This window comes from Argentina anserina, chromosome 4, assembly GCF_933775445.1.
Source record: "Argentina anserina chromosome 4, drPotAnse1.1, whole genome shotgun sequence".
Classification (NCBI taxonomy): Eukaryota; Viridiplantae; Streptophyta; class Magnoliopsida; order Rosales; family Rosaceae; genus Argentina; species Argentina anserina.
The window spans coordinates 4,694,558-4,954,445 of NC_065875.1; the positions used below are offsets into that span (position 1 = coordinate 4,694,558).

General features: G+C 37.7%; 21 protein-coding genes across 29 annotated transcripts; 11 read left to right on the forward strand and 10 right to left on the reverse strand.

Moving 5' to 3' along the window:
* Nucleotides 1–3,654: 3,654 nt before the first annotated feature.
* Nucleotides 3,655–11,777, forward strand: LOC126790760 (uncharacterized). The gene is made up of 18 exons (XM_050517104.1): nucleotides 3,655–3,822; nucleotides 3,914–3,941; nucleotides 4,123–4,223; nucleotides 4,714–4,917; nucleotides 5,088–5,331; nucleotides 5,569–5,744; nucleotides 6,400–6,482; nucleotides 6,727–6,799; nucleotides 7,005–7,070; nucleotides 7,933–7,975; nucleotides 8,314–8,453; nucleotides 8,710–8,922; nucleotides 9,641–9,725; nucleotides 9,813–10,107; nucleotides 10,256–10,517; nucleotides 10,667–10,880; nucleotides 11,015–11,220; nucleotides 11,493–11,777. Exons 1-18 carry the CDS (start codon nucleotides 3,697–3,699, stop codon nucleotides 11,640–11,642), a joined length of 2,709 nt encoding a protein of 902 aa, XP_050373061.1. The 5' UTR covers nucleotides 3,655–3,696; the 3' UTR covers nucleotides 11,643–11,777.
* Nucleotides 11,778–11,909: 132 nt separating this feature from the next.
* LOC126790761 (cycloartenol synthase-like) lies at nucleotides 11,910–21,408 on the reverse strand. The gene is made up of 18 exons (XM_050517105.1): nucleotides 21,176–21,408; nucleotides 20,874–21,065; nucleotides 19,303–19,392; nucleotides 18,089–18,283; nucleotides 15,951–16,035; nucleotides 15,665–15,831; nucleotides 14,986–15,174; nucleotides 14,645–14,758; nucleotides 14,420–14,542; nucleotides 14,198–14,320; nucleotides 13,586–13,684; nucleotides 13,423–13,479; nucleotides 13,267–13,313; nucleotides 12,970–13,113; nucleotides 12,670–12,847; nucleotides 12,453–12,533; nucleotides 12,231–12,314; nucleotides 11,910–12,139 (listed from the first exon to the last, which is right to left on the reverse strand). Exons 1-18 carry the CDS (start codon nucleotides 21,386–21,388, stop codon nucleotides 12,002–12,004), a joined length of 2,319 nt encoding a protein of 772 aa, XP_050373062.1. The 5' UTR covers nucleotides 21,389–21,408; the 3' UTR covers nucleotides 11,910–12,001.
* Nucleotides 21,409–24,973: 3,565 nt separating this feature from the next.
* On the reverse strand, nucleotides 24,974–54,811 carry LOC126792896 (probable serine/threonine-protein kinase PBL17). Of its 4 annotated transcripts, none has more exons than XM_050519408.1 (7): nucleotides 31,084–31,231; nucleotides 30,037–30,374; nucleotides 29,176–29,410; nucleotides 28,351–28,486; nucleotides 26,813–26,949; nucleotides 26,366–26,489; nucleotides 24,974–25,764 (listed from the first exon to the last, which is right to left on the reverse strand). In XM_050519408.1, exons 3-7 carry the CDS (start codon nucleotides 29,344–29,346, stop codon nucleotides 25,277–25,279), a joined length of 1,056 nt encoding a protein of 351 aa, XP_050375365.1. In that variant the 5' UTR covers nucleotides 29,347–29,410; nucleotides 30,037–30,374; nucleotides 31,084–31,231; the 3' UTR covers nucleotides 24,974–25,276. The 4 variants fall into 4 exon arrangements, with proteins under 4 accessions (XP_050375365.1, XP_050375364.1, XP_050375363.1 ...); XM_050519407.1 differs by having other exon boundaries at nucleotides 29,176–29,477; XM_050519406.1 differs by having other exon boundaries at nucleotides 29,176–29,480.
* LOC126792887 (cycloartenol synthase 2) lies at nucleotides 34,044–43,413 on the forward strand. The gene is made up of 18 exons (XM_050519394.1): nucleotides 34,044–34,331; nucleotides 35,367–35,552; nucleotides 35,712–35,801; nucleotides 35,921–36,115; nucleotides 36,249–36,333; nucleotides 37,000–37,166; nucleotides 37,511–37,699; nucleotides 38,336–38,449; nucleotides 38,805–38,927; nucleotides 39,020–39,142; nucleotides 39,218–39,316; nucleotides 39,422–39,478; nucleotides 40,357–40,403; nucleotides 40,508–40,651; nucleotides 40,790–40,967; nucleotides 41,681–41,761; nucleotides 42,180–42,263; nucleotides 42,918–43,413. Exons 1-18 carry the CDS (start codon nucleotides 34,134–34,136, stop codon nucleotides 43,029–43,031), a joined length of 2,274 nt encoding a protein of 757 aa, XP_050375351.1. The 5' UTR covers nucleotides 34,044–34,133; the 3' UTR covers nucleotides 43,032–43,413.
* LOC126792885 (TORTIFOLIA1-like protein 2) lies at nucleotides 45,092–50,755 on the forward strand. The gene is made up of 8 exons (XM_050519391.1): nucleotides 45,092–45,323; nucleotides 45,619–46,374; nucleotides 46,925–47,119; nucleotides 47,207–47,309; nucleotides 48,018–48,670; nucleotides 49,109–49,804; nucleotides 50,319–50,484; nucleotides 50,581–50,755. Exons 2-8 carry the CDS (start codon nucleotides 45,715–45,717, stop codon nucleotides 50,583–50,585), a joined length of 2,478 nt encoding a protein of 825 aa, XP_050375348.1. The 5' UTR covers nucleotides 45,092–45,323; nucleotides 45,619–45,714; the 3' UTR covers nucleotides 50,586–50,755.
* LOC126792889 (ethanolamine-phosphate cytidylyltransferase-like) lies at nucleotides 51,100–188,750 on the reverse strand. Of its 4 annotated transcripts, none has more exons than XM_050519396.1 (12): nucleotides 188,617–188,750; nucleotides 187,738–188,153; nucleotides 187,144–187,379; nucleotides 186,826–186,965; nucleotides 186,484–186,555; nucleotides 185,851–185,918; nucleotides 54,795–54,838; nucleotides 53,949–54,253; nucleotides 53,132–53,267; nucleotides 52,851–52,987; nucleotides 52,380–52,503; nucleotides 51,100–51,879 (listed from the first exon to the last, which is right to left on the reverse strand). In XM_050519396.1, the coding sequence occupies exons 2-12, from the start codon at nucleotides 188,088–188,090 to the stop codon at nucleotides 51,389–51,391; spliced, it is 2,106 nt and encodes a 701-aa protein (XP_050375353.1). In that variant the 5' UTR covers nucleotides 188,091–188,153; nucleotides 188,617–188,750; the 3' UTR covers nucleotides 51,100–51,388. The 4 variants fall into 4 exon arrangements, with proteins under 4 accessions (XP_050375353.1, XP_050375352.1, XP_050375354.1 ...); XM_050519395.1 differs by having other exon boundaries at nucleotides 187,738–188,167; nucleotides 188,617–188,741; XM_050519397.1 differs by lacking the exon at nucleotides 188,617–188,750 and adding an exon at nucleotides 188,456–188,474.
* On the forward strand, nucleotides 56,872–59,330 carry LOC126792903 (prefoldin subunit 1). The gene is made up of 6 exons (XM_050519416.1): nucleotides 56,872–56,982; nucleotides 57,066–57,119; nucleotides 57,207–57,312; nucleotides 57,436–57,442; nucleotides 57,566–57,650; nucleotides 59,043–59,330. The coding sequence occupies exons 1-6, from the start codon at nucleotides 56,959–56,961 to the stop codon at nucleotides 59,154–59,156; spliced, it is 390 nt and encodes a 129-aa protein (XP_050375373.1). The 5' UTR covers nucleotides 56,872–56,958; the 3' UTR covers nucleotides 59,157–59,330.
* Nucleotides 61,445–65,541, forward strand: LOC126792897 (alpha-galactosidase-like). Its single transcript, XM_050519410.1, has 15 exons — nucleotides 61,445–61,647; nucleotides 61,757–61,815; nucleotides 61,907–61,963; nucleotides 62,079–62,113; nucleotides 62,243–62,346; nucleotides 62,672–62,747; nucleotides 63,254–63,312; nucleotides 63,415–63,480; nucleotides 63,692–63,775; nucleotides 64,003–64,067; nucleotides 64,204–64,286; nucleotides 64,377–64,467; nucleotides 64,615–64,664; nucleotides 64,986–65,126; nucleotides 65,267–65,541. The coding sequence occupies exons 1-15, from the start codon at nucleotides 61,451–61,453 to the stop codon at nucleotides 65,351–65,353; spliced, it is 1,254 nt and encodes a 417-aa protein (XP_050375367.1). The 5' UTR covers nucleotides 61,445–61,450; the 3' UTR covers nucleotides 65,354–65,541.
* LOC126792899 (F-box protein At5g07610-like) lies at nucleotides 72,421–74,063 on the forward strand. Its single transcript, XM_050519412.1, has one exon. It carries the CDS (start codon nucleotides 72,825–72,827, stop codon nucleotides 73,932–73,934), a length of 1,110 nt encoding a protein of 369 aa, XP_050375369.1. The 5' UTR covers nucleotides 72,421–72,824; the 3' UTR covers nucleotides 73,935–74,063.
* LOC126792898 (F-box protein At5g07610-like) lies at nucleotides 75,165–76,668 on the reverse strand. The gene has a single exon (XM_050519411.1). The coding sequence runs from the start codon at nucleotides 76,563–76,565 to the stop codon at nucleotides 75,390–75,392; it is 1,176 nt and encodes a 391-aa protein (XP_050375368.1). The 5' UTR covers nucleotides 76,566–76,668; the 3' UTR covers nucleotides 75,165–75,389.
* LOC126792895 (F-box protein At5g07610-like) lies at nucleotides 77,271–80,121 on the forward strand. The gene is made up of 2 exons (XM_050519405.1): nucleotides 77,271–78,605; nucleotides 79,811–80,121. The coding sequence occupies exon 1, from the start codon at nucleotides 77,317–77,319 to the stop codon at nucleotides 78,601–78,603; it is 1,287 nt and encodes a 428-aa protein (XP_050375362.1). The 5' UTR covers nucleotides 77,271–77,316; the 3' UTR covers nucleotides 78,604–78,605; nucleotides 79,811–80,121.
* On the reverse strand, nucleotides 81,333–83,259 carry LOC126792901 (phospholipase A2-alpha). The gene is made up of 4 exons (XM_050519414.1): nucleotides 82,873–83,259; nucleotides 82,735–82,777; nucleotides 82,487–82,612; nucleotides 81,333–81,793 (listed from the first exon to the last, which is right to left on the reverse strand). Exons 1-4 carry the CDS (start codon nucleotides 82,993–82,995, stop codon nucleotides 81,618–81,620), a joined length of 468 nt encoding a protein of 155 aa, XP_050375371.1. The 5' UTR covers nucleotides 82,996–83,259; the 3' UTR covers nucleotides 81,333–81,617.
* On the reverse strand, nucleotides 85,774–90,150 carry LOC126792902 (26S proteasome non-ATPase regulatory subunit 12 homolog B-like). Of its 2 annotated transcripts, XR_007671966.1 has the most exons (4): nucleotides 89,999–90,150; nucleotides 89,693–89,887; nucleotides 86,003–86,113; nucleotides 85,774–85,821 (listed from the first exon to the last, which is right to left on the reverse strand). XR_007671966.1 is itself a non-coding variant. In XM_050519415.1 (3 exons), the coding sequence occupies exons 1-3, from the start codon at nucleotides 89,999–90,001 to the stop codon at nucleotides 88,967–88,969; spliced, it is 255 nt and encodes an 84-aa protein (XP_050375372.1). In that variant the 5' UTR covers nucleotides 90,002–90,150; the 3' UTR covers nucleotides 88,701–88,966. The 2 variants fall into 2 exon arrangements, 1 of the variants encoding a protein (XP_050375372.1); XM_050519415.1 differs by lacking the exons at nucleotides 85,774–85,821; nucleotides 86,003–86,113 and adding an exon at nucleotides 88,701–89,023.
* Nucleotides 90,700–94,904, reverse strand: LOC126792891 (sodium transporter HKT1-like). The gene is made up of 3 exons (XM_050519401.1): nucleotides 93,688–94,904; nucleotides 91,311–91,547; nucleotides 90,700–90,922 (listed from the first exon to the last, which is right to left on the reverse strand). The coding sequence occupies exons 1-3, from the start codon at nucleotides 94,902–94,904 to the stop codon at nucleotides 90,724–90,726; spliced, it is 1,653 nt and encodes a 550-aa protein (XP_050375358.1). The 3' UTR covers nucleotides 90,700–90,723.
* Nucleotides 118,394–121,480, reverse strand: LOC126792892 (sodium transporter HKT1-like). Its single transcript, XM_050519402.1, has 4 exons — nucleotides 120,308–121,480; nucleotides 119,845–120,078; nucleotides 119,451–119,657; nucleotides 118,394–118,791 (listed from the first exon to the last, which is right to left on the reverse strand). The coding sequence occupies exons 1-3, from the start codon at nucleotides 121,477–121,479 to the stop codon at nucleotides 119,459–119,461; spliced, it is 1,605 nt and encodes a 534-aa protein (XP_050375359.1). The 5' UTR covers nucleotide 121,480; the 3' UTR covers nucleotides 118,394–118,791; nucleotides 119,451–119,458.
* LOC126792894 (galacturonokinase) lies at nucleotides 144,018–154,737 on the reverse strand. Its single transcript, XM_050519404.1, has 14 exons — nucleotides 154,607–154,737; nucleotides 154,344–154,457; nucleotides 154,146–154,217; nucleotides 153,629–153,672; nucleotides 151,566–151,695; nucleotides 150,502–150,567; nucleotides 149,515–149,594; nucleotides 148,806–148,905; nucleotides 147,104–147,279; nucleotides 146,245–146,285; nucleotides 146,117–146,145; nucleotides 145,044–145,113; nucleotides 144,842–144,931; nucleotides 144,018–144,276 (listed from the first exon to the last, which is right to left on the reverse strand). Exons 1-14 carry the CDS (start codon nucleotides 154,637–154,639, stop codon nucleotides 144,032–144,034), a joined length of 1,290 nt encoding a protein of 429 aa, XP_050375361.1. The 5' UTR covers nucleotides 154,640–154,737; the 3' UTR covers nucleotides 144,018–144,031.
* On the forward strand, nucleotides 172,650–180,506 carry LOC126792886 (isoamylase 1, chloroplastic). Of its 2 annotated transcripts, XM_050519392.1 has the most exons (18): nucleotides 172,650–173,036; nucleotides 173,177–173,359; nucleotides 173,551–173,643; nucleotides 174,151–174,303; nucleotides 174,756–174,847; nucleotides 175,058–175,199; nucleotides 175,285–175,392; nucleotides 175,588–175,673; nucleotides 176,153–176,224; nucleotides 176,303–176,429; nucleotides 177,291–177,377; nucleotides 178,195–178,287; nucleotides 178,674–178,832; nucleotides 179,004–179,087; nucleotides 179,514–179,594; nucleotides 179,673–179,755; nucleotides 179,834–179,951; nucleotides 180,024–180,506. In XM_050519392.1, exons 1-18 carry the CDS (start codon nucleotides 172,683–172,685, stop codon nucleotides 180,285–180,287), a joined length of 2,379 nt encoding a protein of 792 aa, XP_050375349.1. In that variant the 5' UTR covers nucleotides 172,650–172,682; the 3' UTR covers nucleotides 180,288–180,506. The 2 variants fall into 2 exon arrangements, with proteins under 2 accessions (XP_050375349.1, XP_050375350.1); XM_050519393.1 differs by lacking the exon at nucleotides 173,551–173,643.
* On the forward strand, nucleotides 181,132–182,773 carry LOC126792900 (uncharacterized). Its single transcript, XM_050519413.1, has 3 exons — nucleotides 181,132–181,810; nucleotides 181,910–182,102; nucleotides 182,206–182,773. Exons 1-3 carry the CDS (start codon nucleotides 181,670–181,672, stop codon nucleotides 182,544–182,546), a joined length of 675 nt encoding a protein of 224 aa, XP_050375370.1. The 5' UTR covers nucleotides 181,132–181,669; the 3' UTR covers nucleotides 182,547–182,773.
* A 744-nt stretch (nucleotides 188,751–189,494) lies between the features above and the next one.
* Nucleotides 189,495–195,294, reverse strand: LOC126792890 (uncharacterized). Its single transcript, XM_050519400.1, has 11 exons — nucleotides 194,908–195,294; nucleotides 193,902–194,212; nucleotides 193,525–193,602; nucleotides 193,284–193,386; nucleotides 192,945–193,033; nucleotides 192,669–192,780; nucleotides 192,144–192,197; nucleotides 192,017–192,065; nucleotides 191,484–191,584; nucleotides 190,201–190,316; nucleotides 189,495–190,125 (listed from the first exon to the last, which is right to left on the reverse strand). The coding sequence occupies exons 1-11, from the start codon at nucleotides 195,292–195,294 to the stop codon at nucleotides 189,783–189,785; spliced, it is 1,743 nt and encodes a 580-aa protein (XP_050375357.1). The 3' UTR covers nucleotides 189,495–189,782.
* Nucleotides 195,295–213,617: 18,323 nt separating this feature from the next.
* Nucleotides 213,618–217,518, forward strand: LOC126792893 (serine carboxypeptidase-like 13). The gene is made up of 14 exons (XM_050519403.1): nucleotides 213,618–213,783; nucleotides 214,454–214,599; nucleotides 214,943–215,019; nucleotides 215,113–215,235; nucleotides 215,320–215,422; nucleotides 215,542–215,579; nucleotides 215,758–215,859; nucleotides 215,998–216,084; nucleotides 216,178–216,342; nucleotides 216,525–216,596; nucleotides 216,687–216,805; nucleotides 217,005–217,118; nucleotides 217,203–217,257; nucleotides 217,348–217,518. The coding sequence occupies exons 1-14, from the start codon at nucleotides 213,635–213,637 to the stop codon at nucleotides 217,429–217,431; spliced, it is 1,434 nt and encodes a 477-aa protein (XP_050375360.1). The 5' UTR covers nucleotides 213,618–213,634; the 3' UTR covers nucleotides 217,432–217,518.
* Nucleotides 217,519–225,651: 8,133 nt separating this feature from the next.
* LOC126791167 (serine carboxypeptidase-like 13) lies at nucleotides 225,652–229,067 on the forward strand. The gene is made up of 14 exons (XM_050517578.1): nucleotides 225,652–225,852; nucleotides 225,966–226,111; nucleotides 226,348–226,424; nucleotides 226,582–226,704; nucleotides 226,906–227,008; nucleotides 227,253–227,290; nucleotides 227,406–227,507; nucleotides 227,622–227,708; nucleotides 227,804–227,959; nucleotides 228,124–228,195; nucleotides 228,290–228,411; nucleotides 228,529–228,642; nucleotides 228,767–228,821; nucleotides 228,982–229,067. The coding sequence occupies exons 1-14, from the start codon at nucleotides 225,698–225,700 to the stop codon at nucleotides 229,063–229,065; spliced, it is 1,434 nt and encodes a 477-aa protein (XP_050373535.1). The 5' UTR covers nucleotides 225,652–225,697; the 3' UTR covers nucleotides 229,066–229,067.
* The last annotated feature ends 30,821 nt before the right edge of the window (nucleotides 229,068–259,888 follow it).

Below are 259,888 nucleotides of genomic sequence, written 5' to 3' on the forward strand. Positions count from 1 at the left end.
CTCTACATCCTTGAACATATCTTGTTCTTGCAAGCTATTTCAATCTCTTGGAATCTTGTGTCGTCATGCTTTGAAAGTGTTTGATACAAATAATATTACTACCTTACCTGCTCAGTATGTATTTAAGAGGTGGACTAAAGAAACAAAGAAAGATATTGTGGTCAGCAATGATACATGTGGAGGAACAAGTGAGAACTTAAAGACTGCTAGAGTGTTGCGGCTTAACACATTGATGCATGATGGAAATAGTGTGTATGACATAGCTTCATTGACTAGCTCAGGTACTAAAATTGTCTAAGATTTGTTAGCAGAGGCAAAGAAGCGCCTTGAGAAAGACAAGGACACTCAATATATGTTGGAAAATTTGAAGAAGATTGGTACAAAATTAGACTCTAGCATTCCTGGTAATGAGCCACAAGTTCTAAATCCACCAAATGCAAAGACTAAAGGAATGAAAAATGCTAGAATTAAAGACGTCATTGAAACAAAGCAGAGGAAAATGTACATATACATATTTAATAGTTCATTGAATTGTTGAGTGTTATTTGTAATAATGTGTTCTTTATATAATGCAGAAAAATAAAATCAAGAAAACAAATATCCAAGTCATGTGCCTGCATTCAATCATCAATTTGAAGTACCTGACACCTCATTCTACAATCAGGTATGTGTTCAAAACTTTACATGTATGTGCTTTTATGTGTTACAGGGGGAGTATTCTTACATGTTGTTGATGTAATTTTTTGTTCCAGAGAATTTCACATTGGCCTTTTGGCAATCCCATTTTATGTTTTAGTTATGGTCAGATGCCTTTCTCATATGGTCAGATGCCATTCTCAAACCAGGTGTATAAATATTTTAAATTTCAGTACATTCATAAAGTTTAATTGAAGATATAGAAATATACTTATGTGTATGTGTGTGTGCAGAATCCAATTTACTCGACTACAAGTCTGAATCTTGCACCAGTCATTAATTTAAGTACAAATGATACACACAAAATAATCTTAAAGAAGTGAGGTATGTGTTTTTATATCACTTGAGCTGGTGACTGTCATTTAAGGTATAATTAGGTGAGTACTATTTTGCAGGTTACATTCCTGGTACTAAGAAGAGCATTTTGTGAGAACTGAGGACATGTTTAGAGCTGCTTCATTTGGATGATCGATTTTGACTTGTATCTCTTTGAGGCTTCCATGCATATCATATCCCAAAAACATTATATCTTCTGGGCAGCATGGTTGTCATGTAAAGTTCATCATGAACAAGAAGGGCAATTCTGCACTCAATTGTCTGTAACATCTGCAACAAGCTATCTCTTTTCTATATCACTATATGTATTACACTCGATCAATGGATACTTCTTTTGCTAGTTGTTTCTTTTTAGATTAAGAGTCAGTAATTCAAGTACCAATCAATCCTCTTTGCTCTTTCACAAATTGTCAATATTCGCCACATATCAAATGGTAAGTATGACAACAAAATCTAGAAGTCCAGCCAAGTCTCTGATCAGATTCCAATCAATGTTACTCAATGACATCTTAAAGGCACATTATATGGTAATCTAATGAGAGAATGAAAAAGAGGTGCCCTATAAAGTTTTTGATTCATTCTATTTAAATAACTAAATTGATGACAGTATAGAATCAGGTTGTGCTAAAATTTCACCATAATGAATCAGAAAAAACTAGTAAATGCTAACATATCGATTTAAACAAATGGTAATCAAATGTGTACATTGAATCACTGAGTAACAATTGTACAAAGGTCTGAGCATATATACAAACATCAGTAGACTATTCTACTTATAAAATCACAATCCAACAAATACTCCCTACCAAAATGGTGCTTGATCCACCTCTCCAATTTACTTCAATGCAGATCCACCATAACTTGGTGACTTACATTCTGGCTCATATTACACTCCCACGGTTAGACTTCACATCTTCATCACCATCCATGTCTTTCTCGGCAAATCAACTTTCACTGTGAAAGAGAATAATGATTACATGATTATGAAAAATGCTACCACAGTTGCTTTCTATCTCAAAACTAGATAATGCCAAACAAAATATGATTGTAAAATAGTAGCTAACCTCAATGTTCAGAGCATCCACAATAGTTTACCGAACAATATTTAACTTTTCCTACATTTTCTCATGGACATTCATAGATACTAACTATAAGGACCAACACCCTAAAATTATTTGTTGTTCCAAAGTTGTTTAACACAAAATCAGAGAATAAATAAAGATCTAACTGCTTCCCAATCCCAGCCCAGGAAGGAATCACTACCAGACCTTTATGTATTTGAGTGCTTGTGTGTGTGAGAATACAACAATATAGGTAATTAATACTAACATTGGCAGAAACCTCATGAAATAGAAAGTCGAGTTATATACCAGAGAAAGGCATGACAGTGGCTCTAATTGATATGTTTGATGAGCCATATCTCAATCCCATAAGACCAAAGTCCTCAGATTTTATTCTACATGAGTAATGAGATTCATCAATATACATTCCAATTGGCACCAAAGATCCCTCAGAACATCACCAAGTTAGTTTTCCAGTATGAACATACCTTTGTTTTAGCAGTAGTGGGAAAACACTAAATGCTCCAAATCCACATTTGGGTTGTAAGCACATGCCCTCGTCTTTGCAAAATCCTGAAGCAACCAAAAAGTGTGGCACTATGTACATAAACAATGGTTACACTATGTAACAAAATGATATTATTTTCTTAAAAAAGGATGGTTCTTACAAATCTGAGTTTGATACAAAGAGGTCCACAAATGTGTGAGGATCATGAACATCACTGTAAACAAATTAAACATTAATAAACTTTTAGCTGTGGTAGAATATTTTAAAAAATTAAAGTTGTTGTAGTGATTGGGAATCTAAACTACTGAAACAGCACCTCTGCCAGTAGAAAAATGCATTCCCAGTAATGTCCTCCTCATGTTTGTGATCAAGTGGACCAGCGAGCTAAACATATTCACGATGATACCACGTATAATACCTTACCCAATGAGAATATTTTAGTGCTGATGAAGATGGAACCGAAAAAGAATGGGAAGATGATGAAATCTGGGTGGCTGGGTGTGAGTGGGAGAGAAGAGGTCTTTATCGGATTGTTATTCCCAGAAATATTAAACTTAAACTCGGTGGGTTAATTCAAATTCAACTTTTAAGTTGGAGCCATTTTTCTCGGTTTGCTGGCGTGGGAAAAACACTGATGTGTCACTCATTGATTGGTTCGCCCCAGCATCTACGTGGTGCGTTTGACCCACCACATAATTTCTCGTGAAACAAAGACCACCAGACCAAGAAATGACCAGGATCGTTTTTTTCGTTGTTAGGTACATATACAACCACTAAAAACAGTCCTAGTCTATGTTTTTCTCCGGACTTTTTTGCCTACTCCCACTAGATTTGATGCTCATTTACTTGTCAACCAATTCTCAAATTTTGCCGCGGGGAGTAGTTGGGCCTATCTCGTTTTCTTCTCACTCGGGCCAATAGCCAACGGGTTTGGACATCGGGGCTCCGAACTGAAACCCTAAACCCTCTTCCTCTCTGTATCTTGACTAATCTTCCTACCTCTTTTCTCCCTCGGCGTCTTCTGAAACCCTAACCAGTACCAAATCAATACCAAAGAAACAAACAAAGAGAGTTAGAGAGAGAGAGAGAGAGAGAATGGGGATCTTTGAGCCGTTCAGAGCAATCGGGTACACAACCACTTCCGTCCCCTTCTCCGTTCAGCGCCTCGGCACCGAAGCCTTCGTCACCGTCAGCGTCGGCAAAGCCTTCCAAATTTACAATGTAAAACTCTTCTCCCCTCCTCCCCCAATCCTAAAGTTTCAATTTTTAATCGTCATTCAATACTCATAACCCACTTTGTTCATGGTTTCAGTGCGCAAAGCTCACTCCGGTGCTCGTTGGTGAGTCCCCTTTTACTTGGTTTGGATTTAGTGGTTCTAAAGTTCCAGTCTTTAATTACAAAGAACAATTCTTTCTCGTGTTATTTATGTAAAACTTCGCGGCTGTGTTTTGTTTGGATGTTTTGATCAAGTTTGTGTGTGTGTGTGGTTATGTGAAATGTGTTTGCTTTCATTTCTGAAGGTCCGCAATTGCCGAAGAAGATTCGAGCTCTTGCTTCCTACCGTGACTATACATTCGCAGCATATGGGACCGACATTGCTGTTTTTAAGCGGTCTCATCAGGTTAGTTAGCTGTCCATGTTTCTGAGAATGTGTTTTAATAAGGAGGAGTATAACTAGATTATTCAGGTTTTAGCTCAAAGTTTGAATCTTTTCATTTTTAAGCTAATGGTAGTAGTTGGGCTTTTCCCTCGATTAATGAATGAAAGTTCGTTGTTCAACCAAAAAAGAAAAGCTAATGGTAGTAGATTGCATTGTTTATGAGTGAGACAGGTGTGTTATTTCTTTAAAATCAAATTAAGAGTAAGGGCTTGAGAATATAGTTGAGCTGCTATCAGTATCAACGGTGACTGTGACCGGAAAATAATCCAGCGGACGTAGTGGTGTCGAAACCAATGGCCTATATTGTCTCTACTCTGTCGCTGCTTAATATATATCTGCTTCTGTCGCATGGATGGTATTCTGGGAATTTTAGGGTGTCATTTGCATTTATACTGGGAAACCTTTTGATGGACAGAACTTCTTTATAACACTGTAAACTGTACTTTTTCAGATAGCTACATGGAGCAACCATAATGCAAAGGTCAATTTGTTGCTATTGTTTGGAGACCATATCCTAAGTGTTGATGTTGAAGGCAATCTGTGTATATGGGGATTTAAAGGAATTGATGAGAATCTTGATCCGGTTGGACATATTAAGTTGGACGAAAATTTTACTCCGAGCTGTATAATGCATCCGGATACCTACTTAAATAAGGTAACTTTGTTTGTTCCTTTTTTCTTCTAATTGTGGTAACTTTTTTTCTCTTAAAGAAGTTTTGTGGAATTTTCAGTACAAGAATGCCCTCAAATTCGTACTCAGTCAATTTCACGTGGAATTTGTTTGTCTTTCAAATCTGAATTGATCCCTCATTGTGATTTGCGCAGGTTATCATTGGGAGTCAAGAAGGTTCTCTGCAGCTTTGGAATATCAGCACAAAGAAAAAACTGTATGAGTTCAAGGGATGGGAATCTTCTATCTGCAGCTGTGTTTCATCTCCTGCGTTAGATGTTGTTGCAGTTGGTTGTGCGGATGGAAAAATTCATGTTCACAACATACGATATGATGAAGAGTTAGTGACGTTTACTCATTCAACACGTGGTGCTGTGACTGCCTTATCTTTCAGCACAGGTTAGAACATGAGGCTTATAGTATTACTTCTTTGTGCATTACTCTTTTCATACACAATGGTTTGTCAGTATATATTCTTTCCTTAGTGTCCTACCATTTTACATACATGAATATATATTTGACATCAATCTTGTGGTGGTTTTCTCTATTTTCATGTTGACATCAATCTTGAGGTGAGCTGACTGTTATATCTGTGAAGTTGCTAACTAGACTATGCTATATATTTGTCCTTTATAGATGGACAGCCTCTTCTAGCATCTGGAGGTTCTTCTGGTGTTATAAGCATATGGAATCTTGAAAAAAGAAGGCTTCAATCAGTTATAAAGGAGGCACATGATAATTCTGTACTTTCACTGCACTTTTTTGTGAATGAACCAGTGTTGATGAGTTCATCGTCAGACAATTCTATTAAAGTAAGAGCATTTCGTGTTCTTTCTTGGTTTTTTATATGTTAATTTACTTTATATACACATTTAAGTTGTCAAACTTTTTATGTGTTAGTGTTGGAGATAATGTGATTGTGAGTCAGTGGTTATAACTTATAAGTTGTTAGAGCTTTTCCTTCACCAAGCAGAGAAGCCTTTATATGAGTACCATGACAACTTGTGTATACTTCCTGAACCAACCATGATTGAGAACAATATACTGTGTCTGCTGCTCAAGCATTTGTATGTCTGTTGATAGTAGGTCTACAAGCATAGGCATATTGATTGAAGTTAGAATTGTCAAAATGATTATCAAGTTCTTAGCTTTAATTTATCCATTTTGAAGATTGTTTTCTTCCTCTCCCCAGCAGGACTATTTGTTCTGCAGGAAAATCTATTTCTTGAACATCAAACTTTTTATTTGGGTTTGTTAGATCATAGTTATTCAGTTTTTCTTGCCGCTTTTATTTCTTGCTGGAGCCTCCTTCTGATTTACTTTTATTTCCCATTTTACCAGTATGATATTATTATTATATAAAAATTACTTTGATCTCTCAACAAATAAGAAAGTATTGGATAACCAATATAAAAATGCCAATGTATCATACTATCATTGATTAAGAACTGACTCATGTGTCTTTAGATGTGGATTTTTGACACAAGCGATGGAGATGCTCGTCTTTTACGGTTTAGAAGTGGTCATAGTGCTCCTCCACAATGCTTAAGGTATATTTCTTTTCATAACAATTTTAGGTGATAATATATATCTTTACCCTCTGCTGTTATAGTTAAAGATGAGGGTCATATATAATAAAACATTGACCGGGCAACAATCTGTATAGCGTGTGGTGTCCTGTGGTTCTTTCCTAGATCTAATTATTAGGAAAAATGTCATGGTTGTTGCTCTTTAGTCTTTATCCTTTATTTTTTTTATCCTACACAACAAATTGAGTAAACTTGTGAATGTTAGGTTTTATGCAAATGGAAGACACATTCTATCAGCTGGTCAGGATCGTGCCTTTCGCCTTTTTTCAATAATCCAGGTTTGGGCTCGGACATCAGTTGATTACATGACAAATAAATAAAGTTAACTATTTTTTTACATTACTTCTTAGTATTAGTCTTGTTTTCTGTCATTATCTTGTGAACTAAATGTATAATACATATGATTAAGTTCTCACCTTTCTCTTTTTTCTTTCCCCGGAATTGAATGTATCATATTCTTATTAAGTTATGTACTGTGATTAGGATCAGCAAAGTAGAGAGCTTTCTCAGCGTCATGTAACGAAACGAGCAAAGAAACTCAGGGTGAAGGTAGGACTGAGAACTATCAGTAAATTAGGTTTGTTTTGTTCGTAAGTATTCTGTTGTTTAACTGCACATAATGTATCATAAAAAATCACATGATGTGTGCACTGAACTCAATGCAAGCACCTAGATTTGTTCAAGATTTATCTTTAAAAAACAAATTTATTTTTGAATTATTTTTTCTGACTTTACCCTGTAGTTCAGCTATTTGGTCCGACTCCTGTTCATGTTGTATTATCATTGGTCTGAAATTTAAGATTTGGTTTTATGCAATGCACCTGTGAAAAAAGAACCTTATTCAAATTGATAAATCTAAGGATAGATCATTGTGTTGGCTGTTTCCTTTTTCACTTTTTTGAAGGAACGGAGTCAAAGGACCCATCATTTTTTTGGGGGGGGGGGTGTTACTGTGTGGACGTTGGCTTTAGTTTCTTATGACTGCAGGGACAATTGGTTATGTTTTCAATCAAATGCTAGTTTATCTGATGCCTCAGAGTTCTTGTTTTTGGTTGTTTCTGTTTTTGACACTGTTTCTCAGTTGTAGCTTCTATACTTTTATTGTTCTGTATACTCTCTCTCTCTCTCTCTCTCTCTCTCTCTCTCTTAAATATCATGTAATTGCCTTTCTATTAAAAACATTGTTGCCTGCACTGGGGATATGTGTTGGATATAGGTAGTAACCATGTTAAAATGAAGTCTACACTCCAAAGTTGGAATGCCTGACTGCAAACTACGACTGAACTTTCTTTGGTACATGTATCGGATGACATATTTCATGGTTTAAATGTTACCGTCATATGATAAAATGAGTAGTGATACTTCATATTGCAGTTCAATTAACCAATCCAATTTCTGTTTTCCCTTCTAGGAGGAAGAGATAAAACTGAAACCTGTCATTGCTTTTGATTGTGGTAAGTTCCTGTATGGAAATTTTCTGTTCTTGGTAGTTTAATCTAGTATACTAGATTTTGAGTTGTAGTCCTATGTTTTGAAGTATAGGTTATGAACTTTCATAATATACTTCACCATATAATTGAACTTGTTGCTGTTTTTTGGAGTCAATATGGAGTTGAAATTGCTGTAAAGTTGTGCAGCCATTCCATTAGAAATTTGGTGATTAAGTGTATGCATATATGAAAGCAGATCTTTTTGCTGATGAATCACTTGTTATATGTTTTGTTTTGAATAAAATACATGGTTTGTCAAAGATTCTGATTTTTTTATTTCTTTATTTGGTGATATATGTCAGCTGAAATAAGAGAGCGAGATTGGTGCAATGTTGTTACATGTCATATGGATACTGCACAGGCATATGTTTGGAGACTGCAAAACTTTGTTCTTGGGGAACATATTCTGAAACCTAGACCAGAAAACCCAACACCGGTGAAGGTTAGAACTTCATTACCATTTCTAATTTCTCTCTCAATACCTTTCGGGCAATATTTACAAGAAATGATCCGGTTGGGTAGTTCTTCCTTTTGGTATCGATAGATGACAAAATGGCATTAGTCTTCATACAACGATGCAGTGCTAATTAGTATATCCTATGCAATTTGAAGGACTTTCTTGAAACAATTCCATATTTCAACCATTGCTGGAAATGATCTACAGAATTCACTGAATGATTGTATTTGTTTGGTGATAGGCCTGTGCAATCAGTGCATGTGGAAATTTTGCCATACTAGGGACAGCTGGTGGTTGGATTGAGCGGTTCAATATGCAGTCAGGAAGTAGCCGAGGTAATTATGTGGACCCATCAGAAAGAAGCAGCTGTGCCCATGATGGGGAGGTTGTTGGAATTGCTTGTGATTCAACTAATACTCGCATGATAAGTGCCGGATATCATGGAGACATAAAGGTCTCTCTGCTTCTTTCATACATTATTCTCTACCTTGCTATTGAATTTACCAGTAGACAAGGCACTTTGCACAGGAATATGTTTAGTAACTTTTGAAGCGATTCAATAAATTTAAGAAAATAATGAGTTTTTTCGTGTAAATATAATGTGATCGGCTTTACACCTCCCGTTTTCTGCTGGACATGCTGTGAGGTAGCTGTCTCACTATCCAATATATTTTCTAAGATTTATCATTTCTGAGAAACCAGTTGTAGTATGGATATTTGTATTGCTCTCACTTGTAGTATGTATAGAAATAATGGAACCGATGAAAATTGTAGTATGGATATTTCTATATAAACCACAGATAATATATCAAGTCTTATGGATTGACTGTTAGGGAGAGTAGCAGAACGAGGATTTGAAATCAGACTATAAACTAATAATGTGGCAACGTGGACATAAATAAGGATAACGAATTAGTTATACTGGAAAGCTGAATGATTATATACATGCACCCACTACAATGGAACTAAAAAAGATGTATTCCTGTTGCTCTCCCCGTCTTACCAAAGACTAGTTGGAATCTTGCATTGCCATCCCGAGTTGTGCGGCTTCTGCCATCTTGTTCTTTTTAAGCTGCTTGATATCAGTACTAAATGTAGTGACATACATGAGTCTCCATCAACACTGAAAAACTTTTCTTATAGTCAACTTAAATAAATGCTCTCATGTACAGGTCTGGGATTTCAAGGGACGTGGAGTCCCATATAGATGGGAAGTTGGGAGCTCTGTTGTCAGGATTGTATATAATCGTTTGAATGGTAACTCTCTTTGACATATTTTTTTTGGCATGCTTCCTTTCCTGTTACATTGGATAATATTGTGATCAAGCAAATATTGACTTTCAGGACTTTTGGCTGTTGCGGCTGATGATTTAATTATCCGCTTATTTGATGTTGTGGCATCAAGAATGGTTCGTAAATTTGAAGGCCATACTGATCGTGTTACAGATATGTGTTTTAGTGAGGATGGAAAATGGCTTTTGTCATCCAGTATGGATGGAAGTCTTCGAGTTTGGGATGTTATCTTAGCAAGACAGATAGATGCATTGCATGTTGATGTGTCTGTGACAGCATTATCTCTATCACCAAATATGGATATTTTAGCAACCTCCCATGTTGATCAAAATGGGGTCTATCTCTGGTAAATGTTTACATGTGGAATTCCAAGACAGTTATATTCAGTTGAAATTGAAGATATATATGCTTAATGCAAAAATGAGTTTTTTTTTCCGTCTCATGTTATCATGAAATTGGCCTCTCATCAAATTTTGTACCTGCAACTTTATCAGGGTGAATCAATCAATGTTTTCGGGAGCATCTAAGGTAGAATCCTATGCAAGTGGAAAGCAAATTGTGAGTGTTAAGTTGCCATCTGTCTCTTCAACAAAAGGTTCTGAAGCTGAGGATTCTGACGAGCCTATTGGAAATTCCACACAACTTAAAGATTCTTCTGCTCTCTCAACTGTTGTACTGCAAATTCCAGATCTTGTTACTCTCTCATCGTATCCTAAAAGCCAGTGGCAAAGCTTAATAAACTTAGACATTATAAAGGTATGTTTACTGCTGCATGTTGTATTTAATCAGGGTCTGAACTTCATTAATTAGTTTCTGCGGCTGTCATAGATATTCTTTTTGTTTTTTGTTCTTTGTTCTTCTGTTCATTTGCTTGATTGCTAACCAGTGACTTATGCAACGTCCAGGAACGAAATAAACCGATTGAGCCGCCAAAGAAACCAGAAAAGGCTCCTTTCTTTTTGCCTTCAGTTCCATCTCTATCAGGAGAAATAATGTTTAAGCCTACTGGGTCAACAAATGAGGAGACCAAAGGTGGTGAAGAATCATCTAGAATAAAGGCTGCTCTAGCACCATCAGTATTCCTCCAAGCGCTTCAGTCATCTGCGGAAATGAAGAATTGTAAATATGATATCTTTTAGACTGTAGCTTATTGATCTACTAAGAGTTATGATTTAGTTGAAAGGTTGGCATGTTAAATGCCATCATTCTTCGGAAACATATGCTAACTGTGATGTCTTTGTTTTTTGTTGCAGTTTCAGAATTTACTGATTTCATCAAAAGCTTATCTCCATCATCCCTGGATATGGAACTTCGAATCCTTCAGATTGTAGGTGAAGAGGATGAAGAAGAGCCAGAAAAGTTGCTTCCAATTGAATTGCTTCTTGACTACTTTATGCACGAGACTGCATCCAGAAACAACTTTGACTTCGTACAAGCTGTGATCAGGGTTTTTCTGAAGGTATAAGTAATTATATTCTGCATTCAACCATCATTCAGTCTGGAATTTGATGAGTATCAATTAGCATTACCACAGACATTTAATAATGTTCTAATCTATGCTAGATAATAGTGGAACTCAGAAATAGGACTGTAATTAGCATAAATGTAAATGGTTCAAGAATCTTGCCCGATGAAAAGCTAAAGAATCAAGATTAACATCACCAATCTCATGTTTCCTGTAAAACTTAGTTTAAACGCTTCTCCTTTGCTTTAATTTTCTTCCTCTGACAGATCCATGGCGAAACAATTCGACGCCAGTCACGACTACAGGATAAGGCAAGCAAACTCCTAGACGTTCAAAGCAGCACATGGCAAAGAGTAGATAAATTGTTTCAGAGCGCCAGGTGCATGGTCACTTTTCTTAGTAATTCACAATTTTGAGTGTCCTAAAATAAATTATTGTAGTTGATCATCCCCAATTTTGTGCTAGGGTTTGGTCTAGATTCTGAATAGTAAAAAACATTTCTGTTGTAATCTCAAGTTGGCCGAGATGATGCTCTCTAATGTATTTGATCAGTTGTCTTGGCATTAATTATTGAATCCAGGACTGATTGGATGTCTAGGCAAACGATGAATATCTCACATCATCTGTATAATACAGTTACTAACTTGTGATAAATAACTACTTTTGCCAAAATGGTCTTCATAAACACAACCAGACACTTGTGATACACATATACAAGAGTACAATTGGAGCATCTTCACACTAGGCACTATGTACTATAACCACAACTGTAATATCAGTATTTCTTCGACTTATGCATTCTGGGACCTACCAATATACGGTTGTGATACTCTCCAAGTGCCCAGATAGGAAAGATATTTCTGTATGCGGAGTAACTAATCATGCAATTTCTGTTGAAGACTCCCATAATTTGCTGTTCAAGTAACATAGTGAGTCTAAGGAAGTGAAGTAATGTAATGCCTTGAAACCTTGTACAGTACTTGTGAAGCTGTGATAACACGTACCTGTTGTGGGAAATCTCCATTTTCCATCTGTGAATTGATCAAAACCTTTGCTGCTCGATGCAGGGGAATCGGATCCCTTTCCCCCTGAAAGTTGAAAAGAACATGACCCAAATGAGTGTTCTCCTGCTGTTTCTAGGAAAATATTGAGATTGATACAGCCATTTCTCGTCCATATTGGTGTAGCTTGTAATGTTACATGAAAGAACACGCTTTGCTACATACCTGCCCTGCTTCGATTAGAGCCAACATTGCCCATCCAGTGTTGACTATATGTGGTTTGTTCCCTTCGAGATTTGTGTATACCTGTTTATTCAACGGAGATATCATTCAGAAACATCACAAAATTGTTTCTGGAAATGCTGAACAGAGGAAAAGCTAGAGAAAAGCTGAACACAGATAGGAAGAAATCCAACATGGATTTCCAAAAATTCCCCTTTACCTTGTTTTGGCACGAAAGAAAGCTCTCTCCCCAGCCACCTGAATCGAGTTGCTTAGATAGCAAGAAATGACATGCTCTTCTAATGCTATTACTTGTCTGGTAGGTCTTGCCACCAGCCACCAGCCCCTTTATTCCAAACCATGTTCCATAGGTGTAGCAGACTCCCCAGGACCCATACCTGGAACATGTAGAACAGTTGAAGTATTAGGCTCTTGAAGCATAGTTCATGTTCATAAGTCCATATTTGGTGTTAGCATTTGGAAATTATATATTTGTGAAATGATTAGAAGCGAACTCAACCATGAGCCATCAATCAGTTGTATGCTCTCGATGAACTGAACTGCCTTTCCAATACATGCTTCTATTTCTTTCTTCCTATGCCCAGGATATAATTTCATGAATTCTATAAGGCCTTCAATTGCTGCTGATGTACATTCCACGTACCTGCATTATTTCATTTTATTCAAATTTTGTCACTCTGAACCCATTGGTCACCAAATTGGGTTGCTCCGGGTATTATATATGGATGTTCTTAACTTTTTATGCAGATTGAACACAAGTTTCGAAAAGCAATGAAGTAGTAGTTTTTGTTCTTACTGATAGTCAATAATGATATCTCCAAAGGTTTCAGCTGGATTGATAATCTGTTATTGAAAGGAGAGTCATCAGGTTTCCCCAAAAGTGAGAACCAATCATCCACACTTGAGTCACATAATTTAAATTAGAAAACAAGAAATAATCGTTCATCATCACCTCCAACCAGGCATATGATCTTGTGAGTTCATATGATGCAAACCCTCCATTGCTGTTCTGTTGTCTCAAGAAAATAAAGTACATGAGATTGCTCTTGCGATTACATAAATATGTTTGCATGCAGTTGTACGTACTATAAGATGTCACAAGGTCAAGAAATTACCTGTAGGGATAATACTACATTAACAGCATCATACATCTGATCAGTTGGTATTGCTTCTCCAACAAGTTCCCAGGGCATACGTGACAATAAGAGTGCTGCCTGCAATTAATTAGGTGGTCTTAAGTTACAACACATCATATATATATATATATATATATAGTCCCTATCCATAGTGAAGCTTCATTCTGAAATTACAGAGTAAAGTTCCAATTTTGACACACTTTTCGGTCAAATTTTTTCACCATAAGCGATTCAATATTTAGGTATGTTATTCAAGATCATCTCTACAATGTTTCATCTAATTTGACAATGATTTGAGCTTTCAAAATTGAGATTTACACGAATGGTTCACGTTGAACAGTTTTAATTCATTCATTAATTTAATCTAATTTCAATACCTTAACGATGTCCGAATTAGATGAAATTTTGTAGAGATGATCTTGAATAACATACCTAAATATTGAATCGCTTATGGTGAAAAAATTTGACCGAAAAGTGTGCCAAAATTGGAACCTCACTCTGTAATTTCAGAGTGAAGCTTCACTCTGGATAGAGACTGTATATATATATCAGAGAAATGGATGGAGCTACGATTATTGTACGTGTATGTACCTTCAAACCTTCAGCTGTACAATCGGAGACAGGCCAGCCGTTGTCTGGAGTGGAGAAGGGCCATCCGCCCTTAGAAATGTGACGGTACCAGTAACTAAGATTGCCACAGCTGTCTCTCCTAACCTAGTTAAGTGATTGATCACACCAGAAGCCAATTTAATGGGAGAAGATATATGTGAAAACCTAAAAGCATTAGTTTGAGTTCAAGTGGGTTCACAGTACTTGTGTGTTTTTGATGAAACTGTGCGCCTTCTTAAGCACGGAACCATATTCGTTCACAAGGTTGGTAGAAAGGATTGCTTGAACAGCCAAAGCAACATCCCAGAATTGAGATCCATTATATCCCTATGCATGCATCACCAAAATGCTTCTTTACTCACATCGTCTGTTGAATATACAGGAAAGTAATTATTCACTGATATTATGAATTGCAGGCCGATAATTAACCTGCATTTTCATTCCATCTTCAGCAACCCAGAGATAGTCTTTGATTCTTGAAAGATGACACATGTATTCTTCTGAGTTTGGATCCTCCACCCAACAACAAATCATGTTTAGTACCTGCATGTTTATGATCATCATAAGACTTTGTTCTTGAAAATCTCTGAAACATACTTGCATAAGTGACATAGTTCATCACTTTTGGTCATCACAAATCAACCGTTCCAGAACCTTAAAATATAAGTGAAATCATGTCCTGTAGGCTGTAGCTAGCGTAACATTATGTGCCGAAAATTAACCATGTTTTTCCTTCTAATTTTGATCTCATACTAGATAAATGAGAAAACCTTATTGACAGGTCCAATACAGATATACTGAGTGTTTTCATCCTCATAGTGTATGTGTTCCATTACGGTGGTGAGGGCTTTCTGCCTGAGCTTAGAAAATGGCCACCTCATGAGAAGTGGTTCCCCAACCTTATGAAGAGACCCCCACAGCACATCCTGTAAAGTGGGATGTGGGTAATACAAATCCTCCTGTTGATTTATTCACGAGAAAGATTGTTTTAGTAAAACCAGCTGAAATAGCCTCAAATTCATGAATGAACAAAAACTCGATTTTTAACTGAGAAGCACCTCAGTATACAACTAAAGTACTAAACAACTACAAAAATTATTATTAGTCGAGCTAATAATCCTAAATCCTAACATAACCTCACATTCATTCTGCAACAAGATCGTTTCAATTATTGATCTAGACCTAACCTGATTATTTGTTCACCATATGCCTCATTAATGTTATGGAGGTTAGGGTTCACTTCTAAGACCTCATGACACTAGAACTCTAATATACCATTGTTAAACAGCCACTGATCGAATCCAGAATGCCATCAAAATAAATAGATGGAACTACTGAATCCAGAAAATATTTATTTTTTCTCATAGATTACACAAGCAAATTAAAGCTTGGAATATATACTATCTCATATATTTCTCAGTAGAAACGATTTTAACTTAGGTACCGTACCTTTGCACATAGATTTCTTGCTTTGTCCCAATCAATCAGGTGATAGGGAAAGGTGTAAAGCTCTCTTCTGAGGGATAAAATAAGGCCGTTGATGGGACCAACAAATCTCTTGCCGTATAAGTATGACATGGGCAGGTATACCATCCTACAGTGACACCACATTCGACCTGCACCAATTAAATAATACCCCATATAAATATGAAAAATAAGAACTAATTTCGTTGGGGAGAATGATAACGGCAGAATGCCTCAAGTATATATGTATCTGGAAGAAAACTAATTAAACCTGGATGTACTGGGAGAAAGTAAGGTAAAACCCACAATTCAGGAGGCAGTGGATTGTTACCATCCCATTCATATACACCAAGTACCTGCCACGCATAAATCCTTCGTTAACTAACTAGCAAATTAATGTCTGAGTGATCGACGAGCGGTAAAGATCGATAGTGTTTGATAACTGGAGGAAGTAAATTTGTCGAGCACTCCAGTTTTTCCACCCCATGCCCGTCTTTTAAATAAATGACATGTGTCTTTTTCTCAACTCTTATTTAATTATGGTTAATCAATTAAATTTATAATTTATTTTAACCAAAAATCCATCTTTAATTCATTATGGGTTTAAAGATTAGAATATTAATCAAGATGTTACAAAATCTATCTTTGAGTTTCACCTTAACATCATACCTTTTCAATCGATGACTTGAGGTTCAAGGAGTTAGTTGATGATTTCAAGCATCATGAAGGTTTTGGGTGTGGGTGAATCTGAGTGAGTTAACTCAGTTGAATAACTTGATTGATGACTTGTGTTGGATATGAGGAATCAAAATAAATTGGATAACAAGTTCCTCCTTACGGTTGGCTTTCAAGACTAGTGTATTTATCTCCTTATACTTAGATTCTATAATCAACGCATGCAAGAACTCTTTCAGTTGCTTCTTCAACTTTCTCCAAATCTAGGTTCATCAAGTGATCAAACCCAAAATGAATTAAAATCCATCTTATATAAATAAAAGGGTTGATTTCAAATTAAAAGAAATTGTAATTTATTATTATACATTTACTTTGTTAACCATAGTTAAATAAGATGTGAGAAAAGAACACATGTCATTTATGTAAGAAGTAGGCATGGACTTGGCAAAATAAGGGTGGTCGGCAAATTTACTTCCGTAAACTAGGTCGATCGACAGGAACTCAGACTCTATACGAGCCCGAGTGTCAAGATTGATATATACTTGATATGGAGCTGCAAACCGGTCATCATGTTTCAATATTTGAAACAAAATTTAAGTATATATCATTACTAATAGACAATGTTCTAAAAAACGGTCTAGGCGGCGCCTAGGCGCTAGGAGGTCACCAACCGCCACGTTTTTTGCCTCAGCGGCCATCTGTGGTGTTTTGTGAATTAGGCGGCCTATTTAGTCCTAGGCGGTCCTAGGCGGCACTATTCAGTCATAGGCGGTCTAATTGGCTCTATTCAATCCTAGTCGGTCAACCATCATTTGACATTAAAAAAAAAACTAAAAGAAGCCACAGCTCTCACTCTTTATCTATTTTCTGAAAACTGAATCTCATCAACAGAAGAAGAGGAAAGAAATATGAATATTAAGTTTGAGTCCGATACTGAATGAGTTAGGAAATAATTTGGAGAGAAATAAATTGAGATTTAGTATTATTGCATTTGTTTCATTATTTATCTTTTCTTCAAATATTTTTATGGACTTTCTACTTAAGTTATGTGAATTTAAACTATTTTAAATATTTTTAAAATTAATATTAAACATCATTATATATTTTAATCATTAAAATAGTTTAAATATATGTATAAAAATAAATAAATATTTAATAATTCAAAACCGCCTAGGCGCCGCCTAACCGTCTAGGCGCTAGGAGATGGCTGTCCACCTGCATACCGCCTAACGCTTTTTAGAACTTTGCTAACAGATAAATAATACCCCCAGTTTGTCATCGAATTCTAGAGCTGCTACACCGCCATGCACAGTAACTTGAAAAATTAATTAATTGTTGTCATTATGAAGTTATAGAAATTTGGGTAGCAACAAATATATCTCCTTAATTATTATTGAAATGCTTTTAATATATATGTTTGTACTTCATAGTCACAAAGACTAACGAAAAAAATATAGAATGTTGATTCAATATCGACATTCCAGCCTCTTTTCTTTGTTTCTTGCTTAGGTTTTTCTCTGTATTATTTCAATTTGATTAATAATAAGGACCACAGGTGATTTCGGCCTGTAAACAAATGATACATGCATATCAAGACGGAGGACCACATTAATAATGAAGATTTCTTAATTAGTATTTGATGAATTAGGGTTTAGGGCCACAGTTCATGGCAAAAGCGTATGATCGATCTGCATTTTAGAGATTTCATTCTAAGGTTTAGGTGCTGAAGCTTACTGAAAGCCACATCTTTCCCCACGATGGGATGCTGGTAACTCCTCCACGGCGAAGAATCCATTTTCTTGCCTTCTCCATAGCGCCATCACCGCCGTCCGTCTCCTCTCCCAGCAGTCTCAGACTCACATAGGATAGAGCTGTACAAAACATTGTGCTTGGTCCTTCTATATGCAATCCCCAACCTCCATCTTTGTTCTGCTTGCACATTAATTATATTATCAAGTGTACGTTAATCAAAAACCATTATTCAAGGTTTTATTAGAGGCACTTTGGTCAAATGCACGTACTAATAAATAGTTATTTATTAAAAAAATACAACAACGTACTAATTAAATTCATGCATATGCACATATAATGTTTTCTATATAATTAATTAGTAGTTAAAAACTTGTATAAACTTAAGAGCATCCTTTACAAAGTACGTTAATTTGTTTGAGAGCGGAAAATATTGAATCTGGGAACCGGGACATCATAGTCATTACAGAGGGGAAGTTTTACACACACATACACTATGGAAATAGAAGTACATTATTTCTAAATCTACAAAGAATATTAATCATTTACTATTCAAGTGTTTTATACTGAAAAGTGAAAACAGCGCGTAAATCCTTGGGAGAAACAAATCGATTATAGTAAATTGCTTTTAGCAGTCAGCTAAGTCGATCAATGGATTTTCGTATTTTAAAAAATAAAATAAAAAAGTCGATCAATGGATCGAGGTGCAAGATTATAGTATTGAGAATTAATTAGTATAATGTTTAGAGTTTAGTACATCGTACGTACTAACAGGATGGGATATAGTACCAACGTATATCATCAAATTAACTTGTTTTACTGATACTAATTAAGTTTCCATGCAAATTAATCAAGACAGCAAAGATCGAATTGGGGTGGTTTGGTTTGACACTTTAACGCGCGTGTCGTCAATCTCCATGTATAGAGTAGTATATACAACTCCAAAGTAAGTTAGATCCATATATATTTACAACTTTCCCTTCGAAAGTCAATTGAATGGATTTGGTAGTAATCTATTTATATATGATACATATATATCATTGAATTAATATATCAGCCTTTGTTTCTCGAAGATGATTATTATACATAAATCATGATTGAAGTCAGAATGAAGCAAACTAACTGCCACAGGACCTCGTATTATCAATACTGTAAAAAATAGAAATCAATCGAAAAGAAAGAATGAAGTGATGCAAGACCTGATGGTTGTAAAGATATCTGCATATTTCCTTGTGATGCTGGAGTGATAAGATCGCGTCAAGGGCCCCTGTTACAGATAACCCAATGACCTACGTACGAGTGCACAAATATTATCACTATTAATTGCTTTATATAAAATAATTAATAACAATGCATGTAACAGTGTAACACAATGCATGTTTGCTTGAACTTAGTTAATCTCATAGAGTTATAGAGATCAATCAATCCTGTAACATAAACAGCCAAATTATAAGGATGATTGTTAAAACATGCATTAAGGTTTCTGTATATGTTCAGTTAGAGTTTTCTTTTTTACTATTAAGATAATATCGAGTGTTGGAGCACATGTTGCGTAACTTGCATCATCTGAATTATGCGTCCCGATTTTTGGCTAAGAAAATGTTAGTTTTTACCAAACTATATGTGGGGATTTGCTAGTTCGATTAGTTTCATGAAGTAATATTTCTATCGATCGAGAGGTAACATGTTACATCCCACGTACATTAATGGACCAATTGATCTCCTTGTTTTCATTTTTCTATTAATAAGAATAACTTGCTCATCGCTTTGCTTTCACCTCGAGGTTTCAATAACATGTATTTAATTAATTTTTTTCCTTGGTACATCAATCAATATCCATATATATGTTTGTATATAGGTACGTACGTGCTAATGACCAAAAACAGCTCATAAAACTGTCTTTCGTTGATGCTTAGCGAGGAATTTGTCAAAGATAATGAAGGCAGAGTTATATTAAGAAAAAGAGGAAATATCCTACGTACATGCATGTCATATATATCTTCTCAGAATTTTCTTTGGACCCTCAATAATGTAAAGTTGTACTTCAAAACTATAAAGTATTGCTAATTTGCTATAATCATGCATACATACAAATAAACCTTTGGTGGGTACGTGCTATGGGGGTGTGTGTATATATATGTATGTATATGTATAACATCTATATAACTGATAGACATGAATGTGACTGGGATATATTTTTCATCCATTATATATGTACGTTTTGGGACCATTGAAGAGAACTTTTTAATTTAAAAGGAATGAAGCAACAGTTTGCTTCTTCTTTATAAACACTGACGGATCATTGAATCAGAAACTATATGATATCCGTAATTGTTTTTCAACCTACAAATTATACCCATTTATATTATGCAATGTTGATAAAAATGACAACTATATATAATGTATCCATATTGTAGCCACCGATGCCATTAATTTGAGAGAAAAAAGGGGGACCATATATAAGATGAAATGGAGTTCTTCACCAATAATTAGTTAATTAGTAAATATATGTATATAGATTCCATGAGCGCAAGTTCATCGTGACATGTATATATAGATTCGAGCCATAATGCTTGCAAGCCACGATTGAGAGTTTGAGACTTGAGCTTTCAAGTTTTGCTTCCTTATATATATACATATATTTACATTTCCTCTTCTCTTACTAGGAAGGACATGCATGCATATAAATCGATACCTAATACACTAAAATTAAGACTAACTTATTAATTCAATGATAGTAGATAAGCTAGGTTAAACTTTACGTACGTACCAAGCCAGGTAGAAGAAACAAAGGACCGCCATAGTCACCAGGCCAGAAACCATCCTCAGTCTGAAGAGTCGAGTAAAATCTCAACCCCCTCCTCAACGTGGTTGTAACTACTTCCTTAGTAATTTCTTCTTCACTTTCCACTTTCACCTGGGCTGGTAGCTCCATTCGATCACTTTCCTTCTCCTTTGCAAACTACATAATAAACATAACACGCGTGCATATGCAGAAACTTTTAAAGCTTTGCTATATATGATGAACTGTTACTCATAATAATTATAGTACATCAACCGGCCAGTACGTACCTGAAGTCTCATTAACAGATCGGAACTATGTTTGGATTGAAAACGATTGTTACGAAACTCCAGCCGAGCTTTTTCCACCTGAGCTCGGTCCTCTGGTGTCCCAAGATTCTGGTCGAACTCCCAGAATTGTCTACCGATGTGATCATTCACACTTATGAGCCGTGGATCACTACCATGATCTCTTCCTCCTTCTGAAACCTTCAGCCTCCACATTTTTTATGGCTAAAAGGCAAGTTTAGCTAGTGTGAGTGATTGTGTAATTTGTGCTGATGAGTAGCAGAGTATTTATATACATATTGCAGGTGACAGGATTACCAATGTACCCCAAAATGGTTCTTGGAGTGTTGAGTAGTTCTATTTTGTCCCGTGAATCGATGATCGACATATCATAGGATAGTAGGTCAGACTCAGAGGCCCAATCAATCAGACTATCAGAATACACCATATTAAGTATTAAATAATCTGATGGTTAGTTGAGAGCCCCATCACTAATCAGGGCACGTCTTTTTCATTATATCCTACTTAAGATGATGCTAAGTTGAAAGAACAAAAAGAAAAAAGGGGCAAAAAAATGAAACCCCCAGGCCCTAAACCCTAAAACTACACTAAACTTGGGATTATATAAAATTATAAATGGTTGGGGCTTGCGGCGACGCTATCTTTGATCTCCCCACAAGAACTCTTTGATTCTTCGAAGTAGGGGCGTAGGGCACCGTTCGGGTACCAAAACTAACAAAAGTTGGTCGAGAACCGAGACCCGGCCCGAACCGTTTAAGATATTAGGTTCGGATTATGTGTTTATGAATCCAACGATAAAAAGATTGTTCCGATTGAACTTCTTGATAGAACTGGTCCTGTTCTATAATGCTTGTCACCAGAAAGGCAGAAACTGCCAGTGATCGATGTCCTCAGCTTTTTAGTATCATATGATTCATATCTTATTTTTTGATGCCTTGGTTTATCAACACAATGATCCCTTGGCTGCAGCAGGCAAGTGTTGCGAGTCTCTCTACACATAATTTACTAATAGTTAACATGTAATTATGAACAAATTGAATGCCGTCAATCCCGTCATAGAGTAAATCCTTGTCATACATAAAATTTATAACCTGCAGTGTGGTTCTCTCTCTAACTTCTCCATTCCTGCAGTGTTTATGTTTTTACTATCAGTACACTACATTTAGGTGTTATTGATCAAGCTGTGTGGGAAAATCTTTTGCCCGTGGACATGTTCAATCTCTTCATGTAAAAATATTTAATCTCGTTTTCTTTACCTTCTAAATCTTTTGCATTTATCATTGGAGCAATGATATATAACCTCACAAATTTAGGCCTTAATTCTATGTGTCAAGTCTAGTCACATAGACATATCATATCATTTCTAAAACTATGCAACATCATTGTTAAGTAAAAAGACTATTAAATCATTTTAAATCTAATAAATATTTTTTTTTTGAAAATATCTAATGGTTATAATTTATTCTTTACCTTTGACTTTGTTTTTCCCTTAATTAAATTTGATTACTTAATGATAATTTCTTACCTTTTTAGTTACAAGAATCTCATGAATTTAATTAATATCTTAATATATTTTCTTTCTATATTTAGATATTTTGACTTTCTTTAATTTATTAGTTAGTGCAACTGTGCTAGAAAATAAACCTTTCATAAATAAAATACAATATGAATTTGTTAGAATTACACAATATATTTAGTGCAAATTATATATTTTGTAGATGATTTATATATAGGGCCACTCTTATATATATGTGTATACAGTCCCTATCCAGAGTGAAGGTTCACTCTGAAGTTTCAGAATGAAGTTCCAATTTTGGCACACTTTTCGGTCAAATTTTTTCACCATAAGTGATTCAATATTTAGATATGCTATTCAAGATCAACTCTATAAAGTTTCATCCAATTTGACAATGATTTGAGCTTTCAAAATTGAGATTTACATGAACGGTTCACGTTGAACAGTTTTAATTCATTCATTGATTTAATCTAATTTCAATACCTTAATGATGTCTAAATTAGATGAAATTTTGTAGAGATGATCTTGAATAGCATACCTAAATATTGAATCGCTTATACTGAAAAAATTTGACCGAAAAGTGTGCCAAAATTGGAACTTCATTCTGAAACTTCAGAGTGAACCTTCACTCTGGATATGGACTATATGTGTATATTCATATGTATTCACATATTCAAGACAATTATGCATTTAAAAAAAATTAACCATTTTTTTTTCGGCATAAATGCTGATTTGCACCCCAAATTTGGCTGAAATTGTCAATTTGCACCCCGAACTTGCATTTGAGTCAATTTACCTCATAAACTTGGTAAAAATTGCCGATTTACACCCCGAACTTATATTTGAGTCAATTTACCTCCTAAATTTGGTAAAAATTGCCGATTTGCACCCTATCCGTTAAATTTAACTGTTTCTATCCAATTTTGCGTCACATGTCATACATTTAAGGGGTAGTATTATCATTATATATTTATTCATATTGAATAATGAAATAAATTAATAAAATTACTTAAGATGAACACTTGTTACAATGTTTGTTTTTTCGAAACATGTTATTGATTTATATATTTATTATTTTATGTGATATGGTATGTTAAAAGATATTAGAAAAAATATAAATAAATAAATACATTGAAAATTAAAAATAAATGTGTGTTCCGAGAGAATTACTATTCTACCATTGTGTGTGTCTTAGCCTTATTAGGTTTCCTGTTAGAGATAGATTCGCATCTCTGTAATAGATTAAGACTCCGAATCCTACGGGATTCTGATTATGTAATGTCTATATATTGGCCTCATTATCAATCAATAACTGGTTACGTTCTGTTATATTACGTCGTTATTATTCTCATTTGTTCATCCTCCAACAATGTGTACATATAAAAATATATTTATACACAACACACTATATTTGAATGAGTGGATATATTGAATATATAATTCAAAGTAGGGTTAAGTAAGTAGAAAAAAAGATGTAAATAAATAATTTAATTAACAAAATAATCCTCATTTTAAAGAACATTTTTATTTGTTTTTAAGAAAAATATAAATAGAAAATGACAAAATGACCCCTCATGTGCATGACATGTGACGCAAAATTGGATAAAAACAGTTCAATTTAACGGATATGGTGCAAATCGGCAATTTTTACCAAGTTTAGGAGGTAAATTGACTCAAATACAAGTTCGGGGTGTAAATCGGCAATTTTTACCAAGTTTAGGAGGTAAATTGACTCAAATGCAAGTTCATGGTGTAAATTGACAATTTCAGCTAAGTTTGGGGTGCAAATCGGCATTTATGCCTTTTTTTCTTTTCGGGAGTTTATTTGTTTTTTTTTTGTAATAAAAAAAGTTGAAGAAAAAATATTTGAGAAAAATATATTGAGGAAAAAATAGAACTCCAATGTATATAATAAAATATAGTTTTTTAGATATTTAAAAATTAATAATAATAACCTTTAAATTTAGAAAGGATTTGATGGTTCTACTTAACAATGATATTGCATAAATTTGAAAATGATATAATGTGTCTATGTGACTAGGACTTGACACATAATTAATGCCTTTAAGGCCTAAAATTTTAAGGTCAACAATCATTTTCCTTATCATTTATGCAATAATGGAAACGTTACTCTACTCTTTGAAGATATCGCTACAAAACTATCCCAGGAAAATTGGCTGTTTTTATTTTGTAACTGTTAACTTGTATATTCCAAGAAAGGAATAGCTTCTTACTTACCTGAACAAAATTTCTCACTATTGGAATCCAAGAAAACAAGCTTTGGTACATCAAATGATCAAAATCTAACCATTGTTTTACAAAATACCATCAGAGGCTTTCTCTGAATCTATGCTACAATCGAATATCATAAAATAGAATATTACAGAACGAATTACAAAGTAATCAGTTCAAATTTTGCAAAACGGGCAAGAATCTTACAAAACACCTAATGGGTAGACGGGTTGATATATATCTTGTACAGTTTCAACCTCCACCCATTTTCTGGTTAAAGGTTTAACTTCTTGCATAACTTTACTTATCTGAGACACAAAACTTGGAGGTGGGCTTTAAGGATCATGATCACTCGTAGCCTCACTGTGTCTCCTTTCATTTCTCTGGTTGCTCCCTCTCCTAACTTCACCATCTTTCCCATTTATATCCCTCTTAGCATGAGTTCCAGAGGTTCCCTTTGGAGCCTCATAAAGAGTTACAACTCTATCTCCTCTTTGAAGCAAGGGGTCATGGAGTTCTGGTGTTTGAAGACTCTCCAGGATCTCAACAACCTGGCTCATAACAGGTCTCCCTTTCGGGTTCTGGCTAAGGCATTGATATGCTAGATGTGCCACCTTCAATGCAGTTTTAATTGAGTACTGCCCTTCCAGTCGAGTGTCAACAATCCTCAAAAGTTTCTTATTATGATTTAAGAGTGGTCGAGCCCATTCAACTAGATTATGTTCTCGGCTGGGCCTGCTCTTATCCATTGCTCTCCTTCCAATGAGCATCTCGAGTAGCACTACTCCAAATCCATAAACATCACTTCGGGCCGTTAAGTGCCCTGATTAGATCAAATTAACATAAGTCATGAACTACTCTGGTTTCTACTACTAATGAGCAAGGTCATCAACTTAGCTTGAGAGAGTTGAACATATCTAGTTTTCAACTGCACAAGCATTCATATAAAAAACTCACATTTGTCAAATTAGCATATCTATGAAGAATATACCTATAGGGGAGGAGAGGATGGAGGGAGGTATATATCAATCTGGAATATTATTTCCCCTCGTCCCTCCTTGAAAGTAAACACATTTCAAAATGGAATATAGGCTGGCTATACAACAGTGAAGCACAATAAGATGCCATACAAGTTGCAGAAGTTATCTTTATGAATTACAGTCATTTGTGCGAATTGTTATTTGCTAGATCAATTACTTCTTCAGTGTTGTGTTCTTGATTTATTTCCTCAAACTTATTCACTAGTCCGTCTTTATTGAAAATAAAAAATCAATTACTTGAGAGAAAAGATTAAAAGAAGAATAATTATCAATATTAGTATAACTCAGCAACTTAGTTATGACACAGCTCACAAGTCATTACTTGCCAAGGAGCAGCATATTAGTATAGAATAACTCAGCAACTTAGTTATGAACACAACTCACCAGTCATTACATACTCAGGAGCGGCATATCCGTATGTCCCCATCACTCGTGTTGAAACGTGGGTTTGGTCTCCCATCGGTCCTTCTTTTGCTAGGCCAAAATCTGAAAGCTTCGCATTAAAATCCTGCAAGTCATAATTGCACTTTCAACAAAAAAAAAATCAACATGACACCTTCAGGATAGATTACTGATATATAAAAGCATAAATATTTCATCATTTCAATTGCCAAAAATCAATAATATGTCATTGCAACAAACATTTGAGTGGCTTCATCTTCTGGTTTCAGTTTCACTTCCACATTTAGATTGAACTTTTAGAGAGCTTTTAGTAATCGCTATCACTTCTTTAAAAAGTATGGTCTTTATTTGAAGGGTGGGCCTCAAAGAAATGCTCAATCTTGTATATGCAGTCATGCAGATATGAGATAAATATAGTAGACAACGAACCGCATCCAACAGAATGTTTGATGTCTTAAAGTCACGGTAAATGATTGGCCTTTCAGCATCATGAAGAAAAGCAAGTCCTTTTGCAGCATCCAAGGCGATCTTCATTCTTCTTGTCCATGTAAGCGTACGACCCACTCCTACCACCCAAAACAGAATTAATAATTAAGCCATTAAATAACAGGTACTATGCCTACATGGTTATGCCTCTCAACATGATATGCATGAAATTTTAGTTCTGACATCGTGAAAGGATTCACTTCAACACAAACAGAAAGTTGTTGCCAAAGATCATCTGCATTCCATGAAACCATGCAGTTCGGGGAAAATGTTCGAGCAGCAGGTTGTCAAATAAAGTACGATCAACAACCTATCAGACAATGGACAATAATAACTAACGGTTGTTTACCACTGACAGAACTCTCTTTTTGTTGAGAAAGGTAGGGGCAGATGAAAGTGTCACTTTCCAATTGCACTAGCATCCAAGCTTGAGGTAATTCAAAATTTACAATGTCAAATGCAGTCATGTGTTGAACAAGAACAAAATCACATGTATATTTCAGTATTGTATCTCATCTTCAAAATAATTTTCCTCATCAAACCTGGTATATGGCGGCGGAAAACAAATAAGGGATGTTCTTGTATCACTAACAAGCTGTGATGCACGGATACGTGAGAAAAAATGAATGCCCGTATCGTACCCGTATCCGATACGTGTACGGTATGGATACGCTATATTTACGTATCCGTGGCTGAAAATACGTATCTACAATATGTACTGTATAGTCAACTCACCTAATACGGTCAAAAGACATTTTGGATACGTTTTGGGGTATAATTATCAATGCCACGTTAAAAACTCAGAATAACTATAGTACTAAACTACTAATTACAATTAGGTGGAGAGTCTAATAGCCCATTCCATTGTTGTATTTTCTTGAACTTATTAAATATTTAATTTATAAACTTATGTTTATTATAAAATTAATGGAATTTAGGTGTTTTAATTGCTTGTTTGATTAAATTTTAGAATTTATATATATAATATATATTAAATATTATTTTACAAAACGTATCCAAAACACTACATTTTAGAAAATAACGTATCCCGTGTCATGCTGTATCCGTATCCCGTACCCGTACTTGTGCATCCTTGCTAACAAGTAGGCGCTGGGCAAAATAAGGATCCAGACAAGTCTGGAGAAATTAGAGTTGGAAAGCCGATGAAATTAAGCAGTATCACTAAGAAGCAGGTATTGGGGGCAAATAAAAATCCAGACTAGTCTAAGAAAGTGGACTTGCGTTTTCACAAAAAAAAAAAGTGGACTTGGAAAGCTGCCAAAAACATAAAAAATACACCCAAAAAACAGATATATATAAGACTCAATGGGTGATGCAAAAATATACATAAAATTATGAAGCATGTGAAATTAAGCAGAAGGGGGATGATAAATTATCATAGCTGACGAACGTAAGCATGGACAACTCGGAAGTGCCGAAGAATGATGGTGTTTGAAATTTTCCTTATGAAAAATACTTACTGCGGAAAAGATGTTTTTCCAAGCTGCCACTTGCCATGTATTCATAGACCAAATGGCGGTGTTCATCCTCACAACAATACCCAATTAGCCTCACAAGATTAGGATGACTGAACTGTCCTAAGTAGTTAACTTCAGCCTGCAAAACAAACAATATCAGGACATTAATGCATAAAGGATAATAACAGGTTGCAACACAATGACATGAGATATAGTGTTATGACATATCCCTCTAAATGATCATGGTATCATGGCTTCAAATATTTGTATTGTACCAGTCTATGGACTTGTTGAGACTTTTGTTTTGGCAACAAAGGGATAAACCTCCTCTGTCATACTTATTTCACCAGTGGTTTTTTCTTGCATCAGGGATTTAGGGGTTATCATTTCTCAGAACTAAGTTAGCATATTCAACTGCTCATCTCTATGACTAGATCCTTCATATTAAATATTTCAATTCATTATCTTCGAGTAACAAATGAGCCTTCATCAAATTCAAGCCACACAGAAACTAAAGAGAAAGCGAAGCAAATACTGGCAGGAACTCGTAACAAGTTGAGAGGTAGAAAAACTTTGCCTTACACACAAGGAACCATTTTATCTGGAAAGGACTGACACAACGTTCAGACTATGTGCAATTCTGTCAGCAGTATCAGAATGAGAATATCTTTCATATTCATTACTACAATGTCCCTCTACTTTGTTTTCAAAAACCATAATTCATATTTTTCATCTGCAGTTCCGCACACAAACATTTATACAAAACAATTGTAAAGCTGTGGTTTCTAAGAAAATAAATAAGAAAAGAGTAAAAGATGAGTAAAATACCAGCCATTCCCTATCCCCTTGGTACCCTTCTGGATTAAGCTCCTTAATGGCAACTTGTGTGGCTGTGTAACCTGGCCTCACAGTGTCATCAATGACGCCTTTGTATACAATTCCAAATCCACCTTCACCAAGAATCAGATCTGGCCTAAAATTTTTTGTGGCCAACCTCATCTCGCTGTGGGTAAAGATGTTGACATTGATGTATCCAGGATTTTGGCGGAGGTCTTTGATATTCCTTGTAACCAAAGGAGTACCGCGTGGTGTTTCATCCAAGTTAGGTTGAGATACCGAAGAGTCATATCCTACTTCATAATGTTTTTCACAAGGAAAGTATTACACTAACACTCGTATACATTATCCTACTTTATTTAATTTAACTACAATTTTTACTTTACTTCCACCTTACTAATTCATATTTCACTAGACTAACAAACTCATTTCATTCTGCTAGCTTCTAAACACGATGCAAAATATCAACAACACGATTTGTAAAACAAAGAAAGAAAGACATTTACAGAATGATCAACATAACTCTGCACAAAAAGCACTTAATGTTCAATAACTATCATATACAAACTTCTACATCAGAACTTTAAACTTTAATTAAGAAGCACAAGCAACCCCTTCATTTCAAACATTCTCAACCCGTGACATGGCATCCAAACCGAATTCCCATGAATGAATGCGTCACCCAAAATCTAAATGTGGCACATGTACTCTCAAGTTTCAAAAAGTGCTTCAAATCCAATTATATACACATAACAAATAACAATACTTGACAGGTCACTTTCATAATGTATAACCAAAAAGATCCTAAATTTGATTTGCTGAGATGTTGTTAAAACAATGGTAGATACATACCTTGTTGGGTCTTCTGAGTAAACTTGGACTCGTTCCTGTGTTCACTGAAACAAATCCCCATGAATCTAACCAACATCAACCAAAATCCTTACAACAATTTCCACAACCCCGAATCACCCCACGTTAGATTTCAACCCCTCCATTCATTTCCAGGCATTGATAGATGACAGCCTCAATCAGCCTCCACCGACATGGTGACTTATCCTATCAATACCCCTCCTCTCGAAATATTGCAATCCGGTTCCAGATTCAAAACTGGGTCGAGGCATAAAATAATTTACAAAAAAGTCGCATTAACATAAGCCATTATGCCCCGCCATCTATTTCCGGTTGCCCACCTGCAATTATTTTCAAATGACTGACACATAAGAATGGTGCCCAAATTATGAAAACACAGAAATAAATTCAGAAGAAAACGACTAACTATACTTTTAGTTATTAACCACGGTATGTATGCAGTGGCACAGAACAACAAAATGATGTTCTAGAGCCTATTTCATGCACAAGAGCAAGGCAAGAAACCCAAGTCTATAGATGCCTACTAGGTACACAAGATTTCTCAGGACCTTTTATGCCGTACGGATGATGGAAGAAGAAAACCACCACATTAGTCACTAGGGCAGACCTAAACATTTCCCCTCAAAGTACTTCAATAACAAAACCAACAGGGACATGTCCTTACTTACCTACAACACCTATTGATTTCAGGTACAGTTCGCTTGCGGTATCCAAAGTTTGAAACAGCCAGGCATAACCCACATACCTATGATGCAGCCAGGCATACCAATATCAAAGAATCAAAGGAAATGATTCGACTTCATTCTCTATTACAACTAAGAAGGCAACGTGTGAATATCTAGTTGGCAAATGTACTGCCCATGAACAACAACAAGACAAGAACACAGTACCGGGAACTCTACAGAAACAAGCCAATGGGAAAAATATATAATCAAGTTCAAAATGTAACCAAGAACATGATGATGAAGAACATATAATCCAAGTCCAGAATGCAACCCAGTAAATGATGAAGATTGAAGAGGCGCGTACCTGAAAAAGATTCAATGGGGAACCCCGACCACGAGATTTAAGTCGAGCTTAAGTGAATCAATGGGTTCTCAACCCCTTTTTAACGTTGGTGTCTGAAATATTGGCGAGATTGGAAACAGAAGGGGACTGACTCCTCATTGAATCAGATTTAATCTCAATTCGCCGATACTCTGATGATTATAGATATATATTAATATATTATCTCTTTAATTTTTAATGTTTTTGAGTCTGAACTTCCGATAAAAACCTAGAGTTTATTTAGCTCCACATCTATCTGAATATGGTTCCAAGGCTAGAATGGTAATTTAAAAAGAAGAAGAAAATAATATATGGGGAAGAGAAAGTGTGTTCTAATTTTCAAGTAATTGACTTCAAATGTGTTGAAATCCGTCGATACTTTTTCATTCGTTGTTTGCAGGAAAATGTTGTATGTTGTTTTGCTTACAAGCTCAATATGTCGATGCCGTGTTTTTTACTTCTCGAGTAGGAGGAGTCGGTGGCGTCAAGAGGTAGACTCACATTCCTTCATATCAATATTTAAAACTTTGCCATCTGGAATATTTGGGCAGCAACCTTGTAGTCAAATTCCACACCTCAAATGTGGAATGCCCGACTGGAAACTACGGTTGAATTTCCTTTGGTACATGCGTTGGCCACTATATTTCATGGTTTAAAAAACTTTAAGTATTACCGTCATATGATAAGATGAGTCGTTTATATTGTAGATGAATAAATTAAGCATTCAATTTCTGATTTCTCTTCTAAAAGGAAGAGATGAAGCTTAAATCTGTCATTGCTTTCGATTGTGGTAAGTTCCTGTATGGAATTTTTCTGTTCTCTTGGTATTAAGTATTAACACCGTTAACTGTGTCTTTGCCAGTATACTTGATTTTTTTTCTTTGACTAGTATACTTGTTTAAAGCAGCATATGGCAAAGAATAGACAAAATGTTTCAGCGCGCGCCTAGTGCATATATAATTATTATGGTTATTTTTCTTAGCAATTCACGCATCAATGTACGTGACGGTTTCTTATCAACGTACACTTGATAATTATGCAAGCAGAACAAAGATGGAGCTTCACTCATCATTCTCTCAATAATACGTACCTAACTATCACTAATATTTTCTAGGCCCAAAAAAATAATCCTCTATGAGATCATGTTTGAGATTGGATTTCAAATCCTCATATATATATCAACAACTACACTGTTAACTCAGCGTTTGGAATATGGTGTATTCATTGAATCACTTGCCGTGATTTAAGGGGTTCTAATGCTTAACTTCACAATTTATTTTTTATTTTTTGATTAACTTCACACAAGTTTCTTCTAAACTACTAGATGAAACTATCTTAGCGTTGGACGACATTGCCTCTTCAATATTAACTTGAGGCACAAAGCGAGCCATCGATCACTTCATTTGTGAGAAGGACTTTCATATATTCCTATACATGGAGTTTCAAATGCAATGCACAATTCCAGAAGCTTAGCTAGAGTACACACAGCGGCCATGTGCTTGACACGTCCCTAATCGTCTAGAACATTGGCCGGGGCATCTTCTTCACCCTTGTGTATTTGACGTCGGCAGTATTGTTAATTAGAGTCCATCGTAATTCTGTGGTGGGCATCGTCATTGACTCATTGACCCTAAAATAGAAAGAATACTAAATCACATCAACCTTATCGCTCTCTAATAGAGCATCTTCTATAAATAATTACGTCGCTCACCCAAACTAGGAGTTCAATGGTTCATAAAATAGGGTTATCCATTGACGCTGTCCAGGGATGTGAGGCTGGCCAATTGATGGTCGTGCCTTGCTGGCTGATGGTGGTGGAATCAGAGAGGAAGGCTACTCTGCCTACTCATGAGACCGATGTTTGCATGGAATTTTATGTTGTAGATTATGGTAGGTTAGTTATAGGTCTAGTTTAGTATTTTTCTGGCTTTTTACAGGAATCCGCTACTGTTGTGTTTTGAAAATAATCGTATGTATGTCGGTACGTGAATTAAAGTAGTGGGTTTTGGTGAATTAATTCCATAAGCCGCTTGCAAAGGCTGCTTCAGTCACCTAGTTGAGTCGTTAGATGTGACACCGCTATATTGTCGTCAAATGATCTATTTTAACACCGGTTAGTTCGTGTTGTCAATGTAATGGAAGTTACATAAACATATATACTAATACTTATGGAAAATAATGTTTTGAGTATAAAATAATAAGTTGGTTGCATTGCGAAATATGAAATTTTCATGGTTGCACCTTTTCGATTTTTGTCCCTATAACAATTGATTCCAAGTAGGGAGAGGAGTGAGACATTTTTATCCACCAACGTCCGATATCAAACATTTCGATCCAAATGGTTTATCACATGATAAAATATGAAAAAAGAAAAAGAAAATAAAATAAAAAAATCAGGAGCCGACGGTTAAAAATGAATATTTTTATTTATTCATATTTCTAAACTCATATTATGTGTTTTTTATTAATTCATATTTAGATAATAATTAAGTAATTGAACACATGACTCGAGTTTAAAATGATGAACACAAAGTAGACAAATGAACAGTGATATGTAAATTTGTTTATAATCCCAAATGTAACGGGTTGATCGAAAGCCCTGTATTATTTGAAGAGCAGCGCTTCTAGAAGGGGGCGGGGCTTCTAGAAGACCTCATACACCCTCTCCCTTTTGATCTATCTAGGGCACACCACAGTATCATATATGGAAAATTAGAATCCAGCTAGGTCTGTTCCTTCTCCCTTGTTTGGTTGCACATAAAAAATACTCATATAACTCATTACAAAACTCTCAAAAAATTACCCACTTGCCAAACAAACCCGAACACTCTGCAATCTGTCCCCCCACTATGACGCCAACTGCCACATGGCCCCCTCTCGCTCTCAATCCACAAATGCCAAATCACACACTCCTCCACAGTCTTCTCTCTTCTCTCTACAAATAGCCTCCATTTGAATCCGATTTGAAATCCGGCGACTCTGCTTCTTCAGATCTCGGAAACTCCACGCCGCCGATCGCCGGTTTTTGCAGAATGTGGAAGCTGAAAATCGCCGAGGGAGGGAATCCGTGGCTCCGGACGCTCAACAACCACGTCGGCCGCCACGTCTGGGAGTTCGATCCCAAGCTCGGAACGCCGGAGGAGCTCGAGGAGGTTGAGAAGGCTCGCGAGGACTACCACAACCACCGCTTCGTCCACAAGCACAGCTCCGATCGCCTCATGCGCATTCAGGTCTGATCGGTTCTTGCTTTACTGTGAAGTTTACTTCGTTTAGCGATCTAGTAGCTTCTGGTCAAGTCCAGAAGTCCTGTATTGATTTTGATAATGAGTGTTTTGCTTAAGTCAGAATTGAAGTTGACTGGAATTCTGGTTTGACTATGGATTGCGTGATGGTGTGAATTTGCTGAGTTTATAGTGTGAATTTGTCTTCTAAAGTGCTTTATATTGCGTCACGAATCGTTGGTCTGATCAGATACTAGCTTTGAATCTTGTAGAAGTGTTTGTCTAATTTGATGGAGAATTGGAGATGTATAATTTTATATTTATTGAGATATGTTGATCTGGTTGTTATTTCCTGATTCAGAAAATTTTGAAGTCAATGATAGGTACATCTGCAAATAGTTAACTAAGATAGTGTTACTTAAAGTATAGAATATTCATATGTGATCTGTGTTTTTTCGTATGGATTTAAATTGCTCTATACTGTTTCCAGCGTAGTTGTTATTTTTATTTTTGGATGCTGCTGACTCACGTCTTCGCCGGCCTTAAACACTGAAATAAGATAACATAATTTTGATGCCGTTTCTTGTTCTATCAAATTGTTAGTTACTGTAAGTCTGGGGTCTTTTGAAATTGTAAATTGTGCCAACGTAGAACACTACAAGTCATGAAGTCAAGGGGCAATAAGATTTGATCAGCTTTGAAAAGCCTGTTGTACTATTCTAAAATTTTTGTCACTGGGGTTTCATTATCACTAGAACTGAATAAATCTTGTGAAACGTAGACCTTAATTTCATTTTAAATGGGAAAGGGCAGACTGTGTAGAATACTTCTCGGTACTAGTCTTCCAGAAAAAGCGACAAATATGTTCAAATCGTAATACATGTACAGTTTGCAGGTACTGGCAACAATTCATAATTGTTGAACCTTAACACCAAATTATAATTTGTTTAAAAAACCATTGTTATGATTTTGGCTGTATGTAAGTTCAATTCCCTACAATTATCAGAACTTTATGAATTGATTATAATCACTCGTTTCTTATAGTTTGCCAGAGAGAACCCAGTTAAGGATGTTTTACCCCAGATCAAAGTAAAGGACACGGAAGATTTGACTGATGAGACAGTTACCCATATTTTGAAAAGGGCAATAAATTTCCATTCTACACTTCAAGCCCACGATGGACATTGGCCTGGGGACTATGGGGGTCCCATGTTTCTACTGCCTGGCCTGGTAAGTGCTGATGTTTCAAATTGACTCCTGTGTTTTGGATAAAATGCAAGTCATCCTAAAAAGAGTACACATGAAACTACTATTATAATTCTTCCTTGTACAATAAGTGGTACTATTACTTATTGTAATTTTTGACATTTATCCTCATCAAATGATCAGGTGATTACTTTGTCCATCACTGGGGCACTGAATGCAGTCTTATCAGATGAGCATAGAAAGGAGATATGTCGATACCTTTACAATCATCAGGCAAGAATGTAGATTTTAACTTTAGGACTTCCACATCTCTTTCACGTTTATCAGAGCTTTCCTTCTCTCAAGCTTTAGTGTATCAATGTATATAAGTTAATTTAGATGTATAAATGCAGAATGAAGATGGTGGGTGGGGGTTACACATAGAGGGCCCCAGTACCATGTTTGGTAGTGTCTTGACTTATGTAACCTTAAGGTTGCTTGGTGAAGGGGCTAAAGATGGCAAAGGAGCGATGGAGTCAGGGCGTAAATGGATTTTGGATCATGGGAGTGCCACAGCAATTACATCATGGGGGAAAATGTGGTTATCAGTTCAGAACTTAACCTTCATCTTGTTGGTCTAACAAACCATCAAGCCTACATTATATTATATATGGAAGGATTCTACATATCAGCAATCTAGTTCAGATCTTTAATCCCTGGTATATCGGTGATTGGTATTAGGTACTTGGAGCATTTGAATGGTCTGGCAATAATCCCCTGCCTCCTGAGATATGGCTTCTCCCTTATGTACTCCCTATCCATCCAGGTTGTTTCTCATTTATCCATTTTATGCAGATGAGTGTTTATGTGTGTGTCGTCATGTATGCATGTGCCCACATCATTTCTGAAATTATGTGATTGTCCCTTATCAAGTTATCAGCTGAAAAAAAAAAGGGGGAATAGACAAATTCTATATTTTTTTCTGAAGTAGCTTAAAGCCACTTTACATTTTAAACTTGTTATGTACCATTTAGTTATGTTAATCACATAGCTTAGTTGGTCTTTCTCAACTGGGAATAAAAGTATAGAATGCATGATCTGTTCCAGATATAAATTTGTTATTGTTATGAGCTATTTGAGTTAATGTTGAAATACCAAGCTCTGGGCGACTTAAGTTGACATATTCCCTTCGGTGTGACATACCTTTTGTTAATAATAAAGAAATATGCTGTACTCTGGTGGTTTTTTCCTTTCCTTCTTGAATTTAGGTTACGATTTCAGAATGTGATCTTTGTTCTACAATGGAGATTTCAACTTTCTGTGCTAGCATATTTGCTGTTCAGTTGAAATGAAGTTGCATTGTGCATTAGATGGTGTGCTCTAATTCTTAAAGTTCAACTGATTACATGTGGGCTGTGGCATATTTGAGACAATTGCTTTGATCTTCAAACATCTCTGTAGCAGAGAAACTGATTTTCCTTTTGCTCTGCAGGAAGGATGTGGTGTCATTGCCGCATGGTCTATTTGCCAATGTCTTACTTGTATGGAAAGCGGTTTGTTGGTCCAATTACACCAACAGTTTTGTCTCTGAGGAAAGAGCTTTTTAATGTCCCCTATCATGAAATAGATTGGAACCAGGCACGAAACGAGTGTGCAAAGGTTGGTCAATTGACATCAGACTAGAGCTACAATTTTGTTTATAACAAATCATGGGGAATATAATGTATTTGCCAATGTCAATAGAATATGCATATGCTGCAATTACTGCTGGGTTTCACATTTTATAGATGCAGTTAAGTATAATAGTCATTATTATTACTTTTATTTGTTGTGCTATGACCGGGTAATCAGGTATATTTATATGGTATAGGAGTTCAAGTGGGTTGATAATTTGTATTCAAGTTCCTTTGATTACAGTTCTCATTTATCTTTTGTTCAGTCAATTTACAGTTAAATACTGAATTTTTATTTAGTTAAGAAAACACATTTATTTATTGTTGCAGGAGGATTTGTACTATCCACACCCCCTTGTACAAGACATACTTTGGACCTCTCTTCATAAGGCTGTTGAACCAGTCCTAATGCGATGGCCTGGAAAGAAGTTGAGAGAAAAGGCACTGAAAACTGCAATTGAGCACATACATTACGAAGATGAGAATACTCGTTATCTTTGCATTGGGCCTGTGAATAAGGTATGCAATTAAGCATTTAATTGGCACAGAAACTTGTCTGTTAAGGGGACTGGACTTAATCTACCGAGTCCTGCCACTTATACTGTATTAAAAGTATGGATATTTAAGCAGGAAAATAGAAGTAGGGCGTGGAAAGGGTAATAAAAGAGAAGGACAGGAATTTGTAACATTTTGTATTCCTTGCACTCCTACTATGAATACATATGTTGGGAGATCTTGATGGAATAAAATCTACCTTATTTCCTGTTCTAACCCATATCCCTTTACCACATGATGGACCTCCTCTCTTTCCATCCTTTTAACCCCTCCCACTTCTTCTCCTAACAAAGTTGGTGCTAAGTGTTATCAACAATTTAGTTGGACACTCTTGGTTGACTATATAAATAGTTGGGTTGTAAAATGCCTTCTATGATCTCTAACTTTTGTTCAATTTTTGTCTTCGACCAAATGCCAATGTCCATTCCAATCTACTATTTTCCTGGATGACTTTTCAATATGATTTTTTTTACTTGTTCACTTTCCTTTCCTTTTCAGTGGTTGTGTAATTGTTTATGTTTACATAGCCAGGATATACTTTGCACCCTCTTGTCACATATTTATATTTCTTGGTTAGAGTTTACTAACTTTGAGTTGCAGGTGTTAAATATGCTTTGCTGTTGGGTGGAAGATCCGAATTCAGAGGCTTTCAAGTTGCATATCCCAAGACTCTATGATTATCTATGGATTGCTGAAGATGGCATGAAAATGCAGGTAGAAATACTGCTGTCTCTTTGAACAATTTATGACGAGGGAAACTGTAAATCACTCCTTTCTTGCTCAAAACTGACTTTTTTCTGTTTCAATTGAAGTGCTTGGTGGTTTATGAACTTTTGCCATAGTGTTTGTTGGTTTATGGAAACCACTTTGTAGCCCATCCACCAAACACTAAATTTTTTTATATATAATTTCTTTTATGTTATTTTATTTTGCATTTTGTTTTGTTAGTGCATGTCCATTGCCACTTTCAAGCGGTTTGAATTGCTCAATTAAAATTTTGCCATTACTTTATATTACCACAGTTACTTAAATGACTTTTCTTTAAAGACCTGGATGTAATAATTTGTAGGGGTATAATGGAAGCCAGTTATGGGACACTGCTTTTGCTGTTCAAGCAATCGTATCAACCAACCTGGTTGAAGAATATCGTTCAACTCTTAAAAACGGACATAAATTCATAAAAGATTCCCAGGTAGAGTTCTTCGTGTATCTGAATTTGTCTTGCTTCATGTAATTTAGTTTATTTTTCATCATTTTTCTAATTGAGACTTTAATTTTATCAAGGTTTTAGAAGATTGCCCTGGTGATCTCGACTTCTGGTATCGGCACATTTCAAAGGGTGCTTGGCCTTTCTCTACTGCTGATCATGGATGGCCCATCTCAGACTGCACAGCAGAAGGGCTGAAAGTAAGTATTGATGGAATTTAACATATTGCATTTGCCTATTTATTGTTACTTATTTAAAATTCTTATCTTTTGCAGGCTGTTCTAGTCTTGTCAAAAATCCCATCAGAAATTGTTGGTGAACCCCTAGATGCGAATCGGTTGTATGATGCCGTCAATGTCATACTCTCATTGCAGGTTAGGCAGACCGTAATAAGATGTAGAAATGTGTTATTTTTAACCACATCATTCATAATAATTGCTTACAGCTATATAATTTTACTAAAATTAACCTGATTGTAGAATGGAGATGGTGGCTTTGCGACTTATGAACTCACAAGATCCTACAGATGGTTGGAGGTAGCCTCATTTTTTATGATTCTACGTTGTTTTTACTGCCCTTTATGACTGTAAGCGGTTGCAATAAGATTTTGTAGGGCATTCGGTAACATGAGTGCCTGTTACAATCTCTTGATCTTAGATGGAATGATAGGTAAAATTTTGTTTGATCCCATTATTTGAAACATCTTTCTACACGAGCTCTGTGTGCAATGCAATCCTATTGTTTTGAAGTTAATAATATTAAGAAGAACCACAACAATTAGAAAGTATCTATGACTATCATTCTTAATACTATATATGTATATGTATAAATTAATAATTACCATTCTTAATTGGCAAGCAGTTGTAGTTTAAGCTGTAAAAACCTAATCCTTGACTCCTTGAGTTAGCATTAACAGTTGGGCTGCTAAGCATCTGTTATATGCTGTCTTTTATGTTAAAGAGGATTCCTTGTCTGCTTCCTTGTTTTATAATGCCTTTTGTTCTAATAAAAAGCTGTTTCTTAAAAAAAAAAAGGTTTCTATAACTATTGATATAAAGGTAAAGATTCTCAAAGAGAACTAATATATTTCATGTGATAGCTGTTCCAACTTTCACATCCCTTGAGTTTGCCAGAGTGATGCCACTGATTTCATCTTAGAGATCAGTTTTGCAGATCACCGGATGTAGATTATGTCTTCATCATCAACAGGAAATCTTTCTGGCCTTTTCTCCTAGAAAATTCGGCAAAAAGTCGTTTTTGCATGCTTACATGACTCATTAGATTCTTTAAGGAAGCCTTCCGTTCATCTTGGCCCAAATTATAGAACCTGTTGCAATGGATTATGGATTTCAGCAGTAGATTCCGGAGATAATAAAGACTTAAATGTATCTCACTGTTATTTTTTTCTTACCAGTTGATCAACCCTGCTGAGACATTTGGTGACATTGTTATTGATTATCCGTGAGTATCAGCACCTTGAACTGCATTAGTTGCTAACTGAATGTAACTCTTGTATTGTGTTTCCGATTTTTAATTGTATTGGTACTTGTTTCATGTCTTTGTAGATATGTTGAATGTACCTCGGCTGCGATTCAAGCTCTGGCATCGTTTAGAAAATTATATCCTGGTCATCGGCCGCGAGAAATAGACCAGTGCATCAAGAAGGGTGTTGAGTTTATAGAGAAGATACAGGAGTCTGATGGCTCATGGTTTGTTCCTACTTTTAGTATTTTCTAACCTCCTTCCAGATGTTATATATTCTATGTTGTGTCATTTAAAAAAATTCCTAGTCCATTTATAAGGTTTACAGTGTATTCACACCATTTATATCCATAATTTCTGCGCAGGTATGGTTCTTGGGGTGTTTGTTTCACTTATGGTACATGGTTTGGGGTAAAAGGATTGGTGGCTGCTGGAATGAACTACAACAATAGTTCTAGCATTTGTAAAGCTTGTGATTTTCTGCTATCCAAACAGCTTGATTCTGGTGGCTGGGCAGAGAGTTATCTTTCATGCCAAAACAAGGTTAGGTCTTTCTAATTAATATATTTCATAAACAAATAGTTTGTATATGTTCCTCAGCAATCCTGAACTATTGTAGTTGATCAGTTTAACACTGGATTACATTTATGTTCTGTTTAGCTCTCAGCCCCTTTGCACTATCATTTCTTTTAGATATATCAAGGCATATTTCTCCCCTGTCATGATGGGGTTGCTAGGACCCAGAACCTTAGTTTGGCCCGTTTCCTTATCTGTAAACTAACTGTTCTATCTACTCATCCTAGTTGCCCTTTAAAAAGTATGCCAGTCCTATCATATCTCTTGTATGCTCAAAAGTCCAGTATCTTTTGTTGCATGGAGTATAAATTCTGGTAGACTACTTCTACTTTAGCAGCCTCATGGTATTCTTTAATGGGACACATGTAGATAGTGTTGTTCGTGGACATCTTCCCCAAGGTTTTAAGTTATTCCAGTTTAGACTTTTCTTTAAAGGCTTTCAGTTGGTTTAATATACGTCAAGCAAAAAGTGTGTACAGTCTTAGAAACCTCTGTTCTTCTGATCATTGGTGTGTAGTTATATTGGACACCCTGTGAAATTCTAGGTAGTAATTTAACATAAACTTGCTCATAAAGGCAACTCTGAGGTGACGTGATACTACTAAATAGGTCCCAGTAATTAAGTTTTTCACGTGTTCTAATGTTTCATGTCTTCTAACGATTTAATTCTGTCCATGCAGGAGTACACAAATCTTAAGGGAAATAGGTCTCATGTGGTAAACACTGGATGGGCTATGTTAGCTCTTATTGATGCTGGGCAGGTAATGTCTGTGTTTATTTAGATTCATGATATTTAATGTCTCTGTGTTTACTTAGATTCATTATGAGTAGGACATGGGTTATTCTTTTCATATGTTGATCAGCAGTCCGCAGATTGACATTGCGCATACAATACCTTACTGTTCAGCCTGGTAGTAGATTAACGACATTATAGACAACATAAGCCTATCTACATCTACCATTTGACTTAGTATACAACCATTTTTCAAAAAGAGGTTCTTTGACAGTGAACCAACAGTCCCAACAAACCTAATTCTCATTATTCCCTTGAAATTCTGCCTTTGAACACAATTCCTCAGAAGCTTTTATGCTCTTTCCTCCACTCATATCAATTTAATTCGGATGCACTGCCTTACTTTGACAATCTTCTTACTATGATACTGATATATGTTGGAGCAGGCGGAAAGAGATCCAACACCATTGCACCGTGGGGCTAGATGTTTGATAAATTCTCAAATGGAGAATGGAGATTTTCCTCAGGAGGTACTTCACTGTTCATTAACAATACTATCTTGGATAAATTACTTGAGAACAAATAGTCTTCAGCCCCCTGTTTTAAGCATGCTTCATGGCTTTTTGTAATCTAATGAAAGAACGGAAGTGAGCACAAGATATTCACATATTGGGGTCGGGATGTGACTTTTGAAAAGTAATGACATAGCTAAAGCTGAATAATCAATGGAAAAATGAGCACATCATAATTAATCAGTGTTTAAAAATTTAACCACGTTTCTATGAGATCTACATTTCTTTAAGATGAATCATAATTCATTGCTTTGATAATTCATTTATGAATAACTTATTTATAGCATGCGCAAAATAATAGAAAATTCCTCATACTATAGATACTAAACTAAGGATGAATACATACTCACAGTTTTAGTTTAAACTATGTGTAACAAATATTTTTATTTATTAATTCGTTGTGTGATGAAAAAATTGACACATTTTGTTGTAAAATTATATGAACATCTTTCACACTACTCTCAAATCATTGCAGTATTGATTTACTATATATGGAGGAGTTCTAAATTATCGATAGGATTAGTGTTTCTCTGTTGTGTTGTGAAGAAGTAAAAGTGGTGAATACTACCACAAATTGTGGTAAGACCGTTTTCTTATATTTTATATTTACAGGAAATCATGGGTGTCTTCAACCGGAACTGTATGATCGCTTATTCTGCATACAGAAACATATTCCCCATATGGGCATTGGGAGAATATCGCTGCAGGGTGTTGGGATCTTCATGAGCCATTAATTTGTAAAGCATCAACAGTCGCCAGCGTATTTCACAAGTTCATTGGCACTTCTTTGTGAGCTTAACATTACAATCTGCTTCTCAATCTAAGTGGGATCTCAAAGCTACCTCCTTCATCAATCCGGCCCCATTTGATTGTGGTTGGCCTGCATTCCACTTATGATCGGATAGGTTTCAGTATGCATGAGGAATCAACACATCTTGTTTAGTCCTTGTTTATCTTTTGGAAAGAACAACCAATCCCCATTTGTAAATTGCCAGTTGCTTCAAGGGGTACTCTTTTGAATATAGTACTTCCCTTGTAGGTTTGCCTGGGATTGCTGAATTCTGAATGCTGATGAATAAACTCATTGGACAAGTTCTTTACAACGGAATATCTTAGAAAGGAAATCATTTCAATTTTGCAGTTTCAGTTTCTGTTTCAGTTTCTGTTTCTGTTCTGTACTTTTGGTTGCTGAGCATGTAGTTTCGGGTACTGTTCCAAAACAAAACGCAATGTTTGATGAGGTCTTTTGGAATTGGATTCCGCGTGACGCTAACCGTTCAGTGGAAGCTGCGGCCAAGCTTGCAATGGTGTTGTTGTGCTCTTCGGAGTGGGTGGATACACCCCCAACTTGTGTTGAGGAACGACGGCCTGCCAGGTCCGCCGTAATGGCCTGGTGCTCTGTTCTGTTTGGGGTGTGTTAGTTTGTTTGATTTGTTTGTTCTGCCTTTTTCTGTTTATTGCTTCTGTGTTGCTCTGTATTGATTTCTTGCTTGGGGTGTGCCCTTTTCTAAATGAAGCTTCGAATTGACCAAAAAAAAAAGTAGCCGAATAAATAAAGCAGTCGCCGTTTTGGTCAGTGAAAATGTAATAAAGTGATGGCATGCTCTTCACTTGAGATAACCGTTCTTGCAATTTTCTTAAAACAAGATTACAGAGGGAGTTGATAAACTAGGAGGAAAATTTCAGAGCGATTCTATAAGATGAGAGGAAGTGACCACCCCAGTCCTCATTTTCAGCAACTCAGTACTGGAAGGTGGTCAATACTCAATACATAGCTACAATTTGCTCGACCGGTCTCCATGTATGGACCTAAAATTAATAAATTATCATCTCACCACCTGATCCGTCCATAGAGCCACAGTGATATGATCGGGATTGAAACAGGATAATTAAAAGAACATAATTGAAACAGGAAATTAAAAGGAATAAAATTAAACAAGTTTGATATTCATTTGATAATTTCTCAGAAAAAAACAACATTACTTTATAGTTTCGGAGAGTTACTGTAAACACATGTTTACAAAAGACCCGACCAAGATCCAATTACCATATAAGGTAGAGCCCAAAATGGCTAACCAACCTACATAAGTAATAAGAGTCCTAGCACATAGAAGGGCCGGTCTCTGAAGGCCAATAATGCTCAAGTCTATTAAGTAATTACTGATGTTGTAGCTTAAATGTTTTAGAGTAATGAATCAGTCCTCAATATTGTTATTCTTTCTAGTTTCTCCGGTCGTAACAAGTTTTCACCTGATGATTTTGGGTGTCGATGGGATTTGGGTAGAATATAATTAAAATATCCACCAACCTATAGTTTTGGTTTTGAAGTATTTGATCACTGTGTTTCACTTGATTTCAACATAACCTCTTGGCCATTTGAAAATAAACGGAAAACTACAAAGAATTACTTCAAATTTTAAAAGTTGTTAAAAAAATTATCAGAGTTGCTCGTAGTATTTTAATTGCCAATTTAATTAAGAGCTTCTTATAAGAAGTTCATTTTAACACATGAACAAAAAAATTATCTACACAAGCATAGATATTCCACATTCAACCAAAAAATTTGACCTTGAGATGATTTATCCAACTCCAAGTAAACTTACTGATCAAACTGAAAGTCAATATGCTAGGGTTGTGGGGGGGGGGGGGGGGGGGGTCCACGTGTCAGTGAAGTAATTTGAAACCGCCAGTCCCCACTTTGTCCCTTAGCCAAATTTGAACAGAGCGCGAAATTTAAAGCCAACACCATCAAATCATACCCCTATCAAAATCCAAAGGCTCTCTGATTCCTCATTTTACCAATCCCCCACTTTTTTTTTTTTTCAAAATTTAATCATTTTTTTTATAACTCCCTAAATCTCGAAATCCCCATTCTTTAAAATCTCTGCATTTATTTCTTGGGTTATTAATTTAAACTCCCAAAATGGGGAAAGAAGAAGATGAAGCTCTGGTTCTTCGCTCTGAAGAAGCTTCATTTTCATCTGGGCAAGTCTCGTCTGGAGTTAAATGGCCATATCTGTAAGTGGGTTCGCTTCAAAATCTAGTCTTTAAGTGTTTCTTAACTGTTTCTGATTGCAATTAGGGTTTAGTGATTTAGGGTTTTTGTATAGATAGAGAGATAAAGTTTTGATTTTTCTTTAGTAGGATTGATTTGATTACTTACCCAGATCTTGTATTGAAAAATGTGAATGAAAAGATCAAAAGATAGGTTTTGTTAGTGATTGGTGAACAATGTTATTTTAGGGTGGAATGACTTAAATGTGTAATGTTGGTTTTGGGCTGTTGAATTCATGGTTTGGTTTCAATTTTGCAGGAGCTAAGTGATTTTGGGTCATAGAATTAGGAAGTGGGGGTGGTGATTGTGGAGGGACCAGATTCCATTTGGGGCTTATCTAGTTGGGATTTTTCGATGAGCAAGATGAAGACAACACATGCAAATGTTAAGGGGAGAGGGCTGGGGAGAGTCACTCAGCAGGTGGTTTTTGAGCTCAAGCACAAGGTGGTTATTGCGATGAACAAGCTTGCTGATCGGGATACCTACCAATTAGGTGTTGAGGAGCTTGAGAAGATGGCAGAGTGTTTGAATCCGGATGGGATTGCTCCGTTTCTGTCGTGCATTTTGGATACTGATTCGGAGCAGAAGAGTTCGGTTCGGAAGGAATGTATTAGGTTGATGGGGACATTAGTGAGGTATCATGAGGGGCATGTTGGACTGCATCTTGGTAAGATGGTTTCTAGTATTGTGAAGCGACTGAAAGACCAGGACTCTGTTGTGAGAGATGCATGTGTGGAGACTGTTGGTGTTCTGGCATCAAAATTGAGTAATGGTAGGGGGGAGGGTGATGGGGTGTTTGTTGTCTTAGTAAGGCCGCTTTTTGAAGCTCTGGGTGAACAAAACAGGCAGGTTCAGTCAGGTTCAGCATTGTGCCTAGCAAGGGTCATTGACAATGCTCATGATCCCCCGGTTTCAATTCTGCAGCCAATGTTGAATCGAACAATAAAGTTGCTCAAGAATCCACATTGCATGGCTAAGCCAGCCGTTATTGAGCTGAACAGGAGCATTATCCAGGTGAATTCTTCAACTATAACACAATTATACTGTCAATTTTTTCTCTTTAGAAGAAACTATACTGGTTTTATTCGTTTTTCTCTACGTTCATACTTCCGGTTTATCAAATCTGTTTTTTCAAAGCTGCATAACAGTTTTTACCTTTCAATGACATTTATCATTATGTGTACATCACTTGAAATCTTGTTAGCCATAATCATGCGAGGCTCTTTATATTTTGTTAAAAGTGTTTACTGATGTTTTGCGTCAGTTGCATTAGTTTGTGTTTGTCTTCTGTTCAATAGAATACGCATGGGTCTCCGATATCACATTAACGATCAGAATTTGGCAACACTTACTGCATGGTCTTTTCTCTCAATCATGGTGCTCTAGCTTTAGTACTGAAAACCATTTGAAGGAAATCAGCTTTGGCCAAATAGGGCTGTCAAGTTATGAAACAAACAGTTTGAAACCATATTCCTGTATTCATTTTACTACATCTTTTTGGAATGCACATTTGTTGTTATACTTAGATGTCCTTTTGTTTTGCACAATTTGATCTTTATTGTAGGCAGGGGGTGCCCGAACACAAAATATCCTCTCTGGTGCAATGGCAAGTATTCAAGAATCTCTGAAGAGTAGTGATTGGGCAACACGCAAAGCTGCTTGCATAGCTTTAGGAGAAATAGCTACAAGTGGTGGATCCTTTTTGGGCTCGTTTAAGGCTTCCTGTATTCGCTCCCTTGAATCATGTCGCTTTGACAAGGTTAGCGTTGATTAAACATCTTTATTTTGGAGTCTTGTTTCAGGAAGATGAATAAACGTTTCTGTCCTGTACTTCTGTTTCTTGTAGGTGAAACCAGTTAGGGATATCGTCCTACAGGCACTGCAGTGCTGGAAAAGTCTTCCTGGATCTGACACTTTTGAACCTTCAGAAGCCGGATCTTCTATTAAAGGTTTAGCGCCTGTTGCCAGTATTCCCTTTTTTTTTCTTTTTCTTTTTGCAAATTGGTTTTTTACTTGCTGAATTCCTACTTCGATGCAATTTCTTCAATTTATGATCATACAATTCAGTAGTCTTTTTCAGAACTCCTTGCGGTCTTTTGAGGCATATTGAATCATATGTTGACTGGACCTCACCTTTGCAGTTCTCATATTGAATCTAGTAAAATATGCTAGTAAATGACAGTTCAAGTTATCAAATGTAGTTCCCAGAAAGTTAATGTATATTAGGATGAGCTGGAACTCTTGCAACCATATGGATAAGTACTTAACCTAAAATGTATACCAATCTAAGTTATAGCCTGATAGTTTCATTTATGAAGCTTGGCCACTTCTTCCTTATGCTCCAACATCTTAATCCTCTCAAGATATGAGGTTGTAGTTTTGGAAGAAAGGTAATATTATGTGAAAATGGTATATATTTTGATAATGTTCTACATATTAACATTTCTTTCAACATGGGATTAATAGATTATCTTTCAACATTTCTTAGTGATGTTGGTTCTCGGTTTACTGCAACGCCATTTCTTTTATATAGGAGTCTGCTTGGAAATTTTAAATGATGTGGAACATCCTTTTCCTGGGTTATTTTAGCAAACTTCTCAACTTAATGCAGTCATCTTGTTACTTCTCTTAATGGCTTTTAAAAATTGTATGCACAGAAAATTTCTTTGGTGGTGACTACAGTGACATAACAAGTGCCAGTGAATCTGGTAGGAAGGATAGCTCGTTCAGGAAAGTTGTTGCTACTGCGACTAAGAGCAGGATTCCTTTGTCTGGCAGGAAAACATGTCCAAATTACGTGGAAAATCATCAGTGTTCCAGTGAAGATGATTGGCATATCAAAATTGCAGTTCCTAAAGCCCACAATGCTTGTTTGCCAGAGTATCAGAATGAAGAATCTGAGGGTAGCACTATTACAAAGACAATGGAAAGGATGAGCACTGATGTTACAAGCGCACATGATATGGGGTATGAATATGTTCATATGGATGAAAAACAAGAATGTTCTTCTCGGTCTAACATCATCACTGATGACATCGAAACCAAGTTTGTGACAGTTTCTTGTAACAGTATTGAGGAGTGTAGTTTGCAGAAGCCAGTGGGAAGAGATCAACGGTTTGCAGTTGAAGAGAATAGTAGGGAGAAAATGTACACTGAACGGGATCGTAGAAGTCTTGATTCGACTGTGACAGAGTCTGATTCTCATACTCCTCATGGATGTTGTTCACAGATGACAAATGAAATGTCCTGCATTAGAAAGCAACTTTCTGATATCGAAAATAAGCAGTCAAACTTAATGGATCTCTTACAGGTAAATACCTTGAGAATCTCAGAGTGCATATAAATTAGTTTATGGTCTTCACAATCTGTCAAAACTGATTACAGAATTGATTAAAGCAAATAGTCAGATCAGTATTCTATGCCATAAGCCTAACCATTTGGTTTAGAGTCTCATCTTTAAGATAAAATCAAGTTAACATGGTATGACCCAATGGCACATACAATTTACGTAGTAACCGTTCTCTTTCACTTTTTTGCCTCAGTTCCCGAAAAACAAATAAATAGTTAGCTGTCTTGCTACTGAGCTGTTTTTCTTTTCAAGCTCTGCTTACAGTACCTAATGTAGCACTCATATTGCTTTGAAAATCTATTGTCGTTCTGGCACATTGCTTATAAATCAATGTTACAGTCATCTACATCATAAACAGTGTTAATAGTCTAAGTTTTCTTTTGTCTTTTTTCTCTACAGGCATTTACATCTGGTGTAATGGGTAGCTTGTCTATGTTACAAACAAGGGTGGTAGGACTAGAACATGTTGTAGATAGATTATCTCAGAACCTAGTACATAGGGAGGAACGTTCCAATTTAGCAACCTCCAAATTCATGAAGGAGAGCCCAAGTGTGCATTCGCCAAGACTCTCTGCATGCACTCCTAGGCCATCTATAGATATGTGCAACAGGAAGCATTCAGTTTTGTCTGTGAAACATTCTGATAGTTGGGAGGATAACACATTAGTGAGGACCCAAGCAAACAATTCTGCAAGGAAAGTTACAGAGACATGGAGTGATACTAAGGTGAAGCTTACCAGGAATCCTGTTGGAAAAGATATTCAGAAAAGTTCTGGGCAGGGAACACAGAGGACAAGTCAAACAAGGACTGATGTTATGTTTACCTCAGCTTCTAGTGCCAAAGTTCGACAAATGGAAAGCGAGAATAACATCTGGAAACAGGTCAAGGGGTTTCTCTGTGAAGGGGACATGGATTCTGCATATGTTGAGGCTCTTTGTTCGGGTGATGAAATTGTTCTGGTTGAACTTCTTGATAGAACTGGTCCTGTTCTAGAATGCTTGTCACCAAAAACTGCCAGTGATGTCCTCAGCACTTTACTATCATATTTTGTGGAGCAAAGGTTTATCAACACAATAATCCCTTGGTTGCAGCAGGCAAGTGTTTCTACGCATAATTTACTACCATTTATTATGAACAAAATCTGTCATGCACTAAATCCTAGTCATATATAAAACGGATAACCTCCAGTGTGGTCTATCTAATTATTATCATTCTTTTTCTGAATGTCCCTAAGAGGAATAAGAAAGAAAAGAAATTTCCATATATGCAATAAAGTAAAGTATTTGACACTTGAGATTTATGTGCTTTAACAGTTCAGTTGTTACTTTATCCAGGTAGAAATTCAGTTAAAATATATTTGTTCTTTCTTTTTCTTCTTAAAGTAAGGTTATTAAAAAATTGAGATCGGGTTTGAAAATTCAGTTGTCTCGAGTACATCCCTGTGTCTTTCTTAAAATACTATGAATTTACTAAGAAAAAACAATGGTGTTGGTTTTCTTTGCCCCTAGCCATTTAGAATTATATTTTCTTCTTTGAAAGAAAAGTTATACTCTCTGATTTCAGCATCTATGGAAGTGCTAAGACATTATGCCATCTTGTGTCATTTAGGTTGCTGATTTGAGCACCACTCATGGACCAAATTACTTTGGGCTGTCTGCAAAAGCAAGGCAAGAATTTTATTCTTCTGTTCAGGAAGCAGTAAATATGGAATTTGCCAATTCTTCAGAGAGAAGATCTGTCACTCAATTAGCTGTGCAGTTTCAGCATATCTGGGGTAAAGCTAATTCATATTACCTTTTCATGTGTTGTTTACCCTTTGTGTTCTTGCAGTTTCTAACTGTGACTAACCCATTAACTTTGGCTTGTGCAGGTTAATTAGGTGCTCAAATTATGAATCAGCCACATGAGGGTAATTATTATGTTCTTTACCAAATGATGGTCTAGGTCTGGTCACTCAGACACAGCCACACGAGAGTAATTATTATGATTTTTCTGCATTTTGTATGTAATTTGCCAAATCCATCTCTCCATCATGTAAGGTTAACCAAGACATAGCTTCTCCATTTCTGCGGTATTTATCTTATTACGAGTATAATACATTTAGGTGTTATTAATCAAGCTGTGTGAGGAAGTCTTTTACCCGAGGACATGTTCAATTTCTTTTACATGTACCTAGTAATATTCAATTTGCTAAACTAAGAAATTTCCAACAGGTCCATTCTACATTTGGCAGCATTTTAAATCTTGAAAATATTGAGAAACTGCAGCCTCTACAATTGTGCAACAATGAAAAACTTACTCTGCCCTTCCAAAATTTAGCTACAAAACTATATCTAAACAAGATTGGCTGTTTTGAACTTGTGTTTTTCCAAGAAAATAATAGCTCATTTGACACCGGAACAAAATTTCTCACTATAAAGGATTGAATAAACATACTCTGGTATATCAAAGTCTAGCCACTGTGATATGGAAAGACCATCAGAGGCTTTCTCTGAATCTATGGTATAATAGAATACCATAACATAAAATGTCAACGAATTACAAGGTAATCGGTTCAAATTTTGCCGAAGGGGCAAGTCTCACTCAAAACACCTAATGGATGAGACGGGTTGATATATATCTTGTACAGAATCAACCTCCATCCATTTTCTGGTTTAGGGTTTAACTTCTTGCATAAATTACTTATCTTGAGACAGAAAACTTGAAGACGGGCTATGAGGACCATGATCACTCATAGGCTCACTGTGGCTCCTTTCATTTCCCCGGTTGCTCCTTCTCCTGACTTCTCCCCCTTCACCAGCTTTTCCATTTACATCTCTCTCAGCAGCTCTATCTCCGGATTGAAGCAAAGGGTCATGGTGTTCTGGTGTTTGGAGACTCTCCAGGATTTCAACAACCTGGCTCATAAGGGGTCTCCCTTTCGGGTTCTGGCTAAGGCATTGGTATGCTAGATGTGCCACCTTCAATGCAGTTTTAAGTGAATACTGCCCTTCCAGTCGAGGGTCTACAATCCTCAGAAGTTTCTTATTATGATTCAAAAGTGGTCGAGCCCATTCAACCAGATTATGTTCTCGGCTGGGCCTGCTCTTATCCATTGCTCTCTTTCCAATGAGCATCTCGAGTAGCACTACTCCAAACCCATAAACATCACTTCGAGCAGTTAAATGCCCTGATTACATCAAATTAAAAATAAGTCATAAACTACAATTATGACTAATGAGCAAGGACATCAACTTAGCCTCAGAAAGATAAATATATCTAGTTTTCAACTGCACAAGAATTCATATAAAAAACTCACATTTGTCAAAATTAGCAAATCTATGGAATATAGGAGAGATTGGAGGGAGGTTCATATTATTTTGGAATAATATTTCCTCATGTCCCTCCGTAAAAGTAACATGTAACATGATGGAATATAGTTGGCTTCGCAACAGTGAAGCACAATAAGATGCCATATAACAACTTATAATTATAACAGTCGTTTGTGCTAATTGTCAGTACACAGTTGTCAGTCTTAATTAAGAAAATACAATATTATCATTTACTAGTGAGCAATGAAGAAAATTATCAATAATAGTATAACTCAGCAACTTAGTTATAACATAACATGTTCGTTACTCATCAGGGAGTTGCATATAACTCAGCACCGTAATTATGGACACAACTCACCAGTCATTACGTACTCGGGAGCAGCATATCCATATGTCCCCATCACCCGTGTTGAAACATGGGTTTGGTCTCCCATCGGCCCTTCCTTTGCAAGACCAAAATCTGAAAGCTTCGCATTAAAATCCTGCAATTCACAATTGCAATTTCAACCACAAAATCAACATAATTTCTTCATGATAAATTACTGAATTTTTTTTTCTGACAAGTAAATTACTGATTTAATGAAAGCATAAATATTTAATTTCCAAGAATACTTTCATCATTTCATTTGCCAAAAATGAATGATTGATCATTGCAACAAACATGCTTCTGGTTTCAGGTTCACTTCGGCATATAGATTGACTTTTTAGAGAGCTTTTAGTAAAAGCTATCACTTCTTACAAAATACAGTCTTTAAATTGAAGGATGTGCCTCAAGGAAATGCCAAATCTTGTATATGTAGATATAAGATGAATATAGTAGACAACGAACCGCATCCAACAAAATGTTTGATGTCTTGAAGTCACGGTAAATGATTGGTCTTTCAGCACCATGAAGAAAAGCAAGTCCTTTTGCAGCATCTAATGCAATCTTCATTCTTCTTGTCCATGTAAGCGTACAACCCATTCCTACCAACCAAAACAGAACCAATATTTGAGCAATTAAACAACAGAGGATGATAAATTTTCTTAATTGACAAACATAGGCATGGACGACTCAGAAGTGCCAAAGAATGATAGCTTTTGAAGTTTTCCTTATGAGAAATCACTCACTGCGGAAAAGATGTTTTTCCAAGCTGCCACTTGCCATATATTCATAGACCAACTGGCGGTGTTCATCCTCACAACAATACCCAATTAGCCTTACAAGATTAGGATGACTGAATTGTCCCAAGTAGTTGACTTCAGCCTGCAAAAGAAACAATATCAGGACAATAATGCTTATACGATGATAACCAATTGCTAACAAATGACATGAGATATATTATGCCAAATCCCTCTCCCTAGTCACGATGACAAATATTTGTGTATCACTAGTTTGCAAACTAGGGACTTGTTTAGAGACAAAATTTTGTTTAGCAACGAAGGAAATACCTCATATGTCTCACATATACTTATGTCATCAACGGTTTTTTCTTGCGTTAGGGGTTATCATTTCTTAGAGCAAAGTTATCATATTCAATTGCTCATCTCAATGACTAGATCCTTCGTATTGAGTATTTCAGTCCATTAACTTCAAGTAACAAGGAGCCCTCATCAAATTCAAGCAACACAGAAACTAAAGAGAAAGTTAAGCTATTTCCAGCAGAACTTGTAACAAGTTGAGAAGTAGAAGAATTTTGCCTTGCACATACGGAGACAATAGTTATCTCTCTCTGGAAAGGACTGACACAAGCTTCACACTGTGCCATTCTGTCAGCAGTATCAGATGAGAATATCTTTCACATTCATTACTACAATGTCCCACTGTGTTTTCAAAGACAATAATGTATATTCTTCATCCGCACGCAGAACATTTATACAACAGAATACTGTAAAGCGTGATTTCTACAAATATAAATAAGAAGAGAGTGAAAGATGAGTGAAATACCAGCCATTCCCTATCACCTTGGTACCCTTCTGGGTTAAGCTCCTTAATGGCAACTTGTGTGGCCGTGTAACCTGGTCTCACAGTGTCATCAATGACTCCTTTGTATACAATTCCAAATCCACCTTCACCAAGAATCAGATCCGACCTGAAATGTTTTGTGGCCAACCTCATCTCATCGTGAGTAAAGATGTTGACATTGATGTATCCAGGATTTTGGCGGAGGTCTTTTATATTCTTAGTAACCAGAGGAGTATCACGTGGTGTTTTATCCGGGTCTGGTTGAGATACTGACGAGTCATATCCTACTTCATAAGTGAAGAAAATGGAAGTATTACACCAACACTCATAAATATTATCCTATTTTAATGAATTAAACTACAAGTTTCACTTTACTTCCATATACATATATATGTATATTCACCTTACTAATTCATATGTCACCAGACTAACAAAGACATTTCTTTCTGCTAGCTTCTAAACACAGTGCAAATTATCAACAACACAATTTATAGAACAAAGAAAGAAGGACATTTACAGAATGATCAACATAACTCTGCACAAAAAGCACTTCATGTTCAATAACTATCATATACAAACTTTACCTACGTCAGAATTTTGAACTTGAATTAAGAAAAAGAAGCACAAGCAACCCCTTTCATTTCAAACATTCTCAATCCGTGACATCGCAAACCAAACATTGAGTTCCCATATATGAATGCTTCATCAAAAATCTAAATGTGGCACATGTACTCTCAAGTTTGAAATTATAAACACATGACAACACAAGAACCAATAAACATCCTAAATTTGATTGCTGAAATGTTGTTAGAAAAATGAGATGCATACCTTGTTGGGTTTTCTGAGTAAACTTGGATTCCTTCCTGTGTTCACTGAAACAAATCCCCATGAATCTAAGAAACATTAACCAAAATCCTTAAATAAAAAACCGCAACCCCAATTCAACCCACGTTACATTTCAACCCCTCCCTCCATTTCCAGGCATTGACAAATGACAGACTCAATCAGCCTGCACCGACATGGTCACTTGCCAATGCCCCTACTCTTGACTTATCTGCAATCCGGGTCCGGATTCAAATCTGGGTCGGGGCAAAAAATGCGATGTGGGTCGCCGGAGCCACCCAAGACTTGGAAATGGAGAGGTGAAAAATATCAAGGGAGGAGAGAGAAAGTGTTGAAAGATTAAAAGGACGGGTCTTTGGAACACAGAAACTAAAAAAAACAGAAACAGAGAAAAGGGTAGAGAGATTTGGTCCAGTAGTTGTTGTGAAAGGTTGAGAAGCCAAAAGAGGCGAACATAACGGTAAGCCAGACATGTTGATGAAACCCAATACCATGTCACTCCTACCCTCCCGGAAAAACCAAACCAAAACCAAACTGAAACTAAACTTTCTCGGATGACGACGATGATTAGTTGTAAAATGTTTTTTTTTATATGTTTTCTTTTCCTTGTTTGTGCCGATCATTCAAAGATTTTTTTTAACTTCTTCGGTTTAGTTTTAGGCTTTTAACCTTTTAGGTAGGTTGTCACTCGTTGCCAGTTGCCACTTGTTCCAGAACGTATTGTATTAGCGAATCTGCCATTGATCGAATTATTTGGGTTTCTTTCTTCTCCCAATAGATGTTCTGGTTGATCAGATGGGTAGCATAGACAGCTGAAATGAGAGTGACTTGTTCGTTTGAACTTATAAAGTCTCTGTTCAATCTAAATACTCATATTGGGTGGGTTGTTTTTCTTCATATATGCTTTTAAATTCCTCTTTCTCATATTAGAGTTACTGTATGTGCGTGTATCACCCAAGTTATTCAAAGAAGGTAATTGAAACAAGACGAAGGAAGAATTGAACCGCCATGGAAACTCAAAATAGTTCAAGAAATTCGATGATTAGCTATAACCCCTACAAGTTTTAGAGTCCATCTCCTTTAGATATAGAGAAACAAGCTAGGCTTAATAGCCAATTTCTTACCTTAGCTTTCACCTTAGTGTCAATTTATTAATTCAGCTTGTATTTATGCCAATTTGCTACTCTAGTTTTTCAAAACTTGCCAAATTCATTAATCTTACCAATTTGCTACCCTTTTATCTTCAAAAATAGACTATTTGATACCTCACTATAACATTAATTTGTCAATTTTTTTCGTAGCAAACAATTAAATTTGAAAATTCAATTAACTAAATTACTTAATTGTAAAACCATAGAATAGTAATTCAACTTAGGTTAACATAAATACTCATGGTAGCAAATTGGCAAGTTTTAAAAAATTAGGGTAGCAAATTGGTAAAATTTAAAGCTAAGGTAACAAATTGACACTAAGGTTAAAACTAAGGTTGCAAATTGGCAATTATACCAACAAGCTATTGTAGATTATTACATATTGAATATACAATTAAATAATATCCTTTTTTACATGTTGTAAGTTGTATGAAGACATTGCATAAAATTGAAGATCTTGAGTTTGCTTCATTGTAATAGTTTTGCCAAATTAGTATCTGAAATTCTCTCGTCCATTAGATCTAATTTAATTAATCATATGAGTGTTTTAGTGAACTATAGAGGTAAAACAAGTAAGATAAATAAGGGAGAAAACCTTATGTACCCATTTCCTATCCCCTTCCCTTAAATTTTAACATTGTCACTTCTTGCCTACTCAGCTTAATAGCCTCTAACCTCATGTTAAGCCATCCCAAGTTCATTAATTGGACCTCATTTTTCAAAATCAATCATGTTTCTAGTTCTCATTCCGGAGGAAAGAGGAATGACTCATTCCTTTTCTTATTCATTCTCTTTCCCATTGCTCCTCAAAGCAATTCAACCTTAGTAAACACCCCCAATTGACCAAACGTCAATTGAAAAAGGAAGATGATTGGAACGGGTCAACCCGACCCGAATACCCACAAACAAATACATAAGTCACTTCCTCTTGGCGACTCTCATATTTCAGACTCTACCAAACGCAGCACAAAGCAAGGCTTCCCAGAAAACGATCGAAAATGGCCGACGAAGCCAACAGAGCTGTAAGCCCCTCTTTCATCTTTCTCTCCATACCTTCCGGTTTCTTTACTTGCTAGATACTTAACCAGATATCAATGTTTCACAGGCGTTCATGGAGATTCAAGGTCGCATGATCGAGCTCACCGCCAAACTCAAGCAGGTTCCTTTTTTTTGTGTGACCCACTTGTATACTTAGTATACGGTGAAACCCAGAACTGATTGGTGTTGTATTGAAATGGGTTTTCAGGTGCAGAACCAGATGCGAAACAAAGAAGGAGAAAAGAAACGTGCTTTTCTAACCCTAGAGGAGATTCGACCTTTGCCTGAAGACGCTAATACTTACAAATCTATTGGTAACTTCACTTTTAATGTCCCAAGTTTTAATCTTTTCCCTAATAAAATTACACCCTTTTGTTTCTTTGGGTTGTTTTGATTTGAATATGATGGTTTTGTTGGGATTTCAATCTGTTTTGCAGGAAGAACGTGAGTTTCGGATTGCTCTCTCGTTTTTGTTGAATGGAAAACAGGAGTTGTTGATTTAATGAGGTATCTTATATATGCAATTGATGAAATGGTGTGATGAGCTCTGTTGTTTATGGTGGACAGATTTGTTTTAGAGCCCAAGTCGGTGTTGGTAGATGAACAGGAACAGAAGCTCAAGGACAGTGAGACTGCAATTGCCTCACTACAGGTGCTCTCCCCCTTGTACATTTTCAATCTTTAATGTACTATTTGGGAGACGCCACTAGCTAGTTTAGATGTTAATAGTGAACCAAACTTGTGTGTTTGTTGTATTGGAAATAAGTAACCTATGTGACTTGGACGGGAAAAACTCACATTAATTCACCTGTTGCCCCTCATTTACAAACTTTCTTTGCATGATTAATCTCTTCCTTGAAAGATTGCTTTTTGTATTGTGGAACCTATTGAGCAATTTGTGCCGTTTCTTTCTGCAATGTCAAACGGCATTATTAATCAATCGATCACATTTTTGAAAATTTCACTCAATTTCTTTAGTACATTTTATATTATACTTTTGAGAGTGATGGATTGTATATTATACTTTCTCATAGATTCAATTTCTTTAGTATGTATTATAGTACAAGGTCAATCTTTGTTTCTTGGATACTTTTATGCTGTTCAACTTGGTTTCCCCTGAACGTGTACGCTGAGACATCGCTTATAAGAAGCTTATAAAAAACATTTTATGAATAGGAGGTTTGTCCAGGAGTTAGGATAAGATGAAACTTCATAAATTTGTGCCCTCAAGACATCTTGTCAATTGTTCAAGGGTTGGCATCTCATGAAAATAATTTTTGTTTTTAGAAATGTGGAGATTCTTAATTGCTGTTCCATAACTAAGGGTCTCTCTCTGTGCACACGTAGGAGTTCCTGTAGAATCCTGATTTAAACTACGTGATGGAACGTATCTTCAATCAAGTTTTCAATTTAGCTTCACTGTGTATAAATTCCTTATCCTTGTTTCCCCCAAGCACACCCTGATTTAAGCCATGTGATGGATTAAATCTTCTCAATTAAGTTTTCAGTTTTGTTAGCTTCACTATATATAAGTTCCTAATCTTTTTCCCCCAAAGTTCTTGTCCAACCTTCTATAAATCTCTTTACCTAATCAAACAATAATGTGAACAATGCATGAATCGTGTTCAGGACTTTGATCATTAAATCCCAAACTGTCATTTTTTGTGTTTTCATGGAAATGCTTGAGGTGAGAGAGAGCGAAATTAAATAGAAAAGCTAGTGGAATTTCCGTGGGATTGACTGGTTCAAGGTTAAGGTGGAAAAACAATCTTCGATAATGTTGGAGAAAAGCAAGTGGTGGGTTGCAGGATTTATTTTTGTAGAACTTTTTGGTTGAAGATTTTTTTAGTGCTTTAGCTTGTTAAATGTTCAACAATTGCATTTATGTACGATGAAAGAAACTTGTTTCTGATAAGGAAGGGAAATTCTAGAATGTTATTTGTTGATTGTTTTTTTGTTAAAACTCGACACTGCTAAATTTTGAAAGATAATATTTCTGCTTTTCTTGTCTGTCTGCGCATTGATTTTCTCTGCTGTTCGACAGACCTCAAAGGAATACATTGAGAAACAGATTGGAGAGGTAGAGGCCAACTTGAGGGAGCTATTGAACCAGGATCCAGGTATTGCGCGTCAGATAATGTCCATGACCGTAATGTAAACATTCAAAGTGATGCAACTGTTCAAATTCTTCAGTCTTCTGCCGTGAATTCGTTTTGTTTCATTTGTACAAGACATGAAATTTGTAGAATTAAATGGTTTTCTATCTGCTGCTACCTTCTTGACCACTGGGTATATTCTTAGCAAGTGAATGAAGCTTTTTTGCTTAAAAATACATCACTTTTGTATTACTTTATAAGATGTCAAAGTAAGAAAGAACGGCTCACTCATTCATGTTCTAATGCAAATTGTATTCTTAGACATTATCGTGCTCACAACTTCCCGAGTGCCAGAAAATTGTTGAGTCTGAAATTACTCGTTCTTATATTAGTATATGAACGTATTGGAAAAGGTTGCAAGAGATTGATCACTCGGAAGGAGGGTTTCTAACTTGAGCAAGAGACCAAATGCAAAACCAAGGGAAAAAATCCAATGTTTAGATCACCATTGAAGGACGATAATTGCAACAAATTAGTCCATTATATGGTTCTCAACTATTTAAATCCTTAACGACAAATTTTATTGAACATGCATCAAGGTTGCTTAGTACTAGTCACTTGCTTGGCGTGGACTGGCCGTAGGACTGATGGTCTTCTTGTTCCAGGGATAGCACAGATCAAATTGCTTGGTCTGATCTTGGTACCTGCATGAAACGGTGGGTTTGATTCTCCATGTACAATGATCGCACCCATCCCTCAAGTGTTCATATATGTCGAACCACTCAATGTGGAAAGGTCACACAAAGCTACAATAGAACAGCGTTCCGGCGAAAGCGGCCGGTTTGAAATTAAATCCATAGGTTGCATTTCTGTGAAGCTGATGGACGCCGTGATCATCGTCCTTGGATCTACAGTAAGAACATCCGAAGGGGGATCCAGTCATCCAGATAATTGATAATCTCCACATGAATAGTGTTCCAGACTTCCAGTTAATAGCCTCGCAGGTAATTATGAGTGCAAAAACGTGCCATGTGACGGTCACTGGAGTTATCTTCGTAAATTTCAAGTGAGAAATATTTGGTTTCCGGGATCAATTTATAGGGGACAAAAGCTTTAGCTATTCTGTTAATTATGTTTTGACAAATTTGTTTCCGTTTGAATACCACGCATGAATATATTTCCAGTACATGCAACTCTTTAATTGGTTTCTATCGAGACTTTCCAAATTTCTCATTTGACCTCTTATGATCTTCCAACTATCCAATTTCATATTTTTTCCTCAATTGGTTGTGAAAAGATTGTAGCTGCCAAATATGCAATTATTTTAGTTTGAAACATGTATATATTTGCAGCTTCAGTTCATTTAGCTTCGTCATGAAAAATATTAGGTGAACCACATTTTTGGCTATTTTGGGTACGTCAATGCAGACTCGTCCAATTATCTTCTCTCTATTACCTCTTTTCTCAAATTTTAGGGGAAACTCCAATTGAGAGTGCAGAAGCCTGAACCTGATTTACGATAGCAATCAATCAGACGACCAATGAAGTATGAAAATTGACTACTTAAGAAACTTAGTTAACGATTAAATCTCATCGCTTGTACTCCGGCCAATTACCAAAATAAATTTTCAATTTATCTAAAACATGTACTGTATGCATAAAAGAAGAACGGCCAAATTGGACAGAAGTTCTTCTGGATTCCTAGTGTCTTACGGACGTATGGCTCAGATATCAAACCAAAGTTAACATTTTTGTTCTGAGTTGATTTTCTTGTTTTAATCACCGCTCTTCAAATTGACTGCAATCAAACCATATTCTACAGCTAATTAGTACGTTACATAACATGTAGCCAAAGTCTGAAAAATATATATATAGCAAAATATTACTAGCTGCCAGAAACTCAAAGACAAAGTGATATGTAATATACAGCGTAGCAGGTCGATCACGTATATGCATCTGCAAGAACCTGTTGCCCCCGGAAAGATACCAACAAAATCTATATGTAACCTCTTCCAAAGTTCCAAGCATATTATTCCATATTACCAACTCATCAGGATAGCAATGATCCTTTAACAATGGAGTAGCTGATCATCATAATCCATTTAAATCTGGAAATGCAACTTAACTTTACCACTATTTTATATCTTTGTGGTTGTAGTATACACGCATGTGAGAGAGAGAGAGAGAGAAAGAGAGAGAGAGAGTATTAAACTACGTACTGCAGCGAAAAATAATGATGATCGACCTTTAATTAGAATATAATGTATATATATATATATATATATAGATTGTTCAGATTTGATCATTGAGTTGTATAATTCCTTCAATACTGGATAGCGAGGAGCTAGCTTCTGATATGGTCATGGCAGCATCTCCTTGGTTATGTGCTTGGCAGCTGCAGGCTGCTTTGGTGGCGATATGCATTTCTTTCGTGTTGAATACCAAAGGCGCGATTGCTGCTCGGCAGTTAGTGATCGAGAGATCCAGTACCGTACAGGATCATTATAGGAGGACCCTCATAGACAATGGACTAGGTTTAACACCACCTATGGGGTAAGTTGCGAAGATATGCTCATTTTCGCATGAATATGCTTGGTGATCTGTTTGGTTTTGACACATGAGTTTTTGTACTAAGATGCTTTGATGCATGATTGGTGAGCAGATGGAATAGTTGGAATCACTTCAACTGTCACATAGAGGAAAACTTGATTAGAGAAACTGGTACTTGGTTCATCATTTTGAATATTTCTACTAACAAAGTCTCTAAATATACATGTAAAGAAACTTGTACTTAATTGAAACTTTTCTACAGCGGACTCGATGGTGTCAACAGGTCTTGCTGCACTTGGCTACGAATATATAAATTTAGGTATATGTTACTTTGCAGCCCTTAAAGCTTCGCAAAATCGAGTAAATGAAGAGCTTCAATGCATAGTTAACCCATGGTTTAGTAACTACGTACTTCTGTTTTCCTCATTAATTAGATGATTGCTGGGCTGAGCTTGATCGAGATTCTGAGGTACGTACGTACTTTCAATAAAATCTTAAACTTCATAAGTTCATATATACATTTTTTATATATATGCTTAGCTGCTTACGTATATATATCTCTCAGCTTACAATTTCACATTGAGGACAATTTTTGCAGGGAAATTTCGTTCCTAAAGCTTCAGCATTTCCTTCTGGACTCAAGGCTTTAGCAGATTATGTCCACAGCAAAGGGCTGAAGCTTGGGATTTACTCTGATGCGGGGTAAATATTATGGTCTCTACCGATTACATTTCCATCTGTGTCATTACTCATTACCTAACATATCCCTCTTTATTTAGAGAAACAGATGATTTTCCATTCGGCACTCCAATCATTCAATTACATTTCAGCTGGCTAACTAGCTAGCTAAGAATATATGTTAGCGAAATTTTGTGCATGGTAAAGTCTTAGTGTAATTAACAAATTAATTACCAGAGATCTTCTAGAGCAAATTCAATATATATATATACACATATATATATACACACACACACACAGTTGTACGTCATCTATTCATCTCTAATTACTTCGTGGTTTACATATACAGAACTCTAACTTGCAGTAAACAAATGCCCGGATCACTAGGCCATGAGGAACAAGATGCACAAACTTTTGCCTCTTGGGTATGAACTATCTTAGTTTCTGGCTCAGAATTATTTATACTATTAATAACCGAAATTGGGTATGTCAACTAATTAAAACGCCTATGAAATTACATGAAGACTCTTATATCATATGTTATTTTAAAATAAGATTATATAATTCGAGAATAAAAAGATAAAAGTTAAAATAAGAATAAATAAAAATTTATCTCGAGATAACTTCCCTATAACCGCCCCCACTTCCTCTGCACACATGTAGTGGGGGGTGGTTGCTAGTATTATATACTGAATAAAAAAGAATAGAAGGTAAAGTTGTAAGAAAAAAAAAACTCACCCATCTAATCATCAATTCACTTACTATTTTCTCAACTATAAACACACATAATTAGGACAAAAATATTAAGAAACTATGTATCTTGTTATGAATAATTAATACTCGATCTGTTTATATATGTGTGTGTGTGTGTGTTGGTTTAACCAATTCAATGAATTTCACTAATGACAAATTAAAATGTCTTTATAAATAGGGAATTGACTACTTAAAGTATGATAATTGTCATAGTACCGGTACAAGTCCTAAGGAAAGGTACATGTTAATGTTATCCTTTAATTAAGTACTTGATGATCATTTTATGTAATTAAATTAGTTACTTAATTGTACTAATGTGGTGATTGTATTGGCCAACAGGTATCCAGTAATGAGTAAAGCTTTGCTAAACACCACAAGACCCATCTTCTTTTCCCTATGTGAATGGTGAGATCGACTATCATTAATTCTACAAAATTGATGTTGATGTTGATGTTGATGTTGCATGTACGCCATGTACCAAATTGTTAAACATTATGGGTATGATCAAAACACGTACTGACGTACAATTGCAAAAATGCGTTTGACAATGTATTAAATATATATAGACATCAAGACAAGGACTTCTCACATCATATTCTCTGATGCCAATCTCTAGGGGAGTGGACGACCCTGCAACCTGGGCGGCGAGTGTTGGAAACAGTTGGAGAACAACCGGAGACATAGCTGATAACTGGGATAGGTGAGAGCCATTAACTTGTACGCACACTACTACGTACGTACGTACACATCGATCGAACACACTAAGACTAAGTACAACGGCTTGAATAAGTTGATCGATCAGCATTGTCTACATAGACATTACCCAAAAAAAAAAAGCATTGTCTACATAGACATTGTATAGGTTTTTAAATCGATCACAAGCTTAATTGGTCTTTTGAAACTTAACGTCAAATATGTATATGCTAGTATGACATCTCGTGCCGATCAGAACGACAAATGGGCATCGTACGCTGGACCTGGAGGATGGAATGGTAATATATAATCTCTGAAATTTAATTATCTGAGTATAAGATTAGGGTTTATTTTTGCGTGATAGCTAGATATAGGAAGAAAACAGAATATATAAACCTAATGATTGACATGCATGCATTTCTTTAATTATACTAGATCCTGACATGCTTGAAGTTGGAAATGGAGGTATGACTGAGGAGGAATATCGTGCGCATTTTAGTATCTGGGCATTAGCTAAGGTAACACGACGAACACATAGCAAATAATTCACTTACCTGCCTATCTACAAGCTTTCTGTATAATAATGTGGAACATGTCACGCTGAACAGGCTCCTCTGCTTATTGGGTGTGATATTCGATCAATGGACGATGCTACTCTTAATCTGTTAAGCAACAAGGAGGTTATTGCAGTTAATCAAGGTGAGAGATTTCAAAATGTTTCTAAATGGGAAAAACAAAAACAGCAACAAGAACAATATCTCCATGTATTTGGATCCTAATTAAGTATTTATTTCACTAATATTATCCCTTTTTTTTAAACCGAACACTAATATTATCTATAAACAGACAAACTAGGAGCACAAGGAAAACAAGTTACGAGTGGTACCGATTTGCAGGTAATTAGTAATTGATTTATACTCCTCTAGATTACTTGCGCAATGATAGGATTAATTCATTTTGCATATATAATTTCAGTAATAAGGTGTTTGAAGGCAGTTCAAGTACGGGTGATATGATTAAGTGATTAACTAAATTTTGTTTTGAATATTGTTATACATTTTTGCAAAAATTTTACTGACATGTGAAGAATTTTGAAGTTCCCAATGAGTAGAACTACGTAAGTTTGCAAACGCAAACATATAAATTTATGATTTAAGCATCAGTTATTTTTTTCTTAAAAAAAATTGAGTTTTATATAAGAGCGAAAATTGTTGCAGGTTTGGGCAGGCCCTCTGAGTGATAACAGGGTAGCATTAGTACTGTGGAACAGAGGTCCTTCTAAAACTACGGTCACTGCTCATTGGTCAGATATAGGCCTTGAACCAACAACGGTTGTCAAAGCAAGAGATTTATGGGAGGTCAGGCACAATTATATATATATATATATATATATATATATATATATATATATATATATATATATAGACGAACCAATTGCCTCAAGCTCTTACATATGTCATATCTCATAATATATAATCTGTTTATTTGGATCATGCAGCATTCAGTTGAATCACCAGTTAGTGAAAAACTCTCTGCTGATCTTGAGTCTCATGCTTGCAAGATGTACGTACTCACTCCCAAGTGAATACTTCGCACCCCCACGTACACAAGATGGAGATTAGTTATTACAAAACTAGGGTTTCACTCACATTCAATAATGTGGATGTAATGTAGAGCTATAATATACTCACGGTGACTCCCTATTTTATATCATTCATAAAGTTAATTAAACAACAATTAAGTACTCAAATTTGTGCGCGTTTTGGAATATTTTGTTTGCCTTGTATAACATCTTATTTTTATACCATCGGACATAATAACTAACAAGCCTTCGATCAAGAGTGACAAGTGTTGTTTGTGGCTATTATACCAATATATGTACTGATATATCTGAGCGTATCACTCGTTAATTTTTGGGCTTAACACAAAAAATAGTTACAATTACATGTGAGTCACCATAACGATTGAAGTAGATACCGAAATATATATTTGGCCTAAGTCCTTTAAAACGTACATGCAGAAAAAGAGTTTTGTTTTGATGGTCAATAATGGAACCATAACTGGTAATAAAATTATTATAAGGTATTAGTGATTATTGTTTAAGGAGAAATTAATGTAACAATAGAGAGAAGATAAAGATGTGTCTAATAGCCCAAGTCTCATTTAGTACCGTCTCATCCCGTTTTTAAATGAAAACTTGTAATTTATATATTTTTGTGCCGAAGTATAATTTATTTATGTTGACTTATAAGTTCAAAATATTTGTGTAACGAGGACAATTTCTAAAACTTTGACACTTCATATGCATTATAATTGTAAAAACATTATTGTTGAATGTTGATTTGTTGATAAAAATATTCTAAATTATACGTTTTTATTTAACATCTGTGATGGTGAGACTTGAGCCAATCCGTTCCGTTTTTTCCATCTCGAACTTAAAAAACTGTAAGGCCCAGCTCGATCTGGTCTCGAGTTTAAAGAGTGAGACGAGAAGTGTGATTAGCACAATCCCTTCTCATGCCCAACCGTACCATTTATAGAGGATTACAAGATATCTCTAATAGTAACAGTCAAACTATTACTACTCGGAAAACATCATGGGCAGAATTTATTTCTATTAAAATGGGATTTTAATCTCAATGTATTATCCTTTACGTGGTGGATGTGCTTCATTTAGTCTATGATTGCTTGATTTGGATATGGATGCAAGCCAAGCCATTCATCTGTATTATGTACTTAATTGGAGCCATATAAGTTCGTTTTAGCAGTTCATGGTCTAAATTTCTCATGATTTTAAATTTAGAGAATTAGTCTAAGTTGAAATGATTCTAGACATAATTTTGAATTAGTCTCACTTGCTAATCACATGCCTCTTTTGCTTTCGGCAATTGGTTGGTGAAGCCGAAAATTGTATTCCAAGTACTAAATACTTTTGATGCAAAATGTTAAGGCGAAAATTGCACTCCAGATACTAAATGTTTTTAATACAAATTGTTCATGGATTTATAGCGCTTACTTTTGGTTATGAATTTGATATATATAAGTTATTTACAAAACTGAGATCATACACAAAGTATCTGTGTTCATTACATCTAAGTACTCCGGAAATAGTTGTTATTAAGTTATGGAATTGTACTGTGCTAACTAGTTCATATAAATTTTTTAGAACGATCTTATTTAATAACAATTTTACCATAAATTCTTAATAATTATGATTACCTCTGTTTATCAAATCATTTTGATATTAAGGCAGAAATATCACTTTTGTCATCAAAGTATGCTTCAATCAACACTTTGGTCATTGAATTTTTGAAAATTTCACTTTGGTCATCTAACTATACTACTCATATGTCACATTAGTCATTTTGTCTATCTTCTTTGTTATTGAATGTTAAATCATAATATGTAGGGTCATATTTGTCATTCCAATTAGAAAATAATTAAACTATTGTGCTAGAGAATAAGAAAAATTGTCATTTGATTACTCTAATCTCCCAATTACCCTTCGAATTAACAAAGAAAAACGATGAAAATAAACAAAATGATCAATATGACATACATGTAGTAGTATAGTTTGATGATCAAAGTGAAGTTTTCAAAAATTCAATGACCAAAGTGTTGATCGAAACAAACTTCGATGACCAAAGTGATATTTCTTCCTGATATTAATTATAGTCATATATTGTGTATTGAAGAAATTTAGGGCAAATGTCCAATTCTCTCTACTATTTGTATACTTTTTAGCAATAGTAGGAAAATTCATTTTCTTTAGTTGAAATCTTTTAGTCTTATTGTGATACTTTATTTATGCATAGAGTGAAAATCACTTTTGATCTTGAAAATAGAAGCAAAAATATTTTAAACAAAAAAAATTGAAATAACAAACTAATGTTACAAATAACTACAGATTTCATTTATGCCTATAGAACATATTCCTTATTATTATTTTTTATGTAAAATGATGTCTTAAGAAGAAGGCAAAATTATCAAAATACACTTCAAATTTAGCTGAAAGTGTCAATTTACACCATAAACTTACGATTCTGCCAACATACCTCCTAAACTTTGTATAAATTGTCGATTTACATCTCATCCGTTAAATTTAACTATTTCCATTCAATTATACATCCCATCTGTAAAAATTGAAATCGGTTTCTTTTAAAGTAAAAGTCAAAAGTCATTTATACATTGGGACCTTGTGAGAAAACTGATGTCTAAAGTAATTTTTAATATCGGCCAAAAACGTATGTTTAAATTTTTTTTTATCTTAGACATTACCCATTAATACCTCGATTTTTTTTATATTAACATTGGTCATGACATGTTAGCATAATCTTAGTAATTCATGTATGAATGATGCTTGATAATGTTATTGCAAGTTATGAGTTTTCTTAGGAGTGAAGAAGAGGAAGAAGAAGAGAGCAAAAAATGGTGAAGAAGACCAAGAAGTGTACCGGTAGCAATCTTTCAGATGTGTCTCTAAAACTTGGATGTGTTAGCCAAGGGTGACATTTATAGCTCTCATTTAGATGTGTTGCTAGAAATCTATCAGATGAATTTAATTTCACTTGGATGTCACTTGCATTCACTTGTTGTTGGATTTTGATCATAATTGAAGGATTGACAACTAATCATAGTAGTTTTTTTGGTTCAGATTAGTGATCTTTTTGGCATCTCTTGCCTGAGTTCGAAAAGGCTTTCATGAGTGCATTTTTTGGTGTTGCTTAAGCATCAGTTATTCAGTGGGGAGAAAACAGGTTAGTTGCCATGACAAGGTTGGTGATAGCTCTTTAGGGGAAGAAAAAATGATTTGATTTATAAAAAAACTAATATATATCTGGGAGTTATATTAGAAGTTGTATGAAAGAATCAGATCAGGGGTGAGAACAGGCAAAAATTCAGGCTTAGGTTGTTTCATATAAGTAGGCAAGTTGGTTTTCTTACAAGGAACTATCAACCATGAGTTAAGATTTCTTGATATTGTCACTGGTTGGCATGGGGGCATGACATTTTCTAGACTACTAAAGTGTTCAAAGCTTTTCAAGCTTTGCGAAAGTGGACATCATTTAAATGGCAAAGTTAGAACTTTATCTGACAGAGAAGATATCAGAGAAATTAGTACATAGTGTCAATGAGATGGCAAAGATGTTCTTATGAGTACAGTATAAGATGCTGCATTCACTCGTCCAAGTCTTTTTGTCATCTAAAATTTGTTTCGCTTGCTTTATTGGTAGGAGTGAAAGTCTTCTAGGATTTTCCATGGCTTGCTCCAACACTTTAGGACTTGTTACAGGAGCATTTCTTCTTGGCTTTGGTTTGAGTAAAATTCCAAAGGGTCTTGGGAGAAATGCAAATTGGACCACTCGTCAGAAAAGTTCTTTCTCCTAAAATTGCTAAAATGGTTGTCAAACTTGATGACGCTCATCAAGAACTCTCAAATGCTATTGTGGTGAGTTGTTTTCTTCAGTTGCATGTTTTGTTTTAACTATTAAAAGTTGTAAATTACATTGTCATTATTTATCTGTCCTTATTCTTATCATTACTATCATTCTGAAGTTGTAATTGTGTCACCATTGTTGTTTATGTCGTGTACTCATGAAATTTTGCCACATTTTTTCAGATTCAAAAGAAGCTGCAAATGAGAATAGAAGCCCAAGGGAAGTACTTACAAGCTATATTAGAGAAAGCTCAAAAAGGTCACTTCGTTGATAGAGCACAAGAGGACTAAGTACCAGAGAAGCCACAAGAGCACAATTGATGATAGACTTCAATTACTACAAATTTTCAACTTGTAGATCATGTCTATGTTTATATAGCTTGTTTTCCTTATGCCTTTTTTGTTCTATAATTGGTTTCGTATTTTCATATCCTACCCCAAGTTTTTTAAAAAAATGGAAGATTTTAAAAGACATGCAAGGATATTGATTTGACAAGCAAGTGAATATTGTCATCGCTACTATGACACTTCATAATTATATCCAAAGATATGCACAACGTGATAGACATTTTGTTCGAGGCAAAGGAAGGGAAGGTGGTGGAGATGAGGAAGAAGATGATAATGACGTAGAAGAACAAAATCATCATGTCGCACAAGAAATGGATATATTAAGAAATATGATTGCTCAAAGTTTGATGGATGCGCGTGATTGAGTATTTATGTATCTACATGATCTTAATCAAAACCAAGTTATCAATATAAGAATATATTAGTTTAAGATAATTTTAAAACTATCTAATATTAATATTATTTTTTTGTTTATTGTTTTAAATTAAAATTGCCCAAAAATTATTTTACATGTCCAAATTGGTCATTTGACAAATTAAAAGTATAAGTCAGTTTGAGTTTACCAAACACTCTTTCATGGCTTCTGCCACTAACAGCCACTTCTATAAGACAGTTTACCAAACAGTCAGCTACTTTATTTATCAGCCATTTATTTTTAGAAATCAATATAAGCCAACTTTTTTAATAAGCTCAACTGTACCAAACACATCCGATATCTCATATATTATGCTTAAAATTCTACCTTTGTTTTGTAGGGGATAGTTCTTTCTGACGTGACCTCGAGGGTGAGCTGTTTGATTGTAACTATTTTACAGGAGAAATTATTAGATGCGACAACCACACCACGTGGCTATGCGACCACCCACTAATAAATCGACATGTGTCTATGCTCTACTCCAACCACCCCTCACACTCTCCTCCTAATTTTGACTACTCCTCACACTCTCTTCCTAATTCTTTCTCATCTTACAGAGAGAAAGAGAAAACCTCTATTCTTTGCTCCGACGTGACGGCAATGGAATTTCAAGTGGTGGTCCTAGCCAGCGGAACATCCAAAAAACCTGTCCCTCTCGTCTCCAAGGTATCATTTCCTTTCCTTCATGTTCTCCCAATCAATTTCGTTTTCTTATCTCTCACTCTCGCTAAAACCAGTGGTAGGATGTTCCCAAAGCTCTCTTTCTTGTGGCGAACCGGCCGGTCATCTCCTACGTTCTAGAGCTCCTAGAGCTCAGTATCCTCAAGGATATCATCTCCTAGGATGTTTCCTTCTTCTTCTTTAAATTTCTATTTGATTGTTCTTGATTTCAATGGCTTTGATTGATTGAGTAGGAGGGAGAGAGGACAAGGGTCAATCAAGACTTGGATCTCTTCTTGGGGTTTGTAGGTATGTTGTTTCCGGCAAGTTTTCAGCGATTGTGATGTTTGTGATGTTGGGGAAACGACACGTGTCGATTTATTAGTGGGTGGTCACATAGCCACATGGTGCGGTTGTCGCACCAAAGAATTTCTCATTTTAGCTATCAACATATTGTCGTCTTTTGGAAAGTCCATTGGCAACACATTGTTAAGTCAATAAAATATGTGCGCCGAACAGTAATTTATTCAAAAGATGTCACATATTCTACTATCATCTTTATCCAACTTATATTTAGGAAATTCTAATACTGATTTTGGATGACAATAATCAAAATCAATTCTAATATCTATTATAAGCCAACCTTGGTGTGTACAAGAAGGATACTATACCAACTACACATGCCTCTATTAAGAGTCAAGCATGCGTACACAAAAGCGCTGGCAATATCTGCAAAACACATACCCAAATTATTTACTTAGTAAGTTATTAGTAAGTATTTCTCACCTTGCCCAATTCTCTCTTCGTTATACATAAGGCTGTCTAAAATGTTCGGAAATGTAAGTTTTTTTTTGCCAATTATTATTGAATCATAAGCTCCATTCCATTGATAAACTTCATTTTCAAGAAAAAAAACTTCATTAAGAAGAAAGACGAGTACAACGATAACGTATAGTTACCTTCCAGCAAGCAGCAATCAAACAGAGAAACAAACAGAACTTCCATCCTAGATGCCAAGAGGAATATCTAAATTGACAGACTCACGGAGATACACACAACAAAAATATCAGTAAGGAAGAGGGCTCTTAACATCATATAGATCAGTAAGTAGTTGTCATCTCCTTTAGCAAACTGACCCGAATAACTATTCCTGGCGTCTGAGAGTTTCAGTTGGAGAACGTCATTAATGAGTTGGTGTGTGCGTAGGCATGCCAGTACTTATGTACAAGTAGATTGTGAGTATGATTGTGAATGTGACGAAGGTTGAGAACTTTCTTTCGATTAGTCCGACGTGTAAGTCGTCTGGTCTGTCCAAGTATTTTTTTTCCCGTTTCAATACAAATCGCTATCAATAGTTAGTCATAAGGTTGTGAATGAGCACAGCTTAAATAGGCAATCAAGGTGAATTTACTAAAGTTTTGAGGTCTTTAACGGTTTGGTAGTTGTTCGCTGGTTTACCTTGAGGAGGACTTGGATAGGATTTGTCTGATGAGTCTTTTTTAGCAGATGTGTTGTTAGTATGTTGAGAGTTGTGTATTCTTCTGTGTTTTTCACCCTTTTATATAGTGGTTAGATTAAGATTTCAGCGATTCCTTCGTCTTCAAGAATTATAGATTTCATTTCATAGAGAGTTTGATTTTGATTATAATAAAGATTTTCACTTCTTTGTCGCTTTTGACAGCTCATAACCTAGCGAACAACTTTTTTTAGTAAATAAGATCATGCGGATCATATAAAACAAAAATAATAAAGATAATTTAGGCGAAGATATCGGCATTTTGGCTAAATTGTTTAGAATTTGACCTTTAATTAAATTGGGCTCAAACAATAACTGAATTGACAACTTAAATCAGTTTTGATTGGGACAATGTAAGCTTGGATATCCATCCATAATCCATGCACGTTTAACCAGCTTGAGCTAAAATTCTTAGCTCTCATGAAATAGGTTCGACCCATGCACCTACCCCCTTTTTTGATAAGGTGCACCTAACCCCCCACAAGTCGAAGTTGGTAAAATAATGATAAACTTCTCTATGGATTTGAAGGGAATGAGAGATCCTCATTATCAATATAGATCCCAGTTTGCAGTCCATATAATGAAGCTAAAGCCAAACCCTTTAATAAAAGGTATGTTCCCCGTTTTCCACATATAGTGAGCACCACTTTCGTCTGTGGAGATCTGAAACCACCACCCTAATGCAGCTCCACCGTGATCTTATCACCGAGATCCTCCTACGCCTCCCCGTCAAGTCTCTTCTCCGCTTTAAATGTGTCTCCAAGCTGTGTCTCTCTCTCATCTCCGACTCTTACTTTCGTCATCAACACCAACGCCGCCGCTGCTATGCCTCCTCCTCCAGCGTCATATTGTGCCGAACAACCGACCTCATCCACCATATTTCACTAGCTGGAAGCATCTCCGACGAGCCCTTCAGTTCTCTCAGCTTCATTGATGACTCTGCAGGCGTCAAAATCCTTCAGTCCAACCATGGCTTGCTCTTGTGCTGCAGCAATCACAAACTGGGAAAGCCTCGCAGCTATTACATTTGCAATCCTTCGACAAAGAAATTTTCAGTTCTTCCTGAAGCAGAATCCAGAACTTTTTCCGGTGTTTATTTATTTTTCAATCCCACGAAGTCACCTCACTACCAAGTTGCTTGCGTTCAAACGTGTTCGTCCTCCTTCAATAGCTACCAAGTTGAGATCTACTCATCCGAAACGCGAACTTGGAGGCTTTCAGGGTCTCCCTTCGCTGCCCCATTCGACATGGTGTTCGACAACGGGGTGCTTTGGAATGCTTCAATTCACTGGATTAGTCCAACTGGTGCTTCGTTATGCTTCGACATTGATCAAGAACGCCTTGGAGCAATGCCTGAACTTCCGTCGAACGAGAAATGGAGCGGGAGAAGGTTGAGGTACTTCGGCGAGTCCGGTGGGCATTTGCACCTAATAGAAATCTATGGCTGCAGCTCTCATCAATTCCAGGTCTTTGAGATGGAGAGGGATTACTCTAGTTGGGTTCCTAAGTACAGTGTCGACCTCGCTCCAGTTGTGGATGCATTTCCGGAGATGGTTCGGAACTGCATTGTCCGTAATGATTCTGTTTTCTATACATTTAGCCTACTCTATTTGCAAGAGGATGAAGATGACTCATTGTTGATGCTGCACATTCCTGGTAAATTTGTAGCGTATAGTCTTAGGAACAGGACCTTTAAGGAGCTTGGTTCAATATCCACGGAATCAAATACCGCATTTCAGATTGGATGTCTCCATGCTTATCAGTTTATGGAGACTTTGGCTTGTATCTGATCAGTACTTGTAATTCTGTAAACTGAGGCTGATGTTTTGCATAGTGTCAGCTTATTTTTTGAAAGGAACTGACGCTTATTTTCTATTCTTAGTTTGTGCAATTAGACATTGTCCGGGAGTTCAATGAAAAACCCGTTAAATTTAGAGGATGCCAAACGAAATAGTGTATACAATTACACTATGTTGCACGGACACGGCGCGACACGGCGACACGACACGGCAAATCTCAAAAACTCATCTTTCGACACGGCTCCGACACGGTAAATAAAACATATTTATATATAATTTGATATATAAAATAAATTAACAATACTATTATAAAGTTGTAAAATCTATCAATTGCATAACAATGTTTAAGAAATAACATCAAATAGTCAAATGCAAGTGATAAAGCTAGCCAAAATGCAAATAACATCAAATTGAATTACCTTACGCAGAGCTGTCGGCAGAGGCAGAGGCAAAGGCTGGGAGCTGAGAGCTGGAGGCTTGAGGCTGAGGGAGGCAGAGGCAGGGAGCAGGGGGCAGGGGGCGGGAGCAGGGGCTGGGGCGGGAGGCTGGAGGCTGGAGGCTGAGGCTGGGGCTGGAGGTTGAGGCTGAGGCAGAGGGAGAAAGGAGTTGCAAGGAGAAAGCCAGCAACGAAGGAGAAGGAGAAAAGAGTCGCAAGGAAGGAGAAAGCCAGAAGAAAAGCAGAACGACTGCGAGAGATTTTTTGGTTTCAAACGACGGAGCCGTGTCGGTCAACGTGTCCAAAAGTCAACTTTTTACGATACGCCACGTGGCGTGTCCGATACGGCGAAAAAACGTATCGTGTCGTATCGGCGTGTCGGACATAGCGACACGCCTCTGTCTGACGTATCCATGCAACATAGCAATTACATGAGCAAACAGTCATATAAATTTAGTATAACTGTCCAGTTTGTCACAATAATCGCAACTTGATAACTGATGAGACTTCTACTATCATTCAAGATAACATCTATAAAGATTCTTCTGCCAATTACAAGACATTTAGGTTTTATGTTTCCCTGTTGCCGTATTTCTAATTCCAGAAATGAACCGAGTGTAGGCAGAAGAGCTGAGCAGCACAAATATAATGCACAGTAATGCTCTGTATTTCAAATTGATGTAAAATGCACATAAATAATAAGCAAACAGAACGAAGACTACAATGGTTCCCATCCCAAAGCAAACATATACTTCACGAATAATACCATAAAAAACAAAATAGAGTAGATAAAGTACCCAAAATATAAGTTCCTAGTATTTATCTCTCCCAATGTTGCACATTGTTAACTGACATAGTATAGGAAGGAGTAAGAAATGCTATTCCTAATGTTTCAACAACCAAAGGATTGATTGTTTAAAAAATGACAAGAAAAATGACAAGAAATCATGCTTAAAGGTAAGGGTATGTAGAAGGAGAAAGCAGACAGCACAAATCCCTGTTCTATATTGTCATACTATTGAAGCAAGGGTCTCGATGTATTGATGAGCTTCAAATGTCATCTGTTGCAATTTAATTTTACTCAGAGACATAATATTGAAGAGTTTCTTCCAGGTCCTATCGCCCACATTATACCAAATCACACCCTGGGGGATTAGTAACACAATAATCAACTCTCTTTCTTTTTCACCACTTGACAGGCTCACCACAGAAAACACACAAAGCCGATTTGTTTTGTTGGTCACCATCTTCGGAAATGCAGTAGCTAAAGCATCAAAATCACCATCGTACTTCACAAACCAACCAGACCTATCTTCCTGCATTTCGAACACAGTGAACAAAGTACTCCAGGGTCTCCAAGTTCCCACAAGATGCAAATGCCCGCCCGACTCTCCGAAATAGTAATAAGTCATGGTTTGTGTCACCTCTGGCATTGGCAAACTCTCGACGCTGTCGTCATTGAAATCAAAATACGCCAAAGACGGACTCTTCTGATTGTACCAGTAAATTGCATCCTTCAAGTAAACCGCAATGTGAAAGCCTATATCGTATCGCAAAATGTAGATCCCCTTCCTGGAGGGTCTCCACGACTTTGTCTCAGACGAGTAGATATCAATTTTGATGAGACGGTAGTCGTCTAACACAGACAATTCACTAACAAAAACGAGCCTGTAATGACGTGACCGCAAAGGATCAAAAGCCACATTAAAGGCCTTCACTGTTTCTCTGGATGGACTTCCAAGAATCCGAAGCCATTTCATTTGCCCAGATGAGTGATTGCAAACATAATAAAAAGAGATTTGAGGGTCATTCACATGAGGCTTAGAGAAACACATCAACCCTTTACAGACATGATGAACTTGAAGTTCTGGGATTTCCAGGAAATTTGGGTGTTGACTATATTGGTAGCCAGCCAGAGGAAAGAAGATACCACCTGGTGATCGGATTTTAAGTCGAGTATGCAACATAAACCCTAGCTGAGGGTTTGGGTTTCTTTTGGCGTGAGTGAGGATGAATCTTGGGGTGGAGATAATGGAGTACCATCGTTTTGAAACTGATTTGAACCTGAGAATTGACTTACCTGGGAGACGCAATAGGATCTCGATCAAGAGATCTTCGGAGTTGCTCACTTCAGATGCACCTGAAAAAGCCTCCAAACTCCTACTCTTTCTTCCTCTGCTTGCCATTTTTCGCAAACGAAAAATTGCAGTCAGAACTCAGAAGTCTTCAAGTCTTCAACCGCGCTGGGGGTTCTTCACCTCCTTAAAAGCTATTTAATTTCTTTTTTGTTTTTTTTTTCCGGGAAGAGGTAGTTGGATTGGGATTTGAGAGAGGCATGAATCGCTTGTGACATAAATTCGTTACTAACAAGGATACCTTATATTTTTACTTCCCAATAGGCATAGAGCCATAGAACTTCTAAAATTTGTATAAATTAATGGTCTCGAAATCGATAAAATGTATTAATTTAATAAAATATTAATATATTTTTCATTTTTTTAAAAAATATTTTTTTACTTTATTTATGCATTATATTATTTAATTTATCATATATATCTTATTAAATATACTGTTTTTTTTATGTATTAGATTGTTAAAAATATTAGATTGTTTAATAATGATTATATTAATAATTTTTTTAATGAAATACTATAAATTTAAAATTTATTATACAAATTATAACACTATTAATTTATATATTTAATGAAATCTATATAAATTTTTAAATTTATATTATCTTATAATGTAATTATTAATTAATTATATATTAATTTAAGAAGATCGTTCCGTATCCAATTGATTTAATCAAGTCCAATGAGCCCACGACTATTTTTACAGAAAAAGTGGTCACCCGAGTGGTCACCCGAGTGGTCACACTCCTCTTTCTCACCCACCTGTTGGATTTGAAGCTGCAAAAAAAAACCCCTGAAGAAAATAATGGAGACTAGTCACACTCCAGAACCACCCAGACTTTCGTCGCCGGCCGAAACCATAGCCAACCACGACGACCTCCTCTCTCAGATCCTCCTCCGCCTCGAAGCCAAGTCCCTCATCCGCTACCAATGCGTCTCCAAGCACTGGCTCTCTCTCATTTCCAGCCCCAAATTCCGCGAACGCCACACTCTACGAAACCCTAGCCCTCCCCTCTCCGCCTTCTTCTTCCTCTCCACCGCCAAGCGCCTCACCTTCGTCTCCCTCTCCGGCGGATCCACCTCCTGTCCCCTCGACAGCGTCCCGGAGCTCGCCGGAGTCAAGATTCTCCAGTCCTGCAATGGCCTCCTCCTCTGCTGCTCCGGCGGTGGCGAAAGGAGCCGGAGAGGGTTCTATGTAGTCAACCCCACCACCAGCCAGTTCTCGAAGCTTCCTTCTCCCCCTTATGGGTATCAATTTGATGATAGTGTGGGTGTTGCGATTGCTTTTGATCCTTGTAGAACTGGGAATGTTAATTACAAAGTCGTCGCGGTATGGGAGATTGGTCCTAATAGTGTAGGGATTGGAATATATGCATCAGAGACTCGGAGTTGGAGTCTGGGGTTGAGTGCTGTTGAGTTTATGCAGGGGCAGTTTGAGCTCGACTTCAGCCGCGGAGTGTATTGCAATGGAGCAATGCATTGGCTGACTCATAAGGATGAGTTGTTGTACTGTCACATTGGTGATGGTAATGATGAAAAAGTGGTGAAGGATGGAGTTGTGGCTAGCCCTGTTGGGCTAGTGTTCGACAGGGAGTATAGGTACTTCGGGGAGTCGTGTGGCCGTTTGCAGCTGATCGATGTTTTCAAGCCGTTTGTTACTCAGTTTGAAGTGAGGGAGTTGAAGCCGGATTACTCTGGCTGGGTGGTCAAGTACCATGTTGATGTCTATTCGACAGTTGAGGCGTATAGGCCTTGTGTTAATGAGATGTTGATGCCGAGGGAGGGCTCTGGCTGGTTTGTCAAGTGCAAAGCTGATTTGTATTCAACTAGCTATTCCTTTCAGGAGGTGGTTGGGTACTATTTGGATCGATATTATTCCTACGTTGTTCTCGCTTTTACTGGTGAAGAGAATGGAGGGGATCCGTGTGTGTTGCTCTATTTTCCTGCTAAGGTCATCTCTTACAATCTTAGGGATAGGACCTTCAAGAAATTATGTGACGTAGCTCCTGTAGACACCGGTGTGGCCAATGGATCCTTACATGTGGAGTGGGTGGAGGCTTATCATCATGTGGCCACTTTGGCTTCTGTGTGAAGGTATTTCTATCCCGTGCTCAAATTTTGTACTTCATTATTGTCATTTTATCATTTTACTCTATGAATGTTTGTTATTATTTATAAAGTGTTGCCACAGTTTGCAAAGCATTGATTTTTTCAACGTTTTAGACATGTATTGTTTTTTCCTGTTATGGAATAAAATGGACAGGGTGGTTACAGGTCAGATAGAGTTCGAAAAGACAGAATAACAAAACTTTTGGGCCGGCAATTCTGCATGTATCACACACCTATTCCGATAAGAAATTAATAGGGGGTGTTAGATTTTTGGGGAACACTGTTGTTGCCGCAGATAAGATAGTAGGACCTTAGTATGGAAATGAATGTTGGATTTTGTTGGCCGTGATGACACATGGATCAGTAATATAGATTTTTATTGTATTTATAGAACGGTATTGCAAAATTTTGCCGGAAATCCCTTTTCCTCCCTCCAAGTATTAGTAATAATTCAGGAGCCTAATATAGTTATCTGATCTGAGGTGCATATTTTGGATCTGGAGATGTGCTTGTTGCAGCTAATAATGATAATCATTTCTCTAGTGGTTGTGCTCGTTATTCCTTGGGTTGTACTTTCTTGTATCAGGTTTCAGCACTAGTATAGGCCGTGTTGTTCTAAGGATGTGGCTGCTGGTTAAAATAGAAATATTGCTACAGTGCAGTATTAATTTTGAGCTTGAAAATATCTTATATATTATCGTACCACAATGTGACAGGATTTCAATGTATGGAGTACTCAACTTTATGTCTAAAATCCTTCTCCGGTGACTAAGAGTGTGCCGGTCCCTTATTTAGGGCACTTGTCAATTCTAGATTTTGCTTTATGTGTAAATGGTTTAAGTTGAAATACAAGAAGGTCGGCTCTTAGCTTAGTGATGTCATTTATGTTTATGTTTGGTAGACCAAACTGCTCCTTAGGTACCCCATTGTCATCTGGTTATTAAGGGTCAAGATAACTTGGGCACTGTGCTATGCCCTTGTTGAGAAATTACAGCTTGTTTTCATGTATTTTTCCATACCCTCTTTCTTCAGATTAATTATTAGATTATTGATTATTGTGCTAATATTGTTCCTCTGAGAAACTTATTATCATATAGATAGGTTACAGATTTGTATGCTTTCTGTTTCTGACACAATAATTAGTTGCTTTGCATTATTGGCGTAGCTCACAATTTTCTCTTCCATTTCAGATTTCAGCTTGGATTAGAAGCTGAATCTTGTGAAATTTCGGCTGCAGCAGAGAATATCTACCTATGCTCTCAACCGAAGATTGTAAGAATATGTAATGTTATAAATAATATATTGTGTGGAGGTTATGTAACTATATATTTGGGTTCTGAATCTCTAAACATATGTATATGCATGCATAAGTGACAAGAAAAGCACCCTTGCATAAAATTTGTAAATAGAAAGAACATATTCTAGATTTAGAGTTTTACTTATGTTTCTACAGCACCCTAATAATTTGAATAATATATTATGCGGAGGTTTTGTAACTATATATTAGGGTTCTGAATCTCTGAAGATATGTAAATGCATGTATAAGTGACGAGAAAAGCACACTTGCATAAAATTTGTCAATATAAAGAACATATTCTAGATTTAGAGTTTTACTTGTGTTTCTACAGCACCCTAATAGTTTGATAGCACAAATCGGGATAGGTTGCAGTAACGTATATATCCCTATTTTCTATTGAGTCTGGCACTTGATGTTAGACTTGGATGCTCAATGCTGAGTTTGCAAGTCACCAGGTTGGGCTTTGGAGGACATGGTTGAGATGTTTGCGAGTTTAGATTTTGCATCGTAATTGTCCACCCAGATTGAATCCTCAAGATGCTCTACATGTGTAGAGGATCTTCACAAATTTGTTGCTGCTGAATTTGGGATTTCTGCTGGCATATTGGCATTAATTTACGAGTATCTACATGTACCAGCAGGATTTCGTCCTGATGCTCGGGTCTAATGGGTTGGATGATACCAGTTTTCTTCTCAAACTCTTAAGTTTTTTCTTTGTGATGAATTTGGTTGAGCTCCGATGATGAATGATGAATTTCTTTGATGCATATCATTTTCGTTCCAATTTCTGAAGCTTTGTCAATTTTTAATGACAGCTTCTATGTGGAACTCACGGATCTGAGGAGGTCAAGGCCCTTTCCATTTTGCTTCTTGCTCGTTGTAGTTATGTTTTTTTTTGTTTGGATAAATTTTATGGTTTTTTTTCTTTCCTCATGTTTATATAATTCTTTTGTTTAAGTAAATAGAGAGCCCTTAGCCTAGGTCTAAGGCTCCCTCATCTTTGAGGACTAACTCCAAAGACTCATCAGAAAAGAGAAGACTTAAAAATTGAAGAACAATATTGAAGAGATGATGGACTCTTGATAGCTCTTGATAGATTTGGGAGGTGAGAAATTGGTACCAAACCTCTTCCTTTTTTATTCACAAGGTGGCCAAAAGGACCCAAGCAATCAAATAAAACTAACTAGGAGAAGAAAACTTAGATCTTACAACTCTATCTCTGCTAACTTCACCAGTGTCCTCCTCAACTAAAGCTGAATAGTAGTATCCAAGAACACAGTTCTTCTAGAGCAATTGATGCCATCTTTAGCCAAACTATCTGCCACTGTTTCTTTTTCTTTTTTCTTCAAGTCTATGATTTGTTTTTGGTGGTCAATCTACATGAACATGTGATGTCTTCTTTATACAAAGTGATGTAGATAATAGGATATGGGGCTCAATTTATTACTTCTTCTTTGATACAATATTGGGGCTTGATTTTTTGCAAGCAGATGTCCTTCAGGGTTAAATTTATGGCTTATGGCATTTCTCCGATGAAAAATTGCATATTTGAGTTTATGCTTCTCTTTCAAGCTTTTCCCTTTTCTGATTTGTTCCTGGTCTGAAGTTCTTTCCAACTATGCACGAAAAAACAAAATTAATTTTAACAAGGAAAAATGAAACGTTGAGAATCAAGTAGAAAGGGTGGGGCTCTATATCTGTCAAGGTTTGTGGAGATATCTTCCAGCAAATAATGCAGCCTCCATCACGATTGTGATGACTTCCACAACATCCTCAACTTTGCATTTGCTACCTTTGAAGGTTCGTCCTTTTGCATTTTTGAACTGTGACATGCATTTTAGAAAATTTTGGCTGCACTCTGAACTCAGATAGTCATCTGCACCACATCATTTGCAATTTTTTATCAATTTGTTCTAGTTGCTTATATGAATCTCTCACACACAACCCAACAAATAAAAAATTATGAAATAGAAAAAACAGTGGTTAACTTTTCTGTATGAATCATGCACAACTAGACAAAAATCTAGACTTGTTAATATCAGTAACCTAATCTTGTATCATATCATCTAAATTTTAGTAAGTTTTGGCTGCATTAGTCCCATATCTGTATGACACTACCGACAGTAAGAAATTTAAGATCATCTTGTGAGTTGTCCCTCTCATTGTTAACCTATATGACTATTCTATGGTTATTTATTATGATGAATCAGATGGGGCTCCCTCTAGAGCATAAAGACATAGAAGTACCCATCCTAGCTTCAAGATTAGCTGAAAAAAATTGTACTAACCCCTTTTCCTATTTTTGTTGTTTTCTTTTTGTTTGCAATGTACACCAAATGCTCAATCAGATCCCGAGTTTAAAGTTATAAACCTAATGCCTCTTTCAACAAGAGGCCATCTGATACAATAATTTCAGACGACTAGTAGATCCTAAAGCTTAAGTTATTGAGAGTAGAAATGATAACAAACAAAAAAACACAAAAAAAAAAACAAAACAAAAATTGAAGAACATCAAAGAAAGAGAAGTGAAGTCCAAATTGACAGATTGAGAATTCAGAAATGAACTCACTGTGCTTAGATTGAACACAAGCATCATGCTGCATACAACAAGAATCTAAACCATCGCAGGGCTTCTCCCCAGGGCATCCACTATACAAAAGCCCACAATACTTTCCATATCTTAGCAATGGAGGCACTGTTAATTCTCAAAGAAAAAAGAAACTATGATCAACTTAGGACCATTACAAATCAATTATATTCTTCACAAGAATTAAAAGAGAAAAAAAAAAGAATCAAGAGTAAATAAATCATCGGTACCTGTACAGAACTCAGATTCGCACGTTCTACTGCAATCTTTACTCTGCAAGTTTTTTAGCAGCAATAAGAATATTAACAGCAGACTTCAACAGAGCTAAACTTAAGGGCAATAATTATTTGATTAACTAAGAAGCAAACCAGAACAATAGAAGTATCTGTGTCTTGAACACCAATATTAAGGGCATGAACATGAGGGATGGAATGAACATAGAGGACAATTAGGATTACAAACTTCCATGACTGCCTAAGTAGATCAACCATGGTTGGATCAAAAGGCAAACTGTAATAAGAGAAAGAAAGAGCTCTGACTTTTATAGAAAGAGTAACAGAGAAAGTGATGAGAGGTCTAGATGGAGCCTATGATATAAGCTATGGCGCTAGCTTGGAAGAAGAAAGAGGACTGTGAGAGATGGTTGAGTGAGAAACACCAAGAGAGAAAGAGGGTTGGCGTTTTGTCTTGTAACGGCTCGTGATATGAATTTTTTGTAGCGTTGCTTCACGCCTCTCGCCAAAGCAGACACATCTTTAATCATAATTCACCTTCTAATTCTTTCAGTTTTCTTTGAATTAAGGGTTTAATCCTTCTCCACCTTCTGCGTCTTTCAGTTTTCTTTGACTTAATGGTTAAACCCTCTTCCACCTTCTGCTTCTTTCAGTTTTCTTTGAATCAAGGGTTTAATTATAACCATTTTCTATGGTAGAAGCTGGCCGATTCATATCATGAAAATTCATTCTTATTTGAGTTATTTGATTGATGAAGAACACTATTTTTATGACAACATGAAAAAGTGAAAAAAAAAAACAGAGTTACAAAAGAGCAACGAACAAAATAACACAGAAGTGTTCTTTCAAGAATCATGAGGAACTTCCTAGCTCCCTTAATTCTCTACAATCCTCCCACGTAAACTATCTGCGAAAATTAGTTCGCTTTCAATTCCAGACACATGCGTGTGTATATTTAGGTTGGTGACATAACAAATTGTTATATCGGTTCGTCCACGTCAATAAGTTGCCAAGTCTCGTGAACACATCCTTACAAGTTGCCTAGTTGGTGATGGCCAAACTAAAAGATAGCCTAGACAGGAAAGAAAGGAAATGATAAAATCCTAGAGCACTGTTTTTATTTTTGGATAGTTTCCCAATAGCCAAATTACAACTAGCTGGTTTGTGCATGTACGAAATATTTGCAGCAATTCTGCAAGTTTAAATCAAGTTGTAGATTCTTTGGTCATTTTTCCTTTATATTTCAATTCCATATATTCCTTTACATGTGCAACACCTAATGTTTGGTGCATCAAAATCTTACCATAATTAAGGTTTAAAGTGAATTCGATCCCTAACACTTCTCTTTACGTTTCAGACTTGTGCAAAATGACCTGTTGTCAAAGTTATGTAGATCAAACTAAAGAAAGGGCAATTCAAATTCAGACCTTGGACCCAGAAAAAAATTTGAAGCCAGTAAAACCTGAAATTTCTTGGTCCGCTTCCTGCTTTTATTGTTTAGTCATATGCATGGCCAAATCATGATACGTTATACACAAAGATGAAAGTTAATTGTAAAGCAATAACCCTTAAAATCGTAGGAACCTAATAAAAAAATTAAGGATAATGAGATAGACATAGTTATTCGCACTGATCCAGGATAAAAAGTTAATGAGCTCGTTGATTTACCATCGCAGCTTCAGTCTCATTGAGAGGCTTAATTTCTCCTTTGGACGTGGCAACTTCCAAAACTGTTCTGATGGTGTTGTGATCGGGAACCCGACCACGGCTACCTACTTCGAAAACATTCCGGCGTGAAGCACCATCGACCACGCAAGAAAGCGAAGCGAATGCAAACCCAAGAAGCATTACGTTATAAACACCCTTCTTGAGCTCCATTTTTGGGCCAAATCTTCTTGCCATAGCCATTACGATCTTATAGCTCGGGTGTTCTATCCGGTCGCTTGGGTCGCATAGAAGGACTCATATGCCTCAAATGAAGAAGTCCTCCTATGACGGGATCTGGATTTCTCTTAAAATCTCTTTGAAGTTTGTCTATGTATGCCTTTTAATATTCCTTGCACCTCTTCTATTGTTTTGTCTAAAAGTAGTTACTTCCCTCTATCTAATTTTAGAGCTTCAAACGGAAAACTACCTCAAAACAATGTAATCTTGTTATTTCCAATGGTCATTAATCTATGTTTAGCCATGGCTCTAGCTTAGTTAGCTATCCAAATATGTCTAACCATAGTAAAAGAATTGGGATTTTTCCTCTTGTCGAGTACGTACTTGTTAGCTAGTGAGGGTTACTTCGTTAACTGTGACTCTGTGAGCATAACTTCACAACCTGAATCTGTTAACACTCAATTAGTTAACGAGAAATTCTGAGATGAAGGTGTTCCAACTTCCAAGTTCTTGTATGACATGACACTACTAGATTTTGGAGCAATGGGCACGGACACAATTCCGTCTCTACTGACCTTATAGCGGACAGACTCAGTCCCTATTGATGTTCATCTAGGATTATCAATTTTCAAGATTTGGATTATATGAAAAAGATGCATGTTTTCCATACAACTTGATACTACATTACAGTAGAGTTACCAAGGAAAATTTACAAATCTGGATCCTCAATTACATTCCTCGAACATCATAGCAGATGAAATCCACAATACTATATATATAGTAGTCATCCTAATACGTTGGATACAATGTATTGAAATTAGATTTGGATGGAAGTACCCCTAACATTACTAACTTTTCTCATATGTTCAACAACTCTGAGGAATGACAATACTCATAAAATGGGAATGAAATGTAAATTGGAGAATAAGATTATAATTTGCAAGTAACAGAGTCAAGTTAATGAACTACTTGCCTCTGTTTCAAAACTCTACAACTGATTCCAAACCCAGATTGATCAACTTCAACATAGAGCAACATGCAACTGTCGTTAGTCAAATGGAGTTCATAAATAATGAGTTAAAGTAACATAAAATACATAACAGTCTCATATTAATATAAAAGATGAACATAGAGCTGTCAAAGATTTGATATCTCTTCTACAAGTGACAAGAATGACCAGATGCTCCTAAGCTGTAGCTCCTACCCAAAACAAAATAATTCAAACTAGACTTACAAATACTTGGAATAATAAAGCAAGCTACAATACTTTTAGCAAAAATTTTATTTTATAAGCCTACTCTATAATGGTAAGGTACTTGGTAATTGGAAAAGTACATGAATGAAAACAAAAACAAAAACTGAAAAACATTCGGACACTTACCAGCAGCTGAGTAAACATATAGATGGCTTGCCTTTAGTCTCTCAATCATCATCAAGCATCCTAGACCCTCCATGACCTTATCTACTTGTTAGTCGTGGTGTTTGTCTATAACTGCATGGAGTATGACAGAATTACATGAGAAAACTAATTCCTAACAAACTAACATGCATTAAGGGTGAAAAAATAAATGATTAGATTAAGATAAAGAATTAGGGCTGTTAATCGGTCTCAGTTTCTTAAGGAACCGTTGGAACCGAACCGATTAATAACAGTTCTATTTGGTTCCTATAAGAAAAAATAATGTCACCCATTAGAACTGAACCGTTTGTATACAGATCGGTTCAGTTCGGTTCTAGTTTTTAAAAAACACAAGAACCGTTGGATTTAAAGCCATTACAATACTGACTGTTAGATTCACTTAGATCAGTACATGTCTGTGTTCCCTTCAAACCTCCGTCGCGAACTCGCTCTTAGGAGCCTCTCACCTCTTCGTTCCCAAAGGCAAAGCCGCAAAGCCTCTCAACTCTTCCACCTCCGCCGAGTCTTTCAGCCCTCCACTGCCTCCACCTCCCTCATCCCTTCCATCTTTGACAATCGGACACTAACCTCTCCCTCTCTTCCACCTCCGACCGCGACGTCCGCTTCCACCATCACTGCGCCAATCCGAGCACCATCGCTTCCAATTGCGCCAATCCATCCGCGTTCGAATGCAATGGCGTCAACCTCGGCTCGCCTCCAATTTGATTTTAAGGTTTGTGGTTTCTTCTTTGGACCTTTCACATATGATAAATATGTAACAACATCTTGTATTGATTGGGTTTTGTGATTACTTAAAGCATGAATGTGATTTAGAGATTATAGTTTTGATCAGTAAATTGGGATTTGATTTTAGTTTTTTTATATTCATGTTTGTTTTGGGGCGTTCTCTTTCAAGATTACGAGCTGCTCCCATTTCTTGTTTATAACCCAATCAATACTTAGTGATTCAATGGCGCCACACATATGATAAATATAAACTAATTGAATTACTAGCACTCTGTTGTGTTCACTGAGACACTAGGCCTATTAGCACAAACACGAAACGTTCAATTGAAATAAAGTTTTCTTTAGAGTCTAAGGGCAGAGATGAAGCAATATGGAAAGTAAAGTTTTCAGATTAGTGATGTATTGTCATTGGTGTTGGTTAGCAAATTGGAATCATGCAAATTGAGGTTTGAGAGATGGTTTCTGATCATGTTACAACTTTAGTATGAATTTTGGTTTCACAAGAGGAGTCTTCAATGGTAAATCTTGGGGGCTAGGGGTTCATCCAATCGAGTTCACGTACATAGACTGTAGTTCCATGATTGATGAGTTCATGTACATAGACTGCATTATTTTTATCTTCTCTGCCTATAAATGTTTTGACTAATAGTAGTATATAATCAGTAGTATTAGAGGATCTGATGTCTCTTTTGCATCTCAATTTGGTTATTGGTTTATTGCTATTGAGTTTGACATATGGAGATTTATTGATTTAATATGAGTTGAGTTTGAAAATGAAGGATGTTTCTTACTTTCTGCTTTACTCCTTTCTGATCCATGAATGCCAAATTCTAGTATTGTGAGTTGTATGAGATGTAATAGACTTTCTGCTTTGCTCCTCTCTGATCTGATGTCTATTGTTTGATACTTGTTTGAATTGCGTTATGAGATTGCAAGTAGATGTGGAACTCAGCTAAATGTTACTAAGTTACTATCTTAATATAAAGACAGATTATAGAGTTCCCAGTTTTTAATCGTATATGCAGAGTTTCAGCCGGAACCGGAACATAACCGTTTGGTTTGGTTCCTAACGGTTCCTACTTTGAAAAACACAAAAACCGAACTATTTAAATAACACGGTTCGGTTTACGGTTCCAGCTATTTTTAGCGATTTTAGATCGGTTTACAGCCCTATAAAGAATAGAATCGATGACTGTTACCTATACACAATATACACAATAGGTCACCTACCACCGCGCTTTTTGATTCGATGGCCATCTGTGGCGTTTTGTGAATTAGGCGGCCGCCTAGGTGGTCCTAGGCGGTTCTAGGAGGCCTTATTTAGTCCTAGACGGTCTAATTGGCCCTATTTAGTCCTAGGCGGTCAACTATAATTTGACATTAAAAAGAAACTAAAAGAGGCCGCAACTCTCACTCTTTGTCTATTTTCTGAAAACTGAATCTCATCAACAGAAGAAGAGGAAAGAAATATGAATATTAAATTTGAGTATGATATTGAATGAGTTAAGAAATAAGTTGGAGAGAAATAAATTGAGATTTAGTATTATTGTATTTGTTTTATTATTTATCTTTTCTTCAAATATTTTTTATGGATTTTCTATTTAAGTTATGTGAATTTATATTATTTTAAGTATTTTTAAAATTAATATTAAACATCATTATATATTTTTAATCATTAAAATAGTTTAAATATATGTATAAAAATAAATAAATATTTAATAATTCAAAATTGCCTAGGCGCTGCCTAGGAGACTGCCTAGCCGTCTAGGCGCTAGGAGGTAGTTGTCCAGCTGCATACCGCCTAACGCTTTTTAGAACATTGCCTATACAACAGAAACATGAATATCAAGTTAATTGATTTTGCCTACAAAAGAACATGCAAATGATTCCATTAGCATTTTTAGACTTTTTAGATGAGAATGATATTCAGTATCGCCTTTAATCTAACAGTTAATTACATCAACGAAAAGCACAAATACAAGTGTCCTCACTAACCCTTCGTCAAGGAGTTGACCCTTCCCTAAAATATCTAGAATTCATATACTAAAGAACATATATCTAAAGAAAAAGAAAAAAGCTCATGTTACATAAAATCAAATTACAAAATGAGAAGCATCCCAACGAATGCTTACCTTCCCAGCAGAAATATTATTTAGTGTTTTAATCAGCTCCATACGAGTTTCAAGATCAGGTGTTTGATCAATATATTGCATTGCTTACTGGACTAATGCAGTTACGGCCAACATAGAAACAAACCTTATCACAATGACAATCATACCACAAAGACTTAAGGAAATTTTTCCGATATACTAATTATCCATGAAAACAAAGATGCGTACAAAGCTAATTAAGTTATGGACCACACAATTACCAATTCAACACAGGTTTGTAAAGAGTGCTTTAATAGACAAGCACCCTCCCAAATAAGTTTTGATTAATTGGAACCTTTCCCAATTGGTTTTATCTAACAAAAGGTAGATAGATTCTGAACTGATACTTCTGCTCACACTTTAGCTGGTCAATTGATAGATGAATAAGGATTAGATTTTTTTTTCTGTCATGTGGGAGCTAGTGAATTATTTAAAAACTCTGAAGTTGGTCAGATTATAATACAAACATTGGATTTGGGAGTGCAACACATTTAACGGCTATTGCAGATGGGCATGCCCCATCTGGGTCATTCCCCTGAACTTGGTATTCAAGGCATTGCAACTTCCCTAATTCTTTTCTTCTGATAGTGTAGTTGTTTAATAACTTTTGGCCTTCATAAACCTATATCAGATTTGTCACAGTTGCTTTTCAGAATCAATGCCCCGATGAAACCTAAAAGATACATTATAACTAGCTAGGTCCTAATATAAACTTACACTTCACAGACCTAAACAACATAGATTCGAAACAACCAAAAGTTAACAAAATTGTCACCTGCTTGAGCTGGCCACGGCTCTTGGACAAGACCAGAATCTGGTCATTAAGGGTCTTCCACGCACCAGCTTTGAAGCAAAGCTCGAGAATTTCGGTGGCAGCCTTCTTGGTCCCGGCCAGGTCACCAGCGAGCCTCATTTGCTTCTCCACATTCAGCAATTTCTCTATCTGGGCGTCCAAGTCGCTTCCTCCTTCCTTAAAAATCCAAAATTATCACATTAACCATAACAACTAAAAAAATCAACAGCAACAAATTCAATCACTTATTCTCTTCTTCCACATCTGCATAAAAGCCAACTGCCTTACCATTGTTCGAGATCAAGCCGTGAACACGAAACCTTCGCAAGACCCGTGAAATAAGTGGAGCACATAAATTAGTGCCAAAGTAAATATTGAGTAAGCTCCATCAATCCGATTAAAACAAACACATTGGAATACGAGTATAACCTAGAAAACTGATTATAGCAGCCCTAATTTTATGATTATAGTATAACATCGTTTGGTGGGTGTTTGCCACTCGCCGTTGGATGGAGGCAGACGACGGGAGAGAGAGAGAGAGAGAGAGAGAGAGAGAGAGAGAGAGAGAGAGAGAGGAAAAGAGGAGAGTGAAGACACTGGTGTTGAAAATTGTCTTGATATTGGGCGAAACTAAAGAGGGACGGACATATTGATTTTTTCTAATTACAAAAATTTGCGACTAAATGACACCAACAGTTCCCATGGACTAATATCTGCGACGGTTTGAGTGACCGTCCCCAATGGGTCCGTCCCTATTGATCAAATAGCTTGTAGTGTGATACTTCAGAATTTAGCGTCCACATGCATACTAAGCCGAATTAAACCTAAACTGTTCGACACATTGTTTGGCATGTGATCAATCAGGAAACTTGAAATTTGCATTCAGAGTATACGATCCTATACAGTACCAACCAAAAGCAAGAAGAGAACATGGATTAATAGATACGTACATAGTTTAACCATCTGTAGTTTTTCTTTCTCTCTTTCATGCTCTTGTTCGTTATGGTTCAAAGCTAGAGGAGCTTCCATCCTTTACCTCCATCCATATTGAACTTCTTAAGTCTTCCGAAAACCATGACAGCGATGAGAACTATTTTCCCTCCATCACTCCATCTTCCTGAAAATCCATACCATTTATCCTGGCAATCGCCGTTAGGGTTGAGCTGTCGTTTACAACTATATCCCGTCGTAAACCCTACATTTCCGTAAGCACTGCAGCACATGGTAAATCAACAAAATTTAGAAGCTATGATGCTGCTTAACGTGTAATATCACTAATATGAAATACCGATACTTAATTTGTCTGTAAATATTGTGAAATAAGACGTATACTGTATAATGCTAAATAACTTAATTAACTAGTGCATGCTAATACAGTAATACCATTGTCATTTAGCATCATGTCATTATTCGATATATATATTTGGTGAATCAAACTCATTATTCCGATAATCCGATATTCCTATTAGCACTAATTTAGGACTAATATGCTGTTGCCATGTTCTCAACGTACATGCATGCGAGTAATATATGTAATAACTTAATTCAGCATGTAATCATGTTATATTGGCAGTGCGAGGGACACTGTTCAATTCTTTACCTGATGACTTCAAGCACTATATTGAGTACATTGAAATTAAGGGGATCTTCTTTCAAGCTTTTCCTCTCAGTTATGCAGATTAGGATGATAAAGATGGTCAAATAAGAAAGCTGTGAGAATATGAGATTCTCCATCATGAGCTTCCCTCTTTTCTTTTTCCTTATCTGGTCATGAGCTTGTACATCATATTGATCATATTCTTTAGCGGGGAGAAACGAAGTATAAGGAGGAAGATACCTGCATGTGAAAGAAGAACCTCACATTACGTTTTAACTTACAGTACGTACCACGTACTCATGGACCTGATGTCTTCTGAAATGCTTTATCTTCTACCGATCCATTAGTTTTGTTTAACAATTAATTTACTTTTAATAACCCAACAATATATTAATACAGATTATTATGCATAGAGGGAGAATGAGTAGTGGCTGGAGTGACCTTCCACCGGGACGAGTCTATGCTTCTCCAGTTTAGAGGGCAAAACAGAATATATAATTTAGGTTTTCACTTAGAGATAGTATAAGACCCCATTTAATATCATTTAGGACTGAGGTTAATAAAAGATCGGAAAAAAACTTTGGAAATTACAGATCACTAAAAGCAGCTTCTGAGGTTGCTTTTGGAAATCACTGCTAGTAAAACACAGGAAAATAAGAATTTATGCCTTCACAACTTTTTTAAAAGTTGTTTGGTAAATATATAAAATTATTTCCAATTAACAACTAATTATAGTCACATCACAATAGCAAAAACATTTCTCTCAACTCTCAACAATACTAAACTAGTCTTAAGATCTTTTGTTTTTTAAACTAGTCTTATGAAGTTTACTAATTTAGTAAGAGGACTCTTACGATGTGTTTGGATAAGAGAAACAAAGATGAAATATAATTTAAAATGAGTATTTTATAATTCCAAAAGGCAATTCCCTTGTTTAACAACTATAAATTAGAAATTCTAGATTTCTATGGAAAATAAAAAGAAGGAATTCGTTGTATGAATTCCCCACTTGAATTCTCCACAAAATATGTGTCATTTTGTAGTGGCAAAAATGTAATTTTTCATAACTTTATGGGCAACGCTTTAAACCCATTTACTGTTTGATTTTTTTTCAAATTTTCAAAACTTATGTGACTTTTTTCTAATTTTATGTGTTAAAATAGACTATTTTATAAGAAGTCCTTAAATTTATTATGGTCTGGCCCGTTGACGAGCCCTAGACTCAATTGTGTCTCCAATTGAGGAAGCTCCATCACCTAAGCATGCTTTCATTTCTTGCCTTGTTTTGGAAGTTGGAGGTATAATAGCTTATTTAGCTAGGTTTGATCGGTTCATAATTAAGTTCGCATTTGTTTGCTGATTCACGTAGTACGTCTGGAAAACAACCTATTTTAGTTGATACCCTAAAGTTATCTTAGTTAAAACGAATCGTGTATATTTGTCTTTGACATATTCGTAATCGCTATATTATATATTTATATTACTGTTTGTAATTATTTATTCTTGCTAATTTGATTTTTTACGTACTATATATATATATATACTATTATAAAATTAGCACCCTAAGTACCACTAAATTACGAACTTTCAAATCTGTCCTTTTGTAATTTTACTCTCGCACATAGGCATAAGAACAATTACGTAAAAACACTAATTATGTTTTTTTTTCCAAAACTATCATTCGTTGTAAACAAAATTACATAACAACATTGCATTTTAAACTTAAATAAACGTTGCAAACGATAAACCTGTGTTATAAAATCACGTGCATCGCACGGGTATGAGGCTAGTATATACTAGGCAAGCGCCCACACTAAAACGTAAATTTCCATTTTTTTTAGTATGTTGGAAGTTATTAGAATTAGTACGTGGGATATGATTGGTGGTGGGAATGTGGGATATAGAAGTTATAGGAAGTTATCTACACAATTACTTCTCATTTTCCCTAATTTTTCTGAAAATTATTTCTATTTGATATTTAATATTTTATTATTTATCATTACGCCCTTCAAATATTAAAATCAGTTTTCAATTAACCTATAATCCAAGGTTACTAACATATTTTCACATCTCTTTTGGTTGACAACACCAGTTCTCTTTATAATATATATATATATATATATATATATATATGTATATATATATATATGTGTGTGTAAAAATGATGATCAAATTAAGACTGAATCGTGCCACAAATCAAAGATATTAGTTCATGGATCAGGCACCTTAAAATTAAGAAGTTAGCCTCTAAATCAAGTTCATTATGGATTATCGTGATCGATTAACTGTTTGATGTGTTATTTAGATGACTAGCTAATTTGATTAGGTGTATAATAATCCAGTAGTTTAGATAAATGAAAGGGTGGAGACAAATACTTACATCATGACGATGAATAATACCAAGATTGCGGGAGAAATGATGGAGAGGTCAATGATGGTTTCACCGGTATGTCTTGAATTGACGGTTTGGAACAAAGATCCAATGATTTTCTGGTATGAATTAAGTCCACTTAAGCTTTCTGAACTCCACTCCATGGAGGCAAATAGTACAAGTTGTACCAGGATGAACCCAAAAACTGTAACAACCAAGAGTGACGAATGCCGACTAGGAAGCAAGTGAAGGTATCCAACCTCCTTTGTATTCGTCAGAAGGTAATTGCACGAATTTCTTTGCTTTTTAAAAAATTTCCCCAAAAGCCAAATTGTAAATCTCAAGCAAGAGGGATACAATGTGTTCCCAAGAAGAACTTGAGGAATGAGTATGAGGAGGAAACCTGAGTTCTTGCTAAAGACGATCATGTTCTCATTGGTGGGAACAAAACCACAGCTTGAGAAAGTTGAAACAGTGGTGAAAATTGAGAATGTATGAACATTTATCCCCTTGTTCTTTACTATGTTTCTTGCACTTGAAGTAAATGCCAGATAAACCAAAACCATAGCCACCCCAAGGAAATGAAACACTAGAAGATAAGCTAAAACAACGTGACCTAAAAGCTCAACGGAATTTTGAAGTGTCAAGGATTGATTATCTACTGATGGACTCTTTTCAACTTGATCATGAGGAAATTCAGACTTTACTGCCAAACCCAATTCAATATTTTCATCCATCGCCCTTGCCGGACTTGATGAAGAGGAGCTAACATCGCTGCTAAGTGAAACAATCTTCTGTGTTTTGCTCATCATCATCATGAGCTTGAACTTCTGGAAATGAAGTCCTACCATGGAGGTGAAGACCTCCCCACCTATGAACATAAGGATGGTCATTACGATGAGCTGGCTATCGGAGAAGACCTCCATTTCAACTGTGGAAATGCTCGAAACGGTTGTGGCAGAAATTGAGGTGAAGAACAAATCTAAGTTCCTAGGGGTAAAAGAGTGGGTGGTTCTAACTGGCAATACTTTGAGAACCCAATAACCCAACAAGGAAAGGGTGACAAAATAAACTAGTTCCACCCAGAATTGCTTAGCTCTAACGAGGAGGTATTGATAATAGCATAGAAGTAGATGTCCGATTGATTGAATAAGACATGCTAGTACGAGAAATGAAGAACTACAAAGATGGTGCAATTTCATGCCAAAACAAGCAAAATTGCTCATCTTTACTTGGCAAGAAAGAACTTTAGGGGAAGAATAAAGAAAATTATGTGTGGGCTTCTGGCATGAATCTGGATAGAGGTGTAGAGCTATATATACATAGAGGCGCCTGGAGTCGGTGGCTGCAGTCAAATGATTGCACATGCTTTTCAAAACGCTATATTATTGTTAGGCAAAATTTCTAAAATAATGCATCCTAAATTTAGTTTAGATTGTCAATTTACAATCTAAAACTTTTAAGCACTAAAACTTGCCTCCTCAACTTAGTATAAATGTCGATTCACACCATCTCTGTTAAATTCAACCGTTTCTATCCAATTTGTAGGCACATGTCATTCACATGATGGGTAGTTTTGTCATTTGATATTTATCTCATTTTAATAATAAGAATGCTTAAGGAATTTAATTTTTGTAAAATTATATTTGCTCACTCATTCACTTCATGATATTATTATTTTTGTTGATATTTTTTTTTTTACAAAATGACTACATAGTTATGTCCATAAGTGAAGAATTAAAACTGAAGTGACACCATTGTTTTGATTAAACTAGTCAAATATCTTTAAAAACATTTAGTCTTTAAGTCACCAATATATTCCAGCACATTGCTCATTCCTCTACCCCTCCGATCCTTTACCCCTAGATGTTCATGTTCCTCTTACCGATTCCTGATAAAAAGAATACAATTGTGGTTAGAGATTGCTAGACATATATTTGTGTGCATTTTTATTATTAGAATGAAATAAATATTAAATGATAAAATTGTCTATCATGTGAATGACTTGTGACCACAAATTGGATGGAAACGGTTGAATTTGATAGAGGGTGTGCAGATCGACAGTCTATACCAAGTTGAGGAGATAAATTTTCGCGTTTACAAGTTCAGGATGTAAATTGACAATTTAAGCCAATATCAGGGTGTATTTTGGCAATTTTGCCTTATTGTTAAGTACTAATTTACTTTTGCATGCAACCATGGGATATTGCTTCCTCTCCAACAAAAAAAAATGGATTCCTCCTACTTGAAGTCCTACAACATAACCTGTGGTGGCATTCGGTAATGTTGTAATACCCAATTTTTTTTTAAATGAAAATATGATGAAAACGTATTCATTAGGATATAAGTCTCAAAACATAGAAAATAAAATTGAAAATATTTACAAATTTTTACAAAGAAAAAGTGAAAACTTCAATTTGAACTTAAGCGCTCACTTATTCTCGGAAACAGGCCTGAGATCTACGTTTGTGAAAACATAGCTCCCAACCCAACCAGTTCACAAAGCCCATAACTAGCTTCAACCCCATCCAACATGACCCATGGCCCAGGCCCAAAATCCTGAGCCTCAGCCCAAACCTAGATCTTTGCAACCTAAGATGTAGCCACTTCACCTTCTTGGTGTCTAACGCACCATCACCCGCGATTGCTCGCCAACCATCCACGCTTGTACGTCGTTCAGCCCAAGAACTACAACTGCATGGATCTGTCGTTGTTGACCCAACCAAAATTGATGCACCCCAGAGCTGATTGTTGAAGCTCACATATACATAGACACAAGAAGCCTTCGATCAACGAAAGCGATCGACACTCAACCAAGCCTTGACACCGACCAGGAAATGCCTCTTGACACCAAGCCTTGGAAGGTCCAACACCAACACATACAAGTTTCTTCAGCCGCTTACGCAACCGTTGAGCAATCTCACCGCTAAAGCACGATGAAACAAACCAGTTGCGAAGAGATAGATTGTTAATCTCACCCACTATGTAATTGAAGAAGAAGCTGTAACATACACCATCACTCCGTTGACACCACAACCAACGCCCACACCTGAGAGACAGCGCCACCGCTTGTTTGAAACCCTATGTTTTGTTTCATGGTTGCTCCGAATGCAGAGCCCCATAAGAGAATATAATGATCCTTTAGACTCTACAGTCCCACTTAAATCCTCCATATAAGTAATTAAAAGTTGAGACTAAGCTTTCATCATAAAAAATAAAAATAAAACAATTTCAATAACTAGAAATATGTTATTAACATATTTAAATCTTAAATATGTTTGTTTTAACTTGTTGGATATGGTTGATGTGGCGATGAATATTACATATTCTAGAGTTGAAATTTAGCCGGAGAAATATTTGTAGTCCTTTGATTTTGAGTATATGGCGTAAATTTGTACGCTTCTTGGATCATTATGTTGAAAGGTAGGATTGTACAATAGTTTGAGGGGCGGATGATATTTTGAGAATTTCCGAGGGGCGGATGTCTTTGTCAAACGAGTGCCATACGCGTGGATAACCAAAATAAATATGCAATTGAGAACTGCTATTGCTATTATGTATATATAATATAATTTAGAATTGAATGATTGAACTAATCATACAAGTTGAGGGGGACTGATCATCGAATATGTAATATATTGGGGCTGTCAATTTTGACATGATCCGATAACACGACTCGAAACTCGCACGAAATAAAATCGGTTGAACCCGCACGATTAAAAAATGGGTTAGCAGCAGGTCAACATGCCATGACCCATCTAATAAAGGGGTCAATGACGAATTAACCCGCTAACACAAAATAAATCCGCATGACACGTTTAATAAAATGATCGAATTAAATTCTATATAAAATACATGTACACAATATATTTGAAATTGTAACATTATATGTATATAACAGTTTACTAAGTCTTTTATCATTTTGAACTAGAATATTTGGTAAGAAATTGAATTTTTTTGTCTGATTCTTGCTTCAGTTGGTTATCTTATATAAAACGACAATATATATTTATTAAATGGGTTGGAAAACTCTAACCCGATTATTAAATGGGTTGAGTTTTAGTTTAAATTTTTTACACGATTATTAAATGGGTTGTGTTTGAGTTTTTATTTTATGACAAGTGAGACACGTACGTAGACCCTGCACGAACCCAACCCGACACGACCCATTGACAGCCCTGATGTATATACATAATTACATATGTGCTTAAAATGTCAAGGGTTATTTAATCTTTATATTGCAATGAAACATGATTCCTACAGGAATGACATCCGTTTTCTTTTGTTTTTCTTTTGAACATCATCCTTCTTTCGGATTGGTAGCGGTATCTTAAATGCTTCATAGCTCATAGATTAATTGAAAATTAGGTTCTTCAAGGAGAGAAATTAACCTGCCATATAGTTATAAATAGGAATCATTGTCCATGATCGGCCTCACTAGCTAATTCCTCTTCTTCCACCTAACATGACGCCACCTAACTCCTCTCCATCTCGCATAAAACACTTTGTTAAATCGCCAAAAGAAGAACCCTAGCAAATAGCGAAAAATCCGTTCATGTTCCCCTATACTAATTTTGTCTTTTGATGAAGTTTATTACATACAATTATCACATATCACGTCTAAGTGCCTAACGAACATTATGAACAATTGAAATAATAAACCGACTTACAGTGTTGATTTTGTTTCATTAATATATATATATATATCAAGGCTTTTCATATAAGGAGGTCATTATCTTAGCTTAAGGTACGGATTTTCATTTTTGATCAACTTTTCGATCGATTTTTCCCATCTCCACCGTCTAATATCTAGGTTATAACGTATAGATCATCTCCACAAAATTTCAGCCTAGTTTATGACCGTTAAGGTACTCATAAATTCGATTTTCTACTCAAAATATGAACGGTTCAGGTTCGGCAAATTTACCAGCCAGAGTGAAGTTTCAATTTTGACACTCTTTTCGGTTAAATGTTTTCACCATATATTATTCAAGATCATCTCTATAAAATTTCATCCAATTCGGACATCGTTAAAGTATTAAAATTAGATTAAATCAATGAATGAATTAAAATTGTTTAATATGAACCATTCGTGTAAATCTCAATTTTAAAATCTCAAACCATTGTCGAATTAGATGAAACTTTATAGAGATGATCTTGAATATCATATATAAATATTGAATCACTATATAGTGAAAAAATTTGACCGAAATGTATATCAAAATTTAAACTTCACTCTGTAATTTCATAGTGAAGCTTCACTTGAAGAATATATATATATATATATAGGCTCATTATTAGCAATGATACTTCAATTCAACTCGTAAACTTATCCTCGACATGATTAAATCTTGTGTAGTGTGGAACTGTAGATAACATGGAAAAGTTTAAGGTATAATATATAATTCAAATCCTAGTATATATACTCATTTAATTAGATAGGGTGGGACAAATTCGTATAGGGGCCCTGTGCACATGTCCCAAGTGCTGATTTTCTTGTAAGTTTTTTTTTGGTCAAGCTTGTAAGTTGTAACTTGTTTATTTGATTATAAAAGTGACCTAATGATAATACTATATGGTGTCATATACAAGGCAAAGTTCAATGAATCGGAAGTGGGTTAGCAAAAGTTTAAAAGCTGATCGAATGGTATCAAGAGCGAAAATGATGTTCAAGGATCGCTGCTAGTAAAATGTATTAGTATTTAGTTTAGTCTTCATCTTTCGTAAGTACTAATTAGTAGTAGAATGATAGTCAGCTCAATTGCTATCCAACCGTATTAGAAAAGATAATCTTCATTTCCGTTAGGGATAATGAATTTCATAAAGTTATGTATCAGAAAACGATTTTAATAAGATTAAGATTCAATATTAGAGATATACATGCATAATTCATATTACATGACATATGTCAATTCAAAACAAAGTCGAAATTCTATCTTTTTTTTTAGGTAAGAATAGAAATCGGCCTATATAGAGGCTACCAATACATTATTCTTATTATTAGCAATAGGTTGCAACGAGGGGATGTAATAACTCTTCCCCGCGCTAAATTTTGAGCATTACACTTATCCTCATAAAAGACACCCCGAATGAAATCAGGGACCTCTGTTAAGCTAAATGTTACTTCTCTATCTAAACTAGCAAAATGAGCCAACTTATTGACATCTGAAGTGTATTAGTCAAGTTTTAAGAAGACTATGGTATTCGCAATCCAAAGTGTTCTTGATAATGAAGAAATAGGTGAGCTGGTTGGATAGTACATGAGTCCATGTTACGGGAAGTAAATGATGATCATCTGACCTTATTAAACTATTTATGGGATCTGAAGGTCTAATAATTCAATTTTTTATGTAGAGATGGGCCAAATAATTCAGAATGAATGAGCATGGTGATTTGAATATTCCCCTCCGCGTGCAAGCCGTGTTCACCATTATTTACCAAAGAATATAATTTGATAGCAAATAGAGCATGGTTTGGTTTCTGTTTTTGATTGGTCGGCTACTTGATTGACCTATCGTCGAGTTATGTGTCAATATGACCATCATGTCATGTTTCATTAGTTGATGAAGAATTTATATTTAATCATTGCCAATTTGATACCCAGATATATTTTAGTGTCAATTTACTATCTTAGGTTTTAATTCCGCGAATTTGTTACTCTACCTTTACAAAACCAATTTACTACTCTAAATATTAATTTTGTCAATTTACTAACTTTAAGCAAAAATTGCTTTTCTAAGGTTTTCCAGATTAACCAATTTGTTTATTTAGATTTTCAAATTAAATGATTTATTAGGGAGATGTGATATTTGATATGACAAAATGATAACTAAAGTTAATTTTAGAAATATGGGATAGAAAATTGGCAAAATTAATACTTTAGGTAGCAATTGGCTAATTATGAAAACTTAGGATAGCTAATTGGCAAAAATAAAAACTAGGGTAGTAAATTAAATAAGGGCTAAGTAAATTACAAAATGAGGTAAAAACATGTTAATAACGTCGCACAAAGTGCTCCTATCACTGTTACCTATTTCTTGAAGATAAGCAATGTTGTAATTTTGTTGATGTATAAGAGCGTCAACATTTTCGATGAGTTTCTCAGTAGGGAGGTGAAAGCCAACTTTATCATCTTCTTCTCTTACCCTTAGATTTACTCTTTGATTCATCCTATTCTGGATACAAGAGTTTCTAAAAGCTTTTTCAGACTTTCCTAAGTGTCTCTTAATTAAAATGCTTGCTTATGGATAATATTAGAGAGATTCTCTCATCTGGCTATCTTTTTCTGAATATCTGAGAAGTATTGCCCTTTTTTAGATAATTTAGTTTGACTTCAAGCTTTGTTACTTGGGAGTTTATTTCTTTGAGTTGATCTAATCGAAGATTAAATCTTTCGAGTTGTTCTGCAACTTTGTTATTGTTTTTTCCTCTAGATAGATAATCTAGAAATTCAATCAAGTTAGGTCTTGAAGGATCAAGATCTGCTACTCCAATCTCATTCTGCAAATGAATATGTTCGTCGTATAGAGTATTTAATATTCAGCCAACGTATTCTATGGAGTACTGGCTTTCTTGAATATGTTTTGAATAAAAGCACACTTGCCACTTATCAGTAGCTTTTTCAATACAAAAAGACTGGTAATTTTTAGGTTTTGCTTCTTTTTTATTAGATAAAAGGTGTTACGACCCGAATCTTTTACGATTCGTGACAAGAATAATTTAATCTTTTCCTCGGAACGAGAGTCGTACTAAGTGTGACGATTTTAAAAATTGACTTTTTGACACGTAAGTTTTATGGGAAAACTTCCTTCACGAAATTCGTAGAGCTCGTCGATACGAATTCGTGGACATGCGGCACGCCTAAATCGGAGTTCGTATGAAGAAGTTACGAATCAAAATGTATTTGGGCCATTTTTCGAATTTAGTATAAATAGGGGGTGAAAAACCGAAAAATCAGAAAACCCCGAAAAATCAGAAATCGCGCGCCACTGTTCACGCGCGGAATGAAAATCTTCGCCGGCGCCATTCCCCGCCGTCCGGCCACCGATGGGGCGCCACCGGTCTCATTCACTCGGTCTCGTCATTTCCCGTTGATTGCAACCAGCCCCAACGCCTGCTGACCGCCGTGTACGGCGCAGCAACGCCCGAAAGATCCGGCCGAAGTCAACGCCGTCGTGCGACAGTTTTCCGGCGACTCCGGAGCTCGGGGTTATCATCGTTCGACTTGGTTTTCCATTCTGGGCACGAATCGACCGGAGTTGGGCGACGAATCGAGCTAGATCGTGATCTTGGAATCGGGGGCACTGTTCCAACCTTCATCGGCAGTTTCCGGCCACTTCTCGGCCGATTTGGGCTTTGACGCCGTTGTGAAAAAGGTATGGTTTCTTGTGATCTACAACTTTGATGTTGGAGTCGAGTCGATTTGGTGAGGTCGGAGAGGGGTGGCGCGTGCGGCGGTGCATGGTGACCTTTTTGGGGCAGTAGGTTACCCTTTTGTGTAGCATTCGTCGATACGAACTTATCGACATATTAATCGATGTAGTTAGTCGTTGTATGTTGTTGGTAATGTAGATTACCGTATAAAAGGATAAATGTGATTGTTGTGATTGTGGTTTATTTGATGTATGATGATTATGATGATGGTTGTGTTGATGTGTGTTTGTTGGGTAAAGTTTACGATATTAATTGTGCAAGGGTGCATGGGCTTAGAAATACCGAAAGGAGTGATTTGGTGAATTCGGTGTGTTGGGTGTCCATAGTAATTTTAGTTAAATATTAGGGGGGAACTACGAATGGCTTGATCCCTCGAAAAAGGGTACGTAGGCAGCCCAAACAAGGTTTGGGTGCAGCGACAATTATTTTAGATTAAATATCGGCTTACGTTTGCAAGTATCCAATTTTGATGCTAGGTTTCTGGCTACGAGTGGACGTTAATTTAAATATTTGCATGCATGAATAATTATTTATGTGATTTCGAGCGTTATATGATTTAATTGCTTTGCGATGATATTTGGTTGACTTGAAAATATATATGAGATATATATATTTATAACGCCTTATTTGATTTAATCGGAAACTGTGGATTTTTATCCGGGAACGGGGTTCTCGGGATTTGTTATATTCATATTGAGATTTATACGTACGGTTGGGAACCGTACTCGTTCTAATTATTCTTATATGGTATCCTCTCCTCTAACTTGTTAAGTTAAAAGGGGCACGATCAACGGATAAGAATGATTTTCTATCTTATTCTGGTATCCTCTCCTTTAATCCTATAAAGGAGGTACGATCAACGGAATCATAATCAATTCTATCAGGTATCCTTTCCTTAGCAATATCAAAAAGGGGGCATGATCAACGGATATGAATGATATTTATTTTGTGACTATGTTAGCATACTTATCTACTTTTCCGCCTGAGAGGCGATGCCGCCTGGAGGGCGATGCCGCCCGGGGGGCGAGGTTATGTGATATCACTATTCCGCCATGAGGGCGATGCTGCCCGAGAGGCGAGTTTACTCGATAGCACTTTTCCGCCTGAGGGCGATGCCGCCTGAGGGGCGTGATTACGTGATATCACTTTTCCGCCGGGAGGGCGATGCCACCTGGAGGGCGATGCCGCCCGAGGGGCGAGGTTACATGATATCATTTTTCTGCTCGGAGGGCGATGCCGCCTGAGAGGCGAGGATATATAGCCAGCTAGGATAGGATGTTTTAATACCCTCTCCGTGAACCTGACGTGACGGTATTCAAAACTTGAGATTTGATAGGTATATATATATATTTTTTGGTCGGGGGCCTATGGTACGATATTGTTATATTGTTGCGACTAGCGGGGCTAGTCAGCTTCTAGCTATTTGTAATTATTTATGTAGACTAGCAGGGCTAGTCGGGTCTCTAGAATGATCGGATAGTATTAATTTGACTAGCGGGGCTAGTCTAGTTTTATATTTTCCAAATGATTATTCGAGATTGAGAAATCCCTTAAATTGATTAGATAGTTCCGGGATTTTAGTAATTATTCGAGAATTATATATTACGTTAAATAACGACTTTGGTGGTCGTAATGTGAGTTGGGAGGTTGTGGTAAGAGGAGCGGAAAGCTCCAGGGATCGATCGAGGTTTGTGTCCTAACGTCTCATAGCGTAATGGATGTCTTTATGAATGTTATAGGTTGATAATTTTTATTGTTGATATATTTGTGATTTGTGTTTGAGGAGAATGTGAAATTATGGGGAGTAGATGGCTCCAGGTGTCAGGGTGGTTTTGAGATATTAGAAGTGTCGTTTTCGTGCAGGTAGGGTTAGCTACTTTCAGGGGAGACTATGTCGAAATTTTGGTAATTCTCCTTTGATAGTGGTCCCCGCACGATCTGTCTCGAAAATAGGGTACATTTTGGGGCGGGTCGTGTCAAAAGGAGCCAACTTTGTGACATAAGTCTGATCTTCACTTGTTTATGAGCGAAACAAGCTCTGATATCAGTTAGGGTGGATCTAACCGATGCTCAAAATGTGAAGATGCTTCTGATATTCTTCAAAAATTTCTTGAAGAACTTCGATATTTTCTTGGGATGCATAGATTCTACATTGTATTTTGTAGATAATATCCCAGTAATTTTTTGTATTTCTGGAAGGTTATCTCTATTTCTTATTAGTTTTTCATATTTTTCTTTTTATTGTTGCAGTTCTTTTAAAGACAGTTTAACAAACGCTAAAAGCTCAAGTACAAAAGTTATGATAATTGTTATGATGATAAAATAATTGTTTACCTTTGAATATAGAGGGTAGATTTAAAGATTTGTAAACTGTTTTGATAAACAAAATTTAAGAATTAGGTCCACCATGCTCCGTCAAAATTTTAACAAAATGACAAAATTAACAAAAAAAAAATATTTTAACGGAATATTGCAAAGGTTTTGACAGAAGTACTTTATTGATATTAGAATAAGAGTTCAGTGATCTCTTTGATCATTTTTAAAGGTCAGAGATCAGATTGTCCTTACCACATGAGTTCAGGGACTGTTGGTGAATTTTCCTCTTCAATTTATGTGTGGAAACATTGTGAATTGAATACGGAAAATAAAATGACATTATTTCATGGTACTTTTTTTTTTCAACAGTACGTTTGTCACCAGATGTCTCAATCATACTCAACCATCTTCTTTTGAGAAAATGATCATTTGATATTAATTTGGCCCTCTCATTGCTCATTTAAATGGCACAATTCAAAATATGACAATTTACTCTAAAACTATTTAATCATATTTGAACATTAGTAAAAAAATTATAGTTTTTTTATATTTTTAAGACTATTTTACCTTCATTTATCTAAACGCTCATATACCAGGAACACTTTGTCAGAACACAATTCAATAACGTTCAATAATAAATTTTGACCCCCAATAAAAACGTTACAATCAATTTTAAATATGATGTATTATTAAAAAAATTACACAAGAATGAATTACTGATCCTAGTAGACATAATTCCAAATCATAAAACAATTTGCCATATTGAACCGCCAAACACTTGGTTCCTACAATACTACCCTTGATTTATTAAATTAGTTAAATTTAAATAGAGGGTAAGAAAGTAAAATTAAAATTATGAAAACCACTTTCTCCTATAAACTCTCTAAAAAAACTAAATATAAAATATCATGCACGTGTTTCAACAACAGTTAAATAAGTCAGTCTTGTTGTAGTAGAATCTTAACCTAATTAGTATAACCTAGCTAATTAAGGAGTAATATCTTATCTCAAATTCATCGGGATTTTTGATGTAATGTCTATATATAAAGTTATATATATATTAATAAAATTATGTTCATTCTCTTGAATTCATTCTACTGTTTCATGTTATCAAACATGTAGCTCTAACCTTGAGTTCCCTAAGCCTAGAACCCTAAAAGAAACAAAATCCTAAACCCTAGATTTTTTTTCAAGCCGTCCGCACCTTCCCTAGCACCGCTGGCCTCTACCCTTGCGCCCCCATCCGACTACCACCTCTCAGTGGCTCTTACCTCCTATGCCGCCGCACCACAAGTTGAAGACAAAGCTTCAAGGTTACTGTCGTCAAAGAGGAAAAGAAGAAGAAGATTCAAGATTTTTGCTAATTCAAGATAAATTTATATATCATAGTTCATGTTTTCAATGAAATTTACTTTAATGAGAATTTTGTCTTACATTGGAGACTTTCAAACTCGCTACTTCTTCAACCTGATTCTTTTGTTTTTTGGGTGGCACATTGGGATATGACTCCCTTGGTACTGAGTTTTAAGAGCGGTTGGGAGTGTCGATGTTACCATCTGTAGCCGTGTGTGTAGCTACATATGAATAAAAGGGAAAAATAATATAATTTCGATCATGGTAGTTATAGTCACAAGTTCGCATCGATTCTACCCGTACCATTGTTCTGAAATATTTTATTTAGTTAAAATTATTTCGTTAATCCGAAACTAACATCTTCGATATTTTTCTTGTAGATGCCTGAAAATATATGAACAAAGTTTGCTATCCTAGATTCTCATGGTACTGAGTATCATTGATGGGTGTCCGACGTGGAGATCACGTTCGTCAAAAAGGAGTATTCTTCTACCATCAAGCCTCCAAAAAATAAGGAGGGAGCGTTCGAAGTGGTGAAAGCCCAAGACCTTATGTTTCTCAGGCGGCATATGGACAAGGTTCTCAACAAACAGTGTCTTAAGTACACAAATCTGAAAGTTCTTTGGGTTTCTCTCAAATAACAGTTTGACAATGTGCATGATGCACAACAACCAACTTTTTTGGCATAATGGAGATCTATACATCTACTTGATTTTACCAAAGTTCATGATTATCACCATGAAATGTTAAACCTCCAAGCAGACTTGAGCGTATGTAGCAAGGAGAAGATTGATGATGACATGATCGAGAAGACCCTCGAAACTTTCCCAAAATCTCCTAGTGAGATTGCTCACCAATATCGCCTTGATTACGAGGCCAAAAGAGTTCAGAGTTTTGCAGATTTGATGAACCTTCTCAAGAAGAAGGAACGTCACCATGAGATCATTCTCAACTACATCAATCTAAGACAAGCAAGAACAAAAAAAGTTCCATAATCTAACCGGACAAGTAAGGGAAAGATTCAAAAAGAGAAATCTAGGGATTGATCAACACCGTATTAGAAAGAAGGAGACAGAAGGCCTCATCGAAACATGACTTGGAAAAGAGATGGCATTGCCGGTGGCCTCTCGAACCCTAAAGGATGTTCCACCTCTAGGTCTCTCAAATCCGACAACTCGGCCAAAGTCCAGAATCCGGGCTTTCCATGCTACAAGTGCGGTACAACCAAGTACTTTCATAAGCAATGTCGTGCTCCCCCGGAGATTGTTCGAGCTCAAAAGAGATGCAACCAATACTTGTTAAAGCTGTGGAGATGTCCAATGCTAATGATACCATCGAGCTCAAAATAGAAGACTTTAAGACAAAGGACAAAGAGAAAGCTGGTCTTGAGACTCAGTGTACTCTTGATTTCGATTAGATCCATGTCGTTTGATTGTCTTTATTCCCCTTATTCCATTTAATTGTTTTAAGTTGGATTTGTAAATGACAGTGTCACCAACAATAAGGCTTTATCAAGCCAAGTGTTTATTTTTCATAACAATGTTGATTTACATTTAAATTTGGCATATTGATAAAATTTCACTTTTGGTTCTTTGTTATAAGAATGTATACAAACGTTATTTTGATTTCATTAATGCATGAATTGTTTGGATATTAAAGAATGAAAGTATTCATAGAATCAAATTCCACCGGTTTAAAGTTATGGTTATGTTAGAGAATCAATAGTTTAAATTGAACTAACACATGAAAGCTTAGAGGGGGTGGCAAAACTATAACAGGTTTGTGAGATGGCGTTAGCTTCGGCCAAGTTGTTACGTCTGCCGCCCGGTTTTACCACTTCTAAGACATTAATAAAAGAAAAAAACCGTAGCTTTGTTGTCCCCTTGTTGTGCTCTCCCCTAGCGCCTGCACGGCTATGCAGGCTCTCCCCCACATAGCCCCTGCATCTGTATGGACGTCACCCTATGCAGGCCTTGCAACCTTGCCACGGTCCGCCGGCCCTACAAAAATCATTCATTGTCTTATATATGCCGACCCTAGTTTTGGATCAAATGACAATGTGCTTACTCTTTGGCACCTAATCAAGCTTCTCATGTGATTTTTCTAAGTTTCTATAATGTCGTTGTGTCATTTATGAGATCACAACATGTTTTGACCCTTACTATTGAAATTTTTCTTTTTTTATTAGAGAATGTTCTCCTTGTATTTTTCAAAGACTAATTAAGTTTTACAATTTACTTGTAGATGTCATCTGGCGACGAATGCTTAGTAGATTGTGGAACTACCCACACATTTTGCATGATAAGTAACTTTTTACAAAATTTGTGTCTTACAAATCTTATGCGACTTGTCTCATTGGGATGGATTAACTGATCCATGGGTGTGGTGTGGTAGAATTCTTGTTACCTAATGACACCCATATACAAGTTAGATATGCACTTTATGCACCAGAGGGGAACCAAATCTTCCTTAGTTTTAAGGATATTCGTGCCAACGATTATCATCTGAACACCAAAATTGAGAATGAAATTGAATATCTATGTGTTACCTCAAATATCCCTAGACGTAAACGTTGTACTTTAGACAAGTTCAACCGTGTTAGTAGTGGGTTGTATTTTACCATACTCTGTGTCATTGAATCTAATGCAGTTAGCAAGTTTTTCTGCAATTCTAACACTTACAAGCAAAAACATGAATGTATGGGTCATTCCGGATGTGATACGATGATCCATATAGTCAAAACTTCACATGTCATCCATTTTTCAAAGCCAGCAAGTATGTGGGAATCCCACACACCACAGATGATGGTGGCACAGCCGTAGCATGACTGCCCAACCATGGCTCGACCACTAGGCTTGCCGAAGCTCTCCCACGGCCTTTTAAGGCTGTGACGGAGCCCATGGAGACATGTGATGCCTTTACTACGATCTCTAATGCCCACCAATCATTTTGTAAAGTTTGTATATTCACAATGATGCAGGCAAAGCCTTCATTTGCATTTGATAATACACAGAACATATCATTCTTACAAATGATCCAATATGATATTTGTGGACCTATAACACCAAAGTGCTGACCATTTAGATACTTTATGGTTCATGGTTCATGTGGATGCATCGACGCGCTGGTCACATGTCCATTTATTGTCCACATGCAATGCTACATTTCTGAAGTTCCTTGCTCAAATCATTAAGCCTAGGGCACACCACCCTAACCATCCAATTAAGTCTATTAGATTAGATAATGCAGAAGAATTTACTTCAAAAACTTTTAATGATTATTGCATGTTAATCAGTATAAATACATAGCATCATGTACCTCATGTCCATTCTCAAAATGGATTAGCAGAAGTTGCGATTAAGCAATTACAGCTTATAGATAGGGCTTTAGTTATGCATAGTAATTTTCCCATAACTGCATGCGGTCTATGTGCCTATTACGCCTCCACTGTGTAAGAAGATTGTTCCATAGAGACAATTGACAATTTATGTTGGTTATAACTCTCCAATGATTATCCGCTGCATTGACCCTCAGAAAAGATATATCTTTACTGTTAGATTTGCAAATTGTCACTTCGATAAGACACACTACCATTTTTATTGGGAGATAATAACATACTTGTTCTAGATAAACGTCGAGAATTGATATAGAATGCCCCCACTCTGTCTCATTATGAGACCCGCACATCTCATCTTGAGATTGAAGTGCAACATATTTTGCAATTACATAAGGTATAATATTTTATGTCTGACACATTTACGGATATTCCAAAATTGACGAAATCAAGTATCATGCTACAAAATATCTTGCGGGGTTAGAAATCCAGAAATCCAGGCAAGATGTTGTCATACCAAGGCATGGCTCGACTAAGCCTACCCTAGGTGGAGGCATGACGACTAGGGGTGGGCATAAAAAACGGAAATCCCGATCCCGTCCCGCTTCATTCTAGTGGGATGGGACGTGGGACGAATAATTTATATCCCGCTTCGTCCCGTCCCGTCCCACCTTTAATGAAAACTTAAATTTTCTTATATATTTGTATCAAAATGAAACTAATTTATGTTCTTAATAACTCTAAAATTATATCAACTCAAATAATAATGGTAATTTATAATATTTTGAACATAATATGCATTTTTTTTGTTAAAATTTCATTATTAAATGTTACTTTGTTATGAAAAAAATAAAAATATAGGTTTTTATTTAGCTTCATAAAAAGGTGGGATTTGTCCCGTCCCAACCGGGATTAATCCCGAGTGGGATGCATTCTTAAAAACCCTCGTCCCGTCCCGATCCCGTCCCGATTCAAAATAGTGGGACGGGACGTGGGATGAGCTCCGTCCCGTCCCATCCCATCCCGTGCCCACCCCTAATGACAACTGCATCGGCCCTTCCCAGGAGGAAAGGGTGACTGAAAGGTTCTAGTAACTTACAACCAAGAAAAATGGCTAAAGTCAAGGCACAAACTAATCCACTCATCATATATTGGAATAAACCGAGCTTTGAGATTGTCTCTAATTATAGCTATGTCCAGGAATCAACACTTGATGATTTGAGGGACGCTTCAAACTCATTGTTAATATTAGAGAGCAAAGAAATATCATTGAGCGAGTTAAGTGCTCAGGATGTCATGGATAGGAATTAAATGTACATTGATAATGTGTTTTCTTATTCTGTCGCTCAAGAAATGATTGACGACGAAGACATGGAATTGCACTCAGTTGAAGAATGTCAACGAAGAGAAGATTGGTTGAAATAGAAGGAAGCAATCCAGACATAATTAGACTCATTGAATAAAAGACAAGTATATTCGGTCCAGTTATTCAAGTACCGCCGAATATTAAACCGGTTGGACATAAATAGGTCTTCAATTTGTTTGAAAGTTGAATGAGAAAGGTGAAGTTTTGTGGTATTAAGCATGACTCGTCACTCAAGGATTCTATCAGTGCCCTGGTGTTATATCATTACCTTCCAATGTCTGGTAAGTCAGTGATTTCTGAAAAGTTAGACAAGCAGCTGTTAGATTCGGTGACCGCTTATCTTTATGAGGATCTAGATACATAAATATACATGAAGGTTCATGAGGGACTTCAAGTACCTAAGTCAAATAAACCACACAAAACCTATGTTATTAGGCTATAACACTCAACTTATGGATTGAAGCAGTCCGGTAAAATGTGATATACATGTTTGAGCGAGTACTTTATTGGAAAGGAATACAAGAATGATGAGATGTGCCCTAACGTGTTTATTAAACATGGTAGTTCTGCTTTTGGTATAATAGTTTTCTTTTTCGATGACATGAATATCATAGGATCTCTGAATGAGATTGGAGAGATGATAAGCTACTTGAAGACAAAATTTGAGATGAAAGGCGTGGGAAAAAACTTGATTTTGCATAGGTTTGAAAATTGAGCATAGAGTTGGTGGAATCCTTGTACACCAGTTTGCATATGTCTGAAAGATGCTCAGTCGCTTCAGTATAGACAAAGTTATGCACCCTTTTAGTACTCTCATGGTTGTAAGAAGTCTAGATATCAAGAAAGATTTATCCAGTCCGAAAGAAGATGATGAAGATATCCTTGGACCTGAGTATCCATGTTTAAGTGCTATAAGACCTTTGCTTTATCTAGCTCAATGCACTCGTCCAGACATTGCATTCTCAGTGAACTTGTTAGCAAGGTTTAGTTATACACCAACCATTCGTCATTAGAATGGAATTAAGAACATCTTCTGGTATTTGAAGGGTTCCATTGACATGGGGTTGTACTATCAGTATTTCGACAAGAAAAGTGTTATTCCGGTATATTTAGATGGAGATCTCAGGCTGGTAAGTGACTGAGTCGCCATTGTCGCCGCCCGGAAAGCTGGACACGAGGCCGCCGGTGCTAGTTCTCTGCACTTGAACGGCAAATCCTCATTTCTTGCAACTTCTAGTGATGAGTTGATAGAATTTGCTGATACTAGATACCTTACGGATCCACACAAATGAAGTTTTCAAACTGGTTATGTTTTACCATTAGGAATACGACGATTTCTTGGAGATCTACCAAGCAAACCCTTGTTGCTACTTCCTCAAATCATGCTGACATTATTGCATTGCATGAAGCAGTCAAAGAGTGTATTTGGCTTCAAACAATCATTACTCACATTCGAGATGCTAGTGGATTAATTTCTACTACAATTGAACCTACTTGTGTCTAAAAAGATAATTAATGCAGCTTGCATTGAACAAATGAAGTTAGGTTACATTAAAGATGATAACACAAAGCATATTTCATCAAAGTTCTTCTATGATCAGCAGCAACAAAAGATGTTGAATATCTAAGTTAATCAGATTCGTTTTGAGGATAATGTGGCTGATTTGTTTACTAAGTCACGACTAAAATCTACATTTGTGAAACATGTGAAACACATTAGTTTGTGTCATTTATCAGAGCTCTAAGATTAGAGGGAACAGTTTTGTAGACATCAGGGGGAGTCTACGTCATATGAATTGATGATTCATAATTAGTGTGTTGTGCTCTTTTTGCCCTTCGTCCAAGACTTTTATTTTACCTTAGAAATTTTTGTTTTACTTGGTAAGGTTTTTACCGAGGCAACAGTATTTCACTATGACACATTAAGATCGAGATACAAGGGGGAGTGTTGTAGGAGAATCATCTCCTAAATTTTATTGGTGTATTTTGACCTAATTAGTATAGCCTAACTAGTTAAGGAATAATATCGTATCACAGATTCATCGAGATCTTTAATGTAATGCATATATATAAGAATCTATATCTATCGATAAAATTACGTTCATTCTCTTGAATTCATTCTATTGTTTCAAGTCTATAAGTAGTAAAGCAGTAAGAACATCCTTTTATATGTGCCTTGGAGCGTGCAAGAAGCCTAGTTTGTTATTATTACAACATGATAGTAACAATATATATAACTATCATTAACAGTTAAACATGTGAATGACCTTCTTAAAACCACATTATAGACACATGGTAAATGTGTTACTGACCCCCAATAACTTTTGAAAAAAATTATTAACTACCATTAGAAACGAGATGTGAGGTGTTGAAAACTCACAGGGAAACCGAGTAAAATTATTATTACCAGAAACTATAACCAACTCTTAGTACAAAAAAATTTGTTATTGATTCTCAATAAGAAAACAAAAGCACCTATCTCAAATAAACTAGCGAACAACACCTTCTTGTCGGAAAAAAAAAACACCTTCATCTTCTCCAATCTTGTACACCTGAGGTTTGTGATGAGCACCTTGGAGGGGTTGATAGCGCACCACCTGGACCTCGTCATCCTTCCTCACCCCATGGACCGGAGATCGGAGAAGAGAGTCACGCTCATTAGCAAGGGATGTAGGATCGACAGTGTCGTTGACTAGTAGAGTCGCTAACTAGGTCCTCGATGGAAGAGCGGCAAGACATGGTACTGGAAGAGGTAAGAGGGAACCGAGAGATTGGAGATGTGGGAGTCTGCGATGGGGAAGATGGTGGAGTATGGGGAGGAGAGGAAGAGCTTAGTCAAGATATGGGAAGGCAATGTTGTGACAATGAAGCTGAAGATACGAAGAGAGAAACCAGATTGAGATGACTACCGTCTTTGTCGAGGCTGCGGCGACCAATGTTGCCAGAAACGTGGAACGCTGCGGTACGGGAACGCGGTACGGGTACGCGGTACACTAGTCCTTAAGGTACTCGGGACATTAGGATATATTAGTTAATTTTAATTATATAAATTACATTATATAATTAAAACTATGAAAAATAATAAATATGATAGTCATACATACGCTAATAAAAAAAATTCAATTTCATCATTACTTCAAAACCTTAACAAGAATTATAAAATTAAAATAAATCATCAATAACTTAAAAGTTAACTAGGGTTCTTAAAAATTAACTAAGTTCTTAATGTAATAAAGAAAAATAATGCTTAAATATACACTTTTTTTTCGATCGCTGGAACCACTTAGGAGGCTTGGTCATCACACATGTCTGAATCTTTATCTCGAACTGCTGCTTGAGTCTCTTGCTCTTGCAAATTTGGATATATGGGTCTGGTGTGTTCCTGGCAGAATCGGTTCCAGGAGAATATTTGGAATAGGTCTGCTTGATGTATTTCTGATACGTGATGAATCTTCCTCCAACCTCACTGGAGACTCATCTATTTCTGTTGATTCTGGATTAATGTCCCATTGATATGAGCACTTTGTGCGACGTTCTTAACATGTTTTTACCTCAATTTGTACTTTTCTTAGCCTTTATTGTTGTACTATTGAGTCATTGAGTCGTAGTAAGAATCTTGAGCAGTATTGGATGCATTTTTGTGCTTACATGAGTTAAAACGCATAATTGGCTTAGAGTCCTAGTTTGACTAGGAATCCTTGTTAGGTTTTGAAACTAATTATCTCTTACTTATGATTTTATTTTCTTGTTTTCAGATTGGATTGAAGAGATAATTAAAGAAAAAAAGATGGAGCCAAGTCATGCAACAATTAAATAGAAGATGATCATTAAAGGCATAAAACATGGCATGTTTTAGGGATTAAAGCATAGCATGTTTTAAGGAATAAAACTTTCCATGATTTAAGGGATTAAAGCATGACATTATTATAGGAAGAAAGAAACAATTTCAAACCCTCCATCTTTCCTCTATATATACATGGCTTCACCTCTCAAATATGATCACTTCTCATTTGCATTCAAGAGCCAAACCTCTACCAAAATACTACCTCAAACATCCTTCACCAAAACAGTAAGTCATTCTCCCTATATACAAATTTCATCTCCACCGAAATCACCATTGAAGACACACCTCGAAGGTTCCTACAACGTGTGATTCTCGCAACTATTCTCCACGGGTTTGTTCGTTTTTGATTTTTTTTACAATACTTTGTTTATGAAGATTGTAGTATGATGTTTGTGTGGGATTATTGTTTTGTATTAAGAATCGAAATTTTCATATTTTTTTATTGGATTTTTGGTTCTTTGCCAAATTGATAGTTTCCTATAATTAATGAGTTTGTATTTCTATTGTTGTGTTCTAATCATCTTTCTCATACTTTTAGATAATTTTCAGATATGTGCATATGAATTTAGTGCTTGGATGCAGTCCCTAAGATTGTGTTTGAGTGCTAGATTCATCAACCATATTGACACAAATCGAATCATGCCCTAAGTAGGTTCGATTTATGATTCGATTTGTGTTGATTAAAAGTGGTAAAAATTCTGGAAATTTGCATGTGAAACCATGGTGGGTGACGCCATACATGAAACATGTCTCCAACAAAGATTTGGTGCTTAAATGTAATCTTGTTTGATTTCTACTCTAAGTGTTATTGAATTCGATTGCATGCAAATTTAGATTAGGCCCTAAGTCAATCTAAATATTAATTGAAATCTTGCACGATTAGATGATTCCCTAAGGCTCTAGTTGTATTGGTGTCTAAAAAGTATGTAATTGGTCGAATTAGAATGCATGATAGGTTCGAACTTGTAATTATGTGGTGTAATGGTAAATTTGGTTTAAGTTTGTTAAAGAGAAGTCGATCATGTAAATAGTAATTTAGGTTTTATTTTAGTAGTTAATAATCAATCTCAAACCCCCCCCATTATTTGTTAACACTAAAAGTTTAGAGTTCCCTTTAATTCCCCGGAAAGAACGATCCCTGCTTATTCTATACTAACGATGATGTTTTACAGGGTTTATTATATACGTTTTAACAAAACGCTCTATCACCCATCTCTTATATGCTCTAATATTGTAATTTTCAGAGAAACGTGAAAGCAGACGAATGTTGGAGTGAATAAAAACCAGCTTATCAGCTCTTACAGCATTTAGTCTATTTCTCTTGAGGCTATGAATGTACGATTACGTACTCTAATTCCTTTCGACAGATGAACTTGATATTGGTTGAGATAGTACCTGTATGTACATATATCAAGTTAGTAAATAATTAGCTATTTTAATAACATATAAATACAGTGAGTACGTATTAATTTCTAGTGTTACTATGTTATAATTATAGGTGTAATTAAGGCATGCAGTAATTAGATGATAACTATTATGATTACACTTCAGTGGGTACGTATATATTACTAGTGTTCCAAATATAGGTGTAATCAAAGCATGCAGTAATTAACTTAAGATGCAGATCAGTACAAGCATACATGTAATTAAGTGCTAGATGCAAATGATTAACATTAACCTCTTATAGAAAATTCAAATCTATCGAATATAATCATAAATGAACACAGACTAAACTATTAATAACAACAAAACATTACCTTCTGTGTAATTTCTGCTAATTCTGGAACTTGTGCACCATATGTTGATCACCAATCAATGGCATCCATAGTTACAGCATCTGATTGTGCAGCTTGTGAGGCAAAAATACATTTTCGTTGATGATATTTTGCATATTGTTTACGCAACAGCTCTGTTTCCCATGTATCATCTGTAATCTTATTGAATGCTTTCATTAGACTTGTAAGTTGTAACCACTTCTAAATCATGATTAGGGCTCTTTCGAGGGAATCCTCTTGGTGCAGGTTTGCTGAGATATTCTATGTCATAAAATCTTAGCGTCAGGGCATATCCAACATAATGAATAGGATAATTCATCGTTTTCCACCTTTGTAGCACAAACTCTTCAACTTGTGGGAAGAAAGCTGAGTACGGGCCCGAGCTCATGGCTTCTTTTATTTCTCCAAGCATATTATCTATTCTCTCATAAACTTCACCCATCTTTTGGCCATCACCATCACAATATTTAATTAAAAAATATATCGGCTTTGTGATGTTTACTACGCCGACCACACCTTTCCACAACGTGTCTCCCAACACAATTTCTGCTATCGAATCGGCAAGTACTCTTGTATCAACATCTTGAACTCTCACCCAATCTTTCCATTTTTGAAGAACAACCGTACTTACTAGTGCTTCTCTGCAATCAATTAGTCGCTTTAACAAGATATAATGTGACGCGAACCTTGTTTTCGCTACTTTCAATAACTCCAATTTTGATTAACTTCTGAAGTACACTAAAATATGTGAGTGGTTCAAAAAAAACTTAACAATAGCTTTACCAGCATTGTAAACTTCCTCAAACCAATCTTACTCTTTTGCTAAATCTTTAAATATGAGATTCAAGGTATGAACAACACAAGGAGACCAAAAGATATGCTTATGTTGCCTTTCAATCTTTTTCCCAGCATATTCACAATTTGATGCATTGTCAATGACAATTGGTAGAACATTAGATGGTCCAACCTCTTCAATTCCATCAAGCAAAAAGTCGCCAATACGTCCACTGGTTTTTTCTATCCCTGAAAAATCTTTACTATAAAGAAACATAGCTCCTCTACTGTTTGCAGCAATAACGTTGATAAGCGGTTCACGCTTCACGTTAGACCATCCATCTGAAACAATTGAAACACCGTGACTATACCATGTCTCTTTAACAGGAGCTAATTCATGACTCAAACTTCGTTGGCACTCATCAAGCAATGTAGTTCTTGCTTTTTCATATGATGGAGCCTTATATCCCTTTGGTCCATTATTTATAGCTGAAATCATCTTATGAAAGTGAAGATTTCTCAACACATTAAAAGGAATTCCATTAGCAGACAATCCTCTCATCACCTTCATGTCAACCATTGCTTTATCTACGATCTTGAACATATCATCAATAGCACCCGTAGTGGATTTTTGTGGTTGTCGCTTCAGGATTGTTGAGCTTATTAAAACTGGAGATACTCCTTTTTTTTCAACTTCCAAAACCATTCTACGAACCCTATCTTGTTAGTCTCGATTAGTCATCAATGCTTGACATCGGCGAATCTCTGATTTCTTTCATGGGGGATAACCGAAAAAATGGTAGTGAATTCTAGTGTAGGAACTTTTAAATTGAATTCGACAATGTTTGCAAGTCCATAACTTTGTTCCACCAAAATGTTTTCCTTGCTCTCCATCTTCTGCTTCAATTGTAACTTCGTTGAGTAATGGTTTTGAATCAGAACTCATTGGAACTTGTTGAGATCCTTGACCCCCTTCAGCTTGTTCATGGCTGCTTCTACTCGATGATTGAGCGGTGTTTCTCATGTGAGTTTCTTGACTTTCTTCAACATGATAATCGTCTCCATGCTCACTGACATCTTCTTCATAATTTTCTTCAAAACTTAGTTCTTGACATGTAGCTTTTCTCTTTCCAAACACTATTGTTAATTTGCTATATAAAAAAAGTAAAGTTGCTTGATACGTCTGTAATGCAGCATGAGACTTAATTATATAGAGATTGAAACTCTATTTTTCCTTATCAAACAATAAATTATTTGGTGAGAAGGAATCCTGAAGGGGTTAATGTTACGGAAATTTCCCTTATTATATACCAAGACACACATAAGGCTTATGGAGGATATATGAGTAAATTAACAAAACAAGGACAAACTCAACAAAGGAGATTTTGTATAGATTGATTTTGACGGAAAACTCAAAAACTCAAACAATATCTCTTTCCCATAGATTTTGATCTGATTGATTTTCTTTCTAGAAATTCAAATATTACAAATTTACATCCAATGAATTCATTCCCAAATCAAGTGTATTTCCCACACGGTTGCTGCTCTTTGTTCCTTTCCTCCGAGTCTTTGACTTCCTCCAAGGCTCCAAGCACAAATTTCATTGGAATGATCGGATTCGGATTCATATTGTTTGAGATGGAGGCGGAGGCGGAGGCGGAGGCATAGGCGGAGCTCGTCGTCTGTGTAGTGGAAGAGAAGCTCGTCGTCAGTGTAGTGGAAGAGGAGGTTGTCCTGAATGAGGGGCAGATGGCCTGCCTTGAGAAGATGCAGATTTGCAGAGAACAAGTTGAAAGGAGGAGGAACGCTCAACTAAGCGATCCGGATCGCTAACATCCCCTGATCGGATTTGTGCGATCTAGATCGCCGGTGGGTATGGCATTTCCGGTAACACTGGCAGCGACGGCGTCCTTGTCATCTTCATAGAGAAAGAGAGTGATCAAGTGTGTGAGTAATAATGTAATTTATGGTGCAAACATTAAATGAGCACATGGAATTCAACTGATCACGTTTTTTTAGGGTTTTTGAATTTTTGTTTAATAGTCATAGTCTCTATTCACACACCCTTTCAAATGTTTCATGCTTTAAATTAGGTATGTGAATAGAGAAAATGGTGCATTGGTAACAATATCCAACATGAGAAAAATATAGTACCACCCTTCTTTTATCAATATAAAAACATGCAAACTAAGCAAAGGGCCGCCCCCGATCAGCCACCCAAGCATGTATCTATGGCAGGGTATAACACTATCTCCATGCAAAAAATTGAAATTGCAAGCCTAAAAAGTTTCAATTTTCAAACTGTAGCTCGTAGAACATAGGTTTTTCTAATACCCAAATTTTAGGGCCGGGCATGGGACAGGATAGGATGCGATTATGCTAATCCCATGACTCATCACACTGTTTAAATTCGGGACGAGATCGGGATAGGATGAGACATGATAGGATGAGATTATCATAATAAGCGGCTTGCTAGCATCTACTTGATTTGGTCCTATTGAGTAGTGACAGGTGACAACTCTTGTACATTAGATACAACTGACTTAGCTAGTACATAGAAGAGATCGATATACATACTTTGAATGCTACGATGGCTTCCATGCTTTGCCCTGCTTCATACTGAATTTCTTTAGCCTTCCATATAACATGACAAGAATAACGATGAACTTTCCTTCGGTACTAAATCTTCCAACCAATCCGTAGCATGCATCTTCACAATCACCCCCAGAATTCAGTCGACGTTTACAACTGTAGCCCGTTGAAAACCCAACGTTTCCATATGCACTGCAAATTATACGCACAAGTTCATTCGTTTCAGATCGATGGTCAGCCTTGATTTATATTAAGTGAATTAATTCTTACTATTGTAACCGAATGTTCATAAGTAATCAAAACCTTGCAAGAGAAGGGAGTTGCATAATGGAATAATTGAAAACTAGGCATGCATGCAATTATATATGTATGTTTGCACCTTATTACTTCTGTGACAACATTCAACACATTGAAGTTGAGGGGATCTTCCTTCATCTTGTGTCTCTCTGTGATGCAAATGAGTATGACAAAGATGGTTAAATAAGAGAGCTGTGAGAATATCAGAGACTCCATCAACGGCTCTCTTGGGTTTCGAATTTCTTCTTTCTCTGAAGCATCACCTTCTTGACAACCACCAATTGCTGGATCAAATGTAGTACACGGTGGAAGATACCTACAGTTGGGTACATCAATCCAGTTCAGATTCTATCGATCAAATGAGCTCCATAATACGAGCTTCAGGGTATACGTACAGTGACTGGTTTAGCTAACGTTCGAAAAATAATATCATAAAGTTAATTATGTTGAAATTTTCTCTTATAAGTTGTAACCTTATATATGAACGTGTGTGTGGAGAAAGTAAAGTCGGTGTATATATATAATTAATTGAGACAGCAACTCACATCATCAAGACAAATAGCACCAATACTGACGGAGAGATGATGGAGAGATCAACAACTGATTCACCAGCATGCCTGGAATTCACAGTTTGGAACAATGACGCCACAAATTTCTCATAGCCACTCAGACCATTCATGGCTTCGGATTTCCACTCCATGGCACAAAATAGTATCAGCTGAACTGCTATGAACCCCAGTACAGTGACAAGTAGAAGAACAGAACGAAGACCAGATATCATATGACTGTAACCTAATTCATTATAATTTTTCAAGATGTAACTGAACTCCATCCTCCTAGTGATTTTCTCCAAAATCCAGATAATAAATCGAAGAATCACCGGATATAAGGTGTTTCCGAGAAGGATTTGAGGAATTAGAAGAAGTAGAAGCCCAGAATTGTTCTTGAAAACAATCATGTTCTCGTTGGTGGGGATGAAACCACAGTTTGCGAAGGTGGAAACCGTTGTGAAAACAGCGAAGGTTAGGAGATCAATGCCTTTGTTTTTGAGTACTTGTCTGGCACTTGGAACAAGGGTTATGTACAATGAAACTAGAGTTGAACCACCTATATGAACCACTAGAAGATAAACTAAAACCACAGAAGCTAGAGACCTGATAGACTTGTACTTGATAGTAATACTATCCAAGTCAAAGGTTTTTAGATCGTGATGAATATTAGGTTTCTGCTCACCCTCTGACTGTGAAAGGGTGATCAAACCTAACTCAATTCGATCGAATGAGGTCTTAGAAGCAGAGTTGAGTTCTACATCAACCTTGTTATCATGAAATATGACAATCTTGGACTTGGCACTTTGAAGTCCAAGCATGGAAATGAAAACCTCTCCTCCCAATAACATCAAAATGGTCATAATTATGAGTTGGGTGTTCGAAAAAACCTCCATTTCTACAGTTGACATGCTTGATACTGTTGCGGAAGACACAGATGTGAAGAACAAATCGAAGTCCTTGGGCGTAAAGGAAGTTCTAGTTCCTGGTTTTGTGACCCTCAAAGCCAAATAACCCAGGAAAGAGACGATTAAAAAGTAGCTAAGTTCGAAAATGAAGGGATTAAAGAGAAAACATATAAAACGATACAGTGAACGAATTAGACCTCTACCAGAAATTTGGTGCAAACAAGGGAATTTATGACTACGAGGACCATAAAAGTTCGTCATCTTCTGCTAGGAGAGAGAATGGCCTGCCATATTCCAAGTGATGTGGGATTTATATAGTGGTTCACTAGGTCGTTTTCAAGCAAGTGGTTTTTCCCTGTGCATGGCTTAGTCACAACTCACATAAACGTATCAAAAAAATAATAATAATATAAAAGAAAGAAAATGTGCTAGAAACATCTTTAATTATTGACGACATATTCGGTTTCTTTTGTGGAAAAATTTGTTATGCGGTTGTACAGTAAATTTCTACTAAAATCTTTACTCCACGCTCATCGTGTATCTCACGTGCTCATTTCTTTTATATACAAAACTTTATTGTATGATAGACATGTATGTACAGCAGATGAACCTTTCATTTGTTGGACGTGTTACCCCTTACATGTTCAAATTACAGGTGTTCGGATGTGGATATAATCGAATGACTATTGACTGTCACTAATGGCTAGAATGGGAGTATCAAACTCTATAAGGATTTCATATCAATAATATTAATATTTTCCACTGAGGTAAATTTACTGATCATGCTTGGTACTTGGAATTGACGTGACCAATTTTATATCCAATGTCTTCGTTTTTTAGCTTAACACTTACCGCTCCATCAAACCAAATTGTACACTACACATCTAGTAGATAACCCATGTTCCCAGAACAAGGCTACTTATTATGATATCAATATCTCTCTCTCTCTCTCTCTCTCTCTCTTAGCCCCAATTCAACGACGTAGCCAATGATTTTCAAGGAACAACGTTGTTTGATTTTACCGCTGATTGTCTTTACCCTATTATGAGATGTCAAATTAATATGAGGTGGTGACTTTTATTGGTTGGGGAGGACAAGACGCGGTGCTCCCGTAAGACTGAAAAATTTCTCCACTTCAACCCATATTTTCAGATACACAGCAAATTTGAAATGGAATATAGATCCGAGTTGTCTGCAACCTTTGTCTTGCCAACGGCTTTTGTATCTGTCAAAGAAAAACAGAAAGAAAATAAAGTCGAGGTTAATTTTCGTGAACTAGCTAGTAGCTACCAGGTGAAAAAAAAAAGTGCATATGTTAATCCTCTTAAACTACCAGGAAAAAGAAAGTGCACAGGTTATTTTACCTATTTATTTCAAAAACAAAAACAAAAATGTGTTAAACCCCTATCAATAATTGTTGACAAAAAAACCTATCGATTTGTGAAGTGTGAACGATTAACAATATGAAATTATATTATTTCTTATCATAAATTATAAAAAGACCAATATTTATTTTCTAATTATAAAAATGACATCTCAATTAACTAGAAATTAGAAAATTATCAACAAGTTTAGGATAAATTATTATATATACTCGGTACATGGTTCATGTGTCGTACCCTCTTAATTTTATTTGTCTATTTAAAATTGTGTTTGTTTTTGATTGGTTACTCATATTTAAATAATCTTTTTCATTTTCTATCGTGTGCATGTTTACCACACCATGAAGTAATATAATTAACTGAGTACACCACATGGCAGTGTCATGTGGTGTTCCCGGTACACTGAATAATAACTCCAAGCTTTGAACAAAATTAGAAAATAGTCATTTTAAAATATTTTTTGGAATATTTTACAATTTCTTCTTCATCTTCTTATTCATTTTTCTTCTTTTTCTAATTCCGGCCATAACTTTGTCGTCCGACGATGGATTTGAGTGTGGTTAGTACTGTTGGAAAGATCCATATCCTTTTTTCATTTGATGTCATACCTACTCCGAACCGACCACCGTCCAAGGCGCAGAAACCCTCACAAGGTGTTATCGCCTTCCATGGTGGTGCTTCAAGCTATTCCGGCGAAATTGGAGCTCAATGCTCCATAATTCTAGTTATTCTCTTCATTCTAAGCATACACATACCAATTTCCTTAGATTTTTAACATCATTTCACATATTTAGACATTTTCTCTCAACATGTCACACTCGTTGTCACACCCCATGTCACATTACGTATCACACTAACTATCACACATCATGTCACACCACATATCACACCTCATGTCACACCACATATCATACCTCATGTCACATCACATATCACACTACATATCATAACATCTGTCACACATCATGTCATACTAACTGTCACAATCTTTATCACACTATCTATCACACATGCTGTCACAACCCTTGTCACATTTCATGTCACACTACCTATCACACCCCATATCACACTACATATCACACTAATTGTCACACTGTTTTTCTGTGACTATATTGTGATAAGAGGAAATGTGAAAATGAAGAATAATAATGACTAGAAATAACGAACTTTTGTTTCTCTAGGCATGTCACACTATCTGTCACACGACCTATCACATGACCTATCACACTATCGGTCACACTAACTTTGTTTTGTGACCGCGTGTGACATGTAGTGTGACAGCCGTCGTAGCTGGTTGTTTGCCGTAATCCTAGTTCCCTCAATTTACTCCAAGCCCGTTACTACTCATCACCTTAATCCCAATTATGGTCCCCTTATTTTCCTTTCACTTTCATCCTTTCTCTTAGATGAGGCGAAAACAAAAATGGGCTTCGAGTTCGGCTCCAGAGCTATGAAGTCTCTTGGAAAGTGGAATTGGAACTTGATGGACTGGAGGCGCTGCAACATGGAAGGAGATATGTGGAGCTTGTGTTGTTCGATCTCGTGGGTCTCGGACCCAGAAGCTCTTTCGTAATTCGTAGTGGGTTACGAAGATTTGCAGCTGTAGAAGTTGATAGACTTGAAGTTGGTGGGGTCAACGTTGTGCTCATCACATAAGTTTTGTGAGTCCGGCGAGGTCTGCTGAGGGAGATCAAAGAAGAAGTTGCGTATCCATGGCTTCAGAGATGGAGATCAAGCTAGCACTAGAGACAAAGACGACGACCACTATCGTCACGACGAGGCTGATAATAGTTTTGGCGTCGGAGAAGGTGCGATCATCGATGGCATGGGCTGATCGGAGGATTGGAAGTGGTAGAGGCAGGCCTACGCGCTGAGGAGGGAGAGTATGGAGAAGTCGTAGAACACCGAAAGCTTCGCCTAGGAAACGAAGCTTGCACAGTGTTTGGGCATACTTTTCTTTTCTTTTCTTTTCTTTCTAGCAAATAAGGTTTTTTTTATCAGGGCAGTGGCATAATGTAAATCTTGCCAATTTCATGGACTACGGTTTAAGTGGTATTAGAAATTAATTTTTTTAATGATTTTGAAATCTCAGTCGACTGTTTTCTAATTTAGTAGTTGAAAATTGACTTTTTATAAAAAGCCCTTAACAATAAACCCTTTATTTCATCAATCTCATTTTACTATTAGGGTTTGACGCAGTAGGTTTCAGCAACCTACTGGAGTGCCAACGCACACCTTTGGCTAATAGGTATATCCGCCCTTGAAGACGATACTTTCATGATGCTTAAAGTCTGAATTTATATTGAAGAAAAACCAAATCCATGCCAGTTCTTCACTCTTCATAACACAAGTCACAATAAAATATCAAACTCAATTCATCATTGTGATGGTCGACCATGCTCACACCTCGTACGTACCGTTTGTTGCATGTGTTGGGGTAATCGAGGACGAGGTAAGAACCAATTGAAGTCTGATTTGCATCTGCAACTACACAAGTGTACAGTATTCTCGGAGCAACTTATGCCATACACCCAAAATGGTTTAATTCGTGCGCAACAATTTAAAGGGTTGGTTTTGTTTATTATTATTGTAGTGAGCACCAGGTTTTTTTTTTACAAAAAAAATTGGTGAGAGCTTGGTTACGCTACACCACCATCGCCAGGACATACTCACAATCTCAACCTTGAAGAACTTACGACATACACGTACATGTCACACAACTCTCATGTATGGATTTCCGCAAAAGAATTTACAGATCGCGAGCCAATGAGCCCTGCTGGCAGCGGAGATCGAACATATGTGAGTGATACACCTCAAGTCCGCATTTGTCAACTGAGTCAAACCTCGTTGTAGTGAGCGTCAGGTCTTTAATTTCAAGTAAGTGGATTATCCATGTGCATGGCTAATCATCAAAGGAAATTAGTAATGTGAAATAATATTGTGCTTCGAAGTAGAAGAGTTTCTAGGGATGTAAATGAGTCGAGCCAAATCGTATTCTAGGTTGTTTATATTTGGCTCGTTTCTATTTTATTGAGGTTGAGTCGATCTAAAATTTAATTACGAGATTCTGTTATATATAGAAATCATGCATTCAATTCGTAGAAGATAGAGAGAAGATAATTAAGAAAAAAGTTGACAAACGCAGTATGCAATTTGGAGATTGCAGCATTGAGCAGAAGAATATATTATTTAGAATTGACTTTGATCGTTAAAAGTCAGGACATGCCTTTCTCAGGAATGATTTGAAGAATACTTCATAAAGGTGGTCGATCTTGGTACGCTTAGAATGATAAACCTGGCAATAAAATGCGCTAATACATATTAATCATTACGTTTGAATGGTACCACCTAAATTCCGAGAAGATCGAGAAAATACTTGCGGCCATAGGTTGAATCATGGAGGTGGTTGCATGCCAAACAGATACGTAACAGAGCTGGATGGTCGGCTTGTGCTTGTCAATATCCACAACGCATGTGGCTGTGACTCCATTATTTTATTTGATGCGGAGCATGATGGTGACTGTTTCGTAGTGCCATAATATGCTCGATTGCTGGTGCCTCCTCCACTTAATTTGAGCATGCACGTTGGCACGCTGAACGTACACGGATGCAATTATTGGCAATTCCAAATTACTAATTTCCGAGTCGAATCATTTCGTTTGCTCACTGGCCGGTCCCCTGAATGGGAGGAGTTCATATCCAATGGATATGGATTCAATAGTAGTGTATGAATGATCGAATATACGATAACCCTCAGACTACGTTAGGGTTTTCTAGGGTACGTTATACATTTACTATTTAAATTTATTTATTTATTATATAATAAGTCGGTTGTAAATCGAACTTACGATCTCTCACTTATAAAAAATATATACTACAAAAACAAATGAAATAGGCATTTCGTATTTTTCTACATTTTTTTTAATTTGGAGTGACTGTGGTAGCGATCACCTAAAGTGTTTGTACTAAATAGTAACACAATCAATACTAATTAGTAAAGGTCTGATACTGGGGTATCCTTACCAAGTCAGGTCGACTACGTACACAAACCCCAAATGCATGCCCCGTAAACATATTGTTTACAGTATGTCCTCTACATTGATCGTATTAAAGAAATGTACCTAATCTTGTGTTATCTCTTTTGAATGAACAATACTTTTATTCCACAACAATACAATTTCATAACTTAAGAAACCATCGGTAATTTGACATAAGATCCTCTCACCCTCCTCCCTGATAACATCTTCAGTGCCTAATAATATATTCTTTTATTTGGATTTCACAAATAAGAAAGATAAGATAAGAGATCGAAAAAAGTGAGCCAAAGAGGATATATCGTTAATTATAATGATGATGATCTCTTCCGAGGACAAAACTGTGCAACGTAGTGTCATGTCTTTTTTTTTTTTTTTGGAGAATGCGTAGGGTCAAGTCTTTGATAAAACGCCATAGAAGAATACCTATCACCATCTTAGCGGGGTACCAAGACTGGTGAGTGATCAATACCTTGCATATGCGAATCACTCCTCGTGACTCGTGGCTGTGAATTTTCCAGGTCATGATTTGACTTTTGGCCTTGAAAAACATAAGCGTGATGTATACAATACGTTGAACCAAATCCAAAAATCGAGGGCCGTGAGTATGTCTCTTCAAGAGTCGTAACATGCGGTAATCGTTAAGATATTTGTTTGGGCCTAAAATAATACTCTGGTATTATCTAGACTACTTAAACCCGTAGACCGGATATTTGGAGAAAGTATATCACAAAGCAAGATTATCTACCGTGATGGAATAGATTTAGGGGACTATCGCCGTATAGAATCTGAGTTGATTAAGGAATGTGAATCTAAATCAACTAGGGGGTTCTTAGGACTTGATTCGCAAGAAAGAGCAATTTGTGTTCTCTATATAAGGAGGGTCGAATGCGCAGAATAACACACGCAACGTCAAACAAACTATCGCGCAACCGCATAGTCAAAGTCTCCCCACGAAGCAAAAGTCTGATTAGCTTCGGCAACCAAGTCTCCCATCGGAGCGGAGCTACCTAGATGCACGCCTCGCGCTGCATGTAGCAACAAGTCCGATTAACTTCGGCAATTCGAGTCAAGTCCATCGAGTCGCTAGCCTAGCTTCTAGCAAACCCAAAGCCTGCACTAGTCAGTAAATTTCATTCGCGAGAGTCCTGCTATTAACGACACAATATAAGCTCTGCTTTTCCCCAAGCGGTCAAAAGTAAGATCGGCCATCTACTTGAGGTGGAGTGAAAGGTGCCTAGCAACTCCGGTTGTGTATAGGTCATTCGAACTTCAGCGGTTTATCAGCAACTGCGGAGCAATCGTCTGAGAAGAAGACAGTACGTGGAGCGCGATCATTGTCAAACAAAGCAACAGTTGTACCTAACTCAAATGTACTGGCACGCCAACAACAACAGAGAACGAAGGGCTGAACCGTCTAGGGTTCGGCACCGGGGCTTGCTGATTGTTCTCTGAGGAGGATTCGTTTTCCCAGCTCGAACATTTGGCACGCTCAGTGGGACAGTGTCAAAGATAGCAAGCCAGAATCCTTACTCGCGAGGATATCCCTCTTCCTCGAAACCAGAGCATTTGCAGTGTATTCCTCATAACACAGCGGCTTGTAGAGGTTTAACAGCGGTCGAGGCATTACTAAAGTTTGGAGTGATGGCGACACCGGAAGACATGCAACTAGCTTTTAAAGAGTTGACGACGGTAGTCAAATCGTTGGAGGAGTACTTCGGTGATCGAATGACTGCAGTTGAGAGAACGTTGGATAATGTGTCACAACTACAGTCGGCACAGGGTCAACGACTGGCTGAGACCAACGACAGGATGACAAAGTTGGTTCTGAGTGTCAATGAACACGCGAAGAATGCCTGCTTGGAGTTCGCGGGGCAGGATGAGCGATTTAAGCAAATCGAAGAAGCGTTGGGGATCCAACGAACTGTCGTCGGGCTTTATGAATGCCAGAACCTCGACAAGCCAAATGCCACCAGAAGGGCTAGGTCGAACAAGAAAGATGTAGCCGGTATCAACAACGGCGTTGAAGCGGACGAGGCCAGAGGTGATGAGGCTGACAAATCAGATCCTGAGCTTGTCGGACTTACAAGGAGGAAGAAGGGGAATGCCAAGAAAGGAAAGTTCATGTTGGGAGGTCCCAGACGGTCGAACACTTCTGAGGTTGAAACTTTACAAAGAGCATTAGCATTTCTTCAACCAGGTGGAAGACAAGAGCGTCAGCACCAGTTCCGTCGCGAGAGTCGAGAGGAGTCGGAACAAGACGAAGAGAAAGGTCAGGGCCTTACCAAGGAGCAAGTCCAGAAGATGATCCAGGACAGTGTGAGGACCATTCACGGCCATGCTGTTGCGAACATATCGTATACAAGTCTGTTCCCGGAATGGGTGGCAGCATGCGCTTGGCCATCAGGTTATCGACCAATCAAGTTTCAGACGTTCTCAGGTGAGGGGTCTGAGAATGCAGTTGAACATATATCGCGTTTTCACAGCGATTGTCGGCCGTACGCGTCTGATTCAGTCTTCAAGATGAGGACTTTCGGTTCATCTCTGTTAGGGCCGGCTTTGTCTTGGTTCTCCAAGTTAGCGCCAAGGTCCATTTCGGATTGGTCCATGCTCGAAACGATGTTTAAAACGACTTTTGGAAGTGTTGAACCTAAGGTGGATTTGTCATCTTTAACTTCCATGTATCAACAATCAATGGAGTCGGCAGTAGAGTTCCTAAAGAGGTTTAAGGTTCAACAAGCAAAGTGCAGAACGCCACTCGCGGAATAGGATGTCATTCGCATCGCCATAAAGGGTTTGGAGACCCGTCAGCGGGACAAACATCACGATGCCTACTTCTCTAGTATGGCAGACTTAATGAACAAGGTAGGTTCCTACCAGGTGTTCCTCAGGGAGATGGAGGACAGTGCCACGGTTCCGAAAGGTTCACCTGTATCTTATCACCCTGGAACGTTGAAACCACGATATGCGGTTCCATCTGGAACTAAAAGGGTTTCTACTATCTACTCGCATGTAGATCCTTTCTACACACTGTATCCATACGAAGAGCAGTGGGTCGAGGAAGTAGATGATGAAGTAGTTGCCGTAGAGATAGCTGGAAGACATGCATTGAAGTCTAAGGCTTTGAAGATGTCCAGGGATCCTGTCAAGATTTCTACAGCAGCATTCACCAAGCCTGAGTATGACTCGTACACCTACAACGCTCACAAGGCTCTTGAAATTCTGGATGAGTTGTTCGCGAGTGGAAGAGTGAAGCATGATATTGCGATGCGATGCCTACTGCAGCGCAGATCGAAGGGAAGAAGTACTGCAAGTTTCATAACTTGTTCAATCACCCCACAACTGATTGTATTAAGCTCAAGGATCAGTTGCAGACTTGGATTAACAAAGGAATGCTTGGGGTAGACACTAAAAGAGCTGCAGCTTGGGTCAATGTTGATCCCTTCCCTACAGTGTCAGTGGTAGAAGTTGCACCATTGACAACACCGTTGAAGACTCATCGCCCTTCCAAGTTTGCTGAATATACTTATGATGCGTCATTAGCTCATGAGATCTTGGACAAGCTTATTGCAGAGGTTGAAACCATTGTACCATGGACTGAGTTCCCGACCACAGATGAAGTTAAAGGTAAACGGTACTGTAAGTTCCATAACGTTTGGACTCATGATACTCGTATTTGCATACAGCTCAAGGACCAGGTACAACAGTGGTTAGATGAGGGAGTGTTGTCCTTTGCTTCAGATCCCGATCTGGGTATGGAGGCAACAGTGAAAGAAGTGCCCGTGGTGAAAGAGGTTGTGAAATCCAAACAATCTGACCCGGGTAAACAACTGAGCGTTTTCCAGAACAAGGAACAAAATGTCGCAAAGGCCAACACTTATGTTCTTTGCAATCGGTGCAAGAAGGAGTGTTTCATAAACTGTGATAATGCTGACAGATGCGAGGCCTCGCTCGCCGACAAACCTTCCCGAGAGAAAGGACTTCAAGAAAGCTAGAGTTCAGACAGACACTTATGTTCAAGTGTTGAAAAAGCCACACTCAGGTCTTGGCAGGGTCGCGAACGTTCTTAGAGGGCAGCGAATGGGGACAAATGTGCCAGAAGCTCAGGCTTCGCGCGAGGTCCTACAACGGCCATACATACCACCTGCGCCGAGGTTGCTAAAACCCGATGTCTGGTACGTTCAAGAGCACGGAAGAGCTAAGGAAGCTACAAAAACTCAGAAGAGGAACGTCCAGAAAAGATGGGGAAAAGCCAAGCGAATGCTAGAGGCGTACAACCGAGGGGAGCTCTTGGTTGTTGCGAGAGACAGTTGAAAAGCTTAGTTTCAAACCATGTGTGCACATTCGCCGGAATGATCATCACATGAGGGAGCCATACCCCAGGGAAAGCGTTCATAATCGAATTGAACGGCCAGTAGAAACTGCTCCTACACGAAGAGTTTCAATCCATGATAGGTTGTCTTACGCGTCTACTGACGGCAGAGCAACAAATAAACAACGCGCACAAGGTGTTTATACGCAATCTAAATGGATACCTAAAAGGTCTGTGAGTAGGCCAGGCCATCAGGAACCAATCCCAGAGGGAGTTAAGCCACAGTTTGAATGGAAGCTGAAGGTCAAAGAACCAACACTAGTGGTTCCAATAGCGCAAAAATCAACATTGGTGGTTCCAGAAGAAGGCGAGTCTGCGGTAGTGGTTATTCCTCCTAAGGCTCCTCAGGAACAATCGCTAACGGAGTATCTCAAGAGTAAGTTCCCCTCGCGAACGTCAACTGGGTCCATGCCGGATAACGATATGCAAGAGTCAAGCGGTAATGAGCACGGGTTAGAGTTTTCTGATCCAGAGGACGAGCTGGAACAAGGGTATGATGATGAGATGCTCGCTACCCCAGACTGCAACATGGTTAATCTCTGTCATGGAGATACCTTTGAGGAAGCAACACCAAAGCTAGACAGAGTGCGTAGTTGCAACATGGTGTTCACCTTGTCGTCGAAGTATGCTCTTCCACGGCCAATGCCATCTCATCTATTCATTGGAGGTGAGACGCAGGCCTAGGAGGTGGGTACAGTCGCAGAGTTGTCATCTACCGAGGTGCCAACTGTTGAGAAGGACTCGAGGAAAGAGGGAGCTGATAAATCTCACACATTGATAGAGCTCCAAAGCTTCTTTATGATGTTCACAAAGCCTACCGCGACCATGACTCAGCACATTAAAGCTTTATACATATCAGCTGAGATGGAGGGTAAGAGAGTGAACAAAATCCTCGTCAACGGCGGTGCATTAGTTAGTATCATTACCGTGAAAACAGTCGAAGCACTGGGCATCGCGAAGGAAAAGGTTCTCAGTAGCAATCTCAAGGTCAGGAGTTTTGCCGGCAACTTAACTAAGACCTTGGGAGTGTTGATCCTCAAAGTCAAAATAGGACATTCGGAACTGTTTCAAACATTCTTCGTCACGGATTGCACCGCTCCATACAGCATCATACTGGGTAGGGATTGGATACATCGAGCTTACTGCATCCCTTCTACTCTACACCAAGAGATGTTGATGTGGGATCCCGCAACTGACAAGGCAGAATTATTAAAAGAAAATGATCGACCATACTCGGTCGCGTCCTGTATTCTGGATGCAGAGTATTATTATGGTGACATGAGGCCTTTGGGAGTTGCCGGGATAGATACTAAGGGTCATCCAGTTGGGGTGACTTCTACAGAATTGACACGATTGGGTCTTTTACAGGTCAAGACAGACATAAATAGACCTGGCTTCATCGTGAAAGCCGAAAATCCTCATCCATGAGTACATCACTGGCCAAGGAGCAGGAGCAGGCCTATGTGTCCTTTCTCCAACGTTTATCTATTTACAGAGAGAAACAAGAGGCTTGGGGGGCAGTGGCACTAGTCGAATGCATTGAGGATGATTTGACTGAAATTCAGGCAGATGAGGAGTTCATTCAACCAGCACCAGCAGCTTTGGATGATACTCCACCTAAAGTAAAAGATCCAGTAGAAAAGATCAATCTTGGGACTACAGACGAGCCTATGGAGGTTAGAATAAGTAAACACCTGGATGAGGAACTGAGACAACATTTAGTGGAGTTGTTGCAGGAGTTCCGCGACTGCTTTGCTGAGAAATTCGAGGACATGCCGGGCTTGTCACCAGATTTGGTCTGCCATCGTTTGCCCATCATGGACGGGTACAAGTCGGTACAACAAAGTCCACGACGAATGAGTGCAGACACAGCAGCAGCAGTCAAGAAAGAGGTTCAGAATATGTTCCAAGCCGGTATTATCCGACCAGCCAAATATTCTCAGTGGTTGTTAAACATAGTACCGGTACGGAAGCAAAACGGCAAGATTCGCGTGTGCATGGACTACCGGAACCTGAATACCGCGACACCAAAAGATATCTATCCCATTCTCGTGGCAGATATGTTGGTCGATGCGGTCGCAGGGCATGAATTATTATCTTTTATGGACGGTACTGCGGGTTACCATCAGATTCCTGTTTATGAACCGGATAGGCACAAAACAACATTTCGATGCCCAGGGTTCACTGGAGTGTTTGAATATAACAATATGTCGTTTGGTTTGACCAACGCGGGGGCTACATACCAGCGAGCAATGAACCTGATTTTTCATGATGTGCTGGGGGGGGCATTCTCGAAGTCTATATCGATGACGTGGTGGTCAAGTCTAAGAAGAAGGAAGATCACATCGAGAATTTGCGGATGGTGTTCACCATGATGAGAAAGCACAAGCTCAGGATGAACCCAGCTAAATGCATTTTTGGGGTTCGAGCAGGAGACTTCTTGGGTTTCATAGTGCGTGAAAGAGGTATTGAGGTCGCGGATGATAAGGCTAAAGTTGTTTTAGACACGCCGGCACCAAGGAACAAGAAGGAACTTCAGAGTTTGCTTGGGAAAATAAACTTCCTTCGACGCTTCATTTCTAATTCCGCTGGCAAAACCGCAGTCTTCTCTCCTTTGCTGAAGCTTAAGGCGGATCAAAAATTTCAGTGGGGACCTGCGCAACAGGCAGCTTTTGACAAAATCAAGGAATACCTTACTCATCCACCTGTTCTTAGACCCCCACGGCCGGGAATACCTTTGAAGCTATACATCTCCGCATCTCCTTACTACATCACAGGACTCCTAGCACAGGATGGTGATGGAGAGGGGGGCAAGAAGATTGAACATGCGGTTTATTACTTGAGTCGAACCTTGTTAGACACTGAAACTAGATACTCGCCGATTGAGAGGTTATGTTTAGCTCTGTACTTCGCAGGTACTAAGCTTCGCTATTACATGCTCTCATTTACTACGGTGGTGGTGGCGCAAACTGATTTAGTGAAGTATATGTTTACCAGACCTATGCTTAAGGGTCGGATTGGTAAGTGGATTTTGGCGTTATCAGAGTTTTCTTTACAGTATACACCTTTAAAGGCGCTCACAGGACAGGCAGTGTCTGACTTTTTGTTGCATCATCCTATTGTGGAGGATATTGACGACCAGAATGTGGTTATTTCCTTCGTTTACACTCAGCCTTGGGTTTTATACTTCGATGGTAGCAGCACCGATCATTTGTGCAGAGCGGGTGTTGCATTGGTTAATCCCTCTGGCGTCAGACATTGTTACTCTTTTCAGCTGGAGTGGAAGTGCACTAACAATCAGGCAGAATATGAGGCCATCATCATTGGCTTGGAGTTGTTGCTTGATCTGGAGGTCACCGAGGTAGAGGTATTCGGTGATTCCCTCCTAGTTATTAACCAGCTCAAGGGGGTCTACAAGTGCAACAACTTTACATTACTCCTTTTTTGGGAACGAGCATCGGAATTGTTAGACCAATTTTCCGATGTGGTGCTTGATTATATTCCTCGCGAACGAAATTTCGCTGCCAATGAGTTAGCACAGCTGGCTACGGGCATTCGCCTGGAAGATGGCGTTCGTGAAAGAATTTTGAAGGTTCAGAGATGCAAATTACCTTCCTTTATGGCAAGGAAAGAGGTTAACGATGAATGATTGGTGGCTATTGTCGACACTATTGATGAGGATTGGCGGCAACCAATCATCCAGTACCTCACCGATCCTTCTGCACCGGTGGACAAGAGGGTTAGGTATTTCGCTACTAACTACGTCCTTCGAGGCAATGAGCTATTGCGCAGGGCAGAAGATGGTTTGTACCTAAGATGCATCTATGGAGCTGACGCTAAGAGGTGCTTGCGAGAGGTTCAGTGTGGCAATTGTGGTTCTCACCAAGCCGGTCCAAAAATGTTTTTATTGGCCTACCATGCTCAAGGACTGCATCAGTGTCGCACAGGGTTGCATCGAATGTCAAATGCATGGGCCAGTCCAGCATGTGCCTGACGTTCCTCTACAACCAATCATTAAACCTTGGTCGGGTCGCGGCTGGGCTTTAGACTTTATTGGGGAGATTCACCCTAATTCTTCCTTGCAGCACAAGCAAATTCTCTTGGCTACAGATTTCTTCACCAAATGGGTCGAGGCCATACCAGTCAAGACGACGTCTTCAGAGGTGATCACGGACTTCATCTTCAAATATATTATCACCAGGTATGGTATTCCAGAATGTTTGGTTGCAGGCAGGGGGGCAGGTTTCATGGCTGAGAAGACCCAGAAGTTCTTAGCTGGCTATGGGATCAAGTTTCTGCATTCCAGTCCTTATTATGCTCAAGCGAATGGCCAGGCAGAAGCTACCAACCGCGTCATTATGTCTATACTCAAGCGAATGTTGGATGCAAATCCGCGATCGTGGCATACAGAGTTGGATCACACATTGTGGGCTTACAGAACTTCCAAGCATACTCCAACTAGTACTACCCCCTATGCGTTGATGTATGGCCATGATGCGGTCATTCCTATGGAAATTAATGTTCAGTCGCTGCGGGTTCACGAACAGCACCAGTTGATTGGGGAGGACTATGTTCAAGCTATGTTTCAAGAACATGAGGACTTTGACCTTCGCCGGATGGACGCTCTTGATAGCCTGATCGCCGAAAAGAAAAAGATAGCACGACTTTATGACAAACGCACGCGGGGACGCAGCTTTGGAGTTGGGGACTTAGTCTGGAAGGCTTGTTTGCCTTTTGGTGAACGATTTGATGGTCGCGGTAAATGCTCTGCTAAATGGGAAGGTCCTTATGTGATTGATCGAGTAATGGGCAAAGGCGCCTACTACCTTCCCGACACTGACGGGAATGCTCATAGAAATCCCATGAATGGTCGCCATCTTAAGAAATACTTTCCTAGTATTTGGGAATATGAAGATCCACCGACTGCTGTGCGAGCAATATAGCGAGGGTTCGTCTAGTGTTTTCTTGGACTACATTCTGTCAACCAAGTAAACAGGGGGGCAACACCATGGATACTGAGAGCAATCGTGAATTCAGGCATTTTTTACTCGGTCACGAACGTTCTAATCCATGAGTCCAAATTTTTTTGTTTGAAACTATCGAGTTTTTGTAACTTTTTGAGTTTCTTACTTGTGCTCCGGCATTTTTTGTATCACAATTAGACCAATACTGGTGGTCCAGAATTCTATTTATGCAGCAATGAAACAATAACAAGTGTTTTTATGAAACAAGTTGTGTTTTATTCATATAGCTTTGTGGCCAGAAACTTTATACAAGACCTATACTATTACATGTGAGTCTTAACAAGCTCTGATACCATCTATACTAGGTGGAAAGGTCTTCGCGATGCCTCCGGTTCATCCCACCACCGCGAGAAACTTGAGATTAAACTACACCAGTTAAGGACCGATTGGAACCAGCTTGATACCAAATATAGGTTCTAATTGGAAAACTGGTGGTAGCATGAGGGATCCAGAGCCTTGGTTTGCAGCACTCACCTGATGTTCCTTTAAAGAATGGAGATTGGAGGATATTACACATGGGAGGTACAACAGCTGGCGTCGCGTATCAAAAGAGGTACGCGACGAGCATGCTGTAGCTATTGGCTCTGGTCCTGGATTCGGCAGCCTGCTTCCCGATGCTCGGCGACTAAACAATGATGCATAGGCCGCGGGAAGGGCTTCCTTTTCCTCTCTTACTTGTAATCCTTCACTAGGAACAACCCTTAATGCAGGGTAGATCCCCAGTGTGGAACTACAAAGAAGGGAGGATGTGAGGGTGGAATAAGACTCCCACCTCACATTTGAGGATAGAATAAGGCTCTCACGGAATGCTACTGAGTTTGCAGGTCTGGGGGATGAAACTTAAGAAACCTAAGGGGTTTCGAAGGAGGAAACGAGATCGACATAGTTGGAGGCTGTGGAAGAAAGCGTGGTGTGTTCTTTCCTTAGGGTTTCATTTTATAGCAGAGGGAACTTGGATTCAAGGGTTGAGATTAAATATATGGATTTGGAGATCACACCCGAGATTAATTGCAGCAATAATGGTCAACCTGAAATGGTTTGCACGTTTTCCAGTATTGGTTGCTCCAGTTTACGAGGGTTTGCATGCAAACTTACACGGTGACGAATTGAGTTGGGCTCAAGTCGTGGGCCTGTAGTTGGGTTGTGAATGAATCAAGGAGAGGCGAAGCAGATAGAGATAAGTTACGATTCTTATTATTGAAACGCATTGATGTTCAAGTTACAGTATATGCCCAACAAGGCGAATATCTAAGAGAAGCTTTCCAGAATCGTTGGCTTTGTCACATATCAGATTATTGAGCCTCCTTTCTTCAGCCTCAGAGGCCGCCAGCTGTCTTTTGCGCTCTTGTATTTGGGGCACAACACTTCTTATCTCTTCTTCTACAGCCTTGAGCTCTCTAGCTTGCTCAGCTTCAAGCTCTGCTAGTTGTTGCTGCAATGCACTAATTTGTTGCGCGCGGCTGGTCTTAGCATGATGAAGTTTGGTCCTAAGCTGAGCGGGGCTTTGCGTAACGAATTGTCGGGCATCAGCATTGTGTTGGGACAGTCTCTGAGCTTGACTTCTCAGGTTATGGCATTCTGCCATAAGCCCCAGAATGGTGTTCAGTGCTTGCTCAGCATTCGCGACTAGGCTGGGATCAGGTGAGTGTAGTTTCAGGTAGCGAAGGGCATCCTTCACTTTAGCCAGACGAACTGGATTAGTTAGGTTTTTAGAGGATAGTTCCACGAGTTGTGCCCGGGCCTGGACAAGTTCTTGAGACTCTATAGACATTAGGGGGCTGGCCGGACCTAGCATATCTTCCAGGAGATCTTCCAAAGAGGGACTAGGGTAATTTCCGGTTGGATCAACAGCGGGTGTAGGTCCAGAGGTTCCAACAGTGGACACAAGGGGTAGGCTGGAAGTAGTCGCGATTGCCACAACCTACAGAGAGTAAATAACAATTAATAAAACATGCTAAGTGTTTACAAAGAAAGGCAGAAACACATAAACTAGGAAGTGGTTAAAGGTATTACCCCATCAGAATGAGGAGAGGGAGCCTCGCTTCCTAGAGGAGGTTGCGGTGCGTCATCAGGGCTCGCTTGGTCCGCAGCCGCGAAGGGATGCTCCACATATTCATCTGCTTGGTTGGAGCTGGTCACGTCTTCTTCATCTCCCACCTCATTCTCCAAAATTTGAGTTGAAGAGGAATGGGAGAGCACCGCTGTATGGACGATTGACACTTGCAACTCCAAGATCTGAGCGTTCGCCACCGTAATAGGGGGAGTGGTCTGAGTGGTTTCTTTGTTCACAACCACAGTTGGTAATATAGCAGTCGCGACTTCCGTGGTAGGTGATTGAGCGTCAACATGAACCTATGTTAGAGACCATGAAGGATATCATTGACCCACAGGCAATCAACATAAGTTAAAGAACTACATCTTAGCGAACAATAAAGTGTTGCTCTGGGGGGCAACAGCGTGTTTGACTACTTACGGCAGGGTCTTCCATCGCAGGGGCTACAATGTGAGGGGTAGACAGAGGTGTAGAAGTTGGGTTCTCGCGAACCTACAAATCAGATGAGAATCAGTTAGAGTGGTTCGTGAATACATCGCCAATTGGAACAAGTAGTGTGTTCTTTTTACCTCGATGGTTGCCTCTGGATTGCTGGGCCCATTCATTGGCTCAGGGCTGACCTGGTTAGTAATCGTGAGCGGGGCATAGGTGTTTGAGGCACCTATTCTTCTCCTTTGAATCAACTGACATTCACAAGAGTTGGTTAGCGGAGGATGTTACAACAGTCTTTAGTGTTGTTATCAAATATGGAGGAAGACTTACAAGATTGAACTCTATGGCATCAGGATCGTCCTTGTCATGATCAGGGCTAGGGGTTGTCCTCCCTCGTTTACGGCCTTGGGAGGAGGAAGCACCAGCTGTGTTCTCAAAAACCTGCAACATGAACCAGTTAGTGGTTTTTAATCAGTGTTGAAACAAGAACTGTAGGAGTTCGAAGAGGCGTTAGGATTTTACCCTTGAGGGAACGATTCTGACAGCATTTGGAATAACGGCCCGCAGCAAATCCTCATCTCCAGGAACCTCAGGGTCCTTCTGCAAATATCTCTTGAGCCCCGTCTGGAGGATGTATTGGACAATGACCCGCGAACGTTGCTCCCCCTGGCCAGAATTGATTCTCTCCCACCATTGAGGGTAGGCTTCGTTGACACGAAAGCAGCGAAGAATACTCCCACTTGCTAGTACAGGAAGGGGATTGGGTTGCAATTGAGACGAGGGCTGGTGTCCAGGATTGGTGTCAGTAACGGGGATCATAGGGCATCGCCAAGAGGAAAACAGGTTCAAACTCTCAATAGGAGGGAATGGAACCATTAAGATCATTCCTAACTGCCTCACGAATAGGTGGGGGGCATAGAGTTATACTCCGTTGCAGGGATGTCGGGGTAAGTCCGCCATTGATACAGCTTGTTCAAATAAATACCGACTCTCTCCATCATAGCGTCTGAGGGTCAAGAAGCCACCTCGGATGGCGCTAGGATGAGTGCGGTCTAGCAGCAGTTGTGCGGAGTCAAGAACTGAAGCATCCAGGCTATAGAAATACTCAAGCAACTGGAAGACCTATGATGGCATATATGTCTAGCAAAGATATACCCATTTGACCAAATTGAAAGTCGAAAGTATTACTTGCGGAATTCCAGAAGCAGGCAGCAGTCATAATGGCACATCTGTTGCCTCCAACCTGAGCCAGTTTGAAGGAGAGGTCGATACTTTCCAAGATTCCTGCCGCATGCCAGATGTCACGATCAAGCAGGCGACGACCTTCATACCATAGCTGCATAGCTTCGGAAACTTTTGGCCATGCTCCGACAAGGGCATGGTGGTGACTGTGCACTTGCCATCCCCTGAAGGTGGCTGGGGTGTTCCTAAAAGCAAGCGGAGGAGTTCGCGAACGGTGGTGGTAGTCGATGTCGATGTGCTCTGGGACTCCGGCAAGAGATGGGCCCAAGTACACAGTGTTGTCGTCAATTACTCCGATGGTGGTGCAATTGGTGGGTTCGTTGTTTGGATAATCGCGAAGAGGCCTCGCACTTGCCTGGGCATCACGTTGGTTGGGTTTCGGGGCCATTGTTGTCGGAAGTGAAGAACTTCAAAATAGGGCTTTCTAGATTTTCTGATAATAGAGCAATCGGGTTAGATGGATTTATTGGGTTCGTGAGCGCGATTTATATAGGAACTAAAGGGGTTTCTGAAATCGAAACTAATGGGTCCAGGGAAGAGTCGTGTTTGCTCGATTGGAACTGGTTTGAGTTCTTGAAACAGTAAGTGTTTCTCGCATACTTCAGCTCAAAAAGGTGTAGTGGTTTGAGGAGAGGGCACGCGTCGGTTGATAACGGGGGAACGTAAAGCGTTTCGGATTATTTTTAAAAGATAACCGTTTGGGGTTTTCTTCTAGCCCTTTTCAATTTCGCGGGGTCTTCAATTTCAAGGCCTGGGGGGCAATGTTTGGGCCTAAAATAATACTCCGGTATTATCTAGACTACTTAGGCCCGTGGACCGGATATTTGGGGAAAGTATATCACAAAGCAAGATTATCTGTCGTGTTGGAATAGATTTAGGGGACTATCTCCGTATAGAATCTGAGTTGATTAAGGAAGGTGAATCTAAATCAACTAGGGGGTTCTTAGGACTTGATTCGCAAGAAAAAGCAATTTGTGTTCTCTATATAAGGAGGGTCGAATGCGCAGAATAACACACGCAACGTCAAACAAACTATCGCGCAACCGCATAGTCAAAGTCTCCCCACGGAGCAAAAGTCTGATTAGCTTCGGCAACCAAGTCTCCCATCGGAGCGGAGCTACCCAGATGCACGCCTCGCGCTGCATGTAGCAACAAGTCCGATTAACTTCGGCAATTCGAGTCAAGTCCATCGAGTCGCTAGCCTAGCTTCTAGCAAACCCAAAGCCTGCACTAGTCAGCAAATTTCATTCGCGAGAGAGTCCTGCTATTAACGACACAATATAAGCTTTGCTTTTCCCCAAGCGGTCAAAAGTAAGATCGGCCATCTACTTGAGGTGGAGTGAAAGGTACCTAGCAACTCCGGTTGTGTATAGGTCATTCGAACTTCAGCGGTTTATCAGCAACTGCGAAGCAATCGTCTGAGAAGAAGACAGTACGTGGAGCACGATCATTGTCAAACAAAGCAACAGTTGTACCTAACTCAAAGGTACTTGCACGCCAACAACAACAGAGAACGAAGGGCTGAACCGTCTAGGGTTCGGCACCGGGGCTTGCTGATTGTTCTCTGAGGAGGATCCGTTTTCCCAGCTCGAACAACACTAAAGTTTTTGATCGACTATTTAACTGAGAAATATGTTGTTCCTGTAGAATTAAACTGCTAGTGGATATCCGTTCACTGATATCTCAGTTTCGTTATTTCAGTATATTTATCGAGAGACCATCATGGTACATTCTTTGGCGGACTTGGCCAATAAGCTCTCTTAGCCGACTGTTTGATTTCATTAGACCTGGGACTGGTTCTATAATACTGGTTTTTTTTTCAGAATCAGAACTGGAATAGAAAAAAAAACCGTTAGGACTTAGCATTATTTGTTTCTGGAACCGGAATCGAATCGAATCGAAAATATCGGGTCGATTTTTAGGTTTTACGGTTCTAAAAGTTTAATGTAATATGTATTCATCTCCAAGCCTTAAACAATAACCATGTAATATACCAACTTAAAAATACAAATACAGAACGTCAACAACCTCTTTAGTAAAATTACCCAATGATCAACAATTAACATACTCAATTATTTCAAAAAGAATTGAGAGAGAGAGAGAGAGAGAGGGCAAACCTATGATAATTTGGATTTTAAGGAGTAACAAAATAATAGAGGAAGTCAGGCCATAAGGCAAAGCGAATAGGTTTTTTTTAGTTTATATAGTGATTAGTAGGAGTCTAAGAAGTAAAGAAAAAAAAGTGATGAGGGATGCGGCAACGAAAGATGTTTCTTTTAAGGGGTTTTCTTATATAGTTGTGAATACTCGGTTCTAACAATTCCAAAATCATTTTCAAAAATAGAAACCGGAATCGAATCGAATCGGTTGTTTCAGTGCGGTTCTTCTAGGGTTAGTAATTTATTTATTTTTCAATCAAATCGAATCGACCATTTTGGTGCGGTTCTGACGGTTCTAAACGGTTCTCGAGTCTAAAGTCCTAGGCCTAGGTTTTATTGTTTGGGTAAATTTCTTCTATGGTATCTGAGGTATGACCAATTGGATACTTTAGTACCTAATGTTTCAAAAATGACAGTTTGATACCTGAAGTTAGGTTTTATACGACACTTTGGTACTTTTGTTGACTAATGGGAGGTTAAAATAGACATTTAAGTATATATTTGTAAAAATACGATAAAAACATGAGTTTTGTGTTCATTATTCTCAAATCTAAATGGTTTTATGCATTTATATTTTAAAAAAAAAATGGCCACTTTGATAGCATAAATTAGTATTATATTTATGAAATTCAATCATCTCAAAAAACTACTTCAAGACTATATTTAATTAATCAAAAACCTTCTTGTGGGTATATAAATAAAAAATTCTAGATTTCTTAAAACAAAAATTCGATTGTTCACTTAATTAAAGCTTAAAATTAATTCATGTTTATCTTCTAGCAAATGATACAAAAATGATGAATACTAAGGTGATAGAAATTAGTTTTGAACCCATATAATTCTATTTTTATTTTTAATTTGATAAATAATATGTAAATGTTAATTTTACCCTCTATATTTAACAAAGAAGCCAATATAAGTACAAATGTGTCGCATAAAATCTAACTTCATGTATTATGGTGTCTTATTTGAAACATTAGGTACTAAACTGTCCAATTAACTATACATCAAAATATCATAGAAGGAATTTACCATCATTATTTTCCCCTGCTGTTATGTATATTGTGCGGCGGTAAATAGACCAACAAAAAGATAGTAGTGGTACTCATTGATACATAGCAGGTAGATTCATCCAGTATGAACGTAAACGTAGTGAGAATCCTCCTTTAAATCTATTCCAGAGACGTTAGAGGTACTATTTGTTAGTTTTTCATAGATCCCGAGGAGCCCGAATCATATATATGCTTGAAAGTGTAAGACGAATAATCGAATATGATGTAAAATTTCGACGAAAATGGATTCGTACTAATCACACTAACTTTTTTTGGGATGAACTTTGTTCACTTAATAAACAATCGTGAAGAAAATACTGAACTGTTCCCTGTTGATAGCTGGTTATCCAAGTAAAAAAGTTGAATAATTTACCCAACAGGTTGGATTGAAGACAATGCGCACCCATAATTTTTACCCTACCATGACATTTTGTCCCTGTAAACTAGTACGAATCTATAATCAATATGTTGGTTGCTCCTATGAATTGAGTATGGCCTTTGCTCATTTCAATAAAACACCAATTTGGAATCAACTCTAAGACTCGTTTCTATTTGTCGATTCTCACATGCCAATAAAGAAATTGTTGGGAGTTGAGTATATAAGAATTGTGTACGTGTTATCTACCATTACCACATACTATTCACACCAGTGGAGAGCAGGATTTATATTCCAAATTTTCCCCACTGATTTCGCGTTGGTGGAATAATTTATCATATCTACATGAAAATAGCTTGACAATATATAAGAGCAATTTTTCTTAGACTACTACAGAACTAAACAAGTTAGGGATATTCTACACTGTACACTCCTTTACTCTTTTATTTGATAAATTACAACACTGCTAGTAACCCAAATATTTATATTCGATTTGGATGAGTAGGTGGTGGTCAAAGAACGAACAATCACAATAAGAATATAAGAAGCCTCTCACAAACAATCACAAGATGCAGATAAGAGTTTAAAATAAAGAATGAAATAGTAAAAACATGAATTGAATATATATATATATATATATATATATATATATATATATATCGTTATATACCAATCAATGGATTGTCATCATATAACACGAGCACAATCGCCAGCTTCGCATATCACAACCACATGTTCTTGGTTTAACTGGGGCACCAAGTCAGGCCGTAGCTTGCTATACTCTTCCCTGACAAATGATGCAGCTTCAGCTGCAAAATTGGCATCTACCAGTGCAACACAGCACCCTCTAAATCCGGCACCACTGAACCGTGCTCCAAATACACCAGGAGCCCTTAGGACGATCTCACGCAATTGTATTAGAGGTTTAGAACCTTAAAAAAATAACATCAATCTGAGGCAGTGAGACTTGGAAGGATTTACAGGCCAGAATGAGATAATAATTGTTTACTAAGTTACTGACTCCAGTTTAAATTAATTCAAATTTTGTTTAGCCATGGCAGAACATTCATAATTGTAAAGTATGTCGATAGTGTTTTCAATTAAAAGATACAATCAGTAAAGATTGATAAAAGGGATTGGCAGGTATCAAAAATATGTTAGCTGATGTAGATAGCTCACAAATTTCTGGAAGTCAGCTAAAAACGGATTGAAGTTTAGTGAAATGAGTACCGAAGGATATTTAGTTTCGACAAGGTGAAACTCTTCACTGAAAGCAATTGATTTACAAATAACATACAGGATAATCAGTTAAGTGTATCACAGTACAGATATCACATGCTGTACAGACATTTTATTACGATAAAATGTTAGTGTATTACTATTAGATGTGAGAACTCTTCTCTGTTCCTTTCATCACTTAAATCATCACTACAATAATTAATCCTCTATCATTTTGAGAAATAGGAAAGGCACGGAGAAAAGGAAAATAAATCATACCACATTCATAATTCTGAATCGAACTTAAGCCAGATTCTGTAATCAGTGTTCCAAAATCTTTGAATTTCCCTGATGCCCAAGCTTCAAGTCCTGAAACAATCACATTACTATTTAGTTAAAAGTCAATAAATGAAAGAGCATGGAAATCAAATGGCACGAGCCTTGACAATTTAAGTGACTGACAGAACATCAATGGTAATACCTTTAATAACCCGCATATTTTCAGAAAAGTAATGCTCTGCTCTTTTAGCCAGATTAGGTTCTAATAAGTGCTGCGAGAGAAAGAGGTTTGACTTGATATATAAATTGGAATACAGACCAAACAATTTAAACACACAAGTAACCTCAAGATGAATGGAAATCCATTGAACTTATATTAATGAGGAAAAATGGCCCCCATAATAACAATTAGGAATGTATCAGTATTTATACATATCTGCATAGTAGACATACATGTGTATTTACACACACACATATGTATGTGTGTTTCTGCGTCCATTAACCCTTTCCTCAATGCATTACTCAGAGACTTCTCCAAATGACACAATTTAAAATGCTAAAGCTCATAAGACTGTATAAGTTTTGACAAACATTTTCTGAGTTTTGTATCATTTTGTATCCTATCAAAGAATTGATAACTTTGCAGGTAATGCCTCTGAGTCATCAGAGGATAATGGAGCTCGTGCAAACACATCATCAGCATTTGAACTATTGATAGACCCAAAAGTGAACAAAACCAATTTCACCTTGAACAAATGGCCTAAGTACACACTTGAATGAACAATAACTAAATCACTGCAAGCAGGCTTAGGTCTGAGGCAACGGCTGACGGCTTCATTAATGACTATTAACAAAAGATAGTCCGTAAACCTTCTAAAGAAAAACCATATGTTATACTATTGATATTTTAAAAACATGATTCTGCAAGATGAATAAGGATCAGGTATGTTCAAGCCATGCAGGAAACAGATGCATATTCCATGTATTGATATTCTAGCTCCTCGAGTCATATCCTTGACATATGGAATCAAAGGTATCACTTGCAACACTTTTATCGACATGAATATAAAAATTTGAAATGTTCAAACTGTGACCTGTGGATTACATAGATTTTGTGTTTCACCCTTAATGTACTAATCTTGGCATGACATTAGATGGTACGCTATACCCCAACCCGATTGAGCTAAAATGTCTTAACTGAGTTTCACATTGTTATGTACATGCAGCAAAACCATAAGAAACTCTGTGATAGAAGCTTTATAAACATTTTCTCACCTTATGCGTGTGATAAGCATCAAGCTCCACTGTTTTGAAAGGAAAAAGTAATTCAATCAATATCATGACAGAAGACAATATATGAATTTGAAATTTGAGAAGGTCAGGTATAGGGAGTAGGGACTAGCCATTAGATAGGACTGGCTCTGCCGCACCATTTCCAGATGCACTGGCAAAAGGGTGACATAAAGTACGTCAGCTTGGAACTTATTAATTGGAACCAAAAGGAACAGAAATAAAATTATAAATGCCGCAGTTAACAATTGATAAGTACATAGATCTGATATATATGCTTGCCAGTGTTTGTTGTGGTCAACTTGATAAGATTCTGGGTTTTTTTGACAGAATAGCTTAGATTTTTAGAAAAGCTGGATATGAACTATTCGGTCCAAATGCTACACTATTTCTGGTAACTTTATAGGTTCATTTTGATGCAGTGTAGTGTTACTTTACCCATGAGGGAAAATGGTATGTTCCATAGATAGTTCCCTACATTCTTGGTTTCATCTTGAAGTGGATTTTGGAAATATGGTACCTAACTATCAAAAACTAAAAAACTTCAAATATACTTGTTTGTGAACCTAAAAAATGTATGTTTTTCAAGCGGAATGTAATCGTATGTCTTAACCTTCTTTTTTTTTTTCTCACAACACTGAAGCACACATGTAAATGATTGTCCAAGAAATTAGAAGGCCACATATTCATTGGTTATACCAGAGTTTCCAGATTTTTAACGAAAAAATTTCTTTCCAAACACTTGTGACGTTTCACACAGGATTTTCTGGTTTTCCCTGAAGATCATGTGTTTTATTTTTACTTCATTCTTCTCCAAAATAATGATGACTATGAGTTGATGGCATGCATTGAACAATATACCACCCCAGTCAAAAAGGGACTAATAAAAACATTATTTTCTGACCACTTGAACTTCCATTGAAATGAAGAAGAGTAAAGTTATTCTAGTTGGCAAGGGAAAAGAGATCTTACCGCAAAAGGACCGTTGCAGCTTCTTGACACTCTCTGACTCGACGATTATATCCAGAATTTTCAGTTAAAGCTTGCTTTAAGCCTGAAAATGCCAATAATATTTTGTACGCTTCCTGCCACTCTGTCTTGTGCTTCTTTCCTAATTTTGGCGGGTGTATGAGTTTATGTTCTTTAGTCTACATAAGGAAACTATATGTATGAGACATCAGAACGCTTGCAATTACTTATGCTATATAAGGTTACTGTATAAATGAAACAGATTAGATAAATAAACATCTCAAATCAGACTACAACTTGGACCAACTCAGAAAATTTCATTGCTAAAATATCCTAACAATATACCAATAAGGACAAACACTCAACTTTTGAGATCCAGATAACCTACAAGACATGATTAATCTGGTGATCAGATGCGTATCTGTACCTCAATTTGAATGTTTGTCCTTATCTGACATACTATGGTTCAATGGTTCATGCATCTGTAGCTCGACTAAACTATTGTAGATAATAATTCATCAGTCTTTCTCCGTTATTTCCTCCAAGTTTATTAGAATCTTCCTATACCCCAGTTCCCAGTTCGCCCACCTACCTTTGGTTCCCATTATGACATGCAACTTTTAAGCATGAGAAGTAAAAGTTTAGGGGAGCGACCCCTGAAGAAAGAAACATCCTTAAGAAAAAGAGTAATTAAAAACAAATTTATTTAGGAAAATAATAATAATAATAATAATAATAATAAAATCCCTTGGGTGTTAAGGTTCAGGCAAAAAGAAGCTATGAGAGCAGAAATATAATATGGTTCATCGTTTAGAGACATAAAAAGAAATTGTTTCCTACGACTCAAATGTATATGCCATTAAAACTGAATTTTGTGACATGGAAAGAAGCTCGATGATTTATGTGCACGAAGTATTTTAAACCCAATTTAAAGGACCTGATGCTAAGATAATTGAGGTAGCCTGTTCCTCTAGGCATTGGTTCCACACTAACGAATAATATATCAATAGACAATAGCACATGTAAATAGAGGGAGTAACATAACATGATAAGTATATCTGATGCACAAGAAAAAAGTTCCCACCAACAAGGACATGTTCTTTAAACATGAAATCTAATGGGCAAGATTATTTTATAATTAGTTCAAACTGATTTGATATATATATATACAGATTTTCTCAAATAAGGAGGTCCACACCAATGGTTTTGGTGCGGATTTCCATTTTGGAACCACTTTTCGGTCGAATTTCCTCATCTCCACCATCTAATATCTAGATAATATTGTGTAGATCATCTCTGTAAAATTTCAGCCAATTTGGTGATCGTTAAGGTCCTCAAAATCGAAAAAAAAAATGGACGGACTGAATTCTGTAAAACATGAACGGTTCATGTTTTTAACAGAAAAACAAAATTTTGAGGGTCTTAACGATCACCAAATTGGCTGAAATTTTACAGAGATGATCTACACAATATTATCTAGATACTAGACAGTGGAGATGGGGGAATTCGATCGAAAAGTGGTGCAAAAATGGAAATCCGCACCAAAACAATGGTGCGGACCTCCGCAGCCAAGAAGGGCTATATATATATATATATATATGGTAAATTTGATATTCTTTTCTAATGTTTTACTTATTTTACAGCATGCCAATTACATTGTATCACTTTGCTTCCAATTAAATATACACTCATTTTTGCACATTACCTTGCAGTTCATGCACAGTAGAGAACCGTAGCTTGACAGTAATATGGCTGATTGGTCCAATATACCATTCCTCAGGCCCCGAAATTCATTTTCGATCAGCCTACAAACGTAGATTTAGAATTTCAAGAGGTAATTTTCTCATGAAAATTAAGAATAAAAAGAAAGTTCAACACAGTACAGAAAATGCGGAATAATGTAATTCCTTGTTGTGACTAAATAGTCCATGATATGTAATGGTGACTGTAACAACTGAAAATAATTAACTGAACTAGACATGACGAACAAAAATAGAGATTAGGCAGAGTAACAGAAAAAACCATACAAAACAGAATAAAGGAAGATTTCACAAAGTTGTTATTATTATTTATGTGGTAGAGTGCCCAGCACTCAAATAAAAATAAAACAGTAAATCTTTTCAAATGAAGTCCAAGTGCTGGCCAAAATCCTAACTCTTGGAAATAGAGTGGTCAGCAAACAAACCCAAAGTAGGTAATCGTGATTCCTGATTCCCTATAATTTCAACCTCCCATTACAAATCGTACTTCCCACTTGTTGGAGAAAAAGGTCTATGCCCGAGTGAGACTAGATTCTCTATTTTATCTATACACACACACACACACACACACACACACACACACATATATATATATATTATGAAAAAAGAATGGAATATCCACAAATTGAACCCTCAAATGTTAAAGAACCCTACCGATCATACTCAATATTTTCTTCAGGGGACACAAGCAAGTTGTTTGCATTTTCCAAAGCCATTAGGTAAGCTACGCCAACCTGTCAAAAATTGATTGTTAATATTAGATGGTTTATTGTTGGTGAAGGAACTTTCCGCGTAATAAGTACAAAGCCACAAGCTGTCTACAACGAACAGACTTTAACTCGCATAACTTTAAAAATATTGAACAAAGCATAGGCCTGCTGAGTAATTTTAAATCTAGAATTGTCCTTCATTCTGGGCTGCTAACATTTAGGTTAAACAGATACTGTCAAAGTTGTAGCTTGCCATCATCAACAAGTCTGTCACTTCTGACCTATCTCAACTGTAGCTATTCATGGGGCTGGTTGTCCAATAGAATTTTATAAATGTATTTGAAAACATATTTTGTTGGACAAGCCATCACTACTATATTTTAATTTCCTCAATGATATCTTGTCAAATGATTCTAGCAGTGTAAAATACTATAATTGTATATGTGCCGCAAAACAGGTGCATCTGCATTGTGTTCTTGTTCTTTATTTCCAGGCTATAATATGAATGAATGAATTAATAATGGGGTAATTTGAGTATGATAGCAGCATCTCAATCTCAACTTAATTCAAGGGCATAATCAAATTCAGTATTATAATGTAGCAGACCCCAACCAAGACAGTGCTGGACCAGATCTCTGCAGTAGTAAACCAGCTGTCCCTTATCTACTACTGTAGAGAGATGGTCTACCACTGTATTGGCTGGAGTACCATCAATATTCTGAAGCTTATCACTTTTTCGTGTAATGGTCCACAATGCAAATATCTACAAATGGCCCAGGTAAAGTACGTAATGCCTTAAATTAACTAAATGACCATGAAAATTAAACATTAACTACAATATTTTATTTATTGTCGTTACGTGGTTTTGTAAACAATCATAGTCCATTATCATCATAACAACAGAGGCAATCAACAAGCAAAAACAACTTACAGCTGCTGAAGAGCTAATGCCTGAACTGTCCATACCTTCAGTACCACATATGTATCCAATGATACCCTGAAACAGGTGAAACAAATCATCTTTTTTTTTTATGATAGCAAAAATGATTCTCTACTAACTGTGTGATGAATGATGGGACAGAATCATCAAACAATATGATTTGCAGTAAAGAAAATGTTTGAACTAGAAAAGACTTCCAGAAACGACTCAATGAGCAATTGATTCCTAAGAAGTTTAACATAACTTTTACACTAAAAGTAGGGCATGTAACGCAATCTAAGAAATAACATTTATGTGTACCTAAATTTCCTTCCAATCTAAATCCAATGCTCAAAAATGGACAAAGAAATGCAAGTACCATCAGAAGTAACTTTTTTGTCAGGTGTCTAGTGTTGGCTAAGTTACAATAATAATATTGATCATTGCATTATATTAAAATAGGAGAGGAAAGTATTTATTTAATGACACTTAGTTCATCCAAGTGAGCTCAAGTGCTTCTGAGAGAGGGTAGAAATGTAAATCAAATAAAGGGGTGTGTATTATGAAGTTCTACTTAGGAGTGCTTGAGGACTAAATTTAGCCGATCCCTAGTAGAATGGCAACTGGTTATTACTTATTAAAGTGAGCTCACCTCCAAAACTCTGTCACTGCTTGATATAAATTCTATAATCACATCTTCTAATTGGATGTGAAACCCCACAACATAACAGACAAACTGCAGCTGGGGCAAATTGTGATGTGTGCAAAAGAAATATCGTCTGCACCCAGTGACCTACTTGACGACTCCATTAATCAAAAGAATGAGAAGCTATGGAATTTAGCTGTCGATATTTTATGGAAGAATACCAAATATGTGGTGTCAAAATGCTTAGTAATGCCTGCTTATCAAAGTTACTTACTTTTGACATTTCCATCACATCTCCATCACTATTTGAAAATGATAACAATAAAAAGCTATTATAGTTCAACTAAAAAGTGCAGTATGTTCAATGAATGAGCGATTTATTTCTAAGGGGGTGAGAATAGAATATGGTCTATGAAGGCATATCCCCTACCTGGACAAGACATGCCTTCCTACTCTGTAATGCATATACAGCTCCTCTTGCATAACTTCCCCAATTACTTTCTTCATCCCTTTTGGAAGCATCCTTTACATTGTTCATAGGGCACGAAACTTCATCAATTCTATATAACAAACAAAAAGTAATAAATTCACCAGAGATCACAATAGACATAAAGTGCAGAGAAATGCGCAAGCAGCCATTGAGACTTCATAAATTCATACCGACAATATGATTACCTAAGAAATATAAGACTATTACTATTTATGTGGAATTTCAGAAATATGTAAACAGAACGCAACAATAATAATTACTATGACAAAAGTAATAAACTCTTGGACATTCCATTTATTGGCTTGTGCCCTAAGGAACCAAACCCCCTCATAAATTCATTGGGGACCTTTTTGAGCCCAGCATAAATTATGTGTTTACAATCCCATATCTTCAGACTTCTTTAATTCAAGGAAGCTGCACAGTGAATATAATTGGTACTATCATCTTCCTAATATGTTTATTTGTTCAAGATGACTGCCACATTATAGTGACAAGCTTCTTCCTTCTGTTACGTATTTGCATTTTAGATTACTTTTCTTTTTTTTCAATTGAAATCCTCAACTTAACACAATCTTAGCAAATATCCCAGCAGCAGAACTGCCCTAAAGTTCTAAAATTATGCTGTTCATATTCACTGCTACGTACCTGTTATCTAAACTGGCACCTGAGCCTAAAGTATTCGGCCTTGTCCTAGAAACCTAAGTTAGGTTGTGTAGCCTACAAGTGCAAGATCTTAAAACTTAAGTGAAAGTTTCTTAGAGCTTAATTAGATTTGAGATATTACAATAGGATTTTGGAATGCTTATTTTAAATCATGGGAGCTTGATGGTTTTTTGTGCTATTGAAATTACTGTAAACACTGGCTTGGTTTTCCCATGTCATCCATAAAGGCTTAAATATTCTTCTTTTGATATGAAATAAAAGCTTACAGCAGTTAAACTGTAATATTCAACTAATTTTTCCATTATCTTCTTGGAAATATTCTGAATTGTCAAAGTGGAAAAGCAGAAAGGGTACAGAACTTCTTACCCTAACACATGGTCAATTGGTCACCTATTGGAATTAAAGTACTCGTCCTTATCACAAACTCAGCTACTTGGGAGTTCAAGCTGCTCTATACTTAAATACCAAAGTTAACTGACCTTGCCAAGCATTCGGCAAGGCCTTGCTTCTAACAATAACAACATAGCCGCAATCAATTCGCTAGCGGTAATCCAACCTATGTCCTATAATCAATCGATTCTCTGTAACCACGACTCGCCTATGAGATAAAATCTGAAGTCTCCATGCAGCGATTTAAACACTTCTCCGACAAGAAGGTGCAGATATTGTTTATATTCATGAATGTGGTGCTTAGCAGGTGATCAAGAAGTTTTCCTTATATATATATATATATATAGAGGGCCCTTCCAATGAGGGATCCATTTTTTTTTGGTTTAAAAAAGGGATAGCTCATTCACCAACTTTTCGATTACATTTTCACATTTCCACCGTTCAATTTTTAGAGTCTAATGTGTAGATCACCTCTGTAAAATTTCAGCCAAAATGGAGGTGTTTAAGGTATTCAAAACTGGAAATTAAACTCACTCACACACACACACACACATATATATATATATATATATTTTACATCAGCATGATAAGTGCAATGATAACCATTGAGTGAGATATTTACACTTGAAGTAGGCTTGATAAAATGACCATTTGACTCAATACGTCGTGCTATTAGCAGCCAGAACTTCTCAATTCCATAGGCAGATTTAGATGATAGACATTTAACAACTACTAAGTATTTACTTTTCATTTGACAGAAAACAGTATGAGAAGTAATGTGTTTACCATTTCAATATAGCCTTAATGTAAAAATTATACTTGCAGCATTTATAATTTTTTACTAGAATGACAGCAATAGAAACTTAGTAGGCATTCACATCTGATAATAAATAAAAAATTAACAAAACAATTGATACAGATTAGAAATACCATGAGAAAAGACCCCACACCTGAACCTGACTCCTCCTTTAAACTGTCCTGAGCGTAGAATAACCTACAGCAAGCATTCGATAAGGTAAAATCTTGGATATTTTAAAGAAAAGAAAGGACAAGCAGAATTAAAAGGTCAAAGTAGCCCAGTTTAATGTACATCATACAGACAACTCCTGCATATATTTGCAACTTGTGGGTATATTCACATACACCCAAGTACCAAATTTATGTAAGGTTTGAGACTGCAAAAGGAATCAAAAGTCAATTCCATAAAATTTTACTTTCCCTGTTAATTTATCGTCACTCAGTTACAACTTACAAGTAGGACACTGAAACTAACAGCGTGCTTGTAACTAAAGGAACTGACTAGCCGATTTCAGTCTCTATTGTGTGTTGATTAGACTACTTTTCACGGTAAATACTATGTAAAATGATATATAGCCAACATTGCTGGACATCCTCACGGTTTCAAACTTACATCCAATTAATATTGGTGGTTAACTATATCAGTTTAGAAGCGTGTTATCTGTTTACCTGGTTGTCACCAGAAGGAACAAAACCAAGAAGTATACCCCTGTTAATCGCCATGGCAGATACTGTGCCTCCCTGCAACCATGAAACATAAGTGAACATACATTTCATCATACAAGTCCATTAATAAACACAAACTAAAACTAAATAAAAGTGAAGAACACAAAAACAAGATGAACATGAAAGGAAGCGAGAAGTGACCTGATGATCAATATGAGCTCCGAGTGGGCAAATCCGATAAGGAGAAGCCACGACACGGACTTGTTCCCTATCTCTCCCAGACATTTCCGAAACTATCTCTCTAATTCTCTCTAGCTGCAAAGACAACAAATCCGGATCATCAGCAAGACATAAGAGAGAATGTCGAAACAAACCGCAACACTTTGAACCCCAGTTGTTGTTTGTTTCCAACAACCAATGTGGGCATTCAACAACGCAAGTGGGAATAGAGTTTGAGAGGGGACCTGAGCTTGAGAAGGCCAAGAGGAACCACCCATGGTCGGAAATGCGGAGGCTTTTTGGATTTGGGTTTGGGCGATTTGGTGGATCTGGGATGACGGTGGGTGTAATATAAGGAAGATATAATAATCGTTCCATTTACGTTGTGCGATAAGTGTAGCGGCACTAATGGAGAAATAATTTATTATCATTTTTCCTCTGACATTGACACGTAACCGACCTTCAAGATTGTCACCAGTGACCAGACGACATCGTTCTTTTACAGGTGTTTCTTAAGTTTAATCGAAGAGAAAAGACCACTTTGTGCTGCCTCTGGTCGCATTAGTCCCGGTTACCGAATGCAACAGCCCGGGTATATAGTTGATAAAGGCATAATTGCTAATTTGCTATTTTAAGATATACTTTAGCTACTATATGTTTTATTTCTGTTAATTTATTATCCTAATTTTACAAAATTTGTCAATTTACTACTCTAAGTATTAATTTTGTCAATTTACTAATCTTAAGCAAAATTTAATACTCTAGGATTTTTTAGATTAACCAATTTGTTTATTTGGATTTTCAAATTAAATTACTTCTGAAGAAGAAGTGAAAATTTGATATGACAAAATAATAGCAAAATAATTAATTTTTAAAACATGGGATAGCAAATTGGCAAAATTAATACTTTAGGTAGCAAATTTACTAATTATGAAAACTTAGGGTAACAAATTGACAAAAATAAAAGCTGTGGTAATAATTTGACATTAAAGTGAATCCTATGGTAGCAAATTGGCTATTAAGTCATTGATAAATTATCCGTTTTGTGTACATTGAGCCCCAAAGTTCTATTCACGAGGATTTCATTCCAAAACACGTGTCACTATGAAAAGTGGAATGTGAGATCTATGACTTATTTATTTGCTAACTTCCTAAGAATCCTAGCTAAGCGTGACTTTCAGGATGCCATGACCCTTATGGTCATTCAAAATTTCTCTTAATTATGGCATAATTTTAAATTTTTTTAGTATTAAGTTCAAGAATTTTGTATATATTGACATCTTCAAGAATTTGTAATTGGTCATGCCACTGTACACAACATAATCCCCCACCACCATCACCACCGTTGATGGAGGTATCACCGTACCAAACGTTGGAAGAAGACAAGAGACTAGCACCTTCACTTACCACTATTGTGAAAGCTGACATATTAGCCAAAATTAATCACCCCCACACCTTCGGTAAAAGAAAAAACATCACCACACAACTACAAATCCTTCTCAAATGAGGATGCTTCTGGATCTAGACAACATAAGATCCAAGAATGAAGAACCCCACCTAATATGAGTACTTGAGCCCACCGGTCCAACAGTACCAACGGCAAAATCCCTCTCGCACCGAGAGAACATGTCAATCAAATCACAATATAATCAAAATTTACACTCTTCTATTTACAAACCGCATATCTATTATTTAATATCATTTTATTTAGGACTCTTTATTCGCTTCCATAATTGTCCTCACTTCATACTCGTCTCTTCCCATCACAAAATCACCCACTAACTGAAAAGTTCACAAACTTGCAAACCGGGAAATTGGAAGTTCCGATATTATTTTAGTTTCGTTTTATGCATGGTTTCCTTTGGATTTGATAGGCAAACTTAGGAGGTTATTTGATTAGGATGGAAGACCTATATTTATAAACCGCACTCCATATCAATTGTATAATATTATTTTATTTAAGACTCTTTGTTCTCTTCCACAATTGCCCTTACTTTGTACATGTCTCTTCCCATCACAAAATCACCCGCTAACTGAAAAGTTTACAGACTTGCAAACCGGGAAATTGGAAGTTCTGATCTTATTTTAGTTTCGTCTTATGCGTGGTTTCTTTTTGGATTTGATAGGCAAACTTAGGAGGTTATTTGATTAGGATTGAAGAGATTAGGTTGAAGTGAATAGCATATATATGGTAAAGAAGAAATGGGAATTAGTGAGGAGATTAGATTGTTCAACGGACAAAAATTATCTGCACCTTGATCTCGATCTATTTGGAGAAAAAATATCATGAAAAAGAAGAGTTTGGTAGCTCTCATAGCCACTCAAAACGACATCAGCTATTCATCTTTCTTTTATATAAAAGTTAAATAGTTCCACCTTTATCTAGTTTCCTTCATGGAGAACAATAGATATCAGATCATGAGAAATGCATAAGAGCAAAGAAACAGCATGCAATCTATGTTAGAGAGGGAGAAAGTGACGGAGTGATGAAAGAATCGATACTGCAACCTCTATTTCTAATTACCCAAGAGAAAGATCGATTTGATAATCTATGAAGAGCTATAAGGAATAAGTAGAAATTCACTTGATATGAAGAATTGAAGATAAAGAAGAGAGGAGAAACCGAAAAAAGACAAACTTTGGAGTTTTGAGAAGCTAGAGGGGTAGTTCTGTAAAATCACAGATGAGGGAGTGTGGGTTGTAAACATGGGAGTGTAAATTTCAGCCCTTAACTATAACACATTTACCAAATTGAAGTAAGGGAGGATATGATTATGGGGTAAACAATTCTCGCGTTTACTAACAAAAAAAGGAAGCATGAATAAATGAAGGAATACAAAAAAATGTGTGTCTCACCTCATTATCATTCCTATATAGTCCCTAACTTGATAACCAAAGGGATCGAACGTGGGTTTATGAATCATTTCATACCGATTGTTTACTTATCAAATCACATGGGCTGACCATGATGTAACATGTGATTCCACGTCTTCAATGGTGTAGAGCTTCAATAAGTTGCGTAAATATATACCGTAAGTAAAAGTAAAAAAGAAAAGAACAAAAGGAAGAACAAAAATCCCCTGCTGAGAGAATGATCGAAATGCGTTACCAATATTAAAAATTTAAAATGACCATGCCATTAAAAAAAATCAAGAGCTTCTATATAAGTATGTCTTTGCTCTTTACTTTCCCTTTGTAGAACATCACGTTGGAATAAGTTGGCTAAAACTCCAAGTTTGTTGATGTTGGCTTCAAGGGCGACGATGATGGTGTTGGTGTCACGGTGCGGGTACTTCTTCGTTGGCGCTGTTTGGGCCTAAAATAATACTCTGGTATTATTTAGATTCTTTAGGCTCGTGGACCGGTTATTTGGGAAAAATCTATCAAAGAGCAAGATTACATTCCTTATTGGAATAGATTTCGGGGACTGATGCTGTATAGAATTTGAGTTCAATAAGGAAGCTGAATCCAAATCAACAAAGAGGTTCTCAAGACTTGATCCGCAAGAAAGAACAATCTGTGTTCTCTATATAAAGAGGTCGAATGTGCAACATAACAGACACACAACGTCAAACAAACTATCGCGCAACCGCATAGTCAAGTCTCCCCACGGAGCAAAAGTCCAATTAGCTTCGGCAACCAAGTCTCCCATCAGAGCGGAGCTACCCAGATGTACGCCTCGCGCTGCATGTAGCAACAAGTCCGATTAACTTCGGCAACTAGAGTCAAGTCCATCGAGTCGCTAGCCTAGCTTTTAGCAAACACAAAAGTCTGCACTAGTCAGCAATTCCCTGCAGCAGGAGAGTCCCGCTATCAACGACACATTATAAGCTCTGTTTTTCCCCAAGCGGTCTAAAGTAAGATCGGCCATCTACTTGAGGTGGAGTGAAAGGTACCTAGCAACTCCGGTTGTGTATAGGTCATTCGAACTTCAGCGGTTTATCAGCAACTGCGGAACAGTCGTTCGAGAAGAAGACAGTACGTGAGCGCAATCATCATCAACAAACAAGAGTTGTACCTAACTCAAAGGTACTAGCACGCCAAGCAACAACAGAGAACGAAGGTTAGAACCATCTAGGGTTCAAAACCGAGGCTTGCTGATTGTTCCCTGAGAAAATCTTTTTCCCAGATCGAACATTTGGCACGCCCAGTGGGACAGTGTTAAGATAGCAAGCCGGAATCCTTACTCGAGAGGATATCCTTCTTGCTCGAAACCAGAGCACTCGCATTGTGTTCTTCATAACACATCGACTTGCAGAGGTTTAACAACGGTTGAGGCATTACTAAAATTTGGAGTGATGGCGACACCGGAAGACATGCAAACAGCTTTCAAGGAGTTGACAAAGGTAGTTAAGTCATTGGAGGAGTCCTTCGGCGAGAGAATGACTACGGTCGATAGAACGTTGGATAATGTGTCGCAACTACAGTCGACACATGGTCAGCATCTGGCTGAGACCAACGACAGATTGAAGAGGCTGAATCTGAGTGCTAACGAGCACGCGAACAATTCCGTTTAGAGTTTGAAGGCCAGGACGAGCGGTTTAAGCAAATCGAAGAAGCGTTGGGAATACAATGGACTGTCACTGGGCTTTACGAGAGACAGAACCATGACAAGCCTAAGGCCACTAAAAATGATAGGTCCAACAAGAAGGTTAACGCCGGTGAAAAGGATGAAGCCGGCGACAAAGATGATGAGGCTGACAAATCAGATGCAGAGCCTATCAAATCCGCAAGGAAAAAGAAGACGAAGGCTAAAAAGGGAAAATTCACGTTTGGAAGTTCAGACATTCAAACACACCCGAGTTTGAGGCACTTCAGAGGGCAGTAGCACTTCTTCAACCAAGCGGGAGATAGGAGCGTCATCACTAGTTTCGTCGCGAGCGTCAAGATGAGCATCGAGAAGAGCCTGAGAAAGAAGTAGAAGAGGGTCAGACCCTTACCAAAGAGCAGGTTCAGAAGATGATCCAAGAGAGTGTGAGGACTATTCATGGTCATGTTGTCGTGAACATATCTTATACAAGCCCATTCCCAGAATGGGTGACAGCATGTCCTTGGCCCTCGGGTTATCGACCAATCAAGTTCCAGACTTTCTCAGGAGAGGGGTCCGAGAATGCGGCTGAGCACGTCTCTCGTTTTCACAGTCACTGCGGGCCATATGCATCTCATCGAGTCTTCAAGATGAGGGCTTTTGGTTCATCGCTGTCGGGACCGACGCTGTCTTAGTTCTCTAAGTTAGCACCAAGATCCATTTCAGATTGGTCCATACTCGAGACAATGTTTAAAACGACTTTTGAAAGTGTTGAGCCTGAGGTGGATTTGTCATCTTTGACTTCCATGTATCAACAACCAATGGAGTCGGCAGTGGAGTTCCTAAAGAGGTTCAAGGTTCAGCAAGCAAAGTGCAGAACACCACTCGCGGAACAAGATGTCATTCGAATTGCTATAAAGGGTTTGGAAACCCGTCAACGGGCCAAACATCATGATGTCTACTTTTCTAGCATAGCAGACTTAATGAACAAGGTAGGAAGCTACCAAGTGTTCCTCAGGGAGATGGAGGACAGTGCCACAGTTCCAAAAGGTCCACCTGTGTCCTATCACCCTGGTACTATGAAACCGCGCTATGCAGTTCCATCTGGAACTAAGAGGGTTTCCACTATCTACTCGCATGTAGATCCTTTCTACACACCATATCCATATGAAGAGCAGTGGGTCGAGGAGGTAGATGATGAAGTAGCTACAGTGGAGATAGCCGGAAGACAGGCATTGAAGTCCAAGGCTTTGAAGATGTCCAGAGACCCTGTCAAGATTTCTACAACAGCATTCACCAAGCCTGAGTATGAGACGTACACCTAGAATGCTCACAAGGCTTCAAATATTTTAGATGAATTGTTCGTGAGTGGAAGAGTGAAGCATGATACGGCGATGCCTACTGCAGCACAGATAGAAGGGAAGAAATACTGCAAGTTCCACAACTTGTTCAATCATCAAACAGCCGACTGTGTTAAGCTCAAGAATCAGCTGCAAACCTGGATTAACAGAGGCATGCTTGAGGTAGATACTGAAAGAGCTGCAGCATGGGTTGATATTGATCCATTCCCTATAGTGTCAGTGGTGAAAGTTACACCATTGACAACACATTTGAAGGCTTATCGCCCTTCTAAGTTTGTTGAATACACTTATGATGCTTCCTTGGCTCATGAGATCTTGGACAAGCTTATTACTGAGGGTGAAACCATTGTACCATGGACTGAGTTCCCGACTGTGGAAAAAGTTAAAGGTAAACGGTATTGTAAGTTTCACAACGTTTGGACTAATGATGAGTATATTTGTATACAGCTCAAGGACCAGGTACAACAGTAGTTAGATGAGGGAGTGTTGTCTTTTGCCTCAGAGCCCGAGCCGGGTATGAAGACAGCAACGAAGGAAGTGCCCATGGCGAAAGATGTTGCAGGAGCCAAGCACTCTGAGCAGGGTAAACATAAAGGTGTAGTCCAGAGCAAGGAACATGAAGTAGCAAAGGCAAGAACTTATGTCCTTTGCAATAGATGCAAGAAAGAGTGTTCCATAAATTGTGAAAATTTTGGTAGACACGAGGAAGCAAGAAGACATCGAGGCCTCACTCGCCGATGAATCGATACGAGAGGGAGAACCCCAAGAAAGCTAGAGTTCAGACAGATACTTATGCTCAAGCGCTAAAGAGGCCAAGTTCAGGTTTTGGTGGGGTCGCGAACGTCATTGGAGAGCCGCGAGTGGGGGCAAATGCGCCGGAAACTCAAGCTACGCGCGAGGTGCTGCAGCGGCCATACATAATGCCTGCACCGAGGTCGTTAAAACCAGATGTTTGGTACGTTTAAGAGTATGGGAGAGCTATTGAAGCTACAAAGACTCAGAAGAGGAACGTACATAAGAGATGGGGAAGGGCCAAAAGAATGTTAGAGGCGTATAACAGCGGAGAACTCTCTCGCGACCAACTAGAACAGCCACCTTGGCTGCTACGAGAGACAGTTGAAAAGCTTAGTATAAGGCCATACGTTCACATTCGTCGGAATAATAATTACATGAAAGAGCCATACCCCAGGAAAAGCGTTCATGATCGAATTGAACGACCAATGGAAACTGCTCCGAAGCGAAGAGTTTCAATCCATGATAGGTTGTCTTATGCATCTACTTATGGCAGGACAACAAACATACAGCACAAACAGAGTGTTTCTATTTAGCAGAAACAATAACAAAGTAGTGTTGCACGACCTGCGCAATCTAAATGGGTTCCAAAGAGTTCTGTAAGTAGGCCAAGCCACCAGGAACCAGTTCCAGAGAAAATAAAGTCAAATTTGAATGTAAGCTGAAGATTAAAGAACCAACACCAGTGGTTCCAGAGATAGGCGAGGCGGCGGTAGTGGTTGTTCCTCTAGAAGCCCATCAGGAACAATCGCTAACAGAATATCTCAGAAGCAAGTTCCCCTCGCGAGCGCCAACTGGGTTAATTCCAGACGACAATATGGAAGAGCTAGGCTGTAATGAGCAAGGGTTAAAACTTTCTAATCAAGAGGAAGAGCTTGAGGAAGGTTATGATGAAGAAATAGCAGCTACCTTAGACTGCAACATATTCAACCTTTGTCATGAAGATAGCTTGGATGAAGGAATACCAGAGCCAAATGTTGTTTCTAGTTGCAACATGGTGTTCACTTTGTCCTCGAAGTACGCTCTCCCAAGACCAATGCCATCTCATCTATTCATTGGAGGTGAGACACATGCCCAGGAGGTGGGTACAGTCGCAGAGTTGTCATCTACAGAGGTGCCAACTGTTGAGAAAGACATGAAGAAAGAGGGAGTTGATAAATCTCACACGATGACAGAGCTCCAAAGATTCTTTATGATGTTCACAAAGCCTACAGTGACCATGACTCAGCACATTAAACCTTTGTACATATCAGTTGAGATGGAAGGTAAGAGAGTGAACAAAATTCTCGTCGATGGCGGTGCAGCAGTTAGCATTATTACAGCGAAGACAGTTGAAGCACTTGGCATTGCAAAGGAAAAGGTTCGCAGTAGCAATCTTAAGGTCAACAGTTTTGCTGGCAACTTAACTAAGACCTTGTGAGTTTTGATCCTCAAAGTCAAGATAGGACCTTCCGAGCTGTTCTAGACGTTCTTTGTTACAGACTGCACAGCTTCATACAGCATCATACTTGGCAGGGATTGGATACACAAAGCTTATTGTGTCCCTTCTACTTTACACCAAGAAATGCTGATGTGGAATCCCGCAACTGATAAGGCAGAGCTAGTGAAAGCATATGATAGACCATACTCAGTCGCTTCCTACATTTTGGATGCTGAGTACTATTATGGGGACATGAGACCTTTAGGAGTTGCTGGAATCGACACCAAGGGTCGTCCAGTTGGGGTGACTTCTACATAATTGACACGATAAGGTTTAGTACAGGTCAAAGCAGATATGAACAGACCTGGCTTCATCGTGAAAACAAAAAATAATCAGCCATGAGTACATCACTTGCCAAAGAGCAAGAACAAGTCTATGTGTCCTTTCTCCAACGCTTATCTATTTACAGAGAGGAACATGAGGCTTTGGGACAGTCGCGCTAGTCGAATGCATTGAGGATGATTTGACTAAGATTCAAGGGTAGGATGAGTTTATTTAACCAGCACCTGCAGCTTTGGATGACACCCTACCTAAAGTGATGAATCCAGTGGAGAAGATTAATCTTGGGACTACAGAAGAGCCCATGGAGGTTGGAATAAGTAAACACTTGGATGAAGAACTTAGACAACGTTTGATAAAGTTTTTGCAAGAGTTCCGCGATTGTTTTGCTAAAAAGTTTGAGGACATGTCGGGCTTGTCTCCAGATTTGGTTTGTCATCGCTTGCCCATAATGGAAGGTTACAAGCCTGTGCAACAAAGTCCACGGCGAATGAGTGCAGACACAGCAACCACAGTCAAGAAAGAGGTTCAAAACATGTTTCAAGCCGGTATTATCCGACCAGCTAAATATTCTTAGTGGTTGTCTAACATAGTACCAGTGCGGAAGAAGAATAGCAAGATTCACGTTTGTGTTGACTACAGGAACCTTAATGCTGCAACACCAAAAAGATGTCTATCCCATGCCCGTGGCAGATATGTTGGTAGATGCAGTCGCAGGACACGAGCTACTATCTTTTATGGATGGCACAACTGGTTATCATCAGATTCTTGTTTATGAACCAAACAGACACAAAACAGCTTTTCGATGTCCAGGGTTCACTGGAGTGTTTGAGTATAATAATATGCCATTTGGTCTGACCAATGCAGGGGCTACGTACCAGCGAGCCATGAACCTAATTTTTCATGATGTACTAGGGGGCATTCTCGAAGTTTATATTGCTGATGTGGTGGTCAAGTCTAAGAAGAAAAAAGACCACATCGAGAATTTAAGGATAGTGTTCACCAGAATGAGAAAGCACAAGCTCAAGATGAACCCAGCTAAATGCATTTTTGGGGTTCGAGTAAGAGACTTCTTGGGTTTCATAGTGCATGAAAGAGGTATTGAGGTTGCAGAGGACAAGGCAAAAGCGATTGTAGATGCTCCAGCACCTAGGAACAAGAAGGAACTTCAGAGTTTGCTTGGAAAAATAAACTTCATTCGACGCTTTATTTCTAATTCGGCTGGCAAAACCGCAGTTTTTTCTCCTTTGCTAAAACTTAAGACAGATCAAGAATTTCAGTGGGGCCCTGAGCAACAAGCAGCTTTTGATAAAATTAAGGAATACCTTACTCATCCACCTGTTCTTAGACCTCCACAGCCTGGTATACCGTTGAAGCTATACATCTCAGCTTTCCCCTACTCAATAGCAGGACTCTTAGCACAAGATGGTGATGGAGAGAGGGGCAAGAAGATTGAACATGCAGTTTACTACTTGAGCCGGACCTTATTGGAGGCTGAAACTAGATACTCACCAATTGAGAGGTTGTGTTTAGCTTTGTACTTTGCTGGTACTAAGCTCCGCCATTACATGTTGTCTTTTACCACGGTGGTGGTGGCACAAACTGGTTTAGTGAAGTATATACTTACCCCTATGCTTCGGGGTCGGATTGGCAAGTGGATCTTGGCGTTATCAGAGTTTTCTTTACAATATACACCCTTAAAGACGCTTACAGGACAGGCACTGTCCGACTTTTTGTTGCATCATCCTATTACTGAGTATATAGAAGACCAGAACGTGGTTGTTTCCTTTGTCCACACTCAGCCTTGGGTTCTGTATTTTGATGGCAGCAACACTGATCATTTATCAGGAGCAGGTGTTGCATTGGTTAGCCCCTCTGGAGCAAGGCATTGTTATTCCTTTCAACTAGAATGGAAGTGCACTAACAATCAAGCAGAATATGAAGCAATCATCATTGGACTGGAACTTTTGCTTGATCTAGAAGTAACAGAGGTGGAAGTATTAGGTGATTCACTCTTAGTCATTAACTAGCTCAAGGGTGTATACAAGTGCAACAATTTTACATTACTCCTTTTTTTGGAGCGAGCATCAAAATTGTTAGATCAATTTGCAAACGTGGTGCTTGATTATATTCCTAGGGAACGAAACTTTGCTGCCAATGAATTAGCACAGTTGGCTACTGGTATCCGTTTGGCAGATGGGGTTCGCGAGAAGATCTTAAAGGTTCAGAGACGTACATTACCTTCCTTTATGGCAAGAAAAGATGTTAAAGATGAATGGTTGGTCCCTGTTATTGACTCTATTGATGTAGATTGGAGACAACCAATTATCCATTATCTTGTTGATCCTTCTGCACCTGTGGACAAGAGGGTTAGATATTTTGCTACTAACTATGTTATTCAAGGTGATGAACTATTGCGTAGGGCGGAAGACGGCTTGTACTTGAGATTCATCTATGGAGCTGAGGCTAAGAGGTGCTTACGAGAGGTTCATTGTGGCAGTTGTGGTTCTCACCAAGCTGATCCTAAAATAAGATGGCTCATTTGACGATATGGTTTCTATTGGCCTACCATGCTCAAGGACTGCATCAGCTTTGCACAGGGTTGTATCGAATGTCAAATGCATGGACCAGTCCTGCATATGCCAGACGTTCCTCTACAACCAATCATTAAACCTTGGTCAGGTCGCGGCTGGGCTTTAGACTTCATTGGGGAAATTCATCCAAATTCTTCCTTACAGCACAAGCACATTCTACTTGCTACAGATTTCTTCACCAAGTGGGTAGAGGCTATACCAGTCAAGACAACATCTGCATAGGTGATTATTGTCTTTATCTTCAAATATATTATCACCAGATATGGCATCCTAGAGTGTTTGGTAGCAGACATGGGGGCAGGTTTCATGGCTGAAAAGACTCAGAAGTTCTTAGCTGATTATGGAATCAAGTTTCTGCATTCTAGTCCTTATTATGCTCAATCGAATGGCCAAGCAGAAGCTAGCAACTGGGTCATTATGTCTATACTCAAACGAATGTTGGATGCAAATCCGCGATCTTGGCACACAGAGTTGGATCACACGTTATGGGCTTATAGAACTTCCAAACGAACTCCAACTGGTACTACACCTTATGCCTTGATGTATGGACATGATGCAGTGCTTCCTATTGAGATTAATGTTTAGTCACTGAGGGTTCGCGAGCAGCACCAGTTGATTGGCGAAGACTATGTCTAGGCTATGTATCAAGAACATGAAGACTTGGAATCTCGACGTATGGAAGCTTTCGACAGCCTTATTGCAAAAAAGAAGAAGATAGCATGGCTATATGACAAACGAACGAGAGGACGCAGCTTTGGAGTTGGGGATTTAGTTTGGAAAGCTTGTTTACCTTACGGTGAACGAGTTGATGGTCGTGGTAAATGGTCTGATAAATGGGAAGATCTGTTTGTGATTGATCGAGTGATGGGCAAAAGAGCTTACTATCTTCGCGACACTGATGGGAATGTTCATAGAAATCCTATGAATGGTCGCCATCTTAAGAAGTACTTCCCTAGTGTTTGGGAATATGAAGATCCACCGGCAGCGGTGCATGCAAAGTAACTGGTGTTCTGACTTAGTGTTTCCTTGGTCTTCATCTTTTCAACCAAGTAAACAGGGGGGCAACACCATGGATAATCAGTACTTGATGGTCGCGAGCGTTACCAGAGAAATTTTTTTTTGAAACTTTCTGAGTTTCTTAATCATGCTCAGGCGTTTTTGTCATTGGACCAATACATGTAGTCCAAAATTTGTTGTAACTTTTGTTACGCAACAATGAAACAATACAAGTGTTTTATGAAACAAGTTGTGTTTTATTCATATGGCTTTGGGGCCAGAAACTTTACATAAGACCTATACTATTACATATGAGCCTTAACAAGCTCTGATACCATCTATGCTAGGTGTTCGCGGTTCCTCCTGTTCATCCCACCACCTCGAGAAACTTGCGATTAAGCTACACCACTTGAAGGCCAACTAGAACCAGCTTGGTGCCAAACATAGGTTCTAATTGGAAGACTGGTGGTAGCATGAGGGATCCAGAGCCTTGATTTGTACACTTCTCTCCGCACTCTTTTGGGCAAGGGAGATTGGAGGATATTGCACATAGAGGATACAGCTGCTTGTGTCGCGTATCAAAAGAGGTACGAGACGAGCATGAAGCACTAATTGGCTCTGGTCCTACATTTGGCTGCCTGCTTCCTGATGCACGTCGATTAAAGAGTGTTGAGCGGGGCTCAGGGAGGGCTGTCATTTCCTCCCTCACTTGTAATCCTTCACCAGGAACACCTCATAATGCAAGGCAGTTCCCTAGTTCTAAACTACAAAGAAGGGAGGATGTGAGGGTGGAATAAGACTCCCACCTCACATTTGAGGGTAGAATAAGACTCTCAAAGGTGGTTATAGGGTTTGCAAATCTGGGGGATGAAACTTAAGAAACTTAAGGGGTTTCGAAGGAAGAAATGGAACATACATTTTTGGAGGCTACAAAGGAAGTGTTTTGTGTTCTTGCCTTAGGGTTTCATTTTATAGCATAAGAAACTTGGATTCAAGGGATGAGATTAGAGATACAGATTTGGAGATCGCGCCCGAGAATTATTGCAACAATAAGTGGTCAAACTGAAACGATTTGTGCGTTTCCCGAGATTAATGGCCCCTATTTTCGAGAGTTTGCATGCAAACTTGGATGGTTGCGAGTTAGTTTGGGCTCTGGCCTTGGGCTTTTGCTTGGATTTTTGTTGGGTCAAGGAGACTCAAATAGAGTGCTCAGATAGAGATAAACTATAATTACCATTGCTAAATTACTTCGTTGTTCAAGTTACATTCTATGTCCGACAAGGCGGATATCTAAAAGTAGTTTGCCGGTGTCACTGGCTTTGTTGCAGATCAGGTTGTTGATCCTCCTTTCCTCAACCTCAGAAGCTGCCAGTTGCCATTTACGCTCTTGTACTTGGGGGGCAGCACTTCTTATCTCTTCTTCCACAGCCTTAAGCTCTTTAGCTTGCTCAGCTTCAATCTCCGCTATCTTTGCTTCTATTATAGCTTGTTGTTGCCGCAATGCACTAAGTTGCTCCGAACGGCTGGTCTTAGCATGTTGAAGCTTGGTCTTAAGTTGGGCAGGGCCTTGGGCAATGAAGTTTCTAGCAGCGGCATTGTGTTGCGACAGACTCTTAGATTGGTTCTTCAAAGCTTGACATTCTGCCAAAAGGCATAGAATGGTTCTCAGTGATTGTTCTGCTTTCATTATTAGGCTGGGGTCAGGTGAAAGTAGTCTGAGATAGCGAAGGGCATCTTGGACTTTAGCCAGGCACGACGTGTCGGCTAGATCCTCAGCGGATACATCTACAAGTTGTGCTCGGGCCTGGACGAATTTTGGAGACTCTAGAGGTGTTAAGGTGACAACATGACCCAGCATATCATCTAGAAGATCTTCCATAGATGGACTAGAGCGATTTTCTAATGGATCAACAACTAGTGTTGATACAGAGGCTCCAACAGTCAGAATGCCTTGGGAGTTGGAAGCGTTCGCGACGTCTGCGACCTGTAGATGGTAAAGAACGGTTAATAAGACAGTTAAGTGTTTACAGAAAGAAAGGAAAAAGAGACACATAAATCAAGAAGTGGTTAAGTGTTTTACCCCATCAGTTTGAGTGGAGAGAACGCTGTTTTCTGGAAGGGGGTTTGGTGCAGCATTATTGCTTGTTGAGGCCACGTTCGCGAGGGAATCTTCCACATTTGTACCTTCTTGGTGAGAGCTGGTCATATCTTCTACCTCAACCTCCAGATTCTAAGTTGAAGAGGGATGGGAGAGTACAACTGTTGAGTTGATTAAAGTATGTGGCTCCAAGGTCCAAGTTCCTGCCACCATGTTGAGGGGAGTAGCTTGAATTGGTTCCCCATGCGTGATCGAAGCCTGTTGAATAGCAGTCGCGATTCCCCTGGATGGTGACTAAGTTTCATCATGAGCCTGTGTTAAAGATAATTTAGTACATCGCTGATTCACAGATTAACAATATAAGATAGAGGAACTACATCCTAGCAAATAACAAAGTGTTGCTTAAGGGGGGGGGCAACAATGGTTTAATTACTTACAGAAACATCTTCCCTCGCGGTTGTAGTAGCTTGAGTGTTGGACAGAGATGGTGAAGTTGGGTTCGCGCGAGCCTACAAATTAAATAAGAATAAATCAAAGTGGTTCATGAGTGGACCGTCAATTGGAACGAATAATGTGTTCTTCTTACCTCAACTGATGTCTCTGGGTGGCTATTCCCAGTTACTATCTCAGGGTTGACCTGGTCAATTGATGAGCGTGGTTCTGCATCATTCGCGACTGGGGTAGAGGTGCTGGAGGCACCTAATCTTCTCCTCTGAATCAACTGATGTTCACATGAGTTGGTTAGTGGAGAAGGTTGCAACAGTCTGTAGTGTTGTTAATCAAATATGGATGAAGACTTACAAGATTGAAGTCTATAGCGTTAGGATCGTCCTCGTCATTGTAAGAATGAACTATTCTCCCTCGCTTACGGCCTTGGGAGGAGGAAGCACCAACTGTGTCCTCAAAAACCTGCAACATAAACCAGTTAGTGGTTTCTAATCAGTGTTGGAATAGAATTGTGAGGGTTCTAAGAAAAGCTAGGGCTTTACCCTAGAGTGAGCAATTTTTGCGGCGCTTGGGACTACTGTCCGCAGCAAATCCTCATCATCAGGAACCTCAGGCTCTTCCTGCAAATATTTTCTAAGCCAGGCCTGGAAGATGTGTTGAAAGACCACTCGCGACCGTTGCTCCCACTAGCCATTATTAATCATTCTCCACCATTGGGGATAAGATTTGTCAACGCGGAAGCAACGAAGGATACTCCCACTTGCTATCACAGGGAATGGTGTTGGCTGCAGCTGAGATTGATTCTCAGGATTGGTGGTAGTGGTTGGAGACATGGGACGTCTCCATGATGAAAACAAATTCAGACTCTCGATGGGAGGGAATGGAACCATCTGAGCCATGCCTAGTTGCCTAGAAAAGAGATGGGGGGCATAGAGTTCCACTCCATTGAATACTCAAAACACGCTGCATAGCGAAGGGAGAAATTGGGCTTCAAACCAACAAATGCTTCTCCCAATACTTGATTCAGTCGGAAGTCCCTTGCACTTTCATTCCGCAATGGCACAAAGTAGACCTGAATCCAGAGGTCTAGCATCCACATGGGCCCTAAGAGCTTGTGATAATCGAGAGGTTCCATGGTGAGTGAATGCATCATTCGATAGAGTTCGGGCAAAACTACTTGTGCCAAACCCACAGTGTGGCCATTGTAGAGGAGGGTCGCGAGTTACAGATGGCGCCCAGTCATCTTCTTTGAGTTGGAGCAGAAAAGAAACTTCGATAGCCAGAATTCCAAGAAGGCAATCCCAGCATTGGCGGTATGATTGCGATTAAAACTGGAGAGCCAGGAACCATATGATTGGTAAATGCCAATTGCACGGGTGGCTGTGACTGTGCATTCAACAGCAAGATAGTCCTGGTCTCTGTAGGGCTTGGTGCCGACTGGTAGACCTAAAATAACATATATATCTACCAGAGATATACCCATCTGACCAAATTGAAAATCAGAGGTATTACTTGCTGAATTTCAAAAGCAAGCAGCGGTCATGATTATCTGTTACCTCCATCTTGAGTAAGCTTGAAGGAAAGATCGATACATTCCAAGATTCATGCTACTTCCCAGATGGGTCGATCGATCAAGCGGCGACCTTCATACCATGTCCGCATAGCTGTGGAGACAATGGGCCATGCTCCAACTGGGGACCCGTGATGACTTTGCAGCTGCCATCCGTTGAAAGTAGCAGGGGAATTCCTAAATGCAAGCGGAGGAACTCGTGAGCGGTGGTGGTAGTCGTCGCTGATGTGTTCTGGAATTACGGCAAGAGAGGGGCCCAAGAACACGGTGTTGTCGTAAATCACTCCAATGGTGGTATGATTGGTGGGTTTGTTGTTTGGGTAGCTAAGGAGAGGCCTTGCACCTTCTTGAGCGTCATTGTGATTGGGTCGCGGTGCCATTGTTGATGAAAATTGAAGATTGCGAAAGAGGGCTTTTTTCTGGGTTTTCTGATAATGGAAGCAAATGGATCGGATGAACTGGTAGAGTTCGAGATCGTGATTTATATAGAAACTGAAAGGGTTTCTGAGATTGGAACCGATTGGGTTCTGGGAAGAGATGCGTTTGCTTGATTGAAACTGGTTTGAGTTTCTGAAACAGTAGGTGTTTCTCGCGTGCTTTAGGACGAAGGGTTGTAGTGGTTCGAGGTGAAGTCGCGCGTCGATTGGCAACGGGGGAACGTAAAGCGTTTCGAACTATTTTAAAAGATAACCTTTTGAGTTTTCTTCTAGCCCATTTTAATTTCGCTGGGTCTTCAATTTCAAGACCTGGGGGGCAATGTTTGTGCCTAAAATAATACTCCGGTATTATTTAGATTCTTTAGGCTCGGGACCGGTTATTTGGGAAAAATCTATCAAAGAGCAAGATTACATTCCTTATTGGAATAGATTTCGGGGACTGATGCTGTATAGAATCTGAGTTCAATAAGGAAGCTGAATCCAAATCAACTAAGAGGTTCTCAAGACTTGATCCGCAAGAAAGAACAATCTGTGTTCTCTATATAAAGGGGTCGAATGTGCAACATAACAGACACACAACGTCAAACAAACTATCGCGCAACCGCATAGTCAAGTCTCCCCACGGAGCAAAAGTCCAATTAGCTTCGGCAACCAAGTCTCCCATCAGAGAGGAGCTACCTAGATGTACGCCTCGCGCTGCATGTAGCAACAAGTCCGATTAACTTCGGCAACTAGAGTCAAGTCCATCGAGTCCCTAGCCTAGCTTCTAGCAAACACAAAAGTCTGCACTAGTCAGCAATTTCCTACAGCAGGAGAGTCCCGCTATCAACGACACATTATAAGCTCTGCTTTTCCCCAAGCGGTCTAAAGTAAGATCGGCCATCTACTTGAGGTGGAGTGAAAAGTACCTAGTAACTCCGGTTATGTAAAGATCATTCGAACTTCAGCGGTTTATCAGCAATTGCGGAACAGTCGTTCGAGAAGAAGACAATACGTGAGCGCAATCATCATCAACAAACAAGAGTTGTACCTAACTCAAAGGTACTGGCACGCCAAGCAACAACAGAGAACGAAGGTTAGAACCATCTAGGGTTCAAAACCGGGGCTTGCTGATTGTTCCATGATGAAATCTTTTTCCCAGCTCGAACATGCGCTATATTTTGATCTCGTATTTTGTGATTGCGCTTAGGTTGATATAGTCGGTCTTTTGACCTACTAGGTTTTGTCCGAAACTACTTCACGTTTTTTGTGAGCATTTTATCCTAGTTGGTGATATAAAGTGTGGCAATATAAGTCAAATGACTGGTGTTATTTGCTACATGCCTACAATAATGAAAGCCCATGTAACTTATGAAATGGCTGAAATCATCAATTCAAGCTTGCTTGTGATTTGAAGCAATTTTTGATTCCAAAAGGACGGCGGTTCGCGCTCATGTCCCCGAAGGGGGTCAGGGTCAGGGTCCGGGTCCGGGTCATCATCAAATCAAACTATTTTAAAATTTACAAAAACAAACAAAGTCGGCGGGACCCACCTGATATTGCGATTCGCGAACGAAAATGAAGAAGAAGCTGACTGAGATCTATTTAACTAATCAATTCCAAAAACAATGGCTCCAAAATCTCTCTCTCTCTCTCTCTCTCTACCATTTCCAACAATCCCACCACACTTCAGATAGAGTGATAGACTCAGTCTCTCTCTCTTCCCCCAAACCCTAGAATCACCGTCAGTTTTTAAACGAATGGAGCAGCTCGCCACCACCTGGTCCAGTCCTCCCAAGCTCCACCACCGCTTTGCTTCCAATGCAAGCCTCCAGAACCGACGCTCCGATCGCCCGCTGCTAGGGTTTCGGAGACGCGCTGCTCCGGTCAAGGCCAGCGACGGAGGAGGAGGAGGAGCGGCCGGGACGACGACGACGACGACTGAGGCCCCGGCGGTCGAGCGGAGGCCGAAACTGCGTCGCTTTCATGTCTCCGAAGGTCGTCCTAGTCCCTTTGGCGCCACGCCGCGCGACGGCGGCGTTAACTTCGCCGTATACGCCGGCAATGCTGTCTCCGCCACTCTCTGTTTGATCACTCCCGCCGATTTAGAGCAGGTCTCATTTTCTCCACCCTCAATTTTTTGCTTTTTTATTTGTTTATTTATCAAACCAAATTAGCTGGATACACTCGAAATCGAGACGAATATCGAGTTTGATATGATGATTGAATAGGCAGTGCTGTTTATTGGATGCAGGATAAAGTAACTGAGCAGATACCTTTGGATGCCGTGAACAACAAGACTGGAAATGTGTGGCATGTTTTTATATCTGGAGATGTCAAAGATATTCTATACGGATATAAATTCGACGGCAAGTTTTCTCCAGAGGAGGGGCATTACTATGATGCTTCCAAGATTGTATTGGATCCTTATGCCAAGGTGATTGATCTCAATGACCGGATCCTTATTACTTCTTTCCGTTTTCTTCCTTGTTTTTTTTCCTTACCTCATACTTGAAGAGTGATTGCAATTTGTTTGCTGTTCTACGGATTAGGCATATGATTCATGAGGGAACTTATTTACTTGAGTTGACGCACTCTTGTGTTTCTGTTTTTATAAATTTTGTCTAGGCAGTTATACGCAGAGGTGAATTTGGGAGTATAGGTTCCGATGGTAATTGCTGGCCTCAAATGGCCTGCATTGTACCGTCTTTTGATGATAAGGTACTTTCTTCATACAATTGTTTACCAAACCTGTTGTTTGTCAATAAATATATTGTAGAGACATTACCAACATTAATACCAACTACATCACTGCTTCTAAATAATAACTCCAAATGTGATATAACTATCTCAGTTCTCTGCTTAATATAAAATATGTTCCTGATATGTTCCCTTATATATATTTTTATAATGTTTTTCTCTACTTAATGATACTACAGTTTCTTGAAAATAGTATACTGTATTCTTATTGAGCTCACTCTGTGACATTTCTCTCCTTGTTTAAGTCACTTGTGTATATCTTCAGTTAAAACATGTAAGTTATCATTCCCAGGATTTCTATTGACAGTAACCATAGAAATGGCCTGTGATTGTTTAAAATGACAAAGTCGATTCAAATCTTTAATTTTCATTCCACTGTAATATTTATAAATCAAATCAAGAGCTTAGTTATTTATCAACAGATCTGCGTTTCTAATATCTTTCTAGCACTGTTTCATTTCATTTCAGTTCAACTGGGAAGGAGACTTACCTCTGCATTATCCAGAAAAAGATCTTATCATATATGAAATGCATGTGCGAGGTTTTACAAGGCATGAATCGAGCATGACTGAACTGCCTGGTACATACCTTGGTTTGGTGGAGAAGCTTGATCACTTAAAGGTACTCATCTGAATCTACTACAGAAAATACCCTCCTTGAGATGGTATAATTTTCAGATTTAATTCTACAACTTTTCTGCATGTGTAAGCACAGTGCATTAAAAGACAATTGGGCATATGAATGATTATGTTTTACTTTTAAGGAGTATAAAGTTTGTTCTTCTGGAGCATGCACCCACCTAACTAATAGTGGTGCCCTTTTTTCCTTATAGAACATAAATACTCTATATTTGACGTGCTGAATTTTACACCTCCAGAAGCCTTCAAAATATTTTAGTGTCTCATCCCAAAGTAAATACATGTATATGGAAATAAGAGGAATAATAGACACTACGGTTGTATTAAGAGTCCAAATATATTACCAGCTCGAACAGTTTATTGTGATGTCAACAAACTAACATGGTCGTGCATGTCAGTTTGTGGATGTTCTCATCAGGTTTTGTTCATCTGCAGGAACTTGGGATCAACTGTATTGAGTTAATGCCATGTCATGAGTTCAATGAACTGGAGTACTTTGGTTACAATTCTGTCTTGGGTGACTACAAGTACTATGCTTTCTTTCCCTTTTATTTTTATGTGTATAAGAGAATCTTATTATAAAATACAACATTGGTGCTTTTAAAAGAAATCGTACAAGCACTCTGCTGCAAAGCACTCCAAATTGCAGGCCAACTTTTTTAAATGTTTAAATATTTTGCAAACTGCTACACAACATTCTATCATCTTATATAAACTTTTTTTTTACTTATAACCAGGTTAAATTATTGGGGATATTCGACTATCAATTTTTTTTCACCAATGATAAGATATTCATCTGCCGGCACACGTAATTGTGGCCGTGATGCAATAAATGAAGTCAAGTTTCTTGTAAAAGAAGCTCATAGACGTGGAATTGAGGTGACAGCTAATACTACTTTGATTCAAAAATTCTACAGTGATATATTCTGTCCTCAGGATTTTCAAATCAGTTCTATTAAATCAGGTGATCATGGATGTTGTTTTCAATCACACAGCTGAAGGGAATGAAAAAGGTCCCATTTTATCTTTTAGAGGTGCTGACAACAGTGTCTATTACATGCTCGCACCTAAGGTACAACTCCAAACTATATTTCAGTGTTTGACTTAATTTGGAGAAAAGAAAAAGTGCACTTTATGTTGTTGAATTGATATCGATTCTATTTAACTTTTCCCATTGATCTTCTCTCTGTTGATTGTCTTTGTATATGTATGCGAACTAAGTCTATTGTCTTTTTTTTTTCCTTCTTTTCATATCACTACTTTACAGGGAGAATTTTATAATTATTCAGGGTGCGGTAACACATTCAATTGCAACCATCCTGTTGTACGACAATTCATAGTAGATTGCTTGAGGTAGCCAAGACCTAACTTCCAGTCGAATTTTCTGTTTGATAATCTCATCCCTAGAATGCATGATGTAGTGAATGTGAGATAGGCAGAGATTCATATCTATAGTCCCACATGACAAAACCAATATCGTAAACAACTTTCAATATTGACATAAATAACTTGTGACATCGGAGATCTATATGTCTGTGAATAATGACAAGTATAGACACTGGATACTATAAAAGTATTAATCATGTGCAAACTTCTTTGAACTTAAATTAGAATTGTCGTTTATTTCAAAAAAAAAGAAGAAGAATATTTGTTGCCATCAGATGATATTTCACCAGTTTTTATTCTTTTTATTTTTATTATTTATCTATATTTAATGATTGAGGTCATCTCATTCTCAAAAAACCTATTGGGAAATTTATTTGTTTTTCTGGCAGTCATCTAATTCAATATTCAAAGATTAAAAGGTTGTTGATTTTCTTTTCTGCGATCAGATATTGGGTAACCGAGATGCACGTGGATGGGTTCCGCTTTGATCTTGCTTCAATTATGACCAGGGGTACCAGGTTATCTGCTAGAATTAGTTTAAAACAGGAGATTGGTGTTTATTATTGTCCTTTTATATTCCTTTCCTTGGTTCTCAGTCTCTGGGATTCAAGTAATGTATACGGGAGTCTGATAGAAGGTGACTTGTTGACAACTGGAACCCCTCTTCCTAGCCCTCCATTGATCAACATGATCAGTAATGACCCAATACTTCATGGAGTGAAGGTTCTTACTTTAAACCTTTTCATAAATGCATATAATAATTTTTTTTATCAATATTTGTAAATTCCCAGGAGCATGCAGTATGGAAGTAGAAGTAGCTCACAATAGATTTTCACACCCCAAATTTTTGAAGCAGCATTGACTTCTCTATGTCTAATAATACCGAAAAATGTTGTAATTTATATAGTTGGGTAGCGATATTAATACTTTATTAGAAGCGACCATTTGTTTGAATGTAGAACCAATACTTGGGGATTGGTTTTTGATTGGCTTTTGCCTCCAGTTTTTTCAAAATACCAGATTGTAGGCATGTATAGATCCGTTTCAATCATTTAGGCTTGGTTAATTTGAACAGCTTTTGCATAGATAGAAGACATGTATAGATTGATCAATTTAAATATTGCAGTTCTTTTTATGTCAGTTAGTACTCTCATTCTTTGTAGAAAAAGAGTATGGCATAGATAGTAGACATATATAGATCTAATTAAAGTTTTATGCTGACAGGTATTTAATAGACTAGGAAAAATGCTACCCCATCAGGAACACCATATAAAATGCGTATTTCAAATCTTATTATTCTTTATATTGCTGCCATGCAAAGTCCCATCTTTTTATCTTATTTTAATCAAAGTTAGTTTGATTTTTTTCAAGACAATTTCTCTCTGTTCATCATTTTTGCTTCCTGTATGAGGAATTTTGCTGAGCCGTTTTTTTTTCAGAACATTTTAGTAAACTCTATTCAACTCTCTAATCCTGCATAAGAATCTTTGCGTTTGTTCTAATCTAAACTTATTGGTGATTACTATTACTAGTATAGCTGCTTGAAGGATTACTGACTGACACTCTTTGCCATTCTCCTAACAGCTGATAGCTGAAGCTTGGGATGCAGGAGGGTTGTACCAACTTGGCATGTTTCCTCACTGGGGTAATTGGTCAGAATGGAATGGGAAGGTCTGTTAGGCCGTTTCACTTTTATACTCACCATCCCTTTTAATCAACTAAGATTAGTAGTCAATGCCAGAATAAATTACCCAATTTCAAGACGTTGGGGGTTTTCACAGCTATCACAGCTAAACAATGAGAGTAAGGTTATGCCTCAAAATTTGGGAGCCAAAGTTGTAGCTTACATTGATAATGTGCAATTTTCCAAACTAGTTTGTGTGGGCTTGTATATTTGTACCCACTTTTGTGGCAATGTCGTAGTTCAGATTGAGCAGTTAGATAGAATCTCTTATAATTTATCCTCTTACTGTTGGCACCTCTTCTAGCATACTTGCAAGTTAACTATTGCCTTATATTAAACCCACATTTTATTAATCACCTGGTATAAGTTCCACCATGTTCTGGTAAACAACCTATCATTGCAGATATATATTAGTCATCATAGTTATGTTTATTCAATTTTTTGGTATTAGCATCTTGCAAGTCTGCTATTTCACCAAATGGGTAACTGTGAATAATAGTACACTGACATGTTCAAAATGATAATTTGCCTTTTCTTTAGACTCTTCCACTTGTTACATGTGATAACCTTATTACCAGTCCTGAAACCCGGTAGCAGTTCTCCATGGTGCTCTTTGCATGATTCATTTATTCAAATGATCACTTCTATTATATGAAATTGCAGTTAAATTTTTTATTCCTACAATTACCAGTCCTGAAACCCGGTAGCAGTTCTCCATGGTGCTCTTTGCATGATTCATTTATTCAAATTATCACTTCTATTATATGAAATTGCAATTAAATTTTTGATTCCTGTTATTTTCAGTATCGTGACACAGTGCGGCAGTTTATCAAGGGTACAGATGGCTTTTCTGGGGCTTTGGCCGAATGCCTTTGTGGGAGCCCTAATTTGTACCAGGTACCTTAAGCAGCCAACCTTATTATGTGTTCTAGTCAAATGGTCTGCTGTGCCATTTTATTTCCCTGATTGCCCTATTTCCTTCTTTTGAAAACATGTCATTTCTCTCTTCATATGTTCAAATCATGACTGGTGGCCAGCTTCTGGTGAAGTATTGATAGACGACTGATTTTGATCAGAAGCTGAAAAATAATGCATCCGGAATTAATATTCAAAATGTCTATGCTGGAATTTATAGAGTACATCTCACTTTGATTTATGTCTCCTGAATTTAATACTGGAGTATAGGAAATTGTATCTGCTCATGTGCTTTGATTTATGCCTCAGAAACTATTCTTCTCTCTCTGTTGCTCACCCTCTCTATTATCATAAAATCTATATTTCAGAAAGGAGGAGGGAGACCATGGAACAGTGTCAATTTTATTTGTTCACATGATGGTTTTACTTTAGCTGATTTAGTTACCTATAACAACAAACATAATTTGGCGAATGGAGAAGACAACAAAGACGGAGAGAATCATAATAATAGCTGGAACTGTGGACAGGTAAGTGTGAAAAACTTATTATCTATGCTCATATTGAGGACAGTTTGATGCTGATGTTGGTCAGTGTAATAATCATCAAAGGTGTTGGCACTGTATATCTAATTGAAAATGTAGTTATATGTGTAGAAATCTAAGAGCAAGCAATAATTCTTTTGTAAATTTGATTATTAGGAGGGTGAATTCGCAAGCATTTCGGTGAGGAAACTGAGGAAACGACAAATGCGGAATTTTTTTGTCTGCCTCATGGTTTCCCAAGTAAGACGCTACCGGTCCTGTTGTTATTTTAATGTTTTGTTACAGAGTTAATTCCTTTGTGCATGTCACTCTCCATTTGGACCACAAGGACCAGTGTTCCTTATTATTGTATTTGCATATTTGAGTTACTGGAATTCCAAAAAAATGAAAGAAAAAAACACAGGTCATGTGAAAAGGAAGGGGCAGTTAAATATAGTGTTCAAGGCACCAAATAATAGCATTAGATTTGTTGTGTAAACAGTACAAGGAAAGAGAAGGAAAAAGAATTAAACTTCCTTATACAATATTCAGTAAGTTGGTGAACTAAGAGTTCGAAATCCAACCACTGAAGTAACATCATGAAGAATTCCATAAAAGCACACTAGCGCACATGGGACTTTGTACATAGATTGTTCTGACTTTACTTCATACTTTCTCTTGTATCAGGGTGTTCCAATGATATATATGGGCGATGAATACGGTCATACAAAAGGGGGTAACAACAACACATATTGCCATGATAATTATGTAATTCTTTAGACCATGTCAGTACTCTTTCTTCACTACCGTGTCTTCTTTTCTCATGGTCATTGCTGTGTTCCCCAGATTAATTATTTCCGGTGGGATAAGAAGGAAGAGTCTTCATCGGATTTTTTCAGATTTTGCTGTCTTATGACCAAATTCCGCCAGTAAGCCTCTTTATCAGTATTGCAGTTAGTTTGTTTTCTGATAGACCTTTCTATGTCCTCATGTTATATGAGCTGCAGGGAATGTGAGTCACTTGGTTTGAATGACTTCCCAACAGCAGGGAGGCTGCAGTGGCATGGTCTTGCTCCTGGAGTGCCAGACTGGTCAGAAACAAGCCGCTTTGTAGCCTTTACTCTGGTATGCTTTCATGATGCATTTCCCAACTTGCTACTGTCCCAATTGGGTTTCTGACTGTTGGTGTCAATCCAGGTTGACTCGGTGAAAAGAGAGCTCTACATCGCCTTTAATGCCAGTCATTTACCAATGAATGTTTCACTGCCAGAGAGGCCTGGATACAGATGGGAACCCTTGGTAGACACCAGCAAGCCTCCACCCTTTGACTTCCTATCTAGTGACGTCCCCCAAAGAGATATTGCAGTAAAACAGTATGCTCACTTTCTTGATGCCAATCTTTATCCAATGCTAAGTTATTCTTCAATCATCCTTTTGCTCGCTGCAGTCGAAGATGCTTAGCGATGCCAACGTGTGGCTCAAAGTACCGAGTGTCTGATATTGCCGCAAAATATATTACCTCACCCCTCTAAAATTTACATAGAGGCAGTACATAATAGAGTTGCAGGTAACAGATGTTATGGAAATAGGTCACACCATTGTTGAAAATGGAAATCATCTTCGGGTTCTGGACTCTAGAACAATAAAGATGAATAAATCTTCTTGTTCACGCCTTGTAAATTCTCATGTAGAAGCTCATGTAGCAAGACAGGGTATACTTTCAAAACCATCCTAATTCTGAGATCCATCCTAATTTTGGTTCTTCCACTATATTTTAGATGTTTGCCACTGCCTATATACCCTTTCAAAATCCTGAGAGAGCTATATACCCTTTCACAACCCTGAGAGAGAGCTATGAAAACATAGAGATCGTACACTAGTTTAGAGATCGTACTCTAAAGTCCAAACTCCAATCATCGGTGTATCTGGGCGCTTCCCTTGTTATCGGTCGAGAATAAGCTTTTCATACACACCCTGGATCAGCATAAGAATTCAATCCCGGTGATGGGTGATGACAATGGCAATGTTGGGTTGGAAATACCAAACCCATCAAATTAGAGTGATTTTTATTTTTCCGGAGATCCTCTTGGCTCATCCACAATAATAATAGTTTAAGCAATCATGTCACGAATTAGATACTTAAAACAAATTGTTGTGAAGTGTTTTAGTGTGCTTAGTTGTAGAATTAAATATAATATAATGGGATGATTAAATTCTAACCCACCTAGCGGCAGCTCACTTTGGAGACGGACGGAGAATCGGAGGCCCTAGACGGAATCGATTTTAGGCGACCACCTAGTTGGCCTTGGGAGGTCCTAAGCGGCATAGACGACCTATTAATTATTATGCGGTTCGAGGCTGCCCCCTATTATGTTTTCAAATACCATACCAACGAACATTACTATAGTCACAATCAAGTGAAATTAAAGTGATTACTTTATTTTTGCTCACTTTTTTATTATATTTTCTAATTATAGCACAAATTAAATATATTTAACATGATCATTTCTACAAGTTTTTTAACAATTTTAAATTATAAATCATCGACGGGTTGTGTATAAAATTTCTGTCCTTGTACCTATCCGTGGGCCATGTATGCCCACAGAGTAAAATTCCCTTTATAGCACATGACCGTCCTCCTTGGTCTTTCTAGAGGCACACAGAAACCTCTCTCCCTCTCTGTCTTTCCCAATTTCCTCTCCTTCCTTATTACAGAGCCTCTCTCTCTCTCTCTCTCTCTCTCTCTCTCACCTTGATCCCTCTCCTCCATTTTTCACTCTCAGCTTTCACCACCCAACCTTCCACAACTCTCAAACAGCAAATTCTTCACAACTCAGTCAACAATGGCAGCCTACTTCGTCTCTGAACCAATGCAAAGAGACATTACCTCCCGGAAAAGGAAGGAGCTGGGTCAGCTCGACCAAGTCAACCACGACTTGTCCGACTTCTCTCTTTCCTCTCCCGCCACTAAGATTCGCCGCCTGGTATGTAACCCGCCCACCATCACCTTTTTGCCTTTTCGGTTTCAGACTCTCAGTTCATTGTGTTCTTATTTCGTGTCGTACTTTTTACCTTAATAATAGGATGCGCAATTACCGCCGATTTTGGAGGAAGATGAGGTTGAAATCGACCCGGCTCCGAATCATGAGATGAACTTGGAGCTTGATAATCAAGAAAGGGCTATTGTGCCCTTCAACCCTGTGAAAAACCCAATGCTCCGTAACCCTTCAAATGTCTCTATCTCACTTAGTCCTGACCTTGTTTCTGGTTTCAAGGGTAAGTCTACCCAACCTTGTTGTTGTTGTTATTATGAGTATTGGGTGTTTGGTTTATTAAGAAGTTCGCTAATTTTAATGTTGTGGTGTGTTTTTTTTCATAGACCACTATCTTCGCTCCAGCTATCACTACGGCATGAAATCTGACAACCAATGTACAGCTGTTGTTACATGGGTGCCATCTCAGCTCGCTTCTATGCCAGTTAAGGAGGTTTCACAATCCGATGATGGAGGAGAGCCCATGGAGGATGAAGACATGGGTGCAGCGGCGATGGAGGTTGAGGAGAGCAGTACATCAGGGGGAGGAGCACAAGGAACAAGCAATGGCTATGGTGGAGGGATTTGGGCTGGTAGTAGTGAGGGGTTTTTGCAGTGGCAGCAACAGCATTGTATGATACCACAGCCTCCACAGAACATAACGACACCCATCACTTGGCTTCAATGAGACCCAACAAATGCTTAACAGGGCTACTAGGTTTGGTTATGAGGAAATGAGACCTGTATCTCTTACTAGGAGGTCTGTGTTTCTAAGTTCTAACACTAGTCTTTTAAGAAATGATGTTAGTTATGTAATGTTGATAGCGGCGTAGGAATTTTTTTCCAAGAAAGATCTGCAGGTTTGTGATGGGCTACAATGAACAAGTAGCAGCCTAGCAGGGCTTCTTACTCTGATCTTGAAGTTCCTCTTATCATTACTCCCAAAATGTTTTGAGGGTTCTATTTGTACTTCCAAAATAACAAAGTGCACCTTTATTGCCTAATACACCTAAAAAATGCTGGGCATCCGAATTTCGGTTCGGGTTTGGAGCAAATCCATATCCAATCCGAATTAATCGGTTATTCATTTTGTTCATCCATATCCGAATTTTAAAGACCTTGATCCGGATGTTCAACCAATCTGAATTTTCGGATCGGTTTCGGTTAAATTCCAAATATTAAAAGTCGTCTGTTTATAAACTCAAATTTAAAGATGTATTAAACAATTCAATTATCTAAGTACAAATTTCAAATATAAATCTAAAGAATAAGTTTGTCAACATATTACGAAATCCATTATCATAAATATAAGTTCAAACTTTCATTTACCAACCATTAATGGAGTGTTATGTATATTAAAAACAATATATTTGTAATTAAGTTAAATTATTCGGGTCGGATCGGTTTGTTCGGATGGGTTAAAAGGTGGATACGTATCCAATCCGATTTAACTGGATCAGATCGGTTTCTTTTTTATTTTAACCTAAATATTTCAAATCAGTTATCCAATTAAGAAAATCTGGATGGATCAGATTAGTTTTCATGCAAATTCGGTTTTTTACCCAGCCCTAGCCGACTGGACCTCCAATACTTACTGGTATTTACACGTGATTGAAAAAGAGAATAGAACTCCCCAGATGTTTTTTTTTTGTGTGTTTTTTTATAAGTATTACTCCCAAATTGTTGGGATGCAGATTGTCTGCATATGTAGGATGGTATATCTCTATATGATGCATTGATGCCATCACCTTTTGACTTGTACATTTAGTAGTTACTTCTGTGTCAATGTAGTAATAACGTTTAACCTTGCCTACCATCATATTGAATCAATTACACTCGGATGTGTTGGTACATTAGAACTTTTATTGGTATTTACTATCATTAAACTGTGGCACAGATGTCTCGTTTGGAGTTTTGCTGGACAGTTTTGGCTTTTTGGATAATTGGTAATCACTGGAAGTGTGAAAAGCAAAGAGGAACCAAATTTTAATGAATCAAAACCATGAACAATGACAAATAGTTGGGAGACGTGAGCAACCCAATGTTGTTGGTTACAAAAATATGCACAGGGGGCAATGACTGAGGTTAATACATTATTGAGATTCTCATCTATAAATACTGTTACAGAGACACCGTAACGGGAAAACGAAGAGCTACACAGAAGTCTAATGAGCAGTCTTCTATATCGTTCCTTCTATTCTCTTCCAGACCTTTTAGCAAACACAAATCGCACTTTCTATAGCCTCAACAATGCGCACCTCTTCTATGGGTGCTGTGGATGGAATAACTTTCACTATTTAAACCCATGAGAACTACACAAAAGCTAGTCTCCTGAGACATATTTCTTCTGTTCATAGTATTTCTTTTCACTTGCTGTCTTCCTGACATTGCGTTTCTGCATCAAAGGCAATCGGAATCAATAATCCCCTAAGCAGAAATGCAGAAGTCATACACGTGCAATGATCATGAGAAACTAATGGACCGCCAGAAAAAGAAATGAAACTAATACATGAGAAAATAAATCCCAATAAAAACAACCATACTTTAATAATATTCTTAAAAAATAAGCTATTCAGGCTGTCTAATTAGATAAAATGATGTCGGGAGAAGATGTGATTTCAACAGACAATTATTGAATAACGTGTTCTAGACAAAAAAGAAAGATCCTAATTTCCTTGGTAGAAAACATTAGAGTTAATTTTGAATCTGTTGGCATTTTTGTGGTGCAACAACTAAAAAGACAGAAAAGGATTTGATAGATACCAGGTAAGCATCATGATTCGCAATTATCCTCTGTGCTACTGATGTCGTAGTTATAGTTTTTGGGCTTTCAAGTACTTGGAAAATCCCCATGCTCTTGGGAACAGAATAAGGATCACTTCCACCCTGCACAATACAACTCATCTTATCAATTTACCCACTCCTCAGATATGCACATTTACTGACAACTCTGATAGAATGCATCAACTTACAGTAAACGGGGAGTTGTACTCGGAAACTGTCCCACGCACGACCAATGAGATGTTAAAAGTTGTTATCTGCACATGAGAGAACGCAGATCTCAGGCACAGTGATTAACTTATTTAAATCAGAAGGATTACCATTATCATTGCTACCAAGATGCAATGGAAAAAAATGATCAAGAAAAACAAGCAAGGTAGGGGAAGGAGGGTTAACTTAAAAAAGAGAAAGTATGTTTAAATTCCAACCTCTGAAGTACGCAATGGATTGCAACAATAACTAGGTATACAATGCCTAATATCATCAATTCACCAACTCTGACATGTACATTTCCTTAAATATCTGTGTGAAGATAATCCGTAAATTGAGTATATCTAAAACATTTGGGTCACTTGCTGTTCCACTATCTTGGCTAATGCAATTATAAAAAGATGAATCCTGGTGTATAATATGATATATCACACACTGCTTAGTGTATACAGTCCACTATTCCATCAAACTTCTTAGGTATGCTGATCTAAGAAACAAGTGAAGTGGAAAGCATTTGAGGAGGTGCATCAGCAATACTAAACATGTATGGTTCAGAAATGTATCACCATCAAGCCACAATCACAGGACGAGGGACAAAACTTGCACATATTTGAGTGAAGGAATAGTAGCTCATAATGAACACAAGACCACACACACCCATGAAGAGCACAAAACAGTAGATAGGGGTTGTACATGCAGTGAAATGATGCGACACAAAATACAATTAAAAACAAATCTTGATAAGCTCTCACCATATCCATGGTAATTTCCCAAGGAGCACCAATGATGACCTCATCAACATAGCGGCAACCCAACACACCAAGACTACGTTCATGTAAATGCATTATTGGATGCTTTCCCCTGTGTTCACTGCAAGTAAAACCACATTAATACTTTTGGTGTACCTTAAAAATAAAAAACTAGAAAACAACAATAAAAATTTTAAGGGGTGATTACACAAACAAATAATTTATGATGTCAATTCCAGAAAATCAAAATACCTCACAGTGTAGTCATTGTGAATGCCAACTAGTAAAAAGTCTCCAAGCTGCCTAGCATTCTTCAAAATCTAGCAAGCATCAACAAAAACAAAAAAACCATCAGATGTGAGTCTAATATAAAAAAAAAAAGAGTAATGAAAAGCAGAAAGTGGGCATGTCAAGCAAAAAGGGCAGATGCTAGCGTGGATTACTAAGACAGTAGTCATGGAAGCAATCTGCCAACATGCACATGTTTGCATTCAGCATGCAAATGTTTGATGGATACCCTAATCTCAACAAATTGTCGGCAAATCTCTTTTACTCGTTGACAGTCACAGACTTGTATTTTATATATTTATGCAGCAATTGGAATTTGTCTCTTAAACAATAGGACTAAGTCATAAAAGACTAGGTTCTAAAGCAACACTGTATAGAGAATAGATGTTTCACAAAAGACCATCATTACAGTTATCTAGAATGTCCATTGTGTTGACAGGTAGAAAATTGCCACCTCAATATATAGAACTTGGAAACTAGACACAAAACTAAAACAAGAGAATCCAATTTTAAAGTACATTGTCTGGAAGACAAACCTCAGGCAAAAAATCAGTTAAAGAAATAGGTTGCAGGGAGTACTCAAAGTTATAGCGTCACCTCAACATGTCCTGCGTGAAAGAGATCAAATGCCCCATCAATGTACACAATACGAGAATTTGGTCCAGGAGCCTGAAAAATAAAATTGTCAGGAAGGACCTGTGAAATGCAAAGCACTTGTCTTTATCTGATTCTGCTTTGTCATGGTTCCATAATAGTACAGAAGATTTTTCACAGCATTAGGAAGTGATACATTCATTTAAAGAATATTATTCTCTTATCTCACTGCTATAGTTAGGAGTTAAAGTTGGTCTAAATTGGCAATGCATGTCTGAAAGAAAATTTAAAAATAATTCAGCATTAAGTCTTCCCCACCAATATTGAGAACATAAAAGTACAAACCTTTCCATTAGAGAACTGCACAATTCTTCGGGATGTTGGCAAAAATTGAGATAATTGGGCACTCTTGGATTGACCTTCTTCACAAGGTTCTCCATGTGAAGATGCATCATTTATCTCCTTCAAAGAAGAAAGTATCCTCCCTACATTAATATAATGATTATTAGAGCAATTAGAAACAATAGCTATCTTAGTAACCACATCTAGTAATGACGCTTTTGTCAAAGTACAAGATAAGTAAAATTCATCAATTGCATAGTAAGTACTTGATAATTTTAACAAAGGAAGAACTGCTGAGGTAGATCAAGACAGATTTCATACCTACAATATCGGTGCTGGAGACACCTTCAGTCCGTTTAATTTGTTTGTAGCGGCCAGCTTTCTTTGCCAGTGCATAAGCATCAGTTCCGTCTGGAAGCAGGCAAGGGTCATCGCCATGTATGATATAGTCAATTTTATGCTCATTGAAGAGTTTGTTCATAAATTGCTCGGTGATTTCATAAGGAGCGTTGGCTATGACTTGATCCACCCACTTCAACCCACTTACAAGAGCCAGTCTAGAAAGAACTTCAAATTAGATATTAATATAATAATGATTAAATAAAACTACTTGCAGATACTGCAAAATAATTATAACACATCAACACCTAAAGAATATCAGCTGAACTAAACGATCAGACACTGTTTAAGAGCTGCAAGAGTTTCTGACTTGAACAACGGAATGTAAGGGTGGTAAAATAGCACTATCCACCTCCCAAATATTGGTGAATCCCACTATTGATAATAAAATTCTACAAACAATGGTTCTTAGAGATTGTATTCACATGTTTTTGTATTCGAACATAAACCTTCTTGAGGAAGAATGTCTCAACAGTAGGTGTTTGTGTACCGGCATGAGCATAAAGCGGCACTAACCTCTCTTCCATGGATAAAACAGGGGGTCCTTTATTGGCAACGATCTCTTCGTCACTAACAACCCCAACCACTAACTCATCCCCCAGTGCCTTGGCTTGCCTTAAAGCATTGGCGTGGCCGTAGTGCATGAGATCAAAGCACCCATCCATGTACACCCGAATGCGCTTCTTCTCGGATTTCTTCTTATGGAAAATCCCCGAATCAGACCATAAATAAGGCAACTGAGGAACCGAAATGCCACCAAAATAGCTGGTGGACAAGCCGAGCAATGCGGCCGTGAGCATTAGACCTCCAAAGACATGTGGGTGGTTGTACACTCCATCCCAAATCCAGTTGTTAGTCTCATACTCCATCTTGCCACCCTGTTTTTCTCTCTCTACTTTATCAAATTAACTTACTCAGAGGAGACACAAAACCTGAAAAATTCAGCCTTCAATACCAAATCATTACTCAGATTAAGATTTAAACATCACATAAAGCACAACAACAGAAATAAAAAAACACGCACAACAAAACCAGATTTCAGATATCAAAGTAAAACCCAATTCATATGAAATCAACACAATCACATATACAATTCCAAACTTGCTCAACAAATTCAATCTTGAATCTAGAAGCCAAAAACCCACCTGCAATTCACAACCAAAACATGATTCCAAACAAAAAGGAACAACTTTGCAATGAGAATATTAAAAAAACACAATATGGGTGTAGAAACCTGGGGCAAGTTGGGAATCAAAAACAAGAGAGAAAGGAGGATTGAAATGAAGGAAAATGTGTTGAGGCAGATCTGAAAAGATTGGATTTTTAATTGCTGAGAAGATAAAAAAGATTGGATTTTTTAGAGATGGGGGAAGATCAATAAAGAAAAGGAGGTACCTTTGAGGGAATGAAGGTTATGTGCCTCCTCCTGATTTGTGTTGTTTGTTGCGTGGTGGCTTGCAACGAAACAAGCCCAAGCTTCTTGCAAAGCTCTTCTCTTTTTCCTTCTTCTTGTTTTTGTTGTGTTAATAAATAGTAATCGACTAATCGCACCTCATTGTTTGTTTAATTAATGGTTTTTCATTGGCTACTTGGTGTGGTTCCCATTTGGACCCACGCGATTTCTGCTCCTTGCAATGTCGTCCTTCCATATGTACACACACGCCATGCTTCTGTGGCTTAGCCTTTCTTGCATAATTGTATTTTCACACTAATAATTTCAGCCTTTTTTTTGTAATGTCACTGTTAGATGTTAATGTCATTGAGATTTTTGGTTCCTCTTTTGATCCCAGATATTTGGTCGTTTGATCTTTTCTTATTTAGCTTGCTTCAGGTTCAAGTACTAGTAGTTTTCACACGTATTCTCCCCGAAGAGCGAATATTATTTAGCGTTGTACATGCAATATGGTTTGTTTGATTCAATTATGCTTACGCAAATGAGTTTATCTTTATTGACATTCCATGTCGATGCTCACATCATTTCTAAAAAGTGGGTCTCCATATTTTGTGTTAAAGCATTTCCTTATTCGGAGAAGGTCCAACCAATTGGGAGAAAGATCAATAGATTCATTCTAAAGAGCTATTCATGTCTTCATCTTTCAATCTCCATCCCAATAAGGAGAAAATAGTACTGGCTTAAAATAATTATAGTCAGTTGACCGTGCCGATCAATCAAAGAAATTATGTAGTTGCTTCGTCTGTAAGTTGATATCCGCAAGTTGTTTTAACCAATTTGACTCTGTAAACTTGTTAAAGTCTTGTCCATGTGCACACTATAATTGAGAATCATCAGTAAATCTCCATACAATTGATAACTGAGGTACACAAGTTTCAATAGAAGAGTGGTAAGCGTAAGTGCGTAACTAAGACCAGAAACCAATCACTGTTCAGGAATTGAGGAAACTAAAGTTCCATATTTGTTCCTTAACAAGAAAATTGACACAAGAATACGAATGTACAATTATGCGTGTACAATACAACTCAAGGCACTCTTCAATTCTTCATGTATAACGAAAGTCCTGATAAGCCTGGAAAACACCAAACACCCCAGGTTCATTTCATGCCTAAAGGAAGTTCCTCTGAAAGGTGCCTGCAGAAAACCGAGACGTTAAACCTTGAGCCATGTTTTCTGAATCCAGTTTTACACTTTGTCTACCGCCTGTCAAATCCTTTTCACGGTCCCAAGGCTTCCACGGATGATTTCCCACCCATTCTTCCTGCTTCTCCTTCTCTAAGGGTTTCTTAGATTTTTTCTTTGGGCGGCTTGCAGTCTCTTGGTGTTTTTCTACTAATGACTTTGATCGTTTTTGTTTGTTGTACATGTCCACCAAATCTGCATCTGAACTATTCATTTTCTTCTCCTCGTTTGAAGCAAGTGATGCAGCCTCATTATATGCTTCTAAGTAACTGCCATGGGAATAAATTCGATCAAAAGTCATTCATAAAAATGTACAATATAACAAAAATATTATGAGTACATACTCCATCTTAGCTTTCTGGGCTCTGTCGGAAGGGGTATCAGTCCATGCACTTGTATCACCACGTCCTTCTTTGGCGGTGCTGCTAAATTGTGTGGAGTGCGTAGGCATACCACCAGGCTGAGAAAAATTAAAGGATGGGCATTATTTTCAATTACAGCACTTCTTCAGTAGAAAAATAAGCAGACTTTGTAACACAAAAGCACAGCAGGCGGTTTGAACCACATATACTCATATAGTATGTAGTCTACGATTTATATGCATTCTCTCTTATCTCGTAATTTAAAGGGACCTAATGGTAGTCTCACACTCCTATGTTCCAAAGTCAACAACTAGATCAAGAATAAAAGCCATGCCCACCAACTGAGATTGTCTCAGAGCTGTACTTCAAGCTGCACTGCGAGCTCTGGATGGCTTTGATAAAGGAAGAGCATGAATCCTTCAGAATCTCAAATGCAAGTTGCTTTTCATATAAACTTAAGCTTAAACACAAACACCCTCAAGGCCTCATCTAACCGGAACTCAACCAAATCAGAGGAGTGAAAGTCTGGGAACCACAATAATTGCAACAATTTAATTACTCAGGCAACTTAATGCACAATATTTGCTGCATAATTCAGCCTCTAACATCAGATAACATGAAGTTCATGAAACTTAAGGTCCATAAATTCCTCCCCACAAGCTCCCCTTTCTGGAGGCCCCTAACTCAAAATCAAGGTTAATCATCCTAAAGCAAGATGCATTTTAATGGAACTCACAAGGTACAACTTGCGGAGATTTCTGTATTCCGAAAAATCTTAGATCCAAAATATTTAATGGCCACCAACCAGTCAGGATGGTATAATCTTCTTTTCACACTCTTTGTTTAAGTTACTGATCCATTGCTTTCAGTTATATGTCCACCACCCACACACATTCCCTGCACTTTTTTTTGGAATGAGGAGTTTTATGTTTTTTTTTCTTAATGAAAAAAGGATTTTTCCATCCACGTAATAGAGTATAGCAGTTTCCTTAAAATTACCACGAGATTCCTGTAGTTACTAGATTATTTTAATCATTCTCAAATAAAAAAAACTAGATTATTTAAACCAATGCCGTGAATTTAGCATCTATTGATACAGCTAAAATAATAGAAAAAATTGTAGAATTGTCGTGTAAACTCCCAGAGTAGCCAGATATCAACAAAAACATGTGTCAAGAAAATAGATTTTATCATATCTACAGTCCAGAGGTCAAATATCATAACATAACTAAAAGTATGAAGGGCTAAAAGAATGAAAGACTTACTCTTCTCTCAGGGGGAAGTGTTGTCATCCACTCATCTCTTTTTGGTGCCTCTTTAACATCCAAGTCTGCTAGTAGCTCATCATCACCCTCCATGGATATGCCTGCCAACAAGCTTTCACAGTTATAAAAAAATAAACCCCCGATACATGAGAAGATTCAAGAAATTAGAATTCATGCAAAAACAGTAAAACACTAATCTGCATAAAAGACAGAGTTAATTACAAAAAAAGAGTAGCAAAAGAGGCTCAAAACAAAAAGGGTAAAAGCTGCTGCCAACCTCTGAGAGCTACTCTAAATTAAAGCAACCAATAATTTTATTTGGCAGAGACATACAGTTGTTCACAAAATCAAAAGTATAGGGGCTATGCCAAGTTCACAAACAAGTGGTAGAAATATTCTGGGTGAAATAGAAAAGGGAAGGCAATCACAATATTTGAACCACATAACAGAACACTACTTTCACCCACTTGTGTCCATTAATGAAAGAGATACCAAGCAGTTTGAACAAAAATAGTCAGCAAATATTAGCTAACCTTGTAACCTTCTCCATTGTGCAGCCTCCCGCATTGCTCGTAACTCCACCTGCAGAAGCAAAATAAAATCAAACATTGAAATGCAATATCATTATAAGGAAATTAAACTGAAAATCAAAATCCATACCTTAAACTTTTCATACTCCTCCTTGAGTTTAATCTTTTCATCCAGTACTTTCCGCTGCAAGACACAACCAAGGCAGAAAAAAAACAACCATGATCAAACAGTGAAACTGAATCCTACAGCAAAGACTCAATATACTCCAATTCCAGCTCCATAGGAATTGTACCTTTTACTAACTAAGCACCTATAACTGATCATTCTTTTACTTCAGTAAGACAAATAAGAAATAATGATTAGCTGCCACATAAGGTGCTTTCTATGTGGTGCCTAAGCTGGTGATCCACCTAGCATTACTAGGGCATTAAATTTAACAGATAACTTATCCAACAATGGTTTCTAACTTTCTATGTGGTTCAGGAGCAGATGTGCAATAAAGCATAGATGCAGTAAAAGACTTTGCATGTTCTATCAGTTGGATATGGCACCAGTACATGTCAGATACACAAAATCGAACCCCAATCGACTTATCAGTAAATTCTCATTAATGGCATGCCAGTGTTAATTCAAGAAAAAAAAAACAATCCTTACCTTTTCTGGATCTTGTAAATCTTTAAAAGCTTTGTTCAACTTGACAAAAGCTTCTTGAGCTTGAGGATGTGAGCATTTATCAGGGTGCACCAAAAGAGACATCTTCCAGTACCTAAAGGAAGGGTAAGATGAGATTCTCTATAAGACAAAGGCGAATCAGGGACAAAAGTCAAATGCAGACCAAGTTCTAAATAATCTGTTCAGATATGATGGGTATCTTGAAACATAACCAACTAGTCGTAGCATCCAAATATACACAAGCACTATCAATCATACCTTTTCTTCATGTTCTCCGGAGCCATATTTTGGTTTGCTCCTAGAACATCATATGGACTATTCTCATCAGAATCCATGATCCTCGTGACCTGCAACACATGGCAGTCAGTAAGTAACAAAATTATAACAAGAGAATCTCCCACCATATGTAAGCCTCTCATTTAAAATCAATATCAGCATAATATTTTATGCATTTGCGATTAAAAGCACAAGAATGAAGAACAAATAAAGGAAGAGACATGAGATTTGATGATTGAACAAAACGTCTTACTCAACCTATAGCTAATACAAGCTCAAAACTTTGATACATACAAGCAAATGATAAGAAAAGTTCAATACCTCTTCAAACCGTTCAGCTTCATTAGCTGATTCAACTTCAGCAACAACAGCAGGTGGTGGAGGTCCTATGAACATTCCAGCATCTTCTTCCAACTCCACTTCCCTAGACATAAATTTATTTAATATTTAACAAATTTCGGGTCATCTTAAATCAGCAAATACATAATTCACAACTGCAAATAAACAAGGTTTGAATAAACAATAAACAAAGTATCTACTCAATTAATTTTATTTAGCTAACCTGAGCTCGGCCTGTGCCTCTGTCAATTTGGCTGCAGCAGCAAGTAGCTCTGCTGATGGCATAGCAGGGCCGATTATCCTGCAATATAAACAGTCAACAAATCTAGTTATAAGCAAAAAAACAGAATAATAGAAACAACAAATACTAACTACTAATGAATATCACGTAAAATCATTAATGTAGTTATCAGTGAAAAAAACCAGTATTTGTTGAGGCACTCGAAAGTACTGGCAGAAAAGTCGAAACTAGTTAAAATCTTGGTTTATGCTTCTGATTCATAAGGAGACAAAAATACAGGGTGTGCCAGTGAGTACAGGTTTCCAAATTCAACGAGCAAGAACTATAGAGCTGGGTAAAGTGAAAACAGAACCATTTACCTTCTGCTAGGACCAGCAACATTATCAGCCTTATGTGGCGGTGTCACATTATCATCACCAACCACTTGTTTGTATTCCTCATCCTGTTGTTCTAAATGCGTCTCACAGAATGGAGGTTTAGCATCTAAAGACGTTGGAATCATGATCCCAACAACCTCCAAAGTAGGACGAACATTTGAGGGAAGTACAAAAACCTTATCACTTTCCTTGAGTTCTAATGAAAGAAACAGCTTCTTTAGGTGCTTAATCAAAGATTTTTCTGATATTCCCTTTATATCCACTGCTTGCCCGCTATCAATCATTTCCAAAAGCTGCATCAAATGATAAGAAACTATTAACAATGCATGATAAACAGAGGATATGAATAGAATTCCAGCAGTCCATTCTCAAGACACCCAAACGACACTAACGGAAAGAAACTTTGATCAACTGAATGGTGTATATATCCTTAGCTCAAGTGAACTTAATAGTCCACCCTCTCGCAACGGAAATCACTTAACACCCTACCCTAAACTACCATTACAAACCCTTGATGTTACAATGCTGCACATCTTTACGCAGATGTTAGCAAGCGTGCCGCCAAGTTTCCTTCAGTTTTATTAATCCTAACAATGGCCAAATCTTTATCATTCTATTAGAGTGTCCGTACCTAATGCCAATGTTCCTAGGTTCAAATCCTTCTAAACAACATTACTCACTATCTCAACTCTCACAATTTGCCATCTCGGATCCTACAGCTCACTAATCAAACTCCCAATTCCCAAGAAATTAACACGAAACACATATAAACAAAAATCAGTAACAAAGATAAACTAACCTACACAAGTCCTTGATATCAATTCAAGCTTAATCTATCTTAAGATTTCCCAATAATGTGATTAACAACATCAAAAACAAACATATAACACAAAATCAAATTAATAATCAGCTGAATATTACTAGTTTCAAGCATGAAATTTACTACGAAATTTTCAAACACCAAAATTCGAGGTAAAAAGCAATTCACCTGCTTCAAATCGTCTCCAACATTAGGAAATTCACTGAACAAGTCTTGTAAAACCTGTTGCGGCTCAAACCGGCTCCTCTCCGGCTCAGAATCACAGCCGCCGCCACTCGAGGACTCCGAACCGGAGTCATATTCTCTCCTCTTCTTCTTCGATTTCGACTTCGACTTCGATTTGCTCCGTCGCGCCTCTCTCTTACTTCGCCGTTTCTCTCTCCTCTCCCGTCTCCTCTCTTTCTCTCTCCTGGAGCTGTCGTCGCTTCTGTGACGGTGGCGACGACGCCGTTTGGAGGAGCGGTCGGAGTCGTCGGAGCTTGAGGGAGAGGACGACAGTGAATCGTCGGAGCTGGTTTCCGGCAAATGCTTCTTCCTCTTGCTTTTACTCCCCATTTGTTTTGCAATCAAATTGACCATTAGAAACCAGAAATCATATAAGGGCAAATCAAAATTTTGGGCTTGGGCCTTGGGTACTACTCGCGGGTCAAACCAGCCCTTCACATGTCATGATCTGAGGCCCAATAATAAATTCTACGCTGTATATGTCCATTCAAAAACTCTTATTTTCTTCCAAAAAAAGAAACACAGCTCACTTATTTGCAAACGAATTTGAATACTGAAACACTATAATGAATTCGAGAGAATAACGATAATTTTATTGATAGATATGAAGTCTTATATATAAACATTACATCATAGATCCCGATAAATCTGAGATAAGATATTATTCATGAACTAGCTAAATTATACTAATTAGGACAAAATACACCAAGAATATCTAGGAGATGATTCTCTTTCAACATTCCCTCTTATATTGCGATCCTAATGTGTCATAGTGCAATATAGGTGCCTCAGTAAAAATCTTGTCAAACAAAACAAAAACCTCTTGGGTAAAATAAAAGTCTTAGACGAAAAGAGCATAATGCACTAACTACAAATGACCAATGCATGTGGCATAGACTTCCCCCCTAATATCTACAAAACGGATCCCCTGATCTTTGACGCAATATTTGAATTTGGATAAACGACGCAATCCAATACATTTCACATGTTTCACAAATGTAGATTTTGGTAGTGACTTAGTAAATAAATCAGCCACATTATTCTCATAACAAATCTGATTAACTTGGATATTCAACATCTCTTGTTGTTATTGATTGTAAAAAAACTTTGGCGAAATATGTTTTGTGTTATCACCCTTAATGTAACCTAATTTCATATGTTGATGCAAGTTACATTATCTTCATAGATACAAGTTGGTTCAACTGTAGTGGAAATTAATCCATTAGCATCTCGAATGTGAGTAATAATTGCTCAAAGTCAACTACACTCTTTGACTACTTCATGTAATGCTATAATCTCATAATAATTTGAGGAAGTAATAACAAGGATTTGCTTGGTAGATCTCCAAGAAATCGTCGTATTTCCAATGATAAAAACATAACCAGATTGAGAACGTCATTTGTGATCCGAAAATGTATCCAGCACTATGAATCTTATCAACTCATCACTAGAAGTTGCAAGAAATGAGGAATTGTCGTTCAAGTGATAAGAACTAGCACCAGCGGTGACAACGACAACAACGACAGTGGTGGCGGCAGGGCCTTGTCCAGCTTTATGAGTGGTGACAATGGCGACTCGATCACTTACCGGCTTGCCATATCCGTCTAAACCTACTGGAATATCACTTCTCTTGTCGGAATACTAATAATACAACTCCATGTCAATGGAACCCTTCAAATACTTAAAGATATTCTTAATGTCGTTCCAATGACGAATGGTTGGTGCAGAACTAAATTTTGCCAACAAGTTCACTGATAATGCAATGTTTAGACAAGTACACTGAGCTAGATAAAGCAAAGCTCCTATAGTACTCAAATATGGATATTCATGACCAAGAATCTTTTCATCATCCTCTTTTTCAGATGGAATGGATATTTCTTGGTATCTAGACTTCTTACAACCATGAGAGTACTAACAAGATGCATAACTTTGTACATACAAAAGCGCCTAAGCATCTTTCAGACATATGCAGACTAGTGTACAAAGATTCCACCAACTCTATGCTCATTTTCCAAACCTAAGCAAAACCAAGTATTTCCTATGTCTTTCATCCCAAATTATGCTTTCAAGTAGCTTATCGTCTCTCCAATCTCATTCAAAGATCCTATGATATTCATGTCATCGACATAGATAACTACTATAGCAAGACCAGAACTATTGCGTTTGATAAACACACAAGGGAATAGTTCATTGTGCCCAATCAAGTACTCACTTAAATGTGTACACCACATTCTACCGGATTGTTTCAATCCATATAGTGAGCGTTGCAACCTAATGGCATAGGCTTTGTGTGTCTTACTTGACTTGGGTACTTAAAGTCCCTCATGAACCTTCATCTATATTTTTGTATCTAGATCCCAATAAAGATACGCGATCACCACTTCTAACAGTTACATGTTTAGCTTTTTCATAAACCATTAGACTTATCAGATATTAGAAGGTAATGATATCCATAACTGGAGAATACGTCTCCTCATAGTCAACACCAGGACGATGAGAGAATCCTTGAGTGACGAGTCGTGCTTTATACCGCAAGACTTCGCCTTTCTCATTCAGCTTTCGAACAAAGACCCATTTATGTCCAACCGACTTAACGTTCGGCGGTACTTCAACGACTGGACTGAATGCTTGTCTTTTGTTCATTGAGTCTGGATTACTTCCTTCCATTTTGGCCAATCTGCTCTTTGTCGATATTCTTCAACTGAGCGCGGTTCCATATCTTCGTTGTCAATTATTTCCTGAGCGAGAGAATAAGCAAACACATCATCAATGTACATGGAAATCCTATTCATGACGTCTTGAGCACTTAACTCTCTCAATGAGATTTAGTTGCTCTCTGATATCAACAATGAGTCTGAAGCATCCCTCAGATCATCAAGTGTTAATTCATGGACATAACTATAATCAAAGACAATCTGGACGCTTAGTTTATTTGAGTCTTTGATGAGTGGATCAGTTTGTGACTTGACTTTAGTTTTTTTTTTCTTGTCTATGAATCAGTGGAACCTTTCGGCCTCCCTTTCCTCTTGGGAGGGGCCGAGACTGTCGCCGTGCCTCCACCTAGGGTAGGCTCAGCCGAGCCTTTCCCTGCCATGTCGGCATCTTGCCCGGAGTTTTGGACTTCTAACATCGTAGGACAGTTTACAGTAGGTATACTTGATCTTGTCACTTTTACAATATCCATAAAGGCGTCAGACATTTAATCTACCACTTTATGTAATTGCAAAAACATTGTACTTCAATCTCAGGATGAGATGTGCGGGAATCATAATGAGACATAATAGGGGAGTTCCATGTCAGTTCTCGATATTTATCTGGAATGATATGTTCTTATCTCCCCCTAAACGCGGGAAGTGTGTCTCCTTGAAGTGACAATTTGAAAATTTAGCAGTAAAGAGATCTCCTATATGAGGGTCAATGTAGCAGATAATCGTTGGAGAATTATAACCAACATAAATTGTCAATCATCTTTGAGAACCCATTTTCTTACACAGTGAAGGCGTAATAGACACATAGACCGCGCAACCAAATGTACGTAAATGTGAAATGTCAAGTTCATATCCAGTCATGACCAACTAGTACGCACTAACAGGTTGCTTTGAGATGGGTCTGAAACGAATAAGTACTACTACATGCAATATTACATAATAGTAGGAAATTATGGGTAAGTTACTATGCATAACAATGGCCCTACCTATAAGCTATAACCGCTTAATTGTAGCTTCTGGTAATCCATTTTGGGAATGGACATGAGGTACATGATGTTCTATATCTATCCTGATTGATATGCAATAATCATTAAATGTCTTCAAAGTAAATTCTCCTACATTATCCAGCTAATAGACTTAATTGGATGGTCATGGTGGTGAGTCCTGAGCTTAATGATTTGAGCAAGGAGTTTTGGAAATGCAGCATTGCGTGTGGACAATAGATCGATATGTGACCAACGAGTCGATGCATCCACCAGAACCATAAAGTATTTAAATGGTCCGCACTCTGGTGTTATAGGTCCACATATATCACTTTGGATCCTTTGTAAGAATAGTATGTTATGTGTACTATCAACTACAAAGGAAGGCTTTGCCTACATCTTTGCAAAATGTACAAGCTTTGCAAAAAGATTGGTGGTCATTAGAATCGCGGTAAAAGCATCACATATCTCCATAGGCTCCGTCACAGCCTTAGGAGGCGGTGGTAGGGCACCGGCAGGCTTAGAGGCCGTGTCTAGGCCGGGCATACAGTTCGAGATCATGCCACCTTCATCAATGGCGTGTGGGATATACCTACATGCTTGCTGGCTTTGAAAAATAGATGACCGTGCATTAGATTCAATAAGACACAATGTAGTAAAATACAACCCACAACTAACACTCTTGAACTTCTCTAAAACATGACACTTACGTCAGGGAATATTAGAGGTAACACATAGATATTCTATTATGTTCTCAACTTTGGTGTTCAGGAGATAATCGTTGGCACAAATATCCTTAAAATTGAGCAAGGTTTGGTTCCCTTCTAGTGCATAAATTGCATCTCTGACTTTGACGTGGGTACCATTAGGTAGCAAGAATTCTGCTACACCACGCCCATGGATCAATATCCGTCCCAATGAGACAAGTCACAAAAGATTTGTAAGGCACAAATTTCGTAAAAAGCTTCTTATCCCGCAAAAATATGTGGGCAAGTCCCACAATCTACTAAGCACTCGATCTCGCTGGATGATATCTACAAGTAAATTGTAAAATTCAGTTAGTGTTTGAAAATGATAAGGCAAACATTCTCTAATGAAAGAGATGAATGTAAATAGTATGGGTCAAAACATGTTATGATCCTTAAATGTGCAAAACTGCATCATAGAAACTTAGAAGAATCACATAAAAAGCTTAAGTGGGTGCCAAAGAGTAATCACAATGTCTTGTGATCCAAAAGCTAGAATCGACATAAGATGAAGTATTTGCAGGGGCGTGCGTGGGGGGTTGCGGGGTAGGCCGTGTAGGTTGTAAGGAGCTATGCATGGGTTGTGGGGGAGTTGTGCATGTGCTGCAGGAGAGCCCTATAGGGGTTACTACACGGGCTCGGCAGCAGGGATGCAGGGGGGCTCGGTAACTAGGCTGTAAGGGGTCTGCTGGGCCATGGGGGCATGCACGGAGTTCTAAAGGGCTGATGCAAGGCCATGGCATTGCAGAAACAGGGTGCCGAGCTAGGGCAGGGAGGCAGGGGTCGTTCAAGGCATATGCAGGGAGCCTGCAGGGCTGTTGTAGAGCCGAGGCAGAGGCGGAGCAAAACATGTCTGTGGGTAGGGAGATAAAAAAATCTCATTTAAAGTCTTTGTGGGGGTAAACCGGACCGTGGACGAAGCATCTCATCCGAAGCTAAGGTCATCTCGCAAAACCTGTTATAGGTTTGTCATCCCCCCCAAGCTCTCGTGTACTACAATTTGAATTTATTAACTTTTCTAACGTGACCATAACTTTAAACCGGTGAAATTTAATTTTATGAATACTTATATTCTTCAATATTTAAACCATTAAGGAAATCAAAATAATGTTCGAACACATTCTTATAACAAAGAACCAAAAGCAAAATTTTATTAATATGCCAAATTTAAAACGTACATCAACATTGTTCTGAAAAATAAACACTTGGCTTAATAAAAGCCTTATTATGGCAATACTACCATTACAAATCAAACTTAAAAATTTAAATGGAATAAGCAGGACAAAAACGATCAATCAAAATGGATCTAATCGAAATTAGGATTCGATTGAGCATCAGGACCGGCTTTCTCACATCTTCAACATAATTAGCTTCCCTTGACAAGTATTGCTTGCATCTCTTGTGAGCTTGAAGGATCTCCAGAAGAGCATGGCATTGCTTATGAAAAGTTCTTATTTGAACCACACTTGTAGTATGGAAATCTCAGATTTAGAGCTTTAGCTGAGTTATTCGATTTGGAGGGCTTGGATGGCTTGGCGGCACCACGGCCTCTAGGGTTAGGAGGACCGGCGGCGCGTCCGTCCCTTGTCCAGGTCATGCTGCGATGAGGGCCTTTGTTTACTCCTCTTTGGTATGGTGTTGATCAATCCCTATCTTTCTCTTTTCAACTTTTTCTCATACTTGCATGATTAGCTTCTGGAACTCTTTTCGTTCTTGCAGGTCTTAGATTGTTGTTGTTGAGAATGATCTCATGGTGACGTTCATTCTTCTTGAGAATGTTTATCAAATATGTAAAACTCTTAATTCTTTTAGCCTCATAATCAAGGTGATATTAGTAAGTAATCTCACTAGCAGATTTTGGGAAAGTCTCGAGAGTTTTCTCGATCATGTCATCGTCGGTTTTCTCATTGCCACATATGTTCAAGTTTGCCTGGAGGTTCAACATTTCTTTATGATAATCGTGAACTTTGGCAAAATCTAGTAGACGTATAGAATGTCATTTTGCCAAAAGCGATGGCAAGCGTGCATCATGCCCATTGGCAACCCACTCATTGAGCACGTCTCATAGAACCTTGGGATCCATGTACTTTAGGCATTGATTATTAAACATCTTGTCCATATGGGGCCTGAGGAACATCAAGGCCTGAGCTTTCACCTCTTCAGACACTTAGTCATCTTTTGCTTTTGGAGGTTTGACAGCAGGAGTATATTTATTTCCTATGAATGTGATTTCCACGTTTGACACTCATCGATGATACTTGGACCCATGGGCATCTAGAATGCCAAACTCTATTCGAGCAGCTTCAAAAGACATTTACATGAGTAAATATCGAAGATGTTAGTTTCGAATAAACAAAACAAACTTGATTAAATAAACTATTTCAGAATAATTATATGGGTCTAATCGATGTGAATTTGCGGGTATGACTGCCACAATCGAAAAAGAATTTTATTGTTTTTTTTTCATATGTAGCTACACACAATGGCTACGGCTGGTAACAACAGCAATCTCAGCCGCAATTGCCACTCCTAAACTCGATATCAGTTGAATGGCGAGTTCTCATGATAGCTTTCTGAGAAGCAGAAGAACTGGGTTGACAATAAAAGAGAGTTTGAAAGTCCCCGATGCAAGACAAAAATCTCATCAAAGTAAATTTCATTAACAACATAAACTTTAATTTATAAATTTACCTTGATCAGAAAAAAACATCTAAAGTTTTAGGTTTTTTTTTTTCGGGTTCTAGGCTTAAGGGCTTAGTACTAGAACTATATGCTAGATAGCATGAAACAATAGAATTAATTCGAGAAAATAATAGTAATTTTATTAATAGATATAGAGCCTTATATATATGCATTACATCAAATATCCCGATGAATCTGAGATAAAATATTATTCATGAACTAGTTAGGTTATATTAATTAGGATAAAATACACCAAGAATATCTAGGAGATAATTCTCCTTCAACAAATCATGATTTTAACAGTTTAAAAGTGTAGTGAATTAATAAAGATCATGTGTAAAAATCCAATATAAACAAAACTCGTTTGCTATGCCAAACAATGAATGACATACCAACTTTCACCATAACTACCTATTTATTTAATGCAATAGACTGGGCAAAAGATTTTTATTTACATTATTTATTTTCATATAGTTTACGGCTAATCCTTGGAGGGTTAGCGCTCACTTCTCTAACTCTCTGATCTTAGCTAGTAGTGACGTTGATGTTTCGCACTCTGATCATTCGGGTTTTTGGTACTCAAGTCAAACTTGCCCATCATGAACTCCAAGGCCCAATATCATCATATTTGTTGGAGGATGAAATATTCGTGTATTATTGAATGATATGGGGGCCTATATATAGGCATTACAAAACCACAATCCCGTAGGATTCGGAGTCCTAATCTATTACGGAGATGCTAATCTATCTCCTAACAGGAAACCTATTAGGCTAAGACACACATAAGGGTAGAATAGTAATTCTCCCGGAACACTCCCCCTTGTGTCGCATGCCTAGGTTGCATGGTGCACACATCGTTGCCTCGGTAAAAACCTTGTCAAGCAAAACAAAAACCTCTTGGGTAAAAATAAAAGCTTGATCGAAGGGAAAAAGAGCACAACGCACCGTCTACATTTGATAGCATCATGTGAGGTAGACTCTCCCTGAAGTCTACGAAACAACTCCCCCTGATTAGTGCCATAATCATGGAGTACAAAGAACAACGTATACAACGTTCATTACATGCTTCTCAAACGTAGTCTTGGGCCAATGATTAATCATTAATCTAGCCACACATCCTTGGATCATTCATGCTATACTTAACCAAACTTAGATCTTAGGAAACAAGATTGCATAACAACTCAAAACAAGAGTTTGCAATGAAAATCAGATTCTCGGATAGAATGACGTTCACTCACTTAAACGGCCATAACTTCTTCGTCAAAATAGGTATCAGCGAACCGTAAAATGTTCCGAAAAGTAGACACCCGTGGCTTTCCAGTGACATAAGGTTCACAACCTCATCCGATCGGAGCAGTTCACAATGCTCTGTCGAATTTGACTGACTTGCAAATTTCCAGACAGAACTGTCCTATTTTGCTAAAACGGCCATAACTCACTCAATATGATAGCTATGAACGAATGGTTGGCGTCCCTGGAAAGTAGACACATAGACCTTTCCAACGGTACCAATTTCACCATATTTCATCGAGTGAGCTATCCTGTAGGTCTCGTTGAAGTTGACCTACTAAACTGGACAGATTCTGATTTGTCACATTTAATGTGTCTTTCGCGAAAAGAATGGGGGAATGGACCAATGAATGACTGATTTTGGTCCAAGACGGAACCGTACGCATCCTCTACGCTACCAGTGTCGACTGCTACACCAAGGCGTACGTTGATGTTGCTGGAGCTGCTGGCGGCGTTGGTGTGGATAGGATTTGTGTTGGTTCACTAAGTGTAGAACTAAACCCGTGTCAAAGAAGCAATGCAAGTCCAATGACAATGCATAGGCGCATAGTTAATCACGTCATAATGAAAGCAATAGTGTCCCAACAACACTAACATGTAGGAATGTATAGCTCATTGAATCTCTTCATCATCTATACTTAGACAGAATAGAGAATCAAGAATTAGCTTCATATGAACACATATGGGTATGAGTTCTTGCAACCGATTGTACTACGTTCTCTCGAACGTCGCAATCTGATTACATCAGCTCTCCGTGGTCTGGAGGCATTTAAAGTCCCTCGGGCACTCTCATATCTGCGTCAAGATCCCTTTACAGATATGCAATGACCACTATCATATGCTGCAAATCAGTTTTCATGGACACTACTACTGATCAAGTAGCGGAAAGCAATTATGTCCATAACGAGAGAATATAACTCATCGTAGTCAATACTAGGATAATGAGACAATATTTGCGCCATAAGTCCTGCATATATCGCATGACTTCATCTTTCTCATTACACTTATGAACAACGACTAACATAACAAGTCTAGTTCAACCTGTATTGATTCTTTCCACTTCGGTCAAGTTGCTCATCGTTGATACTTTACAACGGAATAAGAGCATAAGCGAATACATCATCAATCATGAGAGATCAATACATTAAACACACGCGCGCGCTGTATACGATCAATTCGTGAGATTTCTATTCTTCTCTAACATCATCAAAATGAGTCTGTAGCATCCCACAGAAACTTAGTTGATACACATGTTTAGAGAATATCTCTTGATGATGGGCGAAATACTTGTGCCTACGCACTTCGCTTCTTTCTAGTTTTGATTCTAGAGAATAATGGTCTCCCCCTCATCTAGGCAGGAGTCAAGACCGAAGCTATGACCCTTACTAGTCCATCTTTGCGTTTGCCGCCCTTGTTTTGTGGTGCAATGCCACGGGCGCCGACAACACCACAGCGTACGATGGTGCCATCGCCGGCTTCCTTCCCACTGTCAGGGATGGTGCCAACGGTGCTAGGACCAGGTCATATGAAATTCTCTCATATTCTGAGAGTTCCAACCTTACCGGCACATCACAGCATTTATGTGCGATCTCGTCACTTTCGCAATATCGGTAAAATCATTGAGCATCGAATGTTTGACTTTCTGGAGGTCGATAATGCGTTGCACATTTACTCACTTTGAGTAGTGCGGGATCTTAATGAGACATAGTGCCACACCACGTCAATTCCTGGCGTTAAAACCAGAATGGGAGCATTCCATATCTCCCCCTAACGACGGGAAATATGTCTCATCAAAGTGACCGTCTGCTAATATCGCAGGATAGAGATCAACGGTTGTAGATTGGAAATAGCGGACAAGTGTTGGTGATTCATAAATCATAACCAACCAGAATACTTAATCATTTCAGGTAGACCCATTGAGATAACTACAATAGAGGCACATAAATAACTTTAACCAAATAGGCGTTTAGGGAAAAGAACGTTGGGATCGTATCCAGTAACCATCTGGTACGCACTAAACGCTTGGCAAGTTGTGGGTCTAAAACGAATAAGTGTCGCTGCATGCAACATCATTACATATCTCTATGCAAAAATCGGCAGGTTAGTACCCATAACCAAGTCCGAGCTCTGCTAGATCATGCAGTGAATGAACATGAGGAATAATATGTTCAATGACGATCCTAGTAGATATGCAAAACGAAATCATCAAAGTCGTGGAGGTGAACTCTCCAATGGTCTCCATTCAAATAGATTTGAGAGGATAGGAAGGGTGGTGAGCCCTTAGTATGATGATCATAGCTAAAAACTTTAGCGAATGCAGCGTTTCTTGTGGAAAGCAAAGCGACGTGTGACCAACGCGTCGATGCTCTTAACCTATACCATAAAAATACCGAAAAATGTCCGCATTCGGTTGGATAGGGTCCAATAATGTCACCTTAAATACTTTGTAAGAATGAAATGTTCTCGGTTGGAGCCTTAGCAAATAAGGACTTTCTTGAAATCTAGCAAAAGAACAAGCTTTGCAAAATGAGCGATGGGCATCAGAGATTGCCATGGAGGCATTAGAAAGCACGGGAGGCATCACAAGCTCCTATGAAGGAGGGGATGCCGCCACCGACGGCCTTAATGCCATGGAGCCGCCGAGAAGGGCAGACTCGGCCTCACCGTGCATGGCACGGATAGGCACGGCCTCACCGTGTGGAGCACGGGTGAGGTGGTTCTCCAATCGCTTCGTGAACATGAAAAATAGATGATAATGTGAATTTCAAAGAACTCGAATCATCATATCTTGTTCAAAATGACCAAAAAACGATCATGTCAAAACCGAGAAGACAGTAAAACCGAACCCATGATTCAAAAAATCTTGAGTTACATAAAGCTACTGCTGCAGGCAAGCAAAACGATGTCTACAGGCTAACAAAGTTACTGTCGAAGCTTGAAAAAGATACTGTCAATGAAATCTGACAGATTTATTCCCCTCCATTCTTAACACAAATATCAAGATGAAAATCCATCATTGGCATGTATGGCCTTTAAAACTTAGCAAGGCACGAAGATATAGAACACAATCTCCGCACGAGATCCGTAAAACAACTACCTGCGCCGTAGGACAGTGTGGGTGGTTACGCAATTAGCAAGACACTCGATTTCACGGCGGGACATTCTCAAAATGAAGATTAAGAGAGTCAACAACGTGGTGAACTTCTCTACACAATACGCCGTAGGATATTGTAAGAGAGGGGATTGAAACAAATGGCAATCACATCGAATGTATCACATGGCAATAGAACTACATTCTTCAACTCAAGAGTTGGAAAAACATGGTATTGGAGCAGTTGAATACCAAATAATTACGGTGGAAAACCTTCCATTTGGTGCGGGTGGTCACCAATAATAATAAAATCATTTGAGCTATGAAACGACTTGGAGAAAACCGGAAAATTAACCGGAAAACCTTGTCAAATTAACTCAAAACTGGGTGAAATTTGGACTGGGAAAACGTGACAGCAAGAACTGCTGAAATATGCGGAAAACATGACGAGAAACGACGGAAAAAAACGTCCGAAAAACTCGTCGGAAGCCGGCGGCACCGAGTGCCGGAAAACTGGCCGGCGGCGGCCGGAGCCGGCCGGTTTGGAGGCCGTAACTTCAGGTCCGACAGGGAACGCCGTCCGGAACAGGATGGCGGTGCCGGAAACGCCGGAATATGGCCGGAAGGCGGCGAATACGCCGGTAAAACGTTAAAAAACGTTTCGGAAACGCCGGAAGAGTAACCGGGAAAAACGACGTCAATTTTGACGTTCCGAGGTCTGTTTTCCAAATTTCAAAGTCCAAAATCACAATGTAGTGCTATTGGGGTCCCATGTAACCCAAAAGCGGCCAATTTAAAAACCACGTGAGTTGTAAACGTTGACCATGCATGTTAAGCCAAGGCAAATAAAATTCTCACGAGTACAAGAAAGACGAGAAATTTTATAGAATATGCCAATATTTAATACAACACAAACAAGCTTCCAATTCCAATAGACGACTTAGGATAAAGTCGAGCAATAATCATGGCAATGGCAACGTCATACTTGAAAAATAGTAAGCAGAAGACATAGTCAAAATAGAGTGACTAATCAAAAGTCCGTAGCAACAAAATCTTGCATATCGGATTGGGCGGAGCCTTAGCCTGAGGCTCAAAAATGTGCTTACTTGAGAATGGAAGAATGTTACTTTTCCATCTCCAAAATTCCCTCAAGAAAAAATAGATACAGGTGCCAAAAATGGCATGCGTTTCTTGGATGTGGAGTATGCATCAAGGTTAACTCTGATAATACAACGTCATAGACGTTCATTAAATCACTTTAAGTGTGTCCCATAGAATTCTTTATTTTTGGGATCTTTTGTCAGCAAATAGTGCTGCATCAGAGTAATGAATCAACTCAAATAAATGAGTACGTAGACCTTGAGATTATCGTTTATAGACATGAGTTTAAGAAAACTCAAACATTCAAATAACAGTCGCGATGGCGACGCATCCATAAGAAACGAGGGTTGTATAGGTTTCAAATAATCGAAACTATTCAAGTATGTAACCGGAAGTAGAAGGGTTGTGATGTATATGGTCACAAAATAATCGATGCATATCGACGATTCTCATGATCGCACCCAAAACAGCGGTGCACTCAGGCGACCACACGAAATCGATATCTTCCTTTTTAAATAATAACGTGACTCCCCCAGGACCGTCACACGAAAAACGTCGACCAAGAGGGGAATCATATCCCTCTTTGGTCTCATCGGCGTTATAAGAAATGCCGGAAAAGAAGACATGAAAAAGGCTAATAGCGCCCGATAATTTATATATATATGTTCAAAAGCAGCAACTTTAAGAAAAAACATACTTGTTGGTCTGCCAAATAGACCGCATATAAGTAAATTGCTCTGCAAATCGATCGTCATACATGAAGTTGCTTGTTGAATTCCTTTTCGATCTTCGTCCGATGACATAAAAATCTTGGGAGGATACGATCGAAATCGTATGTAGATGGCAAAAGTATCGTCCATCTCGGCATGAATGTCATCATTATAGTACGACGAGTGATCACTTTTCCTATGCAAGCACGTGAAACATAGTTAGAAAACGAAAACGTGCAAATAAACGATTTAATAAGCAATAGGAAAAGAAAAAGAAAAAAAAAGAAATAGTTTAAAGGCCCAAAAGGGTAGAGAAGACAGGAGTAGCTTCTCTTGAGCAAAGAGTTTGCTTGTGCAGTTCGCGTTCCTTGCGTATATATGCGGGAGGAGCAATTTTGAATCCTCTGATGCGGGGTTTTTCGGGGCAAAAAGATGTTTTTGCGGAGCGAATGCGGAGGATACCCTGCGGGGCTGCGGAGGCTGCGTGCAGGGGCAGCAGGGGGGTCGCAGGGGGGGCTGCAGGGGTGCGTGCAGGGCTGCGTGCGGGGCAGCGTGCGTGCGTGCAGGGCTGCGTTGCGGGGGCTGCAGGGCAGGGCAGCGTGCGGGGCTGCGGGGGCAGCACGCAGGGGTTGCGGGGCTGCGTGCAGGGCTTGCGGGCAGGGGCTGCGGTGCGGCGGCAGCGATGCGGCGGCTGCAGGAGGTGCGCCGGCGAGGAGATGCCGGAGCTTGGAATCGACGGCGGCCGGCGGAGGAGAGAGAGAGAGAGAAAAAAAATAGGGCTCTAAAAGTTCAGGGTTTTAGAGCAACGTGCTGATAACGTGTTGGAGGATGAAATATTCGTGTATTATTGAATGATATGGGGGCCTATATATAGGCATTACAAAACCACAATCCCGTAGGATTCGGAGTCCTAATCTATTACGGAGATGCTAATCTATCTCCTAACAGGAAACCTATTAGGCTAAGACACACATAAGGGTAGAATAGTAATTCTCCCTGAACAATATTTTCATTTTTTTGGGGTACAATTTTCACTTTGTTTTTGGTAGTGATCGATATTAATTAAGCCAATAGTGCTTATGGAACTGCCAATCTTCTCTTACTTAATTTTGCCCTTCGTAGATTACATTGTTTTAACATGTGATCAAACTACTACATGGATAATATCGTAAATTAAAAAAAAAGAAAAAAAAACAAATACAAAAGGAGGAGGAGGGATTTCCACGCAGAAGGGAATGGAAAAGAAAGGCAAGAGTCCTTCAATACTCTTTTGTAACCGTCAAGAACCTAATACTTATAATAGCCTTAGCCTCACATGACTCATAGAATTCAGCAATTAATTTACGAAAGATATAATAGTAAATTGATATTGTTACATAAAAAGGCAAAAAAAAAAACTATATTTGAATGTGCAACCATAACTTATAGAGAAAATTAGTGATAAATCCATTCTTCAAGTTCATTTCCAGATAAACTCACACTTTTTATTTTTTTAATTTACACCGAAAACATATATCAACATTCTTTATATGAGATTTTTATAATTAATATATTTAAATTACTGAATCGAGTTCACTTTTTTGCCTTCTAGCTATAAATGAAAAATATCTCCATAAATATAGTTCTTACAATTGTTCAAATGCTATAAACATGCAATAGTTATAAATATAAATTAAAATGTTCAATTTGGTAAATCAACCTTATCTTAAGGAATAGTCAAACAAAATAAAAAAATTATGTTATTTCTATTACTGTCATAATAGATCAAAGCAAGTCATGAATGTTAAAAACTACCAAGTTGTCCTTTTTTTCCATTGCAAGGCTATTTGATCATGTTTCTCTGCATATACATTCTTTCCTATTCAAAAACACAATTTTATTTTCTTCTAGTTGTCTAATTTTTCGTTTTCCAACCCACACTTCCTATCTTAGAGGTAGGATCATATACAATAGAAGATTAACTTCTATGGAGAGGATAATTAACCTATATGCAAGGATTAATCTACACATCCCACAAAATTAACCTACTGAATAGAAGTTACATACATATGTTACCCACACTCTCTACCTATATAACCCACACTTCCTACCTTAGAGGTAGGGTCGTATACAACAAAAGATTTACCTATGTGGAAAGAATAATTAACCTATATGGAAAGAACAATATACACATCCTAACAAATTAACCTACTGAATAGAAGTTACATACCTATTCCATATGAGAAAAAAAAACAATCAAGTACCATACCCCAAAATCCACACACAGGTACAACAACTAATTTCCCAGGTAGAATACACCTAACTAGTAGATTCAACTCAACAACGAATCACATATACCTATTTAACAGAACTCAAATTTGAGTCATAGCCTATAGCACATGAACCCCATAACAACAAACACCACAAACACATACAACTCATAGAATTGGAAAATTAATACATACTAAGCAGATCAAAGAAAAACAAACAAGAATAAGCAGATGCAGAAGTTGTCGACAAAACAACGCCACTAACCAATTGAGTGATCCATTTACATCACGAATATCATGAATAAAGGTGGAGAAATCCCCCTACTTAATTAGGTTCGTATGAGGAGATTATATAACCTCAAGATCCCTCTATATTGATTTTTGTTGCTATGATCATATTATTCATATATAAGCATGAAATCAATATCAAATGCTACAATTAAGGACTAGATATTGAATTCAGTTTACTCATTCATAGTTGAGTTTGTAAAAAATAACAAATGCTTCAATCATGTGAAACATGTCGTTTTTGAGTTTTATGATTTTTGTATTTGGTGAGTGGCACATCTAGTAAATACCAACAAAATAAGGTTTTGTTATTCAAGTCCAAAATCCTTTTTTAAAAGAAAAAATCAAGCTAATAAATAAGTTGGGTGTAATTTTAAGAGGTAGGTGTAATATAACATTGGTCTAAATTTGAGGTGTATTTGGAGGTGTATATCTCAATCCCCTAACTTATATTGTGTAAAATAAAAAAGATTTACAATTGAGATAAAGAAGGTTAAACCGCATATAATAGCCTCACACTAAGCAATAGAAATATAAGATACACTAATGATCAATAACCCAATATTAAATAAGGTTCATGACCAAAAAAAAAGGTTTAAAACCGAATCGGGTGGTTGAGGACCCGAACTAGATCCAATCCACTTTACGCAGGTTTGTTGAACCCTAATCCAATACACATTAATTGGTGCAGCACTGCGATTCTAGTATCAAATGTCTCCTCTATTTATGGATTAGAACTCTCTCTTATTTGTATACTTTTGGTAATGGGAATATTGCAAATGAAAAATTAGGTCGGATTAAAATATCATTTACAAAAATTGGGTGTTACTAAATGTACCCATCAAAGTTCTTACTATATAATCAGCAATTAATATTTTGGCTCATATTTTTCGATTTTACTCTGATGTCAAAACAAAGATGAGTAAATACGAATGCATCACATTGTACATCCTCCGATTTTATTCGCCAATGCCTGATGGATGTTGCTCCCAGTCACTCTTGTTCCTTCTATATCTCTGTATTAATCATTAGTTTTTCATTAGAGTATTTGCTTGAAAGTTGGCTAAACTATTATATCGTCCGTTTAGTTTACCAGAAAGAAACCATATTCATCTTGATTGCAAATCTAAAACTGATTCATCTCGTTGCTCTTTTAATTGATAAGAATGTTAACAATAATTCACATATGACCATATTTATGCATGAACCAGACAAACCTTTGTCTCCAATTCCAACGGAAGAAAACCCACGCAAGGAGCAGGCATAAAAGAAATATTCATAAGATTCTTCTAAACCTCTTTTCATGGCCCTTTCAACCAATATAAAACATGATAGAATCAAAGAAGCTAGATCATGCAATATTATAGCTAGAGATTTGGTTTCGATTGCAATTGTCGTATTAATTTGAGTTGTAGAAATCATAGGTTCGATTGTCGTTTTTTGGGTTTGTTTTCTTCTATCATGTGTTTGAAGGGCAAAATTGAAAAAAAAAAAGACATAATTTCTAGGGATGGGTATATTTAGATATTTGTTGGGTACAATTGTGTACAAATAGAAGCACCATAATTTTTTAAAAAAAACTTACTCTGTCTTACAATGTTTTAAAAAATTCGTCACAAGTTCGTTTGTGGCTTAAAAAACTTAAGATTACTTATATAACACATTTGTTTAATTGTCTAGGCAGTAAAGCTTACAAAGTTCACGCTTTTCACATCTTTTACTACGCATTTCACGTTTTTATGCTTTTTGCTATGGCAAGAAAACAAATATTTAGGTATCTTTTTGTATTAATATATATGTTTTAGATTTATGAAAACTATTTAATAAGTTTGGAATATGAATTTCATTATATCTAAAAAGCTTTCATGTATATTTGCTTTTTTGATTTATTTATTTTTATGTAAGGGCTAGTGTAGCTGCTCTTAAGTCTTCATTTTAATAAAACCGTCGAATACATGGGGGACGTGAAATTTAATGTATGATTACAAATATTTGAAATAATATCAGAAATATCTACAAATAAGTACTTAACCCAAAACACTAATTAGCAGAGAATACTATTCTAATAACGACTCTATTTGCTTTCAGACAACAATAACAGTGTATACTTACTCTTTTCTGTATGTATTAAATCAGACATTTATATATTTAACTAGTAACTTTTTTTGTAACATGTCGCGCCTTATGCGCTTAAAGCAGTTCTCGTTTAATGTCGATAGGGGGAAAGCTAATCATACTGCGCTTGGCCACTTACCCTTGGGTCCCTATGAATTATGTATAGTTTGAGGTTTCTTTCGAAAATTCTTCCCTTCACTGGGTGAAGGTTCATTTTCAGCAAACTACTGCCGTGGCAGCACTATAGCCACTAGTTTGAGTCAATTGTTGGTTTTGACTAAAGAATTTGGAGCGTGTAATACACACTCTGTTAAAAGAAAGAAAAGGTGAATGTTTAGAGGGTGAATAGAAGAAGTTCCGGGTTTCTTCTCATAAAAAAAGTTTGAGGGCATGCGGCGGCTTGGAGCGGTTTGTAAGATCATAATTTGACTTGCAGCTACTATCACTCACCTTAGGTCTACCATCCACAGCTACTAATTTTATCCACGTTCAATCTTTCTTCTTGAATTACTGGTATAGATATGACATGTAGTTAACTGAAAGTTTGTTGCAGATTTGTGTCCTTTGTACACTCATTCCAATGAATTAACAACATTATCCTCCCGTACAGAGGATGTAGTGGGATATGTCTCACCTGCAACTATATATATATATATATATATATAACAATGTACGGTTGAAGAGTCTCATTTAATTTGGTGACCACAATGAACATGATGGCTCTTCTTCTACATGTAATGTTGGCTTTCACTTTGACTCTGATCACTTCAACTTCTGCTGCCAGCATCACTACAACCAACATTACGAGTCTACCGGGTTATTATTCCGGTGACCTTCCCTTCGCACTAGAATCCGGGTATGCTTTTCTTCACTGTCATGTTTGGTTAAAGGTTAGATTATTATATGAATGGATTATGGAGTTTCCAATGATGTAACCATGCATTAAGCCATGGAGGTTTGGATACAACATGATTCGAGACTTCTTCTTTTTTATCAATTACTTATCAGTTTTAACAAATTGTAATTCATTTAATGGAGCTATACAGCCTCCTTGGAGACTCCTTGTGATTATTAGGGATATTAAAGCCCTAGCTGCCCAATTTAGAAGCATTAGCTTTCGGCATGTGTTTAGGGAAGCTAATTTTGTTGCTGATGCTCTAGCTGATCTAGGTCATTCTTCGCTGGCTTGTTGGATTGAGGAAGTTCCTAGAGAGGTTTCTAGAGCTTTATTATTTGATGTTGTAAACTCTGGTTGCTCCAGGGTTTCAAGTTATAATTCATTTTCCTCTTTTCAAAAAAAAAAAAAAACAAATTGTAAATAACAGCATAGAACAGCAATATTGGTTGTATTCTGTATCAGATGAAGCCATACATCTATTTTCATGGTTTATATCAGTTTTAAATATATTCATCTATTTCCATCGAATTCATGACATGGGTAAATGTAAATAGTATGCTTGGAGCTTGGTAAATGATATCGAATAGATTATATATGTATGCAAGTTCTGATTCTCTGTTGTACATAGATATATTGGTGTAGGTGACAATGAAGAAGTACAACTATATTACCTTTTCGTTGAGTCTGAGGGTGCTCCTGCAGACGATCCTCTGTTGCTATGGTTCAATGGAGGCCCAGGTTGCTCTGGTCTGGCTGGTTTCTTCTTTGAGAGTGGTATTCTCTCGGCCTTTATTACATTAGTTTCTGCAAGCATGCAGTACTTAGAGTCTTTTCTTTTTCATTCTTCCAATGAAAGTAGCCCTGGACAAGGCATTTAAGCTACTTGCACATTCACTAGATATTCCACCATAAATTCTTATATGATGGCACAAAATATCTGTCATTCTTGATTAATGGCATACCTGTTAATAAATGATTTCCGAGTGCTTTTGTGAACTCGGTTATTAGTCGTTTCTGAGTTTCACATTTTTGGTGCAACACTCTCATTATGACATTAGGAAAGGTAATCTGCTTGGTTTTGCCATTGGAACTTTCTTTGACTAAATACTTTGGACAGGTCCAGTAACTTTTAAGTTTGGAGATTACAATGGGAGCTTACCAGAAGTTCTTGACAATCCATTTCGATGGACAAAGGTACTGTATAGCAAATGCTTGTCAACTTTATCCTTACTTTTAAAGTTTACTACATACACATTTCTGTAGCATCCGGATGATTATGTGTTTCAGGACGTCAGTATCATATACATAGATGCCCCAGTTGGTGCTGGATTCTCCTACTCAAAAACTCAAAGCGGTTATCTTGTGGATGACTACACATATGTTGCACAAGGCTATGAATTTCTGCAGAAGGTATGCACGTTATACAATCCGGTTATTTTATGCCACATATTTCAGTAGTCTGCTTTGAAATGGTAATTCGTATTTGTTGTGCAGTGGTTGGTGGTACATCCTGCATATTTGGAAAATATGCTCTACATTGGCGGTGACTCCTTTTCTGGCATAATTGTGCCAATGATTGTACAACAAATATTGGAAGGTATGCTACTGCCAGCCAATGACTGTTCTTCTTCCATTCTTGCTTTGCAGTCGTTTCATTTATTGGAATTGAAAATAGTAGTAGCTTATAGCCAATCCTGCTTCCTCATGATGTTGCAGGTAAAGAAAATGGAACTTATCCTCCAATGAATCTAAAGGTACGTGGTTCTAAATACAGAAAATTGAACTAATTGGGATGGTTAATTTTGTCTTCCTTCAATCTATGAACAATTTAACGCTGGAAATAAGTCATAGATTATTGTCGTTAAGAGCATTGTCATTTCCCCATGTTTTTGGAAATTCTTATCTAAACTAACTTCCTTGAATTCTTATTAGGGATATGTAATTGGGGATCCAGTAACAGATTCAGTCATTGACACAAATGCAAGAATTCCTTTTGCTCATCGGCTAAATCTCATATCAGATCAATTGTATCAGGTAACGTATTTTCTACTTATACCTTTAGCAGATACTTGGAATATATGGCCAAAAGGGGTTATGTACGTAAACTATAGGGTTATAAGCTCTGTGCCATGTATATTCATCTTGTTCTCCATGGCTATACATTATTTCAAGGCAGCGAAATCAAGTTGCAGGGGAGATTACGTCAACGTAGATTCAAGCAATGACGCATGCATTTCCGATCTTGATGCTATTGATGCAGTAAGAAATTTTCACTTGGCTTGATCTTCTAAATTTTAAAATTTTTCTACCATTTTGTAAGCATTGAGAATGAGTGGACATGTCAATTTGCAGCTCACAAGTGATATAAATATGTTACACATCTTGGAACCAGTCTGTAGTGATTCATTGCCAACACCTAAGGAGAAGGTGATGGTAGGCACAGCCAGAAGATATCTCAAAGAATTGTCCGAAGGTTTACTAAATTCAGCAACTAATGGACCTGCATATTGGTGTAGGGTAAGCCTCTTTCTTCTAGAGCATTCTTCTGTACAAACAGATGAGTACAAAGCTCCTCTCATGATTAACAAGTGAGGAAGTGAGGAGGTGATTGTGAGAGGGATGTTTTAAACAACCATCTTTTTCCTTTGCTGAGTAATCTTCTTCTGATATAATTATCCCCCTAATTGGCCTTCTTTCAGAGTTATAATCATATGCTCGCCTACGTTTGGGCAAACCACCAAAGTGTTCAAGATGCTCTTGGCGTTCGAAGGGTACGTTTAATGTGAGATTTATGTCATTATATCTTCTACTGAAAACATAAGAAGAACATTTCCCTGAAACGATATTTTGATAATAATCAGGGCACGAAAAGATTATGGCAATACTGTAATTCAACCCTGGCGTACACTCAAGAAGTCACTACAGTTATTGGTATTCATCGAAGTCTCACAACAGTTGGCCTACGTGCTCTGATCTACAGGTACAGTAACACCTTAATTACCTCGCTCACCATTAGTGACTTATGACTGTAAATTGTGAGGAAGTCATATATGAGAGAGACAAACAAAACTCCTTGCAAGGCAAAATAAAGAAAAAATGAGCCATGTTCATGGACTTCTTTTCAGAGAAAACATGAGCAATATTACTAAATAAGTAGCATAGTATCTTACCGTGTGCAGTGGTGATCACGACATGACAATTCCTCACATTGCTACACAAAAATGGATAAATATGCTCAATTTGACTCTCAATGAGACCTGGAGGGCATGGTCAGTTGATAATCAAACTGCAGGGTAAGTTAGGCAACTTGCTGATTTCTGCACTTTTCTTTTTATTTATTTAGAATTATTTTTAACTGAAATGTGAAGCTAATGCAGGTACACCAAGAAGTTTGTAAATGAAGTTTTCAATTTGACGTTTGCGACTGTAAAGGCAAGCACAGATTTCATTTCCTTTCCTCTCGTAGGAAACTGACTTATAAAAGCAAATGGTTTTGAACTAAATTTTTCTTACTGCATTCAGGGAGGAGGTCACATTGCTGCAGAGTACAAGGTTAAAGAATGCTCTGCTATGATTGATAGATGGATGGCTCAATCATCTCTCTAATTACATGTAGCTACCCTCTTCAAGATACCCTAATGGCCCAGAAAAGATGTGAAGTTTTTCTTTATCACCAAATGCAGTCTGTTTTTCTAGTGTGCAAGGAAATTGATAAGTAATTAAAATGAAATACTTTTCTATGTAAATTTGACTGGGTTTTGAGGATCTCCAAGTAGGCAAATTATGCTTAAGCTCATTTTGCTTTGTGCTTAGATAATACGTATTTCTCATAAGTTAATTAGAACAGAAAAAGGCTTTTTTGAATTGACCTGTTGAGACTCCCCAATCCCCATCCATTCGGGCTTTATGAAACTCGAAAATCGACGCTATGAAAACTCAAAAACAATCTCAATAAATTGAAATCATCTTATCGTCGCAGCGTATCATTACTGAGTTCTTAGTATAACTCAGTCGAATGGATTATTATAAAACCAATTTAAAATTCAAGCATTATTTCAAATGGAAATGTAAAATCCTCACAATCCTCACCACAAAATAAATAAATAAAGAACTTCGAAGTCTTCAGAGTAGTCCGTCAATTCTGCTAATCCACACTTGTAGAACTATCCCCTACACCATCGAATAGGTGCACCGGGATTGTAAACACAAACCTGGTAAGCTTTACAGCTCGTATGAGTAAAACATCAATATAACTCGCATATAAATACAGAAGAAAATACTGAAAACATTTAATTATAAATGTACTCATGAGTCATTGGACGACCCATCTGGTTGTCCAATAATATCTAAAAATAGAAGTGCTCATGAGAAATCAGGCAACCCATCTGTTTACCCAAATACATTTATAATACGGGTACTCATGAGATTTAGGTACTCATCTGTTACCCCTCATGTAGTACGCCGCCAGACATTGGGCAACCACTTGCTACCCAATATCCAAAAATATGGGTACTCATAAGCTGGTAACCCATATGTTACCTCTCATGCCAGTACACCGGTAAACAGACTAGAGCTCTAACTGTATCGTAACTGTCGCCCGACCAAGGCTAGGTTCCGACATGCCAACACGTCCGAAGACAACAAAAAATGTTTTAATACCACTCAAGTTAAAACCACGTACAAAACAATCATCACATGATATTGTACAAAAAACAAGTTATTCATGCTTAAATAAAACAAATATCAGTGCCGCAAATAAACTCAGTTGGAAATAGAAGCGTGATAGTATATAATATAGCAACTTATATATATGTATCGATTTTACCATTTATACACATACACAACCTACTATACCATATACATATCATAGTTCGATCTTTTAACATAAAACGTAACTATGAATCACTACCAAGGGTAGACTCATCGTAGTGAGATTTACTCACTTTATATTCCTGAGCGTAATTTCCACAATTCCGCAAGCGAATCCTTTACTTATTGTGTCGATCACCTAGAATGGATAAGAAGTGATTTAGAAACGTTTCGTAAAACCTCAAATGCCGAATCAGTACTAATGTTTTACTATTCAGCAATTTCTGGTTTTACGAAATTACTGTGCACGCAAATACTATTCACGTACTACTGTTCATGTGCATATTGTTTACGTATTACTTTTCATATACGTACTGTTTACGTATTACTTATCCAGTAAATACTAAATACTGATTTAGCTTTCAGAAATTATTTTACAATTACTGTACATAAACTACTTTTACATTCACTGTACGTAAAATACTTTTACGTTTATTGTACGTAAATTATTTTTTTACATTCACCGTATAGAAATTACTTTTACAAAAATTTACCGTTCACGCGCCACCTCCGGCAGCCGCGCGTGGGATTCACGCGCCTCCCCACAGTGACAGCGCGTAGAGCTCACGCGCCGCTCAAACCGGTGCGTGTGGCTTGCCCACGGCCGCCCAAAACCACTCCTTTCTTCTTCTCCTCCGCTTCCACGGCCCAAGGCCGCCTCTACCCCATCTCACTTCCCTTAGGCGGCGGTACTCCCTCCACCTCCTCCTCCTCCGATCCTCCACCAAATCGACACAAATTCAACTCCATTCAATCTCAACAATCACAATTAACGCACCATTACCTATATTGAGCCTTGCAACCACTGTAATGTCATCGGAGAAGCTCGAGATGCCCGCGGGGTCGACTTTTCGGAGGGAATCTGCTACGGCTTGGATTGAGTTCCAAATCCATTGCGGAGGCGTCAGATGATGAGGCGCGGTGGAGTGGAACGATCACCGAGTGCTTGCGTCGCCGGAGGTGGAGTTTGGACAGCGGAGGAGGTCGCAGGGCCTCGGGTTGTCGCGCGGCGTCACGGCGGCGAGGGAGGATGCGTCCTGCTCGGGGTTTGCTGCGGTCGAGCTCGCAGAGGTCGTAGATGTGGCGGTGAGAGCCACGGAGGCCGGGGAGAGAGAATCGGGTGGGGGGGGGGAGAGAGAAGGCTGCGGGGGGAGAGAGAGGGAAAATAGGGTTTATGTTTTTGGAAACCCTAATTCCTTAAAATTTCCTTTTATACTTCTTCTAAAATCGGAAACTAACTTCCGTCGCTAATAACTTTCACGTACGACGTCCGATTAGAACGCGTAACGTGTCCACGAAAGCATATCGACGAGCTCTACAACTTTCATGATGGAAGTTTTTGAAAACGAGCAATGGAGTAAAAGTCGACTCTCGCGTCTCGGAAACATAACGTTTTTCCAATTTAGCTTTCCGAAGACGGTTCTTTTTTCAATTCGACATCGTCATGAAACGAAAAATACGCGATTTAATAAATTTATCAAGTTTATAAATTTCAACGAATCCTTACAAATTGACCCTGAAAAATCGGGTTATTACACCCTTTCACAAAAGTTTAAACAGCAATCAGCCGCCCCTCGAAGGACTGGTGTCTTGAAAGCGAAAACACACAAACACAGTGTCAGCTGGTTTATAATTGACTTGCAGCTAATAGGCTAAAACCGAGTTTGTCTGTTGCCAGTTTTCAAAACAATGTACTGTACTAGCCATAATCATAACTTGTCATACTAATTTGGTCAAATAACAGACATGTCGATCGGCAGAACATATGCATGGTGGGATATTTTTGCTTTCTGCAACTATACAAATGTTTCAAGGCTGCAACCCTTGAGTTTAGGCGCGCTTCGAAACAATGCCTTTCATCAAGTTTTAAGCAAAAGCATGCTTCTGGTTATTTGGAGTACGTTATCAAACAGAAAACTGAATGCAACTATGCAAGTCTTGATAATTTTTCCTCTAAACATACCAATGACCCTTTATTATTACAATTCTTGTTCTATAACAAGATATCTTCAGTTATTATTGTCCGATTAGCGAGTATGTTCTAACTTCTTGGTCATCACGGAAAGTATTTTGGGTTCATCATCATCGCATTGGAACAAAGTCTTCAAATATGAATTGGAGCAAGAGGTCGCCATATAGGTGAAGGGGGAGGGGGTGAGTACACATTACATGTACATATGTGATTCTCGCATTTCAACAAGTATGCAGGACAAAGATGATAGGGATCGCAATCAGCAACAGTTTGGCAAGGATCACCAATATTAGAGCTCCTTCCTTCCACACAGTTGCACACCTACCAAACGATATGTTCTCCTTTTCAGTACGTTGTGTTAACGAATGACTGATTCATCAGATTAGAGAATATAAAGACATCTATAGATATATATGATGAACCATGGAGAAAATTAAATGGATGTAATCGTTGAATGGTTATATATATGAAACATGTTGATCGAAATAATGAGATGTACCAGCTGTGAAGACCAGGAATACAAGTAAAACAGCCATTGTCGATGAAGAGTTAGCCAATGGTCTGTAAGAAAGCAAGTATGTGATCTTGTAATGGTGCTCAGCAGTCACTACCATTGTACTCCGCTATACTCTGTTCTTATTTATATACGGTAGGTGAGGCCATATTATGCAGAAAGGGTATGAAGTTGTACATGTGTTGTTGCCAAAGTGTCGGCATGAATCACTCTGATTACCATGAGTAGCTCCGATTACCATGAATCAATAGTGTTCACACGCTTAAAGACATCTTGATTCTATGCTATTGACCTATTGTATAGCTGTTGGTATAAAATTCTCTATTAAAAAGAGGAAATCACAAAATCTCTACAAAAAAGTCACTAATTCCAACAAATTTTCTATCTTATTAAACAAAATTGGAAGCATTTCTTCATAATTTTATGAATATTATATATTTGTTCAAATTAAAGAAAGTTAAAAAAAATTGACTTTTTTCTTTTTTAGGAAGAGAATAAATTTTAAAAGTAAGTAATCCCGTAAAATTTAGAGATTTTTCAATTAATATATAAGTTTTGAGATTCTATAGATATGTATAAAATTTTCATTATCTCACTCCAATTGCATCCAGAACTGAGCATGGGCCGGTTGAGGTTGGGATTATGTGAATTACGGTCCCGTTCTGGAGTTTAACATAAGAGATAGGACAAGTTGGGATTAGGCACTTCCAAAAATAATCGCGCCAGGATCGGATCACATTCATGAGCAAGATGAGATCGGAAACAAAAGGGGCCCAAAATGGAACAACACAATGAGCAAATGCAATAATTAATCCATAATAAAAACTGAATTAAACCATGCAACAATAAATCTAAATTCAAAAGCATGTTCACTACACATCAATAACTACATAACAAAACATCAATCGAATATACGATCACATTAATCAATGTTTAACCCTAAGACACTAAATATTATAATTATTTTAATTTCATTACTTATTTAGGATGAGACGATATGTTGGGTCTTGTTAGGCTAATCATGATCATCTTCCGCTGGTCCAAAATGGAATTAAGCCAAGACGAGATATGCATTTTCGAAACATAGATTATGTCTCGTTCTGAAAAATTTAGGCCAGGGAGTGAGATTACAAAACCAAATGACTAGCCCTAATTGCACATGTAAGCACATCATCAAACAAAAATTTCAGTAAGTTCAAACCCTTGTCTAGAATGTAGCTGCTCATACCAGACCCCGTGTTGAGTCTTCTAGCATGCCTTGTGCCAGCCGATTGAGCAGAGGGCATATCGACTGCAACTCAGCCCTGCCTAACATGTGTGGAGTTAATTTTCTTTTTCTTTACGTCCTTGTTATGTTCTATTTCGCAAGCCTTGTCCATGAGTTAATAAAATATCAATTCTTTTGGTTACTACTGAATGACTTGAATAATTATTTTTTTCGAATAGAAGTTAAAAGGGGAAATTATAAAAATGTACCATCTCTTAATTTATATTAGAAAAAAGTCACTATTTATGATTTAATTATAAAAAAGTCATCACATTTAAGTGGAAATTATAAAAAGTTCAACAAAATTAGAAAAAAGTCACTTTAAAAATATTTTATTGACTATTTTGCCCTTTCTTACTCTTTTTTTTTTTTCCTTATTTTTCTAATTTCGGCCATAACTTTCTCGGCGATAGATTTTGACGAAATTGGTACCGTTAGAAAGATCTTTCTCCCCTCTTTCATTTGATATACCACCCATTCTGAATCGACCAACCGTACAAGGCGCAACAACCATCACAAAGGGTTGCCGCCATCAATAGCGGTGCTTCAAGCAATTTCGGTGAAACCGAAGCTCAAGGTTTCCTAATTCATGCTATTCTCTTCATTCTGAGCATATTTATACCAATCTCATTTGAATTTTAACAAAATTTAACATATTTCCAATTTCCTCTTGGCATGTCACAACTCCTGTCACAGACGCTGTCACAGACACTGTCACACCTACTGTCACAACTGCTATCACACTATCTATTTACACCCACTGTCACAACCTCTGTCACACTACCTGTTACAACCACTATCACACTATCTATTACACTAATTGTCACACCTCCTATCACACTCACTGTCACAGAACCTATCACACTATCTATTTACACTAACGGTCACACCCACTGTCATACCAATCTCATTTGAATTTTAACAAAATTTCACATATTTCCACATTTCCTCTCGGCATGTCACAGCTCCTGTCACAGACTCTGTCACAAACGCTGTCACAGACACTGTCACAACTACTATCACACTATCTATTTACACCCACTGTCACAACCTCTGTCACACTACCTGTCACAACAACTATCACACGACTTATTACACTAACTGTCACACCTCCTGTCACACCCACTGTCATAGAACCTGTCACACTACCTATTTACACTAACGGTCACACCCACTGTCATACCTACTGTCACAACCACTGTCACACACATTGCTTTCTCCAATCGACTCCGGCTGCTCTCTCCAAGAATCTCAAGGACCTCGTCCTCCGATGTTAAGCGCTTCCAACATGTATCAAATGTGATGTCACACTCCCAACCACACTACTTATCACACTAATTATATGTCTGTCACACGGCCTGTCACACAAATATTGGTTTGTGACAGGTAGTGTGACAGGTAGTGTGATAGGTGGTGTGATAGGTGGTGTGACTCTCATTGTGAAAATCGATGTGACTGCTATGTTGAATTTGTGTCAGTTTCTTTACATATGGCTATGGAGAGACGCTACTTTTGGAGCTTCGTGGAGAACAGAAGGGATGGAGTCAGATTCCGTACGCCAAAAGGCACGGACATGTGCATCCAGTTTAATCTCTACAGGCTCACCAAAAGCTGCTTGCTTGAGAATCTGTCTCGGTTTCTTAATGGTCCGCAAAATTTTATAACTTATACATAACTTTTGTGTGTCTGAGTGACATCAAGAAATTGTCTCAAAGGAGTAGGTATACACAAGCCATGGCAGAGAGACTTTCCCTCATACATGTACCTACGGAAGCGCACACAACTATTATCGAAAAACGTTTTCCTATAATTGAAGAAGCTGCCCCATGGTTGATCCTATTTACGTGGACATATATGAGGTGACCCAAGTTTGAAGTCGGAGTTCTGATGTTGATGAATAAGGAGGAGACGGTAGCGGATTAAAACTAGTGGCAAGTCTGTAAATATAATAAATTCTGAAGGCAACGGTTTAAGAGATTTAAAAGATTGATTTTTTTATAATTTGCAAATTGCCGGTGATTTTTTTATGATTACATCACTCAAATGTGACTTTTTTGTGAGAACCCCAAGTTAAAATTAACAAGCAAATTGGTCAATATATGCGCAACAAAAACTAGAAGAATTAGCGGCAAACAACCAACCATATAATATTTGTATAGATCATTCATCAGATTAGCTCGATGAAGCAAGCCTAGTAAACAAGATGAACTTCATCTACACTACTTTAACATGCAGCTGTGACGCAAGTAAAACATAGATTATCTCGGAATACTCACGAGTTTCACCAATCTAACTAAACTTGTGGAATTTAACCAAAAAAAATAAACGTGTGGAAAATCCTTTCCCGTAGGACTGGAGTTGGCGACTTGGGAAATCAGATGTTGCATTGAGCAAGGCCCAGAAGAGAACCCAAACCCAATTACTCTGGGCACTCAAGATTATGGCACTCTCCTCTGCTATCAGCAATGACTTGATTGAATGACGGATTAATCTGAGTTAAATATTCCCCATTAAAAATTCAATCTTAAATCAAGTACAAACCTACGAGGCTACGACCTCGATCCTGCATGACTGATTGTCTCACTTTCGTAGTTATTAATTTCCTCAAGAGAGATTTACGGATCGTGACGCAACTCCAGTAGCGGAGATCGAAATAGGAGGAGACTAGCGGCGCTCACCACCAAGTACGATCACTGCTCACGTATATATTTATGCACCAACTAACCAACTCGATCAGGGAGGGGACTCAGGGTTGATTAATTAGCTAATTAAGCATGATTCTTGTTCTCTTGTTCGGTTGTTCCAACTTCCAGGGAAGATGCCCATGGTATTATTCAAAGTTAGAGATATAAATGTGCAAACCTTGGTTTTCAGAAAAAAGAAAAGCAAACCTTGAAGATATAGTAGTATTAATCGGCACGTTTGTATCATGTCTTTTTGTAGATACGCACTTGGTTTTCACCCGAATCTTACTGCATTGCATGCACTGACCGACAGATAAGTTTTTAGTTGCGTCATTTGTGTGGCTTTTGACTTGCTGGTACCACATTTTGCCGACGGTTGCACCGATGAGAGTTTACCGTTATGCGTCTTCCGATATGTGATAATTATAGCAAGAACACCGGGTGGGTAAGGTTCTATATATGTGTGTGTGTGTGTATAATCGTAATATATAAGCAACCTGCGAGTAGTAAAGCCTCTGATGAATCTTGTCGAACACTACTTGGTCCGGGGTTTTCACTCACCTTACATGCCCACCATGACGAAACCGATGGGTCTGCAACTACTAGTTGCACTGGTTTCCACTCTCATACTTGCTTCAACTTCTTCAGCAAATGTCACTACCACCACAATCACTACTCTACCTGGCTACTCCGGCGACCTTCCTTTCACTTTCGAAACTGGGTACGTAAGCTAGCTTTCATCGGCAAGTCTCGTTTTTTCTGTTCTTTAAATCCAGTAGTGCTGATAATGTGAGTTCGTTTTGGTTGTACGTGTATGTATATGGATATATACAGGTACGTTGGTGTAGGTGACGATGAAGAAGTGCAGTTATTTTACTACTTCGTCGAGTCTCAGAGGACTCCAGCAATGGACCCTCTGCTGCTGTGGATTCCTGCAGGACCTGGTTGCTCTGGTCAGATTGTATTCTTCTTTGAGAGTGGTATTTTTCTCATCCTTGATATCTACTTTGTCTTAAATCTTAATCATGTTATATTAATTTGTACACCGGCCTACCTAAATCGATATGCGCTCACTTGTCGTTTATAAGAGATAGTGATTTCAGATTGAGATCAATAACTTCTTTAAAATTGTATCTAATTATGGAATCAAAACCTATCTAAACTTATGGAAATGAGTTGAAATGGCCTTGACCTGTATAAGTAATTTTCTGTACAGGACCATTACAATATGTATATAATGATTACAATGGAAGCCTGCCAACTTTGATCGACAACCCTTACACATGGACAAAGGTGCTCAACTAAACTTAACCTTCCGTATAATTAAAGGTTCTTGTAGGTCATATCATTTACCATGTCATATTAGTTGTTACAAAGATAAGTTTTACTTTAGGTATAAATTGTTTATGTATATACACAATGTGGAACTGATGATGATATTGTTTCTCAGGAACTCAACATCATATACGTAGATGCACCAGTTGGTGCTGGATACTCCTACTCAAAAACACAGAGTGGTTATGTAATGGATGACTATAAACATGTAGCACAACTATATGAATTTTTACAGAAGGTAGGTCAGTAATTTAAGACAGATAATGCTCTGCAATACAATTTATCAGACCAACCTACTGCTATTACTTCATTTATTTCACTATATTATGAATCACGTAGTATTATATCTTTTCCAGATCTGCAAAATTGAAAACATTGTATTAGGAGAAGAATTGCATTACAAAGTGCCTTTGAATTTGACAGTCTTGTGGTTATGCAGTGGTTGGATGCGCACCCTACATTTCTGAAAAACATACTCTACATTGGTGGTGACTCCTACTCTGGAACACCCGTTCCCATGCTTGCGCAAACAATAATTAACGGTACACGTTATACTTTCCTCTTTTTATGTCGAACATAAACTTTCTAGCTACATAATCTAGCGAATGATCGATGCACTTCTATGCTTCAAGTCCTAATTATATTTACAAGAGTGATACTACCGTTTTTAACTAACATGGCAAACTTGCAAGTGCTCTATAAGAAGCAAGAACTCTACTCTTTTCTTGCTTTCCATTTCCTCTAGCTTCTGGTTCTTACTTCCCTTTGATTGTCGATGTGTTGCAGAAAATGAAAATGGAAGTATCCCCATGTTGAATTTCAGAGTAAGTCCTAAACAGAAAAAACTACACAGTAAATTTAGCGGCCGGATTTCCTCTCAATCACTCTTTTGTACTTTCTCACTTTCTGCTTGTTAGCGATTTCTTGAAATTCCATCAGGGATATGTGATTGGTAATCCAGTGACTGATACAGCAGTCGATGGTAATGCACAAATTCCTTTTGCTCACCGTCTGTCTCTCATATCGGATCAACTGTATAAGGTGAACAAATTTTCCCAGATTTGTTCAAGTACTTGAGTAGGAAAGATAACATATGAAATTACATATGATTTAGGACTAGCTTCTAACTAAGATCGCCATTTTCATACTTTGCAGTCACTTAATACAAGTTGCAACGGCGAATATGTAAATGTAAATTCAAGCAATCATGCATGCATTGCAGATCTTGATGCCTTTGATGCGGTAAGAAGACGTACCTGGGATAGTTCGCTTCATACCTTAAACTGAAATTATATTGTGGACGTACACTGAGTTTTGTTACATGCTCAATTCTGCAGCTCACTAGTGACATAAATACATTACAAGTCTTGGAACCGTTATGTAGTAATGGTCTACCTACACAAAAGGAGATGGTTTTGACACAAAGATATCTCAAGGAAACAGCCAGAGGTTTACAAAGATCACGACCTAATGGAGCTGCACTTTGGTGTCGAGTAAGCCTCTCTGTTTCTCTCGATCTTTTAACAAATTGATACTAATGTGAAACCTAGGTAGCAAATTGGTTATCAACTATTAAGCCTTTGACCAATGTATACAACGTTCCGTCCTCTCATAAGTCATAAGCACTAACTGCGTGGCAAATTTTTTCTTCTTCTAGAGTTATCATAGCATGCTCAACACCATTTGGGCTAACAACAAACGTGTTCAAGATGCTCTTGGTGTTCGGAGGGTATGTTTATTCTTTGTCTAATATGCCATTTCTGATAGTCCTTATCAATTTGGAACTCACGGGACTAAATCTTATCTCCTTCTTTGTGAACCAGGGAACAAAAAAGCTTTGGCAACACTGTAATACCACATTGGACTACACTGAAGACGTTACCAGTGTAGTCGTTTATCATCAAAATCTTTCAAAAAAGGCTGATCTACGCGTTCTGATATACAAGTATAGTTTGAAACACACAAACACGCACTTCATTTTCCAATGGTTCAAGTGTCTAACTTCGAACAATATTAGACATGTGAGAAACATCGCTAAGTAGAACAATGATTTCCTTCGCAGTGGCGATCATGACATGCAAGTTCCTCATATTGGTACACAGAGATGGATAAGCACACTGAATTTGACTGAGGATGAATCCTGGAGGTCATGGTCAGTTGATGGCCAAACTGCAGGGTGAGTTAATTTGAATTCGAATTCCCTGGCATTCTATAACTTATAGCTAGTTGCTCTCTTTATTCTTTTTTATCTTCCTGATGACATCAATTCTCACGGCAATTTACACTTTTTTCCAAAGCAGATACACGAAGAAGTTAATCAATGACTATATCACTTTGACATATGCGACCGTAAAGGCAAGTATAATCCGAACCAATATGATGTAGCATATAATTAAGAGCATAGTCCGCTGGAGAAATCTAACTCTATGAGATCAGAGACCTGAAATATAAAAGAAGAAAAAGCTTTGAATTTACTGTCCAACGTACAGATGATGAACTTTTGTGTTGTGTGCAGGGAGGAGGGCACATTGCTGCAGAGACGAACGTCAAGGAATGCTCTGCCATGATTAACAGATGGATGGCTTATTTCCCACTCTAATCATTTTTTGTTTTACATTGTATGAGAACGAAAGTAGTAGTCAAATAAGACGAGATTTAGAGAATAAATTTTCTGATATCTATTCATCTCACACTGAATGCTATATATATAAAATACATTTTACTACAACTCTATGTACTACGCACTACCATATACAGAATAGGTAAGTACTAACTACATGATGTATATCTCTAAATTACAGTCTATGACTCACGCTGACAGTAATAACCATAATTCTTACATTCTCATGATATTCATCTTCTCCTGATATTTTTTTACAATACTATCTTTAAATTAGGTATGTTGATATTTATCATCAGAATGAAGCTCTTTCAAATTAATCTTTGCACGTCGCATTTTATCTTTCATTCTATATAAGAGGATATGATATCTCGCCTAATGTTCATTTATAAAATTTCTCCATCTCACAACTGCAAATTTAAATAAAAAAGCACATTTATCTATTGAACAAGTCATAAATCTAAAAACTAAATTAATAAACACTAAAACAGAAGAGTCCAACATAAAAAAAACAGGAAAAGAATATAAGATATTGGACATTTTTCGTGAACAATCTAATTTAATAATATATAAAATTTCTCTTATACTATAAAATAAACGAGTAAGTTGAAATATTACACCCGTTAATTATGAGGTCCGCCCCCGTCTGTAAACTTTGAACACATTTGTCAATGTTTGACTTACTGCTAACCCTGCTTTCTTCTAATGAATATGATAGTGATGAGCTTCTGGGTATTGTAAATTACAAGTATATTAACTAAAAGTCATACTCTTGTCGCAAAAAAAAAAACCGAAAAGTCATACTGAACATCGGTGTGTTCGTTAAGTACAAATATGTCGACCACGTAGAGGAAAAATATATTAAACTTTCTTAATTGATTTATACATATTGATATCCTATATATAATCAGAAAGCATACACTTTTAACAGTAATTATCCCTCAATCTCCTCTGTGAATCACGGGCCGTGATTCACGCCAACACTCCCCCTCAAGTTGGTGCATACATATCAACCATGCCCAACTTGCTAAGTCAATCATAAAAGACCTTTTTAGACACTCCTTTTGTGAGCATATCGGCAAGTTATTCTTCTGTAGGAATAAAAGTAAAACTAATGATTTTTGCGTCTAGTTTCTCATTTATAAAGTGATGATCAACTTCCACATGTTTTGTACGATCATGTTGCACATGATTCTGGGAAATATCAATAGCTGCCTTGTTGTCACAGTACAGCTGCATAGTACACTGAGGCTTAATACCCAAATCTTGTAGCAAATTTCTAAGCCATAATAAGTCGCACACTCCCTGAGCCATACCTCTGTATTCTGCTTCAGCACTAGATCGAGCTACCACTCTCTTTCGGCGAGTCCGGATTGGATCAATGTGATTCGTCATTCACACCCATATTAGATCACAACATTTCAACAACCAAATCTGCTTCAACTTCATATTCACGATGATTTGTGACTACGAAGATCAATTAACAAGTAAACGTCTACTAAGATCCCGAATATTAATTTGGCCGGATTCCTATCAAAACAGGCATAAGAACCCAACGCCTGAGAGTGTTCCTTCCTTGGTCGATAATCACTTGAAGAAGTCAGATCTAGCACAATCACTCATTACAACCTCGCTTGACCATCCGACAACGAGTTGGCATGCCCGCAAACCAGAGGACAATTGTTTCTAGGTCACTCGGCCCTATTCTCGGCAGAGACAACTTTTTGCCAAACAGCGGTCAACCTTTTGACACCTGAAAGCCCGGTCTCCTCTCTGAGCCTGGCATCTTTTGGATTGTCTTCTCCTTCAACTCCTCGTCATGTAAGTCTGATCTCCTCTCTTAGCCAGGCGCCTTCTGGATTGTCTTCTCCTTCAACTCCTCATCCTGAAAATCGAGTCTCCTCTCCTAGCTCGGCACCATATGTATTGTCTTCTCCTTCAACTGCTCGTCCTAAAGAGTGGCCACCACACTCAGCGGCTCTGACCATTGATATTCCAAGCTTTCCCTGGCTTTCGCTTCTATGCTTGTGTCTTCTAAATTAATGTTTTAAAATGTTTGCCTTAGTTTTGCATCAGCATAGGCATGCAGTTTGTAACTTTGTATTTTTCAACTTGGTTAGTTTGGTTAATTACTATGTATATTTTTGGTTATTTTAGAGAAGTTATTTGTTTAAAAATCCTTCATGATCAATATAAAAATATCAGTGAAGTTATCATTTTTAACACCAATTTCTTGATTCCTGCTATGTTATTGTACTTGGGAATTACACCATATGCGTACATCATAAGCTGAACTAAATTTATGGATATCTTGTTAGATCAATTTTGGACATATCACATATTATATGATTATCATGTTTAATGTCATAATCTATTATAATATCAAATCTAGTTCCTAATGATTTTGTGTATTATATCATTATGGTAAGGAATCCTAATTTAAGTCTAGAAGCAAGACTACAAATCAGTATTGAATCAGGAATCTAAATAAGATGACTTAACTTACAAGATGTCTTTAATAAAAGGACTCTTAAGGGTTAAAGATTTTCTATATATAGATGGTAAACGTCTTTGTTATCACTACGAGTTATTTGCGTAAGTTTCTGTCCATTGAGAAAGCAGAGAGTAGTGACTAACAGAAGACCTTGCCTAACACCTTGCGACTTCGGATTAAGGCACAATGGATCACGGTATTGTTGTTCATGATGATAGTAAGTTAATCTCATTCACTAAAGTAACGATTGGTTGTTATGCATATGATCTTTGATTTTGTACTCATATCATGTAATTTAATTTTCATATGGTATCAGAGCGATTATGACCACAAAAATTTTCAGTTTTGCATAGCTAAAAATTGTTTTTAGATTTTAATAAAAAAAATCATGTACTTGATGATCGCGAGCGTTACGAAAGGTCGCGAGCGTTACGAAGGGTCGCGAGTGTTACTGCTGGTCGCGAGCGTTACTACTGAGGATTTTTGCCTTGTATCTGCAAGAGCATGGAATTAAAGCTCAATATACAACACTCTATAATCCCCAACAAAATGGTGTTGCAGAGAGAAAGAGCAGAACCCTTCTAAATATGGTTAGGTGTATGATGTGTACTACTGGGTTGCCAAATTTCTTATGGGGAGAAGTTTTAAAAACTGCAAATTATATTTGCAACAAAACACCAAGTAAAGCCATAAAGAAAACTTCTTTTGAATTATGGTGTGGTAGAAAACCAAGTCTTTTTCATTGTCATGTATGGGGTTGTCAAGCAGAAGCTCGGATTTATAATCCAAAAATGAGCAAGCTTGATGAAAAGTCTGTTAGCTGCTATTTCATAGGTTATCCAGATAAATCTAAAGGTTACAAGCTATATTCTGTTAAACACTCACCCAGAATTTTTGAAACTCATCAAGTAAAATTCATAAATGAGAAATCCACAATACAATTTATGAGGATTTATCCTCAGACTTTGAAGAACTTTTGATTTATGAGGATTTAGCAAATACATTACCTTTTGATAATGATAATGAATTAGCAGATGACATCATTAGGGAAAATCAAGATGCAGATGATCATGAAATTGATCAAGGAATGCAAATTGACAATCCAGAAAACAATATAGTTATTCAGAATCATCCCATTGCTGCAGTTGCACCCGTAGCAGAACCTAATCTAATTCCACAACCTCCACAACCTCAAAATAATCAAATTCCAGCTCCTCCTCAAAATCATATGCTTAGAAGATCCGAAAGAACTAGAAAAGCAAAATTGGGGGGGGGGGGGATTGTCCTTACATTGTCAGTTATCTAACTGAGGCAGACGTAGTAGAAGATTGTGGAGAAGACAATGATCCAACAAATTTTGGTCAAGCTATAAAATGTGTTGAGTCAGAGAAGTGGCAAGAAGCTATGAAATCTGAAATTGAGTCAATGGAGAAAAATGGAGTTTGGGAATTAGTTGAAGTTGATCTAAGACAAAAAGCAATTGGCTGCAAGTGGGTCTACAAAACCAAGAAAGATGCAACATGAAACACTGAAAGACACAAGACAAGGTTAGTTGCAAAAAGATTTACGCAGAAAGAAGGCATAGACTACACTGAGACTTTTTCTCCATTTCTTGTAAAAATTCTTTTAGGATCATCATGGCATTAGTTGCACACTATGATATGGAGCTGCACCAGATGGATGTCAAGACAGCCTTTTTAAATGGAGAGCTTGATGAAGTGATCTACATGAAACAACCAGAAGGATTTATTGAAGCATGGAATGAGAATTTGGTCTGCAAGCTAAAGAATCAATATGGACTCAAGCAAGCTTCCAGGAAGTGGTACAAGAAATTTGACTCGGTGATTTCCTCTTTTGGCTTCTCTGAAAATCTAGTTGATCAATGTGTTCATTTAAAAACAGTTGGAGATCAATTTATTTTATTAGTACTATATGTTGATGATATACTTTTGGCTAGCAGCAATCTAAAACTGCTAAAAGATACCAAAAGCTTTCTGTCAAAAATTTTTGACATGAAAGATCTAGGTGAAGCATCATATGTACTAGGGATTGAGATTAAAAGAGATAGAGCATATAAATTGTTGGGATTGTCCCAAGAAAATTACATTTCTAAAGTTCTGAAGAGATTTAGTATGGAACAGTGCTCTGGAGGAGAAGTTCCAATGTCTAAAGGTGACAAGCTCACAAAAGGTCAACAACCACAAACTGAAACTGAGAAGGAGAACATGAAGTCAAAGCCTTATGCAAGATTAGTTGGAAGCCTCATGTATGCTCAAGTTTGCACAAGACCTGACTTAGCTTTTGCAGTTGGGATGTTATCAAGCTTTTGGAGTTGGGATGTTATGAACACTGGGTTACAGGGAAAAAGGTGTTGAGATATCTACAGAAGACAAAGAATCACATGCTAGTTTACAGACAAGTCAAGGATTTGAAAGTTATTGGATTTTCAGATTCTGATTTTGCAGGGAATTACCATGATTCAAAGAAGTCCACTTGTGGATACGTGTACATGCTAGCAGGAGGAGCTATTGCTTGGAAAACCATGAAGCAAGCATTGATCACAACCTCAACCATGCAAGCTGAGTACATAGCAGTATATGAAGCAGTGTGTGAAGGGGTATGGATAATAAATTTTCTACAGCAGACTCAAGTACTCAGTCACATTGTGGAAGACGAATTGGAAGTTTTTTTTGACAATGAGGCAGATGTGTACTTCTGCAAGAACAACAAGAGATCTAGCAATTCCAAGCATATAGATTTAAAGTATTACAGTGTTAGGGAAATGGTTAAAATGGGTGAGTTAATGGTTCTAAGCATAGATACAAACTCACAACTAGCTGATCCTTTCACAAAAGCATTACCAGTTAAAGTGTTTAAGAAATACATAGAGAGCATAGGCATTTTGCCTAACTTAGATGCTTGAGGTCAGTGGGAGCTAAGTCCAGTATGAGCAAACTAAAATTTACAAGTTTCGAGTTCTTGTTTTAATTACCCTTGTGATAAGATTTTTCTTTGTTTTAAATAAAGTCTTGAGGTATTTCAGAATTGTTATGTCATGTTGCAGCTTTACATTAGTTTCTGAAAACTTATACAAATAAGTTACAGTTGTATATATACTTGCATATCAGATGACTTTAATCATGTCTAGCATGATGATATGGTTCAAGCAAGTTATAAAGTCATTGGTGTCCAGTTTATTGCTTGAAGTTCTGGTTTTAGAACATACGGTAGGACTTGATATATATGTATTCTATACTTGTTAATACACATTATATATATCTCCATACTGAGGGTTTGGACATATGTATTTTGCAGGAGCTTATGTTGTAGCAAAGAAACTCTGCATTTTTGTTAAAGTGTAACTCGTTTCTTGTTCTGCATAAGTAATTGCAAGGTGACCATGTTGTGATAGGATTTTTGATTCAATTGTTTCTGGCACGCATTACAGTAGGTAGTATAGTTTCTGACCTTACAGGAACTTGATTTTCATAAACCGGAAGTGATTGTCCAAGTGAGAGATTGTTAGATCAATTTTGGACATATATATATTATATGATTATCATGTTTAATGTCATAATCTATTTCTACATGGAAACAAACATAGTATCAAATCTAGTTCCTAATGATTTCGTGTATTATATCATTATGGTAAGGAATCCTAATTTAAGTCTAGAAGCAAGACTACAAATCAGTATTGAATCAGAAATCTAAATAAGATGACTTAACTTACAAGATGTCTTTAATGGAATGACTCTTAAGGGTTAAAGATTCTCTATATATAAATGGTAAACGTCTCTGTTATCACTACGAGTTATTTGCGTAAGTTTTTGTCCATTGAGAAAGCAGAGAGTAGTGATTAACAGAAGACCTTGCCTAACACCTTGCGACTTCGGATTAAGGCACAATGGATCACGGTATTGTTGTTCATGATGATGGTAAGTTAATCTCATTAACTAAAGTAACGATTAATTGTTATGCATATGATTTTTGGTTTTATACTCATATCATGTAATTTAATTTACATATCTCGAATATGATCGTACACTTGGAAATTTCTTTTCATATATAAGCTCTGCGGGAACAAAATCTTACAAGCAAAAGAACACTGTACAGAATGCAATATTTAACCTTGCTTTGAATTTTGAAGGTGTCGTACGTAGAAAATTTTAGAACTTTGGGCACAATGCATGGTTAGTAGAATTAATCCATTCCGTACGTAAAGAATTCTTACTCGAGGCATGTTTAATTCGTACGTCCAGAAGCCTAGTTTACTTTATAAAGCCAAATCTTATAGACAGACATTTGCATGTCTGCTCATCATGCCTAGGGTTTAAGGGGCGTCTCAGATCAACACAAAGAATTAAGTTTTTGGTAACTCAATCAAAACCTATTGATCTGGGGGAGTCTAATAAAGAGAGCTTGAATACAGTTCTAGCAAACCGATGTATTAAAATGAGTACCTCGATGCAAAAGTCTCGATACGTACATGCAAATGTGTAGATCTAACAAAAACTTTTCGAATGAGAATCACCAAGTTAATGACTCGTTGAATAGAAGAGTGTATCAATGTATCATCACCATCACACAATCACATCATCTTCGTGATGTCAACTTCACTCGTGCAAGAAGAAAGAAAATCCTCATCTAGACCGCTGCCGCTACCACCACCACTACCACCATTATCAATTTTCTTTCAACTCTTCCATCCTCGATCTCAACAGCCTCTTTCAATTCCCACCTCTTCTCCAAATCACCTTCGCAACAATATAACCCGATTTTCAAGAGCTTCAGCACAGGGGCTGTGACACCCTGACCCGGATTAATAGATATTAATCGGAATCAAGGTGTTCAAAGATATTACTACCATCAATCTTTCACAGAGCAATTTACAGAAAGATTCCTACCAACCCGAACCCCTCACACATAGTGTGACAACCCGACCCCGACGTAAGAAGATGGAATTAATATAAATTCAATTTTTGGAGTTCAAAATTTTACCCTGAAGAATTCGATTTTATAAACCGACTTATTCGTCGACCACTGCTGATCTCTTCAGTAATAATCCGAATTTTAAGAAATTAAATGTCGAGTATTTTCAAAGTGTTAAACTTTTGAAATTAATTCAAGACGACAATTAGAGGTTTGCGACATTTCGAAACGAAAACGGAAACGTTCTCGGATCGTTTAATTAGAAAACGTAACGTTACCGCAACGTATAGATCGACTTTTATTCCATCGCTCGGTTGCGAAAACTTCCTTCACGAAAGTTGTAGAGCTCATCGATACGAATTCGTGGACACGTCATGCGTTCGAATCGGACGTTGGACGCGAAAGTTATTAACGTCGGAAGTTCGTTTCCGATTTTGGAAATAGTATAAAAGGAAGGAGAGGATATTAAAAATCAGAAAATCAGCTCGGGTACTGTTCACCCGACCCAAAAACCTTCTCCGGCCGATTTCTCCACCATCCGACGTCGCCTGGTGTCGTGCCACCTATCAAACTGACGGGCTCGACGAGCTCCATCTTTTGGGCTACGCCTTGCACTCCGGCGACAACCACACACGGTGTAGGAACTGTTGGAAGTTACTGTTGTGGCGGCGGCGCCTCCTCCGGCCACCATAGCTCGAGATTCTTGGGGGGGGGTTTTGCTTGTCTCAGTCCCAGCAACATTCTCACAAAAGGAATCGAGCCAAATCGAAGTGTAAGTACCCGAATCAAAATTTCAATTTCTAGGGTTTGTGAATAGTGCAGATTTTATGTTCTTCGTTGTTTGGATTGTTTAGACTCGGATTTAGACCTTGGTGTCAACTAGGAAGTTGTTGGAAATGTTGTTTAGGTTGTGGTTGTGAAATTTGGTGATAATTGGTGGCGGTCGGTGAACAGTAACACCGAATGAATAGTAATTCCGCATGAATAGTGATCTGTAACAGTACCTGTGAATAGTGATATGTAACAGTAAATATGAACAGTGCGTGGTAAAACAGTACTATGAACAGTGTTTTGGTAAAACAGTAACTGTGAACAATGGTTTAGTAAAAACAGTGATTATTAACATGAACAGTGTTCCGTGAACAATGTTTTATGAACAACATTTAGCTGTGCTGAACTCGTCACCTGATATTTTAAGTATCATTTTCTAAGCATTTATCATGCTATTAGGTGACTGACGAAACGAGTGAGGAAATTACTTTCAGGGTCGTGGAAGTTGCACGCAGGAAATAAGGTGAGTAAAATCTCGCATATTTATGAATCCACCCTTGCGGTGATTTTAAGGTTTTTGCAAGAGTTTTAAATATTGAAATACGACAAGTATACAATATAGTGGATTATATATATATTGTATAAATGGTAATAAGTACATATATATATGATTTGCTATAATATATACTGTTATGAATTCATTTGAAATAGGTCATTTCGATGACAAGCATGTGAGTTTAATATTGAGATTGTTAAACGTTTTGTCTTCGGACGTGATTATAAATTATGACATGTATAAGATATAATGAATTATATATATATATATATATATCGTACAAATGGTAAATAAATACGTATATATATATATAGTTTGCTATATAATATACTGTTATGATTTATTGTGATTTTGATTTGTACAATATGATGTGAGATTATTGTACGTGATTTTTAACATTGAGATTGTTAAAATGTGAATTGTCTTCGGACCTGATGTTTGGTACAATATGATGTGAGATTATTGTACGTGTTTGGCAAGTCGAAACCTAGCCTTTGGCCGGGCGAAAGTTACGATACAGTTAGAGCTCTAGTATGTCTGCCTTAGTACTGCATGTGATGTAACGGGTGGTTATCTGCTCATGGGTACTCAGTTTTTTTTGGATGTTGGGTAGCGGGTGGCTATCCAATATCGGCGGTGTATTACGAGAGGGGTAACAGATGTGTACCAGCGTTCTTGGTACCCGTATTATAAATGCATTTGGGTAACCAAAAGGGTTACTTAATTTCTCATGAGCGCTTATTTTCATATTTCTTTGGGACAACCAGATGGGCCGTCCATTGACTCATGAGTGCATTTATATTTGTTTGATTTGTGGATTTTCGTATATATATTAATATGCGAGTTATGTTTTTATTTTACTCATACGAGCTGTAAAGCTTACCGGGTTTGTGTTTACAATCCCGGTGCACCAATTCGATGGTGTAGTGGATAACTCCGCAGGTGTGGATTAGCGGGAATTGACGGACCGCTCAGAGGACTTGAAGTTATTTACTTCCAGCTTGTGTGAGGATTTTGTGTGACTATCTTGTGAGGTTGTTGTGAGGATTATTCATTTCCATTTATTATAATGTTGAATTATAATTTGGTTTGTAATAATCGATTTGACTGAGTTGTATTTTGAACTCAGAGATGATCCGCTGTGGCATTTAAATGATTTCGATTTCATTGAAATTGTTTAGTGTTTAACGACTTTGAAATTTTGAGTTTTTATACTCGAAATTTTAGGGTCGTTACATCTTCTCTCGATGGATGGTCGGGCTCCTATTCACACCGAAAAAAGATCGAAAGATTTACCGGTCTGATGTCCAGGCTAGGCCAGATAAAATCTATCTAGCCAACGTATTTGTCGAGTTGGTTGATGCTCCATCTCTAAACTCCATGTTCTTCATTAGACCGTACTCTCCCCTTTTTTGTTATCAGAGAAAGGTTTCTCCAGATTAGGAGCCTAGAGAACTCCTCTTTTCTCTCCTTCTCACCCTTTTCCCTTCATTCTCCTTCTATCCTTCCCTCCTTCTTTTGTTCGTGAGGGAATCGGTGAGAAGAAGATAGAGATGAGAGTGTTAGTTAGCTTGAATTGGTTCTATCTTTCGTATGTTTGTATTCTGGTGCTAGTTGTTCTCTGCAATTGTTCAATTTCGTATGGAATTGTTTCCTGAAGCATTAAAATCACAAATGCTACCATTTGTGGTATCCCAACCCGAATTATAACAAGAAAAAATGAACTAAAATCCATGATAAATTGAAAGATCTCACTGAAGGTCTGAATTATCCAAGACCGATTTGAAGACTTGTAGGCTCAAATTATCTCCACTACCTCTAGAGTTGATGCCTATTTTGGATCATTATGTTCGCCTCTATCAAAATTGTTTGGTTAAGGAGGCATCTTAGTCGGTGGCGCAGGGGCGGAGCTAGCATGGTGCCAATATGTGCCATGGCACCCCTATATGTTAGATGCTCATAGTTTTCTTCAAAATTTAGCTTAATTACACTAACATATGATAATGGTATATATTGGTACCCCTCTCTAGGTTTGAACTGCATATTGGCCTCTCTCACTTGTAACTTCTAGCTCCGCCACTGCTACAGTATCTCCTCCTCGCAGTTCTTGCTTGCACCCATTTCCCTATCGAACACTTGTGTGAACCACTCCTATCGAAGCAATGAGTTCACCAACCTCGCTAGATCCTCCTCACTTCCCTTACCCTGTTGTTAAAAGTTGGTTGGCAACTTCCCGGTTAGGATTTCATCAAAAACAAAACTTCCTGGTTAGGATTTCCAAGATGAGGACACTAAGATCTGTACATCCGTCTTGTGATCCATTTGGTTGCGACGTACTCTAGGGACTTGTATCAGTTGTATGCCACCATCAGGGGTGGATCCAAGGTAGAGAGCCCAACCGAGCTTTTTGGGGGTTAATAAAAACTAGGTATATATCATTATTTTGTTGTATTTGCATTTGTTCTCAATCAAATTCCTCCTAATTCTACCCATCTTATGCCTCTAACCTCTGTTATTTAGTTCTCTCTTCCACACTTTATTCTTTAAATTCTTTGTTCTTGTTCCATTATGTCTTATAGTTTCTTATTGATATATATATATATATATAATCAAAATTCCTCAAGTAAAAACTATTCTAATTATCTTTCCTCTATATTTTGACTTTGAAATTGCAAGTATGAGTAACTGAGGTTCAATCTAATCAATTTGAAAAGAACAAAATTATTGGCATTTCTAATGTCTTTGATTTTCATAATATTCTTCTATTTGCATACACACTCACTTTTATTTTTAAAGACTCATTGACATTTATAATTTACATGATTGTAACGGTAAAAAAGTTTTTTACTTTCGGCCAAACTTGAAACCCACCTCATATCAAAATCCTAGATTCACCATGGCACCATAGGGTGTGAGCATGCTCTTGGTTAACTATGGGGATTAGTATCACGCCCCCAATTCGAGACCACTATTATATGGAAATATGGTTCCCGAATTAGAGGTGTGACCTTAAAACCAATAAAATTTCTTCAATAAGAATGATAGAAATATATGTATGAATAATATTTTTATTAGGAAACAGAATTAGAGTTATTTTACAATACAACAGATTTAGAAATACTGAAATTTAACGAAGATACATGAGTCTCGCATTTATTGTCTTGAAATAATATGAAGACAAACCATCATTTTATTTAGTAGATTTATCCCATTCCCCAAGCATTTACTCATTACCTGAAAAATAAAATTGTGTAGCATCATGGGTAACACAGACCCAGTAAGTACATAATACATTCTTATAATAATTTGGCTAATAAGAAATTCAAATATGAACAACCAAGTAAAATATACTAAGAACCAGGTGTATTTGGTCACATGAATTCTTACTTATGCATATAGATATGCATATAGATATACATATCAGCATCACTATATTCAATCAATTATGTGAATTTTCATGAAAACTGGTAACTAATCACAAAGTCTCATGTTAGGGTTCACGTTTACCCAAAACATGGATAAGCCTCAGCATAATAAGACCAACACTAAAGTATGTATACTCCAGGTCAATTCCCTTATAAGTATAATAGTGCACTATCTGTAGGGACTAGAGTCCAATGCTAACTCAGAAAGCACAAAACAATTTTACCAGTAATTCACTTAAGCACGGGGTAGTACTAATCACCTCACTTAATACCTCCAACACAATAACGTCAATAGAATATCAAAAATTTTAGTAATTAAGACAATATTTAAATACTTGAAAAATATATATATAATCTTACACCAAGATATAAATACTTATCAATAACTCAATATATGCATGAAATAAACAAGTTAATAAACTTGAAAGTAAATGTTCAAATAAAATAAATGTACAAAGTAATTAGATAATATTAGTTAGTAGTCAAATGATTAGTAGTCATTTCTCCCATAATGAGGAAATTCCTTGTCCAAAGTAGCAATTTTCATTCAAATAATAGTGTCAAAGTCCGTCAACTTTCCGTATTGATAACTCAATCAATAAACATCCAAATTAGATAAGTGAGGAGTCAATGTTCAAGAATTTTTCATAAGAAATCCAATAGGATAAGTCATACAGTCCAGTTCAAAGTCATTGAGTCGAAAAAAGTTCAAACACAGTAGCAGTGCAGAAATTGATCATCAAGTTATCATCTTAGATGTCTACATATTCTACTTGTAACAAAACTTTTATCATTTCTTCTAAAACTTTCCAGATTAAAAGTAGAGGTCTTATACTTTCATTTTATATAAAGTTTGTGGAAAATGGTTAAGCAATGAGTGAGATATGAGTTTTTAAAGTTGTGAGTGTTACAAATGATTTTCAGTGAGTTTATTACTCTAACTTTGATTAACCATAACTTCTTCATTTCTAAACATTTTTGAGTGATTCAAAATCCTAAATTGAAGCATTTTTCATGAAGAATTTAATGCTATTATTACCTTGGACAAACTCAGATGTTATAAAATACGAAAATATAACTCTTGCCAAAACATGGTCTTTTCCATTTTATCATTAGCTATGCACTTTGATAAATCTTAAAAGGCAAAAGATTATAAGAATGTAAGATGTACTGACCTTGAAATTTCAGAATATTTTGATGTGGATCCAAAGTTGAATTACTTTAGTAAAGAATAAACTTGTTTAAAAAAAAGTGAAGGCTATAATTTAGCTTGAGAAACATTGGATGGTTGAGTTTTCTATCAACTAAGGGAACTCTAGACTTGCATGATTTCTGATTTTGAAGTGTAAAGAAAACTTGAGGTAACTCACAACTATAAATAGGCCAAGAAGGAACACAAAATTTCAATTCTCACCTACCATTCTTAATAATTAATATTTAGTGATAGCCTAGGTAGTTAGTGTGGTTGTTGGCAAAGAAAAAAAAAGTGTGATTGGGCAAAACATAAAAATAAATCAGCTAGGTTCAAAACATATTGGCATAAGGATTATATATATATATATATAACACATTTATATATGTTATTCTAAAAAGTAAAGGAATTTAGTATATTTCTTTCATAAGGTTTTCAATATATTTGCACTATCTAACACTAATATAATGCATAAAAATAATACTATTAGTATTAGTCTTAAACTCGATTACAAAATATCGAGTACATGCAAGAATATGAGCTAATGTACTCAAATCGTGGTCTAATACTTACAAAAAGAAATTTTCTATCTTTGAAAGTATAAACCTTAGCATCATTGGTTTTTAAAGAGAAATATTAGAAGAAAAATTGAATTAATTCTAAGTTAATATAATCTTAGAGTACTAAATAGTAAATACTAAGTTTCGGGATATTACAATTAGGCCATAGTCGATTATGAGGGGTTCGTACTTCGTAAAATTCGCTGATGAATGTTTGAGGGTTTTAAGTGGCCAATGGGCAATGGCCATGGGGTGTTGTCAGCCTCGGCAGCTCACTGTAGAGGTACTTTAAGCCTTGGGCTATGCCTTTGACATTCTTCAGAGTTCAAACTCGTTGGCCAGTCAAGGCTTGGTTGACCTAGGGTTTGTTGTCCGAAGTCGATGAGGCAGAGATACTCTATGGCCAAAATGTGTCATGGCACCAATGGTCTAAATATCGCTTATCAAGATCCTATCGGGCAAGGGGTATCAAGAATATATCAAATTATCTTAGATTTTGTTCCGAGAGAATTATTATTCTACCATTGTGTGTGTTTTAACCTATTTAGGTTTCCTTATTGGAATATATTATGTTTTTATGTAATAGATATAAATCTATGATTCATCGGGACACTCTGTATGTAATGTCTATATATAGGCCTTATTATCAATCAATAAAGAGTTCGGTTATGTTCTTTTATGTTGTTATTATTCTTGTTTCGTTCCTCCTCAAACACGTTATCATACATTTTTTTATAAAGTGTTTGAGCAAAGAGGCCACCTCTAGAAAAATAAACCCTAACCCTAAAAATATTTATCCCCGGCAACCTTTTCTTCTTGGCCTTGCTGGAAATTTTTAGCGATAACCGACAAATTGTCGTCGGAAAGAAAAACAATCAGATCTCGCAATTTCTTTGGACACCCAAAAAATCTTTCCGGGCACCCATCTTTTCCTCCACGCAAACCAGCCTGTCACCAATCCTAGCGCCATCCCGATCTTAGTCTTTTGTCATTAATCAATGACCTAGAGTTGCAGATCGAGACCTAAGGATCGTAGCTCTCCCTCGATCCCGATTATGGTGTTGTTCTTCCTTCTAACGCCGGCCATCGATGACTTCTCTTGGCGCCGCCGCAGGCTAGAGAAACCCCGTATTGGTTTTGGTTTCAGACTGACTTGAGTTCGACGCCTCCTCGAGCATGCAGACCTAATAACGACGTGTGCCCTCCGCCTAGAACGAATGTTGCTCAGCCTCGGCTTAGTTGAGCTTCTCCGTCTAGCGACCCATGGAGGGTTCCTCCATTGCCGACCTGATTTCATAGAGGGTCGAACCCGCTAACCCAGTCTCCTCTTCAATCTGAGCCACATCGGCTCGATTTTCTTCCTTTCTGGAGTTGCAGCAGCCAACGTTTTCCGATGGTAGAGGGAGACGTACTCGAAGGACTGAGGGGCACACTGGTAAATTAGCCCCTCTAAGTAAAAATGTGTTTTACTGTGGTACAAGTTATTTCTGGTTAAACAATTATTTACAATAGTAACTCCTACTTTGGGTTACTGTTTTACGGTAGATTTATCAGTGGTAATACGTATTTAACCATAATTTTATATTTTTAATGTAATCTACTGTACGACACATCATATTGGAATTATGCAAACTTCGCATTTGCATACATTTGAAAAGGAATTCATCAAGTAGCTTTCCTGCATAATGATAAATTTGAAGATTATCTCAAATTAATGCAGTTTATTTGGTAGATCACCAAGTAAGTTTTTCTTAAAATTGCTGCTCTTGAACATATATATATATATATATATATATATAAATTATCGGGCACTATTAGTCTTATTCCTGTCTCTTTTTCGGCCTTTCTTATAACGCCGATGAGACCAAAGAAGGATATGATTTCCCTCTTGGTCGACGTTTATTGTGTGACGGTCTTGGGGGAGGCACATTATTATTTAAAGGGATAAATCAATTTCGTGTGGTCGCCTGAGTGCACCACTGTTTTGGGTGCGATCATGAAAATCGCTGATATGGATCGATTATTTTGTGACTATATACATCACAACCCTCTAATTCCGGTTACATACTTGAATAGTTTCGATTATTCGAAACAAATACAACCCTCGTTTCTTGTAGATGTGTCACCATCGTGACTGTTCCTTGAATTTTTGAGTTTATAAAACTCATGTATGTAAACGATAATCCTAAGGTCTACGTACTCATTTGTTTGAGTTGAAATTCATCGCTCTGAAGTAGCACTATTTTCTGATAAAAGATCCCAAACATAGAAAATTCTATGGGACACATTTAAAGTGATTCAATAACCGTATTTGACATTGTTTTACTACAGTTAACCTTGATGCATGCTCCAAATCCAAGAAAGACATGCTATTTTTGGTACCTATATCTATATCTATTGAGGGAACATTTGAGATGGAAACATAACATTATTCCATTCTCCAGTTAGCGGATTTTGAGTCTCAAGCTAAAGTTCTGCCCCATCTCATACGCAAGATTTGCTTACTATGAATATTTAATTAGTCACTTTATTTGGCTATGCTTTCTGCTTACTATTTTTCAAGTATGACGTTGACATTGCCATGTTTATTATTCGACTTTAGCTTAAGTCGTCTATTGGAATTGGAAGCTTGTTTGTGTTGTATTAAAGATTGACATATTCAATAAAATTTCTCGTATATAGTGTTTACAAGTTAATCTCGTGAGAATTTGATTTACCTTGAACTTAGCATGAATGGTCAACGTTTACAACTCGTTGTGGTTCTTAAATTGGATTTTTTTGGGTTACATGACCCAATAGTACTACATTGTGAATTTGACACTTAACATTTGGAAAACGAACATCAGCGTGTCAAAATTTGACATCATTCTGCTATTTGACATTTCTAGCACGTTTTCGGAACATTTTGTCGACGTTTCTAGGTGTTTTGGCCATCTTCCGACCTATTTCCGACGTTTCCAGCACCACTGCCCGGTTCTTGCCGGTGATTCTTGTCGGATATGAAGTCCGGCCTCCTAACCTGCCAAATTTTGTTTGCCGCCGGCAGATTTCCGGTCACCGGCATCATTGGTTTTTGAGCAAATTTTCCAGTGATTCTTCGCCATTTTCTCGTCGTATTTCCGGCTTATTTCCAACATTTTTTATTAAAGCGTTTTTCCAGCCAAAGTTTCATTCCTTTTTGAGTTATTAGACATAGTTTTCCGATTATTTTTTCTGGTTTCTTCCAAGTCGTTTTCATAGCTCAACTGGTTTTTATTATTAGTGACCACCTGCATCAATTGGATGGTTTTTACCACCCTAACTTTTTGGTATTCAACTGCTACAATACTATGTTTTTCCAACTCTCAACTTGAAGAATGTAGTTCTATTTCCATGTTAAACACTCAATGAGATTGCACATTGTTCTGATCTCTCCTCTTACAATATCCTACGGTGTATTGTCTAGAGAAGTTCACCGCGTCTTTGACTAACTTAATTTTATTTTGAGCATGTCCCGCAGAGAAATCGAGTGTCTTGCTTGTCGACTTAAAGGTCACCATCAAGAATAAGGGTCAAGTTATAATGTAGTGGGATTGTGAGTATGAGATGTCGTACCCAAGAGATTGGAAAACCCATTTTTAGCTAGGAGAACCTAAGAGATGCTAGAAGCATATGCAAATGTACAAATCGCAAATCAAGGCTCACAAGTGAACCCAAATTAATGGTGGATATATGTAAGATTGTGTAGTGATTCAAATTTGTTTCGGATGTGGAGTTACTTCTAAAAACTAAATGACTACTTAAAATGTAAACTAAGCTATGCTAAACTAGATGTGATGAAATAGATGGAAGTTAGGACTTAAGGTTTCCACCTATAGCTTCTCTTGTGAACAATGATGCTACTAAATTGAATGATGACACTCTAACTAGTCAATTTCTCTCCATGTATCCCTCTCGGGTATGACAAGGGACAATCTCCTTTATTGGTATCAAGCAACACCTCTCAAGTGTAGTACTTAAGTACTCAAGTCATGCATATGAATCCGGTTAAGTATCAAATGCATTATCCTAAGTGCATAAAGTTTGGAGATGAAGAAATCATGCAAACCAACCATGCTTATCTCTAAGTGATTGTAGTTCACAACTATAACATGCACGTATGATATGCTATCATTCTTAAACAACTAAGGTTAATCAAACCTTAATCATTCATCATGTCATGACAAACAATCATACACAAATTGATTAAGTTTAAGCATGAATGTTCAACTTTTGAACTAGCATATTAGAGTGCTAATAAAAAGTGCATTAAACAAAATATTTATATCAATGTCATATAAGATTGGCTAGGGCTTTGACCTTTACCCCAACAAACTAACTACTCACTCATAACCAAATACACAAACTTCAACATGTTTATGAACATCAAAGTAAAGAGAGAGTAGAGAAATGACCAGTGAATCTCAAGTTGAGGATGATGTGGATGAACTCATGGAGATCTTGACATGGTGGTGATGGAGATCCTCAAATGATGCTAGACTCATCTTTTTCCTCCTTGCTTGATGATAGTGTATGAAAAATAGTGGATGATGAAGTGATGAAACTTAGTGTTTTTAGAATGAGATGGGTAAATTAAAATGTTCTCTTCCTCTTGGTTGGTGTTGGAAAATGGTGTGTTTGGAAATAATGGTGATGGAGGTTTTTATAGAAGATAATGGTGGCAGAAAAAGTAGGGAAAAGTGAGAGTTAATGGTGTAGTGACTGAGGTGATAAAAGAAGAAGTGAGTGATCATGGAGGAAGTGAGTGATCATGAAAGAAACATGGAAGAAGTGGGTGATAAAAGAAGGAAGTGGATGATAAAGAAATGAGTGATCATGGAAGGAAATGGGTGATCATGGAGGAAGTGGGTGATAAAGGAATGAACATGGAAGAAGTGGGTGATAAAGGAATGAACATGGAAGAAGTGGGTGATCATTGAAGAAGTTGATGGATGGTTAGGTAATGATGGAACTAGAGGTGATGATTGTACCCAAAATTAAATCAGATTTTTGGACAATGGAGAGTCATGATTTTTGTGAGAAATAGAGAAAATTGGTGTAGTTAAATCCCAACTAAAAAGATGGGATCTAGTTGTGCTAGAACAATGTGTTGATTCTCCTTTGCACCTCCATAAAATTAGCTGAAAATGCATGGCACCACCAATTGTGATGGTGCTCCGCTATAATAGTGCCGCTAAAAGTGGTGGTGCTCGGTGCCCGAACTTATCGTATTTCTCTTCTTGTCAAGATATTTTACAAAACATAGAAATGAATTAGTCTAAATTAAATTTAGCACATAGAATTAGTCAATTTCATGTTTTAGGGCATTAGAATATATGAGAATTATGATCTAACATTGTTCATTGCAAAATAACACACATTATCCTACGGCGAATGTAGTTGTTTTTTACGGATCTTGTGTGGAGATTGTGTTTTATATCTTCGTGTCTTGTTATGTTTTAAAGGCCATACATGCCAATAATTTTCATTTGAATATTTATCTTGAGAATGAAGAGGAATATCTTTGTTAGAAATTCTAAAAATTGGTTGTACCCAACCTTGTTGCATGCCCCACAGTTGCCCATGCAGCTACCTTGCACGGCTTTGCTGCCCCACAGCTGCTCCCTAAACTTCCGCAACAACCACTGCAGCCCATGCATCTCGGCAGCCTTACCGCCCCACAGCCCTTGTAGCCCATGCATCCCCTGCAACCCCTACAGCTGCCCCGTAGCCCACGTCATCTTGACAAAACGTGCTTAATTAATGACTCTTATTGTCCATTTTCTCATGTGAAGACTCAAATTGAGCATATTCCATTCTTATAAAGTATTTAAGGTGACTTTGGTGGATCCTATCGAACCAGATGCTGACATTTTCAGTATTTTTATGATATAGGTTAAGAGCATCTACGTGTTGGTCACACGTCGCTTTGCTTTCCACAAGGAACGCTGCATTTGCTAAGTTTTTAACTATGATCATCATATTAAGGGCTCACCACCCTTCCCATCCTCTTAAATATATTCGATTGGATACTGTTGGAGAGTTTAGCTCCAAGACTTTTGGTGATTTCTTTTTGCATATCTACTAGGATCGTCGTTGAACATATAATTCCTCATGTTCATTCACAGAATGATTCAGCAGAGCTTGGACTTGGTTATGGGTACTAACCTGCCGGTCTTTCCATGAAGATATGTAATGTTGCATGCAAAAATACTTATTCGTTTTAGACTCACAACTCACCAAGTGTTTAGTGTGTACCAGATGGTTGCTAGGTACGATCTTAACGTTCTTTTTGGTTAAGTTGTTTATGTGCCTCTATTGTAGTAATCTCAATGGGTCTACTTAAAACACTTAAGTATTTTGGTTGGTTTTGATTTATGAATCACCAACACTTGTCCGTATTTCCAATCTACAACAGTTGATCTATATCCTGTGAAATTAGCAGACAGTCACTTTGATAAGACATACTTTCCGTCGTTTGGGGCAGATATGGAATGCTCCCATTCTGGTTTTAACGCTAGAAATTGATGTGGTGTTGCACTATGCCTCATTAAGATCCCTCACTACTCAAAGTGAGCAAAAGTGCAACGCATTATCGACATCTAGAAAATCAAAGATTCGATGCTCAATGACTTTACTGATATTGCGAAAGTGATGAAATCGCACATAAATGTTGTGATGTGCTCGTAAGATTGGATCCTAGCACCGTTGGCACAATTCCTGATAGTGGGAAGGAAGTCGGCGATGACACCATCGTACGTTGTGGTGTTGTCGACGCCCGTAGTATTGCACCATAAAACAAGGGTGGCAAACGCAAAGATGGACTAGTAAGGGTCATAGCTTCGGTCTTGGCTCCTACCTAGATGAAGGGGAGACCGTTATTCTCTGGAATAAAAAACCAGAAAGAAGCGAGGTGCGAAGGCACAAATTTTTGCCCATCATCAAGAGATATTCTTTGAATATGTCTATCAACTAAGTTTCTGTGGGATGCTATAGACTCATTTTGTTGATGTTCGAGAACAAAAAAAATCTCTCAATTGATCGTATAAGCACGTGCGTTTGTTAATGGATTGATCTTCCACGATTGATGATGTATTTGTTTATGCTCTTATTCCGTTGTTAAGTATCAATAATGAGCAACTTGACCGAAGTGTAAAAAATCAATACAAGCTAAACTAGACTTGTTATGTTAGTCATTGTTCGTAAGTGTAATGAATTAGATGATGTCATGCGATATTTGCAGGACTTATGACATAAAGATTGTATCATTATCCTAGTATTGACTATGATGAGTTATATTCTCTCGTAATGGACATAATTACTTTCCGCTACTTGATCAGTAGTAGTGTCAGTGAAAACTGATTTGCAACATATAATAGTGGTCCTAGCATATCTGTAACAGGTTCTTGACGCAAATATGAAAGTGCCTGAAGGACCTTAATTGTTTGATTAAATGCATCTAGACCATGGAGAGCTGATGCAATCAGATTGCGATATTTGAAAGAATGTAGTATAATCGGTTGCAAGAACTCATACCCATACGTGTTCATATGAAAGCCAATTCTGGATTCTCTATTCCGTTTAAGTTAAGATGATGAAGAGATTTAATGAGTTATAGATTCATATATGTAAGTGTAGTTGATACATTATTGCTTTTCTTATGATGTGATTAAACTATGCCCGTATGCATCGTCATTGGACTTGCATTGCTCCTTTGACATTGGTTTAGTTCTACACTTAGTGAACCAACACAAATTATATCCACACCAATGCCGCTAGCAGCTCCAGCAACATCAACGTACGCCTTAGTATAACAGTTGACACTAGCAGCGTAGAGGATGCGTACGCTCCGTCTCAAACTAAAATTAGTCATTCATTGGTCCATTTTCCCATTGCTTTGTGAAACACATTGAATGTGACAAATTAGAATCTGTCTAGTCTCATGGGTCATCTTCAACGAGACCTACTTGATAGCTCACTCAATGAAATATGGTTAATTTGGTACCGTTGGAAAGGTCTATGTGTCTACTTACCATTTGTTCATAGTTGTCGCAAAGTAGGACAGTTCTGTTTGGGAATTTGCAAGTCAGTCAACTTCGACAGAGCACTGTGAACTGCTCCGATCGAATTAGGTTGTGAACTTTATGTCACTGGAGAGCCACTGGTGTCTACTTTCCAGAACATTTTATGGTTTGTTAATACCTATTGCGACGAAGCAGTTATGAGTGTTTAAGTGAGTGAATGTCATTCTCTCCGAGAATCTGATTTTCATTGCAAACTCTTGTTTTGAGTTGTTATGCAATCTAATTTCCTAAGATCTAAGTTTGGCTATGTATAGCATGTATAATCTGAGGATGTATAGCTATATTAATGATTAATCATTAGGCCAAGACTATGTTTGAGAAGCATGTAATGAACGTTGTATACGTTGTTGTTTGTTCTCCATGATTATGACACTAATCAGGGAGAGTTGTTTCGTAGACTTCAGGGGGAGTCTACCTAACATGATGCTATCAAATGTAGACGGTGTGTTGTGCTATTTTTCTCCTTCGATTAAGCTTTGTTTTTCACCCAAGAGGTTTTTATTTTGCTTGACAAGGTTTTTACCATGGCAGTGATATGTGCACCATGCAACCTAGGCATGCGACATAAGGGGGAGTGTTCCAGGAGAATTATTATTCTACCATTTTGTGTGTCTTAGACTAATTAAGTTTCCTTATTGGAGTAGATTATGTTTGATGTAATAGATATGAATCCCTGATTCATCGGGACACTCCGTATGTAATGCTTATATATATGCCTCATTATCAATCAAGAAAGAGTTCGGTTATATTCTTTTATGTTATTATTATTCTCATTTTGATCATCCTCAACAGATTTATCATATTTACTATTTTTAATTAAATTTATTAAATTTATGAAATTTACTACAATCAAGTACTAAATAAAAATACACAAATGGTTTCAAATAATAAAAAGAAGTGTCTAAATAAGGATTTATTGGATTTGAGGTAGATAGGCAATGGTTTGGTTTCACACATGAAGTTAGAGATTTCGCCTGCTAATGTTTTTGGCTTCCCTGATTAAGATGTCAGCGTTCAAAATCACTTTGAATATGAAGTTTTTGCGTTCGAAGAAAATGTAATTTTTCACTGATTTAAGACGCATCGCGTCCCAATTTTAGATTTAGTCATTTTTTCTTTGTAAAAGTAAAACTATGACATTTTTATTTGAAATAAAAAAAGGTCAGATATATTGAGAATATATCAGAATATTTAAAACGGAGAACGACACCCCACAAAGTTTTAGTTATCCATGCATTTTTATCGTTCTAACTTGGTTTAATATAATCATACTTGAGAAAATTGCAGGTAATGGCCCCCTTATATATATTGTTTGACTCTGCCACTTCGATCGTGAGAAACATGAGACAGATCAACCATAATTAGGCAATTAATCAATTTGAAGTAAGAATTTCAATCAAATAGAAGCCCAATCTTAATATATATGTATGTATACATATATGATAATAAAAAAATCACGGAGTTAATTTTCCGGACAAGGGCGTACAAAATGCAACAAACCAAGAACAATTGCCACCTCTGCTCTTGTGCTCGTTAAGGATCCGTCAAAAAAAGATTTTAATCCAATCAATCAGCATTAATGAGATTCAAGGGAAGGGAAGGGAGTGTATTCAACTAGGATTTTATAAGATTATTTTGTATTTCAAGAATCTTCTGAAATCTTGTGGTATTTAATTAAAATTTTAAACATTCCATTAAAATCTCAAGATATTTAATTAAGATTTCAAAAACTCTTATGAATTCTAGTGGTATTCAAAAATAGATTGATTTTGAATGATTTCATTTATTAGTTGATTTTGTAGGATTTTAAAGTATTTTTACACCATAACATGCTCGTTAGAAATCAAGCATCTAAACATAAGATTTTGATGTACTATCTCTCTCTATCAATAAGATAAAAAAATTTATGTTCTTAATCATGTGTTTTATTTTAATTACTTAAATCAATATTTTGGGTTTTTCTTATGATTTTGTATAATTGTTGTAGGCAAAAAAGAAATAATGGTTGTTTTATAATTGTACTAATAGTTGTTTTGCTAAAAATCAATTGTATAACAATCAAATTTCAGATTTTAGAATACTATTGCATATTAATTGGATGAAAGTTTATAAAATTGCTATTATATCTCTGATCCTCATTCAAGATAGTTGCACTTTTGTGATATTATCTTGTACCTGTTCCGGGAGAATTACTATTCTACCATTGTCTGTGTCTTAGCCTAATAGGTTTCCTGTAGGAGATAGATTAGCATCTCCGTAATAGATTAGGACTCCGAATCCTACGGGATTGTGGTTTTGTAATGCCTATATATAGGCCCCTATATCATTCAATAATACACAATTATTTCATCCTGAAACACGTTATCAGCACGTTGCCCTAAAACCCTGAACTTTTAGAGCCCTAGAAATTTTTTCTCTTCTCCACCGCCGGCCGCCGTCGTCTCCGGCCTCCGGCATCTCCTCGTCGGCGCAGCCCCTGCTCGCCGTTGTTGCAGCCCCCCCCCCCCCCCGCTGCTACCCCCGCAGCCCCGCATCCCTGCGCGCCGCCAGCCTCGCTGCCCCTGCATCACCTCTGCATGCTGCCCTGCGACCCCCCAGCTGCCCCCTGCAGGCCCTGTTCGCTGCCCCTACATGCAGCCCCGCAGCCCCTGCACGCTGCCCCCGCGCATGCTGCCCCTGCAGCCCCTGCAGCCCCGCGCGCAGCACCTGCACGCTGCCACCGCAGCCCCGCGCGCAGCCCCTGCACGCTGCCCCCGCAGCCCCGCGCGCAGCCCCAGCACGCTGCCCCTGCAGCCCCGCGCGCAGCCCCTGCATGCTACCCCCGCAGCCCCGGACACTGCCCTGCCCTGCAGCCCCCGCAACGCAGCCCTGCACGCACGCACGCACCCCTGCACGCACCCCTGCACGCACCCCTGCTGCCCCCGCATCGTAGCCGCATGCAGCCCCGCACGCATATTCTGCCCTGCGGCCCCTGCTGCCCTGCAGCCCCTGCGACCCCCCCTGCTGCCCCTGCACGCAGCCCCGCAGGGTATCCTCCGCATTCGCTCCGCAAAAACATCTTCTTGCCCCGAAAAATCCCGCATCACAGGATTCAAAATTGCTCATCCCGCATATATACGCAATGAACGCGAACTGCACAAGCAAACTCTTCGCTCAAGAGAAGCTACTCCCATCTTCTCTACCCTTTTGGGCCTTTAAACTATTTCTCTTTTTTCCTTTTTATTTTCCTATTGCTTATTAAATCATTTATTTGCACGTTTTCGTTTTCTAACTATGTTTCACGTGCTTGCATAGGAAAAGTGATCACTCGTCGTACTATGGTGATGACATTCATGCCGAGATGGATGATACTTTTGTCATCTACATACGATTTTGATCGTATCCTCCCAAGATTTTATGTCATCGGACGAAGATCGAAAAGGAATTCATCAAGCAACTTCATGCATGACGATCGATTTGCAGTGCAATTTACTTATATGCGGTCTATTTGGCAGACCAACAAGTATGTTTTTCTTAAAGTTGCTGCTTTTGAACATATATATATAAATTATCGGGCGCTATTAGCCTTTTTTTCATGTCTTCTTTTCCGGCCTTTCTTATAACGCCGATGAGACCAAAGAGGGATATGATTCCCCTCTTGGTCGACGTTTTTCGTGTGACGGTCCTGGGGGAGTCACGTTATTATTTAAAAAGGAATATATTGATTTCGTGTGGTCGCCTGAGTGCACCGCTGTTTTGGGTGCGATCATGAGAATCGCCGATATGCATCGATTATTTTGTGACCATATACATCACAACCCTTCTAATTCCGGTTACATACTTGAATAGTTTTGATTATTCGAAACCTATACAACTCTCGTTTCTTATGGATGCGTCGCCATCGCGACTGTTATTTGAATGTTTGAGTTTCTTAAACTCATGTCTATAAACGATAATCTCAAGGTCTACATACTCATTTATTTGAGTTGATTCATTACTCTGATGCAGCACTATTTGCTGACAAAAAGATCCCAAAAATAACGAATTCTATGGGACACACTTAAAAGTGATTTAATGAACGTCTATGACGACGTATTACCAGAGTTGACCTTGAAACATGCTCCACATCCGAGAAACACATGTCATTTATTGGCACCTGTATCTATTTCTCGAGGGAATTTTGGAGATGGAAACGTAACATTCTTCCATTCTCAAGTAAGCACATTTTTGAGCCTCAGACTAAGGCTCCGCCCAATCAGATATGCAAGATTTTGTTGCTACAAACTTTTGATTAGTCAATCTATTTTGACTATGTATTCTGCTTACTATTTTTCAAGTATGACGTTGGCATTGCCATGATTATTGCTCGACTTTAGCTTAAGTCGTCTATTGGAATTGGAAGCTTGTTTGTGTTGTATTAAATATTGGCATATTCTATAAAATCTCTCGTATTTCTTGTTTACAAGATTGACTCGTGAGAATTTTATTTGCCTTGGCTTAGCATGCATGGTCAACGTTGCAACTCACGTGGTTTTTAAATTGGCCGCTTTTGGGTTACATGGGACCCCAATAGCACTACATTGTGATTTTGGACTTTGAAATTTGGAAAACGGACCTCGGAACGTCAAAATTGACGTCGTTTTTCCCGGCGTTTCCGGAACGTTTTTTGACGTTTTACCGGCGTATTCGCCACCATCCGGCCATATTCCGGCGTTTCTGGCACCGCCATCCGGTTCCAGACGGCGTTCCCTGTCGGACCTGAAGTTATGGCCTCCATACCGGCCAGGTCCGGCCACTGCCGGCCGGATTTCCGGCAATCGGTACCGTCGGCTTCCGACGAGTTTTTCCGACGTTTTTTTCCGTCGTTTCTCGTCATGTTTTCCGCATATTTCAGCAGTTCTTGAAAAATTTCCGGTTTTCTCAGTCCAAATTTCACCCGGTTTTGAGTTAATTTGACATGGTTTTCCGGTTAATTTTCCGGTTTTCTCCAAGTCGTTTCATAGCTCAAATGATTTTATTATTATTGGTGACCACCCGCACCAAATGGAAGGTTTTCCACCATAATTGTTTGGTATTCAACTGCTCCAATTCCATGTTTTTCTAACTCTTGAGTTGAAGAATGTAGTTCTATTGCCATGTGATACATTCGATGGGATTGGCATTTGTTTCAATCCCCTCTCTTACAATATCCTACGGCGTATTGTGTAGAGAAGTTCACTGCGTTGTTGACTCTCTTAATCTTCATTTTGAGAATGTCCCGCCGTGAAATCGAGTGTCTTGCTAATTGCGTAACCACCCACACTGTCCTACGGCGCAGGTAGTTGTTTTACGGATCTCGTGCGGAGATTGTGTTGTATATCTTCGTGCCTTGCTAAGTTTTAAAGGCCATTCATGCCAATGATGGATTTTCATCTTGATATTTGTGTTAAGAATGGAGAGGAATAAATCTGTCAGATTTCATTGACAGTATCTTTTTCAAGCTTTGACAGTAGCTTTGTTAGCCTGCAGACATCGTTTTGCTTGCATGCAGCAGTAGCTTTATGTAAATCAAGATTCTTTGAATCATGGGTTCGGTTTTACTGTCTTCTCGGTTTTGACATGATCGTTTTTTGGTCATTTTGAACAAGATATGATGATTCGAGTTCTTTGAAATTCACATTATCATCTATTTTTTCATGTTCACGAAGCGATTGGAGAACCACCTCACCCATGCTCCACACGGTGAGGCCGAGCCTATCCGTGCCATGCACGGTGATGCCGAGCCTACCTATTTCGGCAGCTCCATGGCATTAAGGCCGTCGGTGGCGGCATCCCCTCCTTCATAGGAGCTTGTGATGCCTCCCGTGTTTTCTAATGCCTTCATGGTAATCTCTGATGCTTATCGCTCATTTTGCAAAGCTTGTTGTTTTGCTAGATTTCAAGGAAGTCCTTATTTGCTAAGGCTCCAACCGAGAACATTCCATTCTTACGAAGTATTTAAGGTGACATTAGTGGACCCTATCCAACCGAATACGGACATTTTTCGGTATTTTTATGGTATAGGTTAAGAGCATCGACGCGTTGGTCACACGTCGCTTTGCTTTCCACAAGGAATGCTGCATTTGCTAAGTTTTTAGCTATGATCATCATACTAAGGGCTCACCACCCTTCATATCCTCTCAAATCTATTTGAATGGATACCATTGGAGAGTTCACCCCCACGACTTTGATGATTTCGTTTTGCATATCTACTGGGATCGTCGTTGAACATATTATTCCTCATGTTCATTCACTGTACGATCTAGCAGAGCTCGGACTTGGTTATGGGTACTAACCTGCCGATTTTTGCATGGAGATATGTAATGATGTTGCATGCAGCGACACTTATTCGTTTTAGACCCACAACTTGCCAAGCGTTTAGTGCGTACCAGATGGTTACTGGATACGATCCCAACGTTCTTTTCCTTAAACGCCTATTTGGTTAAAGTTGTTTATGTGCCTCTATTGTAGTTATCTCAATGGGTCTACTTGAAACGATTAAGTATTCTGGTTAGTTATGATTTATGAATCACCAACACTTGTCCGCTATTTCCAATCTACAACCGTTGATCTCTATCCTGCGATATTAGCAGACGGTCACTTTGATGAGACATACTTCCCGTCGTTAGGGGGAGATATGGAATGCTCCCATTCTGGTTTTTAACGCCAGGAATTGACGTGGTGTGGCACTATATCTCATTAAGATCCCGCACTACTCAAAGTGAGCAAATGTGCAACGCATTATCGACCTCCAGAAAGTCAAAGATTCGATGCTCAATGACTTTACCGATATTGCGAAAGTGACGAGATCGCACATAAATGCTGTGATGTGCTGGTAAGGTTGGGACTCTCAGAATATGAGAGAATTTCATATGACTTGGTCCTAGCACCGTTGGCACCATCCCTGACAGTGGGAAGGAAGCCGGCGATGGCACCATCGTACGCTGTGGTGTTGTCGGCGCCCGTGGTATTGTACCACAAAACAAGGGCGGCAAACGCAAAGATGGACTAGTAAGGGTCATAGCTTCGGTCTTGGCTCCTGCCTAGATGAGGGGGAGACCATTATTCTCTGGTATCAAAACCAGAAAGAAGCGAAGTGCGTAGGCACAAGTATTTCGCCCATCATCAAGAGATATTCTCTAAACATGTGTATCAACTAAGTTTCTGTGGGACGCTACAGACTCCTTTTGTTGATGTTAGAGAAGAATAGAAATCCCACAAATTGATCGTATACAGCGCGCGCGTATTTAATGGATTGATCTCCCATGATTGATGATGTATTCGCTTATGCTCTTATTCCGTTGTAAAGCATCAACGATGAGCAACTTGACCGAAGTGGAAAGAATCAATACAGGTTGAACTAGACTTGTTATGTTGGTTGTTGTTCGTAAGTGTAATGAGAAAGATGAAGTCATGCGATAAATGTAGGACTTATGGCGCAAAGATTGTCTCATTATCCTAGTATTGAGTACGATGAGTTATATTCTCTCGTTATGGACATAATTGCTTTCCGCTACTTGATCAGTAGTAGTGTCCATGAAAACTGATTTACAGCATATGATAGTGGTCATAGAATATCTGTAAAGGGATCTTGACGCAGATATGAGAGTGCCCGAGGGACTTTAAATGCCTCTAGACCACGGAGAGATTATGTAATCAGATTGCGACGTTCGAGAGAACGTAGTACAATCGGTTGCAAGAACTCATACCCATATGTGTTCATATGAAGCTAATTCTTGATTCTCTATTCCGTCTAAGTATAGATGATGAAGAGATTCAATGAGCTATACATTCATGCATGCTAGTGTTGTTGGGACACTATTGCTTTCATTATGACGTGATTAACTATGCGCCTATGCATTGTCATTGGACTTGCATTGCTTCTTTGACATGGGTTTAGTTCTACACTTAGTGAACCAACAAAAATCCTATCCACACCAACGCCGCCAGCAGCTCCAGCAACATCAACGTACGCCTTGGTGTAGCAGTCGACACTGGTAGCGTAGAGGATGCGTACGGTTCCGTCTTGGACCAAAATCAGTCCTTCATTGGTCCATTCCCCCATTCTATTCGCGAAAGACACATTAAATGTGACAAATCAGAATCTGTCCAGTTTCGTAGGTCAACTTCAACGAGACCTACAGGATAGCTCGCTCGATGCAATATGGTGAAATTAGTACCATTGGAAAGGTCTATGTGTCTACTTTGAAGGGACATCAACCTTTCGTTCATAGCTATCATATTGAGTGAGTTATGGCCGTTTTAGAAAAGTAGGACAGTCCTGTCCGGAAATTTGCAAGTCAGTCAACTTCGACAGAGCATTGTGAACTGCTCCGATCGGATGAGGTTGTGAACCTTATGTCACTGGAAAGCCACGGGTGTCTACTTTTCAGAACATTTTACGGTTCGCTGATACCTATTTTGACGAAGAAGTTATGGCCGTTTAAGTGAGTGAAGCTCATTCTATCCGAGAATCTGATTTTCATTGCAAACTCTTGTTTTGAGTTGTTATGCAATCTTCTTTCCTAAGATCTAAGTTTGGCTAAGTATAGCATGGATGATCTAAGGATGTGTGGCTAGATTAATGATTAATCATTAGCCCAAGACTACGTTTGAGAAGCATGTAATGAACGTTGTATACGTTGTTCTTTGTACTCAATGATTATGGCACTAATCAGGGGGAGTTGTTTCGTAGACTTCAGGGGGAGTCTACCGAGCAAGATGCTATCAAATGTAGACTGTGCGTTGTGCTCTTTTTCCCTTCGATCAAACTTTT

Bases quoted from the DNA above. Each gene is read 5' to 3' on its own strand.
- LOC126790760 (XM_050517104.1), top strand. From the start codon at position 3,697: ATGGGGATCTTTGAGCCGTTCAGAGCAATCGGGTACACAACCACTTCC. The intron at 3,823-3,913 runs GTAAAACTCTTC...TCATGGTTTCAG, and splicing joins AAGCCTTCCAAATTTACAAT to TGCGCAAAGCTCACTCCGGT. The intron at 9,726-9,812 runs GTAACTCTCTTT...ATTGACTTTCAG, and splicing joins TGTATATAATCGTTTGAATG to GACTTTTGGCTGTTGCGGCT.
- LOC126790761 (XM_050517105.1), bottom strand. From the start codon at position 21,388: ATGTGGAGGCTGAAGGTTTCAGAAGGAGGAAGAGATCATGGTAGTGAT. The intron at 15,832-15,950 runs GTTTAATTAGTT...TAATTGGTGCAG, and splicing joins CTTTCTCCCAGTACATCCAG to GTCGAATGTGGTGTCACTGT. The intron at 12,315-12,452 runs GTATGTAGCAAA...TTCAACTTTCAG, and splicing joins CTCTAATCGAAGCAGGGCAG to GGGGAAAGGGATCCGATTCC.
- LOC126792896 (XM_050519406.1), bottom strand. From the start codon at position 30,112: ATGTTGGTTAGATTCATGGGGATTTGTTTCAGTGAACACAGGAACGAG. The intron at 29,481-30,036 runs GTATGTATCTAC...AACATTATGAAG, and splicing joins TACTCAGAAGACCCAACAAG to TAGGATATGACTCTTCGGTA. The intron at 26,490-26,812 runs GTTCGTTGTCTA...TATGACTTGCAG, and splicing joins CAAACATTCTGTTGGATGCG to GATTTTAATGCGAAGCTTTC.
- LOC126792887 (XM_050519394.1), top strand. From the start codon at position 34,134: ATGTGGAAGCTGAAAATCGCCGAGGGAGGGAATCCGTGGCTCCGGACG. The intron at 38,928-39,019 runs GTAGAGTTCTTC...AATTTTATCAAG, and splicing joins AATTCATAAAAGATTCCCAG to GTTTTAGAAGATTGCCCTGG. The intron at 40,652-40,789 runs GTTTGTTCCTAC...ATTTCTGCGCAG, and splicing joins CAGGAGTCTGATGGCTCATG to GTATGGTTCTTGGGGTGTTT.
- LOC126792885 (XM_050519391.1), top strand. From the start codon at position 45,715: ATGAGCAAGATGAAGACAACACATGCAAATGTTAAGGGGAGAGGGCTG. The intron at 48,671-49,108 runs GTAAATACCTTG...TTTTCTCTACAG, and splicing joins ACTTAATGGATCTCTTACAG to GCATTTACATCTGGTGTAAT. The intron at 49,805-50,318 runs GCAAGTGTTTCT...TGTGTCATTTAG, and splicing joins TAATCCCTTGGTTGCAGCAG to GTTGCTGATTTGAGCACCAC.
- LOC126792903 (XM_050519416.1), top strand. From the start codon at position 56,959: ATGGCCGACGAAGCCAACAGAGCT. The intron at 57,120-57,206 runs GTTCCTTTTTTT...ATGGGTTTTCAG, and splicing joins TCACCGCCAAACTCAAGCAG to GTGCAGAACCAGATGCGAAA. The intron at 57,651-59,042 runs GTGCTCTCCCCC...GCTGTTCGACAG, and splicing joins CTGCAATTGCCTCACTACAG to ACCTCAAAGGAATACATTGA.
- LOC126792897 (XM_050519410.1), top strand. From the start codon at position 61,451: ATGGTCATGGCAGCATCTCCTTGGTTATGTGCTTGGCAGCTGCAGGCT. The intron at 63,481-63,691 runs GTGAGATCGACT...GCCAATCTCTAG, and splicing joins TTCTTTTCCCTATGTGAATG to GGGAGTGGACGACCCTGCAA. The intron at 65,127-65,266 runs GTCAGGCACAAT...TGGATCATGCAG, and splicing joins AAGCAAGAGATTTATGGGAG to CATTCAGTTGAATCACCAGT.
- LOC126792899 (XM_050519412.1), top strand. From the start codon at position 72,825: ATGCAGCTCCACCGTGATCTTATCACCGAGATCCTCCTACGCCTCCCC.
- LOC126792898 (XM_050519411.1), bottom strand. From the start codon at position 76,565: ATGGCAAGCAGAGGAAGAAAGAGTAGGAGTTTGGAGGCTTTTTCAGGT.
- LOC126792895 (XM_050519405.1), top strand. From the start codon at position 77,317: ATGGAGACTAGTCACACTCCAGAACCACCCAGACTTTCGTCGCCGGCC.
- LOC126792901 (XM_050519414.1), bottom strand. From the start codon at position 82,995: ATGGTTGATCTACTTAGGCAGTCATGGAAGTTTGTAATCCTAATTGTC. The intron at 82,778-82,872 runs GTTTGCTTCTTA...AAAAACTTGCAG, and splicing joins CAGATACTTCTATTGTTCTG to AGTAAAGATTGCAGTAGAAC. The intron at 82,613-82,734 runs GTACCGATGATT...GAGAATTAACAG, and splicing joins CGAATCTGAGTTCTGTACAG to TGCCTCCATTGCTAAGATAT.
- LOC126792902 (XM_050519415.1), bottom strand. The intron at 89,024-89,692 runs GTGACAATTTTG...CATTGTGATAAG, and splicing joins GCCGTGGCCAGCTCAAGCAG to GTTTGTTTCTATGTTGGCCG.
- LOC126792891 (XM_050519401.1), bottom strand. From the start codon at position 94,904: ATGAGCAATTTTGCTTGTTTTGGCATGAAATTGCACCATCTTTGTAGT. The intron at 91,548-93,687 runs GTAAGTATTTGT...TTTCACATGCAG, and splicing joins GTATTATTCATCGTCATGAT to GTATCTTCCTCCTTATACTT. The intron at 90,923-91,310 runs GTAAAGAATTGA...CATGTGCTGCAG, and splicing joins ATAGTGCTTGAAGTCATCAG to TGCTTACGGAAATGTAGGGT.
- LOC126792892 (XM_050519402.1), bottom strand. From the start codon at position 121,479: ATGACGAACTTTTATGGTCCTCGTAGTCATAAATTCCCTTGTTTGCAC. The intron at 120,079-120,307 runs GTGAGTTGCTGT...ACCCAACTGTAG, and splicing joins GTGCTATTTGTCTTGATGAT to GTATCTTCCACCGTGTACTA. The intron at 119,658-119,844 runs GTGCAAACATAC...TATAATTTGCAG, and splicing joins GTTGTCACAGAAGTAATAAG to TGCATATGGAAACGTTGGGT.
- LOC126792894 (XM_050519404.1), bottom strand. From the start codon at position 154,639: ATGGGTGGTTCCTCTTGGCCTTCTCAAGCTCAG. The intron at 154,458-154,606 runs GTCCCCTCTCAA...TTGTCTTTGCAG, and splicing joins CTTGGCCTTCTCAAGCTCAG to CTAGAGAGAATTAGAGAGAT. The intron at 148,906-149,514 runs GTAGGGTTCTTT...CTACGTTTGTAG, and splicing joins GAAAATATTGAGTATGATCG to GCTGATCGAAAATGAATTTC.
- LOC126792886 (XM_050519392.1), top strand. From the start codon at position 172,683: ATGGAGCAGCTCGCCACCACCTGGTCCAGTCCTCCCAAGCTCCACCAC. The intron at 173,644-174,150 runs GTACTTTCTTCA...ATTTCATTTCAG, and splicing joins TACCGTCTTTTGATGATAAG to TTCAACTGGGAAGGAGACTT. The intron at 175,200-175,284 runs GTGACAGCTAAT...CTATTAAATCAG, and splicing joins CTCATAGACGTGGAATTGAG to GTGATCATGGATGTTGTTTT.
- LOC126792900 (XM_050519413.1), top strand. From the start codon at position 181,670: ATGGCAGCCTACTTCGTCTCTGAACCAATGCAAAGAGACATTACCTCC. The intron at 181,811-181,909 runs GTATGTAACCCG...CCTTAATAATAG, and splicing joins CCACTAAGATTCGCCGCCTG to GATGCGCAATTACCGCCGAT. The intron at 182,103-182,205 runs GTAAGTCTACCC...TTTTTTTCATAG, and splicing joins CCTTGTTTCTGGTTTCAAGG to ACCACTATCTTCGCTCCAGC.
- LOC126792889 (XM_050519396.1), bottom strand. From the start codon at position 188,090: ATGGAGTATGAGACTAACAACTGGATTTGGGATGGAGTGTACAACCAC. The intron at 185,919-186,483 runs GTGACGCTATAA...GATGCTTGCTAG, and splicing joins TTCACGCAGGACATGTTGAG to ATTTTGAAGAATGCTAGGCA. The intron at 51,880-52,379 runs GTGAGTTGTGTC...TGATGTAATCAG, and splicing joins TCCCGAGTACGTAATGACTG to GGCATTTAACTGCTCGAAGT.
- LOC126792890 (XM_050519400.1), bottom strand. From the start codon at position 195,294: ATGGGGAGTAAAAGCAAGAGGAAGAAGCATTTGCCGGAAACCAGCTCC. The intron at 193,603-193,901 runs GTAAATGGTTCT...TTTATATTGCAG, and splicing joins GTTGCTGGTCCTAGCAGAAG to GATAATCGGCCCTGCTATGC. The intron at 192,781-192,944 runs GTATGATTGATA...CCCTTCCTTTAG, and splicing joins CCGGAGAACATGAAGAAAAG to GTACTGGAAGATGTCTCTTT.
- LOC126792893 (XM_050519403.1), top strand. From the start codon at position 213,635: ATGAACATGATGGCTCTTCTTCTACATGTAATGTTGGCTTTCACTTTG. The intron at 215,580-215,757 runs GTACGTGGTTCT...AATTCTTATTAG, and splicing joins ATCCTCCAATGAATCTAAAG to GGATATGTAATTGGGGATCC. The intron at 216,597-216,686 runs GTACGTTTAATG...GATAATAATCAG, and splicing joins ATGCTCTTGGCGTTCGAAGG to GGCACGAAAAGATTATGGCA.
- LOC126791167 (XM_050517578.1), top strand. From the start codon at position 225,698: ATGCCCACCATGACGAAACCGATGGGTCTGCAACTACTAGTTGCACTG. The intron at 227,709-227,803 runs GTAAGAAGACGT...TCAATTCTGCAG, and splicing joins ATCTTGATGCCTTTGATGCG to CTCACTAGTGACATAAATAC. The intron at 228,196-228,289 runs GTATGTTTATTC...TTTGTGAACCAG, and splicing joins ATGCTCTTGGTGTTCGGAGG to GGAACAAAAAAGCTTTGGCA.